Below are 245,568 nucleotides of genomic sequence, written 5' to 3'. Positions count from 1 at the left end.
GGCATCATTTGTGTCTCCCAGACATTGACTTTGTTATAATACAGTTAATTCAGAGTGGATTGCGGGGGCATCGCTTTGTCTAGTTGTGACTTGAAACAGAGACTATTATAATAGTCCCAGCTTGAAATCAACATTCTTTTAAATGTATCATCAAAGTTTTGCTCACACTTCTTTCATGTATATATAGTTGCAGTACTGTAGTATAACTCAAATTGGATGCAGAAACGACTGACGGCTCAAATTCTTTAACAATTTTATAAATCTACCATCACGATTTATTGGTCTTTTTTTTTACAATTAATAAATCTCTATTTACACACTGACGGTCACTGAATTTAACATGTAATCTTTGCACCTTTCCTAAGTCAGGAACCTGATGTTCAGTGGTTGTCGTTTGTTGATGTGGTTCATAAGTGTTTCTCGTTTCTCGTTTTTTATATAGATTAGATCGTTGGTTTTCCTGTTTGAATAGTTTTACACTAGTCATTTGTGGGGCCCTTTATAGCTTGCCGTTCGGTGTGAGCCAAGGCTCCGTGTTGAAGGCATTCATACAACATCTTCTTATTTCTATATAATAATATGTTCTATATTTGTCGAGCCTGCGACATTTAAGTCGCGAAAGCGAGACATTGCGATCCTCGATTCCGTCGTCGGCGTCGGCGGCGTCAACATTTAATTTCAGTCTGTGCATGGTTCAAGTTTTTCAGGCACCAATAACTTTACCAAACTTTCATGGAATTTAAGAAAGTTGGACAGAAGCTTGTTAATGACCAAAATACAGTATCGAGAGCAAAATTTGAAAATATTTATTTTCATTTTTCCGTATTTTACTGATATATATAAATGGACTTAGTTTTTTTTAATGTTAACAAGTAGATACAGTCTGAGGTAAAGTTTTTCAGTCATCAATAACTTTGTCAAACCTCATGGAATTTGATGAAATTTGGACAGAAACTTAGTTATGACCAAAATACAGTATTCAGAGCAAAATTTTGAAAATATTAATTTTCATTTGTCTGTCTTTAAGTGGTAAATGGACTTAGTTTTTGTTACATTTAACAAGTAGATACAGTCTGGGGTTAAAGTTTATTACACATAGATTACTTTGTCAAACCTTCATAGAATTTTATCAAACTTTGGCAGAAGCTTTTTTTTTATGATTAAAAAATAATGTCTGAAGCAAACTTTTGAAAATATATATTTTTTCCACTTTCCGTATTTTTCTGATAGATGGACTTAGTTTTTTTTTACAGTTATCATTTACAGACAGTATGGGATTAAACTTTTTCGACATGATAAATTTGTAAACCTTCATCATTGTTATGAAACTTGGACAAAAGCTAATCTTCAAGACCATGAAATAGCATCTAAAGAAAAAAGTTGATTTTTTTTTAAAATCAGTATTTTACTGATAAATGGACTCACTTTTAAAGTCAACATTACATTTTTATACTGACAGCAGCAATCGCAGACGAAACACAGGGATCCACGGAACCCCTTACGATTTGTTTTTTTTTTTTAGCTTTGGCAGCCATGTTGGTTGACAGGCGGGATTATCAGACGGATTTTAAAACTTACTTACCATAATGAATATTTAGGCTGAGTGTGGTTTCATAAGCCCAGAAGTTTTAGAGGAGAAGATTTTTGTTGAAGTTAACGGACGCCGGATGATAGACGACGGATGACCGGCGACGGACGCCAAGTGATTGCAAAAGCTAACACAGGCACTTTGACCGTTGGAGCTAGGTGGGCTTAAAATGGGGTTTCATGCCCAAAAGCGCCTGTGGGTTGGAGGCGACGATGTTATCCTTAATTTTTTTTGGTTTAAAGGTTGAACTAAAGTCCAATGTGAAGACAATAGCATATGAAGTGGAACGAATGAGCACACACAAACACTCTTGGATGTTTGTCAGATGAACCATGCCTGACAGACATATACACCTTAAAATCCTTCCATTATTATGCAAGGAACTCATAGTTATCTCATTACTCATTATTAGTGTGTATTTCACATGACAAAATATATACTTTTTTTTCAAGCAGTCACCGAACCGTTAAAAAGAGGTCAAGGAAATGAACATTAGACAGACGGAAACTTCATAACATAAGGTATCTGCATGCATACAGGGTATGAAACCTTCTGAAATACAAAATGTAAAAAGCTTTATATTAATAGTTTACGTCGTCGCCGACGCCGCCGAATTGTAATCCATATGGCTCGCTTAAAAATTAACTACAGACGAGAGCTTCAGTTAAACTTAAATTGTCGATAATATCTACCCAAAAATTATATTAAGTCATTTACTTCTCCTTCCAGGGCATCTGACTTCACTACCGGTTTTCCGGTGTGTTCCATAACAGGCATATCTAAATAAATTTTCCAAGTCACAAACAACTTCCCCACTAGAAGCTTTATTTCCAATACTGATGATGCACTATTTTATTGAATAATAATAATAGAAATAGAAGCTGTATGCATGTGCTTTATGTTGTAGAGAATAAAAGTGTTAAAACGTGTCTTTCTTTCTTTTTTTTTTTGGAGGGGAAAAGGGGGGGGGGGATTTTCGTGTCTTTGGAAGGGGAGGTCTTAAATTTATTTTCTTTCAAGGTGGGAACTTGAAAAAAATAAGAGAAATTCAGATGTTTCCTCCCATCCTCCCTCCCCTTTACAATAAAAGAAAATGACCAATCCCTAATATGGGTATAAATGGATAAATATAGATACTAAAACCAAGTAACCTCTTTTAGTAATTTTTATCAACTTTGGGTCTTAGATGTTCGGAAACACAATTTGATCGTTATGTTATAAAGCAGCAGCAGATACGTGTTTGAGCCGAAAAGTTTGTAAAGTTTAATTTTAAAGACAATAATACTTTTCATTATGTAAATAGCACAAGGACATTTTCCCTCGAATTTTAGGGTTTCAGAATCACAATATATTGAGGGTAGGCTTTTAAAAACACTTTATTGAGTGTTGTCATAATTGAATTATAAACGACTGTGATTCTTTCGACTGAGTTTTAAATGTCTCTGCGTTTAACAATTTGACATACATATACATATACATATAAAGCGTGCAGGAGCGGATACAAGGGGTGCACGGAGGTGAAGCGGGCGTACCACTCTCAAAACGAAAAAAAAAAGTTTTTTTTTGCTTAAAAAAAACGTTATAAAAAATCGCCTGGCTGTACTTGGCCACCTTTCTAATGTTTCCCCTCTCTATTTTCAGTGGGAAATCTAGTGTTAAAATGTCACCTCCCCTGTTAACACATAAAACTTTATCTTTTCGTTGTTTGTTCCGTTTTAGCAAGGACGCTATTAATTATAAATTCATAAGAAATGAATAGAAACAAGAACGAGGACAGTAGGCTAAAGGAGCTTTGTGTAAATTTGGTCTAATATGTTGCGATGCGAATAAATTCCTGGTGTACCAACTCAAGTATTTTTTCTACTGGTTGTATTCCTCTCTGGAACATGTGAAATATCCGTATATGTATGAACCTAGATCAGAAAAGTTCAAGGGGGGGTTCAAAGGAATCGATTGATATGCAGCAAAGATAAACACTTTTGAAATTAAGTTACTAGGTCAATTCAAACGGACCTTACCCCGATGTTAAAATCGAATGCGAATAGATGGAGTCGACCGCAAATACGTGTACAGAAATCGGGACGACCTTTTTGAAACAGAACAAAAAGAATATTCTGACGGATAACCAACATTTGTGAAATTATCTATCTTTAATTTTTGAACCTGCACAACTATTTATTTTTTACATTTTCACGAAACTGAGACAATACTTATATATTGAAAGTACATGTGACAAGAGCAGACTGTTGTACTCGAAACTTAGATGTGAAAAATAGGTATATTTTTGGAAAATTGTAAAATGCTAAGGAATATGTGGAACACTCCGAAAATTGGTGCCCTGAAAGATCTTTAGATTTTGTATGTATACGATTTTTTTTCCATTTTTTTTTGCATATATTGGTGAGTTTTGGAAGTGTCTATGGGCCATTCGATATCCTCGGAATCAAGATTCTCGGAACGTCTCGAAAATTTTCGATCATTTATACAGGTAGTTATCTAACCCGAATAATTCTGTCGTTATATTCCGCTGCTCTACGATGGCTACATTAACGCCTGAAGGTCTAGTCAATGAAAAATCGTCAAATAATCGCGAGTGGGAGAGTCGATCACGGGGAGGGACTGAATTATTCGGGTTAGTAGTTATCTATGTCTTTGATACGGTCCCTCTATGGATAGGATACCACGTGACATTGTCTATTTCAACAATCAAAGTTCTAGATTGGAAAGTAAAAAAATAAAGACTAGCTTGCAGTCAAAAATCATTTATATGTTAGAACCTATTTGCCTTTTAACAAAACATATGTGTTTTTAATAATGCAAATGTTTATTAAATATCAAGTATAATGATAGCGCAATAGTATCATAATTCATGCTTTGAGACGGTCCCTGTACGCGTTGTGTATGTAGTATTCAATACAGCGTGCTGTTGTGCATTGTGGCAAACATCTGGGAATAGTTTGTTGATATATAATGTCCCATAATAAACTGATTATTTCTGAACGTTTATCATTTGATATTTTGTATTTCAATAATAGCATGGGAAAATGCTGGAAAGCATGAAGAAAATTAAGAAAACAATATGTCTGTTAAAAATATTTATCTTAGGTCGGAAACACAGTGGTCGGAAAGCAGAAAGATAATCAAACAAAAGAATTTTTCTGTCAAAAATATCTAATTTCATTAACAGATACTTCCAGACCAAGAGAATATTCATAAACTGAGACTGAATTTATTCTTAATAGATTATAATTAAAATTGTCATATATACGTGCATTATGTCTCACAGGTTTGAACAGTCATAACATTTATGAAAATTATATGCAACGTATGAGCACCAACAGATGCGTACCCAAAGTTAGCTAAATATCTAAATTTTAAACGGTCGTGACTGAATGAAAAAATACTTGCATGGTTTAAATCCTTGCATCTCACAAAAAAAGTAATTAATATTTTACAATAATCATAACAAAATTTAATTACTATCATAATGTTAATTATTTTATACTGTTTTAGTATGGATTTAATACTAAGTCTCTGCTTATATTTTGTATAGCAATATATTCATATAGTGGAATGTTAGACTTTAAAAAGAGATTGATTTGATAAATAAAATGTCCATCCGTAAATACTTGACGTTTGTGTTTATTGATATTATATTCTAAATTTTCGGGGAAAAAATCACTAACAGGAACGTAGATTAATTATAAAATTTCAATTCTTTTTTTGTTTGTTTGTTTTAATAGTTCAACCTTATAGCATCTAAATATTTGTACTATGGTACGATTTTGAAAATTGTATTTATTGTGTTGACCAGTTATCCTACACGTCTTGATTCATTCACATTATACATCGCCCTGTTCACGCGCACACTATCGGTTTGCGTTCACAAAAATTCCGGATAAAATGTCAATGAATCCGGAGTCAAAACACTTCAGATAGGTAGTTTGACATCCGAATTCAACTATTAGATTAATATATGTGATGACACAAATGCGTATTCTTATCCAGAGTATGCTTTCTATTTACTATTTCTTGCGCAAAAATACCACGTGCATGCATAAATATTAATTTCACTCGTGAATGCGAATTTTCGCTTTTCTTATCTAAATTCAGGACACGGCAGTAAGAGCTTGACATGTGACTTTAAAACATGGTCATCATTACTTACGGTATTCTGACCTCTAGTTGTTTCTCTTTTGTTTTCTTTTTTGAGTCACTGTCCTTTTATAAACTTTGACATTTTCGAAATGCTAGGGATTTTCTACCCATGGAATAGATTACTTAACTTCCTACTTTATTTGGCCTTTTAACTCTTTTATTCGCGCGTCACTGATGATTCTTTGTAGACTGAACTCGCGTCTGGCGTATAAGATTTGAATCCTGGTATCTTTTTATATCTACAGGTTCTTTTGAGAGTATGTTCAGGTATATTCATAAAACTTCTGAAAATAAGATATTCTTCAAAACCAAGTTTTCCTGTAGAATATTTGGATAGATTTAAGTAAAATAAGAAAATCCTTAACATTTGAGATGTTTTATGAGACCAAATATAAAATAAGTAAAAATATGAAGATATGATAGATATTATAAATTCATCCAGATTATAAAGCAAACTGAGTGCTTAAATTTATTTTGCGATTGGTTTGTGCAATTTGCATTAGACATGGAGTTTGTAGAAACTGGGGTTTGCAAAAGGATTATGAAAAAATGATGTACACTCCCAAGTAATAAATAAAATAGTCGAGCCTTAACTTGAATGTATATTCAAATAGTAGCTATATATATATACACTTTTCTATTCACAACTATCCAACATTGCTTTCCACTGACTTGTACAAGAATCTACACACAATTACATATTTTTAATAAAGCACGGTGTTTAAACATCATCATTATTCTATTCACAGTCAATTATTTCAATTCAAAAGCAAACAAAAATTCAGCAACAATTTTTTGGTGAACAGTCAGCGGTCTTGGGTTCACGTATTGCTTTTCTTTTTTTAAAGAAAGCAACTTGTTTCAATACTGAATATGCAGCAAAGATTGACGTTTTTATATTTCAGTTTCAGAAGCTTCTTATGCAACTATCTCGATAGATAATAAACATGAAACATCGTGCATTTGCGTGTGTATTTCTAATAACACATGTAGTTGAACAAGTAATTTCGTTAAAATGTACGATTGTTGTTTGGAAATAACTATTAATAAGTATCGTCACCGGCATTGTCTTACTATTGATTTTCTCGACTTTTTCATAAGATGCGTGATTTTTGTTATTGTTCTCGTGTCATCGGTTTTGCCAGTGACTTCATATCCGGGAGCACCATATATATCTCGGAGTATATACTTTCTTGTTTTGTCTTTTTTTTTAACAAATTAACGGATGAAGAGCTGTTCTTTTGATATTTACCAGGAAAATGTTACGCAAGTCAAATTGACCCCGTCTCTTTTTCCTCGTTAGTGATATCACCTGATGCGACCTTTATCGGACTATCACTTGTCATGAGTAAAATGTCAAACGGGTGCCACCAGTGCAGAAGGAACCGCTTATCCTTTCGGGAAAGTTGATTCCATCCTATTTTCTTATAGGTTATGATTTGTGCTGCTTAACCTATAGTTGGGGTATGGATGGGGGTCCTTTATTTCTGTATTTTTTATTTTTTATGCCATTTTTCTCTGTTCTTTATACTTATGACCATTATTCTCTATTCTTTATATTTTTGCACCTCGTTTTTCTCTATTCTTTATTTTTTGGTCCATTTTTCTGTATTCTTTATACTTTTGCCCATTATTCTCTATTCTGTAAACCTCAATCCACACTGTGTTGTGTTTTGTGGAGTTTGTTGGTCTTGCATCTTTTTTTCTTTTAACCATGGTGTTGTCTCTTTATCTTCCGTAACATTTTTCTTTTCATTTCTTTTGTATTTTATTGGAGCCTTCCACATAATGTACTTTTCTTTTGTAGTACTAGATAGCACCAGAAGTCTATAACAATTAGTAATTTACTTCTAAATTAATTTTTCTGTGTAATTAGATATAAGAAGATGTGGTATGAGTGCCAATGAGACAACTCTCCATCCAAGTCAAAATTTATAAAAGTAAACCATTATAGGTCAAAGTACGGTCTTCAACACGGAGCCTTGGCTCACACCGAACAGCAAGTTATAAAGGGCCCCAAAAATTACTAGTGTAAAACCATTCAAACGGGAAAACCAACGGTCTAATCTATATAAAAAACGAGAAACGAGAAACACTTATGAACCACATCAACAAACGACAACTACTGAACATCAGATTCCTGACTTAGGACAGGTGCAAACAATTGCAGCGGGTTTAAACGTTTTAATGGTACCAAACCTTCACCCTTATCTGAAACAATAGTGTAACATCACAACATAGAAAGACATACTATAAAATATCAATTGAAATGGCTTAACTCAATCAAAAGACATATTAACACCAGTGAAAATACACTGAACAAATAAATTTATCTATGATACAATGTAAATACAAAATAAAAAAACTAAGGGAAGAATAATTATACCGCTGTGAAATGTTAAACAATTTAAGAAAAACAATATGCTTGAACAAAAATATCAGCCATTCGCAATTACGTTAAACACAGATTAATGAAAATAATTTTGTTGTTAGGTATACGTGTACAGTTCAAATGGAGAAAGGAAATATTTTTTCAAAATAAATAATTTTGATGTTCATAGTACGAAGAAGTGAAAAATTATAGTAATACCAAACACTTATCAAAGCTGGTATATAGACCAGATATAACCCTGAATAAGTAAACATTACATAACAAAAAAGCATTACAATTAGTATCAACAGGTCAAATAAACAAGAAAGTACGATTTGAGAGTACTCGAAGTTACTTACAGCTAGTTAAAAGCCAAAAACAATTAATAATAAAAAATCATGCATCAGAGACTAAAATCAACTAAACCGCATCCCAGGGATTTAGTGTTTTTGTTTTGTTTTGTTATTGTTGTTTTTTCAATGTGTTTCGTCTTAGTGATGGAGTTGTCTGTTTTATTTAGAAATGAAATGGAAATAACGAGTCCCTTGTCCTTAGTTCTAGAATCCTTCTACCATAACACTGTAGGTTATATTATGTAAAATGTTGTGTTATTATATTCGGTAATGAAAGTTAACATTAAACGTAAAAGTGTTAAAATCTATCAACACAGTTATATATATCTTTTGGAGTATTTTATGAATATGTGTTATTGTCCTTCACTTTAAAAAAATTAAAAAGACAATTTTAAAGCTCTCGAATGCCCTCGTTCTTGTTCATATTTTCATTGAAAAAAACCGGTCTGTACTAAAAAAAAAAACCGGACCGATTCACACAAAAAACACAATCAAAACAAGACACTATACATACTGTGACGATTTGGACAAATAACCGAGGTTTAACAGTTGGAAGGGAGAGGTCCAGGGATAGCCATATTTCCATACCCTTATTAACTCTCGGGTCACTACAATCAGAATACTACACAGAAAACTACACGGTGTCGGACAAATGGGGTGGCGGACCAAAGGAGTGTCGGAATAGCGGGACGACCCCCCATCCGACAACACAAATACCAAACCTTCATTTTTCAGCACATTGTTTCTATCTTTTATAAATGAATTTAGTATATTAACTTCAGATAAAAATTCCTTCCTTGGAGGACATGTTGAACCTAGGATTTTTTTTTGTGAACAATTGAGCCGAGCGGAGTGAGGCAATTTTTTTTCGTGTCTTTCTTGCCAAAACTTGTCTGTATTAAGGGGAAGCGTTAATTGGGTGTGGGTCGTCTAACTCAATATATCTCCAGGTCATAAAGGAAAATTATTCACGTTAAGACATATCAAAAATGCCACACTTGACTCCTAGATATCATCTTGAACTATTGAAATATATGCTCAATCATGAGAATTTCCAGTAATCATGCGAGGAAACAACAATTAATATTATCGGTGTTTTTATTATATGGAAAGGGGTATAACCTTAGCGAAAAATCTACAAAAACTGAAAGACATGAAAATTCAAATCATTATTTCCTATTATTGTCATTCTTCATGTCTAACAAACAAACAGAAGAAATGGAATAAAAAATTTAACATTGAAATGAAGTTTGAAGCCAAAAATTATGAGACTCTAGTTATAGATATGACATCTGAATCAGGTGTTAGACACTTCTGTTTAATAATCAGATACTGATTTAGAGTATTCATCTCGTAGAAATTTTACTGCTCTAAATAAGTTAATTTTCTGCTGTAACTTATTCGTTAAAAGCGTGTTTAAATTCTTTATATTTTCAAAGTAAGACAATTAAAAAAATATGTGTGTTACAACTATCTGTAATTCTTTTAAGAAAATACTTTATTGTTTGTTTTTTTTTCAATATGTTCCTCTCTTCATTTTATTATTATTACTAATTTTTTAAACCCTGAAAGTATGTTTTTACGATTTGTGAATTATGACATAATCACAGACATAAATTGAGTTTTATTGGGCACAGATTTAATTTGTTGTTAAATTGTCGTATTTGATACTAATATTTAATCTGATAATGTGCAATAAAACAAACATTTTCTCAGCTTTGATTAATTAAAACTCGTTGATCCCCGCAGTGCCTCTGTGTCGCAGAGCAAAAGTGTTAACTTAATTTATTGTTTATTGTAAACAATTAACACGAGTACGAGTGTTGAGTGATGCCATGGGTGGTAATTATGCACGTCCACAATACTCAAGGATCAAAAGATTCCTCATTTATGAGCCACGCCCACTAACTTATTAAAACGACAGTTTCTAATCACCGAACCATTACAAGCACGAGAAGTCATCACCGAAAAAGTCCACAGTCAACAATTTACCTTTGAATGTCAAAATGGCTTTCGTGAATCAGTATCAGCCAAGTTTTGGAGAAGAAAATAACAATTGTTTATGGAATACACAAAATGACAATGGAATGTGCAGTAACTTTAAATTTTTGGAGAGTTTAATTTTACCAGTCATTTCCGACGAAGATTTTAATGATGGATTTATGGAAACTACCAACTACTTGGACACGCGCCGTGATATATTTGATACTGAAGACCAGAGTCAGAATTTAGATAGTATTCGCAGAGGTGCGCTCGAAGTAAATGAATTCAGGAGAAATGGATTTGAATGTGAATTGGACGATTTAGACGCCTACCAAGTTCAACTTAGGAGGCAGAGTGTCCACGACAGAATAAGTGTTAAAAAAGAAAGCAACCCAATCGTTTTGGAGGTAATGGCGTTCAAGGAAAGAAAGAAGGCACAGAGAAGAGCAAAGTCTAAGAAGAATTGTGTTTTCTGTAAGAACAACGGGGAATCCACCGCCGTTTATACAAGCCATGTTTTGAAAGACGGTGACGGGAAAACTACTTGTCCAGTTCTTAGGAAATACACGTGCCCTCTGTGTGGAAAAACCGGAGATGAAGCCCACACCATCAAGTATTGTCCAAAGAATGAAGCACAAGAACATGCATTTTGAGCTTGCAAGTCATGTATTGAACTGTACGACATTTTGAGCTTGCACGTCATGTAACTAACTTTCCGACAAATTAAGCCTGCAAGTCGTGAAACGATAGACCTTTACGACAATTTGAGCTTGTCGTGTAACGAACTTTCCGACATTGAGCTTGCAAGTTGTGTTACCAACTCTTCCGAAAATTTGAGCTTGCAAGTCGCGAACTTTCAACAGAGACTTTCAGGGAAAATACAAATTACAGGGCGATCAACCACAAAACACAAGTAAAGACTTCAGGGACAATTTATGAGATGAATGAAATATGTTTAGTTGAACAAATTCAAGTTTTAAATAGTGAGCATTATTTAAGTTCTTGTTGACAATTTTAAAACAATATTTTCAATCCAGTTTACGTGTTAAATGAAATATATTTTAACCATTTTCCATGTTAATTGTTGATGGAAGTTGTTTTATTATACATGAAATGTGACATTTTTAGTACGATTTTAGAAATTGTAAATACTTTTTAGACGCTTGATTTTAGAGTAGGATCGAGTTTTGAAAATGTGTTATATATATGTAAAAAAAAATCATTTTAAAATATGCTGATATTTTATCTATTATTAGAACTTTGTAGCTTATTTAAATACATTCCGAACGTTGACACGAAATTCATTCTTGTAAATAGTTTAACGGAATTTGTCAGCACAGTTTGTAAAATTATATTTTTGTAAAAATTATAGTGCTTCAATGTGTACATTCATCATTGTTGAATATTAAATTGTAAAATAATTTGTACAAGTTTTTAGTCTTTTTTTTTAAATTTTGTTATACGTCATTCAGAGTTGGAACACTATCAAGAAGAAGGAGTAAGATAATTTCATTTCAACATTATGCCATAATGGCAATCATAAAACTCAGGTTTATATACATATTAAACGAAAAATGTAATCTGAAAATGATAGACGACATGTTATGTATAGTTAACTATGTTTTATATTATTATAAAATAAATATAATTTAACAAAAACAGTTTTAATTTCTTTAATTTTTTTCATTTTTGTTTCTACTCAGTTTTATAAGATGTAACCAAATAGTTTTATTAATCTCATTTTCTGTACAGTTATATATGATAACGTAATGATGATGATGATCTTGAATAAGAAGTCTGCAATCAAATAGAATAATTAGTTTTGTGTAAATTCCAATACAAGAATGATACTAGCTGACATTACAAAAGTATACAATGGCAATGCAAAATCGTTCTTCATCCTTATAAAAAAAGGAGATGTGGTATGACTGCAATAGTGAAAATTATTTACCAAAGTCTAAATGACGTGTATGTTAGCAACTATAGATCACCGTACAGCCTTCAACAATGAGTAATCATGGTAATAGTCAGCTATAAAACTTGTAAATTACACAAGATTTCATTAAATTTAATTGAATATCCTTTTTACTGTTGGTTGGGGTCACAAAAAGAAGGATTAGTAATAGTATTGTATTCACATTTAATAAAATTGAACTCTTCTTCTCCTATCACTATGATCACTGCTAGCCTTTCATTTGACAAATTAGTTTTGCGGATATGGCTTTTGCACGACTCCATTTATCCTGTTTTCCATTTGCTTAAAGACCCCCTCCTAAATTATTGAAACCTATTTTTTTTCATTAACCATAATATCTTGGCGTAAATTAATATTAAATACACACAACCGGACTAATGCCCTCATGGATATATTCAATACTTACAAATGAGTAAGTAAAGAGTATGGATCTTAAAAAGGAATTATTTATTCCGTTGTTTTCTTGTCAAAGTATTTGTATTAATGAATTAATTTACACCAAGATATTATGGTTAATGAAAAAAAAAATGACTTTATTTAGCATATTTTTTTCGGCTGTTTCCTCAGACGCTTCAATTGTACTCCGATTTCAAAAAAGGATCAGCTTTATTGTATTTTATGTTCATTAGGTCACAATCTTGGGAAATTAATTGACGATACGTATTGGACAAAATCTAGGAGTATTTTTTAGGCGGATTGCATATTTATTTTCATCTGTTGTTACACCTTGTTATTTTTTTGTTTGTCCCCTACAGATTATTCTCTCCATCAGAGACCAAATGACGTAGAAGTAATGAGCAACTATTAAGTCACGGCCGGATTTATGTACAAAACAATAAACGAAAAACAAACATGATATACAGCAACTAACGACAGCCACAGGCTACTGAATGTGGCGGGGTTAAACATGTAAGTGGGCGCCAAACCCTCCCAAACCTGCGACAATGGTACATCAGCACAACACGAGAACAATATTTACAAAATACACGACTGTTTGTAATAAACGGAAACAAATACATGACAACACAGGCTCCTCCTGACTTGGGACAGGCACATATATAATGTGGCGGGGTTAAACGTGTGCGGGCGCCACCCTCTACAAAAAAACCTATATAGACTGTAACAGCACGACATACGAACAAACTATAAAAATCAATCGATACAAATCACAAAACACAAAGACACTAAATATAAATCTGAGAGTACTCGCAATTACTGAAGGCTAGTTAAAAGTCAATTACAACTAATAAATCGTGTATCGAAGTCTAAAAGTCCACTATACAGTAGAAAACAACCATAGGTAGGAATAGAACATGATTTTATTGATATTCTTTACATGTTGAAGAAGTTTACAAATACTTTAGTAAAAGAATGCTTGAAAAGGCAAGCTTCTGAAATTTAAACCGACACTAGTGCAGTGGTTGGATCCTGCTACTTAAGCAAAATTTTAAACGAACTTTGCACAGAAAAAAAAACCAATGTCATCGTAAAAAGAACAATGTTACATTATTCTTTTGATAGACTTAAAAAATGTTACCCCCAAAAAGTTTCCACAATGTGTTTAATTTGTCATGATTTTAAAAACAAAAACAACATAAATTTCAGTGTGTCCACTTTTGAACATTAATGAGATGCCGAAATTCAAGTTAAGAAAAATTCATTCTAATTTCAAATGAATCAATCTCTTTACAATCATGATGTAATCAACATACTGTACACGAAGTAATGTGGAACTTGCATCTTGTGTAATTAGGTCAATTCACACAGATGGGTCAGTGTATTAACCACAGGAGTGTTTACACCTTCCCAAGTTTTATGGAACAATACCGATCCCACGAGAATCACGTCAATCATCGATGTGTAATAAACTTTATCAAAGAGATCAAAAGTTAGGGGAAAATTGACAGATTTACATGGTGATGTTGTGATCTTAGCGTTTACAGTCAATTTGTCAAACAAGTGTTAAACAAAAACAGAGACAGAGACGTATAATACCATATTATATATCACTAACTATACATATCAAAACACAAAATGTCTAATAGATAAAATATTGACCAAAGTCATTTGTACTCAACTCTAAAAGTGTTAAAAAATTGATGTCAATTTTCTGGTCACCTGTTGGAAACAACTTTCTTGGAATAATACGAAGTCCCAAGTTAAATAGACACTTGTAAAATGTAACTAAAACAAGACATTTATGTCACCTTTACAAACGGTCTTGTTACTCATGAGCACCGATCTTTTGTGGGGTGGTGGATTTTTTAATGGAACAAACTATTTTTTACTTAATCACTACAATGAACTATTTTTTTCAAATAAACACAGGAAAAAGATAAAAATTAAATAATAAGTTTAATTTTAAAATTATTTCTTATCTTTCAATAAGAACAAACCATTTTTGCTTCCCTTCTGGAACACATATTTTTTTTGTTTCTATTTTATTTATTTTATTAAACAATTTATAAACAACGACCCCCCCCCCCCCCCCCCCCCCCACTCCCAAATAAGTAGAATGATCGGTGCCTGAGAACTTTTAATCGATTAAAAAATATAACGGGAATTACCAATATTATTGGACCACCAACACCTCAGACAAATAGACATATAAACAAAGACAACAACAACAAAAGCAGGGGCGGATTCAGACAGGGGCGTGGCGGGCGTGCGCCTCCCCCTAAAATTTGCAAAGCATGGGTTGTCCTCAGCTTAATAAAGAATATTTCGATAATTATACCTCAAATTTTTTTTTTAAGTTTGCGCCCCCCTAACCTAAAATCCTGGATCCGCCCCTGAAAAGGTCCAGATACACAATGTATCTCGAATTGTTACAGGCATAAAATGTTACTGGTTTTACCAGTTTTTAGCCCGTATTAAGACACACGCACACACACAAACGTATTACAATTAAAAAAAAAAAAAAACACAAAAACAAAACGTCTCTCTTTTTGGCATCTCACTTCAAGTTCAGAAGTTTGCCTCAAATCACTTTTCAGTTTACTCCTACGTAACTGATTTGTATATGATTTAATAACATTAATGGTATCATTTTTTTCTGCACCAGATGCGTGATGCTTGAGGCCAAAATATTTGGAAATCCAAAACTTACCAAAATGTGAAAAGCTTGTAATTTATGCCGAAAAAGTTTTGTGACAGCAAAGTTGACTAACACAATATCCGTATTTTCTTGCCAGTACTGGCTACTGCGCTGGTGATATCCTCGTGAACTAATGATCCACCAGCAGCTATACCGACCCACTGAAAGTACTTCATTAACACAGTACATAACTGGACTTGACTATATGGTATGGGTTTTGCACATTGTTGATTTCATCATCTTCTGAAGGACTAAGAAAAAGTGGACAGCAAAATCCAGTTAAGTTTTTAATTTTCTGAAACGTGTAATCCATTTGAATTTTGTATAAAATGTTTCCAGATGCACAGGTTTGTCTGCGCTCAGAGTAAATTTTGTGGTAAAAACACAGCCATTTTTTCCAAAGGGTCCAGATGAACCTTTAGCTTGTGACCTTGACCTTCAAGCTAGTGATGTTACACCAGCTTAAGGTATTATCAATGGAATAAAGTATTTGTAGTAGAATTCATTTGTATTTATGAATCTGGGTATGCAATAGAGAAGTTGACTTTAACCTTCAGGGAACAGATTCTAACCAGGTCTAATGGTGGCTTACAATCATGTATTTATGAATCTGGTATAAATGCAAGAGTAAGTGACTTTGACCTTCAGGCTACAGATTCTACCCTCATCTATTGGTGGCTAACAATCATGTATTTATGAATCTGGATATGCAATAGAGTTGGTGAACTTGACCTTCAGGCTAAAGATTACAACCTCATCTATTGGCAGATAAAAATCATGTATTTATGATTCCGGATATGCAAGAGTTAGTGACTTTGACCTTCAGGCTACAGATTGTAACCTCTGATCAATTGGTGGCATACAATCATGTTTTTATGAATCTAAGTATGCAATAGAGTTGGTGACTTTGACCTTGAAGGCTTCAGGCTACAGATTATAACCTCATCTATTAATTGGTGGTTAACAATCACATATTTATGGATCTAGGTTTGATAGAGTTAGTGACTTTGACATTCAGGCTACAGATTTTAACCAGATCTAGTGGTGGCTAACAATCATGTATTTATGAATCTGGTTATGCAAAAGAGTTGATGACTTTGACCTTCAGGCTACAAATTTTAACCAGATCTAGTGGTGGCTTACAATCATGTATTCATGAATCTGGTTATGCAAAAGAGTAAGTGACTTTGACGTTCATACTACAGATTCTAACCTTATCTCTTGGTTGATAACAATCATATTTTTATGAATCTAGGTATGCAATAGAGTAAGTGTATTTGACCTTCAGACTACAGATGCTAACCTCATCTAGTGGTGGTGAACAATCATGTTTTTATGAATCTGGGTATGCAATAGAGTAAGTGTATTTGACCTTTATGCTACAGATTCTAACTCATCTAGTGGTGGCTTACAATCATGCTTTAATGAATCTAGTTATGTTAAAAAGTTAGTGACTTTGGCCTCCAGGTTACAGTTTCTAACCTCATCTTGTTGAGGCTAACAATTATGAATTCATGAATCTGGTTATGCAAAAGAGTAAGTGACTTTGACGTTCATACTACAGATTCTAACCTTATCTCTTGGTTGATAACAATCATATTTTTATGAATCTAGGTATGCAATAGAGTAAGTGTATTTGACCTTCAGACTACAGATTCTAACCTCATCTAGTGGTGGTTAACAATCATGTTTTTATGAATCTGGGTATGCAATAGAGTAAGTGTATTTGACCTTCATGCTACAGATTCTAACTCATCTAGTGGTGGCTTACAATCATGTTTTAATGAATCTAGTTATGTTGAAAAGTTAGTGACTTTGACCTTCAGGCTACAGATTCTAACCTCATCTTGTGGTGGCTAACAATCATGTATTTATGAATCTGGTTATGCAATAGAGGGATTGACTTTGACCTTCAGGCTACAGATTCTAACCTCATCTAGTGGTGGTTAACAATCATGTTTTTATGAATCCAGGTATGCAATAAAGTTGGTGAGCAGTGGCGTAGCTTGCCTTCTATTATTACTGAGGCAGGGGGTCTGGGGGAGCAGCCCCCTTTAAGCGATTGAGGTTTTTACAATTTGAACAAGAAGAATCTATTAAAACAAATAGTGGTTGTTTCACTGATTTTATTTCATCATAATAATTTTAATATGCCTTACACTAAGTTATACTACCGATTTATTAGTTGTTTACTGGTACCTGCATCATTTTCAATGTTCAGATGAATACATAAATCTTTTCGAAAACATTTACCACTTTTTCAAATCAAATCCTTTCAGTGAACTTCCCAGATTTAAAATTCTTTACGAATACAAGAGACGGATATGTCAAATTCAAAATTGTCCTGAGTCTATAGAAAATTGTGCATGATTTAAACCGATACTATCTAATCTACGGTCAACTAAAAGTTATAAAAATAACAAAACACGTGAAGATATCACATAATACAACCACTGACAAGTCAGTTTCCTGAACTTCTAAACTAAGTAGTAACTGAAAGCCAGCTCAAAAGCCTAATCTGCCGAAATATTTCCAAGCCGTCGTACTCTAATATAGGTGGCTGTACCTCACTGTGACATAAGATTTAACGTTATATCAGAAGGAAAACATGACCTTGTTCGATGGCCAGAAGAAACCTATACAGAATTTTCAATACAGAAAAACAAACACAACGATTAAGGTTTATTTGAAATACTTTTTGTGATGATCATTTACTCGATTGGTCGTGGGTCATGAATCAACGATTTATAGATAATCATCACAAAACGACGGACGGATTGAACAGCAGAATTTCTTGATAAACTAGGAGATAAACACATGCTACAAGTAAAGTGCACCACGGCACTTGTATTGGTTGTGTTTCGTCCTGGTATTTCTTGGAAGGTCTTCAAATTCTTAAATGGTTTTGAAATTTTTTCCATTCACGATGAAAATGACAACCGGCGAAGTATGCTAACATTTACGCTATTCTGAAGTCTTCATGCTGAATGAAAACAGTATTTGGTGAAATTTTTATATATAAACTGACATAATGTATGAACTAACAGACATATAATAAATACTTCTCTGGAATTAGTAACTCATTTTAATATTTTAAATTCCCTGCTAGTGAAAACTATAAATTTCAAATAGCGAGAATATAACTTGAGAACCGCAACATACAAATTATTCTCTGTGCATGTTGATTGATCTATAATTTATTTTGATTGGTACCATAGTCAATGAAACTGTGTATATGAAGTTCTACATGTAGGAGAAAATGTCGACACACAACGATGTTTCAATTTTAGACGTCACGGTTATAAATGAGGGTTTGAACGCTCAGAATGGGGTTTTCAAATATTTATTTTTAATTATTTTCACTCATAATGTGATTTTCCTTTCTTTTATATTTTACCACCATTTTAAATCTGTATTCTTTTCAGTTTAAATTAATTTCAGGGCATTTTTCTGTTTTCTATAAACCTCATCGAGACCCTCATATACTAGAAATTATTCTCACACACAATTAAATAACTAACCTGATTCAATGGTCAAATGATTCGATTGGGGAAGACTCGTGAGTTGGATCATCGTCTATTCTACTGATTTTGCTTGCAATGGGGTAGGATTAAATAAATCTGTTGTCGATTTTTTTTTTACTCCGACAAATTTAGATTACAGAAAACGACCGCAAAGGGGATTTCCAACTAGGGGAGGGAAATGTTTCCATAAGTCTTGAATTCGCAAAAGTTATGAATTAATAGCGGCAACACGACGAAACAAGTCGGTATATTAGTCTGCTGCATTAGGTGGAAATCGTTTAAAAGATTTTAAAAGAATTTTTTTTTATACCGAGTCAACTGCCTCGGTTGCCTCAACGTAAGCTACGCCAATGCTGAGGTTGACCTTCAGGCTACAGATTCTAACCTCATCTATTTGGTGGTTAGCAAAATACAAGTATCATCAGTGAACAATAATTACTAAAGTTAAAGATGCTCAAGATACATGATCAATGATCTTTTAACATACATGTATACAAACTTCTGGTCTGCAGCATTACATTAAGTTTGAAATCGGGACCTGCAATTGAGAGGATGCTGTTTGTCATTTTTGTTTTTTGGTTATCGTTTTATACAGATTGTTCTTGTGTTGTTCTGTTGCACCACTGTCCCATGTTTAGAGGGAGGGTTAGGCACCTGCTAACATATTTAACTCCACCACATCTGTATGTGCCTGTCCCAAGTCATGAGCCTGTAATTTTTTGGTTGTCATTTGTTACTGTATGGCATATTGTTTTCCATTTATAGTTTTGTACATAATTAAGGCCTTCAGTTTTCTTTTTTGAATTGTTTTACATTTTGTTATGTCAGGGATTATGTACTTTGCCATGTGGTATGGGATTTGCTCATTGTTAAAGGCAGTACAGCGACCTATTGTTGCTTACATCTATGTTATTTGGTCTTTGGTAGAGAGTCGTCTCATTGGCAAACATATCACCACATCCTTTTATTGTATATTCAAGCTAGAAAGTCTCATTTTCTAGTTGTGATTGAAATAATTAAATGTTTCATTTTTCCAGATGTAACATAAACAGGATTTTGTAAACACAATTTTAGTGTCCACAGTTAAACAGTATTCAAAATAGCTTTTTGACCTTGACCTTTGGGTCATAGATTTCAACATTTTCGGACACACCTTGACAAAAGTGGTGACCAACTATACAAACTATCCACAACTAGATCAAGTGTTGGTCAAGAAAAGAGCAGACATAATTGTGGACAAACATTCGGAAATTTTTTTAATATAGGTCTGCAAAATCCTTTTTTTTCTTACTAAAAATAAAAATCTATCATGTTTTTAACATTTATTAAAAAAAATAAATAACACATAATAATAATATTCTAAAAGCATTAAATAATTTACTCCACACAAGGCCAAAAATATAATTTAAATTGTTTGATGTTGCCTACCTACCTGAAAATTTTTATGACACTAATCGTTTTCATTTTCCTGCTCTAACGCTGTCTAAAACATGTAACTTATGTTGTTGCCCCCCTCCCCCCCCAAAAAAAAATCCCTACCTGCACACATGTTCCTACTAAACCCTACAAGGCATGAGTACACAACTTCAAACAAAGAATTTTTAAGGGTGGCCCAACAATTAAATTATTTATACACATACTGTGACATAGCATACAAGGCCATTAAAATCCATATTTAAATTCTACTTTAAAAATAAAGCAACAACAAGAGGTTACAACAATATTCTTGCTGGGGAACAGGACAAAAAGCTTTCATTTATCAATATGATCCCTACAAATTGTTTGTTTTAGGGATATAAACTACAAAATAAAATTTTGCATGTACAGTAAACACAAATCACTTATGGTACTTGGGGATTTATGTCACATAAAACAAATTTAATGATCATCCATCTGACAGTGTCTAGCTGCAATAACACATAGGGACACACTTCTTCAGCATCATTTATTAGTTGTGATCTGTGCCACACTTTGTTTATTTCACAATTTCATAAATATGGACAGAATTACAACAAAACTTGCGAAGTTTTTTTCTATAGGAAATGAAGTAGTGCACTTGCTATTTTATTTTTGATCTGAATTATTTTTTCTAGGTTTCCTATACCATGTATACATGACAATCAACATTTTTGATTATATACATGTATTTTTGGAGATGACAGGCAGCACATGTCTTCCTTGGAGGATGCACATGTATACATTTTAAATATTTTTTTAACTGGGTGGAGGGATTTTCTAGATAAGCCAATTCTACATTATAATATGCATATACATGTATGTATGCCAAACCCATTCAGAGAAGTACCCTGTTAAGAAAAAATGTGACCATAACATCTTTTTATTCAATTCTAAGATTTGGTTAAAAACACATATTTTCTGCATGGTTTTATTTAGCAAAATTAAGCTAGAAATTTGCACAAGGGAGGCAATCTAAAATTACTTTTATAGACTAGAAAATAGCATAGAAAACAGATGTACATGTACCCATTGAGCAACACAAATATTAGGCCATTGGACTTATGAAAATAAAAGAATTCACGGTATATATGACAAAATATTTTAAAGAAAAGTTAATTCTCCTGAAAAGCAGAGTTTTTGCCACCAGTATATCTCAGATTACCAGCCTTATTTCTTGTCAATTGAAAATAAATAAATAAAATTCATATATGGAAAATTACATGTAGATGAAATAAACATAATCAAGAACTAACAGTTAGTCAATTATTAAATGAACATTACTTTCATAATAACAAACTGTTTATAGTCATAAAGACTTGCTTCTGTAAATTCAGAAATTATGGTGATGTTTCTATTATTGTGAGAAATATAATGAAATAATTACATTAGATGTATGTTTCATTATAATACGTTATTCTGATTGGCTACACTGTAATCTTGCGTTATTCCTTAATCAACTTCATTACACAATAAAATTTTATCATTCATGATGACACGAGGTCCCACAATAAAGTGCACAGGTAAATTAAATAAAAACTTTATAAAAATCGTGTTTTCATGATCCTAGCTAAAAAATGTAATTATAAGTATCGAATGCTACTTTTTGTAACTTCATAGGGTTGTAAAAGCGTTGACCGTGTGCACATTTTTAGAACGAAGTGCTTCCGCGCTTCATACAAAATGTACTTTGGTCAACGCTTTTACACCCTAATGAAGTTACAAAAAGAAACATTCAATTCTTAAATAAATGTTGCACAATAACAAATTGTATTATTAACAAGAGTGCACACGCTGAAATGTCTCGCCTTCTTTACTAATCATTGATATTATGTTGATAGTCCTAAATATAAAGCTTTATTACAACTGTCACATAAACTTAACATTAACCAAGTAAACTAAACATTGACCAATGAACCATGAAAATGAGGTCAAGGTCAGATGAACCATGCTAGGCAGGCATGTACAGCTAACAATTCTTCCATACAACAAATATAGTTGACCTATTGCTTATAGTTTAAGAAAAACAGACCAAAACACAAAAACTTAACACTGAGCAATGAACCTTGAAAATGAGGTCAAGGTCAAATAAAACCTGCGTGACTGCCAAATAGATCATAAAATATTTCCATACACCAAATATAGTTGAACTATTGCATATAGTATTAGAAAAAAAGACCAAAACTCAAAAAACTTAACTTTGACCACTGAACCATGAAAATGAGGTCATGGTCAGATGACACCTGCCCGCTAGACATTAAACCTTACAATCATTCCATACACCAAATATAGTAGACCTATGGCATACAGTATAAGAATAACAGACCAAAACACAAAAACTTAACTATAACCACTGAACCATGAAAATGAGGTCAAGGTCAGATGACACCTGCCAGTTGGACATGTACACCTTACAGTCCTTCCATACACCGAATATACAAGACCTATTGCTTATAGTATCTGAGATATGGACTTGACCACCAAAACTTAACCTTGTTCACTGATCCATGAAATGAGGTTGAGGTCAAGTGAAAACTGTCTGACGGGCATGAGGACCTTGCAAGGTACGCACATACCAAATATAGTTATCCTATTACTTATAATAAGAGAGAATCTAACATTACAAAAAATCTGAACTTTTTTTTCAAGTAGTCACTGAACCATGAAAATGAGGTCAAGGACATTGGACATGTGACTGACGGAAACTTCGTAACATGAGGCATCCATATACAAAGTATGCAGCATCCAGACCTTCCACCTTCTAAAATATAAAGCTTTTAAGAAGTTAGCTAACGCCGCCGCCGCCGCCGGATCACTATCCCTATGTCGAGCTTTCTGCGACAAAAGTCGCAGGCTCGACAATAAAAACAGCATTACTTGTATGTGGAACTTTCTTTCATATCACAATAATTTGTATCACTATTTTGAGGTATTTATCAACAATCATGATAATCATGATAATAAATGCACACAATACCAGTAATTTTTATAATTCACTGTATATGATAAGAATAAAGAATAAACATAATCAAATAAACCCCACACATGACAAACTTTAGTTTTGGAATATACACTTAATATGGTATTAAACATGAAGAAAATACATAAACAAAACAATAAAGGTAGATAAGTGGTCTTAATTAATTTCTGATTGTAAATAGCTACAAGTAGATAAGTGGTCTTAATTAATTTCTGATTGTAAATAGCTACAAATGATTGATTTAGATTTTTACTGAAATTAGTTTTGATGCAGAAATGGAATTTCTTTCTGAGACTATTCTTTACTTTGAAGAAAAAATTATGATTTTATCTTATGGTCAAAAAATTTTATAAAGGAAAATATTTTCTTTGATTTAAAACTTATAACATTGCATACATTGTATGTTTTATATCAGTGGAGGTAACTCAGAAAATTAAATTTTATAAAGGAATGTACAGTAAATTTACATATTTTGTTATGTACCAGGGAAACAAGTAATTGTTCTTATCTTTTCCTCCTGAAAGCACATTATAAAAACATCTTCTCATGTTTTATTTTAATATTCTTTCAATTAGTTTTCTTTCTTTTCACACAATAGCGCTATTCCTTGTATAATTCTTACAAAATCTAAACATTTTGCACAATCTGAAGCTTGAAAAATGCTCTGTGACTCATAACTTCTATCATAACTTTGAAAATAGCATGATATAAACTACATTTTAGCAATGTTTGAAAAAGTTCTATCTTTTTAAATTTAGACCTATCTACCTTAAATTACAATGGTAAAACTTTGACTATCATCTAAGCCTAGGTAAGATTAAAATCTAAAGAAAATCACATATCACAAAAAATGTATAATGTAAAAAATATACTACATCTATTGCAGTTGTTACAATGTACTACAAAAGCTCACACAAACACCCACACAAATTAAATACAATAACAAATGAATATTCTCTTATGGTTGTGGCCTGTTCTCAAATTCCGGCATAAAAAGAATATGAAAGTCACTAACGTACAATATATCAAACGTGTATAGAGCAACATTAAAAAAATATGGTTCGAATTATTACAATACATTGTACTTTTCAACGGTGATTTCTTACAGAATACAAACTTATAAAATAAATAAGAGCATTAATGATGGTAAACAAAGCCAAAAATAATCTCAAAATGTTTGTTCAACATGAAAATTACAAATATAAATGATCAAAGGAGTAGTTTCATTTGCCTCAACAAAATAAAATTTTTTAGAACTACATCAAATTTGTGCACATAATTAAATAAATGCATAAAATCAAAAAATATCAATGAATATGACAAGATTTTCAATCTTGTGACCTCATATACATGCCATATCTACATCAAAATTTGTGCCAAATTCACAAAAAAACAAAGAAAATGTCAATGCTTTACAGCAGTTTTCCATCCATAGTATCTTTGAGGAAAAATTGTGCACAGCCAAAACAAATTAAAAAAAAATGAAAAGCTTTCTTGTAGCATTTTACACATTCTTAAATATCAACAGTTTTTTGAATGGGCACATACTTATATACTCAAAACTTGAAACAAAACAAGTAACACCAGGAAATTTTACAAAATATCCTTATTTTGTCATTTTTAATTTATAAACATTAAACACCATTTTCCTTGGTTATGTAAATGCAAATTAAAAACTTTTAAATGTAAACTAGAATTTAGACCAAATATGTGTCTTATTGCCCGTTAGGTACAAATACGCTGGCATGGTCATATAAAAAAGTATAAAAATGTTGTGAAATTGATAATAACTTATAAAAAATGCTGAACATAAAATCAGCAATAATAATATTCTAATTTTGGATTTCTTGGATTGAGACATACTAAAATTTTACATTCATACAAAAATTTTGATTTGATAAGTGACAAAATCTTAAAGTTGGATAGGTCATGGTAAGAGAGGAACAGGGAAGTAACTCTTCTTGTGATAAAGAATTATCTACCTTGGATTCATTATTATTTGTAGGATACTAATTTTATGGATTTTTTAGTAGAGACAAACCACAAATTCAAGTTCTAAGTCTATATTTCAGATGCAGTGATTAGAACAAATGACAAATTAAAAAAAAAAAAAGATTCCACAGTATTTTTTTAACAATGTTTCATTCATCATTGTAAAAATGTAGTACCTATATTCTTCCGATTTATATATATATGTTGGAATAAATTTGCTTTGAATACCCTTTGTAACTTTATTTTAACATGTTTAATAGTGTTAATCTTTTCTGCTGACATTTGTGGGCTTAGTGTCAAATAATTTATACATATTCAGGACAATTAAAGTTAAATGTAAATATAATTTAAATCAGAAGGAATGATATGATTGAAGAAAAGTGTTGAATACAAACTGTTTAAGTATAAGCTGTTGATTAAAAACACAGACAATATAAATCAAAATATGATATCATATGATCAAATTTACATTAAGTTTGCCTCATCCAAAATCATCCCCTCCTATCCCCACCCCATCACACTGTACTCCTAAAACTAAACCTGAATCCTGCAATTTACCATGCAAAGATGTTACATTATGGTTACTATTGATTAAAAAATCATCCATAAATATATAACACAGGGCCCTAGATATTTGTTCTGAGCTACTGCATTTTTCCCACCAGAAACCCTGGGGAACTGTATAGGCATCTTAAAAATTCAACTTTTGTTACTGCACATCATGGAGTATCCCTTACAGCATTTGAAATGTTCTCTTTCTAATTTTTTTTGCATGTCCAAAATCTTTTTGAAAATCTTATAAAATCTTCCAACATATAAATAAGTTAATCATCATCATCTATGTTAGTCAGCATGCAGTATTCAGTGTCTGACATTTTATCTTTATCCTTTTCCGAACCTTTAAAGAATCTGCGATTATACAAAGACAATGCCACAATTAACAAAATCAATCCACAAAGTCCAAATATTATCATAAATACATTGCTAATAGTAGGATATTTCCCATACACCACTTCCTTGTGTACATCTATTTCCCACAAGTCACTAAGTAGCCCATCTTTTCCATTTGTATCATGTCCCATGCCTCCGTAAATGTGATGAAAATTGCTGTACCTGTTGAATGACATAAAGCTAGTTCTACTTCCTGGATAACGTTCTGAATTGGACTCCCCATATTTTCCTCCAGTGTTTCCATACTTGTTGCCACCCATCCATGACCACATTTTGAAAACAAATTCATACCGCCATAAATCATTTAATAATCTGCCTGGTTTGAAAACTGTAACCGATTCAGCTGTGGAATCTGCTCCATCTCCACCAAACATCCATAGATTTCCATTAGTATCCACCCACCCTGTAGCCTTGACTCTACATCCAGGCCAGTTATCCTTACTGGCAACTTGGAAATGACCATAATTGCCTGAATGACATACATTGTCAAAACCACCAATCTTTGTCCAAGAATCTTTTTCAATATCATACCTCCAGAGATCATTAGCATATTTTCCATCAACATATGTCTCACCAGAATCTATTACGGCTGTATTGCCACCAAACAAATATAAAGATCCTTGCTGAAAGGTTGTTGCCCCACTACGAGGTTTGGGATATGAAACAAGAGTTTGACCAAAACTATTTGATGGATATTTTTTTGAGCTTTCCATTTCACTCCATTTTTGGTTAACTAAAGAAAAAGACCACATGTCAAATAATGCTTTGTGTTCTGAATTTCTTCCTCCAAATATTATAAGCATAGTGCTTGTGCACCAGCTTGACTGGTGTCCTCGCCCTGGTGGATGGCTGATTATGGAACCATTACCTGACAATGTAAGTTCTTCCCATGAATTGTCTATTATATTATAAATCCAAGTGTCATCAAGTTTTTTACCGTCTTGATCAATTCCTCCGTAAATAACGATCATTTTTGATGGTATACCACAAATTGAAGGCGAGTAACGGGCAGTTGGTTTATTATTAGCGACAGGTTTTAAAGTACTCCAGTGGAATGTATTTACATCCAGAACCCATAAATCATTGGTGAGAGTAAATTCCTTTGATATGCTATTGTAGGACCATCCACCAAACAGATATGACTTTATGCTATCATCAAACCACAATCCCCCTTCAGCTCTGGATCCTGGGGACATCGCTGTTGCTGAGACATTTGCTGTCTTTTCACCACCATTCCATACAATATCTATATCTACAAGATTAAATAAATGTGTAATCTACTAAATGGTGATCTAAAATCAACTATTGGTATATATAGAATAACAACTTTAAAATCAGTTTTTGAATACAACCAAAGATAGACTCTTCCTTTAAACACCTCTCTCTGAACATTTCCATATTTTTATTAATTCAAATTTCCTATGCCATATAATGTTGAATCTCTATTAATTTTTTTGTTTAGGCCCTTTAAGTTTTTATGTTTAACTGAGATCTGATCTGAAATGTCAAGTTTAATCAAAATCAAAGAAGCATAAAACTCATTATAAAAATTAGGGAGCAATCATTTAATAAAAAAAATAAACAAATTATATGACAAAACAAGGTTTGGCACAACCAGTATTGGACTAGATCTTCTTTGATGAAAAATATGATCCATGCAAAACCAACTGTGTTTCATTTACCTAGGAGGACCTGTACTTTAGAGTTAATGTTCAGTTAATGATTAAGATTAGGTTTTAGGGCTAGTGTTACTAGTAGGTATGGGTGATGGTTAGTTTTAGAGATAAGGTGGCCGAGAACACCGTTATTTCGTAGTGCATTTCTTTTAGATAATAAATTCAAATTAAAAAAAATTGCACCTGCTCTATCTCAAAAAATATTTTTACAGTGTAGTGTACTACTTTTGGGACAAATAATATCAAAATTATAGAAAAGTCTACCAGCTCTAACTCAAAATATGGACAATTCTATGTTAAGAGTTTGACAGCTTCAGACAAGTGTACTAATTTTTGACCTTTTTTAACTGGAACAAATCACTCGTTTACATAAAAATTCATCAGCCCAATTTTTTTAACATGTAATTTCATCCCCCTACTTAATATTTCTTGCATAAAATATAAAGAAATAAATTTGGAAAGTGTATGATAAATACTGAACAAAAATTCAGTTAAGTTAGAGTTTATTTTTTCGTTTGTTTTGAAGAAATAACAATAAGTTTTCAAAATAATTTAACTTTAATTTTTTTTGTTATAAGAATTGAAATATATTAAACTTATCAACTATTCACAAAAAAAGATATTTTATGAAAAATATTTAATAAGTCAAACTGTTCTTGAATAAAAAAATAGAGTGTGGACATGTGAGGTGCAAACGTGAAAGGTACGAATACATGTGTTAAGGGAGTAAACGGACCACACCGTTCCACTTTCCATCAAGTACTGCTCCGGTCTCAAATGGGCATCACCAGCGCTAGTGACGTCTTGTAAGGCTATTTTATTTCTGCTTTATTATTTGGACTACACCAGCGCATGAGAATCAAGTACTAGCACAGTAAGAGTATCCCGACAGGCGATAATTTTTTTGCCGACCTACAACAATTGTACATTCAATTAAGGAAAAAATGACTCTAACTTATGGTTTCATGTGTACATTTACTCATGGATCATGTACTTACTAAGTCATAAACTGAAAACTATCCTTATTTTTTGACCTTACAGTTCATCATAACAAATGGACAAAAATGGCTGTATTTCCACATCAAAAACTACTCTGAGTACAGACTTACCTGTCCAGTTGGAAAAGTTTTAATGCCTGGCATCCACTAGATATATAAAAGTTAAATGCATTTTGTGTTTCAGAAAGATAAAATCTTTTTTGGATTTTGATGGGCATTTTTTTTCCTTTCTGCAGAAGGTGTAAAAATAAACAAACACCTGAATTACTTTGATACTATCCCCTCAGTTAAACCCTTTAAACTCACCTATAGTTGTGTAGATACCTATTGTCTGTCTATTGCCCATGTCAATCAAGGACAATCTATACAATAGACCTATTCACACTTGTATGCAAATTTGTCCGCCATTACGTAAAATCACACAGGTTCCCGTAAACTTTGACATCATAATTCAAAACATTTGACGTCACAATTAAAAAGTGATTGTTGCCTGACGTCAAAAGGTTATTCGGAGAAGATCTAAGGTCATTCAGAGGCAAAATATAGCTAAATACCAAAAGTGTAAATACGTTAAAACAATACAGTTTTTACCTGAGAGGGAACATCTCAAAGTTGTATCCCAACTTAGTTTATTTTTACACCTTCTTCATGAACGAAAAAAAATGCCCATCAAAATCCAAAAAAGATTTTATCTTTCTGAAACACAAAATGCATTTAACTTTTATATATCTAGTGGATGCCAGGCATTAAAACTTTTCCAACTGGACAGGTAAGTCTGTACTCAGAGTAGTTTTTGATGTGGAAATACAGCCATTTTTGTCCATTTGTAATGATGAACCTTACAGTTACAGTTACTTTTTTTATTTTGTTGTACCTACTTATTTTAAGATTTGAAAATACCTGCTGTTAATATACTGGGTATGACTATGGCGATAGTGATGAGTAATTTCAGGTTATCCATCTTATAGATCTGTCAGTTATTCTAGAAGGTAGAGCTTCAAAAATTCTCTTTTGGTTGGCAGTGTAAACATTTAATTTGCGGTGTTTTAAAGGTAAACGTCCGAGGACGAAGAAACGAATGACATTTCCGGCGTAAACAATGGCCGCCCCTGAAAAGAAACTTGTTCGTTCAAAAAGCGGTCTTCGTATGGTGACAGTCGACGACGAAGAAGCTAGTCCATTTCTATTGATTGAGCCACCATGGGTCCCAGATAATGAGGTATACAGCACTGTTTGGCATGCCATTATTTACTGACTTATTGCTGTTCAAATTCTGATCATGTAACAAACATGATACACGACATACACCAGTCAGGGGTATTTTAATATACTCTTGCAAGTATTACTTTAAAATTACCAATACAAGATGTGTTGAAAATGAGGCTATTTTAACTGTTACAATATGTAGTAGGTTTTACTTATTTATCCACGATATTTCTATACTTATTGATTATAATATAGACAACTTTCCGATTCGTGCACTTTCCCGTAAATTTCCTACATTTGTACATGTCACAATGCTTATGTTAAGAATGCACAATAAGAACCAATTGTTTGGTGACGTCATTTAAGGCGATTTGCCTCTGGTCAACCTGTGTTACTCATTCATAAAAACAACTCCTGATTGATGTGTAGACGACTCAAATTCATGCACTTTCCCGTAAATTTCCATGGTCACAATACACCTTATCGCTATTCCCGCTTGACCCGAGAATCTGTCCCGCTCGAACTTTTGACGTCATACAACAATCACTTTTCCATTGTGGCGTCAGACATTTTCTATTATGACGTCAAAATTTTACGGGAACTTGTGTGATGTCCAGTAATGGCGGACAAATAGCGATAAGGTGTATAGATCTTATCGCTATTTTGAATCTGCCACACTTTACCCGAAAATCTGCGACACTCAAACTATTGACGTCATACAACAATCACTTTTCCTTTGTGGCGTCAGACATTTTCTATGGTGCATCAAATTTACACCAGAACCTTTGTGATGTCCAGTAATGGTGGTGATTAGGTGATAAGGTGTATGAAGAGGATCCATGACGATGATGTCAACTCATACCAGATTTTTACCAACTCTTACTTCAACCAACTCTGACCCAATTTTCAGTTGTATTCATATGCAATATAGCAGTTATTTTTGTCATATAAATTTTTTTTTCTAAATAGAAAAATAGATATGTTGATTTAACATTATGATTATAAACTTTACTAATTAGTGATCATTATACAGTGGACCTACAAGCTGATTAAATTGGAGTTTATAAAAAATAAAAAAATGTTATGGGGTTACAGCCCTAACCGTTGAAGAATTTTGGGTCAAAAGCAAACATTTTTCTGGTTTCGGGACAATAACTTGAGTATAAGTGTATGAATTTGTATGAAATTGTACTACAAGGTTGGATTGAATTTTTGGGGTTATGGCCTATCTGCTTGGAAATTAGGGGCCAAAAAAGGGTAAAAAACAAGCAATTTTTTAAACTTTGTTTGAATTGCTTATTTCTGACCAATTTCAATGGGGTTTAAATAATCTTGAAATATTGGTGTTCTTTGATATGCTTAATCTTACCGTGTATTTAGAATTTTGGTCCATATATACAAATTTATTAAATAATTCAAAATAACGTTCTAACAATCAAAGTCATACACAAAACCAATAAAACAATGAAAACTTACCTCCTCCATTACATCACATCAATTGTCTACTGCACCTTAAATAGGTAAAGAGATGCATCATAAAAATTATCAAATTATCAGCATTCTAATTCAAATATATCAATCCACTTCAGTAAAAAATTTAAACATTTCCCACATATACTTAAAAACAATTTCCTCATTATTGACATTTCTGTTCAAAGGGAAATAACTCAAACTTCAATTTAATGATAATCAACTCTCAATCCTTTAAATAAAATTATTCTTTGAATATTGTTTTTATTGGTATAAATATTGATTTTGTTATCAGTAAATTAAAATCATACTAATAGTTTTGTTATACCCATATGCACTTTAACGGTACTACAATGTGTTGATTGTTTGGCATTTTGGCATTGAACAAGGTCATGTTTTTCTCTGACTGTTAATGATGTCTTTACACTAAATCCATTGGATGTTGGATGTGTACTGATTGATATTTTAGTCTTAGATACATGATTTTTTTATTAGTTGTTATTGGCTTTGAACTAGATGTCAGTAACTGCAAGTACTCTCAGATCTGTACTTAATGTCCTTTTTGTTGTTTAGGATGAGGGATGGATAAATACCCTGTCACGTCTGGTTTGTGTTTTTATACGACCGCAAAAAAATTTTGTGGTCGTATATTGGTATGACGTTGGCGTCGTCGTCGTCGTCCGGCGTCGTCGTCTCCGGCGTCGTCGTCCGAATACATGTTGGTTTTCGCACTCTAACTTTAGTTTAAGTGAATGGATCTTTTTGAAATTTGACCATAAGGTTAAATACCACAAAAGGAAGGTTGGGATTGATTTTGGGGGTTATGGTACCAACAGTTAAGGAATTAGGGGCCAAAAAGGGGCCATAAATGAGCATTTTCTAGTTTCCAGACAATAACTGTGGAACGGTGTATGGATCTCTCTGAAATTATACTACAAGTTTCCATACCACAAAGGGATGGTTAGGATTTGCTTTGGGGGGTTATGGCTCAAACCGTTTAGGAATTAGGGGCAAAAAAGGGGGAAAAACAAGGTTGTCCTGGTTAATGGACAAATACTTTAGTACAAAACATAATTTAAAGCAGTGTAAGGGAGATAAATCAAATACATCATTGAAATTATCTCCCTTACACTGCTTTTAAATTATGTATAAAGTAATGGTTAATGAACAATAAAGATAATCTAAAACAGTGTAAGGGAGGTAATCCAAATACAACGTTTTGGTTACTTCCCTTACACTGCTTTTAAATTATGTTTAAAGAAATGCATATTTATAAAGGAAGACCAGTAAAAATATCTGCAAATGTTTTCATCTTTTTTTTTTTACAAAAAATCCATATGAAAGATTTGACACTATATTTTTATTAATTCTATTATAAAATAGATTAAGTTAGCACTATGGTAAATTTAAATGGGTAATTATGGTTGCCAACTCCATTGGAAATTTGAATTGAGATTATGACCATATCTTGAGGGAAAGAATTTTTTTGGGGGAAAAAGGGGGAGGGGGATAAAAAGAAATTGTGGGGGGCCAATTTTTTCTCATTTCAGATTTCAGAAATTAAAAAGAATTATTCTTCAAATATTATTTTTTTTTCAAATTTCAAGAAGTAATCTTTAATTGCACAGTATGGCGCATTAGATTTGTAAAATCTTTGATCACATTTATTTATTTGTTATGCCGAATCTAACAGTGTATTTAGATTTTTAATTTTGGGTCCAGTTTTCAAATTGGTCTACATTAATGTCCAAAGGGTCCAAAATTAAACTTTGTTTGATTTTAGCAAAAATTGAATATATGAGGTTCTTTGATATGCTGAATCTAAACATGTATTTAGATTTTTGATTTTTGGCCCAGTTTTCAAGTTGGTCCAAATTGGGGTCCAAAATTAAACTTTGTTTGATTTCAACAAAAATTGAATATATGGGGTTCTTTGATATGCTGAATCTAACCATGTATTTAGATTTTTTATTTGTGGACCCTGTTATCTAATTGGTTCATATTGAGGTCAAAAGGGTCCAAAATTAAACTTTGTTTGATTTCATCTAAAATTGTATTATTGGGGTTCTTTGATATTCCAAATCTAACCGTGTATTTAGGTTTTTAATTTTGGGTCCTGTTTTTTAAATTGGTCTACATTGAGGTCCAAAGGGTCCAAAATTAAACTTAGTTTGATTTTAACAAAAATTTAATTCTTGGGGTTCTTTGATTTGCTGAATCTAAACATGTGTTTAGATTTTTGATTATGGGCCCAGTTTTCAAGTTGGTCCAAGATAGGGTCCAGTATTTAAACTTTGTTTGATTTCAACAAAAATTGAATATATGGGGTTCTTTGATATGCTGAATCTAAACATGTATTTAGATTTTTGATTATGGGCCCAGTTTTCAAGTTGGTCCAAATTGGGGTCCAAAATTAAACTTTGTTTGATTTCAACAAAAATTTAATATATGAGGTTCTTTGATATGCTGAATCTAACCATGTATTTAGATTTTTTATTTGTAGGCCCCGCTATCAAATTGGTTCATATTGAGGTCAAAAGGGTCCAAAATTAAACTTTGTTTGATTTCATCGAAAATTGAATTATTGGGGTTCTTTGATATGCCAAATCTAACCGTGTTTTTAGATTTTTAATTTGGGTCCCGTTTTTTAAATTGGTCTTCATTGAGGTCCAAAGGGTCCAAAATTAAACTTAGTTTGATTTTAACAAAAATTGAATTCTTGGGGTTCTTTGATATGCTGAATCTAAACATGTGTTTAGATTTTTGATTATGGGCCCAGTTTTCAAGTTGGTCCAAATTGGGGTCCAAAATTAAACTTTGTTTGATTTCAACAAAAAATGAATATATGAGGTTCTTTGATATGCTGAATCTAACCATGTATTTAGATTTTTTATTTGTAGGCCCCGCTATCAAATTGGTTCATATTGAGGTCAAAAGGGTCCAAAATTAAACTTTGTTTGATTTCATCGAAAATTGAATTATTGGGGTTCTTTGATATGCCAAATCTAACCGTGTTTTTAGATTTTTAATTTGGGTCCCGTTTTTTAAATTGGTCTTCATTGAGGTCCAAAGGGTCCAAAATTAAACTTAGTTTGATTTTAACAAAAATTGAATTCTTGGGGTTCTTTGATATGCTGAATCTAAACATGTGTTTAGATTTTTGATTATGGGCCCAGTTTTCAAGTTTGTCCAAGTTGGGGTCCAAAATTAAACTTTTTTTGATTTCAACAAAAATTGAATATATGGGGTTCTTTGATATGCTGAATCTAACCATGAATTTAGATTTTTTATTTGTGGGCCCCGCTATCAAAATTGGTTCATATTGAGGTCAAAAGGGTCCAAAATTAAACTTTGTTTGATTTCATCAAAAATTGAATTATTGGGGTTCTATGATATTCCAAATCTAACCGTGTATTTAGATTTTTAATTTTAAGTCCCATTTTTATACGACCGCAAAAAAATTTTTGTGGTCGTATATTGGTATGACGTTGGCGTCGTCGTCGTCGTCCGGCGTCGTCGTCGTCGTCGTCCTGCGTCGTCGTCCGAATACACATTGGTTTTCGCACTCTAACTTTAGTTTAAGTGAATGGATCTTTTTGAAATTTTACCATAAGGTTCAATACCACAAAAGGAAGGTTGGGATTGATTTTGGGGGTTATGGTACCAACAGTTAAGGAATTAGGGGCCAAAAAGGGCCCAAAAATTAGCATTTTCTAGTTTCCAGACAATAACTTTGGAACAGTGTATGGATCTCTCTGAAATTATACTACAAGTTTCCATACCACAAAGGGATGGTTAGGATTTGCTTTGGGGGGTTATGGCTCAAACCGTTTAGGAATTAGGGGCAAAAAAGGGGGAAAAACAAGGTTGTCCTGGTTAATGGACAAATACTTTAGTACAAAACATAATTTAAAGCAGTGTAAGGGAGATAAATCAAATACATCATTGAAATTATCTCCCTTACACTGCTTTTAAATTATGTATAAAGTAATGGTTAATGAACAATAAAGATAATTTAAAACAGTGTAAGGGAGGTAATCCAAATACAACGTTTTGGTTACTTCCCTTACACTGCTTTTAAATTATGTTTAAAGAAATGCATATTTATAAAGGAAGACCAGTAAAAATATCTGCAAATGTTGCATCATTTTATTTTACAAAAAAATCTATATGAAAGATTTGACACTATATTTTTAATTCTTTTATAAAATAGATTAAGTTAGCACTATGGTAAAATTAAATGGGTAATTATGGTTGCCAACTCCATTAGAATTAGAATTGAGATTATGACCATATCTTGAGGGAAAGAATTTTTTGGGGAAAAAATGGGGGGGGGGGGGATAAAAAGAAATTGTGGGGGGTCAATTTTTTCTCATTTCAGATTTCAGAAATTAAAAAGAATTATTCTTCAAATATTATTTTTTTTTCAAATTTCAAATATTGAAAAATTTCAAGAAGTAATCTTTAATTGCACAGTATGGCACATTAGATTTGTAAAATCTTTGATCACATTTATTTATTTGTTATGCCGAATCTAACAGTGTATTTAGATTTTTAATTTTGGGTCCAGTTTTCAAAATAGTCTACATTAAGGTCCAAAGGGTCCAAAATTAAACTTTGTTTGATTTTAGCAAAAATTGAATATATGAGGTTCTTTGATATGCTGAATCTAAACATGTATTTAGATTTTTGATTTTTGGCCCAGTTTTCAAGTTGGTCCAAATTGGGGTCCAAAATTAAACTTTGTTTGATTTCAACAAAAATTGAATATATGGGGTTCTTTGATATGCTGAATCTAACCATGTATTTAGATTTTTTATTTGTGGACCCCGTTATCAAATTGGTTCATATTGAGGTCAAAAGGGTCCAAAATTAAACTTTGTTTGATTTCATCTAAAATTGAATTATTGGGGCTCTTTGATATTCCAAATCTAACCGTGTATTTAGATTTTTAATTTTGGGTCCTGTTTTTTAAATTGGTCTACATTAAGGTCCAAAGGGTCCAAAATTAAACTTAGTTTGATTTTAACAAAAATTGAATTCTTGGGGTTCTTTGATATGCTGAATCTAAACATGTGTTTAGATTTTTGATTATGGGCCCAGTTTTCAAGTTGGTCCAAGATAGGGTCCAGTATTTAAACTTTGTTTGATTTCAACAAAAATTGAATATATGGGGTTCTTTGATATGCTGAATCTAAACATGTATTTAGATTTTTGATTATGGGCCCAGTTTTCAAGTTGGTCCAAATTGGGGTCCAAAATTAAACTTTGTTTGATTTCAACAAAAATTGAATATATGAGGTTCTTTGATATGCTGAATCTAACCATGTATTTAGATTTTTTATTTGTAGGCCCCGCTATCAAATTGGTTCATATTGAGGTCCAAAGGGTCCAAAATTAAACTTTGTTTGATTTCATCAAAAATTGAATTATTGGGGTTCTTTGATATGCCAAATCTAACCGTGTTTTTAGATATTTAATTTGGGTCCCGTTTTTTAAATTGGTCTTCATTGAGGTCCAAAGGGTCCAAAATTAAACTTAGTTTGATTTTAACAAAAATTGAATTCTTGGGGTTCTTTGATATGCTGAATCTAAACATGTGTTTAGATTTTTGATTATGGGCCCAGTTTTCAAGTTGGTCCAAGTTGGGGTCCAAAATTAAACTTTTTTTTATTTCAACAAAAATTGAATATATGGGGTTCTTTGATATGCTGAATCTAACCATGAATTTAGATTTTTTATTTGTGGGCCCCGCTATCAAATTGGTTCATATTGAGGTCAAAAGGGTCCAAAATTAAACTTTGTTTGATTTCATCAAAAATTGAATTATTGGGGTTCTTTGATATTCCAAATCTAACCGTGTATTTAGATTTTTAATTTTAAGTCCTGTTTTTTAAATTGGTCTACATTAAGGTCCAAAGGGTCCAAAATTAAACTTAGTTTGATTTTAGCAAAAATTGATTTCTTGGGGTTCTTTGATATGCTGAATCTAAACATATGTTTAGATTTTTGATTATGGGCCCAGTTTTCAAGTTTGTCCAAGTTGGGGTCCAAAATTAAACTTTGTTTGATTTTAACAAAAATTGAATATATGGGGTTCTTTGATATGCTGAATCTTACCATGTATTTAGATTTTGGATATTAGACCATAATAGGTGAATGTCCAATTTAAAATTTTTAAGTTCTTAGACCACATTCATTCTGTGTCAGAAACCTATGCTGTGTCAAATATTTAATCACAATCCAAATGCAAAGCTGTATCAAGCTTGAATGTTGTGTCCATACTTGCCCCAACTGTTCAGGGTTCGACCTCTGCGGTCGTATCAAGCTGCGCCCTGCGGAGCATTTTATTGTTTGATGTTTTTCTGCTTTGTATAGATCTGATGAGTTAAGTCTTTTTCAACTGATTTTTATAGTTTGTTCTTATGTTGTGCTGTTACACCACTGTCCCAGGTTAGGGGGAGGAATGAGCGCTCAAAAACATGTTTAACCCCGCCACATTCTTTATGTGCCTGTCCCAAGTCAGGAGCCTGTTGTTCAGTGGTTGTCGTTGGTTCATGTCTGTCATGTTTGTGTTTCGTTAATTGTTTTGTAATAAATTAGGTCGTAAGTTTTCTTAATTTAATTGTTTCATATTTTTCATGTCAGGGCCTTTTACAGCCGTCTATATGGTATGGGTTTTTCTCATTGTTGAAGGCTGTACAGTTGCCTATAATTGCTTACATCCACTTCATTTGAACTTTGGTGGATAGTTGTCTCATTGGCAATCATACCTCATCTCCTTATTTTTATATCTTAAACACACAACACTAATGTCACCTTTTGATATCACTTTTCAGCACTGTTCTAACTACAAATTCACAGATCTAATTAAAATAACATCTGAACCAGTTAGAATTACAATCCCATAAACCACAATTACCAATTCATGCTCAATTTCATGCCACAATTTTATCCCATATTATTATCCTATTTTGCAAAAAAAAATTTAAATCTTCAATCAGTTCAGTATAATATAATTCCATTATCCTTTTAACTTAGATATAATTTCATTCTGCATTTCATTTCCACTACATAATTCATTCTTAAAATTGCTAAATTATCAATATTAATTTCTAAATGCTTAAAATTTAACATTGTCAAGAAAAATTAATTTCCTCCCCTTTCCAAACACCCAAAATCACAATATGTTTAAAAACTTCAATCATTACCTGATGACAAATAAACCTCAACTACCAAACACATCCATCTGTACCCCACATGTAGCAATATTCAAACACCTAAACATTAAATTATTAATTAGTTTTAAAAGGTTTCCTACCTGTAACTTATTATTTTAAAAACTTTCACAAATATTGTCCATTAATAAATAAATAACTTAAATTCTTGGTGTACTTGGATATGCTGAATCTAACCGTGAATTTAGATTTTGGATATTGGACCATAATAGGTAAAAGTCCAATTATCAAATTTTTCAGTTCTTTGTCCACATTCATTCTGTGTCAAAAACCTATGCTGTGTCTTGAAATTATTTAATCACAATCCAAATTCAGAGCTGTATCAAGCTTAAATGTAGTGTCTATACTTGCCCCAACTGTTCATGGTTCAACCTCTGCGGTTGTATGAAGGTTTGCCCCATGGAGCATTTTATTTTCAAGTTGATGTTATGGCAATATTTCATTTAAAAGTAAAAAAAGTCACAGATATACACATTTTTGGGGTATATATTTCATATAAAAACACATTTTTTCAAAATAATTTTTTGAAGGCATTTATGGTTGGGTTTTTGCAAACCAGGTGTTGAAAGACACAGAATTGTCTAAATTATATTTGATTATTTGGTCATAGTTTTTGTCTTCAGTTCTTTTTGTTTTCTCCTGATGTGAACACGCAAAATGTACAATTTAATATGGTTGAAATATATAGCAAATTTTTAACCAAAATTATATACCAGTACTTGTGTTTACTAGTCTGTCAACAGAAAATTAAAATGCTTCACAACAAAAAAACAACCAAATAAATTGATAAACCTGTGACAATTTTGCTTCTATTGGTATCAAGTTGTTTAAAATCCCACCAGAAATGACCAAACAATAACTTTATGAAAAAACATAGTTTTATATGAAATATATATACAATGTAGTGAAAAATTGCAAGTGACGAATACTGATGACAACACACTGTAAAATGGCCGTTTGTTAGCTCAAAGGAACAACTTAGTTTTTGTCTCGCCTTGACGGAATCAAAAAGCGATACATAGGTATGCTGTTTCCGGTGGTTGTGGCGGTGGCGGCGGCTGCGTCAACAATGTAATAGTTTGTGATTAGGTCAGTTTATGGGGGTCCGGGACACCACTAGTGGTAGGTTAATGATATTTGGTATGCAGTTGTATTGGCATTGGCACATCTCATTTCCATGGTGATTATTTGGCCACACCACATCAGTCATGGTTTATTGTCTTTGAAACTTTTGCCCAATTAACATGTATTAGTTTGTGATTAGGTCAGTTTATTGGAAACCACTAGTGGTAGTCAATATTTGGTATGCAGTTGTATTAGCATTGGCACATCTCATTTCCATGGAGATTGTTTGGCCCTGTACCTTTAGTCATTGTTCATTGACTTTGAATATTTTGCAAAATTACATGTTAAAGTATTGCTATTTTAATTTCAACATTTGCATTTTACTATCAAATAACAAAAAGGCGAGACATATCTTTGTGTTAACAGTTTATTTAACTTTTTATGCAAACAAAACAAAATATTTTCTTTCACTTTATGCAACACAAGCTTACATCAATTGACAAATAAATTTGTTACTTCAGTAAAACGTCATGATTTGAATTGCCTTCAGTTGATATTTGATATATTTATTGTTTAAAACATCATATTCCTTTCCAAAGATGGACCAACAATGACCCAAATTCCGTATTCTTATGATGATAACTACAGACACATGCATGGCTCAGCTGACAGGAGTCTGAAAATAATGAGGAAAGGACACAGATTTGAGGCTGGACATAGATTTTACTCATACATACATGTGTTCACATCAGAACACTAAAGATAAATGTTTATTTTTATTTTTTGTCAAGCTGAGCCCATATATCATAATTTTGTAGCAAAAGTTAATTTAAACTAAAGGAATAAGGACCATATTTGGCACCGATTATTAAGTTCAATGTTTCATGATAAAAACATTTTTAAGTTGATGAAAAGATATGTAAGAAAGTTAAATAGAACTATTTTTGTCAAAGTTTCATTGTAAAGAGTTGATTTTTACAACCCAAATAGACTAAAAATAAAGATTTTTGTGAAATTTGACAAAATCGTCCAGATTTCAACCAAATTTAGGCCTAGGAAACATAGAGCGCAGGTGTTGACAAACTAAATATTCCAGTCAGATATGTAAATTGTTATAACAAACGTTATGTTTAAAGATCTTTTTTGTCGAAGGATACCCTCTATGTTTCCTGTCTAAAAAAATAATGGAAATATACCTGTTTTCATTGATTTTTCCTTGGAAATCAAAATGAGTGCTATTTGTGATGTCATGAATAGAATGCTAGTATGTAAATTTTCAACAAAAAGACATATTTCCTATCTAGTCATTGTTATTAGCTATGATTCATTGTGATATTGGTTAATGAATCCTAATTTGAAATTGTAGCTAGAAATTTTTCAATATTAAATGGTTATCATAACATTTCTTAAAATCTAAGGTACCGGTAACAGCCAAATTACAATAAGCCAAAATGTGTGATGCAAATTTAATTAAAGAAGATATTATTGGATGACCATAATACAGCCAAAATGTGTACCGGTATTAACTGAAAGGTGTTGAGCATATTCCTAGTAATTACTGAGCTTGTTCAGTAGGCCCATAATACCAATTGCTTAAATAGTTTACCAAATTTCAGTTTGAATTCATCTCCACAAACTGATCAACTGGAAAAATATTTTAACTAATTACTTCAGTGAATGGTTGTTAGTATGAAGTGAATAAAAAGTAATACTTACCATCCAAATGCAGTTATTTAATGTCTATGTCATGAAATTCAAGAAAAATAAAGATTTACTAAAATATGAGGCACTGGTTTAAAAAGGTCTTTGACATGAAAACTTCTATCCTAAATATATTTTATAAATAATCAGTTCGATCCTTGTTTTGTTGGTCAATATTTTTATACGACCGCAAAAAAATTTTTGTGGTCGTATATTGGTATGACGTTGGCGTCGTCGTCGTCCGGCGTCGGCGTCGTCGTTGTCGTCGTCCGGCGTCGTCCAAAGACACATTGGTTTTCGCACTCTAACTTTAGTTTAAGGGAATGGATCTTTATGAAATTTTACCACAAGGTTCAATACCACAAAAGGAAGGTTGGGATTAATTTTGGGGGTTATGGTAATAACAGTAAAGGAATTAGGGGCCAAAAAGGGGCCAAAAATAAGCATTTTTGTAACTTCCAGACATAACTTGTGTGTTAGTGTATGGATCTCTCTGACATTGTACAACAAGGTTCCATATCACTAAAGGAATGCTGGGATTGATTTTGGGGGTAATTGCCTCAAAATTTTAGGAATTAGGGGCCAAAAAAGGGGCAAAAAACAAGCATTTTTCTAGTTTCATGACAATAACTTGTGTGTAAGTGTATGGATCTTTCTGAAATTGTACTACAAGGTTCCATATCACAAAGGGAAAGCTGGGTTTGAGTTTGGGGGTAATTGCCCTAAACGTTTAGGAATTTGGGGCCAAAAAGGGGCCAAAAAACACATTTTTTTCTAGTTTCCAGACAATAACTTGTGTTCAAGTGTATGGATCTCTCTGAAATTGTACTGCAAGGTACCATACCACAAAGGGAAGGCTGGGATTGAGTTTGGGGGTGATGAATCATAATGGGGGTTCAAAAAATTTTGGGGGGGGATTTATTTTTTTTTCATTTTTTTTCTTTTTTTCCTTTTTTGTTTCTTTTAAAATTTTCCATTTTAAGTTGGTTATTTCTGATTTATATTTAAAATCAAATAATAATGATATGGTAGGAGATACACACCAAACAGGATGTGTAAATTATTATATAATAAGTATTGTGCAATAGCAAGAAATTTTCAATTGCACAGTATTGCACAATAGCAAGAAATCTTCAATTGCACAGTATTGCGCAATAGCAAGAAATCTTCAATTGCACAGTATTGCGCAATAGCAAGAAATATCCAATAGCACAATATTGCGCAATAGCAAGAAATTGTCAATTGTACAGTATTGCGCAATAGCAAGAAATATTTAATAGCACAGGATTGTGCAAAAGAAGATACTTCCTATAAATTGCTTATTTCTTGACCAATTTCAATGGGGTTTTATTCTTGATTTCATGGGGTTCTTTAATATGCTGAATCTAACCGTGTATTTAGTTTTTGGATTTTGGGCCCCGTTTTTAAATTGGTCCACATTGAGGTCCAAAGGGTCCAAAATTAAACTTTGTTTGATTTCATCAAAAATTGAATTATTGGGGTTCTTTGATATGCCGAATCTAACTGTGTATTTAGATTCTTAAATTTTGGTTCCGTTTTCAAATTGGTCTACATTAAGGTCCAAAGGGTCCAAAATTAAACTTAGTTTGATTTTAACAAAAATTGAATTCTTAGGGTTCTTTGATATGCTGAATCTAAACATGTATTTAGATTTTTGATTATGGGCCCAGTTTTCAAGTTGGTCCAAATCGGGGTCCAAAATTAAACTTTGTTTGATTTCAACAAAAAATTGAATATATGGGGTTCTTTGATATGCTGAATCTAACCATGTATTTAGATTTTTGATTTTTGGGCCCCGTTATCAACTTTGTCCACATTGAGGTCAAAAGGGTCCAAAATTAAACTTTGTTTGATTTCATCAAAAATTGAATTTTTGGGGTTCTTTGATATGCCGAATCTAACCGTGTATTTAGATTCTTAATTTTTGGTTCCGTTTTCAAATTGGTCTACATTAAGGTTCAAAGGGTCCAAAATTAAACTTAGTTTGATTTTAACAAAAATTGAATTCTTAGGGTTCTTTGATATGCTGAATCTAAACATGTATTTAGATTTTTGATTATGGGCCCAGTTTTCAAGTTGGTCCAAATCGGGGTCCAAAATTAAACTTTGTTTGATTTCAACAAAAATTGAATATATGGGGTTCTTTGATATGCTGAATCTAACCATGTATTTAGATTTTTGATTTTTGGGCCCCGTTATCAACTTTGTCCACATTGAGGTCAAAAGGGTCCAAAATTAAACTTTGTTTGATTTCATCAAAAATTGAATTCTTGGGGTTCTTTGATATGCTGAATCTAACCATGTATTTAGATTTTGGATATTGGACCATAATAGGTGAATGTCCAATTTAAAATTTTTAAGTTCTTAGACCACATTCAATCTGTGTTAGAAACCTATGCTGTGTCAAATATTTAATCACAATCCAAATCCAAAGCTGTATCAAGCTTGAATGTTGTGTCCATACTTCCCCCAAATGTTCAGGGTTCGACCTCTGCGGTCGTATCAAGCTGCGCCCTGCGGAGCATTTTATTTAGCTTTGTTTTCAAACTGGAAGTTATTGTGTAATTGTAATTTGGATATTTTTTTCTAAAGCAATTACTAGTCTGCTAATATTTAAGGGAAATAATTTACAATTATAATCAGCAAAATTTTGTGTTGTCAACTACCAACTTCCTTCATACTGAAATATTGTAAGTAATTTGTTCTAAACATTATTTCCATGTTTTTTAAACTATTAACCTCTTTTTTGAAAAGAACACTGAAATTTATTTTTAAGTTGATTAAAATTTTGAAAAAAAACCTCTTGAAAACATATTATGGGACACATTCAAAGTTGTATAAATCATACAGATTCCTCTGTAAGTTAGATGGGTATCTCCAGTCCAGTTGTCAGAAATTCTGTGTTGACATGAATTATCATTGATATGGTTAAAATTATAAGTTAAATGTTTTGCAATAATTTGAATTGTTAAAAAAATACAAAGGATTTTCTACTCCTCAGGATTAGATTACTTATAAGCAGCATTTGGCAAAACCTTCCGGAAATTTTTTTCCTCAATGCTCTTCAACTTTGTACTTGATTTGGCATGTTTTTTTTTTCATTCGAGACTCACTGATGAGTCTTTTGTAGAAAAAACTTGCATCTGACGTATAAATAAGCCTGGTATCTTTTTATATAAATATTTTTATATATAATGACTGAATAAGAATTATTCCCTTTAATGCCAGCAGATAAGTAATTGTTATAGATAAAATTATACAAATTATAATTACACAATAACTTCTTGTTAGAAAACAAAGCAATACATTATTGACTAACCAAACAATTGTAATAACTAATTATTTATAAAATGTCATCATTATATAATAGTAGGTGATTATTAGTCCCCTACCGATGAAGTCGAAGGGGACTTTAGGTTTGCACTCTTTCAGTCTGTCCATCCGTCAGCCCGGCAAATCAGTTTTCAACACTTTTTAGCTCACCTAGGCCCGAAGGGCCCCACGTGAGCTTATGCCATCACTTGGCTACCGTCGTCGTCCGTCCTCTGTCGTCGTAAACTATTTAAAAAATCTTCTCCTCTGAAACTACGGGGCCAAATACCATCAAACTTTAACTAAATGTTCCTTAGGGTATCTTGTTTATAAAATGTATCCGAAGTTTTGATCCATCGACAAACATGGCCGCCATGGCTAAAAATAGAACATAGGGGTCAAATGCAGTTTTTGGCTTATATCTCAAAAACAAAAGCTTTTAGAGCAAATCTGACAAAGGGAAAAATTGTTCAATTGGTCAAGATCTATCAATTCTGAAATTTTCAGAAGAATTGAATTACCCATTGTTGGGTTGCTGCCACCGAATTGGTAGTTTTAACAAAATTTTGCAGTTTTTATACGACCGCAAAAATTAAAAATTTTTTGGTCGTATATTGGTATGACGTTGGCGTCGTCGTGGTCGTCGTCGTCGTCGTCTGGCGTCGTCCGGCGTCGTCCGAAGACACATTGGTTTTCGCACTCTAACTTTAGTTTAAGTGAATGGATCTCCATGAAATTTTACCATAAGGTCCAATACCACGAAAGGAAGGTTGGGATTGATTTTGGGGGTTATGGTACCAACAGTTAAGGAATTAGGGGCCAAAAAGGGGCCAAAAATAAGCATTTTTGTAACTTCCAGACAATAACTTGTGTGTAAGTGTATGGATCTCTCTGACATTGTACCACAAGGTTCCATATCACAAAGGGAAGGCTGGGATTGATTTTGGGGGTAATTGCCTCAAAATTTTAGGAATTAGGGGCAAAAAAGGGGCAAAAAACAAGCATTTTTCTAGTTTCATGACAATAACTTGTGTGTAAGTGTTTGGATATTTCTGAAATTGTACTACAAGGTTCCATATCACAAAGGGAAAGCTGGAATTGAGTTTGGGGGTAATTGCCCAAAACGTTTAGTAATAAGGGGCCAAAAAGGGGCCAAAAATAAGCATTTTTCTAGTTTCCAGACAATAACTTGTGTTCAAGTGTATGGATCTCTCTGAAATTGTACTGCAAGGTACCATACCACAAAGGGAAGGCTGGTATTGAGTTTGGGGGTGATGAATCATAAGGGGGTTCAAAAAATTTGGGAGGGGGGATTTTTTGTTTTTCTTTTTTTTTTTTTTTTCCTTTTTTTTTTCTTTTAAAATTTTCCATTTTAAGTTGGTTATTTCTGATTAATATTTAAAAGCAAATAATAATGATATGGTAGGAGATACACACCAAACAGGATGTGTAAATTATTACATAATAAGTATTGTGCAATAGCAAGAAATTTTCAATTGCACAGTATTGCACAATAGCAAGAAATCTTCAATTGCACAGTATTGCGCAATAGCAAGAAATCTTCAATTGCACAGTATTGCGCAATAGCAAGAAATATCCAATAGCACAATATTGCGCAATAGCAAGAAATTGTCAATTGTACAGTATTGCGCAATAGCAAGAAATATTCAATTGCACAGTATTGTGCAAAAGAAGATACTTCGTATAAATTGCTTATTTCTTGATCAATTTCAATGGGGTTTTATTCTTGAATTCTTGGGGTTCTTTAATATGCTGAATCTAACCGTGTATTAAGTTTTTGGATTTTGGGCCCCATTTTTAAATTGGTCCACATTGAGGTCCAAAGGGTCCAAAATTTAACTTTGTTTGATTTCATCAAAAATTGAATTATTGGGGTTCTTTGATATGCCGAATCTAACCGTGTATTTAGATTCTTAATTTTTGGTTCCGTTTTCAAATTGGTCTACATTAAGGTCCAAAGGGTCCAAAATTAAACTTAGTTTGATTTTAACAAAAATTGAATTTTTAGGGTTCTTTGATATGCTGAATCTAAACATGTATTTAGATTTTTGATTATGGGCCCAGTTTTCAAGTTGGTCGAAATCGGGGTCCAAAATTAAACTTTGTTTGATTTCAACAAAAATTGAATATATGGGGTTCTTTGATATGCTGAATCTAACCATGTATTTAGATTTTTGATTTTTGGGCCCCGTTATCAACTTTGTCCACATTGAGGTCAAAAGGGTCCAAAATTAAACTTTGTTTGATTTCATCAAAAATTGAATTCTTGGGATTCTTTGATATGCTGAATCTAACCATGTATTTAGATTTTGGATATTGGACTATAAAAGGTGAATGTCAAATTTAAAATTTTTAAGTTCTTAGACCACATTCATTCTGTCTCAGAAACCTATGCTGTGTCAAATATTTAATCACAATCCAAATTCAGAGCTGTATCAAGCTTGAATGTTGTGTCCATACTTGCCCCAACTGTTCAGGGTTCGACCTCTGCGGTCGTATCAAGCTGCGCCCTGCGGAGCATTTTATTTGTTATTATTTTGAATATTATTATAGATATATAAAAACTGTAAGCAGCAATAATGTTCAGCAAAGTAAGATCTACAAAAAAGTTAATATGACCATAATTGGCAATTGACCCCTTAAGGAGTTATTGCCCTTTAAAGACAATTTTACACAATTTGTTCATCAAGTTTGCTAACATTTAAAAATCTTCTCCTCTGAAACTACTGGGCCAATTACCTTCAAACTTTAACTAAATGTTCCTTAGGGTATTTTGTTTATAAATTGTATCCGAAGTTTGTATCCATCGACAAACATTGCCGCCATGGCTAAAAATAGAACATAAGGGTCAAATGCAGTTTTTGGCTTATATCTCAAAAACTAAATCTTTTAGAGCAAATGTGACATGGGGTAAAATTATTTAATTGTCAAGATCTATCGGTCCTGAAATTATCAGACGAATCGAACAACCCATTGTTGGGTTGCTGCCAGTGAATTGGTAATTTTAACAAAATTTTGCAGTTTTTATACGACCGCAAAAAAATTTTGTGGTCGTATATTGGTATGACGTTGGCGTCGTCATCGTCGTCGTCGTCGGCGTCGTCCGAAGACACATTGGTTTTCGCACTCTAACTTTAGTTTAAGTGAATGGATCTCTATGAAATTTTACCATAAGGTTCAATACCACAAAAGGAAGGTGGGGATTGATTTTGGGGGTTATGGTACCAACAGTATAGGAATAAGGGGCCAAAAATAAGCATTTTTGTAACTTCCAGACATAACTTGTGTGTAAGTGTATGGATCTCTCTGACATTGTACCACAAGGTTCCATATCTCAAAGGGAATGCTGGGATTGATTTTGAGGGTAATTGCCTCCAAATTTTAGGAATTAGGGGCAAAAAAACAAGCATTTTTCTAGTTTCATGACCATCACTTGTGTGTAAGTGTATGGATCTCTCTGACATTGTATCACAAGGTTCCATATCACAAAGGGAATGCTGGGATTGATTTTGGGGGTAATTGCTTCCAAATTTTAGGAATTAGGGGCCAAAAAGGGGCCAAAAACAAGCATTTTTCTAGTTTCATGACAAAAACTTGTGTGTAAGTGTATGGATCTCTCTGACATTGTACCACAAGGTTCCATATCACAAAGGGAATGCTGGGATTGATTTTGGGGGTAATTGCCTCCAAATTTTAGGAATTAAGGGCCAAAAAGGGGCAAAAAACAAGTATTTTTCTAGTTTCATGACAATAACTTGTGTGTAAGTGTATGGATCTTTCTGAAATTGTACTACAAGGTTCCATATCTCAAAGGAAAAGCTGGAATTGATTTTGGGGGTAATTGCCCATAACGTTTAGGAAAAAGGGGCCAAAAATAAGCATTTTTCTAGTTTCCAGACAATAACTTGTGTTCATATGTATGGATCTCTCTGAAATTGTACTGCAAGGTACCATACCACAAAAGGAAGGCTGGGATTGATTTTGGAGGTAATTCCCTCAAAATTTTAGGAATTAGGGGCCATAAAGGGGCAAAAAAACAAGCACTTTTCTAGTTTCAGGACAATAACTTGTGTGTAAGTGTATGGATCTTTATGAAATTGTACTGCAAGGTTCCATATCACAAAGGGAAAGCTGGGTTTGAGTTTGGGGGTAATTGCCCTTAACGTTTAGGAATTTGGGGCCAAAAAGGGGCAAAAAAACAAGCATTTTTCTAGTTTCCAGACAATAACTTGTGTTCAAGTGTACGGATCTCTGAAATTGTACTGCAAGGTACCATACCACAAAGGGAAGGCTGGGATTGAGTTTGGGGGTGATGAATTATAAGGGGGTTCAAAAAATTGGGGGGGGATCTTTTTTTCCTTTTTTTTCTTTAAAATTTTCCATTTTAAATTGGTTTTATCTGATTTATATGTAAAAGCCAATAATAATGATATGGTTTGAATAGGTAAATTAAATTTTTTTAAGTTCTTACACCACATTCATTCTGTGTCAGAAACCTATGCTGTGTCAAATATTTAATTACAATCCAAATTCAGTGCTGTATCAAGCTTGAATGTTGTGTCCATACTTGCCCCAACTGTTCAGGGGTCGACCTCTGCGGTCGTATCAAGCTGCGCCCCAGCGGAGCATTTTATTTGTTATTATTTTGAATATTATTATAGATATATATAAACTGTAAGCAGCAACAATGTTCAGCAAAGTAAGATCTACAAAAAAGTTAATTTTAATTTAAAGACAATTTTACACAATTTGTTCATCAAGTTTGCTAACATTTAAAAATCTTCTCCTCTGAAATACAGGGGAGCGATTCAGGCTATTGAGAGCATCTTGTTTCTTCTTGCTTGAAGATATTGATTTGATATTTGGTATATAGTTTTATCAGGACAAGTTACAGATCAAGTTCGAATTTTGTTCCGGTCTGATGATTTTGTCCAGAGTTATTAATAGTCCTTGGACTTAGAAAATTCATTCAAATAATCAGTTTTCCGCACTTTTTTTCATCATGCTTGAAGATATTGATTTGCTAATTGGTATAGTTTTATCATGACACTGGTCTAATGGTTTGTGCAGAGTTATGGTCCTTTGACTTGGAAAATTCACTCAAATAATTAGTTTTCCACACTTTTTGTTCGTCATGCTTGAAGATATTGACTTAATATATGTTATATAGTTTACACTGTGACAAGTTATAGATCAAGTTTGGATTTTGTTCCAGTATAACAAATTTTTAACTGGTAAGGGACTATGTATTGCCATATATGCAATACTCTCAGATTTCAATTTCATTGCACAGACATTAAATAACTGAATTTGGATGGTAAGTACTGGTATTACTTTTTATTTCAGTGCACTCACTTCATACTAACACCCTCTCACTGAAGCAATTAATTAGCTTAGATATTTTACCAGTTGATCAGTTTGTGGAGAAGATTCAAACTGAAATTTGGTAAACTATTTGAGCAATTGGTATTATGATAGGGCAAAACCTTGAGGATAGGCACAGTAAAAAGTATTTTTAAGAGCACCATTTGTAATTTTTCAATGTAAGTTGTCTTATTTTTCTGTTGAGAACATGTATCATATATTATTCCATTCTGTATATTTCAGTGTGATTGTTGCCAGAGTTGTAGAGGCAAGTTTGATTTCCTCAGGAGAAGAAAGGTGGGTTGGAAGAAAAATCACCAATCAAAATTTTATTAAAGCTATAAAATGTTTGTGTTGATTTTAGAGAAGGTTTCAATTGAACCATAGGACATAATGTATCGGTATAAAATATCTCTTTAATGGAAGAATTATCTTCCAAGTATCATTCCTTTGAATTGAATATTCTTTTGTCAGATAGTGTTTATTGAAATAAATTAATTTTGAATCAATTTTATATAAATAAGAAGATGTGGTATGAGTGCCAATGAGACAACTCTCCATCCAAGTCACAATATATGAAAGTTTTATAGTTGATATTATTTATTGTATTCAATTCTCTCTGGCACTTTCGGGACAAAAAGTTTACTAAAGAACAAATTCCTTCTATTTTAAAGTTCAAGTATAATAAGAATTATTTTCCTTTAAATCGGTACATATTTTGCATATATAGCTTGATACATTGAATTTTGTTTAAAAAAATTTCTGTAACCTTAATTGCACTGTTTCTTAGAACTTTAATAATAACTAATGTATGTCTAGACATTTTTTCTCTGTGTTTAAATTATGAAGTCCTTAGCGTTTGGCAACAAATAACAGAATTTGTAGGAAGATTTCACCAGTTTGTTTTATGACATCCACATACATGTACATGTTTTTCAGGTTTGATGTCATTGTATGATGTGGTTTATAATTGATAAATGTAAATACAAATTTTCCCAATGTGAAAACTAACAACATATCTTTCTGAAAGAGACCCAGTTCATGTAGGTTATAGAAATGGGACTTTGAAACAACCTTTGGAATGAATAATTTAGGAAATAAGCAATTTGATTATCTATTTGTTTTTTTTTTAAATTAAGATTTATTTAATATATGCACACTCACTTGAATTTCTGGCAGTAAGTGGTGGAAAATTGGTTAATTTTTTTTCCCTAATTTTGAATCACTGCTATATTAGTCTGATTAAAATCAAACCTCTCACTTGCTATCGTTTATTTATATATCGCGCGTGGGAGCATAACAGAAAACGGGAGCGCTGAGAGGTTTGATTTTAATCAGACTGCTGCTATATATACATGTACTGAAAACATTATTTTTTTACCCAATTTATGCATATTGCTAAAAATTCAGTTGAATGTAATATATCATATGAAAAGATATGCAATTATGCATTAATATGTTTGATCTTTTTTCCAGCATCACTGTAGAAGATGTGGGCGGTGTTTCTGTGATAGTTGTTGCAACACCAAAGTAGCTTTACCTAGAATGTGCTTTATTGATCCTGTACGGCATTGTGCAACATGTATTCAAACCACAAAGAAAGAAAACGAATTCTTCGATAAACATGTGAAAACTCTTGTCAATGGTTTGTATAAGGCAAACTGATATTTCGTTTTTGTTCTGTGCTATTAATGTTCAAGAACAGAGATGATTTTGTTCTGTGTTATTCAGAATTTGTCCATTACGATTTCTTTATGAAACATAGTAATAGACTATTTTCATATTATTGACTTTTGACTCCGAGTATATTTTATCTACAGGTTACCTACTCTGTGGTGGGACATTCTGGTACTCTTGTCAAGTAAGAGCAAAGGTAAAAAGTCAATAATATGAAAATAGTCTATTGTTGACCTGTACTGCCATTTTCACTTTTATTTTTAATAAACAAAATAATTTTCTGTGCAAGACAGAATATTTATATGAGTTAGGACACTTGGTATTAAGTGGTTCTGATTCAGGGACAAGGACTCTCACGGTATAAAAAAAATATATATAAATAGATGTCTGAGTCAGTGAATAAATCAACAAAAAATTGAAATATGACACTGTGAAACTTTTGAATCAGGACACACACTACACAGTGAATAGTTGTTAAACTTTTTTTAACTGAATAACCTGCCTAATATGAACAACACATTCATCTTAAAAAGGTTCTGTCTACACAGATTTGACTATATGACTATTCCAAATGAGTTTTATCTATTGTAATTTAACACATACTATGTCTTGCCATTGATCATAAATGCCCTTCTGCATTTTGCTTTGTATACTTAGATGTTTCCTTAGATGTAAGTTGTCTGTGTATAAATATTTATATCATTATAGGTGGAGAGTTTATGTTGTCTGGAAAGGACCAGTCAGACATAGAATCACAGTTTCTGTGTAAATTATCATCAGATCACAGGTATTTCTTTAATCTAGAAAAATGACAAATTATTTTTAGATTTTATTAATGCTAGATTTAACTAATTTCATGATATAAAAAAATTAGCTCTGCCTGCAAGTCATGATTTTTGTCGTTCTCTCAATTTTTTATACGGCTGCACAAAAATTTTGCGGTCGTATATTGGTTTAGGCGGCGTCGTCGTCGTCCGAAGACACATTGGTTTTCGCACTCTAACTTTAGTTAAAGTGAATGGATCTCTATGAAATTTTACCATAAGGTTCAATACCACAAAAGGAAGGTTGGGATTGATTTTGGGGGTTATGGTACCAACAGTTAAGGAATTAAGGGCCAAAAAGGGGCCAAAAATAACCATTTTTGTAACTTCCAGACATAACTTGTGTGTTAGAATATGGATCTCTCTGACATTGTACCACAAGGTTCCATATCACAAAGGGAATGCTGGGATTGATTTTGGGGGTAATTGCTTCAAAATTTTAGGAATTAGGGGCAAAAAAGGGGCAAAAATAAGCATTTTTCTAGTTTCATGACAATAACTTGTGTTAGTGTATGGATCTTTCTGAAATTGTACTGCAAGGTACCATACCACAAAGGGAAGGCTGGGATTGAGTTTGGGGTTGGTGAATCATAAGGGGTTCAAAAAATTGGGGGGGATTTTTTTTCCCTTTTTTTCCTTTTTTTTTCTTCAAAATTTTCCATTTTAAATTGGTTATTTCTGATTAATATATAAAAGCCAATAATAATGATATGGTTTGAATAGGTAAATTGAAATTTTTTAAGTTCTTAGACCACATTCATTCTGTGTCAGAAACCTATGCTGTGTCAAATACTTAATCACAATCCAAATTCAGAGCTGTATCAAGCTTGAATGTTGTGTCCATACTTGCCCCAACTGTTCAGGGTTCGACCTCTGCGGTCGTATCAAGCTGCGCCCAACGGAGCATTTTATTTTAAAGATGGCCAGGGAAACCAAAAAATAGAAAATTATTTAAGAATTATATATGAATGCAAGATTTCTACATATTTATTATATCCTCCTTATAGTTACATTCAAATTTAATGGTGAATCAAATGAAACTCTCCACAGAGTCATCTCCTCTTGGACAAGGTATTTAAACTTTCGTCAGTTCAATTGTTCATTAAATAGATACAATAGCTATTGAATATATATTATTGATATTGAAAAAAAATACAACATCACATGCAGTATTGTTAGTTGATTACATGCATTTTCATCTACTTAAATGATGAGTTTTGCTTCATGTAAATTAATCAAGGAGTGATGGATTTCTCTTAGAAGAAATTTAAAGGTCCCAGTGAATAAACTACACAGAGAACAATAAATATGCTGACAAAAGTTTAAATACATTGACTAGAAGGACATGACTCTGTGGAAGAGCTACATTTGGTTCACAATAATGTATTCTAAATTAAGGTAATTTTAATCAAATTGGTTTCTACCTTATTCCAGATTTCTACATTTTGAAGCAGAGAGTGATAAATATGAGTCCATTAAGGTGTCTAATTTGGAGTCTTTACAGATCATGGCCAATAGTCGAGATCTGGAAGGTAATGTCAGTGACCATTCACTCTTACAGTGACTACAAACATGTTAATAAAATAACCATGAATGACAAAATCAACCAATTTTCTTAATGCAAATGGGAGAACATGTGGGGTATACCTAAATGAGACAGGAAAACAATGACACAAAAACCTTAAGATATCAAGAGGATATTGTTGAACAGTTAAAAACAGTTTGTTTTGTGTCATTGCACCATGTTGCCATTTTGAATACAATATACAATTGCAGATATGGATTGGAGAGTATGTATACTAATTTATACAATTGGCTGTTAGTAAAATTGAATCATAACTAATTCCCGTGAGGTCTTCATTTCATGAATCTGTACAAATATAATGGGTTTTTTTCCGCATGTAAAGATATAAAGGGAAATAACTCTAAAAACTTTGCTTGAAATAAGCTAATCCCTTCCAAAATATAACAAAAAGTAATTTTCAAGAAACATAAACAAAATTTGTTGCTGCAATTAATTTTTCCAAGATGGTAAATTTTCTTTCTGTATTAAGTGAAACTTGAAACAAGTTATTTTATAGATTCAGCCGGTGTAAATTAAGTTTTAATGAACACACAGAAAAATTGTAAAATCCCCTTGTGAGGAAAATATTTGAATGAATATAAAATGTTATCATACAAAGTTTTATTTGTTTATGCTGCTTTCTGTAGATGATAATGGTGAGATTGATGTTGTTGATGTGTTTTACATGTTGTAATGAATTCTTATTTCAGGCTTATTCTGATTATTCTGATTATAAAATTATTAAAAATAACAACCAGATATTTTTTTTTTTGCTGAAATATACATTTTTTTTGTAACCTACATGTTCATCCTTTTTAAAAATGCAACTTTAGCATTTCTGTTATAAAGATATTATATAATATGTGATAACATCTAGTTCAATTATAGAAAAGTTGTATACTAGGAAATTCAAATATGTGTTTGATATTTCTATGTTAATAATCCTATGAAAGATTCAAAAGGTAAGTATTATATTCATTTCAAGTCTTTTTCAGGTTTTTACTTGTGATTTTACATTATTTTTTTATGCTCAAGTGAAAATTTTAGGAAATACTCTTGCCACTGGTCTTGCATTGAAATATAAGAATAGCAATGATGTAATGACAATGGTCAAGATGGTTGTCACAACAGGGGCCAATAAGAAACAAGCACAAATATGGATAGCAGCTATGCAAAAGGTATTTAGAATATATCACCTTAGACAGTCTTTATTGATATTTTTAGACCTTTTTGAGTCCAACTGTTCCCAATGATTTATACATCTTTTGCTCTCCTACTTTTGGTTTTTATATGACCGCAAAAAAATTTTTGTTGGTCGTATATTGGTATGACGTTGGCGTCGTCGTCCGAAGACGCATTAGTTTTCGCACTCTAACTTTAGTTTAAGTGAATGGATCTCTATGAAATTCTACTATAAGGTTCAATACCACAAAAGGAAGGTGGGGATTGATTTTGGGGGTTATGGTACCAACAGTTAAGGAATTAGGGGCCAAAAAGGGGCCAAAAATAAGCATTTTCTAGTTTCCAGACAATAACTGTGGAACGGTGTATGGATCTCTCTGAAATTATACTACAAGTTTCCATATCACAAAGGGATGGTTAGGATTTGCTTTGGGGGGTTATGGCTCAAACCGTTTAAGAATTAGGGGCAAAAAAGGGGGAAAAACAAGGTTGTCCTGGTTAATGGACAAATACTTTAGTACAAAACATAATTTAAAGCAGTGTAAGGGAGATAAATCAAATACATTATTGAAATTATCTCCCTTACACTGCTTTTAAATTATGTATAAAGTAATGGTTAATGAACAATTAAGATAATTTAAAACAGTGTAAGGGAGGTAATCCAAATACAATGTTTTGGTTACTTCCCTTACACTGCTTTTAAATTATGTTTAAGGAAATGCATATTTATAAAGGAAGACCAGTAAAAATATCTGCAAATGTTGCATCTTTTTTTTTTACAACAAAATCCATATGAAAGATTTGACACTATATTTTAAATTCTATTATAAAATAGATTAAGTTAGCACTATGGTAAATTTAAATGGGTAATTATGGTTGCAAACTCAATTGGAAATTTGAATTGAGATTATGACCATATCTTGAGGGAAAGAATTTTTTTGGGGAAAAAAGGGGGGGTGGGTTTAATGAAATTGTGGGGGGTCAATTTTTTCTCATTTCAGATTTCAGAAATTAAAAAGAATTATTCTTCAAATATTATTTTTTTTTCAAATTTCAAATATTGAAAAATTTCAAGAAGTAATCTTTAATTGGACAGTATGGCGCATGAGATTTGTAAAATCTTTGACCACATTTATTTATTTGTTATGCCGAATCTAACAGTGTATTTAGATTTTTAATTTTGGGTCCAGTTTTCAAATTGGTCTACATTAAGGTCCAAAGGGTCCAAATTAAACTTTGTTTGATTTTAACAAAAATTGAATATATGGGGTTCTTTGATATGCTGAATCTACACATGTATTTAGATTTTAGATTTTTGGCCCAGTTTTCAAGTTGGTCCAAATTGGGGTCCAAAATTAAACTTTGTTTGATTTCAACAAAAATTGAATATATGGGGTTCTTTGATAATCTGAATCTAACCATGTATTTAGATTTTTTATTTGTGGACCCCGCTATCAAATTGGTTCATATTGAGGTCAAAGGGGTCCAAAATTAAACTTTGTTTGATTTCAACAAAAATTGAATATACGGGGTTCTTTGATATGCTGAATCTAACCATGTATTTAGATTTTTGATTTTTGGGCCCCGTTATCAACTTTGTCCACATTGAGGTCAAAAGGGTCCAAAATTAAACTTAGTTTGATTTTAACAAAAGTTGAATTCTTGGGGTTCTTTGATATGCTGAATCTAAACATGTGTTTTGATTTTTGATAATGGGCCCAGTTTTCAAGTTGGTCCAAGTTGGGGTCCAAAATTAAACTTTGTTTGATTTCAACAAAAATTGAATATATGGGGTTCTTTGATATGCTGAATCTACACATGTATTTAGATTTTAGATTTTTGGCCCAGTTTTCAAGTTGGTCCAAATTGGGGTCCAAAATTAAACTTTGTTTGATTTCAACAAAAATTGAATATATGAGGTTCTTTGATATGCTGAATCTAACCATGTATTTAGATTTTTTATTTGTGGACCCCGCTATCAAATTGGTTCATATTGAGGTCAAAAGGGTCCAAAATTAAACTTTGTTTGATTTCAACAAAAATTGAATATACGGGGTTCTTTGATATGCTGAATCTAACCATGTATTTAGATTTTTGATTTTTGGGCCCCGTTATCAACTTTGTCCACATTGAGGTCAAAAGGGTCCAAAAGTAAACTTAGTTTGATTTTAACAAAAATTGAATTCTTGGGGTTCTTTGATATGCTGAATCTAAACATGTGTTTAGATTTTTGATAATGGGCCCAGTTTTCAAGTTGGTCCAAGTTGGGGTCCAAAATTAAACTTTGTTTGATTTCAACAAAAATTGAATATATGGGGTTCTTTGATATGCTGAATCTATACATGTATTTAGATTTTAGATTTTTGGCCCAGTTTTCAAGTTGGTCCAAATTGGGGTCCAAAATTAAACTTTGTTTGATTTCAACAAAAATTGAATATATGGGGTTCTTTGATATGCTGAATCTAACCATGTATTTAGATTTTTTATTTGTGGACCCCGCTATCAAATTGGTTCATATTGAGGTCAAAGGGGTCCAAAATTAAACTTTGTTTGATTTCAACAAAAATTGAATATACGGGGTTCTTTGATATGCTGAATCTAACCATGTATTTAGATTTTTGATTTTTGGGCCCCGTTATCAACTTTGTCCACATTGAGGTCAAAAGGGTCCAAAATTAAACTTAGTTTGATTTTAACAAAAGTTGAATTCTTGGGGTTCTTTGATATGCTGAATCTAAACATGTGTTTTGATTTTTGATAATGGGCCCAGTTTTCAAGTTGGTCCAAGTTGGGGTCCAAAATTAAACTTTGTTTGATTTCAACAAAAATTGAATATATGGGGTTCTTTGATATGCTGAATCTACACATGTATTTAGATTTTAGATTTTTGGCCCAGTTTTCAAGTTGGTCCAAATTGGGGTCCAAAATTAAACTTTGTTTGATTTCAACAAAAATTGAATATATGGGGTTCTTTGATATGCTGAATCTTACCATGTATTTAGATTTTTTACTTGTGGGCCCGCTATCAAATTGGTTCATATTGAGGTCAAAATGTCCAAAATTAAACTAAGTTTGATTTCATCAAAAATTGAATTATTGGGGTTCTTTGATATGCCAAATCTAACCGTGTTTTTAGATTTTTAATTTTGGGTCCCATTTTTAAATTGGTCTACATTAAGGTCCAAAGGGTCCAAAATTAAACTTAGTTTGATTTTAACAAAAATTGAATTCTTGGGGTACTTTGATATGCTGAAAGTTGGGCCCCGTTATCAACTTTGTCCACATTGAGGTCAAAAGGGTCCAAAATTAAACTTAGTTTGATTTTAACAAAAATTGAATTCTTGGGGTTCTTTGATATGCTGAATCTAAACATGTGTTTAGATTTTTGATAATGGGCCCAGTTTTCAAGTTGGTCCAAGTTGGGGTCCAAAATTAAACTTTGTTTGATTTCAACAAAAATTGAATATATGGGGTTCTTTGATATGCTGAATCTAGCCATGTATTTTGATTTTGGACATTGGACCATAATTGGTAAATTAAAAAAATTGAAGTTCTTAGACCACATTCTTTCTGTGTCAGAAACCTATGCTGTGTCAAATATTTAATCACAATCCAAATTCAGAGCTGTATCAAGCTTGAATGTTGTGTCCATACTTGCCCCAACTGTTCAGGGTTCGACCTCTGCGGTTGTATCAAGCTGCGCCCAGAGAAGCATTTTATTTGTGTTCTAGATTCCAGTTGAATGTTCAGAAAGTGATTTGAACATGGTAGTCAGTGTGCTTTTAAAAAACACTGAATCTTTAACATTAGGAAACAGATTATAACCTTTTCTGATGCCCTAAATGATTCATTGATAAGTATTTGTACTATTGTTTAGTGTTGAGTTTTAGGAATTTCTGTCAGAATCTATGGAAGTACAGTACACTTTGATTTCTTTAAAATACAAGGGATCATCAAAGTTTATTCTACTTTATAGATGTTTTCAAGTTATGTAAAGTTCTTTTCCACAAATTAGAATTTACATTACAAAATGTGTTCTGAAAATGCATTTAAAGTGACAGTTTTCCGATGAGGCAAGGAAAACATTTTAGAAAAAAATGTCAAACTGTCACTAGTATTGAACAGAAAATATTTCATATCTGTGTGTGATTTTAAATCGTTATTCGTTATGCAAGTTCACATGCAAAATATATTTATAAAAGAATATTAATACATCAAAAGGATAATATGAATTACCTAAAACATTAGACAGTACAACACTCCACACAAACGACCAAAACCTTAAGATTCCTCAGAAAAAATAGATGTACATTTGTAAAATAAATAAAGACCAACAATACTAACAACATAGTGTCCAGATATTCTTAAATTGATTTAAAAGACTTGAAATCAAACAAAGAGGCGAGGTAACTTACTTAAACCATAAAACCTCATATAATTTACTGAATATCTATAAGATGACAAGGTCATGAATTTGAAAGACTGAATAAAATTACTTTTCCTACAGTAAATAGTGGGATTGGATACAGAGTGTGTTAACCTAGCATGCACACATTAAGGAGTAAAATTGGCTTTTCCTACAGTAAATAGTGGGATTGGATACAGAGTGTGTTAACCTAGCATGCACACATTAAGGAGTAAAATTGGCTTTTCCTACCATAAATAGTGGGATTGGATACAGAGTGTGTACACCTAGCATGCACACATTAAGGAGTAAAATTGGCTTTTCCTACCATAAATAGTGGGATTTGATACAGAGTGTGTACACCTAGCATGCACACATTAAGGAGTGGACATGCTTGTTTACTTCATTTTATTATAAGGCTTGCAAGTATAACCTTTGAAACAAGCAGAAATAAATATAAAAATAAGGAGATGAGGTATGATTGCCAATGATACAGCTATCCACCAAAGTTCAAATGAAGTAGATGTAAGCAATTATAGGCAACTGTACAGCCTTCAACAATGAGAAAAACCCATACTGTATAGTCAGCTATAAAAGGCCCGATATAAAAAATGTGAAACAATTCAATTGAGAAAACTAACGGCCAAATTTATAACAAAACAATTTACTAAAAACAAATATGACCAACATGAACCAAAAACAACCACTGAACTACTGGCTCCTGATTTGGGACAGGCACATAAAGAATGTGGCGTGGTTAAACATGTTTGTGAGCGCTCAACCCTTTCCTAACCTGGGACAATGGTGAAACAGCACAACATAAGAACAAACTATAAAAATCAGTTGAAAAAGGCTTATCTCATCAGATCGGTACAAAGCAGAAGAATCAAACAAAAACACAGACCAGACGTGGCAGGGTATTTATCCATCCCTCATCCCAAACAACAAAATCGATACTAAGTACAGATCTGAGAGTACTCGTAGTTACTGACAGCTAGTTCAAAGCCAATAACAACTAATAAAAAAAATCTTTTATCTAAGACTAAAATATCAATCAGTACGCATCCAACCTCCAATGGATTTAGTATAAGGACATCATAAACCGTTAGAGAAATTTGGTTCATGATTTTACATAACATACAAAAATGTTGAGGGAACATGGTTGGGCTGTCCACTTGACAATTTGAAATAATAAAATTCTCTTATGAACTGTAGTGACTTACGTTTTTACAATTTTTTTTATTCTTTTCTATTTCAGGCATTTAAAATGGTGTATGAAGGTAGACAGGCAATGAGGGCATGATGCAAGCAAAACATTTCTCTTGTTCTGTTATTTGTTAATGAAAACTTTGAGAAACGTTGCAATTTTAAGAATTGGATAAAGTCTAAATTCAGCACCTCAGCTGTTGGTGAAGATTTTTTTCTGTGTTTGAAATGTATTTATGTACTATAGTCAAATTACTGATGCAATTTGCAGTTAGTACTTAGAATGAAGTCTTCAGTCTTCACTGAAACTGTCAAACAAAATTTATTAGAAATACACTCTATGAATCTCAAGTTTAATGACTTGAGATATTGACTGTGTTTACTTTCAGAAAGTATAAAGAAGATTTTTAAATGAGAGTCAACTCTTTAGTTTTTCTTTCTTTTGAAGTTTTGCTGAAAACCATGCAATTTAGATTAAGTTTTTATGCAAGGTCTTTATTCATCTGAGGTGCTGAATTTGACTGTTAATTCTTTTATAAAACTATATTTTTTAAGGTAATTCAAAATGTGATATTGTACATAAATCAGCATTGGAGTTGTTGTAATTTTGGGTATTTTAAGGGCATTGTTACTTAGTTTTAGCATTAGTCAATACAAAGAGCTGTTTAAGTTTTGATGAAAAGGTGGTGATATTGTGACCAGCATATATACAACATGCTAGAATGTTTTACTGAGAAATTGATTTAAAAGCCCAAATATTGAAAAGATGTGTTATATCATTGTATATTCTAAAATTGATTATGAAATTGACTTTTAAAAATGAATATAGCAAGCAACGATTAATCGATCATCGATCAGACATCAATGTATATAGCTTACACTGTGATCATAATATTAATCTTATTTGACTGCAATTAATTTGGTGATGTTTTGTAAGAATCACAGAGCTTTGCTACATTTTTGCCTAGCAATCAAATTCGAAACATTATGTATTACATTAGTTAGCTATGGGCTAGGTTTTACATAAATAATCCAAAAATTTAAATTTATTGTATTAAAAAAAATATATTCACTGAGTGATAACTTTAGTTTGCTCTGGAAGCCTGTTATAATTCACGCTGAAAAACCTCCTCATTCACACTACATATTGCAAGTTATATCCCTTCACACATCCTATTTTTGTACAACAATGCAAGTTTAAATGTTATTATTTGATACCAATGTACTGTTTTGGAGCATCTAAGCCATTATTTCTCTTCATAAGGATACAAATTGTTCTGTGTTAGTGAAAATTGTTTAAGTTTTTACAATCTTTTCATTGTAAGATGCAAATCAAAATTGCTTTGAAATATTAATTATATAAAGTCTTCAGCATTTTATTATACAAATTATTGGAAATAAAAGATAAAATTACAAGAATAAGATCTGACTACACATACTTTAGGCAAAAACAGCATAATTATATTAATAGGCAGCAAAAAAAACCCACTTGTTTTGTATAAAAAACTAAAGATAAAAGATTTATTACCAATTTTTAAAGGAACTCTCAGCGATAGGTGTGGATCAAAGCTTTATAGGATCAGTGATGAAATTACATAACTTCATGCAGTCAACACATTGTGATTGCTCAAATAGAGAGATTGCCATATAAAAGGCAATATGCAGTCAGTGATTGTATCTTTCAAATATTTAATGAGTCAATCGATTTAACTGCACAAATAGCATAGTTATACTAACCATAATAAAATGAACTGCTGACTTCATATACACATTGCAGCATTCACATGATCAGATTTTGGCATACATGTATATTCCAATTAAGCAAGCATTTTATTCAGGGATATGGGTATAATTTGGTGTGCAATTGTATATGTAATGTACTGAAATGCAATAAATCTGTATGATGTATAGTTTTTATTTTTTTTTTTACTGAATTGAATATGCTTCATAGATATTCAATTATTTCACACTTTGTACTCATTGTTAAACAAATTTTATAGACATTAAATATAACAAATATTACATGCAAAATAAGTTCAGTTAATACAAAGCCTTAAAACAGAGCTATTATTTCTTACAGAAATGACAATTTTTAATGGGTTATCATGCAGCTGACATTGTGTAGCAGTGTCTAGTATTGAAGCATCTGGAGAAGGGAGAGAAGTGTTATATAATGTTAACATAAGGATTATATAAAGAATAGTTTGGTTGATATATATATTGTTATGATGTTATCAATGCTTGCCATTGTGATCAAGTTTTTTTCAGAATTTTAAGTATCGTGTTGATAGTTTATTATGTTCTTGAACTGTTTTTTGTAGTTGAATATTGTTGAATGGAAAATTTCAGTAGATGAATATGATTTTGTAAATATACAGAAAGTATAAACTTTTATTTTAACAGAGATACATGGTGCACAATATGGTTGGTGAGAATTGGTTGTTTTTAAACTATTATATTGAAAAAATTTAAACATTTTGTATATTAATAATAAATACCTGCAAATATTTAGACAACAAATAATACCTATATTAAGCCTATAGATATTAGAAAACAAATTCGCTCTATTTTTCATTTATATCGTATAATGACACGTTCATTTCTATAAAGGACCAATTCAAACATTGTATTGCAATATGGTAATATCATTGTTATATATGTTACTCACTGGTCCAGATGTTGACATACAAGTTACTTTTAATTTAGTTTTGTTTTGGTCAAAGGGAGATAATCCAATTTGAATAATGTTTCATCTTTTATTACAAATGCATTTTACATCTGATACTTATCATAGGTATACATTATGTATCAGTGAAGTCACTTGTGTGTTTTTCTCTATTGGGAGCTGAGACTGTACAAGTAATTCATGAGGACACAGGTTAAACTTTTGAATTGGTCCATTGATATAAAATGATCCATAAATGTATTGCACAAGCTTATTTATTTAATGTATAAAAATGTTTTTTCACATGCATTTACAAAAGAAATGTTTTGTTTGTTTTATCATTTCTTCTGAAAATTTTAGAACAAGTACCTGTTCTTAACAACAGTGTATCAGTTATTTAGGAAAATAAACTAAACTGCAGACAATTTACAAACACTGGTATAAATCCTGCATTATATTTTGTTTGTTGAAATGTGCATATTTAATATTTAGGTAGTTTGAATTGATAAGTAATTCAAATATCAATGAATACTTTAAAATAGAAATTGATTTAAGAATTGAATGCATCTTTTTGTAAATTCATTGGGGTGTAAAAGCGTTGTCCGAAGTACATTTTGTATGAAGCGCGGAAGCACTTCATTCTAAAAATGTACGCACGGTCAACGCTTTTACAACCCTATGAAATTACTAAAAGAAGCATTCAATACTTATAATTACATTTTTTCGCTATGATCATGAAAACACGATTACTATCAAGTTTTTCTTTTATTTACCTGTGCACTTTATTGTGGAAACGTGTGTCATCATATGTTTCAATTCATGCAATTCATTTTGAAATGAAGAATGACGCGAGATTGCTGTTAGCCAATCAAAATAACGTATAATAATGAAACATACATCTAATGTAATTATTGATATGTAAGAAGTAAAATTTGTTCAATATAGATTTTTCATGTTTTGATTATATTTAATATTGATTTAGTTGTAGGCTCTGTTGTTGATACAATGAACAATTTACAAAAGACACATTCTATGTTAACTGCTATGTATTATAGTGCTTTATGATAGTGCTTTGTAATATATATATACTATTAAAATATTAAAATACGATTTTTCTTTACTGTTATGAATCTCAATGAATGACTCAAGTTCTCATGATTGAAATTATATATCCTTCTACATTCATTGCCAGGAACAGTAAGTAATCACGTCATTACGGCGTCTCAGTTTAAGGTCTTCTATAAATGCATGATCTCCCAACTGGTGCTTTTTCCCAGTAAAATTTGACCTCACAAAGCAAATATCTTCATGTTACAATCAATGTCCAATTACAGGTTTTTCCCCCAATGACCCCAGGTCAAATGGGGCACATCATTTATAAAATCCTATAAAATTTTTCTTTTCAATCGATTGTTGTTTAAGTGAAAATTTTTTACCCTTTTGTGTTTTGGGAAAACTATTGAAAATAGATAGAAACTTAACAGATCAGCAATACAAGATCAACAAAAAGAGAGATTTTAGTCATTGATTATATTCTAGTCTACAATGTTGAAGAGAGTCTATTGCACATAGGTCTATATGAGTGGCACAGGCTCTTTAGAGCCTCTAGTTGTCATAAAGCATATGAAATAATGGAATTAATTATTTTTGGAGTATAAACTTTTTGGATATTTTGGATAAACAACATGATTTTGATTTCCGTTCTCTAACTTTAGTTTGCCTCAACCAAATGTTATGAAACTTATATACAATGCTTATTACCACAAAACACAGATCAATATAAAAATAAGAAGTAGTATGATTGCAAATGAGACCACTCTCCACAAGAGACCAAATGACACAGAAATTAACAACTATAGGTCACCGTACGGCCTTCAACAATGAGCAAAGCTCATACCGCATAGTCAGCAATAAAAGGAATTCAAGTTTGAATATAGGTGGCTTCACTTTTACCGTTCTTGAGTTATGTCCATTTATAACATTGTATGCAAGCAGGGGCATCATCTTTGTCCCATGGACACATTCTCCATTTATCTATTGACTGTAGGCTATGCTCTCACTCAATCTCATCCAAGAGAAGTTCTTTTATTTAATTTATAAAACGGTCAATTGAAATGAAAAATCTGATTACAGATTTATTTGCTGCAACTCATATAAATATAAAAATAAAAAGATGTGGTATGAATGCCAATGAGAAATAGAAAATTAAAATAAATGGAATATGTAGACAGCTCTCTCACAAGCGATAAAACCCTAACTGTAAATTATAAGGGCATACACTACAGACACAGGAACACATTCTACAGCATCTACACAGCACGAGTAATAAACCCTGCAGTAAATAAAAAAATAAGAAGATGCGGTATGATTGTCAACGAGACAACTCTCCACAAGAGACCAAATGACACAGAAATAAAATACAGTAAAAGAAATAGAAAATTAAAATAATGGAATATGTAGACAGCTCTCTCACAAGGAAAAATCCCTAACTGTAAAATATTAGGGCATATACTACAGGCACGGGGACACATTCAGCATGAGTAACAAACCCTGCAGTAAATATAAAAATAAGAAGCTGTGGTATGATTGCCAATGAGACAACTCTCCACAAGAGGCCAAATGACAGATATAAAATACAGTAAAAGAAATAGAAAATTAAAATAATGGAATATGTAGACAGCTCTCTCACAAGCAAAGAACCCTAACTGTAAAATATAAGGGCATACACTACAGGCACGGATACACATTCTACTGCATCAACACAGCACAAGTAACAAACCCTGCAGTAAATATAAAAATAAAAAGATGTGGTATGATTGCCAATGAGCCAACTCTCCACAAGAGACCAAATGACACAGAAATAAAATACAGTAAAAGAAATAGAAAATTAAAATAATGGAATATGTAGACAGCTCTCTCACAAGCAAAAAACTCTTAACTGTAAAATATAAGGGCATATACTACAGGCACTGGGACACATTCAGCATGAGTAAAAAACCCTGCAGTAAATATAAAAATAGGAAGCATGATTGCCAATGAGACAACTCTCCACAAGATAAAGGGGTCGGAAAAAAATATTCACTTGATTTTGACAGGTGTAGGAAATTAATCCTACATTAATCCATTGCAGTAAAAAAAATTCTGAGTCATAAACATATATCTTGGGTGTTTCAAATCACCATTCTTTTTCTATTTGGTGTTTCTATAAAATATTTTGGAAACATGAGGTTACATAGTTACTAAAGCTTGTAAACAGGAATAAACAGCTGCGCCATGACAGCATGATATGCCCATCGCATTTTCAAGGAATAAGTTCAATCACTTCTCAATGTCATATCAGAAATTTATGAAAATCGAAAGGGAGCTTTTGTCAATAGATTTAAACAATTCACCAAAGTTTCATGAGAACTGCTATAAGCATTTTTGAGGTATTGTCCGAAAACTGGAAATTCCCCCCTTTTTTAATGAATAAAACCCCATAACTCAGAAACGTAAATTCTAAAATTTATGAAAATGAAAAGGGAGCTCATGTCAATAGATATAAACAATTCACCAAAATTTCTTGCAAACTGGTGAAAGCATTTTGGAGTTATTGTCTGAAACTGGAAAATCCCCCTTTTTTAATGAATAAAACCTCATAACTCAGAAACGTAAAATCTGAAATTTATAAAAAACGAAAGGGAGCTCTCGTCAATAGATATAAACAATTCACCAAAATTTCTTGCAAACTGGTAAAAGCATTTTGGAGTTATTGTCTGAAAACTGGAAAATCCCCCTTTTTTAATGAATAAAACCTCATAACTCAGAAACGTAAAATCTGAAATTTTTAAAAAACGAAAGGGATCTCTCGTCAATAGATATAAACAATTCACCAAAGTTTTATGCAAATTGGTTCAAGCTTTTTTGAGTTAATGTCCGACATGTTGACGACGGACGGACAGACAGACGGATGGACAGACAGATGGACGGACAGACGGACAACCATATACCATAATACGTCCCATAAACGGGCGTATACAAAATGAGTGAAAATTTGATTGGTTAACTTCCAGTGATAGTTATTATCTTATATGCAATGAAATGTTATGTGAAATTTTGTCTGTAGTACTGGACAGGATAAAACTTTACTCATGTCAAGTATTTCTTTATTTGCAAAATTTTCTTAAAAAGTGCCAATTTGACAAAGGATAATAGGGGAAAATCAATGGTGGTATTACTCCTGTAAACGTATACAATATTGCTTTCGGTTGGGAACATTGCACTGCCTCAGAATGCTGGTTTCTTAATGTTATTTTCAAGTAGAATTTTGTGTTGTTATCAGTGTTTTTAAAAATATCCACAATTTCAAAAATATAATATTCTGACTGGATTCATAATATGAAGTTTGAAATTCAAAATTTCATCAGTAACAATTCTTACACATACAAAGACAGACCAGACCTCCATCTCAACAGAAATTTTGTCCGATACGAGTGTAAACTCATCCAATATTGCTTTCAGTTGGGAGCATCGACTGCCTCAGAATGCTGGTTTCTTTATATTTCTTTTCCAGTAGGGAATTTGGTTTTGTTATCAGTCCCAGACTGACAAAGCGAAAGGGGATCAAAGGTTTGCACTCATCTCTCCGTCTGAGTTTTTCACACTTTTTTCTGGTATGTTTTCATCTATTGATTTAATATAAAGTACTGAGATAAAGCCACATCATTACAAGTAACAGCTGAATTTAAATTTTGTTTAGGCTGAGAAAATTATTTTGGGAAGTTGTGGCCATTGGACATAGAAAATTGTAGTTTTCTAGGGTAAACAAACCTGATTCCTCATGGTTAGGGTTGGACGGGCCATTTTTGAAAATATCTATATCTGTAAATAAATATTCTGACCCAATAAATGATAACACAGAAATTCTCATTCTCAACTACATCATCAATAACAGATCTTAACCAATGTGAATTGAAAATTCTCTGGACCTCTTTTTCAATTAAATGCTTGTCTTATCTATATATCGCAAGTCTAACCTCATCCAATGTTCCTGCTGGTAAAAAGACATTTGAGTTGAGCCTTTTTCAACTGATTTTTATAGGTTGTTTTTATGTTTCCCTGTTACACCACTGTCCCAGGTTTGGGGGAGGGTTGAGCACTCACAAACATGTTTAACCCGACACATTCCTTATGTGCCTGTCCCAAGTCAGGAGCCTGTAGTTCAGTGGTTGTTGTTGGTTCATGTTGGTCATATTTGTTTTTTCAGTAATTGTTTTGTTATAAATTAGGCTGTTAGTTTTCTCAATTGATTTGTTTCTTAATTTTCATGTCAGGGCCTTTTATAGCCGACTATACGGTATGGGTTTTTCTCATTGTTGAAGGCTGTATGGTTGCCTATAATTGCTTACATCCACTTTATGTGAACTTTGGTGAATAGTTGTCTCATTGGCAATCATACCTCATCTCCTTATTTTTATATGGCAATGTACATGCAATACCCTTATAGAATGCTTGTTCATGACTTGTCTAGACTTAGGGAGATTTAGTTTAGTGGTTAATATATTAAATAGATATTTGTCTGTTGTTGATAACATTTTAATGATATCAAGATGTCTTGATTTTTAGTGTTGTTGGTTTTCTGTATCTTTCAGTGAGACATATTGTACATGCCTCAGAGTGTTGAATGCAACTGGATATTTGTTGAAAGAATGTGATTTCAGGATTTTGAAAAAGGGTGGACCCACCAACAAGGCAACAATGGAAATGTGACTATATATTTACCATATATTTAGCTCCATAAAGGAAGGGGTCTGTTCCAGTAAACTGAGTATATTACTTCAGTAATTATTCCAAATGCTGTTATCAATAGTTTAATAAAATGTAAGACAACACATAACAAAGATTTTATCTTTTATTTCTTTGGTAATAAAATCAAAATTGCATTTGACAACTTTCTACAGTGGATGAATAGTGATCATATGAAAAACATTCCTATTCACAGGGGAAAATACGAACAAATTCTGCTACATGCATCTGGAAGACTTTTTGTCAATCATGATATAAAAAACAGGTACTTTATATTCCAGGATGGCACACATGTGAGACTTCTGATTATTAGAAAGTTATATAAACAGACCCTTCAAGATATTATTAAAGAAGCTCTACTGTTAGGAAAGTAAAACTTAGTTCTGTTAAGTTGGCTATAGAACCAATCTAAATTTTAAGCAAGTCATTTTCAAGCCAGCATTTCTGCTGGCATTATACCTTGAAAGGGTCTCTTCAGCATCAAAGAAAGTAATTTAAAAATAGATTTACCACATATCAGAAGTTATAAATGCTTACCATAGCTGCAAAGGAACATGCTGTATTGTCAGAAATAAGTATAAAAGTGGGATTCAATAGTTATTTTCTTTGTGACGTTCAATGTCTTATAAAAACTTGATGTGAACTAGGGATATGTGTGATGTATATACACCTCATGACGAAAACATTTCAAACATTAAATGATATGTGTTAAGAGGATGTAAAATAAATCCAAAAAAATAAAAAAATAAGTAAACAAATAAATAAAAGCAAATGTATAGCATTGTCTAACTACATGTAGATCTAAGTGAGCTATTGCACAAGTCCTGACTAGCCTACCATCTTTAAAAAAAAGTGAAAGTTCAATAACATATAAGGAACAAAAAATAACAATGTTAATATACTTGGCACAACTGTGATAATACATGCTTAAAACACTGAACAATAAACCGTCAACATATATTTGACAAATGAGCATGATCTACTTTTTATTGCATTTATTGAATAAAAAACATCCCAGATCTTTACATTAAATAAGACAAAAATATGCATGGCACCATGTATAAAACTGTGAAAAGCCATGACAAATTATAAACTCCGTGGCACAATGTATACTATTATGAAATGCCAGGAACAATAAACACCATGACATAACACATACAATAGTGAAATGCCAGGAACAATAAACACCATGACATAACACATACAATAGTGAAAAGCCATACAAATAACAAATTTCATGGCATCATGTATACCATTGTGAAAAGTCAGGACCAACTAAAAACACCATGACATAATGTATACAATTGTAATTAGCCATGACAAATTATATTCATTTTGGTACCACGCATTTAAATATATAACCATTACAAAATATTCTTGCATGGCACCATGAATAAAGTTATGAAAATCAAATTTAAAATGTGAATGCATTGATTTAAAGGGCAGGGATAAAAATGGACGAGATTCTTTAGCTACTAACAGCGAACTAACAAATATAACTAACCACTATAAAAAGATCTATTTAACAATAAACAAATAACAACAACCATCTAGTGACTTGGTAAAAAATGTATTAAGTCATATGGACAAAAAATTAATATGATTCACTACAATCTCAAGTTTATGAGGTACACAAATATAAAAGACTAGGAAAACACTCTTATTTTCAAAATCACAGTAAATATCATTTTATGTAAAATTGGCAGACAAAACAAAATTACAATTTCAAAATTGAGTATCACAACAATGGAACAAAGCAGGATTTCATAAGTCAAAACAAAAACACTACATCTCCCCTACTGGATCTTCAAGAAAAATACGAAACAGAAAGTCCAGTCAAAGATTTTCAAATTTATTACCAGAAAATCCAGTTTCAACTTTTCTATTTTTCAAATCAATTATCACCAGAGATAGAGATGTATTTAAGTACATGTATTAATACTGTCCCACATAACCTTCATGGACCTTGTCTCGAAAAAATAATAAAGACACACAAAATTTCAAAATAAAAGGGGTACACTACCAAAATGTCTCTTTGTCCATTCAGGCTATGTGGAATCTTTTTTGTCATCACAAACACACAAAATCTTGTAAAAAGTCACTTTCACTAAACAACTTTTGTTACTTTGTCATAAAAATCAGCAACAAACTTTCTGAAGTTTTTCAATATAATGTATTCCATGATATAAAATAACTGTTCCTATTAAAAATTGACCTAAGTGTAAAAATATCAACTATGTGAGTACTTCTAGCATGAGTATGTCTAGGATATATTGTCATTTCTTTGGTACATATTTTTGATTAGTCTCTCCTATGATAGGAGTATAGCCACTTTTAGCTACTGGGTTCGTCTTCATACTGTTTTCTGAAGCAATCTCCTACAGGGAAGAAATCCCAGCACCTCTGTTGATAAAGTTCCCATACATATGTTTCCTGAAATAATAAATAAGAGTCACACATTTAACTGGTTAACTGGTTTATGATCTTTGATCATCTTTAATTTAAGTATTGTTGTGCACATTAACAGATTCCGAAAATGCCTACTTTCCCCTGTAATAAGAATAATTATCATTAAATTTTCCTCTCTATAATTTCAAGAGTGCACTTGCTAAAATATATTGCCTGCTTTGCTGTTATTAGTTGAGTTTACCTTGAAAGTCTTTTAGATTAAGGTTTCAAACAAGTATCATGCAAATTAACATTATCAATGATCCATGTAAATGAAGTCAAGGTCAGATGAACCCTGCCAAACAGACATGTACACCTTGCAGTTATTCCGTATACCAAATGTACTTGATCTACTGCTTCAAGTACCAGAGAAACAGACCTCAATATGAAAACTTAACATTGACCAACTCACCATAAAAATTAGGTCAAGGTCAGATGAAACCTGCCAGACAGACATGCACACTTAACAATTATTCTATACACCAAACATAGTTGACCTTCTGCTTTAATATGGTATCTGAGGAACAGATTTTATGAAAAAATAATCTAGATCACTGATTTTATAAATGAGGTCAAGGTCAGATACATCCTGTTTGACAGATATGTAGACCTTACAAAGGATCATTTATACCAAATATAGTCATTACCTTCTGAAATATAAAGCTTCTTATATAAATGTTTTATGTCATCGTCACAGCTGGATATGAATATCCATGTGTCGTGGTCACAGCTGGATAAGAATATCTAGGTGTCATCATCACAGCTGGATATGAATATCTATGTGTCATCATCACAGCTGGATATGAATATCTATGTGTCATCGTCACAGTTGGATATGAATATCTATGTGTCATCATCACAGCTGGATATGAATATCTATGTGTCATCATCACAGCTGGATATGAATATCTATGTGTCATCATCACAGCTGGATATGAATATCTATGTGTCATCATCACAGCTGGATATTAATATCTATGTGTCGTCGTCACAGCTGGATATGAATATCTATGTCTAGCATTTTTGAGTCTTCAGTCACAGACAAGACAAAAATCAAAGATCCTAGTACTAATGATTTTGTTGTCAACAGATAATCACAATATTTTTTTACATGTAAATGAAATAAATTTTAGACATAACAACGTCAAACCTATCAAGTAGTTAACTAAATATATTGTACCAGCTGAAAAAGTAGGGATGATAAGAAAATGAATTAGATTCTCGACCAAAATTTTACATTAACAGTAGAAAAGTCACTCCCCTATTGTTTTTCAAAATGTTTCATTTGTATATCTAATGTGTTCAATTATCTTTGTTTACATCAGGCTAGCATACATCTGTCTTTCTATTTGTTATACCATATTGTATATAATACATACCTGTCCTGTGTATTCTGTATCTGGTTTGTTAATCAAGTGCATCAAGAAAAACCTGTCAATTGTAAAAGAAACCACTGATGATAAATGTCGATTTATATATTACAGAATTCTCAATAAATGATAAATAATTTTGGAGACAAGTCTTTTTTTATACTTCTGATTAGACGGGATGTCAACTGAAGCATGTTACAAAAAACATACCAGAAACATCCTTGGTTTGACAGACCATTAACAATCTGTTTATTGCCGTTTTTTAGGCAACATCAATGAAAATATGAAAAACTAGATATCATTGAGATGGGAGCCATCTCTGTGGGCCCCGCTGTGAATAATGTGTGGTAAAAAATTTGTATCTTTATCATTGGACATGGGGTTGTCAACTGAAACCGAAGTTTATAACCTTGACCTATGACCTAGGAAGTTGTACATAAATTATGACACAACCTCTGGTGTTGGTTTATATACATGTCAAGTATAAACTTTGAAATCATAACGGTTCTCAAGATATAGAGCGGACAAGATCTTTACCATAGGACATGGGGTTGTCAACTAAAACCAAAGTTTTTGACCTTGACCTTTGACCTAGGAAGTTGTACATACATTATGACACACCCTCTGGTGTTGGTTAATATACATGTCAAGTATAAACTTTGAAATCATAACGGTTCTCTAGATATAGAGCGGACACAATTTGTTACAGATGGACGGACGGACAGACTGATCACTATAAGGAGTCCGCCATTCGGCGGGGCCCTAATTATCACAAAAAAAATCAAAGCAAAATTTCAGAAAAAGCGATGATCATATACTTCAAATAACCAGCATATCTGTTTCATTGAACATTTGTGTTCTTTTCTGAAAACTTAAGTCTGAAGAGTAATTATCTTAGAGATTTCAAATAGGGCAGATATATTTCGTAAAAGTTTAATGAGTGTCAACAAAATACTTACATGTAGTTGGCAAAATTATGTTCATTCGTCGTATGAGTCTCAAACCCATGAGGTACTTTGTCAAAGTATTCTTTTCCAATACCACAGATGAAACATTTTGACTGAAATGAAAATTAGTAACTTTAGAAAAAACTTAGTATCAAGACATAACTTAAGAACTCCATAATCTTGACCAGAAATGTTTTTAAAAAACTCCCCAATTTTTACTAGAAAAATTAAAAAACTCCCCATTCTTAACCAGTACAACTTGAAAACTCCACACTCTTTAACCAGAACAACTTAAGAAAACTGATGTAATCCATAATTGGTTCAGATACACATATTTATTTGTTTCTAAGTGATAATATGTTTCCATAATAACTCATTGTAAAGTATTAAACGACCCTTTAATTGGATAAAGGTTACTGTAAATTCAGAAATTATTGTGAGGTTTTTATTATTGAGAATAATGTGACAAGGTGAGTATCGCAATAATTAGAATTCCTGTTCAGATATCTGATACCTATATCAGTAAGCAGATTTTCCTGAAATAGCAATAATAAATGCATGCAATAATTTCTGAAATTTACAGTATTACTTATTATGTTATCAAATTTTGATTTTTTTTTTGCAGTTTTTGGTATTTCAAGCTAATTCTTTCTTCAATACATTTCACGAAGAATTTATTACTTCCATTTTTGAAAAAGAAATATGAATTCCAATACAAATGTAGCTTTAATAATGCTTATCACTTTTATTTTACCTCCATGTCTTCTTTGACTTGTTCTAACTGATCTCTCAATTCTCCAAAGGCATCAATAATTAAACCTAAAATGGTAACAATACATATGTCAGGAAAAAGTATATAGGAATTATAATCTACTTCATACCTTAAAATGCATTACTTTTCATGAAAGGGAAAATTTAGCACAGGTATATTTGACACAAGATCTGTAAAACATATTTTGATTGATAAATTTTAGCCTTTATTATGTATGAAAGGGAAATTCAAACCATGAACTATGTATTCTTTAATTCATTTATTCATAGAATGAAATGTTCATATATCCATGAAATGACAACCTCCTCCCCCCTCCCCACACCTAAAAATCTAGAACAAAAAACTTGTACTGGAACCTGATTAAAGAAAAGAGTAACAGTGATTTCAATGCATCTATATATTTTCAATTAGTTCCCCATTAAATAAGGCCATTTATATTCATGTTTTGTGCCTACCTTGTATGATAGCTAGCAGGATAACAATCACAAAGAAAAAGAATGTGATATCAAATAAAATTCTCCACACTTCATATGGATCTCCATCCGCTGGCTCTATCTCATCACCTGGATAAACATGAAAAAAATTATATAACTTTTTTTTAAGCAAATGACAAGGCTAGTTTCACATTTTCCTTAAAAAATTATATAACATTATAAGAGCTACCTGAATCTACCTTAATCAAATTTCAAATCAATCAGCAAATTTGCATAATTTTTTACACACAAAATTCAATAATTGCAGTAGAGGGCATTTTTTAAATCCCATTTTCTCCTTCTTTCATTACATTATGCATTCTACCTTTCTCTACATTACACTTCTTGATTACATGTATTATCAATGTGGGCTGATAATTTCAATATTTAATTCACATGATTTCTTGCACAGATAAAATATTTCAAACTAAAACATGTGCTTTCCTAAATTTATACAATTTATTTGTTGTCAATTGACATTCATTATTCATTTAATTTGATATTTATTCACTTTCTGATAACTTGTAATACTCACCTATACCACCACCAGCTCTTACACCAGTATGTAAATGGTACACAAAACACTGAAAAGTAACACAACAAACATTAGTATCACAATTACCAAGAAGTTAAGTTTCTACAACAATCAAATAAAATTTCAGTTGGATAATACCAGTACATTAAAATGATACCAGGAATTACCAAAAATGTTTATAGTCATCTGACCCGTCCATAAAGCCTTCAGTTTACCAGAATGTAAAGTAACAAAAAAAAAAGAACTCCAAGGAAAATTACCCAATATTACAATTATAGTCATAAATGAACCTATTTTCTTTGAATTGATTTGAACTCTACATCAATATTTGAAAACATAATTTTGATCTGTTGACTGATAATGATGTTTCTTTGAGTGGTCAATTTTCTTACATTCTATTGTCAGAGGAAAATAATGTTGTCACTCCATATATCATAAATGTTTTAATCAATTAGGCAATCTATTCTAAATGATTCCTCCATCCTACTTAACTTTTTAGCTAACACAGATCAATTCAACCATATGGTATAGACACTGGTCTATTGTTTTTGGTTTTGTTAGATTGCTGTCTCACTAAAAGGTATTTATGTTACTTACTGTTAACATATCATGACATTTATAATCTGTGTTTCCATCTTCCTCTTTGACATAGAATTTACGGAAAAAGTTGAAAGCTAAAACTGTGTAAATGTACACAATAACACTGGTTAACATCACTGTCAACACAAGCTGTAAAAAAACAAAGCAAGCATATTTACTAAACTGGAAAAACAATCAATTTATTAACGAATGATTATTTTCATGGTAGCTTAATTCTGCATTTTAGATTCTTACATGATGCACTATGAGTTGTGGCTAACTAATCATAACTCCACTCAGAATTGGTAACTCTATTTTGCAGTAAATATGTGAATCAATCAAATTCATAAATCAAGAAGTTTTGTAAATGCTAAGAAAAATTTAACAAAAAATTTACAATATTTTATAAATGTGTTTTTGGCAAACAGGAAGTAGTACCGGTATATTGAAAAAACTGAAACACATCACATAATAATAATAATAATAATAATAATAAATTCTTTATTTAAAGAGGGTAAACTCAGTTAGTTACAATAAACTAATCTTCCCTGAGGCCCTCACATACAAATTACAATACAATCAAAAACAGATATTTACACATAGTTAATTTACAGTCAATTAGTTCAATGTAATATTACTAACATGATAAGATATAAGGCTGTTCAAGAATGCACATGTAGTCAAAAAATCAAATAAAAATAAAAATAAAAGAACATACAAATCCATTGTAGAAAACATAATCTTATCAGGACTGTGTTAAGTACTTCTTGATACTTTGTTTAAAAGTATAAGTGTTTTGAGCTTTACACATTTTGTGTGGTAGTCCATTCCATAACACTGAATAAACAAAAGATTTCTTAAATAGCTCAGCTTTTGGCTTAGGAACTATCATATTACCTTGAGTGACACCTCTCAAGGAGTAAGGATTATTATCTGATTTCAGTTTAAACTTTTGAACTAGGTACATTGGAGCTTCCATACGCATACATTTATATAGAAGTAAATATTTGTGGTATTTGATTCTATTGTCAACTGTCATCCACCCAAGTTCTTTAAATAAGGGGGCTGAGGGGGATAAAGGATCTGCATCTAGAATTAATCTTGCTGCCCTTTTTTGGAGTTTTAAAATTCTTGTTATCCCTTCATTTTTACATTCACCCCAAATAATACAGCAGTAGTCAATCAGGGGCAGAATATACCCATTGTAATATGTTTTCCTTGCATTTATATCTAAAAATTTCTTTATTTTAGAAAGAAGGTATATTCTGGATGATATATTAGCACAAACTTGGTCAATTTGATTTCTCCAGCTAAGTGTGCTGTCAATTTTAACACCTAATAATTTTTCACATGAAGAATTTTGTAATACTTCTGAATTTATTATCAAGTTTGGTTGATAAGTCTGAATTGATAGTTTCTGCTTTGTTCCAGTAACCAAACATTTTGTTTTGTTTGCATTAATGAACATGTTATTCATTTTGCACCACTCTTCAACCCTGTATAAATCTTCTTGAACATCATCATGTATATTTTCTATGTTTTTCCCTGATTTATGAAGAGTGGTGTCATCAGCATATAGGTCTGCTTCACAATTTTCAATGCATAAGGGAAGGTCGTTTATAAATAGCACAAACAATAGAGGACCAAGTATAGAACCTTGGGGTACACCAAATTTTACATGTTGTTGTTTAGAGTAAACATTACAAATGTTTACCTGCTGTTTTCTGTTATTCAGGTATGACTTGAAAAAACTAACAGTAGCCTCACTAAATCCATAAATTTCAAGCTTTAAGCAAAGAATGTCATGATCTACCAAATCAAAAGCTTTTTTAAAATCTAATAAAATTGCTAGGTTTAAATTACCATCATTCATTTCTTGCAACCATTTGTCAATGATATTAATAAGTGCAGTTTGACAAGAATGCTGCGGCCTGAAACCAGATTGTGTAGGGTGTAAAAGTTTAAGTTTAGATAAGTATTTGTACATATTATTAGAAACATGTCTTTCTATTAATTTTGATAAAGTTGGAAGAACAGATATAGGTCTGTAATTTGTTGCTAAAAGCTTGTCACCATCCTTGAAAACTGGTGTTACCTTAGCATTTTTCAGTAAAGAAGGATATATACCAGTATCTATCATTCGATTAAATATGTATGTGAGAGGTGATGCAATAACAGGGGCGCTTAATCTTAGAATTTTTGGTCCTATATTATCCATACCAGATGCTTTGTTTATATCAAGTTTTGTTAACTCATTAAATAGCTCATTCATGATCACTGGTGGTATAGAAAATTTATCATGTTTATGTAATTTATTTTTAACAAATTTACCAAGATTACTGAAATCTGCTTTGTTTACAGGTGTATAACTTCCTTGTTCTCTTAATTTTTCAGCACAGGAAGTGAAAAAGTTATTACATAAGCAGGTACATATACATGGTATGGCATAACCAGATGAAACGTGGTTTCAGATTTTAAAGCAAATTTGTTTATATATCATGTAGTTTACAAGACCAGAAATTTGAAAAAAATCACAAATGAAACATAGATCACCATCTTTAAATACTAGGAGAGCTTTTCCAAGAACAACTATCATTTTCTATGTTCAGTGGCCCATGAAATTGGGGTAAAAACTCTAATTTGGCATTAAAATTAGGAAAATCATATCATAGGGAACATGTGTCCTAAGTTTCAAGTTGATTGGACTTCAACTTCATCAAAAACTACCTTGACCAAAAACTTTAACCTGAAGACGGACAGACGGACGAACGGACGGACGAATGAACGATCGGATGCACAGACCGTAAAACATAATGCCCCTCTACTATCGTAGGTGGGGCATAAAAATACCCATGATGTTTTTCAATTTGAAAGCTTTCCAATAACGTATTTTAACAATCAAATAATTTTCAAAATTAGAATATAACTTACTTAGTTCAAAAGGAAACATCAGTGGAAGTTTTGAAAGGTAGAACTTGAATCTAGTTTCTGGCCACTGTAGACAGCCCTTTGAAAAGCAGGTACATATACCCTTAAGGATGTAGTCATGTCAGGTTTAGGAATTTTTGTCAGATGTTCAGACTCCTGGGTTTTTTCCTATGATACAGTGTAAAATATTTTGCTCCATATCACCCACTTTTCTTTTCATAGGAGACTTCAATAGCTCATAAATGGTCATTACTAAAATTTAAGCAGATTCTAGATTTCTTTTCTTACAATTTGAGACTCGAATAATGCCAATGCTAAATGTAAGGTAAAATCAGTCAGCTTTTCCCGCCATTTTTAAAAAATTTAATATCTTGAATAAAATGCTCCGCTGGGCGCAGCTTGATACGACCGCAGAGGTCGAACCCTGAACAGTTGGGGCAATTATGGACACAACATTCAAGTTTGATACAGCACTGAATTTGGATTGTGATTAAATATTTGACACAGCATAGGTTTCTGACACAGAATGAATGTGGTCCAAAAACTTAAAATTTTTTAATTTACCTATTCAAACCATATCATTATTATTTGCTTTTATATATAAATCAGAAATAACCAATTTAAAATGGAAAATTTAAAAAAAAAAAAAACCCTCCCCCAAATTTTTTGAACCCCCTTATGATTCATCATCCTCAAACTCAATCCCAGCCTTCCCTTTGTGGTATGGTACCTTGCAGTACAGTTTCAGAGAGATCCATACAAGTTATTGTCTGGAAACTAGAAAAATGCTTGTTTTTTTGGCCCCTTTTTGGCCCCAAATTCATAAACGTTTAGGGCAATTACACCCAAACTCAAACCCAGCTTTCCCTTAGTGATATGGAACCTTGTAGTACAATTTCATAAAGATGCAGACACTAACACACAAGTTATTGTCCTGAAACTACAAAAATGCTTGTTTTTTGCCCCTTTTTGGCCCCTAATTCCTACAATTTTGAGGCAATTACCCCCTAAATCAATCCCAGCCTTCCCTTTGTGGTATGGTACCTTGCAGTACAATTTCAGAGAGATCCATACACTTGAACACAAGTTATTGTCTGGAAACTAGAAAAATGCTTATTTTGGGCCCCTTAATCCTAAACGTTTTGGGCAATTACCCCCAAACTCAATTCCAGCTTTCCCTTTGTGATATGAAACCTTGTAGTACAATTTCAGAAAGATCCATACACTTACACACAAGTTATTATCATGAAACTAGAAAAATGCTTGTTTTTTGCCCCTTTTTTGGCCCCTAATTCCTAAAATTTTGAGGCAATTACCCCCAAAATCAATCCCAGCATTCCCTTTGTGATATGGAACCTTGTGGTACAATGTCAGAGAGATCCATACACTAACACACAAGTAATGTCTGGAAGTTACAAAAATGCTTATTTTTGGCCCCTAATTCCTTAACTGTTGGTACCGTAACCCCCGAAATCAATCCAAACCTTCCTTTTGTGGTATTGAACCTTATGGTAAAATTTCATAGAGTACCATTCACTTAAACTAAAGTTAGAGTGCGAAAACCAATGTGTCTTCGGACGACGACGACACCAACGTCATACCAATATACAACCGCAAAATTTTTTTGCGGTCGTATAAAAAGAAGTTTGATAACCTATCAATATTTCTAGCATCTTTTGTTCCTTAACTTATGATTTTCTGACTTATAGTATCAATTTTAAATTCTAGATTTTTTTAATTTCACCCGACTACATCCTTAGGTTATCATTATTTTGAAAAGATTCTGTAAAACTGTTTGCAATCCATACAGCTAAGTCAATCTTCATCGAGTGAAATAATTCCAAAGTTCCATAAACCCAGTTTTAATGTGAAATTGATAACAGATACAGAATCAAGTAATCTCCTATATGATGTGTCTGTCTAATACTGCCAAACTTTTTTTATTTATTACCGGCTGATTTTGTAGAAAAAATTATTAGAAAAGAAAAATAAAAAGATAAAAAAAGAAATAAAAAACCCCATAGAAAACAATACCAAAAGCAAGTCATTATGGAAGGTATGCATACTATATCTTTTGTTTGTCACTAAGTTCAATTATTTTAAATGTATTTCATATATTTGATATGTCATTTTTATGTTTATTAAAAACAACAATTGTTTCCACAAAGATCACCCTTTTTTATCACTTGACTTTTTCATCATATTAAATGTTTTGTTTTTTTTTAGAATTGTCTTTTTTTAGCTTAAAAAATTCAACATTTTATAATCTCTATGATATGCTCCTAGATGCACTGAGTGACATGCAGTTCTTTATTTTTGTCAAACTTACATTACATTTAAATACCAAAAAATCTTTGCAAATATTGATTATACAACACTGAATGTAATCCTTAATAAAACAATTCACCGATCTATAAGTTTAAAGAGGACATATCTGATTCATAATAATGGCGTTTTCCAAATCTATCCAGAAGGTACAGGCTCCAATGTCCTGTCAGATGTGTGAAGAATCCAGTGAGATTAAATGGAAATGTTTACAATGTAACTTTTTCTTGTGTACAAAATGTCAGAAACTTCACCTAAAAGTTAAATCCACTGACAAGCATGTTATCATAGATATAAAAGAAATTGCCTTTTACCAAAAGCAAGCAAAGGATAGTGTGGATTTTGGTAATATACCATGTGAAATTCATAATGGACAAAACTGCTGTTTATTTTGTCTGACCTGTGAGGAAGTTGTCTGCCCTTTGTGTATTGCTACAACTCACAACAAACATAATATGATTCAGTTAGATGAAGGATATAAACTTACTATAAATGGAGTCAAAACTTTGAACTCTGAACTTGAAGAGCTATTATTAGATAATGTTAAAAGACTATCTAAAGTAGATTCTTTAAAATCTTCTGAAGGCTCAAAATATGAATCTGAGAAGCAGAAAATTCTAAGTCAAGATCAAGTTTTAAAGAATGAAGTTGACCATTATACAAAGAAACTTTTAAGAGATCTTGAAGACAGATGGGAAACTCTGAAGTTATCTTTAAAAGAAGAAGAAGACAGATCACAAAAGATCAACAAAGATATAGAACAAAGGAACAAAAAATTATACCAAGCCCTTCAATCCAACAATGCTAATGAAGTCTTCAATAAATTTAAGGAAGAAAAAAGAAGCACACAACTCAGAACAAAAACTGTGAACCCAACATTTAAAAGACTGCCACAGTATGTATCACAAAAACTACCTTTTTTAGTCTCACAACATGGAGAGTTAATTGACCCTGAGGATGAGAATTCACAGGATGATTTTGTTTTTAAAGTGATACAGCAATATAAAACTGAATTAAATTTTGTTGAAAATTTAGTGTGCTGTGATTATGGAATGCTATGGATAGATTATGGAAAGGGTAAAACATTACAGAAAGTACAGCCTAACAAAGAATCAATAAATGTTATCACAAACCTAAATATAGAAATATCTGACATGGCTTTATTACTATATGGTGGATTGCTGCTATGTACTAAAGAACCTGAACTAAAAATATTTCAGAAAAGAACTTCAGAAATTGAAGAGACAAAATACAGTGTAGCCCCATTGATTGGTATATCGGTTCATGTATCAGTTGGAAATAAGATTATAGTGGGTGCTAGAAATAGAGGAGAAAAGGCATTCCCCATCAGTGGTCCGAGAAAGGTCATTGTGATGGATTTGGATGGGAAAAAAGAGAAAGTGTATCACTTAGATAGTAAAAGGAAACCTATATTTTCTGTTCCTCGTAGAATAACTTCTGACAATAACGATTACATTTATGTCATAGACATTCTATCGGAAGAAGATTGGAAAGGTAGGATAGTGGCATTAAATAGTTCCAATGGAGTAAGATGGATGTATAGGGGTCATCCAGATATGAAAAAAGAACAAATATTTCAGCCAAATGATTTAGTGGCAACAAAATCAAACAATATTATAGTCACTGATGATCAAAATCATATGTTTCATATACTTAACAAAGGAAAATGCATTCGTTACTTGAAAGCTGATGAGTTTGGTATCAACCTCCCTTCGTCTCTAGACATTGGAATTGAAGGTCTGTTATACATAGGTTGTGGAACACATGAAGAAGAACCAGCAGAAGCCAAAATTTTTACTGTTCAATTTTCTGGATTCTGAACTAAAATTAACTATACAACTGTGGCATATAAAGGATAACTAAAATGACTTTTAAAAAATCTTGAACTTTATTTTCCCCCCTTTTTCAATGATCAAACAACACTGGACTAAAGAAAAGAATTCCACTATTCAAATTTTCAAATGTACTGTTGATTGTAATTGAGGTTTGTTTTTCTCTCTGATGCATACATACTACTTAAAACTCAATAGAGATGTGGTATGATTACTAATGAGACAAATATCCACCAGAGTTCAATCATGTGTCTGTCCCACATTGGTGGCTGTCTTTAGTTAGATCTCAATGTTTTTTTTGTCATTTAGTGAATTAAGTGTTAATGAAAGATCCATCCTTGATAGTCTCTGTCAAATTTATTTAAAACCTTTCTAGACTCGAGCCATTTAGAGCTTGATATATTGTATAAGACACTTGTCTATAGTTGAAGACCATATTTTGACCTCTAAATGCCTTTTTGTGTGTTGCTGGGTTGCTGTCTCATTGAAGTATTACCCACATCACTTATTCTTCACATACATAGCATTTCCTGGAATGAGTGGCTAATTTCATTTCATTGCGATTTAATGAGTAAATAACTTGAAAAGCCTATAAGTGGGTAAAATATTCAGACTGATTTAAACATATTACACAGCTGTTGGAAACCAAAAGTAAACGTTGACATTATGCCATGTGATAAAATGTTGCTTTGACTGAGAAAATGCAACATAAAAGACGTGCAAATAACAAATCATGGTAAATCTTGTTTCAATGGGTGTTTTTGTATATCATGAGAATTATTAGATAGATAGGCTATATCGATATGTAATACTAGTAAATCTACTTTGATGTCCGGTCAGAATTGTTCTTAACATGCATGAAATATTTGCCACTGGATGTTTAGCAACCAAAAGTCAATCAATCTCCTCAGAATGCAGACATTATATTTTGAAAAGACAGTTTGGGGGAAAGATAAGATAATGAAAAATGTCAAACTACATATCCCTGCTACTCAGTGGCTAGGGCATTAAAAAGGACAAGGCTTTCACTTTAGGTCTTTTGGATGAGTTTGCACAGTGAATAATGTTACAAGTAAGTTCTACCTTACCATGTAATAAACATGACTTACCTGTTTACCATTGTGTGTAACAGACTGTAAAATTGTCCTCAGTGCAGGAATGGCGATAGCAACATCCAGTAGATGTGCAGCAAAGAAAAAGTAGTTACGGTTTCCAAGGACTGAGAAGATGAAGTACCAGGCAATGTACAAGAAGGACTGAAAATATACAAATCTAGCAATGATAGATGAAATATAACAAATCTAGCAATGATTAATGAAATATAACAAATCTGGAAATGAAAGATAAACAAGTGAAAATGCGAGCTACTGCTCACTGATGATACCCCTGCCCAAATATGGATAATTTTAATAGTGTAAAAATATGTAAGTGATGAGTGATGAATCTGAAAATGCATCACACGGTATAGCTCACTCATATAAACCTTGAACCGGGGCCTCGGTGGCCGAGTGGTCTAAGTAGTTACTACTGCAATCACTAGCCAGTCAACACTGAGGTTGTGAGTTCGAACCTCGCTCGTGCGGTTGCACTCAACTCCAATCTTAATTGACTAGGATTGTCAGTTTTGAACCAAATTTCAGAAATCCTTGTAATGTAGTACCAGAGAAAAATGCTACGAAAAATATTCATGGGACGGACGGACGGATGGGCGGACAGACAGAGCTAAAACAGTATACCCCCACTTTTTAAAGTGGGGGGTATAAATATAACAAATCTAGCAATGATAGATAAAATATAACAAATCTGGAAATGAAAGATAAAATATAACAAATCTAGCAATGAAAGATGAAATGCAAAAAATCCTGCATCAGTATTGAAATTACAAAATAGTAATTGTGAGCAGAAATTACAAATTCAACCCCCCTCACCCTCTCTCAATTTATTCATATAGACAAAAAAATCCCATGTTTTGCTAATGGAAACATACAAATCATTTGGATTCAAATATGAAATAAAAGGTGCAGAATACTGTATATTATTTTCTAAAGGTATGAAAAATTAGCCACTGGCTTAAAAAGATATGCAGATACAAATTGTGAAGAGACGGAGAAATGAGTGGACACTTTGATCTTACATTGTACTTTAATACCTTATCCTGTGATGAAAGAAGGTGTTGAGGGTCATGATGAAAACTGTATTTTCCACAAAAAAATATGAATACCCCATTGATCGCATTATATGTTAATTCAATGAGTTTGTATGAGGGTCTGGATGGGGATCATTCATTTCTTTATTCTGTAACTTTTTAGACCATTTTTCTCTTTTCTTTATTCATTTTGACCATCATTCTCCATTCTTTATATTTCAAAATGTTTTTATTCCCTATTCTTTAATTTTTTTGCTTGTTTTCTCTATTCTTTATTTCTTTGCCTTTTTTTCTGCACTTTTTGTCCATTGTTCTCTATTCTGTAAACCCCATCCAGACCCTCTTTTATATGTCTAATACAACATTTCCAAATAAAATTTCTAAGTTTAATGATTATGTTGACTTACATTATCTGTAAAGATGACACCCCATTTCCATATCTGGTACTGCCAATCAACATTGCTGAGGCTAGAGGAGGAAATTAAACTATAGTTTGAATATGGCAACTTATAAACATGGTGGTGTGTAACAGATATTATTTCATTTTCTTTGAAATTAATTATCACGTGCATAATAACAATTTATCTCAGTTAAATGATTTGGATTTTCAAACAAAGTGCTTCTGGTCCTCAATTTACCTTTTTCTCTTTGCTTCTGAAAATAATTTGTTTTGAATCATGTCTTTCTACCAGTATAAGCACTATGTGGTTAGCTCATAAAATAGTTTTATTCAGGAAAATATGAAACTAAAAATCTTTATGCTAAAAACTTTATGAAAAAAACTGTATGACATATACTGTGAATTCATTTATTTTCAGGGGTACCAATTTTTGTGGATTGAGGAAAAATTGTACATTTGTTGATGTTTGATTTTATGGTTTTGCCAAAGTTTACCTATTTATCAACAGAAAAGTTGTATTTCGATGTACATTTAAATTTGAGCATCACCTATACCAACATAAATTGGTCTCACACGATTAATTATGAATCCAAAGTAACACATTTATAAATATTTCTTTATCATAATACCCTTAAAATAAAGTGTATACTCCTTTCACATATAAATATAAATGTATTCTCCTTTCACATATAAATATAATGTTAAAACTTACAAGGATGGGAGGACACCAGATTTCTGTTCCTCTCCTATTTTGATGGAATCACTTTTGTCCATTCCCAATAGGTTACTGATAGCTTCATAGTCATACTGCTCTGCATACCTAGCTCTCACCTTAAACCAACAACAATTTCAAAGTCAATTCTAATTTTTACTCTATCAATTCTATATATTACTTAAGTCAAACGAAAGAGCCATACTGAATTTTATATGTGAACTAAAAACCTAATATATACCTTATTCTAATATCAAAAGAATCACAAGTTACACATTCCATTTTCTGTCAACATTTGCCTTTGGCTATAGATAGGTTTCGATAGACACTATTTGAGCAAAAGTTACTTCCCTTTTGTTGCCTTGCTGGAGGTCTATGTGGAAAAGTTCCTGCATAAATCAGTCAAATTCAATTTATTATACTGACTGACTTAAGAAAAAGTTATTTTCTGAACAATATTTATTTCTCTTAGCCTTACTTGGTTCATCACTACAACATAGTAAGGACCTCTTTTCAGACTTTGTGGTATTGCATGTTTTAATTTGGTTAGTCAAATAAGAAAATCAAAGATTTACCCCTCCAAAATGGGGACCAAGGGAAATAACTCAGACTCAAATTACATCATATTGAAACCTAGCTATTGCTGTGTACTATTTCAATTCAGATATGCTATGATTGAAATATGCTGTTTATTTCAAATTAATAATCTGAAAAAAAAAAATATAAATCTTATCTTATAAACCAAGGCCCTCACCTTCTTTTTAACAAACTTGTCCCAGTAACTTTCTGGAAATGACTGGGTACTTAGCACAAGTTTATCCCAGTGTGCCTTGATATCATCTTCTGGTTGCTCAGCTACCCACAATCCCTCAAATTCCAACTTCCTGGCAATTTCCTTCTCTCTTTTGAAAATAACTAAAGGAACTTTGAGACAGTAGTAGGCAATGAGCATAGAGAATGATATCACACTATGAGCAATAGCTAGGATCTGCATCATGTATTCTCTAAAGTAAATGTCATCTTCCATGGCAACGACCTCAGCGAACTCTTGCTCTACCTCACCACCTCCTGTTGCATTGTTGTCACTGTTGTCCTCTGCTTCTTCTCCTGCTAATGGGATTCTGTTAACCTAATAGGGATAGTATACATTGATTGTTTTAGTATTTACCAAGTAATTAATAATTGTGCAGAATAGTAATTAATTTAACACAGGGGCTGTCTGAATCATGCTGTAAGTTGTGATTTCTTTAGCTCAACATCAATGAAGGCTGTCAAAGAGTCAGCCATTTGGTTTAATTAATCAAAGTACTGAAGTACTGAACATCGGATGACCACAAGTTCTTGAGGATGGTCAAAAGCACTTGTCTCAGAAAAAAACAACATATCTCTTTACCTAAAACTGAGGTTAATGAACAGAGATATATTTTTTTCTGAGACAAGTTCGTGCGTGGATGATGAATAAATGACAGGAAATTCAACTTCACCGTAATAACTATTATATTGTAGTGATACAAATCAGTATACACTGAGTTGTTGTTTATATTATATTAAAATAACAGTTACATATATATATGATTTGAATCCATTTGTATATCATTCTATTCTACTATTCTAAAAATAGTGCAATGCAAGTGCATGGTGGACACTTTTCTGTAAAAATTCGATTTTTCTAAGATTGGATACGAGTAGGCATTCATATTTTCCCGCAAAATCAATTACAGAGTTACCGGTCCTTGACGGTATTTTCACAAAACGTTCTTTGAGATATTCTTCCGCATGCTTTAACACAATTTTTCGGTACTTGTGCATTGATATTATCAATGATTTTTTAATTATATATATATATCTAACTACAAAACATTTTCATATTATTAATTTATGTTGTAAACAAAAATATTTTTATCAGTATTCATTGAAGAGATGTATTTATATCAAACGATAAGGAATGTTATTTTGCACTCGTTTATGTGCGCGTATTTATCATGTTTATAGATCGGTTACAAACCCAAAACTAATTTACATAATGGAAATCTAGGCGAAAGCAATACATCGGGATGACCTCAAGGTCATCGCGATGTAAAAATGAACTCTTACTATTTTACTACTAATATTCTTGTCAAATTGTCACATACAGATATTAAAAATTCAGAAATTATGGGGATGTTTTTATTATTGCGAAAAATGTGACAGTATCAGATTCGCAACAATATAAAATGGCATTCATAATTTCTGTAGTGATTTTCCTTTTAATACAAAATTTGCAATCACATTATTTAGATCTTGCAATTTTACCAGTAATCAGTGGTTCCCAATAATTAATGCATGTATTAATTTCTGAATTTTCAGTAGTAAAAGCTTAGTGTCTTGGATAATAGACTTTCAAACATGAACATGATTCAAGTATTTCTACATGTAATTTTTAAGACACTCACCCTGTAGAATAACAGCATGACATTGATAATAAAGGCAAGAACCAAGGCTGCATATTTAAAGTTGTAAAAATTCCTGGCAAACAAACTCTGAAAGTAGATATATAAGCCACTTAACAACCAAGTTTACAAGCAAAACACTCATATTAGTTTTGTTTACAAGTAAAATGTCATTATCAGTTCTAAATAAGATTTTGTGGCCTCGGTGGCCGATTGGTCTAAGTAGTTCATCTACTGTATCACTAGCCTATCAACACTGAGGTTGTAAGTTCGAACAAGGCACGTGGCAGGTGCACTTGACTCCAATCTAAATTGAGCATGATTGCCAGCTTTTCTGCCAAAATTGAGCGGTTGTCTACAGGCACTACACCTTCCTCAACAAATAAAAAATGGGCCACCAAAATATAGCCTATAACTGCTGTAAGTGACATTGAACACCAAAAATCAATCAATCTGATAAAATTTTCAGTTTGTATATAAAGTCAATAATTCAATTCTAATCTAATCCGTACAGTGACATTTAGTTGTTAATTTCTGTGTCATTTGATCTCTGGTGGAGAGCTGTCTCATTGGCAATCATACCACATCTTCTTTTTATATAGCAGTGAATTGACCACAAGAGGAACAATCTTGATGCAAGTATCTTTAACAAAGAACTGTTTTTCAGGATAAGGTTAAAAGGGGTTCATTCTTTTGGTTTTGCACCAAGTTGAACAAGGACTTGTGAAAACTGGGAATGATTCTAGATGGATCATTGAAGGACATTCTTCCAAAATTCTTTAAAATGTGTTCAAAAAGGTTTCTTTCTACAGTACAAATTGAAGTTGAGCAGTATATTTTATGGAATGATGGAAAAGTGTAACACCCTGGAATTGGATCATTGAGGTAAATTTCTTCTTTAAATTGACTTTGATAGACACAGGTACATTCTGAAATGGATTGCAAAATAGGCAGAGAAACAAGGATTGAAAACTTTATTACCGCAAATTTTCGGAAAATATTCTGTAAAAACAAAACATATGTGATAATGACTTTAAATCAATATTTTTGTTTTAAAAGATGAAATTCACAATGAATGGGAATTATCTTATTCTTAACTATTTACTATAAAATTTTTAGACTTAAGAATTTGAACAAATAGTTATTGTCAACAAAAGAAATATTAATTCATGACTTTGATAACTTTTATCTTAAATAATGCTACCATTCATCGGTATAGAGAAAATATTAATATCTAACAGTAAACCTCCTGAAGGGAAAACATAACGTTATTCCCTTAAGGTCTTAATCGTAACTAAAAGAAAATGTTAATATCTTATACATTTAACTAATAGATATACATACCAAAACATATTTTCCCCAATCAAAACTCTTTGCTTCATATGGTAATTCATCATCTTCTCCAGGTTTAGGTGTTGAAGTTCTGAAAATATATGTTTTGAAAGTCAGTCTAGATATAACTTATAACGGCAAAGAAGAAAAATGGTGTATGAATTCTTCACACAAAATCTTTACAATTAACAAAACCCAAAGCAAAGGACCATCAATTTTATTGCTGTTCTTCATCCTGACAAGTTATAGGCTGTCTAATATCCTTTCTGTCAAATGTAAAAGAACTTGAACAACTTAATAAGCATGTTATGAAATACTTTTTATAGTCAAACCTTGATGAATCAGATCAAACATAATTTTTTCAACACTTTTTCATGAAAAATATCAAGTCATACTTAGTATTAATTACTCATGCTTTAATTTGAATGGAAACATTTTTTAAATAATTTTTTTATAATAATGCATTAACGTTGAAGTAATTAATTGGGATTGCATGCGAGTTAGCAGGGAAGGGTTTATTCTGGGATTTAGTTTTACCTTGGGACAGAATCTACTGGTTCTTCTGTTTCTGTTATAGGAACTTCCTGTACTGCAGGCTCAGTATGCTGAAAATAAATCAGTCAAGTTAATCATTGGAAGTGGACAATATAAATATTTCATACCATTCACTGTCATTTACTTAAAACAACCTTTCTTTGCGATGGACCGACATTTTTATCAGGTAACAGAAATTAATTCTAACTGCACCTTGAAAAAGCATTTTGGTCAATGGTATTCTGAAAGGACAAAGGGTCCAAGACAGACAGAGTAGCATATAAACTGTTTCTGTTGTAGGATTTGTTATTTGCTGTTAGCATGTGCTATCATTGAAAGCATATGATAGAATCCTAATAAGGTTTTCTAATTGTTTGGTGTTGTTGGGTAACTGTCTTGTTGCTGTTTTCCCTAATATATCTTCTTACTTACTTAGCATTAAGAATCTGAGTTTGTAATGCTTGAACTTTCATATTGGTTCAGGCAGTACAATGATATTTACACTTTAATACTTCTTAAACAATGGTCACAGTTCCCAAAAAAAGATCATCAAAACCCTTTCAAAATAGTAAAGCCTGAATTTGATGCTAAAATGAGTTATTTCTGTTCTAGGGAAATTGTACTGGTTTGCTGCAGTGAAAAATAGCAATGGAACAGTAAAGAAAGGGGACTGACTAAAATCAGAACATAATTTTAGATTCAAACAAGAATGCATGCCTTGTCATTCTAAGCACATTATTATTCAATATATCAAAAAACAGGATGGAGGTGTCTCACAGATTAAAATAATAGCTCACACTTTACACCTCATCACTGTTAATCTGCTAACCAAATATTAGCCATTCTTTTTAGTAGTTCTGGAGAAATATGTGACGATTTTTTTTTAGTTCAATCAACATATTGAAAAGTTCAAATTATTTGAAAACAGGAAGTAGGTGTCTGACAGATATGAAAAGTGCTCATACTTTACAACTCGTCACTGTCAGCTAAATATACTAAAATACTACAGACCAAATATGGAGAAATACCAGAGAAAATTATGACAGAAATATTTGTTGCACAAACAAATGGATAGAGGGACGGAGAAGGTGAATGCAATATGGACCCTGGTATAAATAATGCATTTAAAAAGGCTTGCTACAAAATGTCAACAACATTTTCACAACGACTTCCCAAGTACATGTACATAAAAAACAATATTTCCATATACAATGTTCCTGTTGATGGAGTGACTACTTTTAAAATTTTGTATTGGGTTGGTGTACTGTTATTTTGGTAACATAGTCTCTTTTTATTCATGTACATGAAAGTATAATTTATTCCAACTACCTCTTTAACAGGTGGTGTACTTGTTTCGGTCTGTGTATCAGGTGTTTTTGTAACTCCATTGGCAAGGTGTGATCTGAAAAAATAAAATTATAATAAATGCAATGATTCAGTCTTTCTTAGTGGTCACTTTCCTAGTTAAGATAACACTAACACAAGCTTAACTGACCTAAACAAATGTTCAACCTACGCCTTGATTCGTATCTTTAAAAGCTGTATTAATTGTCTTCCATTATTTCATATCCACAATAGAATTTTTCTTCATATTCTTAAATCTATGATGTACAATGCTTGTGCTTAAGAAATGCATATTTGAAAATCTCTAAATGATTTAGTATTACTGTAAATTCCAAATTTTTTCCAATGTTTTCAGTATTGCAAAAAATGTGAAGGGATAAATTTTGCAAAAATAAAAAACTCAAATTTTAAATTTGAATAGCATTAAAGGTATGCAACATTTCCTGAATTCATATTAATTAATCTCACATTTTTGTTTATTGTTCGACAATTGCAATAATAAATGAAGGCAAATATTTCTGAACCTATACTATCTTAGCTTAAGTTTTATCACATAACAAGAATGTGTCCATAGTGGACCGTGAAATTTGGGTCAAAACTCTAATTTGGCATAAAAATTTGAAAGATCATATCATAAGGAACATGTGTACAAAGTTTCAAGTTGATTGGACTTCAACTTCATCAAAAACTACCTTGACCAAAAACTTTAACCTGAAGCAAGACAGACGGACGAACGGACGAACAGACGAACAAACGGACAGACGCACAGACCGAATAACATAATGCCATTAGGTGGGATATAAAATCACAAAGAGGTAACACTTACTCCTCTGTTTCACTCTCCTGTTCTGATTTCATGGGTATTCCAAATGGTGTCATTGTTTCCGATGTTTCTAGTTCCATGGGAGGTATATATACTCTCGGTGGGGGCGGAGCAGGAAGTGCTAACATGGCTGGCTGTGAATCTTCTACAGACTCCTCCCGTTCTCCTTTCATCATGTTAAATATGAACTTCATCAATGTCCTGATAAAAAAAAAGAACAGTGGTATATTAGCTAAAGTATATTCATTATAAAATTATATTTATTTGGTAACTTTTATGCAAAATAGGATTCAAACTAGATTCTAGGACTATTTGAATGAATTGTAATTATGCTCAAAGACCAGCACTCTTGAGTATGCAATACTGCTTCATAAGATATCAAAGCACTATATCTTATCTTAGTTTGTATCAAATATTATTTACACTTTTTTTCTCCAATGATTGATTATCTTGACCATGTTAACTAGATATTTCTTTGACTTTGAAATAGTTAGATCTCTTTTCTTTCAATTCTTGTTTAAAAGAGATTTTTCCCCTTAATATACATATATAAAATATATTCTAATATGATGTCCTGCTTTTAATGATGGTATGTTACATAGTTAATATATTAAACCAACAAGTTAGAGTATGTCTGCAAAGATACTAAAATATAGCAATCTGAATTTCACAAAAATCTATCAATCATCAAACTCACCACATAACATGGAATAAGAACGTCAACAGTAGGAAAGCCAGTCTGAAGTTCAACTTGATCATGGCTACAAATAACTGCCAGTATGTCATTTTCTTAAATGTCTGATAACCCCACTTCATATTGGTCCATGTAAATAAGGACAATATAGTTGATAAACCATCAACAGCAAATCTATAGACTGTAGATATTGGTTCTAGTAATCTGAAAAAAATAATGAAAATTAGCATTCAAAGTTATTGCTTTAAACTTTTAACTATTCAAAATATGTCCACATTTCCTACCTCCATACTCATTGAAAATTTTAGCAGAAGCTACTTATTGAATTTCTATCTAAATGATTTTGTCTTGGTTATGAATGAACTATTTACAACCTGATGTTTACAATAATCAATCAATTTAAAAAAGAAAATTATACTAATCTTGTCTTTATTCATCTCAAAATTGTATATCATTATATTTTGATTTACCATTTGTTTTATTCTATTTTAGATGTTATGATCATAAGACAATATTGCCAGACTACCTACCCTCCCTCTTGTACTCCTGTACCACTCCTCATAGCTGCTAGTCTCTGTTCCTCAGCACTTATACTGGTGGCATGCTGCATCTATTATATTAAGAAGAGTTGGGTTTTAATAAAGATGTAGACTTTATAAAAAAACATTTTATAAAAGTTTAAATAAAACCATAAAATTTTCACAAATTCACTCATTCTGGTAGTGAGACATCTTATCTATTGTGAATCCTCAATGCATTTTACACTTTTATGCAAACAAAATATCAGTTACCTTTTTATGGGAAGAATAGACACAAGTCAAAAAGACACTAGCTATTTGACACAGCTTGGAATAAGATTTAAACAATAATGGCCATTTGACACAGCTTGGAATAAGATTTAAACAATAATGGCCATTTGCAAGAAAGCAGTCAACACAAGTATGATTATGTCTGCTATCTAGTGAAATAAATAAAGGAGAAGGTCTGGTAAGGGCTAGTTTTGGCCTAATATTCGAAGTACATCTAATAAAAGATTTTTGACATTTTTTAAACATTAAGTGTCTACTTCAGTCGATTCAATTAGTTTATGTAAAAGATTTGAACTGATTTGATAATTAGAGAAGCTCAAATTCACGCTTAAATTTGCAAAATCTATCAAAAATGCCATAAAACGTAGATGGTTTTTGTCTAAAATGGAAGTGGCCGCATTCGTGTGCAGTCTCAATCTTTATATATGTTATGTATTATCTTCAAATACAACATATATTTAAATTTTAAGACTGAACACAAATGCGGCCACTTCCATTTTAAACAAAAACCGTCTTAAAATTAGCACAAATGCTAAAATTGTGAAGAATTCAGTAATAATGAACGAATTTATGATGCTATTACCTGCTGCATGTGCATTGTATTGTCAAAAACAGCCCTTATTTATGGAACAGATGTATTCTACTTTCCAATAAATAGCTTAAAGTTTACATTTTAACATATTGATAAAAATGCTATATTTTGGGGCCAAAAAGGGGTCTTACTGGGCCTACTCCTTTATCAAAGAAATTTTTCAAATCAACACAAAAATTCCAATACCTCAAAGATGCTGTCTTCACAGAAGTTGACAAAGCTCTCTAGTTTTTCTTTGTCCCCTCCTTCATTCACTACACTGTGTAGGAAAGATCTCTTGGACTCTTTGATCTGTGGTTTCTCCCATTGGTCTATATGGGACTGTTTGATCTCAAAATAGACCCGCTCTATCTTGTTGCTGCTACCCATGATTTCTATTCTACCAAGGTAGGGTCCAAAATAATCCAACACACTACGAGCCTTCTCTAGGAATCTTTCAAGTCTACAAACAAATCATTACTATAGTGAGTAAATTTTAAAAATACCATTCAGTGACCAAAACAGTTCCTTAAAAATAGAATGTAATGCCCAAAATTATATTAATAATATTCCAAATAAAATTGAGAACGGAAATGGGGAATGTGTCAAAGAGACAACAACCCAACCATAGAGCAGATAACAGCCGAAGGCCACCAATAGGTCTTCAAAACCCTATTTGAGCATTCCTAGTGCAAGTAAATCCAGAAATATCTAGCAAATGCAGTTAGTCTCTTTGTTTATAAACAAATGGAAAGAAAGGAGTTACTTTTTTCATTCATAACTTTAAAAGCAATTTGAACAAAATCTATACTTACCGAGGATCAGATGGCATGTGCTCTGACAAATTAGTTAACAGTACAGCCATTGTAAAACCAATGTCTTTAGCAGGATTATGGAATCTGTCAGTAAACTCATTGAAATCCACCTTTCCGTCTTGATTTGCATCCACACACATCATAATGTAATCTATTTCCTCACTGTAAAAATAAATAAAAAACTTCTTGTATGAATAAATGATTTCTGATACATGTATATTCTTTTAATCCAAATACATATATCTGATATTTAAAAAGGTACTTTGTAAACTGTAAAATATGGATATTTTGGAATTTAGAATCAAGTAAATATGTGGAAAACTTACATAAGAAACCTGAAGTAAAATACCAGGGCCCTCGGTCATAAAACTTTACTCAGTACTCGGAGTAGGAAATTTGTGCTCGAAACACCAAATCCAGTATTTTGATTGGTTGATTTCCGAGTCTGAGTACAATTATCGTGCTCGAAAGTTTTATGACCGCAAGACCAGGGAAATGAACAAAGTAAGAAAACAAACTTTTTATTGCTGTTCTTCATTTTGAAATTGACGACAATGAGATAATCATACTAAACCAAAACATCTCTATTTCAAATTTGATCAAACAAATTTTCTAAAACATCAAAATCCAAATTAACAGACCAAACAACACACAAAATAAGGTGTTTTGAAAAAAAAAAAAAAAACAATATCTATATCCATACTGGTCAAGTCTGGAAAAATTTTACATTTTTCTTAGAAACAGCTAATGAACAGTAGTCTGGTAGGATATCAAAGGTTAGGCCATTCAAACAAATCTATTTTTCTCTCAGTATGTGCAAAGCAGCAGTGAGCTTTTAAATTCTTAAAACTTTATTGATTCTAAATGTATCATTTTTATTTAGAATCAAATCAGATAGCCTGGCAATGGCTGATGCCATGCATATGGGATGGGATTGCTTCCCTTGAGTTGTTGAAACTTAGCCAACCGTAATTGAAAGTGGGTTAAAGCACTGAATTGAAGCACAGAGATCCCAGGTTAGAGTACCTGAGGAGATTATGTAATTTTGTAATCAGAATCGTGCTCTCTGGTTACACATGACTTTTTTTATTTGATCTGCAACTAGATATCTATCCGCTACTAGATATAAAGCCAAATTGATTAATTTGAAAATAAAATGTAAAAGATTCTATGCTACGTTAAAATCAACTGCCTTCATTTTTTAACCTAAAGTTTTCATAAAAATAATAAACTGCTTCGCCTCGTGCAGCTGGATATGACCACAGAGGTCCAACCCTGAACAGTTGGGGCAAAAATGGACACAATATTCAAGCTTGATACAGGTCTGAATTTGGATTGTAATTAAATATTTGACACATTATAGGTTTCTGACACAGAATAAATGTAGTCAAAGAGCTTGAAATTGGTTGTATGATTTGAATTTATATTCAATTGAAGATTTCTTGCTGTTGTGCAATACACTGTGCTGTTGCGCAATACTTAGTAAATCTGTTTTCAGACTATATACAAAGAATTAGCAAAATAAATTGTGACCCCCAGTTTTTTTCTTTGGAAATTGACAATTTCTTAAATCTTGAGATCCTCTCCCTCCCCCCCCCCCCCCTCCAAAAAAAAAAATATTTGAAGAGAATTTTCTTTTGAAAATTGCCCCCCCCCCCCCCCCCCCCCCCAAAAAAAAAAATAATTTGTTTACCCCAAAAACAATCCCAACCTTCCTTTTGAGGTATTGAACCTTTTGATTAAATTTCATAGAGATCCATATACTTAAACTAAAGTTATTGTCTGGAAACCAAATGTCTTCGGACAACGACGACGACGTAATACCAATATATGACTGACCACAAAAATGTTTGTGGTCGTATAAAGACTCTTAGAAAACATTTCAATCATCTAAGATGCAATACTGTGTGAGAAAATTAAGATTTATTTTGCATAGCCTTAGGTTACCATATAAGAAAGACAGTTAATGGGTATAGAAAACTGCTAAAATATCTGGAAACTCTTCCTTTTGAACCCCTCTTATTGATGGAATAAGCATAGACATACATAAAGGGGGGTTCAAAAGGAAGTCTGCCAAATATCCTTTAAATAATGAACATAAATGCAAACATTTTAAGGATAAATAATATCATTACAAATATCTTAATAAAACTACTATTTGTGTCATGCATGGTTGATTTTGATGTTATTTTTTTGGATCTGGTTGAACACATACTCCGGGCATCATGCATGACTTACTCTGTGTAAGTTTTTTGAGCTTCCAAAGCTTTCTTAAATTCTTTAGGCGATATCCAGCCATCATTATTAGCATCAAACTCCTACAGCACAACACAACAGTGAATACAATATCTAAGTAATCTATTATATATTTATATGCACATGTAGCTTCCAGTCATATTACAGAAGAAACCATTCACCAGTTGACCAAATTTTCTTGCATGTGATCAATGGTATATTCAGATTGTTACAAGAGCAGTTTAAAAACGGGAAGTTGTTGAAATAAGAAATTGCGTAAGTGGAACTTAATAATTCTAAGACAAATTTATGTGAATCAATATGTTTCACCTAAGCTGAAATGATTTATGCAGCTTCAATTTTTAAAAATCAATGAATATCTGAATTTAAGAAGTGACCATTTGAAAGAAAACTGGTTTAAAGGTGAATGATGTCTGAAGTCACTACTGATGAAACAAGATTGCAATTTAGTTAATAACCAGACAAGATCTGAAAGATTTAGGACAGACAAAAATTTAAAAAAACGTGTTTTTTTACAGAATATCTTTCAAATAAATTAATATTTTAATAAATTTGTTTTTAATGGTAATTAAAGCTACTGCTGCAGATGACAGTTAATTTTACAGTAATAAGGTACTGAGACAAGGTTGTTATTGCTATATTCAGGATCTTGTTTCATCAGTATGTCACAAAGCCAGAAGTCCAGTAAGGATTTCTGATAAAGCTTATACTACAGAATAATGAATATATATGACACACCGTGTGTACATTTTCTGACCCTCCATTGCTTTACGGAATTCCTTGGCAGAAATATAACCATCTTTATTGGTATCAAACTCCTGTAAGAATGAAATTAATCAATTGTTGTGTAAAAGTATTTCAAAACAATGTTCTCGGCGATTGGTTTATTCAAATAAATATTAAATGTTTAATTGTTTTTATTTTCTAATTGCAGAACTTAAAATTAAAGATCTCAAAATAGAATTCACTGTTTACACATGTTTTGTTGGTTCATGAACCAAAACAAATCTTTTACTATGGGGCTTGCAATTTTTTAAATAGGAAAATTTAGAAGTTAAAAAATAGTCCAAGGGTAAAAAATTCTAAGAAAAACGTAATGTTCACAAAGGGTGACTATTGGTTCTAAAAAGCAATGAATTATAAAATGTAATCTTAATATTCTGATGAAGTCATATGAATATCAATCAATATTTGGAATATTCTTTCTTTCTCTGCCCCATGAAGATACAAATCATTATTTTTACTATTTAAGCCTTAATTAGAACAGTTCTGCCAGTCATCATAGGCTACATAAATGGACCAACATAATTTTTTTATCAAATGTGTATCGTCACCTATGGGCATCTTTTTTTGGACCAAAGGTGTTGCCAATGTGTTCAAGCATGGAATTAACTTTCTAAATGAATTTTCGATTGAAAACGAAATGTAATAAATCTTGGTGAGAAATTAAGGCTTTTATAACCCTACTCCTATGATCAAAATAAAATTTAAGGAACTAAAAACACCTGAAAAATAAGGCTCAAGTAGAATTAATATAACAACAATAGTGTTGATTTTTTTATAACTTTAATCACAATTAAATTACATTTTTTTTTTCATGAATTACTTACTACTCCTAACCAAAATATAAACATATTTCTGGAAATAGATTTATACTAATAATAGACATCACAAAATTCAAACAGCATTTTATCATTTTTCAGTGTTTCTCATAAACCTTATATCATTTTTAATTCAGATTATGTTGACTTCAAATCAAGAACTCTGGAGTTGATTTAACAACAAATATTCATTTTCCTACAAAAAAATGTAATTGTTCGTCATTAAGAACTTACCAGGAAAGCTTCCGAGGTAGTCAAGTCCTTCATTTTCAAGAAAATGTCAAAGAACTTCAAAATCATCTGAAATTAAATATGAACTTAAAGTAAAAGAACTGAAAATCAGTTTCAGCAATCAACATTAACATAAAAGTTATCACCTGAATTTTTTAATTTCAACTGGCTTTTTATCTTATGAAAGAAGTTCTAACTGAATGAAACAGGATCTTTGTAGTTGTTTAAGCCAAACCCAACCAGATCAATTTTCTTGCAAATAAATGGTCATTTAAATTTCATTCAGGGTTATAAAAAAATGACAAGTTTTGAAATCAATATTAAACCATTTTGGTTTCAGCACCTAAATGTAACACTTTTTAAAATAGCTAGATAAATAATTCAAGATTGACCACTGGTTAACAAACGAATGGTTTATGTGATAATATACCAGATATTACAGTAAGAGCTTAAAAACAATATGTTGATATGTAAGTCAATTGTATACAAACCTCAACGTTAGCTGATGATTCTACCAGTGTGTCCACCATCTGTTTACCAATAGGTCCATTCATAACATTTCCTGTAATATACAGATATATCTTATTGTAATTTTCAAACATGCAAGAATTCTTCCATAAAATCCAACTTTCACAGTTTTATAATTCATAATTCATATATGATTATAATTTATAATTGGTATTGAAAATAAAAGGATAAGCTTTCTGGTATAAACATAATTTTTTTTAAGTTACTATTTTTTGGCATTACAAACTAACCTTCCAACATAGATAGTAACATGATCATCATTTCTTTTTGTAATTTCATGAATTCTCTTAACAACTCCAGCTGTTCACAGTCCTGAAATTAAAAAATTAAACAAGTGAAACTGCGAACTACTGCTCACTGATGATACCCCTGCTGCCCAATGTAAGTGTTCGGTAAACAGGAAGTTGTTGAGTAATGAATCTGAAAACGCATCACACCGTATAGCTGACTTATATAAACCCTGAAACCAAATTTCAGAAATCCTTATGATGTCGTTCCTGAGAAAGATGGGACGAAAAATATTCATGGGACGGACAGACGGACAGACAGAGGTAAAACAGTATACCCCTACTTTTTAAAGCAGGGGTGTAACCACTTTTTTAAAGCGGGGGTATAATAATAAAGAATATATCAAGTCTAAAAAATTGCCTTTTAAACCAAAAAATACAAGTAATTACACATGGTAATTATATTACAAGCCTTTGAATTGTAAAAAGACATTTTATATTTGTAAGAATGCCCTTATATTTTTCACTATGTCAAATTCTGAAATTTTATGATCACTAATCTTATTAAGCTTTAAAATAATATTACACAGTATTAAAAGACAATAACAATGTAAACTGAAGTCATCTTCTGTAGATTCAACAATTTCTTTCTACTTCAAAATTTCCCTTTTTAATATTTATCACATATATTTCCAACTTATTACCTGAGTTGCTTGAGATTATGTAAGACATCACACTTATTTATCTTTACCTTTATGTGTTTATCTGGCTTATGAGCAAATATGTACAGGACACACTAACTTTAAAAGATTTTTTGCATGTTTCCAAGTACAGAAAACATATAACTTGTACCTTTTAAATATACTTTCATCAGCTTACAAAAGAGCAGATATGTAAAGGAAACTTTGAAATCATTTTGGGTACTGTAAATTCAGAAATTATTGCGTGCATTTATTATTGCGAATTTTAAAGAAATGACAAAAATGCGATTTTAATAACAGCGATTTCAGGAAAGTTTACCTACAGATATATGTATCGGATATCAAAATACGAGTTCTTATTATTGCGATACTCACTCTTTCGCATTTTTCGCATTAATAAAAACCTCGCAATAATTTCTGAATTTACAGTACCTTATTTGTCTTGTGAGCAAGTATGTAGAAAAACCTCCAAATTACAACTTACCTTAGAAAGTTTATCTTGCATGTGAGCAAATATGTACAGGAAACCTCCTACTGCATCCCACAATCTACTGTGTGCTAAAGCTAACTGATTCAAGGCACAAGGTCCCTAAAGGTCAATGGAATAATGTACATATTAAATAGCAATGGGAAAACAGGAAAGTATTTGCTGAAAAAGGTGGAAGAAATTAAACCTTCCTCACTCAGTGACTGAAAGAAATATAACACAGTTGTAATTATTTTAATAAGATGGAAATGCTTTGTGCCATGCATGAAAAAGTAAGCCTCATATTGGATTTATTTTAATACAAAAATACTCTCATTCATTCAAATTAAATAATCTTTGGATGAAATTGCATTTTAAAACTTGCCTGTATATATTCTGTGAGACTTCTGAAGATTTGTTTGGCAACCATGATGGCCCTACAGAAACTTTCTTTACCAGACTGGTCTATGGTGTCTTTACCAGAGTAGTGCCAGTAAAAGTCCATGATGGACTCCTGTAGCCTCAGTAGATAATCAACAGTACAGATGACAACATTCACAGTGGTGTTGTTACCTGCTTGGGTTCTCAAGTAATTCTGGAATTCTACAATATATCAACACAAGACTTTAGTAAAATATTTGATACTATGAACTCATATCCTTTTATTCGCACATTCAATTCCTCTTACAAGCAGTCATACATTCTCAGATTCAAGATATACACAACTAGAATAAAAACATTTTTATAACACTTTTCACTAAGTCTTACAAATTTTCAAATGAAACTCTAATAAAGCTTCAATAAAAAATAAATCTTCATGCAGTGAAACAAAAATATATATAAATCTTACCTGCATTATGGCCTTCACACAGCAGCTGAAGGAATCTGAACAGTTTACATGTGGTTTCAGCATCATAAAGATTTGTCTCCCCTGCATTAGCATCAGAGCTCATACCTAATCCTTCTGCCTTGTTTGTTCTCTCAAATGCATCAAGATCCAACACACTGTTAAACATAGATTGAAGATTTTGTTACAATTTTTTTTTTTACAGCTGTTCTATAAATGTTTTCTTTCAGGAATGACTTGAACTGAATTATGGGTGCTCTTTGTCCTACATCTATTCCATTAGAACAATGGGTGAGGCACAGTAAAAATATGGCAGCCACACTACATATATGCATTGAATTAAAAAATGTAGAATCGCCCCAAAATCTTCTGCTCAAAAAACTCTTTCAAGTAAATATGGGTAAATAAATACTGTTTTACTCTAAGGAAATACCAAAATTAACCTCTGCAACAGACAAGGGTTGCAATGCCAGATGGAAACAGTGATGGTTGTCATACTTTTATATCCTAGCAACCCTTTGGAGTATTTTGAATGTGAATGTATATGTAGAGACTATTGTTCACTTCTGAACACACTTACCTGCATGACTGCATTAGCCCAGACAAAGAGGTAAAGAATCCTACATCCTTCTTATCTTTCAGATGGTTTAACATTTTCTGAAATAACAATTTGCAATCAACTATATTAGAAGAAAATAGCTCTCCTTTCTTCTCTTTTGAAATGAGGCTTATATATAATTTTAAATATCAGAAAATTTTGTCAATGATTTGATTTGTGCATCAGATTAAAAATGTACAGCAAGTAAAAAAAAAATTGTAGGCTAAAATTTTATTAATCTGCACTTTCATATAATCCACGAAGTGACAAAGATTTTTAAGTTTTACTGTGACTTGACTGGAAGTGTTGCTCTCCACCAGTTGCAGTTCATTTAAAATTTACATTGTGTAATGGTTGCACCATGCAAATATGCCAAATGTTAAAGCCTGAATATAAAACTACAAGTTACCTTTTGAACCTCTGTGTTACCTCCTCTTAATAAGGAGATGCCTAGTTCTATTGTGTCTGTTACCATGGCACTCTGGACACCTAAAAAAACAGGAAAAACAGTTTATTTTTGCTTGTTTTGACATCAGTTAACAGGGTATGAAAAAGTTAACATACAAAATATCTTAAAGTTTTCTTTTTAGAAAACACTTAGTTACAGAGCCCAATGTGATTTAAAAAATCTTGGCTATGATAATCTTTTAGGGTACCTCTTGATCATAAAGTATCCAATGTATTGGCATATCTTTCCTACCTTACATTTGGCTATGAGCATTTGAATAGCACAATAGTATTGTGAATTCATAGAAAGATACAGAAGCGCTTCATTTATCTTATTCATAGTAAATGGTTAAACTTAAAAAAAATGTGAGAGAAGAAAATATAAAAGAATACTCTAATATATTATTTTTGGCTTTACAAATTTATTAAAATTTCTCCCCTGGACAAATATTGAATTCTGATGTTTCTTTTACACCAATTATAGACCAAGCACAAAATAAATACATATATCCAAAATTGAGTGGCCAAATTTTTTAAATGAACTCTGTTAAAGACTAGAATGGCAATTGACTATAAGATAGAAGGTGCAACAATGAGATTTCAATATTACCTCTACAAGCACTAATATACAGTAAGACCATTTCTGCTGCTCCACGATCAGCCAACCGTGACTGCTCAAATAACAGCTGTTGTTTTTCCATTTCTTGTTCCTGAAAAAGAATTATTTTTGTGTCATTAAAATAAAAACATGGCCATAACATTCTGAAACTTGCACTGCAGTTCCCTGCTCAAATAATGCATATTTGAAGACAATTAATAAATCGGTAATTATTTTTCAAATGTCAATACTTGAAAATCTGGTGCACTTTCAGTTACTTGTAATTATATTTTAAGCTGGCATAGAAATGGATTCTGTTATGTTCTAATTTAAAAATATATAACAGTTCTGCACTGCTGACGTTGTGCCAAATCTGCAAGAAAGATTCTGATATAGTATTCATACTAGGTGGTTGACTACAAGGCTTTGACTAAGTGAGGATAATATATATCAAGTGTGCAAGCTTATATTTTTAAGTCATAAAAAAATAATTATCATCTTATTATCAGATCTGCATTAGTTCTTTGTGATTGGCTATATGAAGTTTCAGTTATCGATTCTATTTTTCAATAAGTTCCTTTCTTGGAACTACTTTCATTTCAACAGTACACAATATGACTGACTTCTTCATGTCTTCTTTCTTATTAATAGATAGAAAGATATGCTGAGCAGAATAGTTGTCTTCATTGATACTTTTTTTTTTATGCTACAAATCTGAGCGATTTTGTCTACCATGATAGAATTTTTCTATACATGATGAAATTACATTTATAAATGCTCTAAACGATAGGTTTGAAGTATTTTTCTCCATCATTTCTATTTTTGGTATACGATAATAATATTATTTTTTATGATTCATTGATTGAGGTTTGCTTTACGCTGCATCAGCGAAACAAAAGCTATATTGTGGTGAGCATTTTTTTTACATAATTTATTTATGCGTAAAAAAGGTTATAGTACAAAATTATCAATAATATCCTTCGGATGCTTAATCAATATGTGACTGCATTGTCCCATTTTACACATTGATAAATTCCACAAAAATAACGTTTAATCCGAAAATATAAATAATGTCTAACATTGGCATCAAAAATCTAAAGCAATACAACACAAACTAATGACACAATAGATTAACATAGTTGTACACAGTTCACACAATACATGGGACAAAAACTTTATTTTTGTCCCGGGGAAACAAAGGAGGAAAAGACATTTAATATAAAACATAACAATGTCTACTGTGGGGAATCACTAAACCACAAATGGTATAGCCTTTACATGCATATATTGAAAATATTATGGGTTATGGTACATGTCTAAAAAAAAAAAAACAACAAAAAGAAAACAATGGGAATGATATTGCACACAGGAACACATGCTTGACTTTTGTTTTTCTATCTACAGGGGTACATGTACTTTTCTGTGTACCTTCAGAATTTCCATATGTAACTGATAGTTTTGCATTTAAATGAAAAATATATCAATGAGAGGTAAAGAGACTATAAAATACTATATCTTATAGTGCCAAATCATATTTCATTTAACTTCCTGTATGTTCTTTATAAATTCTACTGCTAACAAAAAATTAACTACATGTCAAGAAAAAGTATACAGTGTATGCACATTAATGCGAATCTGAAATATTCATTCTTGTCCCACCAGAGTATTTCTACAGGTTGGCAAATATAAGTTGACTATTTCACATTTCAATATAATCAAAGGTGTGGGATTTTAAAAAGACCAATCTATTCTATTATATAGATATGACTGTTTCTTATGGTTGTTTGAAATAAAAAACAATTCAATAATTGAGGACAGATTTTGATATATACTTTTTCATAAATTTACAACAGATAACTGATCAATAAAAACCAGTAATTATTTCATGACTTATATTTGATAGTAATGTGCACAAATGTAAAATCCAAGTTTTATGGTGGTAAGTCTAAATTCAAAAATGTGAAATAACTGCCATAAATATTCTCACAGATGATGTCCCTGCTTGTATATAACATTATAAAGGAGCATAACTTGAGAACTGTAAAAGTGACACCAACCAAAATCAAACTTGATCTGTGTTTTGTGGTAATTAGCATTATGTATAAGTTTAATAACATTTGGTTGAGGCAAACTAAAGTTAGAGAACGGAAAGCAATTTTGATATGTACATACGGGCAAACAAGGGAAACTTTATTTTATTTATTCTAATCATTTAACAAAATATTCCACAAACTGTACAAAAAACTACAATAAACAAGAATAAGTCCATAGTACACGTATGTCTATGTTCAGTGGACCGTGAAATTGGGGTCAAAACTCTAATTTGGCATTAAAATTAGAAAGATCATATCATAGGGAACATGTGTAATAAGTTTCAAATTGATTGGACTTCAAGTTCATCAACTAAATAGTTTCTTGAAAAGCATGACATGAGAGGATATTTTCAAGCCATTCACACAAGCATTATTAAGAGTTGCTCCATTGTTGGAGAAATTATACCTGGAAAGATGATCCTGGTCCTTCATCATCCCCTCCTCCATCGTCATCATCATCATCTTCATCTTCTCCATGGCAACTCTACAATGAAAACAAACCATTCACATAAAATTGTCTAAAATTTTCTTCTCTCCAATAATTTATTGTCCATTAGATCCAGTAAAATCAAAGGACAGGATTCCAGGAGTTTCACCTTGGAGAATCAGGGTTCCAGCTTTCCTATTGCAAACCAAAAAAGATCCCCTGCCCTGACACCCATGCTTACTTACTTGATAATCTGTCAAATGTCTTGTTAGAAGTACCTGTAATATCTTTGATCATTTAAATTTAAGATAAGAAAATTTACAGTGTAAATAGATATTGAAGACTTTCTGAAAGTTTCATTGAAATCCAGTCACCAGTTAAGGTTATTTATACAAAATGTGGATGTGAATGAATAGCTTTACTTTATTGGAGAGTAAGCACTGTCCTAAGATGTCACCTACCTGTCCCATTATTTGGGCATATGACATATAGATAGAATCCTCAGGAAGACTTCCCTGTTGTTCTTTAGTGGCAGCTCTACTAAGGCAGGTAATCAGTTGAGTCAGAGGATCTGGTTTCACTTCCTCGTCAGCTTCTTTCTTCTCCGCCTCATCTTCTGCTTCATCAGATTTCTAAAATAAATATCCATCAAGAAAATTTATCTGACAATTTATTCTGTTCTCAAAAAGTATTATGAAAAAGATGTATTCAATGATCATTTGTTACTTAAATGAAATATTGTACACTTATCTTCATCACACAGATGTGGAGTGAACATCAATAACCTAACAACACAATAATATCAAAAGAGCTATGGTAACTTGATTTGCACAAGAGTTCTTCAATTGTCAACAGCCTTCTGGTCTCCTTATCTATATTTGGCTTTTGAAGCAAAGGGAGAGGAGGTTTTTGGCATCCAACAGATGGAAAACAAAATGACATTGAGGTCAATAGAAAGTCCTAAAGGATAGACAATTGTTCATACCATCTGTCAAGATCTAAATTGATACAAGTCTAAAGAAAGAGTTATGGACAATTCCAGATTACAAATAGCAGAAATCTGCTAAAAAGTGGAATAAAATCCTTTCTTCTTTACAATAGGTAAAACCTCTGTCAGGTTATAATGATTATAGTTATTCATATATTCTACTCTCCAGGATCTATATCATGTTTGATCTGATGATGAATTTCAATGGTGTATTTATATTGCCTGTAATGCATTTGTTAAACTTACAGTGACATCTTCTATCAGGATTTTCTTCTCATATTCTTCTGTGTTTAACCACTGACCTCTGTAGCACTTTAGGAACAAATTAATGGCTCTGTGTCTGAAAGGAGGAAAACAATAATTATAGCACTATAAAACAGCAGATAGTGAAACATCACTAGATGTCCATCTTTATGAATGTGAACTTCTGATTTTAAATTTAACAATTTCATGAAGAATTCATACCCACAGTTTTGTTGTTTATAAAGGTAGCAAGTTAAAGAATGGTCCTTTATGAATGCAAATATATGTTTTTCTATAAAATAATCTCTTAATGTATCCCAAAACTATACTGTTGTTGCTGGCCATAGCTAGGAGTACCCTAAATGATGTATATCTAATAATACAACAATAATACAATATATTTTAAATACAGTGAGTTCATTACATACTGTTTACAAAGTTGGCTGACAATTTATTTTGTGTGTCTTCATCTGTCTTTATGCTGATCAAATAGTCAATCATGACAAATATGTAGTGTCCCTCATTCTACCCCAATCTCCATGTTTTATATATTTCTTTTTTCTTCTTTGTTTTTTTTAACAATTCAATGAGGATTCAGCACTTATTGGAAAGTTACTTAATGCATAAATTTTTGAAGTTTTAAATCTAACAATTTTATTGATTTATTTGAAAGAAATAACATAAAGTAAAAGCATCCATGAAATAAAAAAATCTTCCCACATCAATAGCATTGAAATTTAATAAATCCATGTGGCAATGATTTTTGTAATATAACATTGATTTGTAAACATTAAACTTTGAATAACTTACCTTGGCAAACTGTGTAGCGGCACCATTCTGAAACAGGCCATGACAGCTCGTTTCCTCTGTGTAGATATAACCTTACGCCAGGCACTCTTGTGTGATGCTGATGGATGCTCAACCTACAATAGTCAAATTTATCACAGCTCATCTTTCATTTTTTTGGGATGAAGAATACTTTATTTTATACCAAAATTAAAAAAAAAAAAAATTCTTATGTAGGAATAGAATGATTCAGAAATTTTAATGTACTCAAATTGAATGGTATTTGTATATTATATTAGGTAAATATGTCGGTGCCAATTCACTGCAGCAAGGGAAGAATACACTGTAAGTTTTATATTATTGCAAAACAGTCTATTTTAACTGTAATGCATATATCTAAGTAATGAAATGATTTCTTTTTTAAGACTTAATAAAATGCTCCGCTGGGGCGCAGCTTGATACGACCGCAGAGGTCAAAACCCTAAACAGTTGGGGCAAGTATGGACACAACATTCAAGCTTGATACAGCTCTGAATTTGGATTGTGATTAAATATTTGACACAGCATAGGTTTCTGACACAGAATGAATGTGGTCTAAGAACTTTAAAAATTTTAATTTACCTATTCAAACCATATCATTATTATTTGCTTTTAATATATAAATCAGAAATAACCAATGGAAAATTTTAAAGAAAAAAAAAGGAAAAAAAGGAAACCCCCCCCCCCCCCCCTCCAAATTTTTTGAACCCCCTTATGATTCATCACCCCAAAACTCAATAACAGCCTTCCCTTTGTGGTATGGTACCTTGCAGTACAATTTCAGAGAGATCCATACACTTGAACACAAGTTATCATCTGGGAACTAGAAAAATGCTTGTTTTTTGGCCCCTTTTTGGCCCCAAATTACTAAACTTTTAGGGCAATTACCCCCAAACTCAAACCCAGCTTTCCCTTTGTGATATGGAACCTTGTAGTACAATTTCATAAAGATCCATACACTTACACACAAGTTATTGTCCTGAAACTAGAAAAATGCTTGTTTTTTGCCCCTTTTTGGCCCCCAATTCCTAAAATTTTGAGGCAATTACCCCCAAAATCAATTCCAGCCTTCCCTTAGTTGTATGGTACTTTGCAGTACAATTTCAGAGAGATCCATACACTTGAACACAAGTTATTGTCTGGAAACCTGAAAAATGCTTATTTTTGGCCCCTTTTTGGCCCCTTTTTCCTAAACGTTTTGGGCAATTACCCCCAAACTCAATTCCAGCTTTCCCTTTGTGATATGGAACCTTGTAGTACAATTTCAGAAAGATCCATACACTTACACACAAGTTATTGTCATGAAACTAGAAAAATGCTTGCTTTTTGCCCCTTTTTTGGCCCCTAATTCCTAAAATTTTGAGGCAATTACCCCCATAATCAATCCCAGCATTCCCTTTGTGATATGGAACCTTGTGGTTCAATGTCAGAGAGATCCATACACTAACACACAAGTTATGTCTGGAAGTTACAAACATACTTATTTTTGGCCCATTTTTGGCCCCTAATTCCTTAACTGTTGGTACCATAACCCCCAAAATCAATCCCAACCTTCCTTTTATGGTATTGAACCATATGGTAAAATTTCATAGAGATCCATTCACTTAAACTAAAGTTAGAGTGCGAAAACCAATGTGTCTTCGGACGACAACGACGACGACAACGACGCCAACGTCATACCAATATACGATAAAAAGACCTTCATTTAACATACATGTAATCGAAATAAAAGTTAAAATGATCACTGAAATTCTCTCTTCCAAATAAATATTAGAAATACTCAGGAGTTAATCACACTTCGACATAGACTATAAATATAAATCCAATATTAGGTATCAGTTTTGTGTGATCAAGTAATTATGTCTACATTCATCCAAACTCATATTGCTATGTGTTTCTTGATTCTACATTGGCTAGAGGTATAGCGGGAGGGTTGAGATCTCACAAAACATGTTTAACCCTGCCGCATTTTTGCGCCTGTCCCAAGTTAGGAGCCTCTGGCCTTTGTTAGTCTTGTATGTTTTTTAATTTTAGTTCATTTATATGTTTTGGAGTTTAGTGTGACGTCCATTTTCACTGAACTAGTACACAATTTAAATAGGGGCCAGCTGAGGACCACCTCCAGGTGCGGGATTTTCTCGCTGCGTTGAAGACCCTTTGGTGGCCTTCGGCTGTTGTCTGCTCTTTGGTTGGGTTGTGGTCTCTTTGACATATTCCCCATTTCCATTCTCAATTTTATCATAGAAGTGATAAATAATTTTCTTTCAAGCTTTCAGTTCAATTTGAATTAATTTGAAATAAATATTTCTCAAGCGAAACAGCTATCCTCTGGACTACACAAATAATTGTATAACTAGCCTCTTTTTTACTTCTTTGGCAAGAATTGTGTAATACATGTAGTTATAATTATAAACCAATTCTATACCCCACTTGTTATAGGCCATTACAAAAAAATCCATGCTTAGAGGAAATAATAAAAAGTCAAAAGTTTTGTCAAGCTGGAATTGACAGCCAATGGATCTCGAAATTGCTGGCACACAATATGCCTAATCTTCCAAGGACATATAAAAATGTTTCTGAACTAAGCTTTAACATGGTATGTTAAGCACTAGCATCAATATCTACTTCAGCATGAAAACCATACAAATCAACCTCAAGACTAGAGGTTTAGCTATAAAAGTTAAACCTAGCATCATCCATTCTAAATCTTAAACAACTTGGGAAAGCTTTGATTATATACACACTTTATACATTATAATGCATACAACTAGGAAATGAATTAAAGTACACGAAACCTAGTCTACAAAGTCAAAGTTTGTTGTTTATTCTGGCAGTTACATATTTTTCAAATCCTTTGCAAATTTATGAACTATAAGCAATATTTGTTCAAATCCTTGTAGCTACATTTGCATTTGCTGATTGAGTGAAATTAAATTTAAATCTGGTGCTCAAACATCTTTTGCCTGAATTTTTACTTCTCTGACATACATAACGAAAAAATATCTATAAGAAACATCACATACTGTAAATTCAGAAATTTTTGAGTCCATTTATTATTGCGAATGCTGAATAATTGACAAAAATGTGACATTAATTATTGAAATTTCAGGAAATGCCGAGTACAAATAATAGCTTATTCATACTCTAGGCAGTAATAAATATTTCACTTTCTTTACTGATTACTACATTTTGCAAAGTTATTTTTCAAAAAAGTACTTTTATTGAAAAAAGGATTTAATATTCATTTTATGTATATAATTGATTTTTAACAAACATAAAAAATTGTTAAAACAGAAATTAAGATATTTCAAGTAATATTTTGAATATCAAATATGAAAACTGATTTCACAAACATTTCAAAAAGGACATTACTTAAAATAAATCTTTTAGGCATGAAAACACCCTTCAATTTAATTTTTTTCATATATAATTGTTAGCTTATAGTACACACTAGTGATTTGTGGCACTAACTACAATATCAAAACACTGGGTTTGGGTGGTAGAACAGGAAGGGTAATGCCTACATACTGATTTGAAAATCCAATCTTCGTCCATTAGTCGATCAAACTAAACAGAGAAAATATAATCCATCTACTCTATATGTGCTAGTGGATTTTAAATTACAGCAGAAACCATTTATGTGTTACCCCAATATTCTTTCAACTAGCTAAACAAAATTAGGTACTGGTATTAAAAATGTTATTGTTTGAGTGAAACACTTTAATTCAGTTGAAATGACTGAATTTTATCTAGGCTATATTGGTACGAATTTGAATTTATTTTAATAGATCTTGACAAGATAAAAAAAGAATTATCAACTAGTAACAAAAACTGGTTAAGACATGTATGGTTTCTGCTATACAAAAAAAAAAATCTAATCTAAACACTTATATTATTAAAGTTTCTTGTGAAATAAAGGAATGAATGGGAATTAAAAAAATAAAATAAATATATTATACTTTTTTAATTAAAAACCTTTATAATCAATTTCTGCAGTAGAGAAAATCAGCAAAAAAAGCATTAGAAATCATTCAACATAAAACAATGGACCAGATTATGATGCATGACATCTGAGGCAGAAAAAATCTACTATTTGAGCATGCCGATTTTGCTCATATGTATAGAGACAGAAATATCTGCTCAAGCATAAAATGCAACTGAATTCAAGCTTAAGCACTTCTATACATTTGAACATAATCTGCAGAAATAATTAAACAAATCGCCCAAATGTTGGGTAAAAAAAGACAGCAAATATCTGCTCAAATGTTTGTGATTTGTTCATGGCGTTAATATTAGCAATTTTTAACTTGATAATATTCTCTCTTACTTGCATGTTTAGTGTTGGAAACCTTGGTACAAAATCGATCTACAATAATTTACTCTCAAATCTAATTCATTTTTCAAATAAAAGACCTTATTTTACAAAAGTAAAAACTGATTGTCACTAAGATAACCATGATTTTTATTTATTTTTTTTTTTTTCAAATCATAAAAAAGTCCTGTAACAAAGAAAAGGTTAGAAAATTCTATTAAAAAAGAAAACTAAAAACTAGAAAAAAAGCATAACGGTAGTTAATTTTTACAACATGAACTAATTCTACATTATATTCAGATTTTGTGTCTACAGACTACTGGATTATAAGTTTAAATCAAGTGTTAATTTGATATAAAAAAAAACCCCAAAAAAACTGGAAAACCTACTGTATGCAGTCCATGCATGACCTTGGCCATTGATAATATACGGTCGATAACTTTGCATTGATCTAGCTGCATATCGGTAGATCCTCCTATCTTTCGGTATAACACTTTCTGCCATTTTACTGCTTCATCTGTGGGCTGTACAATAGAAAATGTTTTCAATAACAACTGTTCTAAACATAAAATTTCTACAAAAAATGTATTTGGTCTGTTTATTAAAATATAAACAAAAGGCGACGAAATATTTATATGTTTGCCTTCATCTTTGTGCTGAACTAACCTGAAGAAGTCTTCACTTGTATATTTTACATTCAACATCTCTACTGGGGATTCATTTATTTTCATGGGTACCAATTTTCGTGGATTTAGAAAATATTGTTTATTAGGATATTTGATTTCATGGTTTTGCCGCCAAATTCTACATACAAGCCTAAACAAAAAAATTGATTTCATTGAATATTTAAAAAAATTTTGGTTCATATATACCCATGAAATACACAACAATTGATATCCTAGAAATAATAATGAATCCACAGTATTCACTTCAATTTGTTATTAATGAAACTAATTATGCCAAACAGTGTTGATTTTTCTTGAACATGTCAAGATGTGATATGGATCTATACTCATTAAAGAAATTTAGAGAATGGTAGATCCTTACATTAAACATGCTTTCTCTTTTCATCCAATGAAGTATTGTACTTACCCCTTCTTCAACTTCCAAACTTTTTAACAAGAAGTCTTCTATATCTGCCTCTGATTCCTGGACACAAAGTAACAGAAAAAGTTTTAGAACAATATAAGTAACACTATATTACAAACTACATTTTTAAAGAAAAAAAAAAGAAGCATATATACATACTTGCTTAAATTATATGATACAATACAATATTAAATTATGATACAATACAATATTAAATTATATGATACAATACAATATATTGTGATTTGCACATGACATAAATAATTGTGTTAATGAAAAAATGAATATAAAGCAACAAATACATTTTAACAGAAATAAAACCATTTGATTAAAAAGTTATGAAAACTAAAATAATATAAAATATGAATTCAAGAAATGACACATAATACATATATTATCAAAAACTTTGATACGACATAAATACATGACTATGTTAATTTATTGTGTATTTTTATATTTTCTTTGCCATTAATGAAATAACTTACTTCTTTGGTTTACTGCCCAATCATGATGATTAAAATCGGGGGGATTGGGAATTGTCAACAGGAACAGTTTTTGTTTAAAAGATTTAAAATAAACCCAAAAAACCCACTTGTCCGTCCATAAAATTCTATGTTAAAAATATTTGAAACTTATACCAATTTGTTCATGATGATAAAGGGATTTTTCTTGTTTAGCACTGTAAAATATCAGCTGAAATAAGTCTAACTAAAAATACAAAACTTCAACAGGACAATGTGTAACGTGACAAACAATGTGCTTTTTCTATAATTCATGCAAAACTTCACTGTCGTGTACTGTGCTATATAAATAAAGCGAAACCTGTCTTTCCTAAAAACTTGACAAGAAATGAATAATGTTTGTAAACTTATATATGTAAATCAAACATTTGTCTAATAAAAGAAAGTTTTCTGTTCCAAAGGATTTTGGTTCCAATATGTTTCACTGTAATTGTTAACACCAGATAGTAAATATCTTCTCTTAAACGATTAACATTGCATATATTTAAGGAAAAATTTAAAGGCTATTTTTTTGCTTTCAGATATACATATTTTTAGAATGCTTTACTTTGGCAGAAAAAGAAGAAAGGTAAGCGTTGAAACACAGTACATACAGTTATATTCATAAATTCATTGTCATAAATATCTGTCATTCTAGTAATTGTGAACACCAACAAACTTTCTCAACAATCAGAAATAAACAATGGACCATTATAAATTCATTCACTGATGTTCATTCCATAAGATCATTGTTATTTGCTGTGATTTTGGTGATAAATAACTGATCCGTAAAATACTAGATTTTATTTTGTACAGATGTTATAATATTTTCCCAAGTGTGAAAATTGCACCCTTGAAAAAAAAAATCTGCTCATAATTTCCTTATAATAAAGTTTTGAATAGTAAAAATTCATGACTGAAAACTTCTTGTGACCAGCAGTAAAAATCTAGATATCCTGAAAATGTATACAACTGATAATAGGAATCTTTTTCTCTTCATCAGTAAATTGTCAATTTTGAAATCACTATTTTCTCTTCATCAAGTTCTAAAGATGCTGTGTTATTTTTCAAACAGGGTAAAAAACCCAGCTTTTTTCAACTTTAAGGAAACCATATGATATCAGTAAATAAATCTATTATGGAGAATGCAAACAAAACATTGTACCATTAGCATTTCTTCAGCAAAGCTCTGAAAATAATTAACATATTTTTCATACTACAATGTATATCTCTTGCTTATATTGATCTCTACCAAAGCACTAATGTGATATCAAAATAAGCATTTCAAATGGCACTACTCTCTACTGTGTTGCTTCTTTTACTAATATAGTATTGGCGTGTCAGTCTTGATACAGCTAACTTTCATATAATGCTAGCATCATAAGTGAACTTTTCAATTTCTTTCATTAATGACCTTCTCTATTGTACAGATCACACCATTGACTAGCTTTCCAAACATTTAGCATTTGCAAACCTATTAAAGGTTCATACAGAAAAAACACTTTCCACACATTAACTAACATGTAAGTACAGTAAAAAAAAATTGCTAGAAATTTATTTTTTCGACTTTAGTAAGTTGAAAAAAAAACAAGAATATAAATCATTGTGAATATGTAGGACTTGGATCTTTTCTAATATGAATACAATAACAGAAGAAAATCTTAAAATTATATCACTGTGAAATCAGATTGAATGGTCTAAACATAATAAACAATAAAATGCTCCACAGGGCGCAGCTTGATACGACCGCAGAGGTCGAACCCTGAACAGTTGGGGCAAGTATGGACACAACATTCAAGCTTGATACAGCTTTGCATTTGGATTGTGATTAAATATTTGACACAGCATAGGTTTCTACACAGAATGAATGTGGTCTAAGAACTTAAAAATTTTAAATTGGACATTCACCTATTATGGTCCAATATCCAAAATCTAAATACATGGTTAGATTCAGCATATCAAAGAACCCCAAGAATTCAATTTTTGTTGAAATCAAACAAAGTTTAATTTTGGACCTTTTTGACCTCAATGTGGACAAAGTTGATAACGGGGCCCAAAAATCAAAAATCTAAATACATGGTTAGATTCAGCATATCAAAGAACCCCATATATTCAATGTTTGTTGAAATCAAACAAAGTTTAATTTTGGACCCCAATTTGGACCAACTTGAAAACTGGGCCCATAATCAAAAATCTAAATACATGTTTAGATTCAGCATATCAAAGAACCCCAAGAATTCAATTTTTGTTAAAATCAAACTAAGTTTAATTTTGGACCCTTTGGACCTTAATGTAGACCAATTTGAAAACGGAACCAAAAATTAAGAATCTAAATACACGGTTTGATTCGGCATATCAAAGAACCCCAATGATTCAATTTTTGATGAAATCAAACAAAGTTTAATTTTGGACCTTTGGACCTCAATGTGGACCAATTTAAAAACGGGGCCCAAAATCCAAAAACTTAATGCACGGTATGATTCAGCATATTAAAAAACCCCAAGAATTCAAGAATAAAACCCCATTGAAATTGGTCAAGAAATAAGCAATTTATATGAAGTATCTTCTTTTGCACAATACTGTGCAATTAAATATTTCTTGCTATTGCCCAATACTGTACAATTGACAATTTCTTGCTATTGCGCAATATTGTGCTATTGGATATTTCTTACTATTGCGCAATACTGTGCAATTGAAGATTTCTTGCTATTGCGCAATACTGTGCAATTGAAGATTTCTTGCTATTGTGCAATACTGTGCAATTGAAAATTTCTTGCTATTGCACAATACTTATTATATAATAATTTACACATCCTGTTTGGTGTGTATCTCCTACCATATCATTATATATCATAACCCGGGCTTGACTCGGGTTAATAGTGAACCTTTTATTATGTGCCAGCCACACGCCTATTTTACAGTTGAGTGATTTTTTGTATGTCCAGGTAGTATATAAGGCCAGGTGACCTGAGTAGTATCCTCTTTTATTTCAAGGCCGCACGCATTTAAGTACGTATCAAGCAGACCCTGTTTGATCGATACACGTGTCTATACTATAGATTTTCAAATGGCAAGGTCTCGTAGACCATCTTCTTCAGAATCTGAAGATGAAAGAAACTATGAGGAGATTATGAAGCTTTTTGCTTCCGAGGATGAGTTTGACGCAAGTTTCTCCGGGTTTTCTGAAAATATAAGTGTGAATCACGCTTCAAATACACCGGAGTGCATTCAGGTTTTAGATAAACCGGATATAGATTCTATTTCACAAACTGTGAGTACAAACGTAAAAACTAATAAGAAAACAGTGGTTGTGCCTACAGAAAAAGGACCTGGAAAAGGTCCAGGCAAAAATAAGAAAGGCAAAGCACCTTTGAAAAGAAGTATTCAAATTACGCAGGACGAACCGTCCGCTAGCTGTAGTAAGCCAAAGGCTCCCAGAAAAACTTCTAAAAGTAAACAAGCTCAAGCCGAGCAAAATGAGTTACTGAAACAATTATTTGCTGACTTATCTAGTAATATTGTGTCTGCAATAAATGTCAATAGTAGTGGTACTGCAGGTCCAAGTAGTGACTCCCATAGTTTTATACAGGAACTTGAAGATAATGACATTAATGAGGTCGAAAATGACCAAAATGTTTTCAATTTGTTTGAAACTGATGATTTGTCTGAACATGAGAGTAATGTTGATCCCACACAACTTGTCGTTGAAAGTGAAGACGAGGAGTTTGATTATGAAATGCCAAAAATTTTTGAGGACGATGAACGGTTTGATTCTGAGGTCAGCCCTTCGATAGCATCAGTCATAGAAAAAATTTGTAAGAAAAAGTCGGATGTTACATCTTTGACTAAGGATAGCAAGATACCTAGCAATTGTAAAGCCTTAGTACCACCACCTGTTAACCCAGAAATTTGGCAATTTTTAGCCCGTAGAGCTAAGACTGAGGATTTGATTTCTCAGAATATTCAAAAGCTAACAGGGGCAGGCATGGTCCCTTTGATTAAGGTGGCGGAATTATTACGAGGGAAAAATCCTTGTATTAAGACAATGAGAGAGTTAATTTCAAGAGCTATTTCTATACAGTGTAATTTGCATTTTGAGCTATCTATTAAAAGGAGAATGAATTTGAAGCCTCATATTGAACGTAAATTCCATCAATTGTGTAACAGAAATGAGGTCGTGGGTGAAAAACTCTTTGGAGATGATATTAGTAAAAGACTTCGGGAGATTAATGATGCACAAAAGATAAACAAAACTTTCAGTTCAAAAAACTACAGAGGCCGATCCTATCGGCGAGGGTACCGGTTTGGTATGTCAAACCCAAGAGGCAATTTCAGAGGGCAGAGCCGCTACCCAAGAGGGTCATACAGGCAACCCATGATGAATTCTCAATACAGAAGAAAAAATTGAAGGTTGGTATTACATGTAAACATGTTGAAAAAGTTGGCTTAAACATTGGTAAATTAAAATATCATATTAGAAATTGGAAAAAATTAACATCAGATAGTTGGGTATTAGAAACAATTACTGGTTACAAAATAGAATTTGATGAGATACCAGTTCAGAAAATAATTCCAAGACCTATAAAATTTAATAAAAATGAGGAAAGACTAGTTGATACAGAGGTATCTGATATGTTAAAAAAGGGAGCAATTAAAATTTCACACCATGAGAAAGGTGAATTTATTTCAAATCTCTTTCTTGTAAAAAAGAAAAATGGAACATTTAGACCAGTTATTAACCTGAAAAAATTAAACAGTTATATTCAGTATTATCATTTTAAACAAGAAACTCTTGAAGTTATTTTGAAAAGCATCTCTAGAAATGCATTTTTTACAAGCCTGGATTTGTCCGAGGCATATTGGTCTGTAGCGATACACGAAGACAGTAAAAAGTATTTGAAATTTATGTGGAATAACAAATTATATAATTTTGAATGTCTCCCATTCGGAATAGCTTCGGCTCCAAGAATATTTACAAAAATCATGAAAGTGGTATTTTCACATGTGAGACAGTTAGGCATTAGTTCTTTCTTTTATATTGATGATTCCCTATTACAAGCATTTTGTTTCGAACAAGCAAAAAGAAACACACATTTTGTAAATGATTTAATAGAATCACTAGGTTTTTCAATAAATATAGAGAAATCAAATTTTATACCTTCACAAAGAACAATGTTTCTGGGATTCATTATTGATTCAGTTTTGTTCAAGGTATTTTTACCAGAAGATAAAATACAAAAAATTATAGAAATTTCATACAAAGTGTTTGAAAGGAAGATTACACAAATTCGTACGGTTGCCCAATTAATTGGGTTATATTCTTCATCTTATCATGCAATTACACTTGCACATTTACAGCATAGATATTTGGACATTGACAAAACAAAAGCTTTACAAAAATCTTTTAAAAATTTTAATGCTCATATGTCTTTGTCGGTGGAGAGTAAAAATGAGATTTTATGGTGGATTCAAAATATTAAAAAAGAAAATGGTTGTCCAATTCGACAAGAGCCTCCAAAAGTTTATTTACAAACTGATGCGTCGTTGATAGGTTGGGGTGCAGTATTTGAGAAAGATTGTACCCAAGGTAGATGGAATATAGATGAATGTCAGAATCATATTAATGTGTTAGAATTAAAAGCAATAATTTTGGCATTGCAGGCTCTTTGTAGATCTGTTAAAGATTGTCATATTTGTGTTAGAACAGACAGCGCAGTAGCGGTTGCATACATCAATAATCAAGGGGGATCAATATTATCACTTTTAAAACTTGCAAAAGAAATTTGGTTTTGGAGTACTGAAAGAAAAGTATTTATATCTGCGGTACATATCCCAGGAAAACAAAATATACAACCAGATAATTTATCTAGACAATTTAATGATTCTTCAGAGTGGAAACTAAATAGTTCAGTTTTTGAAAAAGTGACTTTAAGTTTATTTAACCCAGAGATTGATTTGTTTGCGTCTCGTTTAAACAAACAACTGCCAAAGTATGTTAGTTGGTTTCCTGATCCAGAAGCTTATGCTTCAGATGCATTTTCTCTCTCTTGGAGTAATTTATTACCATATATTTTTGCTCCTTTCAGTCAGTTGCCAAGAGTCCTACAGAAAATAGAAGAGGACAAGGTAAGGAAGGCATTAATTATAGCTCCTGTTTGGACCACACAAACATGGTTTCCAAAATTATTAGAATTATTAATTTCTACTCCACTAAAATTACCAAATTGGTCAGATCTATTAACTTTGGCTCACAATGGTCAAAGACATTCAATGAACAAACGAAGATTATTCCTTATCGCTTGTATTGTATCCAGCGATATCTCATTGATAAAGGCTTTTCAAAAAGAGCTGTTAGAATTCTCTCCGAATCATGGAGAGATTCAACCAATAAACAGTATGAATATGCTTGGAGGAAGTGGATTTTGTGGTGTAGTAAAGAACAAATTAATTCCACTTCTCCATCTGTGATACAAATTTTGAATTATCTATCTTTTTTGTATGAAAACAAAAAATCTTACAGCTGTATTAATTCTCATAAATCAGCTATTTGTCAGACTCTGACATTAATGGGTATGGCTGAATTAGCAAAAGATAAACACATAACTAGATTTATGAAAGGCATTTTTAATTTAAGGCCGTCTTTACCTAGATATACATTTACATGGAATGTTGGTACAGTTTTGAAGTACTTATCACAATTATATCCAAATGAGAATTTATCTCTAAAAATGTTAACTCTGAAATGCATTGCTTTATTTGCATTGTCATCAGCTCAAAGATCACAAACACTTGTTAATTTAGATCTGAGATTTGTATCTGTAACAGACAATTCTTTGATTTTTAAGATACCAGTTTTACTAAAAACAACTAAACCAAACAAATCTAATTTGGATGTTATCATACATAAATATCAAAAACAGGATATTTGTCCTGTTAGATGTATTAAACATTATATTTTACGGACAAAGGATGTTCGAAAAAGTAAAAATTTATTCATTTCTTTTAGAACATTCAAACGTGTTACAACTTCAACTATTGCTCGTTGGTTGAAAATAGTGTTAGGTAATGCAGGAATTGATATAAACAAATTTAAGGCACACTCATATCGTAGTGCTTCAACTTCAGCTGCTAAACAAGCTGGAATTTCACTGAATGATATATTAAAAACTGCTAACTGGAGGTCAGCTTACACTTTTCAAAAGTTTTATTTTAAAGATATTGAAACTCCATTGCCATCATATACTGAAACAGTATTTAATTCTTATTTATAGCTAGTGGTTTACAGGAACTGTATGGTGGACCAGGAGGATCAGCTATGGTTTTTCTACGTACATGTTATGATGTATCTAGCATTTCTGCGAGATGAATGGTTTTTGGACATTCCATTTGGTTTTTTGCAACAGGAGATTGCTGACATTTGGAGTTGAATCGAACAGTTTTAGTCAATAGCATTAAATTTCGAGAACGTTTGAGAAGAAGCATAGAGAAAATGTGATAATTTAAGAATAATGAGAAAACAACAGTGTTATTTTGTTATATTTGTTACATGTGAGAGGCATTTTAAAGTGAACTTTATAGAGTATTAATTGTTTTCTGAAGATTGTAACAGATTTTTGTTTTTGAACATAATAAAAGTTATTATGAAGCTTATGTCTTTATTCCACAAAACAAAGAAATATTCTATTATTTCATGATAGTCATTGCAATTCTGTGTAGTTTTGGAGTAATGTTATTGAGACAAAATGTGATAATTTATGATCTACTACATGTACATATTATGTAGAGTGGTAGTTAGATTTTCTACTAGAGGATGTTTTATATTTGGTATTAATAGATAATAGAGACTGTTTATGATTTTGGTATGAAAACAGAAACATCTAATACATGGAATAAAAAGATAGAAGTTAGACATATTGGTGATTGTGTATTCTCTTTCGTACAAGTGATATACATGTATGGAGACAGATGAATTTTCTTTTTATCTGCAGTTAAATACTTTGATATGATTTAGGCTCATACATAGATACTTGTTAAAGTATGAGAGACCAATTGTTTGGTTATGGTGATTGATGTTCTTGTTGTTCTTGTTGGTATTTGCATTTTTGGCTGTAAAGAGTTCACTATTAACCCGAGTCAAGCCCGGGTTATGATATATAATGGACCATCATCCAAACATCTGTGATGTGATGGATGAAGGTCATTATATGAGGAAGCCAAGGGCTTCCGAGGGTTAATAGTACCCTCCCTAGTGAAAACCCATTCCCGATGAGGTTTGATATAAATGCAAATACTGGTCGTGTTACTACCCATTTACACTGGAGATTTTACTGTTTGCCTCAAAATAAAAGAGGATACTACTCAGGTCACCTGGCCTTATATACTACCTGGACATACAAAAAATCACTCAACTGTAAAATAGGCGTGTGGCTGGCACATAATAAAAGGTTCACTATTAACCCTCGGAAGCCCTTGGCTTCCTCATATAATGACCTTCATCCATCACATCACAGATGTTTGGATGATGGTCCATTATTATTTGCTTTTAAATATAGATCAGAAATAACCAACTTAAAATGGAAAATTTTAAAAGAAAAAAAAAAGGAAAAAAAGAAAAAAAAGGAAAAAAAAAAAAATCCCCCCCCAAATTTTTTGAACCCCCTTATGATTCATCACCCCCAAACTCAAACCCAGCTTTCCCTTTGTGATATGGAACCTTGTAGTACAATTTCAGAAAGATCCATACACTTACACACAAGTTATTGTCCTGAAACTAGAAAAATGCTTGTTTTTTGCCCCTTTTTGGCCCCTAATTCCTAAAATATTAAGGCAATTACCCCCATCATCAATCCCAGCCTTCCCTTTGTGGTATGGTACCTTGCAGTACAATTTCAGAGAGATCCATACACTTGAACACAAGTTATTGTCTGGAAACTAGAAAAATGCTTATTTTTGGCCCCTTTTTGGCCCCCAATTCCTAAACGTTTCGACAATTACTCCCAAACTCAATTCCAGCTTTCCCTTTGTGATATGGAACCTTGTAGTACAATTTCAGAAAGATCCATACACTTACACACAAGTTATTGTCATGAAACTAGAAAAATGCTTGTTTTTTGCCCCTTTTTTGGCCCCTAATTCCTAAAATTTTAAGGCAATTACCCCCAAAATCAATCCCAGCATTCCCTTTGTGATTTGGAACCTTGTGGTACAATGTCAGAGAGATCCATAAACTAACACACAAGTTATGTTTGGAAGTTACAAAAATGCTTATTTTTGGCCCCTAATTCCTTTACTGTTGGTACCATAACCCCCAAAATCAATCCCAACCTTCCTTTTGTGGTATTGAACCTTGTGGTAAAATTTCATAGAGATCCATTCACTTAAACTAAAGTTAGAGTGCGAAAACCAATGTGTCTTCGGACGACGCTGGACGACGACGACGACGTCATACCAATATACGACCACAAAAATTTTTTTGCGGTCGTATAAAAATTAACTGCAATTATAAATTGGTTTAAAGTATTTTCTTCATCATCAAGTAAACTTTATTCTGATAATTAAGCTTTAACAGGTCTCCCATCAACTGCATTTTTTTAACTGTCAATTAAAAAGTAACTTGACTTTTCTCCATTATATTAAAAGACAAAATATCCAATAAATCCAAAGGAATAATAAAACAAAATACATACATCTATCAATTTCTGTTTAGCTTGTTGTAGTAGCTCCTGTTCCCTGCCACTGAAGAATCCAAGACCAATGGGTAACAGTCTCTTAAGACAAGCCACATTCAAACTGTTGTGAGGTTCCAGTCTTTTCTTCTCCCTCTTTTTAGTGGTTTTCTTCACTGTGCCTTCTGGTTGTAACTCAGACTGAGGCAGTTTGACAGTTTTTGACTGACTAGGCATGATCAGGGCCATATTGTCTATCTCATTAGCCATTACAAAGTTTTGTTCTTCCCTCTTAAACATCTGTAACGATAAAGAATTTTTTGTTATCTGTTATCAATTAATTTTAAAAAATAAGAATTAGGGTATACTTGCCAAGTTACACCTCCAATCATTGATGGGTCATTCAAAGTCTAAATCGTTGAATTTTTCCCCTTTATACCAAAAAATTTAAAAGCATGCAAATATTTATATATGTACATTGAAATGTTTTCAAAACCCATAAGTAAGTCAGTAAGTTTACATGCTATTTATAAGTTTCATAACAAGTGAGAATTGGATATCGCTTGATATCAACTCGAGTTATCTAATTTCAGTACATGTATAAGACAATAATAAAGGAGCTTTCAGCGAGTTTATTATTACTATTTAAATTAAATAAAGAGATTTGATATCAAGCAATATCCAATTTTCATGAGTTGTTAAACGTATTTCTCTGATGGTCAGCACTATATAAATTCTGCGAATCGTTGATCTAGTCATTTGAACATATCAGTATGACGTCATTTGTCCTGTTCCAGCATCAAACTTTAACATCAGACATTTATAACTTTTAGTAAGCTTCAGAATGTAATAAAATTTGACAAAAAGGAAGATTTTCAGGTGAAATGTGTGAGTGTTTTGTGCATTATTGAAGAAATCACATATGCCTGTTGTTATCGACTAAATGTTCATCGTTTTAACCTTTGAAAGTCATCAATGACCTAACAAATAGCCAACGGAAATGTCAAAATATCGTCTCTTGATTCTGGATAAGCCAATCAAATAAATGCAGTTTTCTTATCACTTTTTCTTATTACACTCAGAGCAGTGTGATACGAGAAATATCTCTTCATGCAGGAAATAGATAACAGGCCACAACCATAAGAGAATTGTATTTAAAGTCAGCCTCAAGATTTATGTACTAACTGAGAGTATGGTGCATTCCTATATTCCTATATCCCGGCTTACAACAAATCTGAGTTTGGTTTTTATTTACATCCTGACACTCAAGATCTGTTAGACACATTTTGGACCCTTTAAGATTTGCAAAGTTCTACTGATGGTGTTTCATACAAAACTGATGTGCATACTAAATTGCAAAATAAATTATTCTTAAAATTTTAAATGAGTGAAAAAAAAAAGAAAAAAAAGATAACCTAATCTTAAAATAAACAAATTTTTTTTATTTAAAGTATAAATATAAAATTCATAACATATTTGTTTCAATGGTAGATGAAGTCTCCTCTACCATTTACATCGAGCAATGGATTGACTATTAGCAAAACAGCAAGATTTTTGTTAGCTACTGAGTTCATTCTATCATAACCATAGCTAAGCATTTCAGTTTAACATTTCAGGACGATACAAATATATTTCAGTATATGTCATAAAGCTTAAAACAGACATTAGAATCCAGCGTTTTTTATTATGAAATCTTTCCTGATAAAAGGTTGCTGTTTTGCATGCATTAAAATGTAAATTGCAATAACTAAACACCTGTAAATTGTAATAACTAAACACCTGTAAGTGCAATGAACTCACCTGTTTCCCAGTGGACCACTAAAGAAATATATAAACACACAGTTACAAGCAACATTCAGGAATACACATAGAAATATGCAAGCAGGTTCTATGGGAGGGGATTTTTAATTGTATAATTAGTTGGAATAAGGAAGTCTAATATTCAATCATTCTAAATGAAAGGTTTTTGTTAAAAGTTATCATATTATGTGTAGAAGGATGTAGGTCAAAGGGAAATAACTGTGTTGATGTGGAAAAACAGTCATTCAATCTACAGTACAAAGAATTTTGTTACTCCATTATCTAAACAGATCCTGTCAAAAATTTGACTAAATTGAAATCTAGCTATCAATATTCTAAGCTAAAGTGACAAAAAAATTGGTTAATGCTTCTATGTGACAGAATTCTCAGTCAAGAAATAGAAATTAGTAAGTTTTCAGCTGGGATTCTAGTTTCTCAACTAAATTTTTTTCAAATCTTTTCAATAGAAATATACTGGATCAGTCCCAAAATTTCAGATTAAATAATAAATTTCAGCTGGTAGAACCTCTTAAATATAAAGATTAAGTACCGCAAGGATGGAGGTTCTCAAGTGTGTAAACAATAAATGAAAAGAAGCTCAACTTCCAATATAGTGAGCTACTTTCCAGATGAAAGACGTGTGCTCTGAGAATAATCATTAGTCAGATTGTATATGATAGATAGGAAGGAATGTTACATGAATGATCAATTCATGGAAAGTTTACAAATACATGTAGTAAAAAAAGGAGATTCTTAATGTCCAGACAAACTGCACAATACATACCAATGATTTTGACCACAAGCCAAAAATGTCTGCTACACATGTAAACAATTCCTCAGCTTCTGGCATAGGATTCTTCAACCATTGGGATCTATGTAAGTCTACATACTTTATTAGGAGTGGATAAAATGCATAGATATCTCTAACCAATGTACAGTAACCCTGAAATAAAAGAACAATGTATGTGAATTCTCTGCATTGGGTTTCTAGCGAAGTGTTTATCATTTCTTTTCATGATGAATATTGTATTAATGATCTCAAATTTTAAAGCTAATGTGATAACAATTCTTGATTTAAACACTTTGTTATCATGTCAACATAGATGCATTTGGGGTTATACAGCTTTCCGTATACTTCACCCTCTTTTGGCTGTAAAAATTTTTTTTTTGCATTTCTGACGTAGGTAAATCCGGAAAAGTGCATTGACACACACACACTAATTTAACCTTTGCAGAAATGACTTGTTGATAATCCTATTGCTGCTTGCAATATTTTATAATATGTAATTACCAGATTCCCCCTTACATGCAGGACCTTTACTGTTCTCCCATTCAATAAACACCATGAAACTTATTTGAGCCTCCTAGCCAAATCTAATATAAATAACACGTTCTACTTTCTGAGACAGTCTTAAAAAGTTTTCCCAAAGCAACAAGTTCATGAAATTCCACTTTCTTGCTTTCTTTTTGATTTATTACACAAAGGCAGTCAAATAATCCATTTCATAACAAAGAAGATAATTACAGTCTGAACCTCCGCTTCTAAATCAGCTACTTCATTGGATCCATGTTTGGAGGCTAACAACTTCTTGTCTTTTAGGTCCACAGTTTTACCATTCTCTCTCAATTTGATAGCAATAGGCAAGAAATGGTCTTTAATCATATCAGGTGTAGAACTGGCTATAATAGGCTGAGTACGAGCTGTGAAACAGAAGTTTATAAATACTTAATTTGATACATTTCATTATATATGAATACCAAAAGAAATAAGTTCACTTTCAAGAACCAATATTTTAAAAGTGAATGATTTCCCATATGTTTATTTTAAGTATTTCAAAACTGGAAATTTAATTTCCATCATATTCCTTTTCAAATGTACTGAAGACTAAATGTAACTGGAATATGCAGGAATATGTAGGATTTTACTAAGGATCTACATAAATTTTAAGGAGATCTAAAATTTATATCACTGCTTTTCACGAAATGATATAGATACTGGAAAACTCAATTCATTCCAATAAAAAAAAATAATATAAGAGGTGCTTAATGCCATCCAGTAGTATTGAATTTCTGGAATTTTCATGGAAATCCATTCCCTGGATTATGGAGGACTGCATCCCCAAATGTGAATGTGAGAACATCCCTATATAAAAACAAGAAGATATGGTATGATTGCCAATAAGATAACTCTCCACCAGAGACCAAATGACATAGAAGTTAACAACTATATAGGTCATTGTATGACCTTCAAAAATGAGCAAACTATGTCTATATCCCCACCATCAAAGAAAGATATTAATTAATATTGGAAAAAAAGATCAATCATATGCCCTTGACACATACTTGCTATTCTGTTCATCCAAGGTGCGTCCAATGTACCAATATTACTCAATATAAGTTTTAGTACATTCTTCAAAACTGTATTCATCAGTTCTTCTGTTACTGTGGAAGCTCTATTTGAACTGAAAAATCAAATTAAAATAAAAATTTTACATTTTAAATTAATTTTATTAGAAGTTTTCAAGACATTTAACATACATATCTAAAATTCTGCAATTAGAGATTAATATAATGGAAAAGAATTATCAAAATATTCTGTCCACTTGCCTACTATACTTTTAGCTGTTTTGTCAAATCTAAAATGTACTGATTTGTTAACAGAAAAATATACTTTAAATGTAATGCAATAATACAAGTAACTTATTTCAACTTACCCATCAGCCATAAGTTTTCCCTGGATAAGCCAATATGGGAGATAACTACACAACATGGGTAGTGTCACCTCTATCACATGTGGAGCCTCTTGATATTTGCCTCCAGATTCTGCTAGCTCTTCAATTTCTGTAATGATTTTCTCAAGTTCTGGGACACATTCTTTTAGCTGGTCCATAACCTCTGTAATAGATAATACAAAATAATTTGATTATCTAACATAATTAGAAAGGTAAATGGATTGGATAACATCAAAATTGTGAATACTAAAATAAAAATGAAAATGTGAAGACACTGAATATTACTTCCTGGTACAATATACATGTACATCCTATTATCCAAAAAAAGATTTTGATCAATGGTTAATTCGTTGAAAGACACTCAGGAAAGAAGTTAAATAAGATGTACTACTACTGTTTTTTAATTTACATGCCCTGCTTTATCTCCATATTTCCATAATAATGCTAAATTTTAAAGTTAACGATAAAAAAAATAATTTTCCATCAATCAAAGACTTTCTTTGGAAATACAAACAAATGCTTAGCTAGCTTTTGTGCAAAGATAAGTTTAAATTAATCCTACCTTGAGCCTCTAGAGAGTGCTCTGAAATTTTGCCTTCTATTCCAAACAGTATCGAGTTCCTGTTGTACTTGTTGTAGTTTGGCTCCAAGAAGGCAACAGGGAAACAGCTGGCAAAGGAACCCAGACATTCTCCTAACGCTGGTCTATGCCTAATTAAAAAATATAAGAAGATTGATTTATTGTTATTTACTTTAAGTCAAATATTTCATGTATACATAATAAGCATTACATTTTAAATGAATCTATCAATATTCAATGGATTTAACTATAGTTTCTTCTAAAACAAATTCTCTGCTAGTTGCCATACTATTGACATGAAATCTTAGTTTGTGTTTAAGTTTGTATAAATCAAACAAATATTTAGCATGATGTTTTAAGAGAGAATTTAAAAAAAAAAGAGCTGCTCATATACAAGAGGAAAATATCAAATTGTCATAGTTTTCTAAGAAATAAATTGAATAATGTCAATTTCAGAAATTTACATTTCTAAACATGACAATACAATCAGAATAAAACCAGTTTGCAAATGTGTTTATGTGCAAAAACTAGAGGATTTATCAAGTGGAACTAAATCAACATCTCTACACTAAAATCATATAAAACTAAAGGAAATACAACACACTTCTAGGTTTCTATGGAATAACAATGGCAAGTTAAGGATAATCTATAAATTTACAGACATACTATATCCGTTAAAAAAACTTTCTAATATCACTTTTTTCTCTCAAAAAACAGCTTCAAATATATTTTTAAAAATAACTGCTGTTATTATAATAAAAAGTGACCTCTAGATGCACAAACTCCTGATTTCAAAATTTCCAAATTCTTATCTCTATTGATTTTATGCCTATAAAATCAATTTGTTTAGACAAGGCAAGATTTTAAATTTCAAATGTTTCGATAGTTAAAAATTTCATAATCTTCTTCACCTTCCAAATTCAAATTTTTCTACATGTATTTTTTCTAGTCTCTTGAAAAGATCTTTGAGCAACTTCCAGCTCTTCCGATTTTGAAGCATGTACATACTGGTACTATAACATTTTATTGATGAGTTACTTTTTGCTACAATAGTCACCATTTTAAACAATTTTACCACAAAAAACTTTCATCTGTTCACCATTTTTTACAAGTGGTCAATAAAATGGATATTGTAACATTAACAATCAACATAAATTGATCACTTATAAAAAATGTATATTGGTTAACACATATATGTTTTCTGCTGTAACATTTTGTATTTGAGGTTTGTTCAATATTTACAGACTGTATCATGGTATGTTTTACAACAATAAAATCAAGTAAAAACATATTCTAAACAACATATTGATATTCTAATATAAATTTTTTTTTTTATGAATTCATCATTTTCAAGATAAAATTGCAAACTGATTTATCCAGATCAATTATCATTTTAAGCTTATTCAATAGTATTTTCTCCTTTTTTTTATATCAAAATTATTTAACCACATATAATGGTTTGCATATCATCTTTCATCTTTTTTGTTACAGAATTGGTTTAAAATATTATTTTTTAGAATTAAAACGATAAAAAAACAATCAAAAATGCAAAATTTTCAGCTCTGAAAACTTGCCATTACTATTTCATTGTAATATTACATAAATTTCATAAATTAGATAAACATTGAGAGAAAGCAGAATAAATTGTGTTGGTCCAGTGAAGTTAAATCATAATAAGAGATTAACTTAAATATATATCCTGCTGACAAAAATATACCGGTACTACGATAAAAAGTTCTAAATGTGAATTCATTGGGGCCTTTTCCTAAAATCAATAGAATCTTTTCATACTTCTCTGTAAATTCTCACTTGATAAATTATTATGAAACTTATATTTAAACTTCTTCAGGGAAAGTTCACCTGAGATTAATTCAGCAATAAATTTTAAGTCCCTTTTGGTTATCTAGCTCAAGTTTTTAGGTATATATACATCCTTGGCTTTCTAATGATTAGGTTTCAGCTTTCCTGATGTAAGGTATATCCACAAAAGTGCTTCTTACCCACAAAATTTAATCAAAGTGCATGTAAGCACTGAAGGGTAAAGATTGCTTTAATTTATCAGTGGGAAGTAAAATTAAACATTGCATTGTAAAAACATTGGTTGTAGTTGATTCAACTACAAATATATATGGACAAAGGAAGATAACTCAATTTTAAAGATTACTGTAACAATGACATCATTGATATTTTTAGAACAGATATTAGATTACTGCACCTTGCCAAAGTTATGTAATTTTCTTGACAAGTATAACATTATTTTTTAACTTGAATATCTGAGCATATATTTCAATGATAAATTTCTGGAAATGTTCATGGATAGGATGTTTAGAATGTTATGATCAATGCACTTTATTATGTGTATCTCAAAAGTAGTGATAAACCTTGGAAAAATTTTGATATCAAGTCAGTTCCATAGGGTTTTGATTGCATTTCATGCAATCTTTACCCAAAAAGTGTTAATTTGGTTTTCAAAATGAGTATACATCATCCAGTTTCTTTTTAAGCAAAAGAACTGCAAAATGGTATTTTTTGTAGGGATTATTAAGAAGGAAACACAGTTAAGCAAAAAAAAATCATAAGAACTACCGTAGAAAGGCTTGTATAGTTCGCAGTGGTACATAGTCCGCACCCCCTTCTCCCCACGAAATTTTAGGTAAAAAAACTTTTTGTAACTGTTAGAAAAGGTCTAATGAAACTCCGGTAATTTCAAATCCTGTGCGGTCGTTTGCGGTATTTTCTTGGAAAACCCTGTTTTCCATCATCAAACAGAAGCTGAAACTGCTTGTAAATGATTCTAGAACGCTTCATGATTGTTAAAATAAGTTTAATTCACTTAAAAAACAATTTAGAAACTTGTGTATGTTTAAACAGGAAGTTTAAAAAGCACGTGTAAAGGAAGAAATTAACCGGTGAGAGTCGAAATCCGTACATAACAGATATCACTATAATACGACTTTGAAAGTAAAACAGTTCCATCCTTTTGTAAAACAGTCTTTAATATATCTATCACATTAATGTTTGAAGGGTCTTAAGCTAATACAAACCATATTAGTCAGTATGAAACACCAAAACGGAACGAACAATGACCGATTACGTTTTGTAGTTTACAAATTCTAAGCTGGTTTACGGTTGTCTTTTTCACTATGTTTGTATCGTTTCAATCAAGCAGATACCAGTTTATTTCAACCAATGCATTGAAAAGAAACGAGAAATTTGTAATGAAAGGTTTAGTTTTTATATTTATCAGTATTAATTTGATATTGAATAGAAATAACTTATTAATATGGATGAGTTAAAATTATTAGTTTGAAAAATGATAAGAGCGCCCTCTACAATATAAATAACAAAGATGGCGGAACGTAAACAAACCACCTCGCCCGCGAAATTGAAATTTTTCTCTTATTTCTTGCTTATTGTACTCTATAGTCCGCACCCCGTCTGGAAGGTCCAATTTTGGAGAATAAAACCGCGGACTATACAAGCCTTTCTACGGTAATGATAGAATTTTGAAATAATATGCAAACAGACAGTTGTCATTGATTTTTTGCAGATAATAAAAAAAACATGAGTAACAGATCTTGATAGCGTCAATACAGCTAAGTAAGCAAATTTTCAATGAAATCTATTATAAAGGTATTTTTATTTATGCATTTTGTTGAATAAATAGAGTAAATAATAGTTTAAGATAAGTCTTATTATGATGATAGAAGTAAAATAAAGACTCCATAATTTTGAAATTTTTTTTGATATTCCTTTTCTCTGAAAGGGCGGTAAACATGTACAAATCTATCATTACATGCACAAAAGTAAGGAAGATTGCACAGTTTTAGTGATGGTGTTTTAAAAAACAAGAGTTAAAACAAGAAATAACAAAATAACTGTAGGTGCAACAAAGCTTCACACCATGCTATACCTTGACAATTCTGACAAAATGGTTTCCCTACATCAAATAAAATATAATTATTACTATCAAACTAATGATAACATCTTCTTTCCCGTAATTAGGTATTTTTATAAAAAAATTACATTGTCTTATTGTTGTTAGGGTTATACGAGTATAACCTCACATAAGGATAACCTCACATGAGGTTAATATAACATTCAAACAACTGGCACAGTGCCAGTCATTAAGTTATATTCTATATATTATATATATTAAAACGTACTGTTAAAAATCATATAATTCAGTGAGTACAATGTTTATTAACCCAGGAGTATTATATATCAACCTCGGCTCTTGGCCTCAATGAATATAACATTCTGGGTTATAAAAGTATTTTATCCACTGCCTACTTGCCATATAAGAAAGTTATAGAATATCAAATACCATACAGTAAGTCTTTTGTAGCAGTCTTTATGAGTTTTTATTAACCATATATTGGCCAAGACCTATGTTTGAGGTCCATGTTGATTGCTCAAGTACACACATACTCAAACAGACGTGTAAAGGAGAATGAAGTCGTTGTTTTCAAACTTTTTTCCATTTTTTATAAATGTAATTAATGTTTTCATTTAACTATGGTTTTCCAAAAATATTACCCACAAGCACACCTGATGACAGGCAGATAACACACAGTAAATTAAACAAGTGAAACTGTGAGCTACCGCGCACTGATGATACCCCTGCCCAAATATGGATAATTTTAATATTGTAAAAATATGTAAGTGTTCGGTAAACAGGAAGTTGTTGAGTGATGAATCTGAAAAGGCATCACACGGTATAGCTCACTCATATAAACCTTGAAACCAAATTTCAAAAATCCTTGTAATGTAGTACCTGAGAAAAATGCGACGAAAAATATTCATGGGACGTCGTATGGACGGACAGACAGAGGTAAAACAGTATACCCCCACTTTTTTAAAGCGGGGGTATAATAAAAATATCTGTGACATTTAAATTTTACATAACTTTCATGGAATCATCTGTTTGATGAAGATATTTTTACCTTAATATCGGCTTCTATCTTTCATACTATACATAAGAAAATCCTTAGTATTTTAATCATGATTTTTGAGGATTTGCTGTAACTGTTGTTTTCATTTTTATGGTAAAGATATTTTGAAATGAAAAAATGCATGAAATCTTATGGCAAAAGTAGACATTTATTCATTAAATGGAAACTGTAATGATATAAGATATTGAAGAACAATATTTGAAAATTTGTACACTACCTTTCCACAATAGATGAGTTGGTTGTTCCAAGAGAATACAGGGAAATCAATATTCTGTATGCAGACAGTTGTATATCTCCAGCTAAAAACAGAATAAAGCTAGAATTATGTATGATAAAATATATTTCAAATATGTGAAATACTATTGCTGTGGCACATACTTGTTTTATAATACACTTTTAGATGAGCTCCTATTAAGTTGATAAAGTTAAACTCAGGTAAAATTAACATAAGATTGTTTTGATAATTCTTTTTAGCCTTATTTTGCCATTCTACACTTGATGTTCTGAACTTCCTGATGAAGGTGACTTCAAAGACAGCAAATTTATCATGTTTGACTCTATTTTACTACCAATTAAACTATACTTTCTGTCCAAAATAATTCCTTAACCCTGAATACATACGGTAGTGACATATATATTTCCCTACACTTTATCTAGCCAATGTAATTGAAAAATAACCAAAATATTTTATCAATCTGATGTTTTTCTTTTCTACAACCCAAACATCCATTCAATACAGGGGCCTCGGTGGCCGAGTGGTCTAAGTAGTTACTTCTGTAATCACTAGCCAGTCAACACTGAGGTTGTGAGTTCGAACCCCGCTCGAGCGGTGCACTCGACTCTAATCTTAATTGACTAGGATTGTCAGTTTTCCTATCGAAGGTCGGTGGTTTTCTCCGGGCACTCCAGCTTCCTCCACCAATAAAAACTGGCCGCTACTAAATAGCCCAAAAGCGGTGCTAAAAAGTGGCGTTAAAACACCAAAAATCAAAAATCAAATCAAAATCCATTCAATACCAAAGCCAGGAGTAATACAAAGACACCAGACAGAGGACCATTTTGAAAATGTTTCTGATTTAGAAAATATGATGGTCTTTTTTGTTGAGCTATATGACATTGTTCATCATTTCTTTCCATCTGTCATCATATTTACAACAATAATCAGTGATTTCAAGAAATCTAAATGTAATGCAAAGCCACTAGTGCATCAAAACTGTACCAAAAAGGCTACAACTGTAAATTTAAACAATAAAGACTTTATAATGTAACAAGCAGAAATCTTACTTAATAAGTCTGGTCCAAAGTGATGTCGTCCTAAGTGATCAAACATGGAAGACAACACAGGAAGTAACACCATATGTACATAGTCCAGACTAGTGGCTCCTCTAGTGATTGTTCCCTTCACATGGCTGAAGCGTCCTTTCATTAGGTTCTCCACAACCTGAGCTAAGTCATCAGCAGCATTGTTAAAGAACGGCATCAGAGAGGATCTAACCATTTCGGGACTGTTCTTTACAACCGATCTGTAAAAGCACTTTTTTTTTTCAGTCAGCAGACTTATATCCAATAAGAAGCATGTTAGTATATCAATTCAGGTATCTGGACCTTAGTCAAAATCATAATATTTATAATTATCTAGGTGAACAGTCTTTTCAATGTTTGCTATACAAAGAACATCCCAGTCTTTTAAAATAATAACTGTTTTAATCATGGTCCAGATGATGAATAGAAGACTCCTTTGCATTTACAGCATCTACAAGTTTTCTTAAAAGCATGTCTTCTACTTTAATAACTATAAAGTAAATTGAACTAAGCGCTTCCCCATTTTTAACTTTAAAACAACGATTTCAAGTTTGATTAGAAGTATCAATTAAAAGTAAAGACAGGATATGTTTTTATATAAGTCAGATTTTAAATAAAAACAAACAAATGAAAGTATCCTGCTCTTCAACACTGATTTCAGTGCATTACATTATAGCAAGAGCTAATAATTACTTTCCTTAATTGCTTATCCAACAAATAATTTGCAATTCTAACCAGTGCCTTCTGCAATCTTTTACAAATTTATTTGATAGAGATGTTATAATTTCATGCCTATCCTGAAGTTTTAACTACAAATTAAATACATCGATTGTTTCTTATACTACCTCGCATCAACAGCTTGTATGAGTACTTGTAAACATCTGACAGATATACACACATCATGTCCAAAGGCATTGATTCTTCCTCTAAGTGTCCCAGCCAATTTACAAAACAAACTGAAAATAAATAACAATTACACAAAGATATATCTATATCTGTGAAAACAAGAAGATGTGATGTATAAGTCAATAAGACGGAAACTCAATCACACTAAAAACCATATGGAAAAAATGAAAAGAAATTGAAAAAACGAGCACACCTATGCTTAACATCGTTTATCTAAATAAAAGGTCAATTATTTAAAACTTTGGAAAAGGACACCAACTACAACTCTAAAAAAACTGAGACTACAATAACACATAGCAGTCTCTGCAAGAAATCAGCATATAACAATACACTGTTATACACATATATATAAAAATTGTACATACTTAGCAGTCATTTCTTTCTCTTTTACAGATGCCAATGCACTACCTCCTGCTGATGTACTGGATCCAATAAAATAATCACGATGAGCAGCAAAGTATTTCTCCACAAATGGTAGAACAACCTAAATTTGCAAAAATATCATTATTTGCAAGGAGTCCTTAGAAGTAAGACATTAGCATTTCTTAGTTAGTAATTGTAATGTTATTTGTTACATTTCTTACACAAGTAAATGTAATTGTAATCTAAATGAAGCTTCTTGCAATGTAATCAAAATGCAATAAATTATTTTTAAAATTAATTGGTAACATGTACGTATGAAATAAGTTTTTGCCTACCCTGACAAATAGTAATGGTTTGCTCCACTTTCAGTAAAATGGTGGGAAGCAGACAAAGAATAACTTTAATACAATGATTTCAAGCCTTATAATCAAGTTTGATTAGAAGTATCAATTAAAAGTAAAGCCAGGATATGTTTTTATATAAGTCAGTTTTTAAATAAAAATAAACAAATGAAAGTATCCTGCTCTTCATCAATGATACCTCTAAGCATATCTCGTTAAAAGTTTTATCGTCAATTTCAGGCTCCATAAAAGACTTTTTGGAAATGCCAATAGACTATGAAGAACTCTTTTTTCAGTAGTATCAAACACATTATAAATCTCTAATACTAAAAGAAATGGTTTTCAATATATATACATCACATGTTGTAGAAACTTTTCAATCTTAAACAAAAGCATGCTTACTTTTCCAAAGAATTTGACATCTTCAGTTGCAGTTGAGTAACTCTCTCTTCTACTGAACCTTGAACTGGGTCTTGTCTGTGTTATGTTCGTTGATGCATTGTCAAAATACTGTAGTAGCTTTTCTAACAAGCTGTACGCAAATCTCTTTTCTGTGGCTGATACATTGACTTCACTCTCATTCTTAGCTCCTTTGTCTCTCCTAGAATCAGAAGCTCTACTGGTGTGTCTCTCTATTGATGTGTCGTGGCTAGGTACACCGTAAGGTTGGCACAAATAAGGAAGGTGTGAAGGAAGATGGACAGAAGTGCAAAAAGAGGGGAAAAAGAAAATAAAACGACATAAGTATACAACAATAAATTACATAATCATAAATAAATGAATTTTGTTGTCATGTATGATTTTTCTTTTGATGGAAAATGATTTTCCTTGGTTTTTTTTTAATGATATAAATTTCAGCCACTATTCATTTCTCCCAACAAAATTCATGTATGAGTAAAATGTACAGGTTTTTTTATATTCTTCAATTAAAACACTTCACAGATATTTTTTTTTCGTAACTATAGTTAATAATTTCTTTTTAAATGCTTTATTAACATTTCTGTACTTCTTAAAAAACAAACCAAACATATCTGAATGAATATTCTGATCAATTTTCAAGATGTTTTCATAGGAACTTTTTTACCCACCATTTATAGAATTTTAATCAAAATAACATAAACTTCATAATAAAGAACAAGTATTGCCCCTATGACATATGAAATATGTAATTAACATGTTGTCCCTCACCCAAATTCTCAATCATTTTTTTTTCAGAATTTTTCTAAAAAAGCATATATGAGTAAATTTACAAATGCCGCTGTACATTGAACAAGAAATTATACATCAGACATATGTGTAACCTATTCTTGACAACAGAACTATCTTCATACGAGACACAAAAATAAAAATACACTATAGAATGACACCCAAGACATGAATGATGCATGTACATGTACTATTACAATCAAAACACTAAACACCAACATAAATATTGAAATTGTACAAAAGAAACTGTAATTTAAATTTTCTCAAATTATAAGAACAACGAGTCTACTTTTTCACAGAAATCAAAACAAACACCAAGTATTACACAGAAAACAACTATATAATGTAAGACATGAAAAGAAGACACATGTAATAAAGTTGGAGTTTGACATGAATGCACGTAAGTGTAGATATTAGATATTACAGCATAAACCACAGATGTGTTAAATAATTCTTCTGCAAGTGATGGATTCTACTTTGGATTCATTATTAATCGTGGGATACAATTTTTTGTGGATTACGTGGGTAAAGGCGATCCACAAATTTAAATGTTCAACTAAAAACACATTTTCTATAGGCTTATATGCAGATGTTGGCAGAACCATGAAATCAAATATCCAAAAAAATTCAATTTTTCTTCCATCCACAAAAATGGTAGCCAGGATAATAAATGAATCCACAATATTTCAATTTCATCAAGGATCATTTAAAAATGTTCAAAAATTTAACTCCAACATAAGGTCACTTTAATCTTCTGTTTGACCTTAGCAGTTTTTATTTAGAAATAAAAAAAATGAACTGCTAAGTAGCAATGAAATATGGTTAACACATGTGTTATTTGTACTGTAATATAAATGTGCTCCTACTAGGTCCAGGGCTATAGAAATATATTTTTACTTGCCCATAAATTCCAATATGTATTGTACAACTCAAACATATCGTTAATTTAATTGGGTTATAAAGTAAAGTTTTCAAGAATTATGAACATCAACAGATTATTTCTTTAGCAAAGACATTTTCTAACCATTATCTGAATATAAAATTAAGGAGATGATGTATAATTGCCAATGAGACAACTATCAACCAAAGTTCAAATAAAGTGGATGTAAGCAATTATAGGCAACCGTACGTCCTTCAACAATGAGAAAAACCCATACTAAATAGTCGGCTATAAAAGGAAGTTTATCTCAATAAATACAGGAATGTCACTATTGAAAATAAAATGTTCCTATTACATTACCTACGGATTATATACCGGTATGCAAAAATATATACCACAATATTAACCAAGCAAATAATATCGATGAAACTTTCATAAAATATGATAATTAAGAAACAATTTCTATTGTTTCTCATATTCATAAGATGTAATAATTAATTATTGTGTAATAATTAATTATGGCAATATAAAAGATATTACTAAAAACAAATCAAAAGAAAATTTAAAATAAAGTTATGAAAACTAGCTGAGGCATCATTTAGTGATTAACTCATTTCAATGAGGGGACCTCGATGGCTGAGTGGTCTAAGTAGTCGAACCACTGTATCACTAGCATGTCAACACTGAGGTTGTGAGTTCAAATCCCGCACATAGCAGGTGCGCTCAACTACAATCTTAATTGTCTAGCATTGTCAGTTTTCCTACCGAAATTGGTGGTTCTCTCCAGGCACTCTGGCTTCCTCCACCAATAAAAACTGAATGCCACAAAATAGCACTATTGTGCTTTAAGTGGCATTAAACACCAATCAATAAATAAAATATATAAATAAATTTCAATGACAACTAAAGGTATCAAGCATTGCTGAATTTTCTGTTCGACTTAGTCACAAATAATGAATATTTGAGAAGTTTTCTACACTAACCTTGATATTCTAAAACCCTGGAACTGTAGGAATTTGAGAAGTTCTGTAGCATGATCTCTGTACTTCTTCTTTTCTTTGTCAGTCAGTGTGTCATAAGGAACAGTAAGAGGATGAACACCACCACCTATAAAATAAATTCAAATCTTTCCTTTCATTTACAGATTGACCCTTACCAAATATGCCTCATTGCTGTCTTTGACAACTCAGGAATAGAACAGGTGTAACATGCAATTTGCCACTATCTCTATTAAATAATGATCCACCAATAAACAAGAATATGCTTAGAGCTAGAGGTATAGGGGGAGGGTTGAGATCTCACAAAACATGTTAAACCCCACCGCATTTTTGCGCCTGTCCCAAGTCAGGAGCCTCTGTCCTTTGTTAGTCTTGTATGATCTTTAATTTTAGTTCATTTATATGTTTTGGAGTTTAGTATGACGTCCATTGTCACTGAACTAGTACACATTTTTGTTTAGGGGCCAGCTGAAGCACGCCTATGAGTGCGGGATTTTCTCGCTGTGTTGAAGACCCATTGGTGGCCTTCGGCTGTTTTCTGCTCTTTGGTCGGGTTGTTGTCTCTTTGACACATTCCCCATTTCCATTCTCAATTTTATTACTCTTCTTGAGTACCTAATGTCAATTTTAGTTTTGTTGTAATTTCTTGTTTTTGAATTCAAAAAAAAAATGTGGTATATACATCAATGAAACAGCAACCCAACAACACAAACATAATTTCCAAAAGCCACCTCAATGTCTACATTTGATGTCTTTGCTTTTAATTTGCCGCACGAGTGGATTTCCTCTGGAATTAGACTGTTGATTGTCTTTTCAACAAAGATGGTTCCATATGTTTTACAAGTTATTTCCATTATAAAAATATGTTTTTGGCAAAAATTTTGCAGTCCTATATTCTGTCGATTCAAAAGCTTTTGTGCGCATTTAATATTGCTATTGTTGAATAATTGACAAACATGTAAGACTAATTATTACGATTTCAGGAAATGTTTCATACAAATAATGCTATCAAAATTCATAATGCAAGTTTTTAATTTTGCAGAACCAATCCTGTCCCAATTTTTTGCAATAATAAATAAATGGAAAATGTGTCCATGGGACACACATGATGCCCCAGCTTGCAATTAACGTTATAAAGGGGCATAACTCCAGAGCGGTTAAAGTGACGCCACCCAAAAATGAACTTGATCTGTGTTTTGTGGTAATAAGCATTGTGTATAAGTTTCATAACATTTGGTTTGAGGCAAACTAAAGTTAGAGAACGAAAACCAATTTCGTGAGGTACATACGTACGGGGGCATAAAAATTGCAAAAATGTCTGAATTTATAGCACACAATATCTGTATAATATCTCAGAATATCATTATATCTATAGTTGCTGCTTACCAAGTTCTTCAAGCTCCACCCTTTTCTTAAAGGCCCACATATCATGTGAATCATTTGATAATTTCTCTATCATATTCTACAATAAATAATTTATAATGCATGTGAACAGCAAAACAATACAGTTCTACATTCTAATGACTATAACAATGGAAATATATGGAGTACATGTATTAGTATTTGTGTGCAGACTGCAAAAAAAATCGATAAACCTAACTCTTTTGCAGTTGACCAATTTCAACATAATTTTATTAAAAGCAATTTAATCCATTTGCTGGTGTTGGAAACTAAAATTGCTCAGGTGAGTCCTCAGTAAACTATTAAAAACTCCAATCTACCTGTTTTGGCATAAGAAAGAAGAACCAGATAATTAATATGTTGTCTATATGTTGTGTACAAGTTGTAATGTTGTACAAATTATAATTTGTACAGATTTTTTGTACAAGTTATCAGTGTTTTATGAACTGCTTAACACAAATGGATGATGCAAGCACACCATCTTTTGTTTCGCATATTTCTGTCATATTTTCACAACTACATGATACAGTCTAATACTAAGCATTGATACAACAAACATTATAAGACCACAAAAAGACTTTTTATGGCTATGAATATGTTACAAGGAGAAAAATAAAATTAGAATTTCAACCATTCAGGTATCCTTATTTCCAGTTTGAGGACAAAGAGAATAGCATTAAATGTTAGGTTGAAGTATATAAATTTGAATTTAAAACATTTAACTGGCACATTTAAGAAGATAAACCTGTATCACCTGGTGCAAGAAGGTATGTGTCAAAAAACTTATAACTTATACAAAAACCCTGTACAAATTATAATTTGCACAAACTTACATCTTGTACACAACATATATATCACAACTTTCTGAATTGTGTTGATTAACTAATGCTGCTGTACAATGAACCATAACAAAATGGTGCTATGACCAACTGAAAGAACAATTTATTAATATACCAGTGCTTTTGGCTGAACATTAAATGAGGAGGTATGTATATATATATACAAGTTGCCTATTTCCAAATATTTCAAATAGTTTTCAGCATTAATCTGTTATTTTACAGTAATACAAACATTTATAAATATAAATTATACCTGAATATCTCTTGTCAAGGTCATGTTACGGAGGTCAAATGGCTTAGGACTGTATCCATGGCTTGCCTGGAAAAAAAAAATCGTTTTTTTTTTATCCTCGTAAGATTTTTTGGTTAGAGAAAATGATGTAATACACAAGAAATTTCTGTTCTTTTTTATTCACAAATTTAAGTTTTTAAGTTAAAATCTGTTTGTACTTCATGATTGCCCTTTCTTGATCTATGTATGTCCAACCAAAAATCAAATTGTTTACATTCTGCATTTATCTTTGTTTTTTTTCAAAGTAACTATACATGTGTAAGTATAATATTAAAATTCAAAGAGTTGACTTTTCTTTAAAAGTTTGAAGATTTAAAATTTATAAAAAGTCACCAAAATAAAAAAAAAAAAATTAAATTTGGGACAAACAGTGCCTTCATGTATATTTACTAATGAAGATAAACATAAAATAAAATATATTGATTCATGTCAAAATTTTGTTTCAACAATAAATTTCTAAACAGAAATTGTAAAGTTAAATTAACAGATGCTTCATATATTGACACATTACCCCATCTTTGGACATCCGTCTTCTCATACTGTCTCTGTTGGCAGCTTGTCTTTGTTGGTCCTGCTCTAAAGCCCATCCCCAGAATAACATTGACCTTACACTCTCCTTGGCAGGATGTATATACTTGTTTTTTGACTGGAAAAATAAATCAATGAACATAAACAACAAATAAGATCAATCAATATTATGAAGACTACACAACAATTCAATAGACTTTTTAAGGCATTTTCAACTACAATATTTCTTTACCGAATTTTTTCCAAAGCTTATCTATTTGTTTTTCTTTTTTACATATTAGATTTTAACACACATTTTCAAATCCAAATATAGTGAAAAGTAAACATACCTTTTCATCCAGTAAATGGTATGGTTTTAATAGGGGATGTGTCATTCTATCTTCGTCATACATAGTACCAAAGAGCCAGCCACTATCCATCTGTAAAAGGAAAACACAATTCAGACTACTGTAAATTCATAAATTATTGCGTGCATTTATTATTGCGAATTTGTCATTTTAGACTAAAATGCGATTTCAATTTTTGCGATATTGAGAAAAATCCTGTTTAATTCATATAAAAAATTTCAAAATGCAAGTTTAAATTATTGCGATTATAACCCTGTTGCATTTTTCACAATAATAAAAACATCGCAATAATTTCTCAATTTACAGTTTCTAATACAAAGACAATACTCTATTAGTTAAATCCTTTTAAAGACATACGTTTTTCTCATTATTGAAGGCCGTACAGTTGCCTATAATTGCTTCCATCCACTTCATTTGAACTTTGATGGATAGTTGTCTCATTGGCAATCATACCACATGTCCTTATTTTTAAAAGAGTTTTTTGTAAAATCACCAAGAAACATTTATTCTTAAGATTTTTAACAAAGCAAAACAAAATACAATGTTCCCTCTTTCAAATACACATCAATCAATCAAAAGAGTGAATACATGCTAGATTAAATTTGTGGATATAATAACTGATCATGTCGAACTGGTTCTCCAACACATATGTTTTTCCTTGAAACTAAGACTTTCTAAAGTCATACTTATGGGAAAAATTAGGGTTAATTACAAAATAAACCACAGATATCTGTACCCAATTTTCCAGCAAGAGGTCTGATGTTACTTATTTTAATCAAGAATTATTTGAATAAATATAGCAGGGGTTGAAACCAAAACAGTTCAACAGGAAATCATCTGAGCAATATTGACTTTAAAACCTTTCATTTTTTCTCACAGCTCTTGATAGAAACTAAATCGAAATGATCAGTTATTTGATTCATACACTTACCTTTTTGATAGCCCAAACATCATGGTAATGCTCAGCAAATTTGCTTATAGCTTGATCTAAGGACTGGTTAATGGAGATTCCCCTTGTGTCCAGTGGCTGAGGATTATATGTTCCATCCAAATTAGATCCGACATCTATTATCCTCATGTCATCTTGTTTGGTAAGAGAATAGTCAGGTGACAAGGCACAGCCAATGGCTGACAGACATGGTAAGGCCTTGGAAAATAATTCTGGGTCATATTCCTGAAAACATAAAATAATGGTAAAATTCTACAAGACAGTCAAGGCAACTTCCTATTTGGACAGCAATTTTTTAACTGTTTACTAGTTTTTTTAAACAAGAAACAATTCTTATTTCATAAACAAACGGGGATTCAAATTTCACCATGGAAAAGAGAATGGCAGATGCAACAATACTTATTATCTTTCCTTTTATATCATGAATTGATGTTGCACAATGTATGAGCTAATCAGACCAAATGTTGAGAACACTGTCTGCAAATCCAAAGAAGGTAATCATAAAACGTCTTTACCCTGTGTGACAATGAATCAAATATTCCAGTAAACAATATCATTGTGAGTCTTTTCTCCTCATCTGTGGCTGATCCATAGGATCCCCATGATCCACCAGAACTATAGTATGATCCACATCTCTTGTAGTAAGCTGTCAACACTCGTAATGGTACAACAGAATTCTCATTTAGATGAGGAACATCCACTGTAAGTTTCCTTAACAAACCAGTCATCATGGAGGGTCTCAACTGACTGCAAGATAATTTTATCAAGATAAAATACAAGATACACGAGCTAATAATAATGTGTTATAAAATTCATTCAGCCAACATATCAGTTTCTAATACTAATTAAGATTTACAAACTTAAATCAATAAACATGGTTGATAAACGTCTTAATTTCATATCATTAACCATTGTGGGACAAGAATTATAATACTATATAATGTAAAAACAATAAAAATTTTCATCACATTTTTACTAATTCCAGCAAAATAAATAAATTGAGTCTATTGCATTGAATTTAACAGAAGCATATACCACATATTTAAACATCTGAACCTAAAACTTTTCATATAAATAAGAAGATATGGTGTGTGCCAATGAGACAACTCTCCATCCAAGTCACAATTTATAAAAAGTTAACAGTTATAGGTCAAAGTACAGCTTTCAACACCTTTTCACTCTATTTTGTAAGTTTATATACTAATGACATCATAAGAACTTACTTTGTAAATGAGACGAGGAAGTCCGAGACTGCCTCTCTCTGACCTTTTGTCAATGATCGGCACTTTGACAGTCTGTACACAGTGTTCAGTGTAGAGTCCAATAGAGTTGAAGCATGGTCAGCATTCTCAAAGAAGTGACTATGTCTGGTCAACAGTGGTAAAACAGAACCTCCAATGTAACGATTCAGTGCTAAAGCAAAATCACTTTCCGATGCAGAGGCCTGAAAGTTTTACATAAAATATATCATGTACACTGATATTACATTGAAGAGGAGATCCCAAGAATTCTAATTCTCAACAATTTCCCATAGTTAACAAAAAGCATTTTTTGTTAAAAACCCATACTCAGTCAAAAGGGATATGAAAATCACTTAAGAGATCATTTGAATTTGAGTCTTTTTTAATTATAAAAATTTTAGACATACACTTTGTACACTTTAGAAGATGACCCTTGAAAAAATATATTCAACAAATCAATGAACAAAGCACAGAAATGACAATATATTTATGTTTATCAAAATTTGATAGAAAAATATGTAATAAAATGTGACAAGTAAGTTTGTATCAAACTGTGAAAGCTAAATATGCATCAAAATGTGATAATTAAATATGTAAAAATGTTGACACAAAAATAAGCATCAAAATATGATTTTAAGGGCATTTACAGCCTAAGTGAAATAAAATTAGAGCAAAAAAAAATTCATGCTGGTTTGTAGTAAAATTATTTCAATATGAATAAAATGCAAAACAACTGGTCAATTAATTGATTGAGTTAAAAGTCAAATCAGACTTCCATGCAATTCTGGATCTTCTATTGTCAATGAAATTAAAATAAACCTCACATGTAATTACAATTATAGTACATATGTGTTATCATTTCAGGATAAGAAGGACTGTATGAAGGAAAATGATGTGAATCAGAATACCGGTAAAAGGTCATTTTAATATACAATTGCATGTCAGTTCAGTTCAAATGGGTTAAATCGTAAAAGTACTTTTATTTGTGGAGTACCATTTTTTATTAACAACCTTTTCCATTGTTTTACTGTGTGTAATGTTGGAAACCCTGAATTCAAAATTCATTGAACAAGGAATTAATAAAAATCTGTAAAATACAAGCATTGTCCATTTAATAAAACATTTTTGCATAATGTCTTTTCGTTGGGTTAGAAACGTCCTTGAACTTGAAATTGGTGCATTGTAATCCACAAATAAAAGTACTTTTACATTAATCAAATCACTTGTAATATCAGCAACCACTAAATTCTTTTTTAATAATATAATGAAGACGTGATGTTTATTCAAAAATAATCATGTGGTTACCAACATTCTAAAACATGTTTAATTTCATCATCATTTTACCATTAGCTTGTCAATTTGTAGTCAATTCAGTAGTTGAAACCCAGATTGTTGGACAGAACTCTACAGTTGAATTTAAACTGAAATGACTAGTTTCAAGAAAATTGGTTAACACACCAATTATTTCTGCATTAATCGAAAATTTTAAATATTCTGAGAATGAATATGAATAGAGGAAGATGTGAGGTTAAAGACACGACGACTCCATTTTTCCAAAAAGTCATGTAAGAACTTACCATATGATATGGCTTCAATGATAGACAATCTTTTAAACCATATGGAAGTTTCTTCAAGACTCTTATTCTACACAAGGTGTGAAAAGTATCATTAATTGACAGAAATATGGTTGCTGTACAAGTCTACATGGTACTTTCAAACGTTAAACTTACTTGGTCTGGAAATGAACATAAAAGGATCACTCGGCTCAGGCTTAGAAAAAAAAGACTACCTACTTTACTTACTGTGTCCAGAGTTGTAGCTGCCCTCAGGTCAGGGAGAATACCCTCTTCTAGAATCCTGAAGAAAGTTTCTTGGTCAGGAAGACCATAAACTCTCTCAAGGAATAACATGATAGAGGATTTGTGGACTGGGTTTAGACCTGGGGGCATGTCTGACTCTGGAGCGCCACCTTCATCTCCTTCTTGGCTTTCAGCTGAAAATAAAACAATATTCAGGGTATAAACAAGATATATCCTAACTTTAAGGAAAAAAAAACTTATTAGCTAACATCATTGAATCCCTAAGAGACTGTAATAAAATAAAGATTGCTTTCTCTTTTTTTGTATATATTAAGAATCCTCATTTAGCAGTCATACTGTTATTCCTCTAAAAAAAAAAAATTTACAAATACTGACGAAAAATGTCTTTCTTTTACTAAAACTACTTAATATGTGGTATAGCACTGTAATATCCTTTACTTTTACAAGAATTCATTAAAATCAATTTTGAAAGAAATATCTAAACTAGCTATTTTCAAGAAAAAACAAATATCTGCACTTACAATCAATATCCAGATAAATGATAACTTAACTAGCAAAGGTCATATACTTCTCACTTTTTTTCCTGATATCAAAATTATAATAAACTCTTTTCTCAAGATAATCAAAATTAACTTCTACTAAAATTATCATAAAACAAGAATGTGTCCATAGTACAATGCTCCACTCACTATCAATTTCTATGTTCAGTGGGCTGTGAAATTGGGGTCAAAACTCTAATTTGGCATTAAAATTAGAAAGATCATATCATAGGAAAAACGTGTACTAAGTTTCAAGTTGATTGGACTTCAACTTCATCAAAAACTACCTTGACCAAAAACTTTAGCCTGAAGCGGGACAGACGGACGAACGGAATGACGAACCAACGGAAGCACAGACCGAAAAACATAATGCCCCTTTACTATCGTAGGTGGGGCATAAAAAAACACATAACACATACTATCAGCAGACATAGCAGGTCCTGCAGGAAGGATAAAGCTCAATCCTAGAACTTTTTCTAAGTCTTCCATGGACACCAAACTTCTCAGTATAGCTCTTGCTCTGATTGAGTCACTTCTGCCAGATTTAATGGTCTCAGCATCTGGGGCACATCTTCCTAGAAGGTCCACTAGCCCAGCATAAAAGTTCATAATGGCTCCTCCCATATCTATATAGTCCTCGTCATCTTCTGGTGGTAAGGTGTTGAAATCATATTTACTGAAAAAAGATAAATGTATTGCTTGTTGTGTCATGGAATAGAAGTTCCTTCATAATATAAGTTCCAAATGGAAACAATATTCTGGAATATTATTTCCACTGGAATAAATATTACAGTAAATGTTCCTGACGGAATAATTGGTATAGAATATTTGTTCCAACAGGAACAGATATTATGACATTGTTTATATCAAAGTTTCCAGTGGAACTTCTGTTAGGCGGAACATAAGAGTAATGGTAATATAAGAGATTTTGCTTTGCAACAGGATTCCAAATGACACCTTAAAATAGGATTCTTTCACATGCTGATGGTATAGAACTTTTCCCAACATGTATTACAAAGACCTACATTGAATACTGTTTACAGAAGATATTGAGATGGAAATTTAAATATGCCCTTTTTTTATATGTGTTTGTTTATTCTACATTGGCTAGAGGTATAGGGGGAGGGTTGAGATCTCACAAAACATGTTTAACCCCGCCCCATTTTTGCGCCTGTCCCAAGTCAGGAGCCTCTGGCCTTTGTTAGTCTTGTATGTTTTTTAATTTTAGTATGACGTCCATTTTCATTGAACTGATACACATTTTTGTTAAGGGGCCAGCTGAAGTCCGCCTCCGGGTGCGGGATTTTCTCACTGTGTTGAAAACCCATTGGTGGCCTTCATCTGTGTTCTGCTCTTTGGTCGGGTTGCTGTCTCTATGACACATTAACCATTTCCATACTCAATCTTATCTTTTCTGTCTGTTATTGAAAACTTACAGTATTTTTGGAATTGCTATTTGAAAAAGCCAATTTGCAATATCATTTCTGCTATTATTCTTTTTTTCAGCTAAAATTTAATTTAAAACTTCCCAATTTTAATCAATGAGATGTCTTTCTTCTGCAAATACTTAAGAAATGTCTATTTTCTAGGAATTTCTAAAAAATAATTCTGGCAAAATAATATTAGATACCTCTGATACAAGATTCTACCATCTGAGTCATCATCCATCATGGCCGACAGGAAGTGAGCAGAGTTGCCATCCCTTGCTGTAATTATCTGCTGTGACATTTTAATTCCATCTTTAACTGCTTTGAAAAGACCACCTCCCTCACCTCTCAATGCAGGGCCTAGACATTCTGGTCTACGAATCAAAAGTCTGACAACTAGGTTTGCATTTTCTTCCACACTTTCACCTGATATTTAAAATAAATTTGACACAAGTTATAGATATAATTTTTCGAAAGACCAAGAATGGCAATGAACTTATATCTTTTTGGTCTTTGATGTAGTCTTCTGTTTATTTCTAGTTGGGCAAACCCATTTGATCTAATTAATGGGTAGTATAAGGTGTTTGTACTTATTTCTCTACTGACAATAGACACATGTTTCATTGGCCTTTCTTTTAACAGATTCAAAGAATGAACTTAACTGCTTCAGGTGCTAAATTAAGGTAGCTTTATAAAATACATAATGCCAAAACTAAAAGTATGCCAAACCCATACAAGGAATCAGAGCTATGCTTGAGGGAGACCCATTCTCATTTTAAAACGATTTTGAAATTTTATAACAGCAAATTGAACTAAAACAATTTCTGTATTTTCATGCCTGTACGGAAGAACAGTCAACTAGCAGAGATATTGACCAGTGATAGTGTCACCGCATGAAATATTTCTTTATCTTTATTGTTATTCGTGTTTTTCTATGTTATACATATATTCATATCATATTTCATGTGTCATACTTATTATCATATTACATTGACGCTTGACAAATGACAAATCCAAATCAAGCACACCATTTTATCTGCATGCTTTCTAGTTACCACCAAAAAAATCCTTTCTTACCTGCAATAACTTTTCATACCTGTATTCTGTATTCAGGAGTTGGAGCCTGCAGATGGCTTGCACTATTAGCTATATATCTACAAGTTGGTTTTTCTATTTCTTAGTTTTAAGGTTCGGTTCTAATATTTTCATTTATAACTGTTTTATTTCTAAGAATACTATTGTTCAATGGTATAGTTATACTATTTGTAACTATCATTGTATATATATTTACAGAATAAAAATTTGTGGGCACTTACGAACTTACATAGCCATATGGGAAAAAATACCCACTTACCATTGACCCACACACAGAATCTAAGGAAATCCAAGAATCTCTCTCCTTCAACTGGATCCCAACCAATGTCAGGGTAGCCTTTTTCTAACAGCTCAGCATTGCTTTGGACCCCACATCTAGATAAATACATTGCTATCCTCTCTAAGTTAGTCTCCCTAAGGGCCAAAGCAAGTTCATTATTGTCCATTAATGAAGAGTAAGCTACATCCAGTGGACATGATCCTCTAAGTGAAGGACGAGCTGAAAAGTAAATTCACATTTCTACTTAATTTGTACTAAAAAAGAACATCTCGAGTTAATCAATTCAAATTTAACAAACCAAACTTTCTAGGAAGAATAAACTGTTATCACAGAGATATGTCTTGCCTTTTTGTAGTTTTGATAATGCAAATGTTGAAATTAAATAGCAATACTTTAACATGTAAGTTATGCAAATATTCAAAGTCGATGAACCATGACTGAAGGTACATGGCTAAACAATCTCCATGGAATGAAATGTGCCAATGCTAATACAACTGCATACCAAATACCACTGACTTATTATAAGTTGTTCCCTTTAAACAAACCTAAACACAAACATTAACTTGTAAACTATGTAAAAGTTTCAAAGTCAATTAATCATGATCAGGGGTGGGGCTATATAATCTCCATGGAAACGATATTTGCAAATGCCAATACATTTGCATACCAAATATCATTGACTTAACATTAGCAGTTCATCTTAAACTGATCTAATCACAAACTAATACATGTAAACTAAGCAAAAGTTTCAAAGTCAATAGACCATGACTGAGGGGGCGGAGCCAAATATTCTCCATGGAAATGAGATGTGCTAATGCTTATACAACTGAACACAAATTAACATTGGCCTACCACTAATGGTTCCCCTTGAACTGGCCTAATCACAAACTAATACATGTTAACTTAGCAAAATTTTCAAAGTCTATAGACCATGACTAAGGAGGCGGAGCCAAATAATCTCCATGGAAATGAGATATGCCAATGCTTATACAACTGCATACCAAATATCATTGACCTACCACTAGTGGTTCCCCATAAATTGACCTAATCACAAACTAATACATGTTAACTATGAAAAGTTTCAAAGTCAATAGACCTTGATTGAGGGGGTGGGGCCAAATAATCTCCATGGTAATGAGATGTGCCAATGCTAATACAACTGCATACCAAATATCATTGACCTACCACTAGTGGGTCACCATGAACTAGACCTAATCACAAACTAATACATTGTTGACGCCGTCGCCGACGCCGGAAACAGCATACCTATGTTTCGCTTTTTGACTCCGTCAAGGCGAGACAAAAACAAAATTGCTTCTATAACGTGTTACCTATGGAAATTTCAAGGGGATAAAAGAGTTATTTTCAGGCAAGGTAACAATTAACCTTTATCTCCTGCATGATGCTCCTTATTATATGTCTTGTACAACAAACTTCTTTTGCTTCATGCAATGGTTCATTTTTTTTTATAAAGTGTGTAAGGAAATCCTAATTTATGTTATACTCTGCGTGTATCCTCATTTACCACTCTTATTTTATTTTATACAACAGAACACAAATGAAGTTATACCCTGCTTCCATACACCTTTATCGATATTTGGAAATCTGCGCCGTTGACCTGAGAATCTGCACCGCTTGAACTTTTGACGTCATACAACAATCACTTTTCCATTGTGGCATCAGATATTTTTTATTGTGATGTCAAAATTTTTCGGGAACCTTTGTGATGTCCAGTAATGGCGGACAAATAGCGATAAGGTGTATTGTATAATCACCTAGAAATACTGCGACTCCCTTACAACAAAGTATGATTGAATGGAATAAACCATAATGAAAACAACTAACAATATTTGGTAAAAATGCAGATTATGGCAAAGTAAGTCAACTTCAAACTGTATAAATTATTTGAGACAATTATTATGCTTCTACCATTTGTTTAGAAAGGTAAATTTCCTATTTGTGGATGACCTTGTATTGCTTGAAAATAATTTCTCATTTCATGTCCCTAAAAGTTCATACCCCTCCTTTTTTAATACGTGTATAGAAATGAAAGTTACCCAGTAACATGCTGCTGTTCTCCAGTAAGTAGCTGAGATGTTCAAACATGGCTCTCTGATTCTGCCGACTTGTTCTACAGAAATAACACAAGAATCTGCAGCACATCACTACCATTTCTGCTGCTGCATCCTATAATAAAATTCATTTCTAAATGGTGCATAATATTTCAGTTTTACTTATAATTCACTAAATTTGTAGTCCCCACAGTTTTTCATTCAATTTAAAAAAAAAAAAAAACTGTGAAAATTATTAGAAAAAAATCCTCCTCATTATATAGATTACACATCTTGTGAATTACATCTGAAACATATGAACTGTATTTGTGAATTTCACCTGGAGTTATCTTAATTTTATACATTGTCAACTGAAATATAGGATTTGTATCCAAAATTTAAGAAAGAGATTGCCAATTTATTATCAGATGACCTTGGAAAATTCTGTAGTTTTGACTTTTCAACTGTTATTCAACATGAAAAATATTATATATAAGTAAAAATTCATATCATATCCTTATTCTCTAATACTATTGTGAAATTTAGCGACTATTAAAAATATCCTCTGTTTTAGTTACACGGATCTCAGAAAACTTTATCATCCTGCCAACAAAACAATTGAATACAAATGGATACAAAATTAAAGAGAAAGGTAATCTTTCAAGATTCAAGAGTAAAAGAAATGCATTAAGTATTTCTGGTGAGCTATCTATATATCTAACAAAAACCATAAACATTTTAACCAATCTTAAGTTGTCAAAAGCAGTTTGAAAAATTATAAATTGAAACCAATATGATTCAGTGGAAATAAGCTGTTCCACTGTAGAAGTTAGTTTTTTTTTTTTTAAATACCTTACATTTTTATACAGCCTTTATATAAATCAAATGTAACTGATAAGTTTCAAGCAAATAAGTTTTAAGGTCAATAAACCTGACATGACTGCTGGTATCAAATCCTGTCAGAACAACTTGATTGGTGATCGTCAAATTTATACACAGTTCTTCTTCAGTTTTAATTTTCAACAACAACCATTATTTTTTTAATTGCTTTTACATCAGATTTTAAGTATTGATGTTTGAAACAAAAAATATATTTGGAAGGATGCCAGTCTTACGGATAAGAGTACCATCCATACCCTAATACTCATATTATACAATTAATGACATTCTTTGGAAAAAACTAATTTCAAAACATTGATTTTGTACATGAATTTTTTTTTAACTGGTGAGTCATCACATTAACACTACTAGGGAGAGCTAGTACTAAACATGCTGATAACAAAATTGGAATCAAGTCAGCCATTAACACTTAAAACTGTCTCGTTCAGGACTTTTGAAAAGAACTTTTCTTCTCCAGCCATAGCAGTAATTTTCAAATAAGAAAATAAAATAAAATTTAACGTAATAAAATATAGAACAGATTTTACAGTAAAAACTAAAACTGGGCCACGAAAAAAAAAAGTTAAAACATCAACAGGAATGTGTTTACAAATAACTTTTAAGTAGTAGTCCATATGAGAATCAGGCAGATTAAAAATAGGATTCATTTGGAAAAAGGCTATAGTTTTTTTTTTTTTTTTAACATCAAAATCTTGCAAGCATTTCATTTCAAAATATTGAGTTGTCTCCCTTAGAATGATTTTTTACAGAACATTCTACTTATATCCATGAACACAGCACAAATAAAAAATACTGTACATCTCTTTCTCCTTTATATTCAAAACAAAATACAGATAAAAATATAATTTAAGGTGGTACATAACACTACAGTGAGATAACTCTGTAAAGATAGCTGAACGTTTTAATCACGTTCTATTGTTTAATAAGGAAATATTAGTTTCTCAATGGTCAAAGTTCGTGTTTGCCAAACTGCTATATATCCAATGAAATTTTTCCAATAAATTGTGTGGTTCAAGTTTTTCGAAATTTTTATATTTTTGTCATAGAGTCAAAGTAAATATTTTGTCAAAATCTAATGAAAATTAAACAAGCCAAATTAATTTTAAACAAGGTGTTTGGTACCACCTTAACAGATTTTTAACTATTATTTACCTGTTGTTTTTAAACACCTCCTGCTTGATTCTTAGATGGAAAGGTACTTAAACTTACCCAGGTTTTCTTCAGTTCCTGAATTGTAAGCTTCAGTGCAAAGAAAACAAAAGTAATTTCCTGTGCTTATTTGCTTTAAGCTAAGGCTGGATGTAAAAGCTTGTGTTTACTGATTGTTATTACATGTACTAAGAAAATCTTAAAACATTTGAAATATTCTCTGTAACTGAAGGAGCATTTGTTATTAGAAAATGTTTTATTAGTACTGAATGTATGAAGACTTCAAATTGTTTTATAGCAGTAACGTTGTCGTGGAAAATTAGAGATAAAAACAATGCAACACTTATTTTATCATATTCTTTTCATAACAAATTTCAATTTCACAGTATTTTTATAAAGACTATGTGAACTAACACAAAGGTCTCCCTTTTTATCTATAGAATTAACTCTGGTAACTAGATGTTCAATTATTGCAAACATTGCATGAAACAGAAAGTCAAATTCTAGAATTTGGTGCTAAGAATATTTTCGTTACAATGCACTTGCTATACTCTAACAACCTATTACTAGCAAAAAGATCTTTTACCAGTTGATGAGTTAGAAGAAAAATTCAAACTGCAAATTGCAAATTAATTTTTGGGCCCATTGGTTACAAATGGACAAAGCCTATTGTATAACCGTAGTAATATTCTCAGATTGTAATTGTAAATGATTCAATGAAGTTTGGATGCCACAAAAATTAAATATTCAAACAGTACTGTGGCATATCCTTTTCTAAACCCATCCATAATCATATATAATTACCGTAGTTTCCATTTTAATTTCCTCAAATGTTTTAAGATTTTTGACACTATCACTGCAGAGCTATATATTATATTATCAATGCCTTTTCTAGTTGTGTTAGTGAAGTAATGAAATTTTAATATTGGATAAATGTTTTCATGCATTTGGTGCAGTTTAATAAATTCTGAACTCACTGCATATATGATGCTAGCTTACAGAATTACTCAGCTTTTTCTCATATATATTTCTAAGAAGTGCAGGCATGTAGAAAACTATACAAGTTTCAAGTTGATTGTTTAATGATTCAATTCCGTCTATATTTCAAATTTAAACAGAGAATTCAAGCATTTTAAACAAGTAACAAAACTTTTATTTGTTCTTAATTAGTTTTGATAAAACGATCCATTGTCTTTTTTCAAATAATTTGTGATCATCTGAAATTTTTTTTCAAGAAGAAGTTCTCATATGATTTTTTGTTTGATTTTTAGCAGGGGTTTGTGATTTCAACAAATATTGTTGGAATTTGTCTGAATATATCAAGAGCACATTCTGTAGGATCACTGAAATATAAATTCAAGCTGAAATTGATTTGTTGTATTTGAGTTCAGAAACAGATGGTGTTAAATGAAATCATTGGTTTAATTGTGCTACATATTCTTACTTTTAGAGCTGCATTTATATGAAAATGACATTTCAATATTGTGCTGTTTTGACATTAAAAAATATCACTTATAATTTTTTTTTCAAATTGAGTAGAAAAGGGTCATTTTTTCTGTTGCTTAAATCTGCATTGATAATTCTAGTTTTTGCTAAAATGAGTTAAAAATGTGGTTTATACTTTGGGGTTAAAATGTTGTCTGCCGTATAGAACTATTGAATATACTTAAGGGAATCTGGGATGCACCAATTAAATACCATTAAGAGAGGTGATATCTACTGATTTCTACAAAAAAGCAAAATTAAGGCAAACTACAATCTTAAAAAATATTTGATATGATTTCCATCTTCCTGACAATTTTTTTTGAAATAAACTTCATTAGACACCTGTACTTTGGAGACAAACGTTTGGAAATCCAAAATGTAAAACATTTGTGAGCACAAAAACCAAAAAGACTCAAATAGAACAATAAAAAGGCTTTAAGGTCAACTTTGTCTGATAGTTATAGAATAGCAACTTCAGCTTCTAACTTTATGAAGTGGAAATTTACAATCAAATTGTGACATCTGAATAATGCCAAAATTACAATATTGGATACCGGTTGGTTGGTACCATCAGGAAATAATAATCCATTGGCGGGAATTCCAACTACCACTTTTTTCAAGGATATATCGTCCAAAACAGGTATTGTTGTCAAAAGAACAAAATTAGTATCCTCAATCACAAATGCTTTTCCCTCCTGCCCATTATCCTGTCTGACATTCATCAAACTATATTCAAAATTTGCATTTAATGCAACCTGACAAAATACTAATTTGTAGAAAAAACCCTTAATTTAAGAATTATTCATAAGTACTGCTACACATTTTGATGTTTCTATTTTAACTAGCCACTTGAAAATGGATGAATTTTCTCAGTTACAATGAAGAAACTATGGTAGAAATCATATCAGAACTTTTCCTAAAAGCTTGCTACAAACCTGCTGTGAACTGATGAAGCAAAATATGATTATAATGATGATAGAATGGAACCATACCTTTGTCTGTTCCACTTGTTGGAGCGTAAAGGACGCTCGTCTACCCTGTTGTTGAAAGGATCCCCTCCTAGCAACAGAACTTCTCCTTCCTTGACTAGCCTCTGGCATGCCAGAAGTTGTGGACTGTTGTTGCTGTTGTGCTTTATTTAAAGTGTTCACCATTAATTGCATGACTGTTTCATGAACACACAATGCTCTCATCAAATCTGGATGCTGGAAGAACACTTTATTGTCCATCAACTCTCTGAAATTAGAATTTTCATGTCATATAAAAAATCTTGATGACAATTGGAAGAATTAACCCTAAATGCATTTGAACAAGTTATTTTTTCCACCATTAATCTTTTTGAAAGAATTCTTTGAAAAGGAGGTATAAAAACGAACCTGGTTTCAAGCACTTCTCATCATTGTTAACTTTCAGATCAGAAGAATTGCAAAAATACAAAAGACAAATAGTCCTAAGATATCATCCACTTTAACTTTTGTAATTTTTTCAATAAAATGTGCTCCAGGTTTAAATAATTTCAAGATTTTTTAAATTTCTCCTATATAACTTAAGAATAACTATTTTGGACATTACATGAGAATCCAAATACGATTCCATGGTGCGTACATACTTTAAACTATTTTTCATCAGTTCCTCTTCATCTTTATCAGCCTGCACTAGTAACAGAGATCTAATATTTCCTAAGGCTCTCAGTAATATATTGATGTCATCTTTACTGGCATTACTTATAACATAGGCTTTCTCAAGAGCAGATAGAAGCTGAAAGGTAAAGGGAAATGTTTTAAAGTATTAAAAGCTTCAACAAGAGTTTCAAATGGGGTCTTTGGTCACATAAAAAAGCATTTAAGCATTCAAAACTCAGTCAATTAACAGTATTTCAGGTCTTTAATGCTAAATCTCATTTTAAGACATCTTAAGTCATTTGAGCCATTTCATTATTTGAATATGTAGCTGCTTTTCCTACTTTTAGAGGACAGACCAGCATAACAAGGGTACATCCATTTAATTAAGTAAAGGTTTCATTCAGCAAACTAGCTGTAACTTTCTAGTAGAGTTTGAGAAAGGCTTAAGGGACAGAAAGATCAATGTATTACATCAAAAACTATTTGCTTAGACACCCTGCAGCTCAGGTATCACTAATCGTTATCTCATTTATAAAGAAATAATCTTTTCATGGTTAATGAGTATGCTACTGCCATAGATAAGCTGAGGCACTGTCAGTATCAGAATATGATAATTTCACAATTTGTTAAAAACAGACCTAACTTATCATAATCAATTTCTTCCAACATTCAATACTTTGCAACAAATCTGTTATTTTTTCTATAGTAACTGGCTGCATTCAAAATATCAATAAACATGGTGAGTGCAAAAACCTACCTCACCAATACCATTATACTGCCTGTACAATAAGCTGAACATTTCTCTGACTAGGTCCTGGTTCACAATAAAGTCCTCTTGGGCCCAGGTAATCATAGTTTTCTGTATCAGTTTTTGTATGTTGTCTATTCAAATATAAAAACGAATATGCATCATTTGATTGGTACCTTACTTTTATACTGTTTACTATTTTTTGTCCCATACCACAATACTCAATTTTAAAATAGAAATGCAAGTTTGTTTTCGCTTTTTTTTTCGTTCGAACTGTGTACTTCTGTTGACCATTCTTTTAGTCCTTGTTTTTGAAGTGACTTTTCTATGTTCTTTATTGGGCATCACTGTTTTTGTCTTAGTAAACTTTTTTGCCTTTAATATTTGGTTTTTAATTATATTGATGTTTACTTAAAACTTCAAAGAACTTACATAACTTTTCATGTGATTCTATGCATTACATCTTTTGGTTTATATAGTTGGTAATATTTGAAGGCTAGAGGAGAGACAACACTAAGATTCTTTATTTTAAAAATGAATGTTTCTTTTTGTAATTTTATTGGGGTGTAAAAGTGTTGACCGAAGCACATTTTGTATGAAGCGTGGAAGCGCTTCATTCTAAATATGTATGCATGATCAACACTTTTACACCCCAATAAAATTACTAAAAGAAGCATTCATTTCTTATAATTACATTTTTATGCTAATAAGACCATGAAAAAAAATTTTATCAGGTTTTTCTTTTATCTACTTGTGCACTTTTTAGTGGAAGCACGTGTCATCACGAATGTAACATTCATTTTGATATGAAGGTTAATTTTTGGATGACACACGATTGTTGTTAGCCAATCAAACTAACGGATTCTCGTGAAACATATATGTAATGTAATTATTACTGAATATGCCTATCAATCACTCAAGCTTTGTTTTTTCCATTGTTTATTTATTTGCATTGTCTGTCTTTCATTGCTTTATTCAAATAACTGTCTGTCTTTCCTTGCTTTATTCAAATAACTGTCTGTCTTTCCTTGCTTTATTCAAATAACAACAAATTTCCTATAGTGTGGTCGACATATAAATTTGTCCATAAGCACAACCCTTACCTATTTTGTTCTCCTCTGGCTCTTTAGAGTTGGAAGTTTCCTCTTCCTTTTTCTTTAACACTAACTGCAGAAGTTTCTCACCAACTGTTGGAGCGGTGACTGGTTCCTCTTTGGCTTCAGTCTCTACTGGTTTGTCCTCTTGTTCTGGTTGTGTTGGCATGGAACAATGTGTCAGCAACTGACTATGGAAATTCCAAAGCATGTCTCTGATGGCCGTCCCACATGGACATGGCAGACCATTCTCATCTTCTTCTGCAGATTTGAAGATAAGAAGATTTCTCATCTGCAGCAGAAAATAAAATGAAACTTTATGGATTTTTTTGTACAATACTTAAATAAAAAGGCAAAAAACTTCTGTTTTGTGCTCTAATAGTGCAATTACGCTAATTTCATAAAGTTTGGTCAACTGAATTAAAATACATTGCAAAATAGTGTCTACAGAGGGATAAAGATAACAACTTTTGCTTTTATGTGACAATTTATTTTTTCAGGAATAGAAAATGCTTCTTGCAATATCTAAACTAATTTTAAGGTATTATATTATGTGCCACAAAATGTGACAGATTATTTTAGATTAACATCAATCATTTGTGGCTGTATACATGTATATCATTAAAACAATTTATTGTCATATCTACACAGGGGAGAATGAGTACCAAGTGTGTGATGATATAAATTAGTAAGCTCATAGTTTTTCTATCTTATATAACAGACCTGTTCATGTGGAGGACATCTGAATTCTCTCGTCATTCTAGCCGTTACAGATGATGGAAGGTCTGCTTGTTTGATATCGTTGTATCTTTTCTTTTGGTCCTGAAAAAGAAACCATGGCATAGCTCGAACTTCAAATATTGTTCTTTGCTTTTGAACTTAACAAAATTAATAGAAGACAAAAATAACTAACTCCTTTTTTAGCATATCTCAAGAAATTTTTCTGTTTTGCTTTTTACGTATATTAAAACTTAGAATCAGAGACATTTTGGAATGTTCTATGTCATAGCTGAAAAAAGACAAAATACATACATGTTGTATGACTGCCAATGAGACTACAATCCACCAGAGACCAAATGATGTAGCTGTATGCAACTAAAGGTTACCATAAGGTCTTCAACAATGAGCAAACCCTATTCTCTATAGAAAGCTATACTTACATGTTGACAAGAATAAACAAATTTGTCAGAGAAGGCAGTAATGGACTCCACTCTATGTCTCAGCTGTATATCACATAGATGCTGGAGGATGTGACAAACCTTTAATAAATTCAATGCAAAATTTATGATTAAATATAATTATTACATCAGTTGCATTGCAACATCATGATTTCCCAGTCAAATTAAAACCAATATTTCATAAATCACATGTGAAATAAATCCTAAATCACCCCTCTGAAGTCATACAACAAACAATATGTTGTAAAATCTTGTGTCAAAATGAAAAGAAAATGTACAGAGAAAGATATAGTCAATGTAATAAAAAAAATACCTATAACCCAAGAATTTAAAAATTAAAAAAAATGTTCAACTCATGACCAAACAATAATGTATCCATAGTACACGGATGCCCCACCCGCACTATCATTTTCTATGTTCAGTGGACCGTGAAATCGGGGTCAAAACTCTAGTTTGGCATTAAAATTAGAAAGATCATATTGTAGGGAACATGTGTACTAAGTTTAAAGTTGATTGGACTTCAACTTCACCAAAAACTACCTTGACCAAAAACTTTAATCTGAAGTGGGACAGACAGACGAACGGACCGAAAAACATAATGCCCCTAGGTGGGGCAAAAAAACATCGGCTTACCTGTACACTTCATGGAAACTTTTGCAATGGTTTTATCATTGCACAAATTGATAGTGAATAAGCATCTCAAAAAATAAAATTTCTGAAATCGCAATAATTTATCTTACATTTTTGTACTTTGTTCAACAATGACAATAGTAAATGCACACAACAATCAATTCTGAACTTACAGTGTTGATTTTTTTTGCTTTAATATATGCAGATCATTAATATAATATGAGTTAAGGTAACAAATTTTTCAACTGAGAAATATCATCTAACTTAAAATGATGTAAAGATATGCTACAAATAGTTAGCATTTTAAAAATTGATACAAAACTATTTAAACCTAATTACCTCTAGTTTAACTGCATCTTCAAGTTTCATATGCAAAAGTCCTACTCTGGAACCTGTGAAATACAAAAAATTCAATTTATAAATACATTCAGCTATCAATCATGTAAAATTTTCAATTACTTAACTTATAACTTTTATCTAATTTTATAAGCAGACACATGTTCAATGTTTATCTTTTTAATTTAAAAAAAACTCTTCTTGAGGTTATTGTGTAACACAGTAGATGAATAAAATCATAAAACATTAATTTTTAAATAAAACATCAGTGAATCCTAGATTTCTATATTCAAATATTTTTCTTTATTTAGATATTGTAATTACTGACCTGACTCTTTATTATCATCAAACACCTGTGGATTGATAAGAATCAGTAACTTCAGTAAATCACCATCGCTGAATCTTCCCATCACCAAAAGCTTGTCACATACCTTTAGCAGAGGTCTAAAATATAAATTAAAGTTAATCAGTTATTATTATTTTGGTTAACCCTGTTGCAATAAATTTCTTCTATGTTTGAAAATTTTTGGGGATAAAAAATATACATACAGGTTATGTCTTAACAAATAAGACCTCAGTTTAATTAAAATGTTAAATAGGATATTCTTGCTACTTTCAATAGTTCTTTGACTGCATTGCAATCTATTTCATTTTTTTGTATGCAAAATTTATAAACATCAAATCATGTGATTCAGACTGTAACTTGACTGCCAGGGTAGAAAAAGAGAATAAAAATGATGGAACAATAATATAAGGAATATGACATAATTGAAAATAGTCTTAGTACTGGAAAGTTAACCATTCCCCACCCCAAATAAGGACAGTGTACATACATGAATATATCATTTTTTAGGTTTAGTTTGATAATAAAATGCTCCGCTGGGGCGCAGCTTGATACGACTGCAGAGGTCGAACCCTGAACAGTTGGGGCAAGTATGGACACAACATTCAAGCTTGATACAGCACTGAATTTGGATTGTAATTAAATATTTGACACAGCATAGGTTTCTGACACAGAATGAATGTGGTCTAAGAACTTAAAAATTTTTAATTTACCTATTCAAACCATATCATTATTATTTGCTTTTATATATAAATCAGAAATAACCAATTTAAAATGGAAAATTTTAAAGAAAAAAAGGGAAAAAAAATTCCCCACGCAAATTTTTTGAACCCCTTATGATTCATCATCCCAAAACTCAATCCCAGCCTTCCATTTGTGGTATGGTACCTTGCAGTACAATTTCAGAGAAATCCATACACTTGAACACAAGTTATTGTCTGGAAACTAGAAAAATGCTTGTTTTTTTGGCCCCTTTTTGGCCCCAAATTCCTAAACGTTTAGGGCAATTACCCCCAAACTCAAACCCAGCTTTCCCTTTGTGATATGGAACCTTGTAGTACAATTTCATAAAGATCCATACACTTACACACAAGTTATTGTCCTGAAACTAGAAAAATGCTTGTTTTTTTGCCCCTTTATGGCCCCTAATTCCTAAAATTTTGAGGCAATTACCCCCAAAATCAACCCCAGCCTTCCCTTTGTGGTATAGTACCTTGCAGTACACTTTCAGAGAGATCCATACACTTGAACACATGTTATTGTCTGGAAACTAGAAAAATGCTTATTTTTGGCCCCTTTTTGGCCCCTTATTCCTAAACATTTTGGACAATTACCCCTAAACTCAATTCCAATTTTCCCTTTGTGATAAGGAACCTTTTAGTACAATTTCAAAAAGATCCATACACTTTCACACAAGTTATTGTCATGAAACTAGAAAACTGCTTGTTTTTTGCCCCTTTTTGCCCCCTAATTCCTTAAATTTGGAGGCAATTACCCCCAAAATCAATCCCAGCATTCCCTTTGTGATATGGAACCTTGTGGTACAATGTCAGAGAGATCAATACACTTACACACAAGTTATTGTCATGAAACTAGAAAAATGCTTGTTTTTTGCCCCTTTTTGGCCCCTAATTCCTAAAATTTGGAGGCAATTACCCCCAAAATCAATCCCAGCATTCCCTTTGTGATATGGAACCTTGTAGTACAATTTCAAAAAAAACATACACTTACACACAAGTAATTGTCATGAAACTAGAAAACTGCTTGTTTTTTGCCCCTTTTTGGCCCCTAATTCCTAAAATTTGGAGGCAATTACCTCCCAAAATCAATCCCAGAATTCCCTTTGAGATATGGAACCTTGTGGTACAATGTCAGAGAGATCCATACACTTACACACAAGCTATTGTCATGAAACTAGAAAAATGCTTGTTTTTTGCCCCTTTTTGGCCTCTAATTCCTAAAATTTGGAGGCAATTACCCCCAAAATCAATCCCAGCATTCCCTTTGTGATATGGAACCTTGTGGTACAATGCCAGAGAGATCCATACACTAACACACAAGTTATGTCTGGAAGTTACAAAAATGCTTATTTTTGGCCCCTTTTTGGCCCCTAATTCCTTAACTGTTGGTACCATAACCCCCAAAATCAATCCCCACCTTCCTTTTGTGGTATTGAACCTTATGGTAAAATTTCATAAAGATCCATTCATTTAAACTAAAGTTAGAGTGCGAAAACCAATGTGTCTTCGGACGACGACGCCAACGTCATACCAATATACGACTGCAAAATTTTTTGGCGGTCATATAAAAATGTGGAATGATTCCTAAACGACATAAGACAAAGTAAACATCCATGTTTTGACATTTTTGTTGTATCAAATAACTTACACAAAAAGATTAGCATTGCTGCCTCCTATTGGGTCTCTGATGTGGGCGGCTCCCTTGATCACAGCTTCTCTCAAATTTTGCATTACATAAGTCTTCAGTGTTTCCACAGGGAAAAATGGAGCTGTTGAATCTTTCCCAGCAGTTTTAACCCTAAAAAGTAACATATATATAAAAATAAGATGATGTGGTATGATTGCCCATGACACAACTCTTCACCAGAGACCAAATGACGTAGAAGTTTTAGCAATAGGTCACTGTATGGCCTTCAACAATGAGGACATGTAGTTCATTTTTCAAACTATTCAAAAATCATTTTGTTTATAGATATAAGAAGATGTGGTATGAGTGCCAATGAGACAACTCTCCATCCAAGTCAAAATTTATAAAAGTAAACCAATATAGGTTAAAGTAGGGTCTTCAACACGGAGCCTCAACTTTTTGTTTTCTGGTTTCATATTCCTCACAATACAGATGACATTTTACCAGATGTTATTATTTAAAGATATAAACTAAGACTATGTTAGTCCTACTCATATAAGCAATTGATTTCTTTGGTACTCTATAAAGCCAATGTTATCACTGAAAGCATCTATAACATTTAAAGATTTGTTTTCATCATGAAAAATCTCAAATAAATAGTATTGGCCTTTCATCATTTTTCCATCATATAAATATAATAAAATATCAGGTGCTCCATGCAATATAAACCTTTTGAGTTCAATCAATGGGACAAGTGGCCAAAAAGCATCATTTTAAGAATTCCTACATAAAGTGTTTAGAGAGCTTAATTATTTATAAATACCTGGTGTCAATTTCCTTTTCCGAGATAGCTAGTTGAGGTCTGATAGATACACTGTCATCCATGTTGGGAATGGTATCTTTGATTTTAGTTTCATGTCCAATACTTGTTTTACGATACAATCTCAGATCCTTAGTTGTGTTCGTTAATGGTACAATAAACTCATTTTGTGTCAAAAGTCTGTAACAAAATTCAAATAATTTAGAAAACATCTAATTTTTCACATTTATTTTCAAAAGCATTATTGTTTTAACTGTATTTCAATTTAATGCAATATTAATACATTGCTTAAAATTTTGTCTTCTTGTACTGATGGAAAATGATCAAAACAAAAAAAAAAGAATGTGTCCATCATACATGGATGCAAAATCTTGTGTCAAAATGAAAAGAAAATGTACAGAGAAAGATATAGTCAATGTAATAAAAAAAATACCTATAACCCAAGAATTTAAAAATTAAAAAAAATGTTCAACTCATGACCAAACAATAATGTATCCATAGTACACGGATGCCCCACCCGCACTATCATTTTCTATGTTCAGTGGACCGTGAAATTGGGGTCAAAACCCTAATTTGGCATTTAAATTAGAAAGATCATTTCATAGGGAACATGTGTACTAAGTTTCATGTTGATTGGACTTCAACTTCATCAAAAACCACCTTGACCAAAAACTTTAACCTGAAGAGGGACAGACAGACGGTCGAACGGACAGACGAACGAACGGACGCACAGACCAGAAAGCATAATGCCCCTCCTACTATCGTAGATGGGGCATAAAAACAATCTAAAGTGCTATAAATTGGCTAATTATATATTGGCTCTGGTATGGATTTGAGGTAAGCTGAATTGGACCAAGCCCCTGAAGGATCGCAATCCAATGCAGCCGATATTGAATCTATACCTGGGTCAATACAGAAACAGCCAGTTCATAACACCTTTATTACATGATTCTAAGTCTTCAAGTAGAATGTAATGCAGGTTCAAGAAATCATACTTGAACTTATCAAGTTCTTAATATATCCTAACCCTATTCATTACATCTACCAACTGTAAAGTATCTACGAAAAATATATCAGGTATTTAACCTTTCTTATTCTTAACATTTTTAATATCTAGCAGTTTTTGATAGGCAGAAATGGAAATGAAACAGAGATGTTTATTGAAAATGTCAAATGAAAAGACTGTGGAATGTTCCTGTTTCAAATCGTAGCAAACCACGGAACATATTTAAACTTTTTCATGTCATTTTAATCATATATGATATGCATCAAAACTCGTCCAAATTTTGATTAAGCGTAAAACATTTTCAACTGAAAAGGAAGTATCCTGTGCTATGCCAAAAAGCTATAATAAAATCAGCAGTGCAACATCATCAGTATTGCACATGCCGATTTAACTTAATATTAGAAAGAATATCATTTCATTATGAAACTAACATACCTTGCTCTAGCATGTGATTCTAAATGCATAGTAATTAGTAAATTATGGTAACCAGTTCTGATAGGTCCTGACATATCTGCAAAGAATATATCAAATATTTCATTTTTATGTATAAATTGTTCCTTTACAGGTCTGACTTGTATCATAAATTTATATATCACATCTTCTTGTATTCATAGATAAGCTGATCATGTCTTATTAAATAAATGAATTAATAATTTTCATACAAAAATGTTCTACTGGTACAAAAATGGTAATAATTAAATTATGGTTTTGAGACTCATTGCTTGTTAAAAATACACTTTTTTGTAAAATTGTAAATTATGAAATTGGCTTGCAGTTTCTATGATCAAATTTTCATTTGAAAAAGACGAGCTCATGAGATCATCCAATACTTTCATTACAAACAATATTTTGCTTTAAAGGGAGACTGAGACTTACTTTCACTTAGCACACAATACATGAGTAATCTCTCGTCCACATGATGTGTAAGGGCATTGGCCACCCTGTGGTTTCCATGGGAACATACAGCTTGATACAATTCAAGTGTCTTGGCGTGGAACCTGAAAAAAATATGGTGTAAAATAATTTTTCCAATCACTAAGCTATATTCGAGGAATGTCACCTGGTAATTACTGCTTCTGTTATTTAAACAACCAGTACCCAAAGACAATCAACAGCAAGATCAGAATTGTTTTTTACCAACTCTGGCTAATAGTTATATAACTAGAGCTTATACATTGAGTTGGTTTCAATTCTTGTATTTTCAAGTGTAATTTTTTCCTTACAGTTTAAAATCAAATAAAAATGGACAATGACAAAGTTTACTGAAAATAGTTCAAGATGTAAACAATTCTGATATCTAATCAATTTCATGTTATCCAAACTTTTGCAGCCACAGATAATCATGGTTCTTTAATTCTAATATGTTAATGTACTCACTCTAAGAGATCTTTTTGTTCTATCAATTCCAAGATATCCATGCTCCTGTCCTCCTCTGGTATATAAACAGCCATCATATTTACTGTAAAAAAATCAGACGTTATCAATATTTATGCTGTCAAAAAGAAATCTTTTCACTGCATTACTACATATTAATTATATATAAGTCTTACCTATCAAAGTTCAGGTCATGTTATGATATAAAATAATTCACTGCCATCTAGATCAGGGCTTCCAAAATTATTTTTAGCCAGGCGGACATTTTATATATTATCCTGATTTTAATCCCTTAAGACTAAATAAACAAAAGGCAATTATGGTAATCAGTTGCCGAGTTGGCCATCCCAATGATTGGCATAAAAAAACGATATTAAACTTTCTTTGATTCAAATTCGAAGTTCTGACATAAACTGTTAAATTGGCAGTGCATCATTCGAAGTGTGCAACAATAAATTACATCAGCGTACTTATATTTGCCTTAGACTCTTTATTTGTGCAAAATAACGTTGTCAAAAACTTTACTTTCGTTTTAAAAAAATCTTATACCGGAAGTTATCTTGACAATGGTAAAACATGGACCAGAGACGGATACGTAAATTCCGTGTACGTTTGCAAAGCATGAATGAGTGGAAGTAGCTCCTTCTACGTTATTTCTTCAAGAAAATAATTGAAATAAACGTGAGATAAAGGTATCAATGACAATTTAAGCATTTTTTGAAGAATTAGGATGCATAATTAAATTTCACACCTGCGCACATGCGCACACGTGTACTAGTTCAAACAGAGACATGTCTCTAGTACAACATGTTTATGACGATGTTTCATTTTCACCTTTTTAATTTTTTCATCAAATCATATTTGTAAACGTGTTTCTGATAATTTAAATCTTTTTGACTAAATTAATTAGATGCAAACCGCTGAAATGTAAGAAAATAACTTTGAATAGAACGATCAATGTCTGGTTCAAAAGAGTTTGCCTGTCACCTGAACAGGTAAATTTCAGCTGTTCGACAACTAATTAGCCTTGATTAAAATGAGAAGGTATTAAAGTAGGGGTTGTTTTGATAGTACTTAATGATCATGTCACTTTTATGACCGGAAATGTGTGGCTGTTAAAGGCAAAACGTTCGGTCAAAAAGATCGCGAATTATGTTAAAATGACCGTCTCTTAAAGCATTGAAAACTAAAAAGTAGATGACCGTTTCATGCTTTGCCCAGCCGGACTTTTACCGGACATTATACCAATGTCCGGCATATATGGCCGTTTTGGAAGCCTTGATCTAGATAACATTTGTTGATATTTGAAATCTCCATCCATTGGACAACATAAAAAAATTATGACATTGCTATAACTTGCACATAGACATGGAGCTTAGCCTTTGTTAAAAAATTGTCTGTTTTTGAACAAGAATAACTTAGATCATTTGGGAAAAGCACATTATCAATATCTATATATATTTCTGCATTTTTTTAGAGGGTTTTGGGGGAAAAATATTGGTACATCTTATTACTTTTATCAACACTTACTAATTTTATCAACATTTATCACAGTCCAAAATTTTAAGGGATTTAAAAAAAAAATCTTTAAACAAAACTATGTTGACATATTTTTAGATTTTCTATATCTGATTTGATTCATCAAAATGAAAAAAAAAACCTACCTGGATGGTCACAAAGCATGCTCCAGCCTCGTATACCAGACAGTTTAAGTGAATGTATGCTTAACATCTGTTCTGGGACTCTGGACCAACAGCCATCAGTCAGGGTCTGAACATCAAGTCTTGGTGGACATGATGGTACTGCCTGTTTTGGTCCTCTAAATACTGCAGCTGACAATGGCAGTGCAAACTGAAAGTAGATTCAATATATAATACTTTCATTTAAAAAACAATCTTATAAAAAAGTGTACTACATTTTCCTGTAGGAACTATTTCAACAATACAGTAAAACCTGTAAAGGAGAAGGCAAAAGCGATCTCCTAACACAGGTGGTTTTGAATACAGGTTTACACATTTGAATAGACCAAAACCATTCAAGTGCATAGTTTTTGCATGAGTACTATGTAAGGGAATTATATTCTGATTGTCTCATTTGCATCTCCACTATTTTATGTTATATGAATGAATAAAATAGCACTATGTCAGAAAATATTTTTTTCTTGGATGTTTTTAAATTTTTTTTAGCTTTTATAGTGACAAAATTTCAAATTTATTCATATTTTATTGATTCATGTTGAACATGTTGAAGTAAAATAAATGTATTAATATGTCTTTCATGTAGAAACATACTTGTATTAAAACACATTTTATTGATGCCAATGTACACTTTCCTGTTTTGTTTTTTATTTTACAGTCAATATTTTAACCTTGCTTCAAAAGATGAAAATTTATTCCAAACATTTTTTTTTTATTGTATCCGAGACTGTATCTCACATCACAGGAAAAGTTTCTCGTTATAAAAAGTCTCTTTTTGACCATTTAAAAATATCACAAAGTGCATTATACTTGATTTCAGGGTTTTATCAAATTCTGCAAAGAACACCATAGGAAATTTGTATTTTTTGAATACTAATATTTGTGGTGAACTTATTTCCACAAAATCCTTGAATATTAATCAATCCACAGTAACTAAGTTTAACGTGGTGAATGAAGTCAACAGTTTAAGGATTGTCAGATTTGCTCCTACTTACCCTTGTAAATCCCAGTTCAAACTGGAGCATTTCTTTTATTGTAGGTTCACATATCACAGCAGGGAACAACTTTGAATTAGGTTCTACAGCAAATTTGTTGGCAACTTCCTTGCCATTGACGCTGAAGCTCAGCATGCCAGTAGAAATATCTATACAGCAGCCAATCATGATACCAGGTGTAGCTCTCTTTGATGTCACTTCCTGTAAAGAGCTGCCATACCTCTGAAGCAGGTCACCTGCAGACACCATGTAACAGTTCTTTCTACTTAAGCTAAAATAGCATAGAGAAATTTTACTATCCATCAGTTTTGATGTGAAATTACATTCAAATTTCGTTTTTAAGTTATTGATGCTTTCATAATTAGTAAAAGATATAGGCTTGATATGTGGTATGGGTTTTGCTCATTGTTGAAGGCCCTATGGTGACCAATAGTTGCTAAGGTTAACTTTTACAACATTTAGTCTCTCAGGTGTAAAGTTGTCTCATTGGCAATCATACCACATCTTTTATCTTTATATATCTATGAATCATAAGAAATGTAGAATATACTTCAATGAGACAACCACAGAATGACACAAATAACCATAAGATATCTAGAGGGCAACATTCAGTCTTCAACAATAGACAAGTGTCTTAAGACTATACTGTAAACCAACTTATTTTCGTGAGCAATTTATTTTCGTGACTTTCACGAGTAGAAAAATAACGCGAATATAAATCGTCGTGAATATGTAAAACTTGGATCTTTCCTTATTTAACTACATAAGTAAATTTGAAAATTGCGAAATTAAATCACCACGAAGTGGGCAAGAAAGGGTAAAACGTGAAATAAAGTATTCGCGAAAATAAGTTGGTTCACAGTATTTCTCTCAGATGAATAGCACATGTACACAGCTTCATGGTAAACTACCTAAAACCAAAATTTTAACCAGATACAGGATCGACATATGGAAAACATAATGCATCCTTACTATTGCATGTGGGGCATAAAAAATTGCTCTACAAACATAAATTATTTATGTAAAGATGATCTTCGGACAACAATTAAGAATAATTTAGAGATTTAAGAAAAGACAATATACAAATATTATAACATGAGAGTTCTTATAAATACAACACTTACCCTATGGCAATATTTGCAAAATTAATGAATTTTTAGTTTAAAGCAATAAAATATGACATTCAGTCATCCGTAATGTCACAGTGTTTCCATATATTTTTTTCTATAAAATATTTTTTCGTAAACTATGGTAATTATTTCTTAAAATCATTTTAATAATCTTAATTCAACCAAAACCTCATTAAAACAACAGTCATACAAACCTCTGTTTTAAATTGTAGTCATCATCAAGAACTGACACAACAACATGTCTAATCTTCTTTGTTTCAAATGTTTTCTCATTAAAATGGAATCCAGGTGTTACCCATCCTACATACACCTGTGTTGGATCCTGACCTGGGAATATCCTAATGGAGTATTGGTACTCGTCAATCATGTCAGCCATTGCGGAAAGTTCAGCAAAATCACTGTCAGAGTGTTCTGATCCTTCACTTCCCCCAAAGTCCCTATTTAAGTTTTGTCTTCTACCCATGGCATCCTGAAACTCATAGGGAATCATTCCTCGTGGAGCTTCAATGTTTATTACAGGTCCTTGTGATGGCTGTTCATTATCACTTTCCACTGAATCCATGGTTTGTGATGTGGGTAACGTGTGGACTTTAGTATTATGGTCATGATATTCACGGTGTTTATTCCGACTTCGTCTAAAAGAAGAGGCTTGCTTCCGATCAAGACTGCCATATTCTACACTTCTTGTTCTTTTAGACTCTGCAGGGGACAGATCCCTACCCTTTTTCTTGAAGATGTTCGTAAATGTATTTTTGCTCTTCTTATTTCCTTTCTCGCCAATGGCCTTAGCAGTGTCAATTAACTTGTCTCCTAGTAAAGACAAGCGTGATGTTTGTCTATCCGAAGGGGAAGATAACTGGGATTCACTTGCAGCAGACTTCATTCGGCCAACAGATTTGTCATCCTGGGAACTATCATCAAGAGAGTGACCCTGACCTTGTGGACGGAGAAACTTTTTACGCCTGTCGTCAGCAGTTATCGATTCCTCTGGGTATCCTCTTTCCATAGCTATAAGAAGATAACCCATATTCTTTAACTTTGTATAAAATAACTCCCTTGATAAAATGAAAGAATTTCTATTAACCTTTTACAGCAGAGCCCATTCATTTATAATTAAAGGTCTGGGGTCAAGTGTTCTTATAACTGTAAATTCAGAATTTTTTGCCATGTTATGTTATTGCAAAAATTGTGACAGGATAGTTTTTGCCAAAAGTAAAATCTTCCATTTTAAATTTTGATAGCATCATTTGTATGGAACTATTTTTGAAATAACAATTATTGATCTCACATTTGTATACATTGTTCAAAAATCGCAATATTTAGTGCATAGAAAAAATTTTATGAATTTACAGTACTAGTAGCATATCTACAGTGATCACTAGCTTGTCAACACTGTGGTTGTAAGTTTCAAACCTTGCTTCCAGCAAGGTGATTTCGACCCAGATCTTAATTGACTATGACCACCAACTTTCATGTCCAAGGTTGGTGGTTCTCTCCAGGTTCCTACACCAGTTAAGACTGGCCACCATTATATAGCCAAGAGTACAGAAAACAGCATTAAACACGAACAATTAATCATGTAGTGACTTATTTTCTTACATCTGGTCAGGTCAATTAAAATTCTATCAAATTTTAAGAAATTAATACTCCTAAACTGAAATAGCTTGCCACAGGCAACTATACAATGGATTTACCAGTTTTCACTTGAGCAATTTTGGTTGCTACACCTGAAATAATTTAAAATGGGTCTTGATAAAACACAATTGACCTCTTTCTAGAAAATTTATTTAAGTTGCTTCTGGTGTAACTGTAAATGCTCTTTTGTTCCGACGTTGGAAGGTTCTGGGCGGAAAGAACTAACTAGCCGAAAAGTTCCGGAGTAACTTATTAACTAGTTACTTTGTTCTTCCTCTGGTTTAAAAGTTCCACCGGAACAAAGTGACTAGTTGAAAAGTTCCACTGGAACATATCAACTAGTTACAAAGTTCCTTTTTGCCAAATTAGTCAAAACCGGAACTAACAAACTAGCCCAAAAGTTCAAACGGAACTTATCAACCAGGCAGAAAGTTCCATTTGGAGAATTGATGCAAAGTAAAAGCGCAACATATTATATTTGAACCTTTCAAAGGGAAACCAAGATACTGATTACAAAAGTCATAAGGAACTTATCAATTAGCCACAAAGTTCTTCTTTGGCAAATAAGTCAAAACCGAAACTAACAAACTAGCCCAAAAGTTCCAACAGAACTTATCAACCAGTCACAAAGTTCCATTTGGAGAATTGATGCAAAGAACCACATGAGGAGGGGGTATTCTTCCCTCTCTTGAGGGTACTTTGAATACTAAATTTGCATGATAATGCAACTTATTCCGTTTTATGTGAGCTATGAAATACAACTTAAATTTTGCATATTTGTCCCCAAAGAAACCCCTTTCAGTGCGTTGGGTATTCTTGTCAATTAATGATTTGCTCTTATATATACTGATACTCATTCTTCCCTCTCTTTCTACAAAAAGGACGAAATATGGTATATTCGTAACGATGTAACTAGCTGTTCTGTTCCGCCAGAACTATTCAACTAGCTACATTGTTACGGGACTTTTCAACTAGCTACTTTTTTCCGGAACTTTTCGACTGCACTCGGAATAAAACAACTAGTTGGAAAGTTCCATCGGAAAGAAATAACTAGTTGAAAAGTTCCGCTGGAACAAAGTAACTGGCGGAACATAGTGGCTGTTACATAACAACATTAATTGCATAACACCTCAAAATGAAGAATATCACAACATTTTTCTAATAAAACCAAATAAACAATTTTGAAATATGTAAAAATTAAATATGTTACTCACATTTCTCTTGGCCACCATTCATCATACTATCTCGGCTGTAACTATCATCTTCATCATCATCTGTTAAAAAATCATTTATATACACAATATTTTAACTATTTTGTCATTTTGAGCATTACACAAATATTTGAAAACATTACCTCTTTTAACAATTTTAGTTCTATTAAATACCAATACTGATTTAAGGCTATATCTAAAAATTTGAACAGGGAATTTTTACACTTACTGAGTACGATAACTTAGTTTACTCTCAAATTTTCTTGAAAATATTAACAGCCAAAACTTTATTTCTCAATGTTCTAGCTTATCAGAAAAATTTCATAGTTCCTTAATCTTCTATTTTTAGCTCTTTGAAATTCCATTTATCTAAGACATTCAGGACTGATCTACATTTTATTTCATATACTGTCAATTCATAAATTTATAAGATATTTCTATTTACAGCTCTTTTCATAATGCTAGCAAGATTTGTTTGTTTGACTTGCTTGCTTTGTTTGTATAAATGTTTGCTCAAGTATTGTAATTAAGATTGGCGTCTGCAAACAACATAAGTAGGCGGAGTTAAACCTGTGTATAGGTAAATTTGATTATTTGATAATGTCTAATAAAATTCAAATATAATGTATACAAGTTTAAATCCGCCTTTTTATGTTGATTTCAGATGTCAATCTTAATTACAATGCTTGAGCAAACATTGATACAAACAAAGCAAGCAAGCCAAACAAACCTTTGTCTTTCTAGCATTATGAAAAGAGCTGTAAGTGAAAGAATGCAGTCTTTTATAAACTTACAGTAAATAAAAGTAGGAATGGTTTGCCATAAATGAATAGAAGAACTTTCTCAACTTAAATTTGGTATAAATACTTTTTAATCAGGCATGTTTGTCGACACTTTTTTTTGGGGGAGGGGGTTCTCACTGAAAACAATATGCACACACAGAATTAAAAATGCATGGCATTTAATGAAAGTATCGCACCAACCTATATTTATACAGTGTACTACTCATATAAAATTCTACACACAAAAGAGAACTTATTTTGTAAAATTATATAGATATTGATTCAATATTTTACTTTTGAAAGTTTTGTCATTTCTAATTCTCTATCATTAATATATATTGCTGTAAAAATGGCAAAAGACATTCAACAAATATTACCAAACGTCATTTTCAGCATTTTTTTTACATTCTTTATACAACAATTTGTGATAAAACAATATTTGTTTTAGTACCTTACACATGACGATCATGAAACAGATAAGGCCACACCAATTTTATATGAAGATTTCCATTATGTTTCTAAGATTAAAAGGAAAGGGGGAAGCCATTTCTTTCGGATTTTTCTTTTCCATCCATCCACCTTTTATGGGATAGGTGCAAAGAAAAAGCTGTTAAAATCATTTTGCATTATAAGGTTTGCTTTATTTTTGTCATCAGGTCAAAATATGTTATAGGTATTTCGGTATGTTAAATCAGCATATATACAGTATAACACCATTTTCTGCAAAAGACTGTTGTTGAAGAATCAAATAGGTAAATAAAATTGGTGTGGCCTTCTAAAGTGTAGCATCTATTACAATTGTTAATACAGATAAGTAAAGAGCTTAACAATTATGCTGCTAAAGCTAAAGATTGTGTGTAAAGGTATAATCATTAGTTAATTATATTGTCATAAACATATGTAAATAACCCTGATCTTCACATAAAAACATGAACAAATAAAAAAAAATTAGAATGATTTTCAAAATTTTGATTACTGAAGTCACATAAAATAAAAACTGAATTTCTTTTCTTTCAATTCCTATTATTACTGCAAATCTCCATTCTGCCCTTTAATGTGAATAAATATTGTCATAAAAAATTTGGTAACCAACTTTGATACTCAATACTAAAAATCAGGGGATTTATTTGTCCTTTTTTCATATTAAAAACTTGTTTTATGTGAAACAAACAGCATGATCTCCAAGTACTATTATCAATATAATTAACCAATGTAACTTAGCTAACAGACACAAATTTCACCAAACACAATCAATGTTAGCTCTAAAACAATTTGTTAATCAGTTAGTATTAAGGTAAACTGTTAGGAAAAAGACTTCATAAGATAACTCAATTCAATTTCAATTCTGGACATGGGTTTTTTAAGTAAAATAAAAACTGGAGAAAAGGACTTGGATAAGCCACATCTTTTGACAAAAATTAAGTCAAAATTTAACGGGATATTTCTTCATTGTGTTGAGGATTAACTTACGACTAGTGGTTGGTGATTGTAAGTCACCATTTGGTTGTCTACTTGGTGTATCAGTTTGACTAGATGTCTTTCTTGCGTCCCCACCACTGCTTGTTGGACTGCTACTCTCTGTCATTTTCCTTACAGATTCTGTTTTATAGAAACACATGCTAATCACATGCTTTAAAATAAGTCTTCAAAATGGAACTTTCATCTTACTGATAATTATTATAACAAACAGACTCAAATTTTAAGCTTTTCAAAAAACTTGAAGTCATATATTCTTTTATAGAGAATCTTTTAAGTTATTATTTCTGGAGGCAAATTTTGTGACACAAGTATAACTAAAAACTTAAAGGTAAAATAAGAATGAGATGTGAATCTTCCCCATGAAGGATGCTATTTCATAGATTAACGTTTATTTGACAATCACTTAAACAACTTCTTTGAGGTTCACCCTTTTCAGATGTTCCATTTTGAATACTTAGCTTGTTAGATTTATTCAACAGTGTAACATCAATTGTTTTATATACAACATGAATAATAATTCAATGCATACCTCATTCAAAATCTGTTAAGTACTTTTTTGTACTTTTTTGTTAGTTTACAACAAAGTGTGTATGTGTGTGTGTGATGTGAATAATGAGTACAAAGCAGTGAAGAAGAATAGAAAAATAATGTCCCATTTTTAAATACAACAATCTCCTTTTTAAAAAAACAGTCCTCTTTATTAAAACAACAATCAGCAAGTTTTAAAACTGGAGGAAAAATTCAAGCCATTATTAATCTAGATCTCAAAACCTGGAGCCCAATGAGGTATATTGTAAAAACAGCTTTCATTTCCACTGAAAACTTGGATCAAAACATTCATCACTAGGCTTATCATTAAATTTTTTTTTACATTTTTCCAGAAAAAACATATTGTTATGCCTTAAAAAATGACAGAAAAACATCACATTCCCATTGTTTTGTGCACTGTTTTTTGTTAGTTCTTGGTTTCTCTTTTGGTCACAATATCTATCTATCTTTCTCTGAATTATTGATTTTGATATCCCTCATGGTACATGTATCTTCTTTCCTTTTCTTAATAGGCATGCTTAGAAATGTTGAACAAATTGTCCATTTCCAAATAATGTAAATAACTCATGAGAGAACATATTATTCATCCAATTTCACACAGAAAATCAGATAGCAGAACAAACAGTATAGAATTCCACTTCACACACCTCTGAAACTCATTTGACCTTTCCAAGAATTTGCAATTGGCTTTGTGAGTTTTTCTTCTCAATGGGAACATTATAAGTTCATTATGAGAAAGAACTCACAATGCTAGTGAATGGCAAATTTATAGTGCATCAAAATTAATCTCTAAGATTCTCATCCATCTAGATTTGTTTTGTCTTTTCTATTTTTTTTTAGTTGACTGCCATTTTTTCCAATTCTTTAACCTTTCTTGTAAAAATAATATAAAATGTTTTGAATATTTAAAAAACAAAAATAATAATAAAAAAAAAATTGGATGTGATTAGAATCTATTTATTAATATTATCAGGCATTTTGATGTGATCAAAGATGACATTGTTTCAGACATGGAAATTTTAAATGCAGCGAAATTTGAAGTGCAGAAATAACATTCAAATGTTATCATGTGTTAAACCGCATTCACATGTTTTGATGTGACAAGAAACATATACTCTTACCATAATGTGTGGTCACTACAAAATAACTTGGACCATGGCCTGTAGGTCCTTCTGCATCAAATCAATATTGTATTTTGAAAATGAATGTTAACAAGGAATAATTCAAACAAAAATTTACCTTACATTTTCAGTAATTGAGATTTATTTCTGCTTGAATTTTCAGATTTAAATGAAAAGGCAATAATTTATTTATTATCATTATTTTAAAGAAGTATTAATATTAGAAAATGAAAGTTTAATGTCAGTATGACAACAAACCAGTACCACATGTTCACCAAAAATAGACATTTCAAGACCATTGTATACCATCTAACTGTGCACCAGTGCCAAAGCCATGTGCCAAGCTCTTAACTGCCCAAAGTCCAGAGAAGTTTTAATTGACTTTATTCTTATATTTAATAAGCACATTCTATTCTTACATTCAATATAAAGCATATTCTTTTCTTATTTTCAATAAGCATATTCTTTTCTTATATTTAATATAAAAGTTTATTCTATTCTTATATTTAATAAGAATATTCAATATCTATATATAATTAGTATATTCGAACAGATCAAATATACTGATCACATTTTTCCATTAATAAAAAGTTTTTGAAGAATTTCAAAATTTCTTATATATATCTTTGCTTTGTAAACAAGACCTAAGTTCATAAATTTTTCACAGCAACACATTTTTTTTTTATCTTGTGATTAGTTCCTAAATCTATGTTCTATAAACTATGTAAATGAAATAGCATGCAAAAAATCCAGATCTAATAAAAAAGGAAAAGTAGTTAAAGAGTTATAAAATGCCTTGATGTGCATAATTACTGTCTTTCTTCCAAAATTTCAGCAATAGTATTTTGTTGTAGCCACTTTTGAAAGCCTCTTTACCTTTGCCTTTCAAATAATCTAAGACAATTAGTTAAAAGTGTTTTCATTCCTATAGTTTCTTTACTTCAAAATAAATTAATAAATTTTAAATTTATTGACATAAAATTTGTAAATACTTAGAACAAATTTAAGAAAAAAAAAAAACAACAATGCCCCCTACTTTTGCAAGTGGTGCATAAAAATATGAAAAAAGAATCTCTGCTTTCAATAACTAGGAATGATGAAATTTCCGTTTTTAAATTAATAACTTAATTCTTAATATCTCTGGGTATAAAACAAATCAAATGATGAAAAAGGGTTAAACATTTCATATTTTTGATGTACTTGTATCAACCGAAATTAACTTAAATCATCTGAGTTACTTGCCCCTACTTTACTGATAGTGACACTTGTATTTTATTTTAATTCTTCTTTCACCTAAAAATTATTTTTCTGATAAAACTTCATTTCACCTCAAAATTATTTTTCGGATAAAACTTCATTTCACCTAAAAATTATTTTTCTGATAAAACTTCAATCTTTGCTTTGGATGAAAGTTATAGCTTTTAGTTTTTAGCTCACATAGAATATCCCCCTTACCATTTTAAGGTCACGAATAATTCCTTCAAGTGCAATAACTGCAAAAGCGCACATGCTTTTGTCAAACCCTTCAAGAGTTGACTGTAACTTAGCTAGCCTTCTTCAGAATTTGATGGACTAGTTCATCAAAATTTCTCAAAATTTTATAAGGCCTTTTACCTGTGGTGATTTTGCTGTCCCCTTTAAATAATAAAGTAAATACCTGTGGTAATTTTGCTGCCCCCTATAGATCCCTCACTCATGGCCTCGCTGTAATTCTCTGGCAAGGAATCTGGGGTTTGTTGTTCCTCTTCAATGTCCATTTCATGACGACGGATATTTTCAAGATTCATTCTCCTCTCAAATGATGTTGGAAAACCAGCATGTCTATCTCTGTGAAAACATGGTAATTGATTCATTAATACTTTAATTAGGAAAATTTATTGTTATTTCAATGATCAGATTTATCTAATATAAACAGAAAATGCAGTAGAAAATGTGCCAGTGTTTGGCATTTGTGCTCCCTATCATCAGCCATTTGTGGAGTGGTTGTTCACGAGGAAATATCTCATTGGCATTCTATTTCATGCAGTCTATTCATTTTCATTATGCATTTCAAAGTTACTTTTGCCTACAAAGGCTTTGTGATTGTTATTTTATGTTGGTTTGTTTTTTTTGTTTTGTTTTTTTTTTTGGGGGGGGGATTATTATGAAGGCAATGTCTGTATCTGAATAGCTCTGAGGGACTCTACAATGTGTACTCAATAAAAATTTCAATACCAAAGAAATGTCAATCTAATTATTGGATTTTTTAGGAACTTGCTTAATGACTACCGGTATTTTTCGTCAGGTGTCTGAAGTTTCATGTATTCGGGTCTCAATAATGACTGACTATTCTTGAATGATAAAAGTACTACATCTTATTTTTGTCAAAATTTCCTGATTATTTCTTTACAAACTCTTGATAAATAATTGGTTAAAATAACCTGAATTGGTTCACAAACCTATGAACAAATTCATCTTTGCATTGAACTGGAAGACTTAATCTTAGATATTCCAGATGAACCTTTTCCAGTGTTCCAAAAGTCTTTGACAAAACCTTCAGACAGGGTGTGACATGGCTTCTGTAAAGAGAAAGCATTCATTTTATTATTGAGGTTCAATTTCTGGCATGAGAGCATCATATAATATCATTCAAAGTAACAAAATCAAGATGTTTAATGTTGATGGTGGAGGACATTGTCAATGTATATTTGTATACACAGAAGTTCCCCTCGAACTTTGTTTTCAACAAAGCCATAATACTGGTGTATCTGTTCCTGTTGGAACAAATACTGTAAATTCAGAAATTATTGCATGCATTTATTTTTGTGATTTTTCAAAAATGGACAAGAATGCGATATCAATTATTGTGATTTCAGAAACATCTACATACAAATCTATGTTTCAGTTATTAAAATGCGAGTTTTTATTATTACTCACCTTGTCGCATTATTCGCATTAATAAAAACCTCGCAATAATTTCTGAATTTACAGTATTCGATACCCTTTATTCTGTAAGGAACAAATTCTGTAATATTTGTTCCAGTGGAAAAAATATTACAGAATATTTCTTCCACTTGGAACTAATGTTATAAAGAAACTTCTAATTCATGACAACAGTGCCATAATTATACAACTGTTGTTGTTCTTGAATTATATGAACATTAATCAAGAGACAACCAATTCTGTTTTATATATATATTACAGCAATTTAACAAAATTTTATATTCTGATGTTTGTTCAAAGTTTTGAATCAACTTACCCTCCTGGTATTCTTTGTATCTGAAGTCTTGGATGATTGTCATCAATAGGTTCAAACAATGGTAAATCTTTACCATACCACAATGGAACACGTCTTGTCATGTTCCTAAAAAATACATTGGCATTACACAACTGAACAATATCAATATATGCCTAGAAAAATATGTGTGTTTCAGTAAAACACTGTAAGAAGTTAAGAATTTCAACACATAAATTTCAATCAGTCCAGGCTGTTGGGCTTATGTATAACTATAACTATAGTGAACTATTTTTTGTTATTATACTTCACGTCAAAATGGCAGATTTTGATTGGTTAATACGAGGGAGACAATTTACTCTAACCCATGACAAATACTCTATTACCCTTCACGGAGATGCTTGCTCAAGTGTGCGCTTTAATAAATACAGATGATTGTTATCTTCAAGACGACATAGTTTATTACTTTGAATTTGAAATTTAATAGACAGTAATAACAGAACATTCAGTATAATAAATTAAATAATACATATCTGAGAGGGTGATAGAGCAGATTGTTACCCCTCGAAAAGACATTGTCAACCTTGGCTTCGCCTCAGTTGACAATGTTTTCTCGGAATAACAATCTGCTCTATCATCCTCTCAGCTATGTGTTATTTATATATTGTTGTATTTCTCCTAGCATCTTAAATCAACAGTATAGAATCCTTTTTCTAACAGGATCTTCCAACCTCACTCAAATCAATAACTGCAGGTTTATAACTAAGAATGAATGAAAATAGAAAGTTTACTCACACACAGAATGGTTCATATCCTTCTTGTAATCCACAACATGTGAAATATTTCAGAGTATTTACATCCTACAAATCATAAGTAAATAATGAAGAATTTACTGTCCATTCAAAAATTACTGTGCATTTATTCATGAGATTGTTTATAAATGGACAGAAATATGAGATTATAGAAAAAATGCCATTAGAATCAAAATTGCAAGTTTTAAATAAAGAGATATCCAGTTATGAATTATAAAATTTCATGAGGTTCATATACACAAAAAGTTCAAGTATATTGGTTCACAGCATTATAATGATTTAAGCACTTATCAAATTAATTTAAGCAAAGATGCAGTCACTAATGCCTATTTCATGTTATTCCTTTACTGACAATATTTGACTTTCGCATAGGTCATCTCAACTTGAGAGATTTGAATTGACTAAGGTAAGCTATCTTCATACTTGTATACACATTGTCAACTACTACCTACAAAATAAGTTCTCGGATTTACAGTAAATTTTTAGTTGATCAAAACTAAGTACATTACACCTACAGAGAAACAAAACAATCTTAAGTTCTTGGTACTTATAGCAATATTGAATGTACCTGTCCAAAGTTCAGCTTTGCCTGCTGATAAACTCCCATGGTCATTGCTGGTACATAGTCTGCAACATCAATACCTCGGAAAGCTATTTCCTGTCCTAAATTATCCATCATCAGCTCTCCGTTCAAAGAAAAGGCTGTAAATATCAAAACAATAAATGAAGAAGGCTACCAACTATATTATCTACAACTTTAATCATTCAGGGCTGTTCCAGAAATAAATGTAAAGGAGGTCGGAATGCATTCTTAATTTTACCCACCAAGAATAAAATTTTAATTGATTATTTCTTATCAATTGCTTTTGAAGTTTGACACCTCTGTATGCTATAATTAACGAGATAATTAGCAGATAACTGACTTTTACCTCAATGGAGCGACAAACTATTGTTTGGCTGTTGTTTAACTTGAACAGTAAATTGTGTTCAATTTGAACATTGAATTTTAAGATATTTCGGGAGAGAAATTTTCAAATAAGAACTGAAAGGTCTCATGGAACTAGAATACGAGTGAAAACAGATCAGATACTGAAATTCTGGGGTTTATTGATGACCCAGGTGGGACATGAACAAATCTTTGGTGAGCTGGTATATATTCACAGGTCACACCCGCAATTCAATTTATGGGTCAGTTTACAGGTATGAATGTGCATATCATCTTTAGGTTTGCAATACCTCAAGAATATGTTCTCATTGAAATTTGACCATTCAACCAATAACCTCTAGCCTTCCATATCATTCCTCAGTTAACATATATATATATAATATACTAATTATAAGTTTTTTATCACTGAAATCTACTAAAAATAGCTCCTTCTTCCATATCACCCCACAGTGCATGTCCTCAGTAGTCAGCATTCATATAGTTGTATAAATAAATAATTACTACAAATGTTTCTATCGCTGATATCAAACTATAAATATCTCCTTCCTTTCATATCATCCCTCAGTATATGTTCTCATTATATATAATACTTACTACATGTTTTATCATTAAGATCTAACATACAACCAATGATATCTCCAGCTTGCCATATTTTCCCATACTGCTCACCACCTTGGTTCCATTTTCTACCCTATAATTCATTAATAGCAAAACTTTATTTCAATATACATATACAAGTTGTAACACCAAGTTCTATAAATATGTTACTAAAGACAATATTTGTCTTTGGCTGATGTTTGATACCTAAAAATCGGTGAAAAAAATACAAACAGAAGACCATTCTTTAAAATTCAGACATATAAAAAAAGATTAAAGTATATATACATGTATTTGTTAAAGAAAAAATGAAATAAATGTAATCTTTGTTGTATGTTTATATATTTGTTGTTGTATGGCCAAAATCTAGTCTTGAATCATATTTATATTCAGATGCTGTGGGAAAATCAAATCCAGGAAATTATCTAACTGATATAAAAAAGATGTGGTATGATTGCGAATAAGACAACTCTGCATATTACTTCATTGCAATTTACAATTTTTAGCAATGAACTAAAAAAAAATTATATTGCAATGAAGAAATACACTCCGTAACCTCATTTACACAAGTTAATGGAATGGTAATAAATAATAAATGTTTATTAAAAACAGAAATTCTCATACATATACAAATTTATTTTTTTCTGCAATCTAAATCCTAGTAGTGAAGAAATATATTACGACTTACCAAAAGTCCATCAAAACCATAGGAAGAACCATCCAAACCAATTTCCACACATGGGCTGGAATCTACCTTGGTCCAGCCCACTTTCATGAAGCCTGGTGTCAACACTTCAAATTCATAATACCTAAAAAAAACATAATTATCATTCAAAGCAACACTTCAAATTCATAATACCTAGAAAACATAATTATCATTCAAAGCAACACTTCGAATTCATAATACTAGAAAACACAATCAGCACAGTGATTATTTATAATCTTTTATGTGGACTGGTACTTTTCCCATTTGTAGGAATGAGTATTGATAAGTAGTGTAGGAGGGTAAAACTACCTGATACCAGCTCTTAATGAAAGGCCTGGTTATTTAAAGCAACAGATAATAGAAAAGGTGGGGTTTTTTCAAATAGTTTGAATTCTTACTATACAAATTATAAAAAAAACTTAGTTTAAAACATTTCTCAGTTTACCATCATGATTTTGGTTACGGTAGATAAATCTTGTAAGTATATGTCTGAAATAGTTACATCTTGAATAAGAAATAAAATTTTACCATTTTCCTGTAGACACAGCATAGGTTAGCTGGGTTCTGTAAGTTCTATTTCTAGATTTCTTCTGTCCTAATGCTCTTGATAATGCTACAAATATAATGTTTAAATTGTCTAAATATTGCTAAATGTACATGTTTCTAGACTTCAAAATACATTCATAATTTTAAGAAACATACAAGATACTTGTTAGAGAACTTGGCAGTAAAAAATGTAAGAAATTGACAAATAATTTTAATGAACTGCATAACAATTACTGTTAACATACAGACAGATTCATAATATTTGTAGAACAAAATTTTTAAAAAATTATAAACAATGCTGATTAATACACACCACATTTAGTTTTTAAAAGGCTTTTGACAAATTAAATTAGAAAAAATAGACCACTTGCTTGGATTACTTGGCAATAGAATGTATATGACAAAATACTTATAATAGAAAAAAATCTTTCAAGTATTAAAGAATCAGATGTGCTTAAAATATTTTGGTGTACAAGTGTGTCACATGATACAAAACACCACTCCACTTTAAATGAAATTGATATTAAAACAAGAATCTGTCCATAGTACAAGGATGCCCCACTCGCACTATCATTTTCTATGTTCTGTGAAATTGGGGTCAAAACTCTAATTGGGCATTAAAATTAGAAAGATCATATCACAGGGAACATGTGTACTAAGTTTCAAGTTGATTGGACTTCAACTTCATCAAAAACTACCTTGACCAAAATCTTTAACCTGGAGACGGACAGACAGACGGACGAACGGAAGGACGGACCGAAAAACATAATGCCCCTAGGTTGGGTATAAAAAGGTCAACGAACAAAGATATAACAAAAAAAATCTTCTAAGTTTTAAACCTGAAAACATGCAAACCACATACATTTTTTTAAAGCATAATGAATAAATAAAAAATGTTGCATACCTGTATTTTTTAAATTCCCATAGTTCAGCAAATGATCAAATAGTTTACTTCCTTAGAAAGCATTAAAATAAAATACATTGCAGAAAATAAAATGATGCAGCCACAACATTGGGATTTAAGAGGGACTGGATGGGGGTCCTTCATTCCTTTATGCTTGAACTTTTTAGACAATTTTTCTCTATTCTTTATTTATTTTTACCCTTTATCTCTATTTCTTATATTTCAGCATCCCATTATTTAATGGCCTATTTTTCTCTATTCTTTATATTTTTTGCTCTCTATTCTGAACTATTTACCAATTATTCTCTCCATCCAGACCCTCAATCAACAATGCATAAAATTACAGCACTAACTATACATGCATTAACCAATTGTTGTGCAATTACTCATTTAATTTCAATTTGCACAAGTTCCTTTTCAAATTATTTAGATATAAAATCAGATTACTGTTTAGCCTACAATTTACCCAATTCCCACTTGAACAATTTTGGTATAATTAGTAACACCTAAAAAATTTGCAAATACATGTAGCTCATCTCATGATAAAATTAAAATAGAATTGACCACTAGGAAGAAACAGGTAAACACATGTATAGTTTCTGCTGCAATACATAAATGTTTTAACATAAAGGTATGGCATACAGTATATAAGACAAATATAGCTTCTATCTTTTCTGAAACAGGGAAAGTAATAAAAACTTACATTGTACAACATCAGAATATTTAATTATTTTACATTTCAAATTCGCAAGTTAACCTTAACTGGTTTATTCAAGGTTAATTTTGATTGTTACCTAATGAGGTTAAGTTGTTGTAACTTAAACTCATTATGCAGCATTCTTAATTCTGAAATGCAATATTTATAGATTTTTTTGTGAAATATCCAGCATGAGCACCCAAAGATAATTTCATATCATCTGAAACCTTCAATACATGGCAATAATCCATCAATTTCCTTCGAAGAGCTCCTACCACAAAAAGCATGGCTACTCACAAATGTTTTTGCACAATCAGAAGTACTTTTGTTACTCTCCAAAATTTTTGCATAAGAAGGGTATCAAATGACTTCTTCACAAAATAGACAATTTTCAATGTTTCAATTTACTAGCTTTCTGAACTTAAACAACTTATTTTTCACTCATGTAGTATTTGCTCTTACTCCTAAATATCACATGCTTAGCAGAAAAGTAGCAGATACTAATTCTGACATTGTTTAATTTGACCAGGTCAAGGTACCAATCCACGAATTCTAAATATCACATAAAATGGTATTACAATAATTAAAAAATAATACTATATTACAACTAAAACTGTTATGGAAATGTACATCTGCTGAAAAAAATCAAAATGCTAATACAATAACAACACTTTTCTTTACATGCTTGATATTTTTGTCATGAAGAATACTACACAATTACCTGTTTGAGCACTTTCACCTGTCTCACTCGTTGGAGGTTCCAAATTGTATCCATAGGCAAGAAGTGTCTTGACTGTTTGATTTGCTTGATCCCTATGAAGACAATCATTACAATATATAATTGTAGAAGGTCCTATAACAACAACACTTTAAGGAATGCTCCAGTAATTTATTAAGATCGACATGTTTCGGTGGCTAGGCCACCATCATCAGGATAGAAAACAATACATAAAATCATGCTGATGTACAAAATCGGGTTGAGAAAATTAAAATGTCACAATGTTGCTATGGTGAGTAACGTTATAAATAGCAATAAATAATTGATGAAAAATGACATGAAATGATTTTAATAGAATGAAAAAGACAAGGAGTAAACAAAAATGGGATAACTATTCAAAAGTTTACTTTTGTTATCAAGCTTCCATTCTCCTTTTGTAATATCATTAGATAAATTATTGAATATTTTAATGGAATTACAAATTTTTTTAAAGTATATGATGCATAGAATAAATGTATAATTTTTCAAATATAAGTTTGAATAAAGACTAGCAAAAGCAATTATATGTTAACCAATTTTTTTCTGGCAAATGGTCTGTAGATACAAATCTACCTAAATTATGTTGTGTGTTCAAAAAAATATTCCTATTATGAAACACCTTATTTTCACCTGTGCTTAGATTTACAAGTAAGGACTGAACCATTTTGATTTCAAGAACTCTTTTTTTTTCTCCGAACAAAAAGCTCTTGACTGAATTGACCATATCAAGGAACATGGAAATGTGTTAACGCACTCACTTTCATGTTAATGCAAAACTTGCTAGAATTACCTGTTAGCCTTTTTAATGGAATCATCCACTTTGTTGTATGGCACAAGATGAGGACTTCTTTTGTTGTGCATGTCCTTAAAATACAAATTCATAATAATTCAATACTTGTACAAGTTTAATTAAAACCATCACAGGTTAATTATTTTGCAACAAATCTTTTTCAATACACTTGTACTTACAATGACAGATGCACTGGTGCTTAATATATATGCTCATATTGTTAAGTATTCTTATCAAAAACAAACTATGATAAAAAGTGGTATTTCTTCTGTAGTTATGTATAATCTGCTCACCAGTTTTCACCACAGAAATTCAGGAAAAACATTTAGTCACATGGTACAACACAGGTTAGTTTCAAAACATAACAAAAGTTTAAATAGCACTAGTTAAATATAAAAATTGAAATGACCAGTTGCAAGATAATTTGTTCACACTTGTAACTCTGGTCAAGTTCTTACTGTCTTTTTTCCCCCTTTTGCTGTGAATATGTTACCTCATATGTTCCGTAGGTCCAGCCGTGCTTGATTCTGTCTTTGGCCCAGACATTATGTGTATTTTCTGCCAGTAATTCTACCAAGTCTTCCATTAATTCATTCAATGTCACAGATGACAGGTCCAGAGGGGCTGGTTTGTATCCATTACTTTGTAAGAAACTATCAAGTATATAAAATAGTCATGATATACACAGTTCTGATCCTCTCCACAGTTTGGTGGAAAGTGAAAACAACAATGCACACATTATTGTGCTAAGCATACTCCTACTCGTAATTCAAAGTATCTGGAAGATAGATCCAACAAGAATGTGTCTATAGTACATGGATGTCCCACTTGCACTATCATTTTCTATGTTCAGTAGACCGCGAAATTGGGTAAAAACTCTAATTTGGCATTAAAATTAGAAAGATCATATCATAGGGAACATGTGTACTAAGTTTCAAGTTGATTGGACTTCAACTTCATTAAAAACTACCTTGACCAAAAACTTAAACCTGAAGTGGGACAGAGGGACGAACGAACGAACGAACGAACGGACACACAAAAAAAAGTGCTCACAGGTTACAATTCATCACTGTGAGCAGATGACCAAATATGAAGTCATCATTTGAGTAATTTCTGATAAAAGACAGAACAGACAGAGCAACAGCTAGATGGACAAGGTGATTGCAATATAGCCCCACTTTTACAATGGGGGTGCAATAAAAATAAGTCTAAATACGGAACACAGGAATTATCATGATTGATTTTTTATATTATCTCAAGCATTTGAAATAATGAGTATGGCATGAATCAAGTTTAAGAGTCAATTTTCAATTTCTATTTTTGCAATCACATTTAATACATATTCCACTTCTGAATTCTAATAATCTGTAAAGTCCTAATTATAAAATATAAAAGGTTTAGTTGACTAAATATACACTTTTGGTAATAAGAAATAAAAGTGTTCACAATTCCATGAAGCATATATGTCAATTGTTAACATAAAAATGAAAAATTCAAATAATCTAAATGACCCGACTTACTTGTTTGGCAATTTATGTGTCTTCATTCTATTATTTTCTTTCTTCTGATTATCCATACTGATGTGATAACCTAATGCTAGTAATGTTCTGTAACAGATAGGATCATGGTGTTAGTACAGTACAGCTAAGCCATATCATATAATACCTACTGAAGTCTATGGCTCCAAATGTCTGATAAAGATCTATAACTTTAACTTGTAGACATATTTATTTCCATATAAAGACAGCTTTCAAAATTTTCCTGATTAAAATCTGGCATCACTTTGTTATGACATAACTTCCATACGGCTCATACTTATATTTTTCAAAGCCTTTTCTAGAAGATAAGAAAATTCACATTCATTTTTGAGAATATACTGGGTGGCACAAGTCCTAAAACGAAATCTCTCCTAATGTTGAAGTTTAGTACAGACATGTTTTCCAATTTTTTTCCCATTATGGATTTTAACTTTAGAAATCATATAAGACTATAGTACATTTATATTCACTAATTTTATTTTATGACTTGAATGTTTGAAACTTCCTTGGAGTTTAGTGCTTTTGTTATTTTTTATATTTACCTTAATGTTTCAAAAGATACTGTGATAACATATTTCTTTTCTGTCATGGGGACTTTCTCAAAGCTATTTACAGCTGGATTCTTCTTTCTTTGGTCATCTCTGACCTAAAAATGACAAATATATTTTTGTATGGATATACATGATGGCATAAATTTAAACCAGTTTACATGACACTTGCATATGTTCTGATGCAAAAGGATTTGGCAATGCAGACTCATAGCACATCTTCTTATTTTCATATCATAGAGCCTGTAGAAATCAAAGGGGGAAATGCAACTGGATTTAGTCAGATTATCTTTATTCCAATTATGCAAAAACATTCTAAACAATTCCTATGTTCAGACCTATTCAACTGATTTATACAGTTTGTTCTCTTATGTTGTGCTGTTACACAACTGTCCCAGGTTAGGGGAGGTTTGGGCATTAACAAACATGTTTTACCCTGCCACATTCTTTATGTGCTTTTTCAAAGTCAGAAGCCTGTAATTCAGTGGGTATCATTGGGTGATGTCTTCCATATTTGTTGTTTTGTTTATTGTTTTGAGCATAAATCAGGTCATCAGTTTCCCCTTTCTAATTGTTTCACATTTGTCAGGCCGGGCTTACTATACAGTATTGGTTATGCTCATTGTGACATACATTTGTTGTTCAGTGGGTGTCGTTTGTTGATGTGGTTCATAAGTGTTTCTTGTTTCTTGTTTCTTGTTTCTAGTTTTTTATATAGATTAGACTATTGGTTTTCCTGTTTGAATTGTTTTACACTAGTCATTTTGGGGCCCTTTATAGCTTGCTGTTTGGTGTGAGCCAAGGCTCCGTGTTGAAGGCCGTACTTTAACCTATAATTGTTTACTTTTTACACATTGTGACTTGGATGGAGAGTTGTCTCATTGGCACTCATACCACATCTTCTTATTTATATTTACATGTAGTTTTATATATCCTAGTCCTTTGATTTCTGGTGTATAGTTGACACATCAGCAATCATATCACTTCACCTTTGGTGTGATTTCATTAAAAGATGAATTGGTTGTTGAAGCTTGTCCAATGTTTTGTCTCATAATTTACAATACCTTTGGTTGTTGCTGTTCACTTTGTTTTTTTAAACGAATCCGTCTTTTAAACTTACACTTAAAAGAGATATAGCAGATAGCTAGAGTACACATTTACAAAAAGATATTTACCTCACCAAATGACCATCCTTGTTCTATCTTACTAGCAGCCCAAACCTCATGTAAATTCTCTGCTAATCTGTCACGAACATTTTCTATGTAAGCTGGAAGTTGAATCTGAAAATAGAAATCAAAGTTTGTATGCTATTCCTTTCATCTTTTGTGGAATATCAAAACCACATTTTAACCATGCAATCATTAGTCATTCTCTGAAATATTTTGGCATTATCAAATTTTCTTCTTACTATTTTAATTCTAAAAATACTGAAAAGCAATAGGTGACAGAAACAGTTAGAAATTAAAACTATATAAAGAAAGCCCTATACATAGAACACTTATTAATGAAAGATAAAATTGAACACAGATTAAAACTAAGAATGCACTGTACATGAAGCTACTAACTGCATTTCTCTTGTAATCATCCTACTTTTTTGTTTTTTTATGAAAAGCTGAGTGATTTTGGTTTATATCAATGATCAGTTATAATTAGTTTAATTTTCTACTTCAATCATTTTAAACTTACATTAGCAGTATCTACTGGTTTTGGCACATATGGAGTATATTCTATTTCCATTGGTCCATGTACGACATTTCTGTGGATGTCTCCAAACCAGAAACACTGGTCCAACTTAAGTTTCTCTTTTGGAAGTAATGCTTCTATGGCTGGTGAGTGTCCATCTGGTAGTTCAAACTTAAATTTACCATGGTCTCCACCAAATACAAAGCGACAACTATATAATGTAAACATTTCATGCAGATTATATCAAATATTACTATACAATGTATTAAGACAGGTATCATATGTCATCAGCTTTACATTGAAACTGGCCAATTTCTGTTTTTAAATTCAAGACATACTTTGTTTACTGCTAAATTTCATTTTCAAAATCCTTGTTAAAATATTGAGATTGACTGATAATGTGGTAAACAAAGAAGATTTAGCTAACACTGTGACATCTATTTTATTTTTGTGTTAGACAATGAAAACATACAGTCTTTGGGATACCCAAACTTTCTTACCTAACTCTAGCAGACATTGACACAACTGGGAAGAACAGACCATCAAGATTGAAATCCTTGAAGACGCCTCTGACCTTGATTCCATTCAAGGTGAAAGTGATCTGTGGTACAGAAAGGTCAAGGCAACAACCAATCACATCTCCATGTTCTAACTGGTGACCACTCCTTCTCACTTGCTTTGATTTCCCACCTGTATAGAAAGATTTTTTAGTAAACTGGAAGGAATATTTTCAAAAGATTTCTGTACTGCAATGAAGTGTTCAATGCTGCTTTGTGACTTTGAAATGTAATAGTCTAAAGATGACATTAAGAGCGTGGTGAAAAGTCAATCTATTTTCTATATTTCTTTTAAAGTAATTGATGACAAAGTCTGAAAAAATTTCGTAATTTGAAAAAAAAGCTCTGTGAATTATCTGAATTAGCACCATAGAAATAAACACAAACTTCCTCTTAACATACCTGTCCATAAATTGACACCATCAAATGCATAGGAATACAGATCATCACCAACAGCATTTCCTCCCCATTGTTCTCCTCCTCCAGGGTAGGGTACAAAGCCATTGGTATTGGCAACGCCCACTCTCAGTGTAGGTGGAAGATGTGTAGCTGTTTCAAACTGAATCACAACAAGTTCAAAATACCACTTCTTGTACATCGCTGATCCATCTAATACTCCTACATATATATTTGGCTTAATACTGAAAAAAATAAGATACTATAAGTTTCCTCAACAATAAAAAATCTAGATAAGTCAAAAGATATAAAGCATAAATACAGACTAGTCTTTCTGAATGACTCAGTCAACTCATTTCACCTAATCAGTAGAATACATCCATAAAGAAGATTCTGAAAAATTCCTATTCTAATTATACAAGATATGTGGAGTGAGTTGAAACGAGATAACAATCCAAAAACATATGAAAGATAAAATTTTCATATATCTCGTAAAATTTTAATTTAATAACTCCATAGTTTTAAAATTTTATTCTATTGTCAAGCAGTTTTGTCGGAATCAATAAATCTCGGCTAGGTAACAGGTTAGCACAGATAAAATTCTTATTGGTTCAACACTTACCTAGCAACATGGTCAACAAGTTTTGTCTGCAGCAGTAAGTCTCGGCCAGGTAACAAGTTATCACAGATAAGATTCTGATTGGTTCTAACAGCTACTCCACTTCCTACACATAAGGAACGTAAAACATCTAGCACCTATAAATCAGAAATATGTATTAGATTTTAGACAAAGACAATTATTTGTTTCCAAAAGTAACTCACTGAGGATATACATGTTTTACTTCAGAAATAAAGTTTGACAAATTTGAGAGAATGTTTCTTTTTGCTTACCTAAGATTTCTAGTTCATTCATTTTTAGACTATTGGTTCTCCACTTTTCATCATTATGGGGAAGATTCCTACCTAACTTACAACTGTGTATGAGATCAAAACTGTCTAAGTTGTTAAATCTTATTGATTGATTGTTGATGCTTAATGCCGTTTTCAGCACTCTAAGCTACATAATGGCAGTCAGTTTTTTTAATGGCAGAAGAAACAACAGTTATCAGAGAGAACCACCAACCCTCTGCAGGAAAACTGGCAGATCTTGTCAATTAAAATCGTTGTAAAACACACTTGTCACAAGCGGGCTTTGAACACACAAACTCAGTGTTGACAGTCAGTGATCACTATTTGATGAACTACTTATATCATATAGCCACCAAAGACCTCAATTGTAAGTCTGCAAGTCAGATTTGAATTAATATAAACCTGACAACAATTTAAAGCAGGTATACACATGAAAACCCATTTTTACTATTCTTTTTGTCAATCAACTGAGATAATAAATGCCTCCAATGTATAATAAATCCTTTAAGTAAAAGTGACAATATCATATAAGACTAACCTTAGGATCCCTGCCAGCTCTGTCTATCAATGATATGATTGTTATAATGTGTTTCTCTTTGATCATATTGAGAGCTTCAGGACTGTCTATTAGTACACAATGTAACACATCTAGGACTCCTAAAATTTAAAAAAGAAATTACATTTTTCAAGTTCTTTTCTAATAATAGTACATTGTATATTCAGTTGCTAAATTGGGAAATTTAGAATGTATTAGTAGTTAAAGAATCAATAGTGGTATATTATCTTGTTCACATCAAGGTACCTGAATCCTCTTGCTGTACATGATCATGGATAGACATAAACCAAAATGTTAGATATTAACATACTACGATAAATTGTGATCAAATTATACAAATTTACTACTGTATATTCAGAAATTATAGCGTGCATTTATTATTGCAATTTATGAAGAATGTAGAAAAATGCTAGATTAATTATTGCGATTTCAGGTAAATCTGCATACAGAAACTTGTATATGTAACAGAAATTTGAATGAGAGTTCTTATTATTGCGATACTCACCCAGTCACATTATGTGCAGTAATAAAAACCTCACAATAATTTCTGAATTTACAGTATTTATTATTCTTTTTATTGGATACTTTTCAAGAAGTTTGAAGAACAGTTCACGGTAGCCATAATGTTACATTTTTTTACTTGCATCAAGGTATTTCTTGAAAGACAAAAATATCTACCACTATTTTCATTTCACTAATTTGACACAAGATGCTTTTTCAAAGCATAGAGCATAAGGACCTACCCAAATTTATAACATTTAACATACCTGTTGATGACTGCTGACTCTCTAACCTACTGACAAGCCAGTCAAGTCGATATGATTGAGCAAACTGTGCACAGTTGGCACGGTTACCACGGATCATGGCAGCTAGGTAAATAGAACAGTCAAATTTGAGTATACTGAATTGCTATAGTAATATCTTTCAAAATTTGAACATTAAACATTTATGTGTCAAAAGGACATCACACCCCACTTGCACTATCACATTTCCATTTTCAGTGAACTGCAAAATCTGAATCAAATCATAATTTGACATATAGTTAAAAATGTTCACATCATAATGATCAAGTGTATTGAGTTTCAAGTTGATATGACCACAATTTTAAGGTAAAACATCTAAGAACAAAATTTTTAGCTAGCTTAAACCAAAATTTAACCTGTTAAGTAAACCATTACATCCTGGTCAAAACCCTTATCCTACAATTTACATATTTTTTGAAAATATCACGTCAGAATGTACATCTATACCAAGTATCAAGTTGATGTGACTACCACCGTTGGTGTTGTTTTAAAAAAGGAAAAAATATCTAGATCTAATTCAAATTTGTTGAAGTTGCTGGTTACAACTAAACAATTCTAAAAAAGCATTCATCATTTTTAATTTTTTACTTCCAGTTTTGGGCAAACATAACATACAAAAAAGCTATCGATACATAATTTGATATATTTGCATTAATTCCTACCTAACAGCAGATATAAATAACTTGATATGTCATCCCATTTACTAGCTGCCTCCTCGCCTGCATAATGGGCAAAGTGTCGCCTACTTTTATACTGGATGAATTTGTCAATGGTTTCCAGAATGAGAGCAATCATACCCTGAAAAATCAATCATTAAAAATCAATTATTTAGGCAAGTATTTCCAGTATGCTAGTTTAAAACATCAACTTTGGAGAAAAAAGAGTAATTAATTTGCAGATTTTTTTTCAACTTTAATATAAACATAAACATATACCATTTTTACATTTGGGTTTCACAGATATTGTCCACCCAAGCAGCATTTTAAATTTTTCCACTTTTTATGAACGTATTGGCTGTCTGGCATCCAGGAGGGTTGATTTAATGGGACCCAATCTAAAAACAAGATTAATTGAACTAAGGGTCATTTGCCTTTAAAATTAAGTATTATCTAATCATAACAATTTTGTGCTGAAATACTTGATGATTCCTTTAATTATTTTCATTTAGTAATTACTCATTGAACTTAAATGTATTCTTTGAAATCAGTGAAAATCATGCTAATAATACTCATACCACATCTTCTTATATCTATAAATATTGTTTAAATTATGTTAAATTCCAAAAATATTAACGTATACCCAAAATTTGATACCTTAGTAGCCAAACTGTTTACAATTTAATTCAGGTCCTCTTTCAAAAAATACAAAACCCAAAACAAATTCATAAAAATCATGGATTTGCACTATCTATATGTTAGTAGTTTAAAAGTAAAGTACCTCTTCTTGGAATAAATCTTGTCTATTTCTCAAAGCTCTAAGCTTGTTTTGTTTTTCTTCATGCTCTGAAATGCAAATTTAAACAAGGTTTAAAGTTTTTTTGTTATTGAATTGCTGTCTCATTGATATATCAACAGCTTCTTTTATTAAATGGTTAGCACTTTAGCACTACAATGAAACTTTCTCAAATTAAAGCCTCTATAATATCAACTGAAGTCACAAAATATCACACTTGAATTGTTTTCACAAATTTTAATGAATTGTTCTGCAAATTGTGCGGTGAAAATATTTTAAATCACATAAACTGAGTCATCATTATATCATCTTTGTTTGCAATCTAAATATATGCATCAATTTCCTGTATGTTTTGAATTTGAACCTTATATAACTGTGGTGTACAATCATCATTAATTAAAAACAGTTCTTTAGCAAATATCTTATATATAATATAAACTTAGAGCATATACCTTCATCTTCACCAGGTTGAGCAAAATAGTCAATGAGGTCTTCAAGGCACTTCAATACTTCTGAAAGACTAATTCTACCCCAGGCATGACCACTTCTACCCTCTGTCTTTAAAGCATCTAGTGCTCTGAAAATTAAATACATATCAATCAAAATGTGTCTTAGACGATTAAGCCTTTACAGTTCTAACAATTTATAAGCCTTCTTCTTCCTCCATTACTCTCAATAGTCATGAAAAAACAAAGCTTATTTCAGCGAAAAAAAGTTAAGATAATATGACATCGTAGACGTTTGCTACATCATGTCAATTCCAAATGATATGTCAGGGGAATTGCAGAACAGAGTATAGAATTAAAAATCAATGTTTCATAACTTTAAACATATTTTCTAATCCTCAAGTTTCTACTAGACAATGTTTTTATAATATAACAGAAATAACAAATTGTGTAGGCATCTAGTAAAGACCTAAAGAAAGGGTTAATGCTTAAGCATATCTGTACAATAAATCTTCAGTCACAAATCAGTGAAATATAAAAATATATTAAATTCTTAAATATTCTTCTTCAGATTAAAAATTTCAGCAATGGTATCCATTTTTATTTTTGATGGGACTACTTTTTTTTTACTGTCTTCTTTATTTAAACTTACTTATTAAATCTGTTGAATATAGACTGACACTTCCTGATAACTCTAGCAGATCTCGATTCTTCTTCTTGAGCTCGGGAAAATGTAAAACCATCATCCATATGTCCTTCAACCAACATCACAGCCTACAGAAACAAAACAAAAGAAAGTTCATGAAACACAGATTCAAATTTTGAAACATATCCTATGAATAAATAAAAAATCAGTTATAGCAGAAACAATGCATGTATTCACTAAATTTTTTACAGTGACTTAAGATTGTTGCAAAAGCATTTGGAGAAATTGTAAGATGTGGGAATCAAAATTGCTATGGATTCAATATTATTTGATAAATACCAATTTTCCTGGATTTCTTGGGTCAAGGTGAACCATGAATTTAAATGTTCCTGGAAGTACAATTTTTTTGTAGGCTTGATGCAGACTCACATCCACCAAAAACTTCTCTTCAGCCATTAAAATCAAGCTTAATTGTATCTTAAACAGACCTTTTTCACTTCCAGTTTTCCAACTCCTCGTTTCTTTGTTTCGTAAGTTTGATAGGATAACCATCTTCCAGTCTCACAGTGTTGTATGAAGACCATGGAGTCTCCGTACTTAATGTCAGACTTTCCCATTCCTTCATCTTCTCTACCCTCTGTCTGTTTCTTGTCATCCTAACAACAAAAATATTGAAGGTGCAACATCACGTCAAGTTTTAATATAAAATCTACACACTTTTCTCTCATATTCAATGTATGTGAATGTAACATATGCTTTACTACACACTTGAAATTTTCTTATGAGAACCAGAAGTGAGTTTATGATAAGACTTTTTTATCGTTTAGTTTATTATTATTATTTTATCCTTTTTTAAGGTAAAAGCTTTTGATCTATGAAAATATTCACCAGAATTCTACACCAAAAAAATTCGCCTAAATTTCTATTAAATTGATAATTTCATTTGATAAGGCCATAAATAGAACGTTTTACGACATGTAGCAAAATTTTAACTTCTATGCATTCAGGCAAACATGGTTTAATGCAAAGACTTCTTTTTTAGTAAATTTATTTCTCATTAGATAGAAAAATTAATATTGTTGAGAAGTAGCCAGATCACCATCTACCTTTGAGCTAAATAAGAAGAATGCAACAGCTTGTTCCTCAGCTTTCTGGCGATGAACTGTTACCACTTGGTTGTCAGTGGTAACTGCTAAATATCGCCCAGATGTCACGTGACGTAATCGACACTGCTGTCCCCATCCCATGAATCCACCAGCCCATCTGCAGATAAACAAGAAATAATTATAAAACTTTGAACTAATAAAAATATTTTGAAATATGACATATTTTGAGATAAAACAAATATCTTAACACATCCCAACCTTTATTCTTGATTGAGTGTATGTGTGTGTGCCTGCATGTTTGAGTACTTGACTGGGTAATTGCCAGTATTTGAAAACTAGTATGATGAATTTTTTTACATTGTCCTCTTAACCTCATACATGACATAAAGTTGAGACTCTAACTTGAGATATAATTTCAGCTGTAAATTTTGTTAATTGCAAACATTTTATTAAGAAATAAATTAATTTGTCCAAAATTTACAGCTAGACAGTTGAGACATCTAGATATTTACTCTAGACTGGTATGTAGGTTTCATGTATGATGTGAACTTATCCTCTTCACTGAAAACCACATGGTGACCTTTCAATGTTCAGTTTTGGATTCTGTGAGCCTTGATTAAAGTATCATTGACATTAATCCCCAAAATCTCCTTTATATTTATCATCTGTTTATTTACTCTACTTACTTTGTTCTTATAATTTCTATTCTCCATAGAGATCTAGCATGACTACATACTGCACCAGTTTCATACATCACTGCACTGAAACAAAACAACAGAAAAAATGTTATTCTTTAGATAGACAAAGTAAAATTGATTTGCTGCCTGTAAGGAATTACAAGAGGACTTTTTCTTAAGTTAATTGTACTTTTTTACCTATATTCAGCATGGTTTTGTTCAAGACATGGTTAGATTTTTTTTTTTTTTTCAAACTTTCAACCAATTAAGAAAATATTTTGTGCAGATAAAGTTGATGCAAAAAGTAGTGTTCCTATTTTTATAGTGTTCTAAAATGGATACTTATGGAGCAAATATGCCTTTAAATGTTGAACATATCTCTTTTATCCAATATGGCAATTGAGAGTCTGTTTGTCTAATAAATAATCACATGGTTAGGTTTAAAATTATGAAATGTATAGAATATGAATTTTTAGCATTGCTAGTCAACTGCAGATAATTACTCAGTTTCAATTTATGTAGTTTCAGTACTGAAACACAATTTTTTTTTCATAACAACTTTCAAATATAAACATGTATAAGTAAACACCAATTTTAACAAAAAAAACTTAAAATTTCATACCTAAATTCATTATCACTGCCAGCTTCAGGTATAGCTAGACATTCATCCATGTGACCATGAAATAGACGAATAACATCACCACCAAATACATAACCTAGACATTTGTTCCTGATTCCTCCAGAACACATAGGAACTACTGTCCACAAAGTCTGTTGGAATGATGCTATAACCATACTGCCTCCACCAATATGCTGCAAAATAAACATTTCAAGATTAACTTACTTAAGAATATATACATATACTGTGTATTAATCCCTTATATGTGATTTAAGTTCAGTCTGAGTTACTTCCCTTTCAAGCAGGTATTTTCTTAAACAGTTTTTTTTAAAATATTTTATGCAGTTCAAAAATATCTTTATAAAACATTACTAGTTATTCATATTTAATTTAAAGCACTTCACATAACTACCTAAATATTATTTTCAACACTAAAATTGATTAATATATATAAATTTATCATTGTAAATATACAGAAAAATACCTTTCTGAAAGACCTCTTGCAAATTCAAGAATGAATTACTTTTGGAATTAAAAATATAGAGAAATAAAACAAATTTATACTGGTGTTTTTTTCAGTTTGATGAAAACAACTGAATAATATTGATTGATTGATTGATTGATTGGTGTTTAACGCCAATTTCAACACTATTTTGCTATCTTTTATTGGTAGAGGAAACCGGAGTGCCCAGAAGGAACCACGACCTTCGGTAGGAAAATTGACAATCCTAATCAATTAAGATTGGAGTGGAGCACACCTGGCACGTGCAGGATTCGAACTCACAACCTAAGTGTTGACTGGCTAGTGATACAGTAGTACGACTTCTTAGACCACTCTGCCACCGAGACCCCTATCATCATTTATATATATAACATGTATAAAAATTGTGGTTTTTATCCAACGCAATCATAGGTTTGAACGTTGTTTTCAATTTAGACTTGTACATATATATATATATACATACCGGTATACCGGTATATATATATATGTGGGGGAAAACATATACACAATAAAAATTTAAAAAGTTGACACACCTTACAACACACATTCAGTATAAAGCCTAATGGTCAATTTTGTTGAAAATATACTTTAGATGCAAACAAAAGTCAACAAATTTTTTTAATTAGAAATTGTTTAAGTGAAAATTTTTGATACTTACAAGGTATCTTTCTGAAGAAACACTAACAAGTATAAGATCATCTCCAACTCGTACTTTTTCACCTTCTGACCTTTGTTTAGATGCTGGATGTATAGTCCACCAACATGCTTCTCCTATTGGGGAAATAGATACACAATATAAAAGAAGGAGATGTGGTATAATTGCCAATGAGACAACTATCCAATTCAAGTAGATTTGAGCACTTATAGGCCACCGTATGGCCTTCAACAACCAGAAAAACCCATACTGTATAGTCGGCTATAGAAGTCCCCAAACATGAAAAATCTTATTTTGTTACATAAGCTTATTTCTATTCAGTTCCTTTTCAAGCAAATTTATTAATGAATATTAATAATTAAAGTGACTTTTAGTCAGTCAGCCTTCATTTCAGTGTTTTACAGGGCTTTCTACAATAATTAAATTTCCAAATATCAACATAATTCAAAAGTGAAAGTTCTGCGTAATACTTCTACATGTATCTCAAATATCAACAAAATATATATAGATATCCACAAAATGTACATGTGAGAATTTACATCATATAAAGATAGATAGCTATTATGCATAGAAACCACTATTATTTTCAATTTCTACAAACCTTGAGCTGTTTCATTAAGTCCTACGTCAAAGGCCAGCTTATCATTGGATGAACTTGTGGACAAACAAGATAGGTACTGAAAAAAATATATATGATTATTTATTTATTCAAAGAAAATGGTTGTCTGCTTTTCAATAAAAGCATACACCAACCTTTTACAGAATTTTCAAAAGTATCAAACACAGTGAACGGTTCTCACCAGTATTATCAAACAGTATCAAGGGATTTAAAAAAGCACTGGTTCCCTAAAATTACAGCTCGACTTTGGAAAACATTCTGCTTCAAAATGTATTTAGATTGTGCCATGGAAAATGGTACTGCCTCCAAATAACAATGATTTCATAAATTTGAAATATGTAATGAAGTGGAATGACCTAGAATTGCAACAACTGAGAAAATAGTTACAAAGTTTAAGGAAAATTAGGCTATATGAATATTCAACATGAACCACACAGATTTTGCCAATGAATTTTTAAGCATATCACATCTTTAATAACCCTTCCTACTTCCTGGTCATGAAAAATACTTTTTGAGAATACCTTATATGCAACCATTATATACAACATACACAACAGATGTTAATTCACATAAATAATTAACCACAATAAAACAAATAGGTTTCAAATAACAGAATATGAGAATTAACATTTGAAATCCATTAAAACCTGATCTATCAAAAATAACAATGAAGTTCATGTATGATAAAGTGACGCTACAAGGATCACAACCATTTAAAAATTTGCAGAGGCTAGAAACTTTTTTATAAAAAAAATTTTTCACTACAGCATAGGTAGATAAAGCTTTTTCCAATCCATGCACAAAAGATTGAGTGCCTTGACTATGTCCACACTACTACACTAAGGTGTGTACACTGTTTTTGTTTTGTTTTGTTTTGTCGTAAGTGCAATCCAGTTATATGAATAGATAAAATCATTAGTATATGTATCATTATTTTTACAAAGTAAAATTGATTTATCACTAGTATTGTTTGCTCAAGGTCTACTAGCAAATATTTCATGCATATTTAGAATGAACGATTTAAACAACCAAAAGTTTAGTGGGTCAGTTTGGATTGACTGTTGGAAGATTGGACTAAGACAAAAAAACTCATGTTGGTAAATTGTCTAATTGAATATATCGGGAAATGGGATATTTTTTGCTGACATTTTTGGTATCCGATTTGCCATAGTCTACTGTATTTGTAAAAATCTTTAGCATGAGAGGGCATGGCATGGTACTCTTCCTTCACAGGTAAGAGGTCCCTATTCACAATTCAAAACAAACAGGACTTGGTATTTTCATATCCTGCTTAACAAATGGTACATCCTCATTAACATGAGTCTTACTTCAAGAAAGAAATCTAGGCTACTAAGATACAAAAAAAGCCATCAGTGGACATGTGTGGTCTGCCAACTGTGGATGTGTAAAAGAAGTTACATCCACAATGGCTGCACTGTAATAAATAAAAGATTTTAAGTTTTTGGACCAGTACGTGTTAGTGTTAGTGTTAGTGCTAGTACAAAATGTATTTTCGATAGTGTAATTAAGACCAATCCTAGAGAGTCCCATCCAAGAAACTCCAACAAAATAACCTAGCAATACAAATCATGCCTTTATGATACTCACTTTTGAAATGAACAGAACCAATCAGAGTCCACTTAAGAATGAAGACATATGAACCAAAAAGATCAGTAAAGTCATTATTCCATAACTTGGACTTGCGAAATGAAGTTGATTTTTGACAATGTAAAACTTACCATGTTGCTATGAAGGTGCCTCAGTAAAACTGCATGGCCGTAAAGCAATGTTCTGTGACCTGATTGGGCTGCCTAAAACATAAAATATGACAAGTTATAAACATTATTAAAAACATTCTTTGTTTAGTTATTAATTTTTCATTCATATTGAACTCCAAACAAATATGCAAAGATCTTAGATATATAAGACAAATGAGTACTAAAATTGACAGACCATTTAAAAAGTAAAATAACAAAAATACCGAACTCCAAGGAAAATTCAAAATGGAAAGTCCCTTATTAAATGGCAAAATTAAAAGCTCAAATACACCAAACAAATGGAAAACAACTGTCATATTCCTGACTTGGTACAGGCATTTCCTTATGTAGAAAATGGGTTTTATAGCTAGCTAAACCTCTCACTTCTATGACAGTTGCATAAAATTCCATTAAACTAGTATATGTACAGCATTTCTTCATGCTGGTGGCCAAAGTACTGTATAAAAGCCTTAAAGATTGTGTTGCAGTGGCATTTAATAAACTTCCTCTGTCCTAAATCATTAAAATGACTATTATGGTTTTAAATATATTTAGAGAATGGTTGATTTTGAATTCAAAGTTCTGCCATGTTTGACTAAGATGATTCTTGTTCTGTTCTAGGAATCTTATGGCGGAGAACTAAACATCATGTAGGGCATGATACTACCCATCCATCCTCATCTCCTTACTCCTTACTCCTACTCATGATCACTAATGTTGCCATGAACACCTTTGACTTATACTATTCAAGAAATTTTATTTTTAAAAGGTTAAGAGTTAGAGATCTAATTCGATAATATTCACATCTGATTTTTCAAGATTGGAAAAACTTCTTTCTGTAGTGCACTTTTTAATTTTTTAATGTGTGGTATAGATCACCCACAACCACCCTCAATCTCTGATTAGATTTATAGATATAAAATCTAATATCGGTAATTAATGTTGTAGGAAGGTGAAAGGGACACCCTGACCTTGAAAAGGATAGAAAATCTATTGCATTGCTAAAGATTACATAACAAGCTAGACACTTTGTATAAATCAACTGTAAAAACAATAATTGCAATGATGTTTATATCGTGTCAACTTTCCTTTCCTATTGATTGTATTGTGATAGTGGAACTTCTTTATTATATCCATGATTAATAAACGTCACATGGCTAAGTGAAATGTATTGTATACCGAATTTCCCCTGGTGGAGAGGTTGTGGTGTAATTATCAACCAAAACAATGAAACAATGTGATAAAATCAATATCACGACCTAAAAAAATCCTTGAAGAACCGCTTGTCAAATATACTTGTCACCCAATTTGTAATCCTACAGTCAGGACTATCTAGAGAGTTGGGGAATATTGAACTGTCTGCTTCTTAGACATATGCATGTGATTAACAAGGCAATTGGATTCTTAACACGATGAAATTGATACTCATGTAAATTATCCCTACTTAAATCAACAATTCTGCTTCTACATGTTTTCAAAAACTTCAGGCAACTTGATTTGTATATATTACATTATTCAATGTCTTATCTTTAAACCAATATGCTCCTTATCTTTTCTTATAGACAATCCTGTTTAGACAAGTAACTACTTGACAGAATTATTTTAATAAAATAATAATGAATAATAATGTTCTTCATGTACATGGGCTTAGGTTGGTAAGACACTGACGTCAACTGTACTTTTATATTCCTTTGCGAAGTACTAAGGATAGTTTAGCTCTTCATTAATTCATTATGAATAATCATAAAAATGTTATATTCTTTTTATAAGCTGCTTGGAAGTATTATTCAAACTCTTTACAGCATACTATTGCTATCATATATGTATGGAAAATTAAATTCAAAGTTATCTAATATAAGCCGTCAAGGTTAGACATCCAAATTTTTCATAAGAAGATAATTTTTTTTTTTAAATCAAGGAAGTTAAACATCTAATCAAAATGAAACCAAAGAGAAAAAAAAAACAGACCCAAAAGAATATTAATCTGCTTCCAATATATAAATGTGACACATATGTCCCAATCTGGTTGCTTCCATTTACTATGACAAATTAAAAGTTTTTTCAACCAAAAAAGAGGGATCATTTGGACAAAAATTCAAATAAAGACAAGTAGTGAATTCTATCCATACACACATTATTTCTTGATTGAAAGAATACTAGAGACAAAAAAAAAAACGGCCAAAAAAATTTTCAATATTTTTTTAATTTTCAAAAGAATGAAATGTACCTGTGCAATTTTTTAATAAAAAATCTAAGAACAACAATAATAATAAAATAAAATCACCCTGTATCTAATTATGTAGGTAGAATGAAGAGTTCAAATTCAATTTTCATCCTTGCATAAATAAATATGAAAGCAGGCAGACAACTTCACAACTGAAATAATCTATGCTAACACCAACCTAGACCGACTCTTTTGGTACCTCATGTATCAAATAAAGATAAAAACAATATCTAAACATTTTTTTACATTTAGATCTGGCAATAATTCACACTCTAATCCTATACAACTTACATAAAACCATTATCAAATTAAATATTTATAACCACAACTGTAGTAACATGAGTCACATTATCCACATAAAAAGCATTATATACTTTGGCTGTAGCTTATAAACTTTTCTTCGATGTACCATAACATCTTGTAAATCAACATGACATAGATTAAACAATCGTTATGCTTAGCATTATATACTTTGGCTGTAGCATTATAAACTTTTCTGCCATGTAGCATACTAACATCTTGTTAAGTTACATGACATAGATTAAACAAATCAATGTACCATGACATAGATTAAACAATCGTTATGCTTTGCAATCAATTAAAAGAAATATTATTCATCTTTGCATGATCAACACAGTACATGTACACTGCATATGTTATATTTGATAAGTTGCCATGGCAATACACCAAAACTAATTAATGCCAGTATAATAAAAACAACATGATTTTTTTTAGATGTTAATCTGCTTATATTTGAAATTCTACCTCATTTATATATATTTTAAAGCTTTATGCAATTGTCTCTTTCAGGGTAATATGCAGTCATGCTTAAAAAGGGTAGAAACGGATAAAAAAAAACTTGAATGAATAGTAGTCCATCTCTATTTTTATGGTTGTTGTTGAAGTTTCTTTTTGTCATTTCTATTTCCTTGTGAGCATGGCATGCCATATTATCTTGAAACAGTCTATAAAACATGAAAACAGTATCATGTAGCATTTAAAGAACTTTTAAATTAAGCAGAATTTTTTTTATAGTACATAGTCATTTTATGCACTCACTGATATAGATTAAGGCATTTAACATTAAAAGAAAACAAAAAAGGTATAATTATTTCAAATATAATGTGTTTCAATCTGATTAAAATACAGATATGTGTCCACCCTCTGCTAACACGGATCTAACAACATTAATTCTACTTTCTATTCTGGTAATTATTACATCAGCCAATGAAACTCCTGCCTACAAATTTTTGAAGGTGTGTATCATTACTACAAAACCAAAGGATTCTGGAGCATGGACACAGGATCTGTGTTTTAATCAGATGGACAATGTTTTTATTTTAAGATCCAGTATAAACATAAGCAAAACAAGTAAAAGTTTCCGATAGATTTCATAGTGTTTAGTCTGATTATCAAAATACTCGGATTCCCATCACTGATTTTAAAAAGCACTTTTACCTTGAAATTATTCATCTGCATGCAAACCTTTCAGTGACCATTAAGCACATTTCCCACGAGCCTTTGCTGTTTACATTTTATACAGAGGAAAATTACTATCAATATCCTTCTAATTTTATGACATAACTTTTATAACTGCAAATGTTGAAATTAATTGACTTCAATTCCCATATTTGACATTAAATATATGGCTTTTAATATGATGTTAGGTTTTTGAATACTTTTCAAAGTATATATCTGATAATTATTGTTTGCAATTACAAAACAGTAATAATTTCTGCAATTTAAATAAAAAACAATGTTCTCTCTGGTGTGTAGTACATAATAATCATCTAAAAAAGTTTTTGATTTGAAAATATCTAAATTTTCCTACGGGAACTTTTGGAACTGACAGTAACAAAACAAATGATAATCTGGTCTCAAAACTACTGACTAAACAAAGTCTTTAATCAAAGGCAAACATAATGAATTGGCTATTTTCAAAGCCATTTTGTATTAGGACACTGTCACACAGCCAAACAAGGCACATGTATAACTAAGACCTGGAACAAGGCCTGGCCTGTCTCTCTATCTACAAGTCATTTGCTGATGGGCTAGCAGGTTACATGTATCATTAACACTGTCTGAATGTAATACCAATTACACAATTTTTCTGTCTTATATCAATTGGAATACATGAAAATTAAATACTCTTAAGAAAATGGTTCAAAGTCAAAATGATATCTTCTCCAGGCTCTTACCAGGAAATATGCTTAATAGGTCCAACAATGTGTACAAAGTATATGAAGATATGGACTATTACTCACAGACAATTTTGTTTCTGGTCTTTCTTCCTAAAATTTTACATTCAAGATCATTGTCTTGCACATATTAGCAGATTGTTTGCATGTATTTAATACCTTTAAAATGACTGACAATATTTAGGCCATATCCCATATGGAAGAATATGCATTTAAAATAAAAGATTGCATAAAGTAAAATATAACTGTTGAAAATAAAAGATTGCATAAAGTAAAATATAACTGTTGAAAAATAAAAGATTGCATAAAGTAAAATATAACTGTTGAAAATAAATATAATTTCAAGCACATAAATTTGTTACTATTTTTTTGCTTTAAAAATAATGCCAAGTCTGTACCTCTCATCTCAGGCTGTCTGTATAGACATACTTATCCTTTTGGAAATTTAACTGAATTAGCTCCAAATGAACACAGATTTGTCTTCAAATAACCTTCTGGTGTCATGCAACAATTACTTCTACTTATGACATCAAACCTTTTGAATTGTGAGGCAAAATTTTGCAGGAACTTGTTTGGCTTTCTGTGATGGCAGACAAATTTGCATACAAGTGTAAATACATCTATTGCTGGCCTAGCTTTGATTGAATAAAGGATGTATGAGGTCATGTTTACAAATTGGTCCAGAAATCTCAAAAAAAACAATTTTCTTAAAAGTGAATATAAGAATTGTTTTGGTTATTTGTGTTGTTGGTTTGCTGTCTTTTTGACATATTACCTAACATCATCCTTGATGTGTTGCAAGATTATTTGAAGTGATTTATCTTAGGACTATGACTTCCAAAAGGAATACAACTTGAACAGATCAATCAGTTCAAAAGAATTTTTCTACTTAATTTTAAAAGAAAAATTCTAAAATAATATAAAGAAACACATGCATCATTTAAAGAAATAATCAAAGGAGAATTTTTCCTTAATGTAATTCAAAAAATTGTTTTATAGTTACAGAAACAAAAAGACAATTATAAAAATTGTATCTAATTTTGTTCAGCTGTGCCCATGTTTATTGTTGACAAAGGAGATTACATGGAAAAACAAGTACATGTAATAAACTAAGGCTAAGAACAAATACAATGTGTTTCAAACAACAAACGTAAAATGGGAAGGGCCACACTTCACCTTTTTTTTTTAACTAAACCATTTTTTTGTGTACCGTAAATGGAAACTATAACTGAAATCAAGCTATCAATGTGAAGTTGTTTTGTGTGTATTAAAGTTGTTAACAAACATCTAAGTTATCCTTTATAATCCTATAAAATCAAGAATACTGCACTGAAGAAGGTTAACTTCTATGTTTTATATATCATTATGGATGTTCTGACATTTAATGCTTGAAGTTTGCATCAGATTCCATTGCATCAGAGAAGATAATTTAAGGTTTGCAGACATCAACAGATGAAAAGGGATATGAATAGCTTGTATAAACAACTCAATAATGAGCTAAATTAAATTCATTTCAATGAAGCTTTAGACTGTGCTAATAACACCAATTTGGGCATTCAAAAACAAAATAATTGGATCTCTGTAATTCCCATAATTCTATCCATAGTTCTCTAAACGCATATTATTCTTACTCTTATAACATACGCTGGGTATGTTTTTTTTTCTAACTGTGCGAAAGCCTAAACTGATTTATAAAATAGTTCATTTAATTTCGACAATACAACTATTTGGTATAAAACAACCATACATACTGTGGAATCCTGGGATGATGATGTGACCATTTCCTGCAGAGCTCTGACCGAAAGAGCTTGTTCTAGAACAAATGAACATACTGACAAATCTGGAGGAACATCCTAAAAACAAAATAAATCAAATGTTATATGAGTAAATGCAAATGGGCTACGTTTACATCTAGCTAGTCTGGACCAGTGATGTTTTTCTGTTTGGTCATAATATTGTCCATTTTCCTTCACTTTATAGTTTTTCGTTGTCCCCTTGATAACTTTTCTTTATTTTTCTATTAAATATCCTTTCCTTATTGTCATTTTTTCAAAACCAGGAATTTCAAATTTATTTTGCGGCTTTATGTCCACTTCAAATGGATAAAAATTTGATTAAAAAAAAAAAAAAAATTCTAGGTGAAAATGTGAGTATTTTGTTTATTATTGAATAAACACTTATCTCTGTTGCCAAAGTGGAAAAATAGTTTATTAACTTTGTTAGTCATCATTGAAATGGAAAAGTCAGTTTTGTATTACATAGCAGAACACGACAACCAAATTTGTGGAATTAATGGCTTATTCATATCACACTATGTTCAATGTGATAGGAGAAATGTCTCTTCAAGCACGAATATATATATATGTCATGTGGTACTGTTACAAACTTTCATATCAGATGAAAACCAACAACCATGTTGAAAAGAATATATGAGAAAGGAAACAGGGAATGTGTCAAAGGGACAACAACCAAACCACAGAGCAGAAAACAGCCCAAGACCACCAATGGGTCTTCAATGCGGCCAGAAAATCCTGCACCAGGAGGCAGGCTTTGGCTGACCCCTAAACAATAATGTATACTAGTTCAGCGAAGTGGACACCACACTAAACTCCAAAACATAAAAAGGTACCAAAATTTTTAAAAAACACAAAAAAAGGTTAGAGGTTCCTGACCAGAGATAAGTGCAAAAATGTGGCTGGTTAAACATGTTTTAAGCATGTGTCATTATAGATACATTTGTTATCAACACATTAATCTGTAATTATCAAATTGGTGCAGATGACTTTTATTTTTACTTAAATTTAAGAATTGAATGGATATTAAGCAATTTTAAGCAAAGTGACCTAACAGTTCAAGTACATTGTGGCATGTCACTTGCATTTATATTGCTTAAAACTTACAAAATTTTACATTCAGAAGGATTTTGACCTTATATTTTCTCCCTCTGACTCAAGGCTAGATTATCTCTATTTACATAAATTCATTCATATTTTGCTTATACAAGACTGCAAGAAATTTTGACAGGAGAAGTTGATCAACTCTACAGACCAATGCCAAGAAAATAACCAAAAATAACAATAGATAAAACAAACACATGTTCTTATTTTCAGACACTTTCAAACATGCATTTATACATTTAATACAGCTATTAAGAATCATATTCCTCAATGCTTTATTTTTCAAAGAGTGTAGTCTTTTCTGATGTAAACTTAAAGACATCACTAAATAATTGTCTGATGTTTATATAATTGGTTTTCATATCAACAAAGTATGTAGATCCTATAAGTATCCCCAAGGCAACATTGCTGAAGTACATAAGAACTGGCTCATCTCCAAATCCAATATAAAATATACAAAGCATATGGTGAATTTCCAGTGCCTTGTATTTACAGTAATGTCTAATTATCATGCCAACAATGATTACATAAGAATACAAAAATTTCATACTTTCAAGAGCTAAATGTTGGCCATTTTCAATTCAAACCTTTAAAACTATACATATCAAAAAAACATTTTCATGCCTTTAATCAGAAGGCTGTAAACCTTTTGAACTATTGCTTGGTACAATTGTAAATTTTGTTTGTATCTAAGCTGCCTTAATTGTATTCTTTTGTGTTGTGGATTTGTTACTATTCGTGGGATACCAATTTTTGTGAATTTACTGGGTAAATGTGAACCACGAATTTAAATGTTCAAAGAAATGCACATTTTTTATAGGCTTGTATGCAGACTTTGACAAAACCATGAAATCAAATATCCACTAAAATACTTTTTTTGTCAATCGACCAAAATTGGTCCCCAAAAAAATAAATGAATCCCTAGTATGTTATCTCACGATAAGTTATAATGTATGAGTAGTCTGTAGACCCTGAGAAATGATGAAAATCTGCTCCATCAATACTGGAAATTAAAAAGCATTCTGAGAGTATTGCATGGCGATACATAGTCCCCTACCAGTTAAAAATTCATTGTACTGGAACAAAATGCGAACTTCATCTATAACTTGTCATGGTGTAAACTATATACCAATTATCAAATCAATATCTTCAAGCATGACGAAAAAAATTGAGGAAAACTGATTATTTGAGTGAATTTTCTAAGTCCAAGGACCATAACTCTGCACAAGATCATCAGACCGTAACAAAATTCGAAATTGATCTGTAACTTGTCATGATAAAACAATACACTACATATCAAATCAATATTTTCAAGCATGAAGAAAAAAAGTGTGGAAAACTGATTTGCCAGACTGACACATAGACAGATGGACAGACAGACAGACAGATGGAGTGCAAACCTAAAGTCCCCTTCGACTTCGTTGGTAAGGGACTAATAAGAGGGGATAAGCATGTAAGAAATATGTAATTGATCTGTAAGATATATGTAAATGATCTAGCAACCCAAAAACACATAAACATCTGAAAAAATTTTTTGCTATCTTATTTCGTTTCCTCTTTATATATTGTGAGGTTTGAATTTAAGCTGGTTTAAAAGAAAGGAGTGTAAAGACACTTAGTTTTATTACATACCCGACAAGATACATTCTCTAGGCAGCACATACGGCTGCCAAATCCTTCTGCTGCAAGACATACTCTATCAGTTGTACTACTATCTCTGGAGGATGTCACACAACTCAAACAAACAATATCATTCTACAACAGAAAACAAATATATTGAATTTATTTAATTAAATCAAACTGGAAAATTAGAAACACTTCAAGTTTTGTAGCAAAATATGTCATGGCCAAATTTGTTTCACTATTTACTCACCAATAAACAAATTTAATTTTAAGTTGACGTGATGTCAATTTTTTACTTAATCTAATGAATTAAAGCAATAAAGTGAAAAAACAACACTTATCCTTCTATGTTTTTTAATTTCATTCTTGGTTTATGTGGTATTTTTGTTGCTTTTTATTGTTCTTCTTATATTTTTTTTTTCTTCGAATTGTTTTATGTGGCGGAGGGGCTGGGGGACTGATGCTCTCATCAGTCAGTACAGCACTGAATACTCATACTGTCTCTTATAAAGAATAGATAAATAACACCCCTGCATCTTAATGCAACTCTAAATACTGGTATGTAAAATAAAATACTGTCGCCAATAAAACATGTTCAGATATTGTCATATGATGGTGTGTAATGCCATTTTGTGTACATTTGTACCAATTATAATATGACGGTTAATGGTAAAAATATTTTTGTATTTGCTTCATAGATTTAAAATGATAAATTTGTCATTTTTAAAATTTTTATATGGGGACCAGATCTATTCCTTGGCTAGCAAAGATGAAATTATATATTCAAAACCACTAACATAGGATATTAATTTCATGTTTTTATTTATGCATCAACAAAAACACAATATTCAAAATTCAGTTAACTGTTTGCTAGTAACATTTTTACAACAAAATCATGAAAATGTACCGTAAATATACAAGCAATCACATTACATGTAATTTAAACTACAGCTGGAACACTTTCAGTATTGTTTATTTCCTATGTTTTGAACAAGGTCAATTCAATGTCAATCACTTTCCTTCACAATTATTAGTTCATTTAGAAATGAGAAATATGTTTTATTTCTGGTTCAATGAAAAGTGCACTTAATAAAAATCCCTTTCTAGTTGATTTCCTTCTTATTAACTGATGTGCTTACTGAAAACTGCCATAATACTTTTTGCCCTTGGAGTATTGTCACGGAATAGAAGTTCCTTCATAATATAAGTTCCAAATGGAAAAAATATTCTGGAATATTATTTCCACTGGAAAAAATATTACAGCAAATGTTCCTAACGGAATAAATGGTATAGAATATTTGTTCCAACAGGAACAGATATTATGACATTGTTTATAACAAAGTTTCCAGTGGAACTTCTGTTAGGCGGAACAAATATACGTTGACAGTATCAATGTAAAGGCAAACACTTGTTAATATAGTAGTTAAAAGTTAAAGTGGTTACAATTGAGAATAAAAATTGATAAGGAAAGGACATTTAGCAAGTCTAGGTAAATGACTATTGTTTAGCATTTGTTAGGTGCAGTATTAAAAACAATTTGGTAAACTCTATACTCTAGTTTCTCAGCTCGTGGAGAGAAGGAGACTGGATCGTAATCCTTGGCTAGCGAAGATGTAGTTGTCTCAAAAAACCTCTGGAAAATATAACTATAAAAAGCCGCATTTTATGTACTACTACACTTGTTTCCTATCATTAAATCGTCCTGAAGACGCCACCGTAAGTGGCAAAACATGTAGACCAGAATAAAGCATTTCCTTGCAGTAATCCAGGATGTTGTTGTCTTTTTACAGTTATATTATTGTATTCTGTTGAATATTCATACTGAATACAATTAATATAAATAAAAGAAGACGGGGAGTATACATCAAAGAGACAGCAACCTAACACAAAAGACATCTAGAAGGCAACATACAAAAGTCCTCAATAACAGACAGGTGACTTTATAAATTGTCAAGCTCTAAATCGATCAGTCTGAAAATGTTATGAAAAATTAATCAGAAAATATCAAAGGTCTGCCATTACCACTGAATTCTACAAATACCTTTAAATTTTGAATGTACATTAAACAAATAAATATGTTTAAGTGCAGTTTCATACAGATGGTCTTATGGCTTTTCAAGCATTCACCTCGGTGGTAGTGTGCTCATCTTCATACCTGTCAACTGACCCGGATCCTGTGTGTGTGACCTGAGTTTTTCACAATTCTGAGGGGTCACCCGGAACACACGCCGGGTGACTAAATAACCCAGGAATTCGGAAAATAACCCGTTTTCACCCGGATTCCTAAGCCTTCAGAGATCTTCAGACTGATTAGATATAAACTGATTTCTTTAAAATACCGGCAAATTCGTAATTCTTCCTGGACAAGAAGTTCAACTAGCTGTGTAAACTCAGCTCAAGTGACCCATTTCAGTGCATGGCTCCACTTGACAGCTTTGGTGTCAAACACACTGTTAATTAACACCAATTACCTTAGCTTTAGGTCGTAAATAATTTGTGTATTTCAAAGTTGTTTTAAAAATTACTTCCCCTTTTTTGTCGATTCACAATATATCCTTAAACTTATGTTTTTTTTTGTAAAAGGATTAAATCTTAAATGAATTGAATGCAAAAACATATCAAAATAATACTTTTACTTATTGTTTTACCTTAAAACAATTAAAAATTAAAATTTTGAAAATTACTTTTTTCATCTATACCTCCTTTAATTGTTTAACTTTATTTTATTATATTCTAATATCAACCTCTGTAATATTTCTTTGCTTAAAAGCTGCACTAATGTATGCAAAGAAAACACAAATTGGCACATTGTATGCCATGGACTGAATATGAACAGGAATAAAGGCAATGTAATACAAATCTATCAATGGCCTCCAAGTGCAATGAAATAATAAAATGTACAATTTTAAATTACTTAACCATGTGGACATGTTTTGGAAACTTTGATATAAATTATAAGAAAAATGTCCCCTAAATACTGAAATTCAGCTTGAAAAAGTTTGTACGCGTTATGACCTGAGATTTCATTCTTCTATGCAGGTCATCACCTGCATTTTCATTGTCATAGGTTGACAGGTATGCATCTTGAGTGTGTGAGGTTCTGGGTATGATCTGCAGCTGGACCTACCGGGTAGCTGGATAAAACCAAAGACTTTTGAGTATTTGCTGCTTCTCCTACAAGCTGAAGCACATTTTACTTGGGAGTATGATTAAACTGAAGACTTGTCAGCATGAATTCATAATAATGTCTTGGTAAGGTAAACGTTATGTCTTCCGGCTGACTATGAGCTTGAGGGGTAGCACATAAAAAATCTGATTCAAAATATCTGTCTAGTACGAAGCGTGGTATATTCATATCTCTTTAACATGTGACAGTCTTAAATATGCATGTATAGTTAGTCAGTGGACGTTAGTCATCAATCAAGTAAGTGACAATCGTCCAGATATGCAAGCCTTCTGAGCATACAATCCTCATGAAAATGCAATCCTCCAGATGATGCAATCATCCTGAATAAACATGTACTTTGCTGTACGAAGTTACACAAACAACAATCAATCAAATGTGCAATGTTTCTTTAATTATAGCAGATCAAATTTATTGCAAAGTGAACTTATATATTGGGTAGTTTCTGTAATGTTATTACATTAAAGTACAACATGAACTTCAAAGTCAATATATGACTGATTTGGTGTTGTATACTGTTGATAGCCTGGAATCTAGGATATTTTATTTATTTTAAAGAAAGCCGTGCATGCATTGTAGAATTTACTGACAAAAAGTAGGCTACTGTTACCTTGAAACAGGTTGTTTAAATGACAACCACTACTTGTTCAAACATTCTAAGGTCATACTGAGGATTCATTATATTTTGTGGAATATCAATTTTCATGGATTTTGTGGATAAAGGTGAACATGAATTTAAATGTTTAACAAAGTACAAATTTTCTATCTGCTTGTATGCTGCAGACTTTGGCAAAACCATGAAATCAAGTATCCACGAAAATACAATTTTTCCTCACTCTACGAAAATTAGAACCCAAGACCATAAATGAATCCACAGTGCTTGAATGTTTAAACATGCTAAGGTCATATGATGGTTTTTTTTTTGCCATGGGGAGGTGGATGGGGTTAGAATGATCTAACCTGCAATTCTTTCCATCACCTACCGGTATACATATCTGGTCCAATAATCATCCATTCTAATATCTCTCTTTTTAATTTATATAAATCTCCACTTTGATATAATTAGGATAAGCATATGAATTTAAAAGCTTTAACATCCATTTTGTATTTAACAACCCAACTTTCCATGAAAAACAGAAATACGTACAAGTTGGATTATATCAGTGCAAAACTCCATTATGTTGACGATTTATATCACTCCAACTGTATTTTTGATTTTTAAAATAAGAATAAAATTACATGTTTTCCAAATATACAACTCAGAACATAAAAGACCTCATATAAACTCAAAGTTTAAGCAGCTTTTCAAAGCACATCTCAACTCAAAAGTACAAAAGTTACCTCCATAAAGTCAAACATATTAAACATAAATAAATAAATCCAAACAGTAGAACACTCCAGATAAAATGCTATAGCCAATATGTTTTACAATGGAAGCATATGTCCATATGTTCTGAAATTCTATAGCTAGGATTATAAAACCAGCAAGGGTTATGTAAACAATCTTTAAGATAAAATCTTATCTAATTTTGACAGATCAGGTTAATTATAAAAATAAGTAAAAATAATCATCTCCAGCTAATCATAATCCTTGATTACATGAAAAAATTAGCAAAATCAGCATTTTGAAATACATTTAAAACACTTATGTAAATATCTTATGTAAGAAGATACATATTGGCTTCCAAACTACAATACATGTATATAAATCATATTTTATTTTCTCAGTTTACAATTATGATTGAAAAAAAGATGTGGGGTATATGTCAATGAGACAACAACCAAACAACACTAAAAAACCAAAAGACATCTAGAGTTCAACCACCTTCACCAAAAAGGTAGGGTTAAATCGAAGTGAACAGAAAAAAATGTCCTTATATATTTCAATGATAATTTAAAACCTGTCCATACGTGATGAAAGCTTTATTTCATTGATATATGCTTCCAATAGGGAAAATTTTGCCTGATCACACTCTTTGGTTTTCATTAAAATATACTGTACTAAAGAATAAATTGGTTTGAGATCAATTTTAGCTTTAGATTACACTAAGAATTTCCAAGGATTTGGTGACACAACTGCTTTAAATCAATCCCCTTGTCACAAAAAAAATTTGGTTGGGATGGATGATTTCACTTAAATTGAATGCAATTTTAAAAAGTATTTGAAAATATAATTTATTATACTTTATGTCAAAATGCCAGTTTTTGATTGGTTAATACGATTGGATAATTGACTCCATCCCATGGTCAATACTCTAATACCCTTAACTTAGATGCTTGATCATTTGTGAATTTGAAACTTAATAGACACTAGTGACAGAACATTCAGTATAATAAATTAAATAACACATAAACATTTTTTGTTAAAAACATTTAGATGTGAATCTAAAAATCAATTAAGTTTTTGTTAATCCTGAATTTAACTAAAAACTGATGCATCTTTAGTGATTTTAAGCTAATCTTTGCTACTTTTCAAATGTTTAGAATAATATAGATAGCAAATCCGATCAGAATCTCAAAAAATCCATTTTATTTGAACTAATTTATATGATTCTCCAATTCAAAATGCAGTGCAAAAGAAGATGCATCTTTTTATACAAGTAGTTAGTTCCACATTAATCTTTATTACTTTTCAATTTCTAAAAGTGCATCATAAAAGTAAATTCAAAGCAAAAAGATGAAGTGCTATTATAACTTCCTCCTAACATAATTACGAAATTGATTTCTCTGCAGTATCCATATAAAACCAGTAATTGCTATGTACAGATTTATTATATACAATGGACATTTGTAAACAAATACAGCAATACTAAAATGTAATTACAAGCTTTGACCAATACACTGTATATAACTATTCAGAAATTATTAATTAGCAATAAAGTCTATTTCACTATTTATTCGGAAAGAGGTCAATATTTTTCCAAGCCTATATTGGCCACAAGGCAAAGGTGAGGTAAATACAACTAGCCATGAATGAAATTCCTTGCTGATGATTAATTAATGACTGACCTTAAAATAATTGCCATAACAGTTCAATAATCAGATTCATTGGAAATTATTCTCTGATAATGTTCAAAGCACACAAAATTTCATCACAAAAATGAAACATCTATCATCACAGATGTTGATAGCCTAATGTAATACATGGGTATATGTCAAAGGGACAACAACTCAACAACACAAAAAAACTGAGAAAGGTCAACAAACAGTCTTTCATTGTGACGTCCATTTTCATTGAACTAGTACACATTTTGTTTAGGGGCCAGCTGAAGCCTGCCTCCGGGTGTGGGATTTTCTCGCTGTGTTGAAGAACCATTGATGGACGTCGGCTGTTTTCTGCTGTTTGGTCAGGTTGTTGTCTCTTTGACACATTCCCAATTTCCATTCTAAATTTTATTTCAACTGATTTTTATAGTTTTTCTTATGTTGTGCTGTTACACCATTGTCTCAGGTTAGGAGACGGTTGAGCGCTCACAAACATGTTTAACCCCGCCACATTCTTTATGTACCTGTCCCAAGTCAGGAGCCTGTAGTTAAATGGTTGTCGTTGGTTCATCCGATGTCTGATGTTTTGGTGGATAGTTGTCTCATTGGTAATCATACCACATCTCCTTATTTTTATATTCTACATGTACAAAATGCCAAGATCAAATTGTTGAGTCTAAAAAAATTTGTAAATTCATTGTAAAATAAAACTCTCAAGGACCTGCCATTTACACCAAACATGTAAGCTATATTTTTTTTTATTTTAGCTACTATGGAATCAGCCAGTGAATCACTCAACATCAGTCAAAGTGTTTTTATTCTCACTAAATCATCTTGTGTGTACTACACATGTGGAGGCTTCTGATAAGCAATGTGGGTGCTTAGCTATTATTGAAGGTTATGTGATAATGACCTCCAAATGTTTTGGTTAAAATGCTTTCTTGTGTTGATTCATTTTGTGCAATAAAATGGTACATTTTCACAATGGGCTTAGGTGTACTTTCATTAATTTCACAATAAATATTAAATCCTAAAAATATCCCTTTTTTTATTTTTTATTTTTTATCAAGAAGAACCAGATAAGGACTACAAAAATCAAAAATGTGAAAACTAAACCTTGCAAATAGCTTTTGCCCAAGAAATTGCAGATTTTCAAAACTCCAGTAAAAAGGCCATTTAACAGTATCGTTTACAAAGATCTCCTTCAAATGTATTCCCCTAACATAATAACAAGTACAATGGTTGCTGCAGGTACAAGAAAAACATGATGATTAAAAAAGGTAATCTATACTGACAACTGTGGGACACCTTGTACACTGAATAGAATCCAATAAAAGTTAATCACATCTTGTTGTAAGTATTAATACAACTGTATAAGGTTACAATGAAGTAATCATTTACATATGCAACAATGTTAGCCTTTTTGGGTATTGCGTTTTCAACTCCGTTGAAAAAACTGTCAAATTCTGAATTTTCAACACCTTTGGGTGCGAATAAAACTGCAAAAATCATATGGTGCTGCAGCTTTTACGATAGAAAAATGGCATTTTTTAAGGGTACTAGATAGTTCCAGAATTTTCGAAATAGTATGATTGAAGAATACCCCTTGCTTAATATTGTACAGAAAATTTTGCTCATCACAAAGAGTTTCCTCCAAATTTCTCGCTATTTCTACACTAATAGCCAGCATTCTGATTACTTCAATTATCTTTTCTAATTAATAGGGCAGCAGAAAATAAATTTACTTCTATCTACTATCTAGGATGTAAAAAAACAAGGTGGCACCTGTCATCTTTATTTACTTCCTTTTAACCATATTAAACATCACTTCTTGGATCAAAATAGACCTTCAGTGTCTTTATTAAAAACATTAATTACTCTGTATTTTTACTTAATTACAAAATGTGTTTTTCTGGCATATTTCATAGGATGCCAAAGTGAATAGATATGAAATGACCTTTATTTACGTCAGATTTCAAATTAGGAATAGCTGCATATGGCTTTATAATTCTATTCAAGAACTAACCTATGTCAAGCTTATTACAAACTTCATTACTTCTTTAACATGGTAAACTCATAAAGACAGCAGATGGCAAAGATCAATTTTAAGGCCTGACTGAATATCACTTATAGACCACTATTGTCTGTTTAAAAATATTTTCATAAGATTGGCATAAAATTTTCATCATTTTAGTCAGAAATATTTGTTGTTTTTGATGATAGTTACATAGTTTTGCTAAATTCAATTCTACTTTTTCACATGAACTTCATTTTTTCAGTTATAAGTTAATACATATTAATAAAACTGGTCAGGGTTTTCTTTTGAGATAAGGTTACATTTAATATATATTAAAGTAATATTGTGATACAATGTATGAAAATCAAAATTTGAAATCAGTAATAAACTCTTGAAAATCAAAATTTCATAAATATGACAGTAAGCATAAGAAACTACAGATATTTCAGAGTTTATTAGTGAAAATTTCATGAAAATAGAGGAAGATATGAGCTCAAAATATTTTTTTCTAAAATATCATTGATATATATGAAACATACAAAAATGTTTATATGGAAAAAATAAAAAAAGAAATGATTTTGGTCAACATATGGTATGTATTAGATATATTTGTACATTTAATAAGGTGTTAGCCCAATCGGGTGTATCTTATTTACACCATGTAGGAGGAGGGAGGGGGGTCTTTCAGCAATTTGACCTTATTCTATGATAGAACATGCAGGATTGCCAATTTCGTGTATTTTAATGGTATCATGGTGTTTATGTATATGCTGCTACCAACACTGTATAAATGCAAGTTTCTCTTATGATTAAGTTCACATAAGATTCGTTAATCAAATTAATTAAATAATTTCTCATTCTACTGTTAATTGTCATATCTTTATTGTTAATAGCACCCTCCATAAAACATATGAAAGGAATAATTACATTAGCATGTACAAGATACATGACTGATGAGTAGTAACATGTGTGTCATTATCTGTATATGCCCCTGTGTATTGGGGAAAATAAGATAATCTGTAAAGAAGCAGACAGAAAATATGCTAACAAGATTTTAATGTTGTTTGAAAAGTAATTTAAGACAAACCTCAGAATTTGTCCCATTAGGAAAAAATCTAAGTGTGATTTGAGAAAATATTATTGCTATCTTGGTAATTAAATGCTTTTCCTTCTTTTTTTGCACATTTGTAACTTGTATGAACATGTATACGCATGTCCAGGGAACATTTCATTACAGTTATAAATATACTCCCATGATTGATTGTTGGTTGCTTAACATCCAGTAGCAAATATTTCATGCATGTTCAGGACGATATACTCCCATGACAGTGGCGGATCCAGAAATTTTCATAAGGGGACCAACTGACTGCATAAGAGGAGGCCCGCTCCAGTCATGCTTCAATGATTCCCTAAATAATCAACCAAACTTTTCCCTGGAAAACCCTCTAAATCCGCCTCTGCATGAAACTAAGGTTACAAAATTTGTTGAATAGGACAGAGTAGGAAAAAGTCTAATTCTAATCTGAATTTATGTGCTTTCTTTAGAGGAAGGCTTAAGAAAAAGAATAGGATACATTATGCATCATGAATAACCTGAGACTCCTAAAACAGGATTCTCAGATATAAAGCCTTATGAATGGACCAAGCATATTCTGTAGAGTAATACTCAAATATATTAGTTAATTAAAAATGAAAAAAGTCTAGTTTTTAAATAAGTATCAAGAATAAATTTTCAAAATCAATTTCAAATTGGAATCTGTTTATTTTTTCTCTTGTAGGAGCTACATTATAAACAGAACTTGTTATTTTCATATATTTTATATCTTACAGAACATGTAATATTGATGGCTGCTACTCTATAGGTGTAATTATTGATTTCTATTGGTTTGTTTTATATCAATCTGTCAACTTTATTTTATGTATTACACACATAATAGAATAAGTACCCACCGTTCGTAAAAATGAAATATCGTCCTGCTCTGAACCCCCTTCAGCAGTATCCGCCATATTGCACGTTCAGATATCAATCATTCAACACCGGTACTTTCCTTTCATCTAATATTTTAAACCCTCCAGAAGAATAATTCCATCCCTCCGGTTATTTCCTGAATCTATCGAATAAACAAAGCATCGAAAATTTCTTTAGATCCGAGGGGGTCACAAGAACAGCAGTGTATCCAGACAAGCACTTCTGATGTGTATCTTATGTGCTATGATCTATAAATAACCTGACGGGATATTTGCCTCAGCAGCCGATCACAGGTAACTTGATACCTATGGTGTGTTTAGTAAATATTAATGATTTCATTGTTTGTATAATGTGCTACACATGTTTAATCAGAGTCAACTGGTTTATTTAGAAGGTATACAACAATGGATTTTTGCTGCAATTGATCCGCGATGTGTAAGAATAAAATTCAATGTCACAATTACATAAACATTTACCATTTAATTAATTATTGAGAATTTTTTCGATTTTTTAGGTTTCTCTTCCATGACATGTTACCATTTATTGTAAAAATTGTTTTAGCAAATAGATCTTGCCTGCTGTCTATTATTTTTAATCTTGACTTATTTCAAAGCATACGATTAATTTTATTTGTTTTTCAGAACACCATGATCAGAGTGTATTCCATTTTTATTAACAGTTCGTATGGACTTACATATACTGTTTCTGTGTAATTAGAAACATTTAATACATTTATATTCATTGTAATATGTCTCTGGCGTACTATGTAAAATAATTCCATCCCTTCGGTTATTTCTAAAAAAAATAATTTTGTGCATGAGTGTGTGGGTGTGTGTTTCTACGTCTTTCGCATCAAATAACATGTTATCCACCGATCCATATAATCTTACAATAATTTTATTTCACATGCCCTTATTTTCAACACCACTGTGTGGAAAACAAGAACTAAGTGCTCTTCAACTTCGTACTTTAATTGGCATTTTAACTTTTTTGATTCGAGCGACACTGGTCAGAGATAGACGAAACGCGCGTCTGGCGTACACAATTTTAGGCCTAGGGCCACATCAATGAAAGTATCCTAGGATATGTCATAAGATTTGTCTTGAGACTTTATTTATGATAGTCTTGTGACGTGTCTGAGACATGTCTTAGGATGTTAAACAATTAAAGCTAACGTAACGAGGGGCGTAAAAAGTGGGGGAGGGGTATCTGCACGGAAGAACGCGAAATAAAATTGCCATTTCACTATGAACGAACAATTAAAAATTTCTTGCACGTTGATCTTTTTTTTACCGATTTCACGAAACACGGTGAATAACGAACCTTTTTCACGGCTGCACGTGAAATAAAAATGGCAAAACACGTTGCACGAAAATAACTCTTTACCACCCTCTTAGAACAGTCCTGACTTCGATTGTCCTAAGACCACCCAGAGACATTACATAAGGGAGCTGCCATTTGATTTTTATGGGGGCTATGATGAAAAAATTTTGTTCTGCATTTTTTTTAGTTGTAATCTCTGTCCTGCCTTTTTATTTTTCACTCTATTCGGTCCTGCCTTTTTTTTTTAGTTTATCCTGACTTTTTTACATAAATTTCATCCTAGCCCCCCCCCCCCCCATAAAAATCAAATGGTAGCTCCCTAAATAACACATAGCTGAGAGGGTGATAGAACAGATTGTTACCCCGAGAAACATTGTCAACTGAGGCGAAGCCCTTGGCTGACAATGTCTTTTCGAGGGGTAACAATCTGCTCGATCTATCACCCTCTCAGATATGCGTTATTTTATTTATTATACCGAATGTTCTGTTATTACTGTCTATTAAATTTCAAATTCAAAGTAATAGACTATGTCGTCTTGTACATAACAATCATCCGTATTTATTAAAGCGAACACTTAAGCAAGCGTCTCCGTGAAGGGTAATAGAGTATTTGTCATGGGTTAGAGTAAATTGTCTCCCTCGTATTAACCAATCAAAATCTGGCATTTTCACATGAAGTATAATAAATATATATGTCTCTGCCTCAGTCAAGGATTTTTTTGCCTATTTAAAAATACTACCACTTGTAAAGATTATGTGCGATATCTTTTCGATATTTGAATTATTGTCACTAGATATATATCATAAGATTTGACATTACTGGATTAGGTGTTAACACCACTAATTCGAGCCAAGATAGAACATAAATGTATAGAAGGAATCCATGTAGAAGCGTCAAGAAGCGACGAGAAAAAATAATTAAATGACAAGAAAAATTAATTTAGCGACAAGAAACTAAATTTAGCATCAAAATATTTAAATAATGATTACTTGAAATAAATATATATAGAAACATGCATTAAAGAGTGTGTGGCTTTATTTTAAATATACTCGGATTTTCATTATTTCATGATACTGAGAGAAGAACATAAATATTTGTTCAATTAATCTATAAATCGTTTTTTTAACCGGATCTCCGAAGAAAAAATTGATTTGGGGATGTACGGCAGGCGGGCATCCGGGCTGCCAGACAGTGTCCGTGCCTTTACTCATGAACCGTTCAACCAAAGCTTTTCAAATTTTAATATGTTGTTACTGATGACAAAATGGAGGTCAAGTTCGATATTGACGATTTTCACTTTCACCGTCCAGGAGTTATGTTTCTTGAAAGATTGAAAAATGGTGTTTCCAGTCGTGCCCGTACTTTAACTCATGAACCGTTCAACCAATGCTTTTCAAATTTTAATATATTGTTACTGATGACAAAATAGAGGTCAAGTTTGATATTGACGATTTTCACTTTCACCGTTCAAAAGGCAGCAGTTTTTGTTCTTGCAAGATTGCAAAATGGTGTTTTCAGTTGTGTCCTTGCTTTAACTCATGGACCGTTCAACCAAAGCTTTTCAAATTTTAATATGTTGTTACTGATGACAAAATGGAGGTCATTACGACAAGTTCAATATTGATGATTGTCACTTTTACCGTTCAGGAGTTATGGTCCTTGTGATGTTGAAAAATGCCAGGCCACTAATAAATGTAAAAAAAACCCGGTTTGCTGCCACTCTGACAGCTCTTGTGTTATTTATTATCAATGATATGTCTAAATAGATATACTTTCAGTTGACAGTTTAGTGTATAAATCAAGGAATCGATTATATGTAGAGTCGGTATGGGTTCAAACCAAAGTTATAAGGAATCTAATCTTTACTTTTTCCACTAAAAAGGTCCATATATTTAAAAATTTATATATAGGAGGGGACATGCGATTGTTGCAAAATGTCCAGATTGATATATACTTTAAAATAGTGTAATAAAATAATGTTTACCAGGATTAGTCTATTATATACTAAGTTAGTCCTGTGTTTACACAAATTCATTACAAGACGTACGTAGTGCAACTAAATAGCTTGTAATGATTCTCTGGCCATGATATCTTAAAAATCCTGGGTGAGAGGTGAAATTCTCGGGTGTTACCCGCAGGATACGGGTCAGTTAATAGGTATGACCCATCTGGAATGCAACTCTGAATCTATGCAGATTCACGTCAACAGTTTAGTTGAAAATACCAAACAATACTGAACTTATCGTAGGGGTTTCAAAAGAGGGACAATAACACCTGGTAAGAGGAAGAGTTAAACTTATCTTAAAAATGATTGGAAATGATTTTGTGTGTACTTTCCACCGATTTTTTTTTTTGTCCTTTCATGAATTTCTGTATTTAAAGAAAAATTCTAAGTAAAAAAGAATCGAGGAAAATATATTTTTTTACTTAAAGTTATGCCAAGAACAGCATTTTGTTTTCTTTCATTGAAATGGTTCCTCTCCGAGGTAAAGTAAACAATATAGAAAAATCAACCAGGTGATCATATGAGCGAAATTTGGCAAGCAGCACAGCATCGCAATGAGATTGGATAGCGCTGGGGTCTGTCCAATAGAACAGCGTTGAAGTGCGATACGTTAATGATGCAGCGTTAAAACAGACTGGGAAGAAACACGGCTTGGTGCAATTAAAATCAGGCCGATGGTTTTTCTCGTTTAGGGTATGGATTTTGCTCATTGTTGAAAGCCGTACGGTGACCTATAACTGCTTACATTCACAGTATTTTGACTCTAGTTGGTACTGATTTCATTGCCAATCATACAACATTTTACAAAGACTAAAAAATGCAGATTGTTTCGTACACAACTGAGTAACTTGTACCGGTAATTTGAAAAAATAATCCATATTGAGATGTGCGAACATTATGCGAAATTGCAGGAAGAGTTGATTACACAAAGTTGGTAGTGTCTTGAGAAAATTTTGATAAAAAATTTAATAAGTTCAGAAGTCTGACAAGAATCAATTAAACAGCAAATCAGCAACACATAAGAAAATGCCTAAGGGTTATTTTTGAACATGTGTCGATAACAATTGCTGTCCCCTTAGACTTTAGTAGATATGCCGTGCCATATCTGTGACTGTGTCAACAATTTTTAGAAAATTTCTCTCAGACTGGCTTCTTCGATGTCGGGCCAAATATTACTTTCTGACATTATGTGATCTATCATTCAGAAACAAGATCGGGATCGTTTTTAATTACTATAAACTAGGCCGCTTTCATTTATAATTGGCGTACATACTGATAGCCATCTGGCTGGTTTCAGCCTACCAAGATCGATCTCATTTTTATTTCATGGTTCGTTGTTAAGTTTTTTGCGGTTCGTTTCTTTTTACATAGTTTTAGTAGATCAACTTTAGTTGGTGTATCAGTGCCACAACACCCCTGTGAATATATAACTTGACAGTACTAATCAAAGTACTGAAGAACTGAACATCGGATGACCGCAGGTTCTTGTGGATGGTCAAAAGCACATGTCACAGAAACAGATCACATCTCTATACCTGAAACTGAGGTTAATTTACAGAGAATTTTTTTCTGATACAAGTTGGTGCTTGGATGATGAATAAATGACAGGAAATTCAACCTCACCGTAATAACTATTATATTGTAGTGATACAAATCAGTATACCTTGGACTATTATACTTATCTGATAATAGTCCCAGAGAATACACTGGTTTGTTGTTATATATTATATTAATATTACGGTTGCATGTATATATAATTTTCATCTATTTGTATATCATTCTATTCTACTATTATTATAGTGCAGTGCAAGTGCATGGTGGACACTCTTCTGTAAAAAAATCAAAGCCTTAAAGACTGTTAAAGCAATTGCTGCTATGTTAATGTTTTGGGGACTTTTATTTTTTATCCACATATATAAGAATTAAACCTGACAGGACAGGAGTGTTGTCTAGTGAGAAGCAAGAAGGTTTTAACTTTATATCAATAAAAGACTTTAGCAGGAAATCATTTTTAATACGTTTTATATTTCACAAGGAGACAACAAGTTTACCAGGCTAAAGTTGGGGCTAATAATATATATATATACATGTGCTGAAACATATAACTCAAAAAGAAATCATAATGGATTATCCCCTGGTAGTGTTTGTAACTGGGCAATAATTTTCTTTATTGATTTAATTTTAACATTTTTCATAATTAATTTAAATTAACCATTCAGTTAAAACGTTTCAACTTTCCAGACGCAAATGTTGAAAAACGGGACAGAAATAAAATATCTTATAAGACATAAACATGTAAAAAATAAATATATATTTCAGCTTACTAAAAATATTTTCATAATGTTACTTTGACATCATTTCTTAAAACTAAGTTCCAAACATATTTGCTCAGTTGATATGTGTCATCCTCATGCGATACGAGATAACTATAATTCTGATGCAATCCCGAAAAGGGGGTCATCACAGACAAACATGACATTAAATCGTCATTATACGAACAAGAACAAACAGCTCTATGTTGCTTTGATATTTATTAATTTTCAGGAAACATTGTGAAAAATTATCTTGTTAAATGTGTTACCTGTGTTAAATAAAGAATTTATTAATTATTATTATTATTATCTTCAATATTTCGAAAACATGTGAAATAAATTTCAGGTTCATTTCATTAGTAAGGGGAGTCAGTTAAGTTTGTCTATTTTTAGATTACAGGTAATCATTTGACACTACGTATAACCTTTGTAACCTGTGTAGTGATTTTGATTTTACGATAAATTTATGAATGAACGATAATTTTATGAATGAACAAGAGCACCTGACCTCTTTCTTAAACACCAATTTAACATATAAAACCGTATTTAATAAGAGATAATTCAGTCAAATTTTCAGTACTAAATCAACAACTGAAATGATTCCATATTTTGTTGAAACATCGTACGAACGGAGAACGGAATCGCATGTATAAAAATGCACTTTTTTCACTTGTAATGACCGCGGATCTATAATTTTTATAGATCGGTTGAAAACCCAAAACTAATTTGCATAATGAAAATTTAGGCGATAGCAATACATCGAAATGACCTCACGGTCATCGCGATGTAAAAAGCAAAATATTTCGATTCACAAAGTCCTTCCTCTACATGTATATGGAAAATAACATATTTAATTGTTTACATGAAATGACAAAAGATGTTGAATAAGAAGCAAGAAATGTTCACTCTACTGGTACACTATATATAGTCTTTATGGGTTCATATTGGTCATCATCTATGTTTGTTTCAGTCCTTTTTATACAATGGTGCTTGTTTGTATTTATCTGTTGTGTTGTTTCAGTTTTACATGTCCTCATTCTGTGATCACTAAATCACCTCTCGTGTTTTGAAAAATGTGTATGCAAATATTTCTGCAGTACATTGAAAAGGTACAGATGCTATGAGTAAAAGGAGATGTGGTGTATATGTCATTGAGACAACAACCCAACAACAAAAATATTCTTAACACATCTATGTATGTTTAGAAATTTTTGTGTAGTTCAATAGCACTTTATGTATATTTATATATCAGTGACTTGATACATGTATGTACCTATTGATACATTCTGTCCTAAAAATAAGTTGTGTGAAGAGCCCTATAGCAGTTTATTTGCTTATAAAAAACTGATATTAAAATGAATTCCTGTATAACAAATTCAGGGAATGAGACACTATCCTATTAAAACAAACCAAAAGAGAGATTTAAATCTTTAGAATGACCAAAGTAGCTTAAAATAAGCAAACAGAAGCAGAAGATGTCAAGGGGCAATACAAAAATGTCAAGGTCGTGTAACACAGTGGAAAAAAATAACAAAAGAAAAAAAAATAACAGCTCACATAGCACTGCACCGAAAATTACCTTGAGCAACAAAAACCAACAGAAGATCAGATAGAACTTATGCACAATTTCAAATCTGTCTAATTTCAAACTCGAGGTTCAGTTCCCGATAGTAAAGAGTAAAGATAAGAATATTGCAGTACTCCGGTAGTCTATGAAACAAAAAATTTAAAGTTTACAGTTCATCAGAGAATTTTACTATACTTATAATACAAATTGTTTTTAATCAGAATCGGTGATATTAAGTCTTAAAAAAATCATAAGGGTTCCGCGGAACTCAATGTCTCGCCTACTTTTGCTGTTAGTCGCAGGCTCAACAAAAATGGGGAAAAAATTATTAAAAATTTTCCTCTGGATACTATCTTTTGATTGTAAGAAGCTTCAATCCAAGTTTGGTAAAAATCCAGGATGGTTTATGAATCTAATAAATATTTTAAATAACTTTAACTGCAGGCTGTATGTAATGTTAACTGGAAGAAAAACTAAGTCCATTTATAAGTAATATATGGAAAAACAGGAAATAAAGTTTTACAAAATTTCCTTCTAGATACTAGCTTTTGATCATAAACAAGCTTCTGTCTAAGTTTGGTACAAATCCAGGATAGTTTAAGAAAGTAATTAAAAATTTTAAAAATTTAACCACTGAGTGAATGTTATGTTAACTGGCAGAAAAACTAAGTCCTTTTATAAGTAAAATACGCATAAACAGGATTTTTTTTTCAAATTTTATTTCCGGATACCATCTTATGATCACAAACACTGAGCTTCTGTCCAAGTTTGGTAGAAATCCAGGATAGTTCAAGAAAGTTATTAAAATTTCAAAAACTGTATCAATATTATGATAATTCCCAGATTTTATAATCTTGAAATAATTAGAAATGTCGAAAAGCAGAAAATATTTTTCTCAATAAATACATAAAATTAAATACAACAACTTAGAAAAGAAATTATTTGATCTGAAGTACGTTTTCCCATTGTTTTTTTTTTGTTGTTTTTTTTTTGTTAGCTTTCGGGGGGTTATTCGTCCTTGATTTGTAGAGTAATTCATCGGCAAGTCTCATTCCGGGCCGCGTGATTTAACGTGATTTCACGGAGTTGCCTATGTCTGTAGACAATCCTAACACATTTATTTAAATAAAAATATGTAAAGAGTTAAATGAAATATATTTAATGTATTTCAGTAGATATGTAAAAGGCGGGAGGCTGCATCCTTTATGAGAAAAAAATACGCAAAAGAAGCAATTTTAGTTCTTAAAGTATACTTCACCAAATGATTTTGGAATATCTCAATGTATTTATATATATGTGTTAGCGGCAATAAGTGAAATTAGGCATTAAGCCTAAATCCTAGGCAATAAGCTAACGCCTAGGCAGTAAGTCTATTGCCTAAATAATGTTAGGCATTACTCTTAAATCTTGAAAATTATGTCCAGGCATTAATGTTAATGCCTAAAATGAAAATGAGAGTAAATGAAAATAAATTATTCAAAGTTAAAATACATTTTGTGCATAATAAACTGAAGTTTGTATGTCAATAACATGAAATAAAATCATATATATAATATTGATGTTAAAAATCATTGAATAAACCTCTTAAAATATATGTAAACTTGTTGGATACTTGGCAATCATAATACATCTTCTTATTTTTATATTAATATAAAATTGTATTGAATTTATTTGTTACCAATTGGTGCGGAGCTATGGCACTGACTATTTCAAAGTTTTATTTTTTTCTAACATTTGTACCTGGTGATCGTCCAATACCTTTGTGTAGAGCAGAATTCTTTTGTATATTGACGAATTTTATTCCAATTCACCACTGTTAATGCGTTGTTCCTCATCCATGCAGTAAGCTTGTTATGAATATTTCCGTTTGACCACTCAGTACTCAGTATATTGTATTTGGATAAATAATATTGTGAAAACATGAACCTAATTAGAAGCCACCTTTGAACCACTTTTTGACGTAAGAGCTCTAGTAATATATTTTTTAGGAGATCTTGGTACACCATAACGAAAATATAGTTTCCATCTTACTATGATTGGAAATCGATTAAACCAACCTGTCATCGTCTGTAAAACTCTTTACTACTACTACTCCCTTCCCTATGCACATTTTATCATATTACAATTTTAACAAAATGGAAGAAATAGTACAGTGGAATCATGCATGGCAAATCTCCCCAAACACTGTTTTTCTTGTTATGAGATCTCCTCCGCAACCGTAAAAGAAAGCGACAAATTTATTTTTTCCAAATTGCTCATTATATCCTCAGAATGTTACGTTTTATTTGACCGAAGCGTTACGAAGACTCCATATGAGAGTCATTCCCCCTTATGTATTTGAAATAAGTGATATGTATTTATAACTTGTAAACCATAAGTGATAGAGACCTAGGGTATTTTGATTTGAGGTCCTTGAACCACTAAAAAAAAATTAGGTCAAGGTCAAAGTTGAAGGTCATGTTATAAATTTAATTTTGGCTTGTTATTACTTATTTTCAGAATCCGTATAAGATATCGACAAAATATTTTTACTAAATTGTTATTTGCGAAATGTCATTACACATTAATTTTGGTTGGAAGGGTACGTTAACATAAAATGGGAGTTTTCTCCCCTCTAATATTCAAAACTAGCTGTATGGTGATATAACTCATTATTTATATATAGTAGATACCTAGGGTCTTTTGATTTGAGGTCCCTACTTTATGACCTTGAAATTTAGGTCAAGGTCGTAGGTAAATTTGACGTTCTAGATTGTGACCTTTGCTTTAACTTTATATTTGTTAATGATAGAGCCAGGGGACTTCTTGCATTAGGTTGCAATCCATATGACCTTGAAAAAAGCCACCGGAAGTGAACTTGTGTGAACCGAAAATAGCTATTTTTTGTACTTATTTAATGTAAAAGTATATAGAACCATATATTTTTGGATTCAATCATATTAAACCAAAAGTGACATTTTTCAAACCGGAAGTAACAAATTAACTCCCTTATTTCAAACAAAAGTGTAAAGAAACCATATATTTTTGGAATCAGCGCACAGTTACTTAGTAGCTATCATCTGACACTGGAAATGATATTTTAAACTCGATTTTTATATATCAAAATACATGTTTTTTTTGGTGGAAAGACCTTCAATTGTTCTCTGAACAATTGGTTTTTAATTACTTTGTTTTCTTCTTCCGCCAAACCCTTTTCTTGCGGTATAAAGTTGTTTCGCAAGATGTCGCTTAGATATTTTGGATATTATATCGAACAGTTATTGCTCTTTTAAAACTCATCTTGTTAGCCTAAGACTTTTTTATTTTAAGAGTTATCTCCCCAAATACTGTTTTTTTCTTGTTAGTGTATCTCCTCCGCAACCAAAAAAGATATCAACAAAATTCTTTTTCATATTTGTTCGTTACATCCTCAAGAATTTTTGGCTGATTTGGATTGAAGGGATTCGGTAAATTCCTATAGGATTTATCTACCTTTACCAAATAAATTTGTTGTTATGATTTTGTAACTCATAAACCGTAAGCCGTATAAACCTAGAGTCTTTTACTTGAGGTCCATGAGTCCTAACTAAGAAAATGAGGTCAAGGTCAAAGGTCAAGGTCATGTTCCCAATTTTGACTTTTGCTTGTTTTTGCATTTTCTATGACACTTTTAAACTTATATATAAAAGAACTAGTGGAAAATGTTTGCTTCATAGTGATTAAGATAAGATATATTTGGTCTGAAACAATCCAATGGCATCTTATAGGAGTTATTGCTCCTAAAATGTTTTATATTACTTCAGATTGGTACATGATAAAGCCATAAGGTCTTTTGCAAAATGTTGGGTGACATATGACCTTGGAAAATGTCAACGGGAAGTGACCTTGATTGAACCAGAAGTAGTCATTTTTGCACTTATTTCATGGAAAAGTACCTAGAATCCATATATTTTTTAAATGGGCATACATAAACCTATCATTTGAGACCGGAAGTGACATTCTATAACCCGAAGTAGCAAATTATCTCCCTTATTACAGGCAAAAGTATAAACAAACTATATATTTTTGGAATCAGTGTGAATAAAGCTATCATATGAGACTGGAAGTGACATTTTCTCAACCGGAAGTAGCAAATTTTCTCCCTTTTTATAGGTAAAAGTATATATAAACCATATATTTTTGGAATCATTGTAAATACTGAGACTGGAAGTGACATTTTCTTAACCGGAAGTTGGCAATTATGTGCCTTATTTCAGGCAAAAGTATATAAAAACCATATATCTATTGAATCAGTATAAAGAAACCTATGATTGGACGCCAAAAGTAAATTTGAGTAAACCGGAAGTAGCTTCTTATCAATTTTTTAGAAAATTGATGCGGAAAGACTTCAATTGTTCTCTGAACAATGGGTTTTTAATTATTATTAAATTCTGCTTGCCAAAGTAAACTGAGCAAGGGTGGATTTTACACCGCAAGCTATCAAATGTGGTGGTGAATAATATTAAGGAGAAGACTGGATATATAGTATCTACACAGAGATACATTATTCAAATACTGATACATTATTCAAATACTGATTGAAGGCATTATTTGTTTTTTTTTATTTCGACTAAAAACATCATACAACTTTTAGGACTATCATAAGACCATACTAAGACACTTATGTAAAAGCAATATCTGTTCATTGTCGGAAAATATCAAATTTATTTGTATGAGCTTTAGAAACAGGATGAAAAGCGAGGCTCGCTGCATGAGAAGCGAGTAATTTCGAACAATGAACATGCAGATCATATTGTTTGTATCCTGCAATTTACATCCGGCACTTTAGTTTACTGAGGTTTAGTTGTTTAAATTCAAATTGTTGCATCTGATTTTCGAAGAAATCGACATAGTTAAAACGCGGACCGCCAAGAGAACCTCAAAATGAACTGTTATCCAAGAAGAAAATTCACGTAATGGATGCGGAATAACAGGAGACTTTATAAGTAAAAATAAAACAAAAAAATATTTGTGTACAGGATATTTGCACAATAGAAGACTGATTGCAGGATACATACTATTTAAAGGACCAACTTTAGGACAAATCTTATTTTAGGAGACCTTTGTTAATCTAACTTTCTATATATAGGACTAAGACGTGTCTTAAGACCATTCTAAGACACGTCCTAGTCCTGAGACAGCTTCGTTGACACGACCGGCCTGGTATCTATGACGAGTTTATTATATGGATAAGAGCAATCACTACATACAATTGGCCACGGGGGAAATATTAAAGAACATTTAATAAATCTCAAATACGAAAAAAAGGGGGATTCATTTCTGTGATCTCTAACTATGTGTATAATTTTAATCACGTCTTTATCATTATTATACACATAAGGGGATGTGGTATGATTGCCAAATGAGACAACTACCCATCAGGTGTAAACAGCTGTAGGTCACCGTACGTCCTTCAACAATGAGCAAAATACATGCCGTATTGTCATTTGTAAAAGGTCCAAACATGACAAAATGTTACCCAATTCAAACGTAACCCCTATTTATGACTAAACAATTATAATGAAAAGCAAATATGACAGAATTACACCAACAACAACTGAATTATACAGGCTCATGACTCAAGTCTAACACATACAGAAAGTTGAGTGGTTAAACATGTTTTTGAGCGCTCAACGCCCCCCCCCCCCCCCCCAAAAAAAAAACAACAAAAAAAAACAAAACAAAAAACAAAGCATTTGAAGTCGTATAATTAATGGGGAAAAACTGATTACCGATTTTTGGTGTCTCCTTTGAGGTTCGTCAGTTTAACAAAAATATGTACTTAAAACGGCAATTTTGCTTTATATATCAAGCATCCTCTTTTGTTAAACAAAGACTTGCACAACCCTTAGAATATCGCAGAGCCGAGCAATATTTATTTATTAAACATTATTTTTTTATTTTTTACGGTGGTTTTGTGTTGCTCAAACTTTATTTTTCTGCTAAAGTGATTTGTAGAACGTTCTTCGAATGTTCAACATTTTTCTGTTGGCTATGTTGTTGTGTTTTATTTTTATTTTTATTTTATTTTGCTTATGATTTTACATTGCGATCTATGTATTTTCTTCCATTTGTAGTATAGAGAGGATAACGAGCTTTTAAATTTTTCAAGTATTGACGTAATCAAAGGGTACTTAAAAAAAAACTAAAATGCAAGGTTATATATATATTATCCTTTTAATTACACACACATATAATATGTATACATAATATAGTTGGTTTTTTTTCTTGAATTTGGAATATAATGAATTGCTAAACATGATGTTATCGATACATCCCGTCCGTCAGCTTGTTTCTTCCTTTCAATCCATCCGCTTAACGTCGCACGATGTAATCCCAACATTTCAGGGGGGAATATGATCCTCAGAAGCGAATATGAAGATTTTTTCAATGACACGTGGGATAGTCTCAACCAATCCAATATTGATTAAACTATCAAGATGTATAAACAGTGGAATAATATAATTTATTACCAATGAGACAACATACAACAAGAGACCAAATGAGTCAGAAATTATCAACTATAGGTCACTGTACGACCTCCAACAATGAGCAAAGCTCGTACTGCTTAGTAGCTTATAAAAGACCATGTAATGACAAATATAAACAATTCAAACAAAAAAACTAACTGCCTAATTTTTGTAAAAAATAATGAATGAAAAACCAAATATATGTATTGTAGTTTTCTTTGTTTTTCCTTATTATATCACTATGATAAAAGATCAAATAGATATAAGAAGATGTGGTATGAGTGCCAATGAGACAACTCTCCATTCAAGTCAAAACTTATAAAAGTAAACCATTATAGGTCAAAGATCGTCTTCAACACGGAGCCTTGGCTCACACCGAACAACAAGCTATAAAGGGCCCCAAAAATTACTAGTTTAAAAAAGTCAATATCAATAAAGGAATATTTTGTTGCATCAGATTAATGTAGTTATGTTTTATTAGTACAAATGTACTGTACTCTACTGTTACATATTCATTTGTTACTAATATTTTATAAAAATCAGTTCATATTCTAGGTATATTGCTACATCTGAAACCTACAGATCTATAAGTGATCGCTTTGGTGTTACGATGTCCTCGACTCATCGTGCTGTGAGAAGATGCATAACTGCTGTAGTGCAAATTGCAGACCAGTATATTTGTTGGCCAGATGAAGGTATTTAAGGCATAGGAAATAAACAAAATATTTTTATAGCTTTCCTTCCATAGATCTTTAATTACTTAAGACATCTGAAGCATAAATATAAATAGTCTAAATATATACAATTTAATTGGACAAAAATTAGTAACAGGTTGAATGAATGATATCTTTATATACTCCAACTATTAACACTGTTCAAAATGAAATATATTGTATAAAAACCATCGCTTTTAAGTTTGTAAGGGAAAATGAAATGCAGATCATAAACATGTTGAATAAATATTGTTAACAGTGGATAAAATGTTTATAATTCTAATTCATATTTTAATAACATTTAAACCACTTTCTTCATCATTAAGGCTGAAAATTGACTTTAACTCTGCCAGGTTTTACCTGCCGGTCCCAAGCCCGGAATAAAGAGGAGGGAAGTCAGTGCTTCTAAATATTTCTAATTATTTTTTTTCTATTTCAGTTAGATTATGCATTGCCTTCTTTAATACGGCTGATATTAAATTACTACAGATTTCCAAGGTTTTACCTGCTGGTTCCAAGCCACGAAGAATGAGCCAGAAATACATTGCTATTTATTGTCTTCATTTAAATTACGATTACAATCACAGATTCAACATCCTTTTTTTAAAACAGATCTTGTAAGTGACTTTAACTCTGCCAGGTTCAATCCACAGGCAATTGTCTCTTAAAAAAAAGAAATTATAAATAATATCAGAGACAAGCGCCTGTGGTTCAACCTGCCGGTCCCCAGCCCGGAAAAAATGAGGAGGGGAGTCATTGTTACTTTTATAAATGTTTCCAGAGGTGTATAAATACGTAAATATTACAATTTATAACTGACATAATACATGTAATATGACCAACTGAAATTTGTTTCTAGATAAACAAGCAGAAATAAAAAATAAATTCAAAGCCATCAAAGGTCTTCCAGGAGTGATAGGAGCTGTGGATGGGACCCATATCAGTATCAGAAAACCAACTGACCATCCACAGAGCTACCTGAACAGGAAGAAAGATTACTCAATAATTCTGCAGGTAATAAATTTGGATAAAAAATTGATTGATTGATTATTGGTTGCTTAACGTCTAGTGGCAAATATTTCATGCATGTTCAGGACGGTAGATAAAAGATAATAGTTACATCTTTATAATCAGCCACCTATTTCAAATTCTGAGATGAAATAACACCAGTTAACATGGTTAATTTTATCTCTGCTGATATTTTACTTGCAAAGTTTTTTTTTATACCTGAATGTTACCTTTTCCAATGTTTCTTCAATAAAAAAAAAATTAAAAATCTTTACTTTGAACTTTTTTATTTGCTTTTGAACTTACAAACATTTTTGCCTGGTGAAGAAACGTAAAAATATTAAGGTACTTTATACAGGTATTAGCATTTGATATCAAAATATTTTTCTAGCCATTTAGGTGACGAAAAATATAACATAGGTAATACATATATACCCTATTGAATTATTTCACATTTCAAAGGGTGTTTGTGATGCAGACATGACCTTCCTAGATGTTTTTGTTGGTTGGCCTGGGTCGGTTCATGATGCCAGAGTACTTAGGAATTCACCACTAGAAGAGAAAGTTTCCCATATGCCAATTGAAAGCCATCTATTGGGAGATGGCGCCTATCCACTGACTAAGTATAAATCATTAAAATCTTTTGATACACTTCAATTAATGCTTCTCTAATTAATTCCACCTTATGTGATAATGTTGTATTTTGATTGGATGAGAGAAATGGTATTTTTCACAAGAGATAAGTACAGTTCATCACAAATGATTAGTTCAGTGTATCACAAATGATTAGTACACTTCATCACAAATGATTAGTACAGTTTAACACAAATTATTAGTACACTTCATCAAAAATGATTAGTACAGTTTAACACAAACTATTACTTTACTTCATCACAAATGATTAGTACAGTAACACAAATGATAAGTACAGTTTAACACAAATGATTAGTACACTTCATCGCAAGTGATTAGTACAGTTCAACACAAATGATTAGTACAATTTAACACAAATTATTAGTACACTTCATCGCAAGTGGTTAGTACAGTTCAACACAAATGATTAGTACAATTTAACACAAACTATTAGTACACTTCATCACAAATGATTAGTACAGTTTAACACAAACTATTAGTTTACTTCATCACAAATGATAAGTACAGTTTAACACAAATGATTAGTACACTTCATCGCAAGTGATTAGTACAGTTCAACACAAATGATTAGTACAATTTAACACAAATTATTAGTACACTTCATCGCAAGTGATTATTACAGTTCAACACAAATGATTATCGGTTATACATTTCATCGCAAATTAATAGTAATTTTCATCACAAATGATTAGTTCAGTTTATTACAAATAAATAGCACAGTTGAACGCAAATGAATAGTTGAGAGAGATTTAATAGTAACTACTGAAAGAAGACATGTCCAATAAATCAGAATATTAATTTCCTAACAAGAGTATACACAAGTTTTGAATAATCTGACTTAAACAATCAAAGGTTTGCCTGCAACATCAGTCTTTTAAATCTAAGTAAGAATAAAGGATTATACTATTACGTTTAAGACACTTTTCAATTAATTACTTAACTTGTTCTACATGTATTTACAAATAAACATGAAAATGTGTCAACAATTTTGAGCAAAAAGTCATGTGAAGCAATCATAGGCAGATCCGTGGGGGGGGGGGGCTCTTTTTGTTGATTATATAGGGAATCACTGAAGCATGACTGGAGCAGGCCCCCCCCCCCTTACAAAAAGTTCTGGATCCGCCACTGGCAATCCTCATTTTATAAGCAACATGGACTGTAAACAGGAGTAAATTTCTAACTATATCCTTTTTAAACACTACATTTGTGTTATCAAAATCATAAATGTGGGACACTATCTTAAAATTACAGTCCACTTATTGTATGATTTCAGTGGCCTTATTATATGATTTCAGTGGCCTTATTATATGATTTCAGTGGCCTTATTATATGATTTCAGTGGCCTTATTATATGATTTCAGTGGCCTTATTACACCCTACAGAGACACAGGCAGACTGGCAACTGAGGATTTGAAATTTAACAAAGTTCATTCTGCCACAAGAAATAAAATAGAGTGTACCTTTGGCCTATTGAAAGGCAAATGGAGGCGTTTAAAATATTTAGACATGTTGGACATACCATGCATGGTTAATTTGATTTTTAGTTGTACTGTTGTACATAATTTTGTTATTCTCAGGGAAGGTACTCATCTTGATGATGAGTTTGATGAAGAAGACAATCTTCAACCTCCCAATTTAGATGTGCCAACACGTTTGGCATTTCAAAAGAGGGATATGTTGAAGATGTCCATACAGTAAATAGTATCTTGTCCCCAGGTTTTATTATTATTAAGGCTCCCAAACGAAGACTTATTGTTTTTGCTCAGTAAAATTTTCGAAATGACTGCCGCTTAGTGTCAATGGAGGAAGGGTGCTTCCGCTATTGCTTGCAATGGCAAATCTAGTTATAATTATTATTCATCATCTTCCTCTTCCGCCACTTTTAAATTTGATCTTGTCCGCACCCGTTCTCCAAAAACACTTGTCAGATTAACTTAAGCTTTCACAAAATGTTAGGCTATCATGTCTAGTGGTGCAATCATGGTTTTGTTTGTGCATTGGGGTCTAAAAAGGGGTACTTTGAGGGGCCAAAAGAAGGGAGGGGTCTACTATAGAACCCTATGGGATTTTATTTTTTTAAATTTTCAAATGATTACAAATTGAAAACCGTTTGTGATAGACACAATCTTTTTAATTGAAAATGTTCTAAATGATAAAAGCACATTAAATGAAATACAGGGTTAGTCCCCAGGAGTCACCCCACCCCCTGCCATTTAAAAAAGTTCTAATACCTTGTCAGTGGTCAAGATCCCCACCCCTAAACCATATATATTCTGGTTTGTCATGCTAAGATAGTTTAAATGGTATACAGGGTTAGTCTCCAAGGGTCATCCCCACCCCCTGCCATTTGTGAAAGTTCTAATATCTTGTAAATGGTCGAGATCCCCACCCCTAAACCAGATATATTCCTGTTCGTCATGTCTCGAACATTTGAATGACGTATACAGTCAGTCCCCATGGGTTCCCCCCAACCCCAATGTTCTAATATCTCGTAAATGGTCGAGATCCCCACCCCTAAAGTTGCCTAAACCATATATATTCTGGTTTGTCATGCCAAGATGATTTGAATGATATACAGGGTTGTTCCCCAGGCATCACTAATGTATATAACTTCTGACTTTATAATATACTATCACTGTTAAGTTCTAGGTTTCTTTTAAATTCACCTAAGTACATCCTTAAGAAAATATACATTTTCCAAAAACATAAAAACACAATTATTTAAGATTAACTTTGGGTTATGTCTGTCAAATTTTCAAGACATGATTAGATATTAAAACTCAGATATTCCTTTATTCTCATACAATTTTGTGCTAAAAGTTTGTACTTAAATTAAGTAGTTCATATCGATTTGAAAATAAGTATCATTTATTATTTCATGCATAGTCACACAGGTTTCATTTCAGTTGATTTTGATCTAGGTCAATTTAGTTATTTTACCATAACTTTCAAGTTATAATTATAAGATGTTGAAATCTATTTAAATTTTTATCAATAAATTACATAACATTCTGTTATATGAATACTATAAAAGTTTGCCATGATGATAGAAACTGTGATTACAGAATTAACATACTTATCATTGTTTGTTGAAAAAAATTCCAACATTATTGTTTTAAACTGAAATTGAACTTGCTATGACCTTTTTTTAACTTGTTTACCTCCACCAAACATTATAAATACCTTTACCTAAATGGGATGCTGTTTTAATCAGTGCTTTATACAATTATCTGAAATAAACCTTCACCAATAAGTATGAATCATAGATCTATATATATATAAATAAGAAAGATGAATACCTTCTCTGCAGAATAGGTATGTATATTTTCAATCGAAATGTCTCATATCTAAAAGCGAAATATTTTTCTCACTTGTCTTTATTTATTTATTGAGCAATCCTTGGAGAATCCTTGCATTAAATTTTTCTTTTTTATTAATGGCATTCATTTTAATGAAGGATATAGATTGAACCAATGGCTCCGTAAATAGGAATTTTTAATTTGTTTAAACTAACAGTTATGAATACAAATACAACTTCTAATGTAAAAATAAATATCAGAAGGAAAGGGGGAAACAGATTTTTTACAGGATTGTTATATTTCGTGCAGAAGAAGATAAAACAAATTTGAAATTTAATTCTATAATCTACTAATGATAATGGAAGATGAATTGAAAAGCTAATGAACTAACAAAACAACATTCAATCCAATAAAAGTATAGTTACATGTGGTAGAATTTTTATTTATCTGGTGTTGTAAATCCTGATTGTAATAAAAACATTTTTAACTGTTCAAGAAAATATTTGAAAGTATGTTTCAATTACAAATGTATCAGATAAAATATATGAACAAGTAAAATTTTGGTTTTCATTTATATGCAGAGAAAATGACTGTTCTCGCAGAGTTTATCATAATAAAGCATGATATGGATAATAATCACAAAAGTAAATGTTTATGTACTTCTGAAATTTTTCAATACTTAATATCTCTAAATTAAAACTGTTTAACTTTGCCAAAGTTGTAACTTGTCAAATTATTATTAAGAAAAAACTGACCATTCATAATTAGATATAAGAAGATGTGGTATGAGTGCCAATGAGACAACTCTCCATCCAAGTCACAATTAATAAAAATAAACCATTATAAAGCTGCATTAAGTGTTATTGGATTGAATGTTGAAAAAACCTGGGTTACTCATTTATTGCAACTATTCTTAAACACATTTATAAACTCTCTCATTAACTCACATCTCTCTTTATTAATCTCTTTCACCATACCTTCAAACCTTTCATATCTCTCTTCCCTCTCCCTCTTCATTTCCCCCAATGAGTCTGCTAATTCATTAGCTTTCCTTTTCCTAGGTTGTTTCCCCTTTCCCTCTTTTTCTGTTTTCTTAACTTCACAACTCAAATCCATGGAGGAAATGGTTTTAGCTGGACGGATGTTGGGGTTGTCCCCAACAGCTTCTTCCATTTACTCCATGTATTTGAAAGAGTGAGTGCCCTCTCCACTTTTCCTGTTCTTGTCCTCAATTTGCTTAAACTTTGTTTCAAGCTTCTGCCACTTGGATTTCAATTGAATCCAAGTGACAGACTGAGACTCTTTACTGCTCGTGGCATTAAATTTGATGGCAATTATCTCCCAAACTGCCTTTTTGGTAATTCTACCCTCTTCAAATTTGAAGGAATACTCTTTACGATGTCAATAAGCCGTTTTATACTCGAATCATCCCAGATGTATTTCTCTGAAATTATATTTAATGCTACTTATTTTTCATGTTAACATGCATCACTTATTTTTCATGTTAAAATAGATGTATCATTTCAAATCCAGATGAAGTGAACTGTTATTACCAAAGAATTTAATTTTGGATGTAACGCGTCTTCTGATTGGCTGACGTTGTTTTGTTTATCTGCTCATAGACATACTTTTGTCATGTGATTGTGACATCATCAAAGTCTTTTCATGGTTTACTCAGGTTTAAAATGGAATTTAGAATTAAATTATAAGAAATGACTGTAATATTTTTTCTGTCTATTTTAAATACACAGGTTATTCAGTGTGCACCACATATTTGATGTTATTTCTTCATAGACAGAAAAAATATTACAGTCATTCCTTAAATACATTTTGTTAAATTGTTGGATTATTGT

At 31.7% G+C, this 245,568-nt stretch overlaps 5 protein-coding genes across 5 annotated transcripts; 3 read left to right on the top strand and 2 right to left on the bottom strand.

Moving 5' to 3' along the window:
- Window positions 1–24,033: 24,033 nt before the first annotated feature.
- On the bottom strand, window positions 24,034–30,129 carry LOC127738966 (uncharacterized). The gene is made up of 2 exons (XM_052250464.1): window positions 30,002–30,129; window positions 24,034–27,679 (listed from the first exon to the last, which is right to left on the bottom strand). Exons 1-2 carry the CDS (start codon window positions 30,060–30,062, stop codon window positions 26,301–26,303), a joined length of 1,440 nt encoding a protein of 479 aa, XP_052106424.1. The 5' UTR covers window positions 30,063–30,129; the 3' UTR covers window positions 24,034–26,300.
- Window positions 30,130–30,169: 40 nt separating this feature from the next.
- On the top strand, window positions 30,170–65,132 carry LOC127738969 (zinc finger FYVE domain-containing protein 21-like). The gene is made up of 7 exons (XM_052250469.1): window positions 30,170–30,320; window positions 50,743–50,796; window positions 51,976–52,144; window positions 52,885–52,963; window positions 54,435–54,532; window positions 55,612–55,742; window positions 61,410–65,132. Exons 1-7 carry the CDS (start codon window positions 30,201–30,203, stop codon window positions 61,452–61,454), a joined length of 696 nt encoding a protein of 231 aa, XP_052106429.1. The 5' UTR covers window positions 30,170–30,200; the 3' UTR covers window positions 61,455–65,132.
- Window positions 65,133–69,899: 4,767 nt separating this feature from the next.
- On the bottom strand, window positions 69,900–224,583 carry LOC127738961 (ryanodine receptor-like). Its single transcript, XM_052250461.1, has 119 exons — window positions 224,327–224,583; window positions 214,200–214,322; window positions 211,422–211,523; window positions 209,737–209,763; window positions 205,231–205,302; window positions 203,474–203,549; window positions 202,876–202,988; window positions 201,719–201,909; window positions 201,106–201,180; window positions 200,420–200,576; window positions 199,802–199,969; window positions 199,320–199,441; window positions 198,674–198,798; window positions 198,207–198,271; window positions 197,432–197,567; window positions 196,734–196,835; window positions 195,949–196,067; window positions 195,124–195,257; window positions 194,508–194,746; window positions 194,049–194,238; window positions 193,552–193,759; window positions 193,041–193,145; window positions 191,860–191,963; window positions 191,300–191,386; window positions 190,273–190,432; window positions 189,780–189,853; window positions 188,954–189,045; window positions 187,536–187,586; window positions 186,614–186,698; window positions 186,068–186,188; window positions 185,377–185,473; window positions 184,405–184,538; window positions 183,820–183,884; window positions 183,049–183,153; window positions 182,249–182,368; window positions 181,468–181,637; window positions 178,132–178,260; window positions 175,883–175,942; window positions 173,228–174,041; window positions 171,904–172,174; window positions 170,876–171,062; window positions 169,215–169,296; window positions 168,714–168,835; window positions 168,273–168,348; window positions 166,835–167,011; window positions 166,033–166,182; window positions 163,630–163,745; window positions 163,305–163,357; window positions 162,318–162,416; window positions 161,881–161,979; window positions 161,167–161,449; window positions 160,073–160,197; window positions 159,303–159,451; window positions 158,686–158,929; window positions 154,166–154,295; window positions 152,088–152,327; window positions 150,937–151,159; window positions 149,726–149,982; window positions 148,741–148,940; window positions 146,930–147,150; window positions 146,222–146,453; window positions 145,689–145,931; window positions 144,740–144,829; window positions 144,394–144,528; window positions 143,844–143,909; window positions 142,737–142,812; window positions 141,336–141,459; window positions 138,669–138,915; window positions 137,928–138,046; window positions 137,502–137,612; window positions 136,639–136,877; window positions 135,572–135,653; window positions 134,313–134,339; window positions 130,382–130,530; window positions 129,802–129,982; window positions 129,431–129,549; window positions 128,613–128,788; window positions 127,872–128,030; window positions 127,088–127,105; window positions 125,309–125,587; window positions 116,788–116,811; window positions 115,126–115,182; window positions 114,423–114,557; window positions 114,049–114,087; window positions 109,707–109,819; window positions 108,900–108,993; window positions 108,127–108,297; window positions 107,645–107,722; window positions 105,158–105,257; window positions 104,510–104,589; window positions 104,083–104,159; window positions 103,506–103,660; window positions 103,041–103,258; window positions 102,674–102,778; window positions 101,492–101,573; window positions 101,225–101,295; window positions 100,737–100,802; window positions 98,884–98,963; window positions 96,646–96,807; window positions 96,038–96,293; window positions 94,981–95,060; window positions 94,454–94,654; window positions 93,760–93,957; window positions 92,919–92,991; window positions 91,593–91,660; window positions 91,068–91,146; window positions 90,705–90,725; window positions 89,727–89,813; window positions 88,049–88,423; window positions 87,295–87,413; window positions 86,590–86,650; window positions 85,146–85,292; window positions 76,949–77,080; window positions 76,352–76,400; window positions 75,799–75,906; window positions 75,326–75,390; window positions 74,584–74,684; window positions 73,634–73,685; window positions 69,900–72,239 (listed from the first exon to the last, which is right to left on the bottom strand). The coding sequence occupies exons 1-119, from the start codon at window positions 224,381–224,383 to the stop codon at window positions 72,141–72,143; spliced, it is 15,828 nt and encodes a 5,275-aa protein (XP_052106421.1). The 5' UTR covers window positions 224,384–224,583; the 3' UTR covers window positions 69,900–72,140.
- On the top strand, window positions 82,283–84,298 carry LOC127738963 (uncharacterized). Its single transcript, XM_052250462.1, has one exon. The coding sequence runs from the start codon at window positions 82,306–82,308 to the stop codon at window positions 84,022–84,024; it is 1,719 nt and encodes a 572-aa protein (XP_052106422.1). The 5' UTR covers window positions 82,283–82,305; the 3' UTR covers window positions 84,025–84,298.
- Window positions 224,584–238,651: 14,068 nt separating the features above from the next.
- LOC127737171 (uncharacterized) lies at window positions 238,652–242,588 on the top strand. The gene is made up of 4 exons (XM_052247701.1): window positions 238,652–238,736; window positions 239,608–239,768; window positions 240,225–240,428; window positions 241,734–242,588. The coding sequence occupies exons 1-4, from the start codon at window positions 238,652–238,654 to the stop codon at window positions 242,112–242,114; spliced, it is 831 nt and encodes a 276-aa protein (XP_052103661.1). The 3' UTR covers window positions 242,115–242,588.
- The last annotated feature ends 2,980 nt before the right edge of the window (window positions 242,589–245,568 follow it).

The sequence above is a fragment of the Mytilus californianus genome, unplaced genomic scaffold (genome assembly GCF_021869535.1).
Source record: "Mytilus californianus isolate M0D057914Y unplaced genomic scaffold, xbMytCali1.0.p SCAF_4, whole genome shotgun sequence".
In the NCBI taxonomy this organism is placed as follows: Eukaryota; Metazoa; Mollusca; class Bivalvia; order Mytilida; family Mytilidae; genus Mytilus; species Mytilus californianus.
The sequence above is the reverse complement of the archived record's forward strand: the minus strand, read 5'-3'. Positions and strand labels throughout refer to the sequence as shown.

Bases quoted from the DNA above. Each gene is read 5' to 3' on its own strand.
- LOC127738966 (XM_052250464.1), bottom strand. From the start codon at position 30,062: ATGGATAACCTGAAATTACTCATCACTATCGCCATAGTCATACCCAGT. The intron at 27,680-30,001 runs GTATTTTCAAAT...TTAATCTTGTAG, and splicing joins ACCCAGTATATTAACAGCAG to ATATAGATATTGTATGGAAT.
- LOC127738969 (XM_052250469.1), top strand. From the start codon at position 30,201: ATGGCCGCCCCTGAAAAGAAACTTGTTCGTTCAAAAAGCGGTCTTCGT. The intron at 52,145-52,884 runs GTTTGTATAAGG...ATATCATTATAG, and splicing joins TGTGAAAACTCTTGTCAATG to GTGGAGAGTTTATGTTGTCT. The intron at 52,964-54,434 runs GTATTTCTTTAA...ACCTTATTCCAG, and splicing joins AAATTATCATCAGATCACAG to ATTTCTACATTTTGAAGCAG.
- LOC127738963 (XM_052250462.1), top strand. From the start codon at position 82,306: ATGGCGTTTTCCAAATCTATCCAGAAGGTACAGGCTCCAATGTCCTGT.
- LOC127738961 (XM_052250461.1), bottom strand. From the start codon at position 224,383: ATGGCGGATACTGCTGAAGGGGGTTCAGAGCAGGACGATATTTCATTT. The intron at 137,613-137,927 runs GTATGTACAATT...ATTTATTTTCAG, and splicing joins GAGAAAGAAATGACTGCTAA to TTTGTTTTGTAAATTGGCTG. The intron at 100,803-101,224 runs GTTTGTATACAA...ATTTAATTTCAG, and splicing joins AATCATCAGCTAACGTTGAG to ATGATTTTGAAGTTCTTTGA.
- LOC127737171 (XM_052247701.1), top strand. From the start codon at position 238,652: ATGTCCTCGACTCATCGTGCTGTGAGAAGATGCATAACTGCTGTAGTG. The intron at 238,737-239,607 runs GTATTTAAGGCA...ACTGAAATTTGT, and splicing joins TATTTGTTGGCCAGATGAAG to TTCTAGATAAACAAGCAGAA. The intron at 240,429-241,733 runs CTCTAATTAATT...ATATGATTTCAG, and splicing joins ATACACTTCAATTAATGCTT to TGGCCTTATTATATGATTTC.